Source organism: Lynx rufus, unplaced genomic scaffold (genome assembly GCF_022079265.1).
Source record: "Lynx rufus isolate CCGP_SWC_20201006 ecotype Redwood Valley unplaced genomic scaffold, mLynRuf1.p SCAF_5, whole genome shotgun sequence".
In the NCBI taxonomy this organism is placed as follows: domain Eukaryota; kingdom Metazoa; phylum Chordata; class Mammalia; order Carnivora; family Felidae; genus Lynx; species Lynx rufus.
The window spans coordinates 1095574-1336242 of NW_025814867.1; the positions used below are offsets into that span (position 1 = coordinate 1095574).

Sequence of the window (240669 nt, forward strand, 5' to 3'; positions counted from 1 at the left end):
CTTTTCTCTGTCTACTGTCCTACAATTTTTACTTTTGTACTAAGTATCTGTGTTATCTAACTTTAAAAAAAATTTTTTTTAAAGTTTATTTATTTTTGAGAGAGAGAGAGAGACCAAGTGTGAGTGGGGGAGGGTCAAAGAGAGAGGGAGACACAGAATCTGAAGCAGGTTCCAGGCTCTCTGAGCTGTCAGCACAGAGCTGGACGCAGGGCTTGAACTCATGAGCTGTGAGATCATGACCTGAGCTGAAGCCGGATGCTTAACTGACTGAGCCACCCAGGCGCCCCTTTGTTGTTGTTGTTTTTTAATTAAAAGACATACGGGGGCGCCTGGGTGGCTCAGTCAGTCAAGCGCCGACTTCAGCTCAGGTGGCGACCTCACGGTTCCGTGAGTTCAAGCCCCGCATTGGGCTCTGTGCTGATAGCTCGCAGCCTGGAGCTTGCTTCAGATTCTGCGTCTCCTCTCTCTGCCCCTTTCCCAATCATGCTGTGTCTATCTTTCTCAAAAATAAAATAAACATTAAAAAAACCTTTTTTTAAAATAAAAGACCTATGAAAAGGAAATCCAGTAATCCTTTGTCCTCTTAAAAAGTCTTATTAACTCTGAAGTTCTGCTACCTGTGTAGGCTGTAGGATATACAACCGACCCTTAAACAACACAAGTTTGAACTGTGAGGCTCCACTTATACGTGGATTTTTTACAGTACAATACCGTAAATGTATTTTCTCTTTCTCATGATTCTCTTAACATTTTATTTTCTCTAGCTTACTTTATCATAAGAATACAGTATATAATCCATATAACATACAAAATATGTGTTAATTGACTGTTTATGCTATCAGTAAGGCTTCTGTTCAGTAGTAGGCTAAGTTTGGGGGGGGAGTCAAAAGTTACACACAGGTTTTTGACTTCTTGGGAGCTGGTGCCCCTGTCTTCCATGTTGCGTAAGGATGAACTGTACTTGGGTTGAGAAACTCATGAGTTGTGTTGGTAGCAAGACCGATCCTAGTTGTTGGGAAATACTTCCACATGGGTCATTTGTATATCTGCACATCTTCTGAGTAAAGGCACTGAAAGTCTTTGTTCCAAATTATCATTTGAAAGATGTTTGTATAAGAAATAGCCTTGAAGCTAGAGCTAGCGTCTCTGTGTGGAGCGGAGGGCAGGTTTGTTTTGTGTCCAGGGTTATAAAGATAATGCTTCCCTCAGAGGTGAAGGTCAAGTAGGCTTGTTAACAGATCCGGGTTAACAGACCAGGGTTCCTTAAACTCAGAGTTTCTGAGCTATGGTGCAAGCCCAGTGAGTGTGCAGAATTCACCTGAGCTGTCCCACATACCCCACCCCCACCCCCGCCTCTCTGGGCAACTGACACAAAGAGCTCACACTGCCTGCTGTGCAATGAATGATAAAGTCTTCCATATCTGACCCAGGAGTTTCTTGTCTTCTGTTGGCATCCGTGAAACCATGGCAGGTTAACTTATTGGCTCACAAGTATGGTAAAATGTCATGCCCTTTGTAGTTCTTGACAGTAATGATACAGATTTTGATAGTGGAAGATACCCATCTCAATCCAAATCTGATATTTAGGATGAGCAGTTCTCTTCAGGTGAGCAACTTCATAGAGGAATTCTATTACTTCAGTGGCTTTATTCCGGCAATGTATTCAATACAGACAAGACACAGAAAAGACCCATTAGCCATTCAGCCTGTTCCCTGCTAAGACAGGAAATTGAAATAACTCTGGGAGCCAAATTATGTCCTTGGTTATTTGGCAGATGTCAAACGGTCATTACTCTGTATTACAGGTTTCCAGTAAAAACACGGTGGAAATAAAACAACATTTTCCCCAGGATATTAAGAATATCTCTATGATATTTTGTCTACTCTAGCAAATAGGGGTTTGTATTCAGTAGTTAAATGGAGGATGGAAATAGTTTACATATTTCTAGGGGGATGAGATAGGTGTTTTCGTATATGGACATAAATTTCTGTGTTTCATTCCTAGATATCAAAGTGGAAAACATTAAAAAACAACAACAACAACGTGGAAAAAATTTAAAAATGGTTATTTTGTTTAAGTGACTCGTCTGTGGTATTTTTGTTACAGCAGCCCAGACTGGCGAAAACGCTCATGTTTGGCAAAACCGGGAGACCCCTGAAATTCAGAACCACACAAAACAGACGGGAGTGCACCCAGGGCGGTGGCAGGCATTGGGGACACTGGCCGAAGCGGAGCAAGCACACTTAGGGTGGGCCGCAGGTCTCAGGGAGGGCCGGGGGCGCTCCGCGGTAGAGGGTTCAGGGTAGGGGGTGCCCAGAGCCCAGTCCCAGGTAGAGGAGCCGCGTGCAGGGGTGAAGGTAGAAGCAAGGGGGCGGAGCTGCACGAGGACACACACACAGACCCACCACGCAGGGGTAGGAAGCAGTCTGCCGGTGAGCGGGGGAGGACCACACCATGAGCGGTTCTCCAGGGGCCTGTTTTGGGGCTGAAGGAAAGTAAAGGCCAAGCCAGTTCACCCGCTCGATGCTGAGCCGTGAGAAAAGCTGCCATCCAGGGACCTGGACCCTACCAACAATGCCTCCTGCAAGCGGCTCACAGGAGAGAAAGAGAGACAGGAGCCAAAACATGAGCTGGTGGCACTTGGAAGAGAAGTGAGAGGGAAAAAAAGGCATCAAAGAATTGAAGGAAAACTGGAAATAGTCCAAGGGAGAACGGACACCAAAGCGAACTCAGCAGGAGCCGCGGGAGCAGGAAGGAAAGCAGCAAAAGAGTTTGAAGGGATTAAAGAGACTAGGTTACAATTCTGAATAGGGAGATGAGAGTGGGCCTCACTGAGAAAATGACACTGTGAATGGTCTCGGAGGAGTGAAGGGGCTGGCGGTGCGCTAGGGAAGCGTGTTCCAGGCAGAGGCAACAGCAGGAGCAAAGCCCCGCCCAGGGCAGGGACGATGGTGTGACTCGGCACATCTATATTCCCAAGTGTGTTACCTCACTGGGAACTCTACACATAGGCCTTCCAAATTCCCCTTGTTTGTCTTTTTTGATGCTTTTTGCTCTGAACCCAACCATATTAAAATCATGACGTTGGCTTTATTTGTGTTTATATTTGCCTGGGTGCCTTTGCCCATCCTTCCATTTTAAAACCTTAAAAATTATTTTAGGGTGTCTCTAACGTAGAGTACAGAGCCGAGTTTTAATTAATCCAATGTGGACATTTTTTGTTTATTCGCAAGTGATTCAGGCACATTTACCATAATTGGCAGGCCAAATGTGTTCGTCTTAGTGCTGTCATATTATTTCATGTTCCCACTTCTCATCTTACCTTACCTGCTCTCAGAATGTGGCACAGCTCCTTCTTCATTCATGTTCTTCACCTGCTTCTGAGACACCCCCTTTCCTACTCTCCTAGCTTACCCCCCATCTCACTTACCAGTCCTTCCAAATATCCTTTGCTGTTTTTTCCCTCGTTTCGAACTCTCACTGTTAGAGCTGAGGACCGGGGCTCAGTCCTTGGTCCTCTTCCTTAATGGCTCCTCACCTCTAGTGGACCCATTCAGGCCTGCATTTTCAGACATCATCTCTGTGCTAATAATCTGCAAACGCATCCCTCCAGCCATGCCCTCTCTCCTGACTGCTGGCCTGTATTCCAACTCAGCTTTCCAAAAAGCATCTTAATGTGTCCAACACGGGGGTCCGGAGTCTTCTCCAAACCCATTCCTCCCACAGTCTTCCCTACCTCGGTTAATGATAGAGCTGTCACCTGACTTTTTGTTCTCTCATACTTCACATCCAACATGTCTGCCGTTCCTGAGAACTCTTCCTTTAGAATATTTCTAGAAACCATCTGCTTCTCATCACTGTACTGCTCCCACTCTGGGGCAATCCTCTCTTGCCTCAATTACTACAATAGTCTGCTTCCAACCTGTGTTCCTGCTGTGTGTCCTCACCACGGGAATCTATCTGAGTGATCCTGTTCAGATGCGAGTCACATAATGTCACTCATCTGCTCAGAATTCCTCAGTGGTTCTCTATTTCCTTCAGAATAAAAGCTAAATAAGGAAACCTATTCATAAAATTCATTATTGCTAAGAAAAAAGGCACATGAACATCTCCACAGATGATGAAAAGGCATTTTTTGGTACACTTTCAGCATTCTTCCTTGATACGTAAAAACACTTCCAATAAGATAAGAATTCATGGATTCTTTTTGTCTCAAACCCAAAGTGAACCTCCTACTTGCTGAGTAAACACCAGAAGCATTTCCTTAAAGTCAGAAACAAGAAAAGAAAGAAGGAAAATTGTAGTTATTTCCAGATTATGTGTCTGTAAACTCGGGAATCTGTAAGAACTAAACTACTATAAACTCTAAAAGATTTTATTTGGGTCATAAAACTATTATACAAAAACTAACGTTCACATGATAGGCAACAGCAAACAAAGCTATACCGGAAGAAAAGTTCTCATTTACACACGTAATGAGAAAGGTAAATGTCTAGGAAGAAACTCCATAAGAAATGGGCAGGGTTTACGTGAAGATGTTCTAGGTCTAGTGGTTGGAAGCCTAGAGATAACACCGGGCTCTTTAGTCAGACGCGCCCACTTGAAGTCAGGTAGTGGAAACTAGGAAACCATCTTCCTAGGGCTCCTGGCCCTCTCACTGGAGAGGAAGGTGGTGGGTTTCTTCGTGCGAGTCCCACTGTCTTCTTGAGCTCCCTGGGTGCCAAGAAGCAGTAGCACTTGTGGCAGATTTGGATCCAACTCTGACATCACAGAGTCCCATTTTAAGGCGTTCACTCTCCGCATTCAGGCAGCGGCTGTGGGTGGATCTGACCCCGGCACGCACATGCAGCAAAACCTTGGTTTGCAAGCGTGATTTGTTCCGGAAACATGCTTAGAATCCAAAGCATTCCTGGATCAAAGCAAATCTCAAGAACCATTGGCTCAGTTGTGATCATGCGACGTTCGGCATCACGTCCTACTCGTATTACAAGACATTGCTCGCTTATCAAGTTCAAATGCTTGTCTTGTGCCACACTCACAAGATACGTTATTTGCAATCCAAGGTTTTGCTGTATTTGGTATTAGGGGTGGTCACAGGCATCGGGCGCTCAAGATGGAACTCTGGGACCGGGTCTGACCCGGCTGGGTTTGAAGACAATGTCACTGGAGGGAAGTCGGATACTACAAATCTAGGGCACGCAGTGGGAAAAGTTATATCACCTGTGGTCACCTGGAATGAGCAGTTTACTGAAGGTGAGGCTTTAAGCGGCTGCTGCATTGGACAGTTATGATGGGAATAAGGGATTCAAAAACTGTCAAGGTGGGCTGGCCTTTTCTCACTGTACTGGAGAGTTGTTTTTGTTGTTGTTTTTTTTTTTTTGACGTTTATTTATTTTTGAGACAGACAGAGACAGAGCGTGAACGGGGGAGGGTCAGAGAGAGACGGAGACACAGAATCTGAAACAGGTTCCAGGCTCTGAGCTGTCAGCACAGAGCCTGACGCGGGGCTCGACCTCACGGACCGCGAGATCGTGACCTGAGCCGAAGTCGGATGCTTAACCGACTAAGCCACCCAGGCGCCCCTGTATTGGAGAGTTTTAAGAAAGAAAAGGATATATTGCCAAAGTCCATAAATACAGAAGGAAATTTAGTATATGATAATGATATGATAATGATGACATTTAAATCAGTAAGGGAAAGATGTATGATTAAGTAAATCAAGTTGGGTAAATGTGTAGCTAACAAGATATATGGTAAAGCTGGATCCATTCTGCTTAACTCACACCCAAACAAATTTCCTTTTATTTATTTATTTTAACGTTTATTTATTTTTGAGAGACAGCCACAGAGCGTGAGCGGGGGGACGGGCAGAGGGGGAGGGAGACACAGAATCCGAAACAGGCTCCAGACTCTGAGCTGTCAGCACAGGGCCCAAAGTGGGGCTTGAACTCACCAACTGTGAGATCATGCCCTGAGCTGAAGTCGGACACTCAACTGACTGAACCACCCAGGTGCCCCCCCAAAAAAATTTCCTTTTAAAGGAAAAATGTGAAATCATGAAATATTTAGAGGAAACCATGGAAGCATTTTCAAAATAATCTAAGAATGGTAAAGGTCTTTCTAAATATGATACAACCTGGAAATACTAAGTAGTAAAAAAAAAAAAAAAAAGCCTTGGTAAAATTCACGGATTAGAAATGGAAAAGATCTGCATTGCCAAACAAAACAAGACAAAACAAAAACACAAGCAAATAAAACAGCATAAAGAAAGTCAAAAGATATGGCAAGCTGAGAAAAAGTTTTGACATTCATATTTAAGAAAAGGACTCTTTTTACCATTATGTAAACCTTCTCTATCCAGTAGAAAGTTGGACAAAATACGAGCACCCGGGTGGCTCAGTCGGTTAAGCATCTGGTTCTTGCTTTCGGCTCAGGTCACGATGTCACGGTTTGTGAGTTTGAGCCCCACATCAGGCTCTGTGCTGGCAGCGTGCTGTGTGCTTGGGATTCTGTCTCTCCATCTCTCTCTCAAAACAAACATTTTTTTTTTTTTAAAGAAAATTTGGCAAAATATATGAACGATAATTCACGGGAAGTAAATACAAATGTCTTTTTCACACTCCTCATAAGAGAAAGGCAAATTGAAACCTGTTGTCATCTCTCAGATTGGTACGTTCCATCGCAGATCTGGCCAAAATGGAGTAAGTCCACTGCAGCCTGTGTCCCCCACGGACTACTACTAAAACCTCTGGATAAAATATGCAAAAGAGGCTTTGCAAGTTGGAGAAAGTGGTGAAAACTGTTTTTCCTTCTCCGGCCTGAGGCCAGTCAGAGTCACAGTGCTGCACTGTGGTAGTACAGTGACATGGGGAAATGAGACCCTGAAAGAACACCTGTCCCCCGGACAGAGGAAGTGGGAAAAGGGACCCCTGTTGTGCAAAGAGCATGAGGGGAATCCCCGTTATTTTTTTCTCTCTCTTCCCTCAATGCTGCCTTTAGAGCAGCCCCAATTGCACAGAAGTGCATGAGAGATAGAAAGCATAGGAAATTCCAAGAGAACCTTAGCTTTCTGGCCAGCAGAACTGGAAAGAGGAGGTCCTGGGAGCCAGAAGATATGAAGGAAACCCCCAAAAGGAGAGGGAAGGGAATCCCTAATTCTGTGTAGTGGTTTGTTATGCAGCAATAGGTAACTAATACAGGGACCCATGTCATTAACTCACCCCGGTCAGCCATTTGTGTTGTCCAACAACTGATTTGTCATACTTAACACAGAATGTTAATTTGTTAATTGTGGAGATGAAATGAGATTGTCCATGCGAAAGGCATTTTTTAATATTTCCATTCAAATTTTGTCCCCCCTCCCCCGCCAATCCTTCTGGTCATAGAAATGCCAGAAGATGAAGTCATACGGAGGGAGGGCCATTCAAGTTCAGGGGTTGCGAAGATAGGAAGACTGCAATTTTAAAAAGCCTAATAAGTAATTCCTGTCTAAACCTATTGACTCGCAAACAATTTGTCCCAACTGCAGAAGAGAGAGAACTTCTGGACGTATCCATGCAGGGCTTACTAAAAAAGACAGCCATGTGAGAACTGACCAGTAAGGTTGTGAACTCCCGTGACAGAGCATTGGGGTCCTAGAAAGAATAACAAACAGCCCCTATCAAGTGACAAGCTTCTGTTCCCATTCCCTAGTCTCCCTCCTCCCTGTCCTGAACCTGGAAGACCCAGAAAAGGGGCAGAGGTGTGGAGGAGCAGATCTCACTTCTCTGGCTTGGCAGGACTTGGAGGCATTCCTCTGGGCTGACCTGGGTGTATGGAGGGAACCCTTATAAAGGGTTCATTCGTTGCTTTCTTTTGTTCCACTGAGGGTTATTGCTTGCCTGTTGTGGATCGAAGGCCGTTCCAGACACCGGGAATATACCAGCGGACAAAATTGACAAGAATCTCTGCCCTTGTGAAGCTTACGTTTGGGAGAGACTGACAGTAAACATAATAATATAAAACGTTAGGTGATGCGTGCTGTGAAAAAAAAGATATAGGAGAGCAGGTAGGGTAGATGGTGGGACGTGGAGGGGAGCAAGTATTACACAGGATGATCAGAAAGGCCCTCAGTGAGAAGGTGGGATTCTATTCCCTGGAGGGAGGAGAGGAAGTAAACAGTCTTCTTAATTAAGGAATGCAGAGGGAACAGCCAGGACGAAAACCCTGGGGCGGGAGCTGGGTGAGTGAGATCTAGGAAGAGCAGGGGGCCAACGTGGCTAGGGCAGAGAAAAGGGGAAAAGTAAGAAGTCTGAGAGATGAAAGGTGGCGGGGACTTGTTCTGATAGTTGAAAGTGACAAGAAAATTGGGGGCCGGACTGCAAGAGACCGGCCAGAGGAAAATGCGAAGAGGCACACAGGTTTCCCTGGCTCTCAGAAAGCAGAGCATTTTTGTAAATTGAAAGGCGAAGAATAATCCTCGCACAACCTTGCTTTCCGAAAGTTCCCGTTAACGAAAGACCTCCATTAGTACCTGTTTTCGCTAAAGGAAAGAAATCTGAAGAGGATTACCGCTTTTACTAAAAAAGCTATTGCTGTAGTAATGGAGGTCTTTCGTAAGAGCAGGGATACCGGTATTTTTTTCTCCGCGTCTCTACTAGGCTCCACCCCCCCTAGGTGCGAAGGCCCAGCGAGGCCCCACCCCTCATCGGAAAAGCAGCCCATAAGACACGCCTCTCCCACCGTGGTCCCGCCTCCTCTCGGAGCGACAGCCCACAGGACACGCCCCCGCTCGCCGTGGCCCCGCCCCCTCCCGGTGGGACCGCCCAACGAGGCCCCGCCCCCCGGCCGCGGACAGCCCATAAGGCGCGCCTCTCCCACCGTGGTCCCGCCCCTCCTCGGGAGTGACAGCCCACAAGGCACGCCTCTCCGGTGCCCCGCCGCGTTCCCACTCCCGGCCAAAAGCCAGCCAGGCCCTTCCTACCTTTTCTCCGGAGCCGTTCCTGCCCCAGCCTTGGAGGGACTCCCCACTAGGCCCCGCCCCGCTCAGGGCGACGCAGTGCCGGGCCCCGCCTGTCCCGACGTGGTCCGGCCCAGCCCGCGCACCCTGGAGTCTGGGCCCCGCCAGGCCCGCCACACCCAGCGCCCGGCGCGCCCTCCCTGCAGGCCTCGGCCCGCCCCCCGCCTCGAGCGTCCGCGGCTCTGCCTCCCCGTGGCGCCGGCCGTCGGGCCCGCCTCCGAAGACGTGGAGCGCCGCTGCGGCCGGTGAGTGGGGGAGGGGCCCGCAGCCCCTGTCGCCGTCGACGGCGCGGAGCCGGGGTCCGTGTGGGACTGAGCCCCGGCTGCCTGGCGGCGGCGGCGGCGCGCCTCCAGGGGCGCCTCCCACTGCCCTTCCTTCCCGGGGTACCTCCCCGGGGCACCTCCCCGGGGCAGTGTCGGGAATGGGGAAGTGGGACCGGGATGGGCGCAGATGGGGGTTGGGGAGGGAGGACTGAAAGTATGGGGGGGTGGCAGGCGCAGGTGGGGGCTGGGGAGAGCCTATAGGAGTCTGGGATGGAGGGCTGAGTATTGGAAGAAACGTGGTGAAGCCGAAAGCTGGGACTTTGGTCAGGATGGGGACTTGGGGTCTTCGGAGCTCAGGGGAGTGAGGTCGTGGGTGGGGTTGGGAAAGGCGGCCAAGCCTATCGAAGGACGTTTTTTGGAAGGACCAGCTCAGCGGCGCAAGATTCACGTTTCTCGGGCCGCCTGGGGAGCAGGGACGCTTGGGATATGTCCGAACTAGTGTGGCTGCAGCGAACTTGCAGGGTCATGCTCCCTTTCACATCGGGGTGATTGGGTTTCCGGGCTCTCCACTGGCACACGTAGTACTTTTTAAGCAATAAATGCAAGTCAGGGGCAGTGCCTGGGACACCTGAGAAATGTGGATGGAATCGAGTTCTCCTCCTATAGGCTGCTTCTGTTTTCCTGCTGCCTGCCCAGCGCCGGACTCGGTGCGCGCCGTCTGCTGCAGAAGAAGGCTGTTCCAGCAGCCAGGACAGTGTACAGAGGTTCCGGGCTTCAAAAGTACAGCGGAGGTTTATTCGGACTGCAAAACAGTTGTGGCCCATGCCCTTAAATCCTGCGGAGTTTAATTTCCAAAACTCGAGTCCCGTGGCGTCTTTCAAAAGTCACATCTTTACTCTCTGCCTGCTTTCGATTTGAAGTCTCCCACTAACTTACAGAACCAGATATTTTCTAAGTGCCCATTCTGTGAGGACACGTAGTTTTAAATTCACCGTGGGAAGTAGATCATGTGTGTTCTGACCAGCTTTTGCTGAAAGAATTGCGGAATTACCGGTGAAGAATGAAATTTAAAAGATCTACAGTAATGCAAGGGAATAGAAAGGGCCTAGTAAATTGGTGTGTGTGCTTAAAAAAAAAGCCAGTGAAACTTTTTTTCATTGTAGAACCTTAGAAGATAGAGAAAAGAGTATAAGGATGAAAATGAAAATCCCATGTAATTTAACCAACCCTCTTAACATTTTGGTGCAATACTCCTTCATTCTTTTTGTATTTTATTGTGTATTAAATGTACATGTTACATAATTGGGGTCATATTGTTATATTACTTTGCTGTCTGCTTTTACCCCCGCTTGGCATTTCCCCCGATCGTTAAAAATTCTCCGTAAACGTCTTTTTATATGGTTGTGTGATCATCGTATGGATTCATGCTTTTATCACATATCAGAGCTTTAGTTTTGAGTCAAGTGCTATGCTTGCAGTGAGACGCAGTGTTGCTCCAGGGTTTCAGACGTGATTCCAGAGCAGACAGGAAGTGTGAATGAGAGGAGGTCAGTCCTGGCAAGGCCCCGTTGGGTGCTTCTGTGCAGAGGTGGCCTTCTTGGTGCAGCATCTCTTTAGGCCTACGCCTGGGCTGCCGTGGCCAGGCTGCCTTCCAGTATATGTCTGTCTCGCCTCTCCTGCATCTTCCGGTGCGATCCCGATGCCATCAGGTTCCCAGGTGTGTTTCTCACATGGGCCTCACCAGCTTCCTTACCTCATCAGTGTCGCCGAGAAACTCTAGTGCGGGTGGGTGTGTACGGTGTGCTGACTTACCACTCCCAGATTTGCACACCTTACGTAACTCGGAGAGGCAGCTGCCCTGGGTCTCGAGGAAGGAGTGTCTCCCAGTTGCCCTCGTCATTAGCAGCCTGTTGCAGATTTCAGAAGACGGCTCTGTTTTCTTACCTTCAGGGCCTCCAGAAGGGTCCTGTCCTTCCATCTAGCCCCGGCCATTAAAATTGCACCTTTTCTCCTCGGGAAATCCCTCTCATTTTCCAGCTCAATCAGTGTGGCCCTTCGTCTTTCTCTCAATGATCTGTTCCTGTGCTGCTTCGTGACTGAGTAATTTTGGTTTATGTTTCTCCTCGGGTCTGAAATACAGTGATTTCTGAAGATACCTGTGCATTTCCTTCTAACTAGCCTTTGGATTTATAATTCCATTGGCTCCCCCCACCCCCAAGCTCAGGAAGAGAATACAGAGTCCCCTATTCTTTTCTTGATCCTTGATAAGAGATGCATGTACTCCCGGCCCCATGGCTGAACGCACAGGGTGTTTATCTTCATATGCGCATTTCAGCCACTATGGTCAGGATTCACCTCTTCCTGTAGGCAGGTGATTGCAGTAGCTAATGTAAAAGCGCCTGAATCCAGTTCGTTTTTAGGCCTCTCTTTGGCGCTGTGTGCAGTACAACACACGGTAAGAACAGAATTTGGGACGGCTGTCCTGTGCCCCAGAGTGTCTCTGGAACCTGTATGCTGTGCCTTTTAGTCATTCCTGGCTGCTGTCCTGGTTGACAGCTTGGGTGAAAGGGGGAAATTGGTTGTGGTTGCAGAAATCGTTCTACCGTCCAGTGCCCAAGAAGACTACATATGTTGGATCATTGTTTTTTAGATTGGCCCCCACTGGGACCACGAGCCTCTTTTCTGTACCCACACTTCACGCCCTCATGTGCCCCCCTCTGGTATTTTGGTCGCGTGTATTTATTAGTCATGTGCATGGTGATGATGGCAGACCAAGCTCCCATGAAGACCCTCTGGTCAAAGCAGATTGCAGAACTCAGCTTAGGCCAAGGCTGCCCTGAGGCTTCTTGTTTTTACTGCCTTGGACTTGCTCTTCATGCCATTGAGCCCTCTGGTGGGGAGAAGCGGTTTAGCACAGGCCTGGATTCCGCTGGCCAGTGAATTGCAACACTGAGTGCTCCATACCTGCACCCTGCTGCGCGCAGAGCACAGGGGCAGGGATCCCCCAAGGAGAGAGCATCCGTTCCTATATAGAGACAGAAATTCCCTGAGCAATGGGTGCCCCTCGGTGGGTTACAGGGACAGGAAGAAGACCGCACAGAAGGTGTGGCGCGTCGGGAGAGGGGCGTCTTAGGTCACCAGGGTGGTAAGTACGTTGTGGCGCGGTGGCTGGCCTGAGTGCAGAACAGCTGAAAGCAAGCGTGAACAGAGCAGAGTGGTCCTTCAAGGACTGTCACCAACAGTGTTGAGCCTCGAGGGTATTTTATGTGCGGGAGTCTCAGAGGGATCAAGGCTTCCCGAGCTCCACCAACAAGCCTTCACGGACACTCTTTTCCCACCTGGCATGGTTCAGAACAGAGTCCAACCAACACTGGCCCTGGAGTTAGTCTGTGAGACTTTCAGGGAGCTAGGCTTGCAGCTGCCCAGCGTGGCCGGGCCGGCGCTTCTTCTAATGACAAGACTGTAAAACTGACTTTGTTGACTAAGTTCACAAAAAGGAAAAAAAAAGGAAAAGGTCTTTTTCATACTGCTTGGTATCATTCAGAGAGCACTGGATTTCAGTCTGTATCTGCCATGCTGGTTGTGTGATTTCGGACCTTGTGAATATGATACAGTGAGGTCACGGGACTAAGTGACCCCTAAGGCTCCTTCTGCTCTAAAAATCCTATCTTTGCCCAGCTCCACTGGCGCTTTTGGCCGCCTCCTTCTGGATAGGAGGGGATGTGCCTATGTGCGGAGCCATTTCATTTTACATACTGTTGGACGGAAGGCTTTTCGTTGTTATTGAGCCTTTATTCAAAACAATCTTTATAGTTAGGCAACTTCTTTTTTACAAAGTTGGTATCTTTTTAATCTGGGACTAAAGCAAATTATCTTGTATTATACAGTTTTAAAAAGTATCGTTTGGCCTTTCCTAAAGGGTACATTTTACCCTTACTTTTAAAATGTCGGACCTCTATACTGTGTTACAAGTGTAAAAGCCATTTTTTTCTAATTATAAGAAAAAGACCCTTGCCTATTAAAATTCAAGTCAAAAAGAGAAACGTAAAGAAGAAAATAACAGTCATCTGAAATACTACTACCTAGACGTGACAGTTGGGAGAGATATATCTGCCTAATCATCGATGGGATATTTATTCAAACGCACACAGTATAGAGTGAATCGTGAGTGTAGCCACACGTGGTTAAGGGTGTGAACTCTGGCCTCAGGGTGCCTGAGGTTAGGCTCTTCTGCTCGCTACCATGTGACGTTGGACAAACTCCTTAACCTCTTTGACTTCAGTTTTCTCATCTGCTAAATGAAAGAGTTTCTTTTTCATGGGGTTGGTGTGAGAATTCAAGGAGTAGCCCATGTAAAGACCCCAAAGTTAGCTAGTGTTGAGATGGCGGCGTAGGAGGGCGCTGGGCTCACCGCGTCCTGCTGATCGCTAAGATTCCACCCACATCTGCCTAAATAACCCAGAAAACCGCCAGGAGACTAGCAGAACGGACTCTCCAAAGCCAAGCGTAGACAAGAGGCCCACGGAAGAGGGTAGGAAGGCCGGAGAGGTGTGCACGCTCCATGGATTGGCGGGAGGGAGCCGGGTCGGTGGAGGGGCAGCCCGCCTGGCGAGGCGGAGCCCCCCGAGCCTGGCTTGCAAAAGCAGAGGGGCCGGACTGCATGAGTTCTGACAGCCAGTGGGACTTAACATCTGGAATGTTAAAAGTGAACAGCTCTGCTCGGAGAGTGAGAGGGCTAGAGGACAACGGGAGAGAGAGTTGTTGAGCCCCGGAAGACGGAGCTCAGCTCGTGGGGAACAAAGGCTCTGGCCAGCGCCATCTCCCTCGCCCATCCCCCAGCCGAAACCCCAAAGGGAACCAGTTCACCGAACTTGCTTGCACCGTGCAAACACCCAACACAGTGCTTCTGTGGATCCATCCCTCCGACGGGTCGGCCTCCCTCCCGGTCGCTGCAGGGCCCCTCCTGCAGAGGACCACCGACGGCAAAGCGATCTGAGCCTGCCCCTCCCGCCCCTGCGCACCTTGCGATCCACCCCGGCTAATACACCAGATCCCATCGAAGCAGCACCACAAGCCTGGCAGCGTGCAAGTAGCCCAGACAGGGGCACCCCACTCCACAGTGAGTCCTGCCCCTGGGAGAGGGGAAGATAAGGTACACACCAGTCTGACTGTGGCCCCAGCGGTGGGCTGGGGGCAGACAGTCGGGTCTGGCTGCGGCCCGCCCACCAAAACAAGTTACTCTAGACAGTACAGGGGAAGTGCCCTGCAGTTCCACACCACTCCAAGGACTGTCCAAAATGACAAAACGGAAGAACTCTCCTGAAAAGAAACTCCAGGAGGTAGCGACAGTAACGAATTGATCAAAAACGATTTAAGCAATATAACGGAACAAGAATTTAGAAAAATAGTCATAAAATTAATCGCTGGGCTTGAAGAAAGCATAGAGGACAGCAGAGAATCTATTACTACAGAGATCAAGGGACTAAGAAATAGTCATGAGGAGCTAAAAAATGCTATAAATTAGGTGCAAAATAAAATGGAGGCGACCACAGCTCGGATTGCAGAGGCAGAGAATAGGTGAATTAGAAGATAAAATTATGGAAAAAGAGGAAGCTGAGAAAAAGAGAGATAAAATAATCCAGGAGTATGAGGGGAGAATTAGAGAACTAAGTGATGCAGTGAAACGAAACAATATCTGTATAATAGGAATTCCGGAGGAGGAAGAGAGAGAGAAAGGGGCTGAAAGTGTACTTGAACAAATCATACCTGAGAACTTCCCTGATCTGGAGAAGGAAAAAGGCATTGAAATCCAAGAGGCACAGAGAACTCCCTTCAGACGTAACTTGAAACGATCTTCTGCATGACATATCATAGTGAAACTGGCAAAATACAAGGAAAAAGAAATTGTGAAAGCAGCTAGGGATAAACACGCTCTAACATATAAAGGGAGACCAATAAGACTAGTGACGAATCTATCTACTGAAACTTGGCAGGCCAGAAAGGAATGGCAGGAAATCTTCAATGTGACGAACAGAAAAAAAATATGCGGCCGAGAATCCTTTATCCAGGAAGTCTGTCATTCAGAATAGAAGGAGAGAGAAAGGTCTTCCCAAACAAACAAAAACTGAAGGAATTCATCACCACTAAACCAGCCCTACAAGAGATCCTAAGGGGGATTCTGTGAGTGAAATGTTGCAAGGACCACAAAGTACCAGAGACATCACTACAAGCACGAAACCCACAGACATCACAATGACTCTAAACCCATATCTTTCAATAATAACAATGAATGTAAATGGACTAAATGCTTCAACCAAAAGACATAGGGTATCAGAATGGGTAAAAAAACAAGACCCATCTATTTGCTGTCTACAAGAGACTCTTTTAGACCTGAGGACACCTTCAGATTGAAAGTGAGGGGATGGAGAACTATTTATCATGCCACTGGAAGTCAAAAGAAAGCTGGAATAGCCATACTTGTATCAGACAAACTCGACTTTAAACTAAAGCCTGTAACAAGAGATGAAGAAGCGCATTATATAATAATTACAGGGTCTATCCATCAGGAAGAGCTAACAATTATAAATGTCTATGGGCCGAATATGGGAGCCCCCAAATATATAAAACAATTCATCACAAACATAAGCAACCTTATTGATAAGAATGTGGTAATTGCAGGGGACTTTAATACTCCACTTACAGCATTGGATAGATCATCTAGACACAGGATCAATAAAGAAACAAGGGCCCTGAATGATACATTGGATCAGATGGACTTGACAGATATTAGAACTCTGCATCCCTAAGCAACAGAATATACTTTCTTCTCGAGTGCACATGGAACATTCTCCAAGATGGATCACATACTGGGTCACAAAACAGCCCTTCATGAGTATAAAAGAATTGAGATCGTACCATGCACACTTTCAGACCACAATGCTATGAAGCTTGAAATCAATCACAGGAAAAAGTCTGGAAAGAACACCCTGCTAAAGAACGAATGGGTCAACCAGGCAATTAGAGAAGAAATTAAAAAATATATGGAAACAAATGAAAATCAAAATACAACAACCCAAATGCTTTGGGATGCAACAAAGGCAGTCCTGAGAGGAAAATACATTGCAATCCAGGCCTATCTCAAGAAACAAGAAAAATCCCAAATACAAAATCTAACACCACACCTAAACGAATTAGAAGCAGAACAGCAAAGACACCCTAAACCCAGCAGAAGAAGAGAAATAATAAAGATCAGAGCAGAAATAAACAATATAGAATCTAAAAAAACAGTAGAGCAGATCAATGAAACCAAGAGTTGGTTTTTTTTTTTTTTAATTTTTTTTTAAGGTTTATTTATTTTTGAGACAGAGAGAGACAGAGCATGAACGGGGGAGGGTCGGAGAGAGAGGGAGACACAGAATGTGAAACAGGCTCCAGGCTCTGAGCTGTCAGCACAGAGCCTGACGTGGGGCTCGAACTCACGGACCGTGAGATCGTGACCTGAGCCGAAGTCGGACGCTTAACCGACTGAGCCACCCAGGCGCCCTGAGAGTTGGTTTTTTGAAAAAATAAACAAAATTGATAAACCTCTAGCCAGGCTTCTCAAAAACAAAAGGGAGATGACCCAAATAGATAAAATCATGAATGAAAATGGAATTATTACAACCAGTCCCTCAGAAACACAAGCAATTATCAGGGCATGCTATGAAAAATCATATGCCAACAAACTGGACAACCTGGAAGAAATGGACAAATTCCTAAGCACCCACACACTTCCAAAACCCAAAGTTACCTGGTGGTGTTGTCATTTTGATATTAGGATGGATTGTACATATCCATAAATGGGGTCTTGTTTTGCGCTTTTTTAAAATCTTACAATGCGTAATGAAATGTTCTCCATGTTAATATAGTTGCATCTGCACCCTAGTGTTGACGGTTCTGTTGTATGGCTGTGACACGTAAATACTTTATGAGTTTCGCCAGTGTCCTCTTGTTGGACTTTCAGGTTGTATACGTTGTGTCTTTTTTATTTCTTTGCCATAACTAAACCCAAAGTAAATGAGAAAGAGAGAGAGGGAAAAAAGGAAGTTGCAATGACTTCCACTGTATATATATTCTATTTTATTGTCTCCTTGGCATAAATTCCTAGAAATGGCGTTGTTGTGTTGAATGGTAAGCGTATTTAATATTATTTTTCATACTGCCACTCTGCTTTCTGGAAAGATGGCATCAAAGTACAACATCTGTCAGCTGTGTGTGAAAATGCCCGATTTTCTACACCTGTGCCGGAACTAGGTTCCGTCCACCTTCCAACTTCAGCAAACCTGAAAAGGGAAAGGCATCTTATGCTTACTTTACATTTCTTTTATTGGTATGTTTGAACATCTTCTCAAAGTGTGTGTTGGCTGCTTCTATTTCTTCTTTTGTGACTTGTGATTTCAGGTTTCCGTATTTTTTTGTTGATTTGTAGGAACTCTTTGGATGTCAGAGATGGTGACACTTTTGTCTGTAGGATCTTGGAAATCTTGTGAAGGTTGTGTCGAGTCATGAAGGGCATATAGTATCTCAAATGAGAATAAATCAGTGAGCAAATATTTTTTATGTATTTCTTGCTGGTGCTCATACACGTGTTTAGAACTGAAACCTGCATTTAGTGTCTCAGAAAGAGTGTTGTATGGTCTGGAAGTTGTGAATACGGTGGGCCTTTTATACCGACGTTAGGCGATGTGCAAATGCCAGGAAACTGACACCTTTGACGTGTGTCCACACACACCCTGCTGAACTGTGGGTTGTGCCCTGAGCCTAACCATTCCTTTTCAGCTTGGCTCTTTACTTCCTCTTTCCCATGTTCCAGGTCAGAAACCTCACAGTTATCTGTGGACCTTTTCCGAGTTGAAGGCTACCGGTTCTCAGCCTCCCTTCCCAGAAGGTTAATCCCGCCTCCTCAGGCTGCCCTGCCCCAGACGGTTTCTGCTATTGTTTCAGGCCTCCTGTTAGAATGATCTGATGCTTCCGCTGTAAGACTATGAGCTCCCCAGAAGCAAGATGGGGACCTTACTTACTTTTGTACCTTCAGACTCTTATCACAGCATGACTGAAAATAAGCATGGCATAAATGTTCGTTGTATTTGGTCTTTCCATTTAAAAGATGACGATGCGTAAGCCCCTGTAGTGTACTGGTACATTAACCATTTTCCTCAACTTTTTGTTCTGAAAAATTTCAGAAGTTCAGGAGAGTTGAAAGAATATTCATATTCTGCCCCCTCAATCTGCCTATGGAGATGCATCTCACTCTGACACGTAGCTGATTCTCTGCTCAGAAACCAACAGTGACTCCGTTCTGGGCATTGGAGCAGATGTGAACTGTAGCATTCCTTATCCTTAAATGGTCACAGCTCACAAAATGTTGCCCTCTCTGCTCTGGTCCTGCTCTGTCTGCTCTGTTCTTAATGTCATTGATTTTACACATTACTTCCCTCTGTAGAACATGCCTCTTTTTCTTGATGGAAACTTTTGCACATTAAGTGTTCTGAGTTCCTATAGCTCTAATGGCTAATTTTTATCATTCTTTCATTCTGTAGAGTTCCTGACCACATGACTAGCTGTTAGGAGGTGAGTGCTGAGGCCCGTTTTGATCTTGTTACCTTCATAGAGCCTGGCACGCCCTCTTTGGATTTGGCTGTTATTTTATAATAGCATTCCTGAAGCATTTGTGCCATGATGTGAATCCAGCATTGATTTATAATACCTGTGTTGCCCCAAAACTTATGCTGTGTTGGAGTAAGAGAACAACTTATCAGTCTAAGCCAGATAACCGAGGTCTGTTTGATCTGCTTGTTGCAAGATCATAATTCACCCTAAAGAATGGAAGGCTGTTCTGTGCTGTTGGTCATTCCTTTTGTGATTATTCCCAAGAATTGATTTGCACTTGTACTTTGGAGTCATTAAAACCCACGTCAAGTACAGAGTTAGAATAAGTAAGTCTAAAGTCTGGAAATTGTCTCTGCTGTGAATCACTGGGTTAGAGAGATTCACACGAGAAACATCTTAGAGGGAGGCCATTAGGCCTTAGTGACTGATGCCATTTGTGGATATCCAAGTTGACCAGAGTACTTTTCAAGCGTGGAAATGGAGATAAAGATGATATTCCTGAGAAAGAGAAACTAGGAAGGGAAGCTGATACCGGGGACTTCAACTCCATACCTAAGCATGAACTCGGACCAGGTCAATTCCCTGCTCTTACTGAACTGATGACTCCCATCGCTTATTTGACAAAGCCCCATTCCTTTGTAGTCACGGTCCCTGGTTAGATACCTGCTCATTCCCATCCTGCACCCCCCACCCCTACACACACAAGTGGTGCTGTAGCCACACCTAATCACTTGTGTGTCTCTGATTCTGTTGGCTATTTTTCCTCTCTATTTTGTACAGGAATACTGTTTCTTCTACGTAGAATGCCATCCAAGTCTCGCCAGCAAATTCCTGTTCGTTCCTCTAAACCCTGTTCGGGTGTCAGATCTTTTGTAAATACTTTCTGACTCTTCCTGTGTGACAGTGTATTTTACACTTTTTGTCCTTCCCTTATCTGATGTCCTCCCTGCCGTGTTCTGAGCTGCCTACGGGAAAGGATGATGTTCCCCCTGACTTTGTATGGGCCTGGCTCACACATGTGCTTTCAACCATTGGTTGAGCCTGTCTCATGTCCATCTGGATCATGAGAAATTTTCCTTTTTCCTGGGACCCAGAATTAGGTGTAATTAGGAGAAAATACAAATACATATTTTTTATATGTTTCCATATATTTCACTTTTCCATTATAACCCATGTGCTTTTTATTTTATTTTAATTTCAGCACATTTGTAAAAGATGAAAGTGACCTTATCAGCTTTGGATACTTGTGAGAGTTCCTTCACACCTTTGGTGGTCCTAGAACTTGCTCAGGATGTCAAAGAAGAAACCAAAGAATGGCTGAAAAACAGAATTATCTCTAAAAAGGAAGATGGAGGCAAGTAAAACAAATATTACTCAGACTTAGCCATGATCAGTGACTAAAAATGTATTTTCTAAAATTAATATCCATTTCTTTGCTCTTTATTATTTATCTGGACTTGAAAGGGAATCTAAGTCAGCATTAGACTGTAAGCAGCACGAGTGTGATTTTGTTCACAGCTATAAATGCTGTGCCTAGTACACTGCCTGGTGCACAGTAGGTCAATATTTATCAGATGAGTGGACAAGTGTCTATTTGTGTGTCAGATATGGTGCTAAGAGAGAGATTAATACGGTCCCTGCCTGAAAGAACGTTACCGTGACTGTTACTGTCGGTGTAAGGAGACTGAATGTGGATTTCTGGCAACTGAAGTAACAGAACAACAACAACAAAAACAAAAAGAGAGAGCTGTACAAAGCAGTGCACGATAGTTCAGAGTGAATTGTTTGTAAACTAGCTGCAAGAGGAAAGGGAAGAAAGAGGAGACCCTTGGTGATGCTTTTCAGGATGGAAAGGGATGACTTTATAGGAGAAGCCAAAGCTTAGCCCTCTCCCAAAAGGCAAAAGGGGGTCTACATCTGGGGGAAAGAGTGGAGGACATTTTACATGAGGAAACGCTTCATAAAACTGTACAAAACAATACCTAAAACTTCACCAAGTCTCCAAACACTGAATACAACTTAGACTTTTTTTTTTTTTTTTTAAGATTCTGACTGTAAACTGAAGTGCTTTCTTAAAAATAAAACCTTGAATCAAAGTGGGATTTTTGATTTTTTGGAAACAACCAAGCCAAAAGAGAACTTGAAAACGAGAGTACCTGCTTACTAAAATCAGAGGTGTTTCACTGGATTGGAGTTCGTTCGTTCATTCGTTCTTTCTTTAAATGTTTATTTTTAAAAAAATTTTTTTAAACGTTTATTTATTTTTGAGACAGAGAGAGACAGAGCATGAACAGGGGAGGAGCAGAGAGAGAGGGAGACACAGAATCTGAAACAGGTTCCAGGCTCTGAGCGGTCAGCACAGAGCCCGAAGCGGGGCTCGAACCCACGGACTGTGAGATCATGACCTGAGCCGAAGTCGGACGCTTAACCGACCGAGCCACCCAGGCGCCCCTAAATGTTTATTTATTTTTGAGACAGAGAGAGAGAGAGAGACAGAGTGTGAGAGAGGAAGGGGTAGATAGAGAGGGAGACAAATCTGAAGTGGGTCCAGGCTTTGAGCTGTCAGCACAGAGCCTGAAGTGGACTCGAACCCATGAACCGTGAGGTCATGACCTGAGCTGAAGTTGGACGCTTAACTGACTGAGCCCCCCAGGCGCCCCTGGGTCCCTTCTTTAAAATTCCTGTGATGGAAGAGCTTTTGTCATGCCTAAGAGTGAGGGACTTTCGTGTATTCCCAGTCTTCTCTGTTCCTTGTGTGGAACAGACACACAAAGACACACAAGAATGGGGAAGCAGCGGGCATCTTTCTACTGTTGGGAAAGCAAAAAAGAACATTCCAAAAAAGCATCCTTATCTTTCAGGTAAGGGTAGCAGGTTTAACACTCATGTTTACTTTTACTCTCTTCTAAACTCCTATTGAAATGACAATAAAAGGATCTTTTAAAAAAGATAATAAGTCCAGGTTGACAAAGAAGAAAGGAAAGAATACAACAGCAGCACCATTTTGGAAGCTAGAAAACAGGTGGATGAGTGGTGAATAACTTCTCAGATTTGAAAAAGCCAAAGCTGAAGCTGGCAGGGGTACAAGTTGAGGTACAGTTTGGTTTATACCGCAGACTGAAGACTTCTAAAGACTTAGGTATTAGTGACTGTAGAGACCTGTGGAGGCAGAAATAAGTGCTACCAAGAAAAAGGAAAAAGAATCGGCCAAGATCCATTTGAGAAATAGTTAGCTCCCCTGATCCCTTCTGTATTCTACCATCGGAGCAGAAGAGTGTGGATCATTCTCTGCAGAGGGTCAGATGCTTGGATTTTGTAATGGGAGATTTATGCACAGTTGAAAACAGAGATTCTGTACTGAAAATAGGATAATAACTGAGTATTATTACCCCTGTCCTCCACCCCCGAATCTCATACCTAATTTAGTATCCAAAATATTAGCTAGAATCAATCATCTAGGAAGCAGATTGAATAATCTTTCCTGGGGACTCTGACCAGAGTCAGAGTCAAAGACAAAATAACCAAAGGCAAAATAACCCAAGGTGCAGAAATCAGAGAGTTGCCCATGGAAAATGACCTGGCCAGATGACTGTGCATGAAAGGCCATCTTTAATGAACTCCATCTAAACCTTCAGAAGTTCACCGTACCCAGTTGGAACACCTTTCTTAAACATGCGCATACAATAAAAGATCACCAAACATCTGAGGAAAATCTCTAACATGAAAAAGAAAGCTAAACTAAAACAAACAGACAAAAACCAAGAGGAAATTAAAAACTCAACTCTCAGTTATGAGAAGGTAGAACATTCTATAAATCAAGAGTTGGATGCTGTAAAATATTCATTTAGGAAAAAAGCTCTTAGAAAGTGGAAGTATGAAAGCAAAGTTTAAAAACTCAGTCAAAGGGTTAGAAAGTAATTTTGATAAAACCTACCAGAAGGTAGAGCAAAAACTTACAGAATTGGAAAATTTGACAGAGAAAAAATAAGGAAGTTAGAGGACTCGTCCAAGAGGTACACATCTGAATAAAAGGAGTTCTAGAAAGGGAATGGAAGAAAAGGAGAAGAAATCATCTGAGGAAAACTCAAGGTTGATGCCATGCTTTTTCAGCTGGAAAGGGCCCACCTCGTGCCCAGCACTGTAAATGAAGAGGCCTGTCATTGGGAAGTTCTGGAACCCTGGGAATGGAGAAGATACTACAAACTTCAAGAGAAAAAGAAAAAAGGTCACGTATATAATAATAACACATATATAAGGATCAGACTTCGTAGCAGAAACATGGGAAGCTAGAAGGCATTTTCTGAAGGAACTTGACTTATGTGTACTTCTTATCTATTTGGGAGATATATTTGAATTGTTAATACATTTTCCTTATATCAAACTAGAGACAATACTTACTTAGAATGTTTTCGTTCTTGAAACTTTTCTGAGATTGTGCTTATCTTTTGTTTTTGAAGGTGCCCAGCTGCTGTTTAGACCATTGTTAAATAAATATGAGAAAGAAACACTAGAAAATCAGAACTTATATCTTGTTGGTGCCTCCAAGATTACATTGTTACTGGGTGCGGAAGCAATGGGTCTGGTAAAAGAGTGTAATGATAACACTATGAGAGCCTTCACATATGGAACCCGATATAACTTCAAAGATTTTGGTGGTGAGTCCCAAGATTGTTTCTGTCAGAATCATTTTATCTCACAAATAAGTTTTTGATCAGTAGATCAGGGGTCAACAAACATTTTCAGTAAAAGACCAAATAGTAAATATTTTAGGCCGTGTGGGCCATACGTCCTCTCGCAGTTACTCGACACTATCCTTGTAAAGCAAAAGCAGCCCTCGACTGTAAGAAATGAACGGGTGCAGCTGTGTTCCACTAAAATTTGCTTATAAAATATGGCCCATGGACCTTACTTTGTGATCCCTGGAATAGATGAACATAAATTAGGGTGACAAATGTAACTTATTACTATTATTCTGTTCTAATTCTTAGAATGGTGTATATTCACTAGCTTGATACAGAAAAATGTTATAATGAGAAATGCAGTAGTTCAGTATTCTAGAATTGCCATTTTCTGGTAGAGTACCTCGTTCTGTTCTGGCCTCATAGCCTGTTCCAGAAGAGAGTGGTTTCTGGAAAGAACTGAGAAAGCCAAGGTGGCCATGAGGTCAGAGTGGGAGTTTGGCTTCAGAATAAACTGGTCCCTTCCGGGGCTTTGGAGTTAGAAGATGTGATTAGGCTTCTTCAAAGTCACTCTGGATTTTTATATCTTTATGCTTTATTAGCATAAATGATAATGGTAAAAAATCACCTCATTTAAGAGGATTCGCTTGTCAAAAAATAGCACTGTTTTCTTATCAGACTGTCTTCCCCCAATTTTATGGGAGGAATATTCAACTCCAGAAGGGAACAACCTGGGCTGAAGAGTTTGAAGGAGGAGAATTTGTCATGTAGGCAAACTTCAGTTCCATCCCTAGTTAGGATAGTGTTAGAATTCTGCTCATTGGCCTTAAATGAGATCAAGCAGGTGTCTGCCATTTGGATATTTGCACCCTGTTATATAAGAACTAGGACCGTAGTCCCTTGCTCCCCTTAGCTGTGGGTGATTCATTCCAAGACTCAGCGGATACCTGAAATAGCAGACAGTACTGGGCCCTGTATGGGCTGTGTTTTTTCCTATATGTGCATACCTGTGGTAAAGCTTAATTTATGAACCAGACACAGTAAGAGATCAACAACAACAATACTAAAATAGAACAATGGTAATAATCTGCTGTAAGAAAAATGGCGCAAATGTGGTCTCTCTCAAAGTACCTTATATTACTGTATGCACTGGTCTTCTTGTGATGACGTGAGATGATTCAGCTCCTGCCTGCTGAGATGACGTGAGGTGAATGAACTAGGCATTGCAACGTGGTATCAGGCTACCACTGACCTTCTGACAATAGGGCAGAAGGAGGGTCATCACCTCTGGACCATGACTGATGCAGGCAACGAACTGCAAAAAGCAAAACCCTGGGTAAGGGGGAGCCATCGTACAGTGATTGAAGGATCGTATTATGTGAAGGCAAACGGTAATTTACTCTTATAAAAAGGCGCTTTATGTTCTATTTAATTTAGGAGTTTTATACTTTGCTTACTCCTTGTGTTATTTATTTATTGTTTATGTCCTCACTTCTATAACCCCAGGTTATTTGAATCTTATTAATTTTATTTTGGCCGTCATGAGAAAATAACTGGAAATTTTTTGTCCTCATTTAGATGACAATGATGACTTCCTCACGATGGCAGAATGTCAGTTCATTATCAAACATGAACTCGAAAATCTTAGAGCCAGAGATGAAAAGATGATCCCTGGTTACCCCCGGGCAAAGCTGTATCCAGGAAAGTCGTTATGTAAGTCATGCTATCAGCCACTTCACGGACACATGTTCTGATGCAGTTGTTTTTGCCTAGGGGATGAATAACAAGTTAAAGAAGCTTTGGTGTTTTCTTACTGAAAAACATAGAACTTTATAATAACATATTCTCATGAACATGCCTTTTGCCATTAGAGCTTCGTTATATTGTACCTTTAGATCAATATATTTGTTCTGTGTGGTTTGCTACTTATTTACCAAGATCTCGCAGCATTTGGTTTGCTTAAAATTCGGTGTGAACACATATGCGTATTACTCAATACAGGTTAGCAAAGTTTACATTATGCCCAGATGAGGAGTGAAAATGGGAGCCATTGTCTTCTCCTGGAGCCCTCTTTCCATCTCCTCCCCTTTCAGTGGGTGAGCACGTGGGAACAAGGCTTAGGAAGGGTCACAGAGTGACATGATACCTGAATGCAGATGAGCAGCTTGCAATTTTGTGATTTTCTGTCATCCCATTTGAAAGAGAATACTAGTTTGCAGATAAAGTGCTCACTACAGTGTGTAATTCCAAGTCTGCCTCCTCCCCCCACCCCCCAGGGTGGCAAGGCCTCAGAGCATTTTTGCTGCCCAAATATACTTTAAGCATATAAGCTACTGTGTTCTCTAGTCAGTTTAATACTACCTTCCAGGCTTCACCCAGCGGGACAGATGCCTGGGAAGCAGTCCACGTTCAAATTTTCCCTGTTGTCATCAAATATATATTAGGGTTGGTTTGTTCAAACCGAGGTCCAGTCTTGGATCACCCATTTTGTATGGTGGTTGTGTCTCTTAACTCTCTTTCTCTTATTGTGATAAAGTGCACATAACATAAAATTTAAAGATTGAAGATAAAAAATTTAAAGATTTTCACTGGTATTAAATATATTTAGAATATTGTACATTGTCCTCACCATGCCTCTCCATAGCTCCTTCCATCTTGTAAAACTGAAACTCTGTATCCATTACACAATCACTCTGCCTTCTCCCCTGGCCCCCTGCCCAAGCAGCCACCTTTCTACTTTCTGTCCTTATGGTTGTGACTACTCAAATGAGTGGAATCATACAGTATTTCTCTCTCTATGACTGGTTTATTTCACTTAGCATTGTCTGCTAGGTTCGTCTATGTTGTAGCATATGTTGGAATTTCCTTCTTTTTAAAGACTGAATAGTATTCCAGTGTGTGTGTGTGTGTGGGGGGCGTGGATGTGTGTGTGGGTGTGTGTGTGTGTACACGTGTATGCCATGTTTTGCTTGTTTACTCATCCGTCAGTGGACCCTTGGGTTGTCTCCACCTTTTTTCTGTTTAGAATAATCCTTTTATGAACGTGGGTGTGCAAATATCCCTTCAGGGTCCTGCTTTCAATTATTTTGGGTATATACCCAGAAGTGGAATTTCTGGGTCACATGGTATTGCTATTTTTAATTTTTTGAAGTACCTCTATACTGTTTTCTATAGCAGTTGTGCCCTTTTACATTCCCATCAACAGTACCTAGGAGTTCCAGTCTCTCCACATCCTTCCTCTCCAGCATCTATAGTCTCCTGATTTGTTCATTGTAGCCACTCTGACCGGCGTGAGGTGGTATCTCAGTGTAGTTTTCATTTGTATTTCCCTGATGAGGAGTGACGTTGAGCATCTTTTCATGTGCCTATTGGCCATCTGGGTGTCTTCCTTGGAGAAGTGTCTATTCATGTCTTCTGCCCATTTCTTCACTGGATAATATGTTTTTTGGGTGTCGAGTTTGATAAATTCTGTATAGATTTTGGATACTAAGCCTTTATCTGATATGCCATTTGCAAATATCTTCTCCCATTCCATCTGTTGCCTTTTGGTTTTGTTGAATGTTTCCTTCGCTGTACAGAAGCTTTTTATCTTGAGGAGGTCCCAATAGTTCATTTTTGCTTTTTGCTTCCCTTGCCTCTGTAGACATGTCAAGTAAGAAATTGCTGTGGCCGAGGTCAGAGAGGTTTTTTCCTGCTTCCTCCTCTAGGGTTTTGATGGTTTCCTGTCTCACATTCAGGTCCTAACCTCTGGCTTAGCCTGTACACAAACATTCTCCACTGGGCCACTGCACATGCTCTAGGCCTGGTGATATCAACAAATTCTGAAACCCAAACCGCAGGGTGCAGGTGGTCAAACCTAATGCACACTCACAAGGATTGTACCAGACTCAGATTAATAGTAAAGATTATGACTCTTAGACAAGAGCTCTGAAATGATTCCAGGGAGATCCCAGTTTCCAAAGAAAAGAAATTATTTACTATTGCTATAATAGCCTACTAAGCAACAAGAGCTCAGGGACATGAGGGTCAATTGTCCTCTGTGACATCACACACTCAGAGCCCTCCACTGGCTCAGGAACTAACTGGAAACGGACCTTCAGTCTTTGTAACTCAGTTGTGTATGTGACAGTCACATGGTCTTAGTGTGTGAACTGAGACCAAGTTAAGAAAGCAGCAATGGGAGAAGAATGACCACAAGGTGTGTCAACGCTATGCATTTAAATGGGCACAGGGGAAATCGAGGAAGGAGACCTTGGCCTTCCCTTCCTTTTGTCCTACACAGGAGGCAGGATATACCCCTAACCTCTGGCTTAACCTACCCATGAGCATTCACCCTGGGCACATTCCCACACCCTAGGTTTGGGGAGGGCCAACCATTCTGAAACCAAATTGAGGAGGGACCAATACAATACCTCTATCACCATCACAGAGCATCACCAACCCCCAGCTGAAACAAGAAGATATAACTTTGAGACACTGCCTTGGAATAATTTCCAAGCAAACCATTTCTCATCAAAGGGCTAAGTGGTGGCAATGGAGACACACCTTGCCAAAGTTCATCATACATGAGATTTGGAGAAAGTTGAGAATGAAGTACCCAGCGCAGTCGCCTATCAACCAGGTTGTATCTGGAATAATATCTGGAATATCTGAAGGGCTACACCTGGGAGCCCTGTCAGCGAGAAGCCTGCATTTTTTACTTAGGAGACAGTGATTTATGGCTTGGTCTATCCCCGCCACATTTTCCGTCAGTTGAGGGAGGCAGTGGTGTTGGAGTTGGAGATATTGGGTTCTGATGGCTCTTGCTCAGGAATCTGCAACAAGGACTTGGTTCCCGAATTGCTGTCAAGGGCTCTTCCAATGCTGACCCTCTCCTGGTTCATACTGCCCATGTGCAAACTGTCAGCTTCTCAGAATTAAGACAATTCAATCATCCAGTTCAGTGAGACAAGCTGGTTCCCCTTCACCTTCCATAGTACAGCAGGCCAAGCATCAAGGAACCAGGGACTAAAGGCCCTCTTTTTTTTGGTAGAGCAGAGGCTGATAGCTCTCACTGAGCACAGGAGCAGAAGCAGAAGCAGAGTTTGTGACCTACCCAGGGGTGCCAGCTTGTGATGGCTCCATGGCTCCTAAGAAGGAAAACAATAATTTGTCAGAAACACAGCAAGGTTAAGGACATGGATGCTGGGAGGACCAAAGCTTGACATTTCCTGTGGGAATGGGGACCCAGTTGGAAAGAAGTTGTCTTTCTTCTTTGTTCCTTGGGCCAGAAGGAGGCCAGTTCCCTGCCCAAATCTATGGCCCAGGCCACACACAAACATCCTCAGCTGTCCCATTCAAATGGCCTGGGCCTCCGATTGGTTGCACACTTCTGAAATCTGGTGAATTAAAGAAGAAGGAGTTGTGTAGCAACATCTCTCTCCTAGTCACAAGGACTGAACCAGATTTCCAGGTGGAAGGCACACGATAGGATTCTTGAGACACTGACTCTGAACAGATTGTGGGAAGAACCTTGTTTTTTTTTTTTTTTTTCAATATATGAAATGTATTGTCAAATTGGTTTCCATACAACACCCAGTGCTCATCCCAAAAGGCGCCCTCCTCAATACCCATCACCCACCCTCTCCTCCCTCCCACCCCCCATCAACCCTCAGTTCTCAGTTTTTAAGAGTCTCTTATGCCTTGGCTCTCTCCCACTCTAACCTCTTTTTTTTTTTTTTCTCCTTCCCCTCCCCCTTGGGTTTCTGTTAAGTTTCTCAGGATCCACATAAGAATGAAACCATATGGTATCTGTCTTTCTCTGTATGGCTTATTTCACTTAGCATAACACTCTCCAGTTCCATCCACGTTGCTACAAAGGGCCATATTTCATTCTTTCTTATTGCCACGTAGTACTCCATTGTGTATATAAACCACAATTTCTTTATCCATTCATCAGTTGATGGACATTTAGGCTCTTTCCATCATTTGGCTATTGTTGAGAGTGCTGCTATAAACATTGGGGTGCAAGTGCCCCTATGCATCAGTACTCCTGCATCCCTTGGGTAAATTCCTAGCAGTGCTATTGCTGGGTCATAGGGTAGATCTATTTTTAATTTTTTGAGGGACCTCCACACTGTTTTCCAGAGTGGCTGCACCAATTTGCATTCCCACCAACAGTGCAAGAGGGTTCCCGTTTCTCCACATCCTCTCCAGCATCTATAGTCTCCTGATTTGTTCATTTTGGCCACTCTGACTGGCGTGAGGTGATATCTGAGTGTGGTTTTCATTTGTATTTCCCTGATGAGGAGCAACGTTGAGCATCTTTTCATGTGCCTGTTGGCCACCCGGATGTCTTCTTTAGAGAAGTGTCTATTCATGTTTTCTGCCCATTTCTTCACTGGGTTATTTGTTTTTCGGGTGTGGAGTTTGGTGAGCTCTTTATAGATTTTGGATACTAGCCCTTTGTCACATATGTCATTTGCAAATATCTTTTCCCATTCCGTTGGTTGCCTTTTAGTTTTGTTGGTTGTTTCCTGTGCAGAAGCTTTTTATCTTCGTAAGGTCCCAGTAGTTCATTTTTGCTTTTAATTCCCTTGCCTTTGGGGATGTGTCAAGTAAGAAATTGCTACGACTGAGGTCAGAGAGGTCTTTTCCTGCTTTCTCCTCTAGGGTTTTGATGGTTTCCTCTCTCACATCCAGGTCCTTTATCCATTTTGAGTTTATTTTTGTGAATGGTGTGAGAAAGTGGTTTAGTTTCAATCTTCTGCATGTTGCTGTCCAGTTCTCCCAGCACCATTTGTTAGAGAGACTGTCTTTTTTCCATTGGATGTTCTTTCCTGCTTTGTCAAAGATTAGTTGGCCATATGTTTGTGGGTCTAGTTCTGGGGTTTCTATTCTATTCCATTGGTCTATGTGTCTGTTTTTGTGCCAAGACCATGCTGTCTTGATGATTACAGCTTTGTAGTAGAGGCTAAAGTCTGGGATTGTGATGCCTCCTGCTTTGGTCTTCTTCAATATTACTTTGGCTATTCGGGGTCTTTTGTGGTTCCATACAAATTTTAGGATTGCTTGTTCTAGCTTCGAGAAGAATGCTGGTGCAATTTTCATTGGGATTGCTTTGAATGTGTAGGTAGCTTTGGGTAGTATTGACATTTTGACAATATTTATTCTTCCAATCCATGAGCACGGAATGTTTTTCCTTTTCTTTGTATCTTCTTCAATATCCTTCACAAGCTTTCTATAGTTTTCAGCATACAGATCTTTTACATCTTTGGTTAGGTTTATTCCTAGGTATTTTATGGTTCTTGGTGCAGTTGTGAATGGGATCAGTTTCTTTGTCTTTCTGTTGCTTCATTATTAGTGTATAAGAATGCAATTGATTTCTGTACATTGATTTTGTATCCTGCAACTTTGCTGAATTCATGTATCAGTTCTAGCAGACTTTTGGTGGAGTCTATCAGGTTTTCCATGTATAGTATCATGTCATCTGCAAAAAGTGAAAGCCTGACTTCATCTTTGCTAATTTTGATGCCTTTGATTTCCTTTTGTTGTCTGATTGCTGATGCTAGAACTTCCAGTGCTATGTTAAACAACAGCAGTGAGAGTGGACATCCCTGTTGTGTTCCTGATCTCAGGGGGGAAAGGTCTCAGTTTTTCCCCATTGAGAATGATATTAGCTGTGGGCTTTTCATAAATGGCTTTTATGATGTTTAAGTATGTTCCTTCTATCCCAACTTTCTCAAGGGTTTTTTATTAAGAAAGGATGCTGAATTTTGTCAAATGTTTTTTCTGCATCGATTGACAGGATCATATGGTTCTTATCTTTTCTTTCATTAATGTGATGTATCACGTTGATTGATTTGCAAATATTGAACCAGCCCTGCAGCCCAGGAATGAATCCCACTTGATCGTGGTGAATAATTCTTTTTATATGCTGTTGAATTCGATTTGCTAGTATCTTGTTGAGAATTTTTGCATCCATATTCATCAGGGATATTGGCTTGTAGTTCTCTCTTTTTTTTTTGCTGGGTCTCTGTCTGGTTTCGGAATCAAAGTAATGCTGGTTTCATAGAATGAGTCTGGAAGTTTTCCTTCTCTTTCTATTTTTCAGAACAGCTTGAGAAACATAGGTATTATCTCTGCTTTAAATGTCTGGTAGAATTCCCCTGGGAAGCCATCTGGTCCTGGACTCTTATTTGTTGGGAGATTTTTGATAAATGATTCAATTTCTTCACTGGTTATGGGTCTGTTCAAGTTTTCTATTTCTTCTCTTTGAGTTTTGGAAGTGTGTGGGTGCTTAGGAATTTGTCCATTTCTTCCAGGTTGTCCAGTTTGTTGACATATAATTTTTCTTAGTATTCTCTGATAACTGCTTGTATTTCTGAGGGACTGGTTGTAATAATTCCATTTTCATTCATGATTTTATCTATTTGGGTCATCTCCCTTTTGTTTTTGAGAAGCCTGGCTAGAGGTTTATCAATTTTGTTTATTTTTTCAAGAAACCAACTCTTGGTTTCATTGGTCTGCTCTACTGTTTTTTTTAGATTCTATATTGTTTATTTCTGCTCTGATCTTTATTATTTCTCTTCTTCTGCTGGGTTTAGGGTGTCTTTGCTGTTCTGCTTCTAATTCGTTTAGGTGTGGTGTTAGATTTTGTATTTGGGATTTTTCTTGTTTCTTGAGATAGGCCTGGATTGCAATGTATTTTCCTCTCAGGACTGCCTTCGTTGCATCCCAAAGCATTTGGGTTGTTGTATTTTGATTTTCATTTGTTTCCATATATTTTTTAATTTCTTCTCTAATTGCCTGGTTGACCCATTCATTCTTTAGTAGGGTGTTCTTTAACCTCCATGCTTTTGGAGGTTTTCCAGACTTTTTCCTGTGGTTGATTTCAAGCTTCATAGCATTGTGGTCTGAAAGTGTGCACGGTATGATCTCAATTCTGTTACACTCATGAAGGGCTGTTTTGGACCCAGTATGTTATCTATCTTGGAGAATGTTCCATGTGCACTCGAGAAGAAAGTATATTCTGTTGCTTAGGGATGCAGAGTTCTAAATATATGTCAAGTCTGCCTGATCCAATATATCATTCAGGGCCCTTGTTTCTCTTCTGTTACCTTGTTAGCTCTTCCTGATGGATGGGCCCTGTAATTACTATATAATGCCCTTCTTCCTCTCTTGTTACAGCCTTTAATTTAAAGTCTAGTTTGTCTGATACAAGTATGGCTACTCCAGCTTTCTTTTGACTTCCAGTAGTATGATAGATAGTTCTCCATCCCCTCACTTTCAATCTGAAGGTGTCCTCAGGTCTAAAAGAGTCTCTTGTAGACAGCAAATAGATGGGTCTTGTTTTTTTTTTTTTTTTTTTAATCCATTCTGATACCCTGTGTCTTTTGGTTGGAGCATTTAGTCCATTTACTTTTAGTGTTATTATGGAAAGATACGAGTTTAGAGTCATTGTGGTATCTGTAGGTTTCATGCTTGTAGTGATGTCTCTGGTACTTTGTGGTCCTTGCAGCATTTCACTTGCAGAATCCCCCTTAGGATCTCTTGTAGGGCTGGTTTAGTGGTGATGAATTCCTTCAGTTTTTGTTTTGGGAAAACCTTTATCTCTCTTTTTCTATACTGAATGACAGACTTGCTGGGTGAAGGATTCTTGGCTGCATATTTTTTCTGTTCATCACATTGAAGATTTCCTGTCATTCCTTTCTGGCCAAGTTTCAGTAGATGGGTTTGCTACTACCTTTATGTATCTACCTTTGAATGATAAGGCCTGTTTATCCCTAGCTGCTTTCATAATTCTCTCTTTAACCTTGTATTTTGCCTATTTCACTATATGTTGTGCAGAAGATTGATTCAAGTTACGTCTGAAGGGAGTTGTCTGTGCCTCTTGGATTTCAGTGCCTGTTTCCTTCCCAGATCAGGGAAGTTCTCAGGTATGATTTATTCAAGTACACCTTCAGCCCCTTTCTCTGTCGCCGCCGTCGTCGTCGTCGTCGTCTTCTTCTTCTTCTTCTTCTTCTTCTTCTTCTTCTCTCCTTCTCCTCCTCCTCCTCTTCCTCTTTCTTCTTTTTCTCCTTCTCCTCGTTTTCCTCCTTCTCCTCCTCCTTCTTCTTCTGGAATTCCTATATGTGGATATTGCTCTGTTTGATTGTGTCACTTAGTTCTCTAATTCTCCCCTCGTACTCCTGGATTTTTCTATCCTTTTTCTCAGCTTCCTCTTTTTCCATAATTTTATCTTTTAACTCACCTATTCTCTCCTCTGCCTCTTCAGTCTACACTGTGGCCGCCTCCTTTTTATTTTTCACCTCATTTATAGCATTTTTAAATTCATCCTATTTTTTTAGACCCATGATGTCTGTAGCAACAGATTCTCTGCTGTCCTCTATGCCTTTTTCAAGCCCAGCAATTAATTTTATCATTATTATTCTAAATTCTTGTTCCGTTACATTGCTTGAATCGGTTTTGATCAATTTGCTAGCTGTCGCTAATTCCTGGAATTTCTTTTGAGGAGAATTCCGTTTCGTCATTTCGGCTGATTTTCTGTCCCTTGTGCATTTTGAAAGCTTGTTGTGTGCTTTGCACTGGTGAGCACTGCTATATTAAAGGAGGGTCATACCCTGTCCAGGGCCTGGCCCTTCTGGAGGTGTTTTTCTGGATATTGTTACTTGCTCTCTGTTGTTGTGACTTTGGTATTTTATTACCCTATTTGTAGCGATATTTTGGACCGTCCACCAGGTGTGCTTCGATTTGTTCCTTGGAGTAGCTCTGGAAAGGAAAACAGACAAACAGGAGAGAGAAAGACGCAAACAAATAACACAAATAAACAAAAACAAAAAAGTAAAGACTAAAGAAGAGGGTGGAGACGGTGCTGATGGAAGAGCACACCCAAAGAGAGGAAAAATACACCTTGATTATGCAGAGAGACTAAAAGGCTTAATCCAGAGAGAGAGAAAGGAAAATAAAGAAGGGGGCGGGGAAAACCTAACGAAGATTAAGTTACCCAGACAGAGAAACTATGTGGCTTAATTATTCCAAGAGAGAGAAAGGAGTGTAAAGAAAGAGGTGTAGACCGTGTATCGAGACAATGGATTAAACATGCCTGTTCAGAGAGACCAATGAGCAGAGTAACCAGCCTAAGGGACGGAAGAGATAAGGAGGAGAAGGGGGGGGGAGGGGGAGGATATGTCTCTATATGCAGAATTGACCTAGAGCTAATCCAGGCAATGCTGCAGACCTTGTCGGGAATAGCTGTCTGCAGGGTCTAGGGCCCCTCCGCGGGATACACAGGTACCCAGTGCAAAGGGGCGTGGTTTGCCGTAATCTGGAACCACCCCCACTACTGCGTGGGTGGGGGGGAGCCCTGAGGCCCCGCCTTGGTGGGGTTGAGGGGCGAATGGTGATCCCCCGTCTCTTCTCCACCCAGCCGGACCGCAGGACTCCGTTTGAGTCGTCCTCACTGTGCCCCGAGCGCAGACGGGGCGGTCCTTCTCTCTCCGCCGACTCAGCTGACCCTGCGCTTGGCTAGGATTCGGATCCTGCTCCCTGCGCTCTGGCGCTGGGGAAGCGCCGCTCAGGGTGGCGATGTGTGATCCCGGTGGCTTTGTGCCGCTGCACTTCAGGGAGGACAGCCTTCTCCTACTGCAGCCTAAGCCACGGCCCTTGCCTCGAGCCCCGGGGTGGCGGTTGCAGGCAGGTTCCGCACTGGCACGCAGCCCTCCAGGGAGGGAACCACCTCCTCCAACTGCGGTCTGAGCCCCTGACCTGCCACCGCACCCAGGCCTGGCTCCCCTCTTCCCTAGCTAGGTGCGCGGGGGAGCTGGCCCCAGTCTGGAGATAGCCCCGCAGTTAGGGTTCGATCCCTCTCAGTCTCAGCCACAGGGTCCGGGGTCTTTCTCCTGTCCAGATCCGGTTGGACACTTCCCCAGCCGCCCTTTCTCTTCTCTTTGTCTCTCTGCAGAAGGGGGTCCCTCCCCTCCGTACCCAAAGGCCTTTTTTTAAATCTCCCCCAGTTGGCAGTCGCCCACCTATCTTTTTTCAGCTTTCCCATTTTCTTCCCAGTAGATTCAGTCTTTTCCGCCCGGGCTCTGGTGTTCAGTCCTTTGGCTTCTACACTTCTTTGTTTGAGAGACACGGGAAGTATGGATTCCCCCTACTTCTCCGCCATGTTGGCCCCTGAGCATCATTTTTAAAAATATTTATTTTATTTTGAGAAGAGAGAAAGAGAGGAAGAGAGAGAATTCCAAGCAGGCCCTGTCCATGAGCAGGGCATGATCTCACTAACTTTGAGATCATGATCTGAGCTGAAATCAAGAGTTGGATGCTTAACCGACTAAGCCACCCAAGCACTCTGAGCATCTTTTCATGTTCCTGTTGGCCATCTGGATGTCTTCTTTGGGAAAATGTGTATTCATGTCTTCTGCCCACTTCTTAACTGAATTTTTGGGGTTTTTTTTTGGGGGGGGTTGAGTTTGATAAGTTCTTATAGATTTTGGATACTAACCCTTTATCCAGTATGTTATTTGGAAATATTTTCTCCCATTCCATAGGTTGTCTTTTACTTTTGTTGTTTCCTTTGCTGTACAGAAGCTTTTTATTTTGATGAGGTCCCAGTAGTTCATTTTTGCTTTTGTTTCCCTTGCCTCCAGTGATGTGTCTAGTAAGAAGTTGCTACAGCCAGTGTCCAAGAAGTTGTTGCCTGCTTTCTCCTTGAGGATTTTGATGGCTTCCTGTCTCACATTTAGGGCTTTCATCCATTTTGAGTTTATTTTTGTGTATGGTCCAGGTTCATTCTTCTGTATGTCGCTGTCCAGTTTTCCCAGCACCACTTGCTGAAGAGACAGTCTTTTTTCCATCTGATATTCTTTCCTGCTTTGTCGAAGGTTAGTTGGCCCTATGTTTGTGGACCCATTTCTAGGTTCTCTATTCTGTTCCACTGATCTGAGTGTCTGTTTTTGTGCCAGTACCATACTGTGTTGATGATTACAGCTTTGTAATATATAATACAGCTTGAAGTCTGGAATTGTGATACCTCCCATTTTCCTTTTATTTTTCAGGATTTCTTTGTTAGAGATATTTTGTGGTTCCATACAAATTTTAGGATTGTTTGTTCTAGTTCTGTAAAAAATGCTGGTGTTATTTTTATAGGGATTGTAGATTGAGTGTGTAGATTGCTGTCAGTAGTAAAGACATTTTAACGATGTTTGTTCTTCCAACCCATGAGCATGTGATGTTTTTTTATTTCTTTGTGTCTTGTTCAGTTTCTTTCATATGTGTTCCATAGTTTTCAGAGTACAGATCTTTTACCTCTTTGGTTAGGTTTATTCCTAGGCATCTTATGGTTTTGGTACAGATGTAAATTGGATCGAATCCTTGATTTCTGTTTCTGCCGCTTCATTGTTGATGTATAGAAATGCAGCAAATTTCTGTACATTGATTTTGTATCCTGCAACTTTGCTGAATTCATGTATCAGTTCTAGCAATTTTTTGGTGGTGGAGTCTTTCAGGGTTCCTTTTTTTTTAATGTTTATTTATTTACTTAAAGAGAGAAAATGTATGAAAGTGGGGTGAGGGGCAGAGAGAGAATCCCAAATAGGCTCCATGCTGTTTTCACAGAGCCCAGTGTGGGGCTCAAATTCATGAACCATGAGATCATGACCTGAGCCCACAGCAAGAGTTAGCTCATTAACCAGGTAAGCCACCCAGGTGCCCCTTTCAGGTTTTCTACATAGAGTATCATGTCATCTGTGAATGGTCGATGTTTGACTTCTTCCTTGCCTGTTTTGATGCTTTTTATTTCTTTTTATTGTCTGATTGCTGAGGCTAAGGCCTCTAGTGCTAAGTTTAATAACAGTGGTAAGAGTGTACATCCCTGTCTTGTTCCTGATCTCAGAGGAAAAGCTCTCAATTTTTCCCCATTGAGGATATTAGCTGTGGGTCTTTCTTATATGGCCGTTATAATTTTGAGGTATATTCATTCTATCCCTAGTTTGTTGAGGGTTTTTATCAAGAATGGATGCTGTACTTTGTCAAATGCTTTTTCTGCATCAATTGAGAGGATCATATGGTCCTTATCCTTTCTTTTATAAACGTGGTATATCACACTGATTTGTGAATATTGAATCACCCTTGCACCCTAAGAATAAATCCAACTTGATCATGGAGTATGATTCTTTTAATGTACTGTTGGATTTGATTTGCTCCTATTTTGTTGAGAATTTTTGCATCCAGGTTCATTCAGGATATTGGCCTATAATTTGCTGGGTCTTTGTCAGATTTTGGAATCAAGGTGATGCTGGCCTCGTAGAATGAATTTGGAAGTTTTCCTTGCATTTCTATTTTCTGGAACAGTTTGATAAGAATAGGTATTAACTCTTCTTTACATGTCTGGTAGAATTCCCCTGGGAAGCCATCTGGCTCTGGATTTTCATCTGTTGGGAGATTTTTGATGACTGATTTAATTTCTTTGCTGGTTATGGGTCTGTTCAGATTTTCTGTTTCTTCCTGTTTCAGTTTTGGTAGTTTGTGTGTTTCTAGGAATTTGTCAATTTCTTCCAGATTGCCCAGTTTGTTGGCGTATAAGTTTTAATAATATTCTCTTATAATTGTTTGTATTTTTCTGGTGCTGGTTGTGATCTCTCCTCTTTCATTTGTGATTTTATTTGTTTTGGCCCTTTCTCTTTTATCTTTGATAAGTTTGGCTGGGGGTTTATCCATTTTATTGATACTTTCCAAGAACTAGCTCTTAGTTTTGTTGCTCTGGTCTCTTGGGTTTTTTTGTTTGTTTGGTTTCCATATTGTTTATTCCTGCTCTAATCTTTATTATTTCCCTTCTTCTGCTGGCTTTACCCTTTAATTGTTGTTCCTTTTCTACCTCCTTTAGGTGTGCTTTAGGTTTTTTATTTGAGATGTGTCTTGAAGTAGACCTGTATTGCAATATAGTTCCCTCTTAGGACCGCCTTTGCTGCATCCTAAAGGTTTTGGACTGTTGTGTTTTCACTTTCATTTGCTTCCATGCATTTTTTAATTTCTTCTTTAATTTCCTGGTTAACCCGTTCATTCTTTAGTAGGATCTTCTTTAACCTCCATGTATTTGTGCTCTCTCCAAATTTCTTCTTACCTTTGACTTCAAGTTGCATAACGTTGGGTTCTGAAGTTATGCATGATACTATGATCTCAGTCTTTTTTATACTTGTTGAGGGCTGATTTGTGACCCAGTATCTGACCTGTTCTGGTGAGTGTTCCATGTACACTTGGAAAGAACATGTAGTTCACTGCTTTAGGATGAAATGTTCTGAATATATCATCTATTAAGTCCATCTGGTCAGTGTGTCATTCAAAGCCATTGTTTCCTTGTTGATTTCCTCCTTAGATGACCTTTCCATCGCTGTAAGTGGGATGTTAAAGTCCCCTGTTATTTTTGTATTGTTATCAATGAGTTTCTTTATGTTTGTTATTGATTGACTTATATATTTGGGTGTTTCCACGTTGGTGGCATAAATATTTATAATTATTAGATATTCTTGTTGGGTAGACCCCTTTGTTATGATACAGTGTCCTTCTCTGTCACTTGTTACAGTCTTTGGTTTAAAATCTAGTTTGTCAGATATAAGTGTGGCTGCTCCGTCTTTCTTTTGACGTCCGTTAGGATTATAAATGGTTCTCCATCCTCTCACCTTGAGTCTGCAGGTATCTTTAGATCTAAAGTGAGTTTCTTGTAGGCAATATATTGAGGGGTCTTGTTTTTTTTTTTATCCATTCTAATACTCTCTTTCTTTTGATGAGAGCATGTAGTCCATTTATATTATATATAAATTATATATTTATATATATAATTTATATATTTATAAATATAATATATATATAAATTATATTTATATTATACATAAATATATATATAATTATATATTCAGGGTGAATATATAATATTCATTATACATATATATAATATATAATATAATTTATATATGTATACACACACACATATGTAAATTTAGTGTCATTGTATTACCTATAAAGTTGGTGTTTCTGGAGTTTTTCTCTTTCCTTCCTAGTCTTTGTTGCTTTTGGTCTTTCTTTCCCACTCAAAAAGTCCCCTTTAATATTTCTTGCAGGGCTAGATTAGTGGTCATGGTCTCCTTTAGTTTCTGTTTGTCTGGGAACCTTTATATCTTTTTCTATTCTGAATGGCAGCCTTGCTGGATAAAGTATTCTTGGCTGCATATTTTTCCCATCCAGCACATTGAATATGTCATGCCACTCCCTTCTGGCCTGCTAGGTTTCCATGGAGATATCTACTGCTATGCTGATTTGTCTTTCCTTATAAGTTACGGATTGCTTTTCCCTTTCTACTTTCATGATTCTTTCCTTATCTCTGTATTGTGTAAATTTTACTACAACACGTCTTGGGGTTGGCCTACTTTTATGATTTTGATGGGAGTTCTCTGTGCCTCCTGGATTTGGATGTCTGTTTCCTTCCCCAGATTAGGGAAGTTTTCAGCTGTAATTTCTCAAATAAACCTTTTGCCCCCTTTCCCCTCTCTTTTTCTTCTGGGATTCCTATGACATGAATATTATTATACTTTAAGGAGTTGCTGAGTTCCTTAAGTCTATATTTATGATCCAATATTTTTTCCCCTCTTCTTTTCAGCCTCATTATTTTCCATAATTTTATCTTCTGTATCGTTGATTCCTTCCTTTGCTTCTTCCATCTTTGTTGTCATTACATTTAGGCTATTTTGCATCTTGGTTCTAGCATTTTTATTTTGGCCTGACTAGTTTTAGGTCTTTTACCTCTGCGGTAAAGGACTCCCTGGTGTCTTCTGTGCTTTTCTCAAGTCCAGCTGGTATCCTTACGGTGGTGGTTTTAAATTCTGGTCCAGGTTTATTACTTATATCTGATTTGAGTAGATCCCTGGCTGTGACCTCTTCTAATTCTTTCTTTTGGGACAAATTCCCCCATCTGGGCATTTTGTCTAGGTCTCTGTTTTCTGTGTTTGAGGAAAGCCTGTTATGTTTCCTGCTCCGGAGAGTAGTGGCTGGATATCAAAGAAGTCATATACTGCCCAGGGTTTGGCACTTCAGGAGGTGTTTCTGGTGTATGCTGTGTGTACGCTACTGTTGTTTTTTGGCTGTTCTTTGCCTCAGGTCAGTTCTCTGCAGCGGGGAGTGTTTGGACCTTGTCCACTGTGTGGTGAGTTTTAATTAGGTGTGTTTTGGTCTACTTCTTAAAAGAAGCTAGATGCCATTTCCCTGAGAGCTGAAGTTTTGCAGCACTTCATGGTCAGTAGATTTGGTGCATGCAGGTGATTTGTGGCGGTCTTGTAGTGGAGGGGCCTGTTGCCGCTCTGACTCTCAGGCACTCTCGCCCTAGTTCAGAAGCACCTTCAGAGCTCAGGGGGTGGGGCTTGGTGTGAGTGACTCAAGCCTCCAACGCGAGGACTGTGATTTTCGCTGAAGTCTGACTGTGCTGATGGGCAGGGATTAAAATGGCATCAGCCGGCTTTATTGTCCCTGGAGAGGGGAATTCGCACTTACTGCTGTTCAGGAAGCCCTCACAGGGGAGCACACAATCTCCTCTCGTTTGTCCCAGGCTTTCCTCAGATCCCTGCCTTCAGCTGGTCTGTTTCCGAGCCATCTGCCCACCCGGCGATGCAGTGCTCCTATCTCAGGCGTGCTGACTGGGTTTCACAATTTCAGATTTTAGGGATTCTACCTGTGCCGATCTTCTAGGGGAGGGTCTTGCCATGCTTTGGCTGGTGCTGGTTTGCCACAGAAGGGCAGTTGCTCAACTGTCCAGGGGCTTAAAGTTTATGCTAAAGCCAGCAAAGAGCCCGCATCCAGGTTAGCTGCCCTCAGCAGGTGCCTCTGCCCCTATGCTAATGGAAGCTCCCGGCTCTTTTGTCCCCGGAGAGGCAGTGCTACCTCTCCCAAATGCACTCCAAGAAGAGCTGTCTCTCCCAGCGCAACCCAGGAGAACGCACTGTCCACTCCCAGGCCTCTGCCCTCCTCCATAGGAGACCTCTAGGCCTGCCTGGCTCCACCTTGGCACAGACTTCTGAAACTTCAGACTTTGAGCTCCACTGCTTGCAAAAACTTGCAATAATCAGCCCCTCTTGTTTTCCTTGACAGGGTTTTTCTTGTTCAGTGCCCTGCGTTTTGTTTTCTCTCTCTCTCTCTCTCCCCCCCTCCTCTCTCCCTGATCTGGACTCTCTTCGCTCTGCGGCACCTGTGAGTCTTTTCTCCCCCAGATCATGTCCCTGCACCTCCTACCTTCTAGGATGTGGTCTCTTTCCTTCCTGTAGTTACGCAGTTTGTTTTCTCAGTCCTCAGATGTATTTCCTGGGTATTGAGTCCTCAGATGCAATTTGATATTTATCTAGATGTTTTCAAGGAATGAGGGTAGCATTGGGTCCTCTCGTACTCTGCCACCTTAACTCCTCCCCCCACTGTATTTTCATGCCTGAGTAACATTCATTTGTCTGTATGTTTATGTAGTAGGTCTTCTTTATCCATTCACCTGTCGATGGACATTTGGGTTTATTCCTTATTTTGACCATTGTAAATAATGCTATATTGAACAAAGAAGTGCAGATATCTTTGAATTAGTGTTTTCCTTTTCATCAGGTAACTACTCAGAAATGGGATTATTGGATTGTATGAAATTGCTATTTCAATTTTTTGAGGAACATCCATACTGTTTTCCATAGTGGCTGTACCAATTTCCATTTCCATTAGCAGTGCAGTAGGGTTCCTTTTTTACTACCTCCTCACCAATACTTGTTATTTCTTGTCTTTCTGATACTAGCTAATCTGACACACGTGAAGCTATACGTCATGGTGGTTTTCATTTGCATTTCCCTGGTGATTAGTGATATTGAGCATTTTGTCATGTGTCCGTTGGCCACCTGTCTATCTTATTTGGAAAAAAGTTCAGTTCTCTGACCATGTTTTTTTAATTTTTTAATTTTAATTTTTTTATTATTTATTTTATTTTTTTAATTTTATTTTTTATTTTTTAAAATTTACATCCTAATTAGTTAGCATATGGTGCAACAATGATTTCAGGAGTAGATTCCTTAGTTCCCCTACCCATTTAGCCCATCCCCCTCCATAACCCCTCCCGTAACGCTCAGTTTGTTCTCCGTATTTATGAGTCTCTTCTGTTTTGTCCCCCTCCCTGTTTTTATATTATTTTTGTTTCTCTTCCCTTATGTTCATCTGTTTTGTCTCTTAAAGTCTTCATATGAGTGAGGTCATATGATTTTTGTCTTTCTCTGACTAATTTCACTTAGCATAATACCCTCCAGTTGCATCCACATAGTTGCAATTGGCAAGATTCCATTCTTTTTGATTGCCGAGTAATACTCCATTGTGTATATATACCACATTTTCCTTACCCATTCATCCATTGATGGACATTTGGGCTCTTTCCATACTTTGGCTATTGTGGATAGTGCTGCTATAAACATGGGGTGCATGTATCCCTTCAAAACAGCACACCTGTATCCCATGGATAAATGCCTAGTAGTGCAATTGCTGGGTCGTAGGGTAGTTCTATTTTTAGTTTTTTGAGGAACCTCCATACTGTTTCCAGAGTGGCTCTAGCAGCTTGCGTTGCCACCAACAGTGCAAAAGAGATCGTCTTTCTCCGCATCCTCGCCAACATCTGTTGTTGCCTGAGTTGTTAATGTTAGCCATTCTGACAGGTGTAAGGTGGTATCTCATTGTGGTTTTGATTTGTATTTCCCAGATGATGAGTGATGTTGAGTATTTTTTCATGTATCAGTTGGCCATCTGGATGTCTTCTTTGGAGAAGTGTCTATGATGTCTTTTGCCCATTTCTTCACTGGATTATTTGTTTTTTGGATGTTGAGTTTGATAACTTCTTTGTAGATTTTGGATACTAGCCCTTTATCTGATATGTCATTTGCAAATATCTTCTCCCATTCTGTCTGTTGCCTTTTAGTTTTGCTGATTGTTTTCTTCACTGTGCAGAAGCTTTTTATTCTGATGAGGTCCCAGTAGTTCCTTTTTGCTTTTGTTTCCCTTGGGTCTGGAGACGTGTTGAGTACCAAGTTGCTGCAGGCAAGATAAAAGAGGTTTTTACCTGCTTTCTCCTCAAGGATTTTGATGGTCTTGCATTGAGGTCTTTCATCCATATTGAGTTTATTTTTGTGTATGGTGTAAGAAAGTGGTCCAGGTTCATTCTTCTGCATGTCATCGTCCAGTTTTCCCAGCACCACTTGCTGAAGAGACTGTCTTTATTCCATTGGATATTCTTTCCTGCTTTGTCAAAGATTAGTTGGCCATACGTTTGTGGGTCCATTTCTGGGTTCTCTATTCTGTTCCATTGATCTGAGTGTCTGTTTTTGTGCCAGTACCATACTGTCTTGATGGTTACAGCGTTGTAGTATAGCTTGAAGTCTGGGATTGTGATGCCTCCTGCTTTGGTTTTCTTTTCAAGATTGCTTTGGCTCTTCAGGGTCTTTTCTGGTTCCATACAAATTTTAGGATTATTTGTTCTAGCTCTGTGAAGAATAGCTGGTATTATTTTTGATAGGGATTGCATTGAATATGTAGATTGCTTTGGGTAGTATCGACATTTTAACAATATTTGTTCTTCCTATCCAGGAGCATGGAATCTTTCTCCATTTTTTTGTGTCTTCTTCAGTTTCTTTCATAAGCTTTCTATAGTTTTCAGCATATAGATTTTTCATCTCTTTGGTTAGATTTATTCCTAGGTATTTTATGTTTTTTTTTGTGCAACTGTAAATGGGATCGATTCCTTGATTTCTCTTTCTGTTGCTTCATTGTTGGTGTATAGGAATGTAACCGATTTGTGTGCATTGATTTTATATCCTGCAACTTTGCTGAATTCATGAATCAATTCCAGCAGTTTTTTGGTGGAATCTTTAGGGTTTTCCATATACAGTGTCATGTCATCTGCGAAGAGTGAAAGTTTGACCTCCTCCTGGCCGATTTGGATGCCTTCTATTTCTTTGTGTTGTCTGATTGCAGAGGCTAAGATTGAATGACAGTGGCGAGAGTGGACATCCCTGTCTTGTTCCTGACCTTAGGGGGAAGGCTCTCTCTGACCATGTTTTAATCAGATTGTTTGTTTTTTTGTTATTGTTGTGTAGTATGAGTTCCTTATATATTTTGGATATTAACCTACTATCAGATATATCATTTGCAAATATCTTCTTTCATTCAGTAGGTTGCCTTTTCATTTTCTTTATGGTTTCCTTTGCATAGCAAAGGTTTTTAGCTTGATGGAGACCCAATGGTTTGTTTTTGCTTTTGTTGCTCTTGCCTGAGGAGACAGAACCAAAAAAATAGTGCTGAGACCAGTGTCCAGGAGTCTACTGCCTGTGTTTTTTTGTTTGTTTTTGTTGTTGTTGTTGTTATTGTTGTTGTTTTTTAAGGAGTTGTATGGTTTCAGGTCTTACATTTGAATTTTTAATCCATTTTGAGTTTATTTCTGTATATGGTGTCAGTAATTGATCTTTTTTCATTCTTTTGCATGTAGCTGTAGTTTTCCCAGAACCATTTTTTGAAGAGATTGTCTTTTCCCCATTTGTGTATTCTTGCCTCCTTTGGCAAAGATTAATTGAGCATATCTACATGGGTTCATTTCTGGCTCTCTGTTCTGTTCCATAGATCTATATGCCTTTTTCTGTGTGTGCCATTACCATACTGTTCTGATCACTGTATCTTTGTAGTGTAGTTTGAAATCTGGAAACATGATACCTCCAGATTTATTCTTCTTTCTCAAGATGGCTTTGGTTATTCAGGGTCTTTTGTTGTTCCATACAGATTTTAGAGTTATTTATTCTAATTCTGTGAAAAATGCCATTGGTATTTTGATAGGGATTGCATTGAGTTTGTAGATTGCTTTGGTTAATACGAACATTTTAACAATATTAATTCTTCTAATCCATGAACACGGTATGTCTTTTCATTTATTTTTATCTCCAATTTCTTCCATCAATGACTCAAAGTTTTCAAGAGTATAGGTCTTTCACCTCATTAGTTAAATTAATCCTATTTATTTTATTCTTTCTGATGCAGTTTTAAATGGAATTGTTTTCTTAATTTCTTCCTATAATATTTTACTATTAGTATATAGAAACGTAGATTTCTGTATATTAATTATACATTATTCAACTTTACTGAATTCATTTAATCTAATTTTTGTGGATTCTTTAGGTTTTTCTATATATAATATGTTATCTGCAAATAGTGACAGTTTTACTTCCTCCTTATCAATTTGAATGCCTTTTATTCCTTTTTGCTCTCTGATTATTGCAGCAAGAACTTCCAGTACTATATTGAATAAAAGTGGTGAAGGGTGGACATCCTTTTCTTATTCCTAATCTTGAGTGTGATATTCTCTGTGTTTTTTTGTCATATGTGGCTTTTATTACATTGAGGTATGTTCTCACTATACACATTTGGTTGAGAGTTTTTACCATAAATGGATGTAAAATTTTGTCAAATACTTTTTCTGCATCTATTGAGATAATCATTTGATTTTTATCCTTCATTTTGTGAATGTGTGAATTTTGTGTGAATTGATTTGAGGACATTGAACCATCCTTGCATCCCTGAAATAAATTCCATTTGATTATGGTGTGTGATCCTTTTAATGTATTATTGAATTTGTTTTTCATTTTGTTAAGGACTTTTGCATCCTGGCCTGATACTGGCCTGCGATACTGGCTTGTGATTTTCTTTTTTTGTTGTATATTTGTCTGGTTTTGGTATCAGGGTAATTCTGGTCTCATAGACTTAATTTGGAAATGTTCCTTTCTCTTTAACTTTTTGGAATAGTTTGAGACGGATTGATACTAACTTTTCTTTAGCTTTTTTTAGTGTCTATTTATTTTTCAGAAAGAGGGTGGGGGAGGGGCAGAGAGCAAGGAAGACAGAATCCCAAGTAGGCTTCAGGCTCTGAGCTATCAGCACAGAGCCAGATGCGGGGTTTGAACTCATTAACCACGAGATCATGACCTGAGCCAAAGTCAGATGTTTAAATGACTGAGCCACTCAGGTGCCCTGATACCAACTTTTCCTTAAATGTTTGGTAGGATTTACCTGTGAAACTGGTTCTGGACTTTTGTTTGTTGGAAGTTTTTTGATTACTGATTCAGTTTCATTACTAGTAATCAGTCTGTTTAGATTTCCTCTTTCTTCCTATTTGTCTTCTGTGAAGATTGGATGTTTCCAGGAGTTTATCAATTTCTTCTAGCATGTAACTCTTGGTAGTAGTTTCTTAAAATCCTTTGTAATTTATATGGTTACTCTTTTCTTCTTTTCTTTCTTTCTTTCTTTCTTTCTTTCTTTCTTTCTTTCTTTCTTTCTCCCCCCTCCTCCTCCTCTTCCTTCTCCTCCTCCTTCTTCTTCTTCTCCTCCTCCTTCTTTGATGAATCTGGTTTATCAATTTTATTCATCTTTTTAAGGAACCAGCTACTAGTTTCATTGATCTTTACTATTGTTTTATAAGTCTTCATTTTATTTATTTCCACTTTGATCTTTATTATTTCCTTCCTTCCATTAACTTTGGGCTTTGTTCTTCCAGTTTATTTAGGTGTAAGGTTAGATTGTTTATTTGAGATTTTTTTGGTTTCTTGAGGTAGGCCTCTACTGCTACGAACTTCACTCTTACAACTGCCTTTGCTGAGTCTCATTGATTTTGGAATGTAGTGCTTCCATTTTTATTTGTCTCAAGGTATTTTTTTTATTTCCTCATTGATTTCATTGGTTGCTTATTGTAGTTGATTTATGGTTTTATACCACTGTGTTCAGAAAAGATGTTTCATAAGATTTCAACCTTCAATTTATTGAAACTTGTTTTTGCTCTACTATGTGATTTATCTTGTTAAATGTTCCATGTGAATGTCAAAAGAATGTGTATTCTGCTGGTTTGGGATGGAAATTTTTGTATGTATCTGTTAAGTCCATCTGGTTTAATGTGTCATTAAACCATCTGTGTGTGTGTGTGTGTGTGTGTGTGTGTGTGTGTGTGTGTGTGTTTGGTTTTGTTTTTTATTGATTTTCTCCCTGTATGATCTATTTGTTGATGTAAGTGGGGCATTAAAGTCCCCTATTCTTATTGTATTATTGTCAGTTTTTACCTTTTAGTCTGTTTGTATTTGCTTTATATATTTAAGTGCTTTCATGTAGGGTGCATTGATATTTACAATTGTTATATCCTCTTGTTGGATTGAGTTTTTCAATTATTATGTAATTCTTTGTCTATTACAGCCTTTGGTTTACAGTCTATTTTGTCTAATAGAAATATTGCTACCCTGGCTTTCTTTTCATTTTTATTTTCATGGAATACCTTTTTTCATCACTTCACATTTAGTCTGTATGTGTCTTTAGGTCTGAAGCGAGTCTCTTTTAGACAGCATATAGATGGGTCTTGTTTATTTACCTGTTCAGTCACCCTTTATCTTTTGAATAAAATAACACTTGGAACACTTAGCCCATTTGTATTTAAGTTACTGATTTGTACTTATTGCCATTTTGTTAATTGTTTTTGGTTGTTTTTTTTGTTCTTCTGTGTTCCTTCTTTTCCTCCTGTCCCTTGTGATTTGATGACTTTCTTTAGTGTTGTGTTTGAATTCCTTATTACAGGGTTTTGTTTGTGATTACTATGAGGTTCACATATAATACTCTATGTGTATAGCAGTCTGTATTAAGTTGATGGTTGCTTAAGTTTGAACGCTTTCTAAAAGCACTACATTTTTACTCTCCCTCTCCCTGTTTTATGTTTTTGACGTCATATTTTGCATCTTTTTATCTTGTGTATCTCTTAACTGTCATAGATATCATTCACTTCACTACTTTTGTCTTTTAACCGTCATACTCTCTTTGTAAGCAGTTAATCTCCCACGGCTGGCATATGCTTGCTGTTACAGTTAGATTTTTTTCTTTCAAAATTTTCTTCTAGTTAGGGCCTTTTCTACTTAAATCCCTTTAACATTTCCTGTAAAGCTGGTTTAGTGGTGAACTCTTTTGTCTGGGAAACTCTTTATCTACTTCAGTCCTGAATGATAACCTTGCTGGGGAGTGTTTCTCTTTGTGGGTTTTTTCCCTTCAGCACTTTGAATATGTTGTGCCACTCCCTTCTGACCTCCAAATTTGGTGAAAAATCAACTGATCGTATTACGGGTGTTCCCATGTTCTTAACTAGTTGCATATCTCCTGTTGCTTTTCATATTTTCTCTTTAATTTTTGATTTTTAATTATTTTGTGTCTTGGTATGGACCTCTTTGGGTTCATCTTGTTTGGGGCTCTTTCCTTTTTGGACATGGATATATTTTCTTGTTGAGGTTAGGGACGTTTTCAGTTGTAACTACTTCAAATAAGATTTCTGCCCCTTTCTCTTTCTCTTTTCTTTCTGGGACCTCTGTAATGCAATTGTTATTACCCTTGATCTCTTAAGGTCCTGAAGGTCTCTTAAACCGTCTTCAGTTTTTGAAATTCTTTTTTCTTTTTGCCATTCAGCTAGGGTCATTTCCATTACCCTGTTTTCCAGATCACTGATCCAGTTTTCTGCATCTTCTAATCTGCTGTTGATTCTCTCTAGTGTATTTTTCAACTCAGTTATTATATTCTTTGTCTGTGGTTCCCTTTTTATCTTTTTTTTTTTTTTAATCTTTTGAAGTTCTTCCTGTGTTCATCCATTCTTCACCTGAGTTTAATGAGCATCTTCGTGACCATTACTTTGAACTCTTTATCGGGTAGATGGTTTATCTCTTTTTCACCGAGTTTTCTGAGGTTTTGTCGTATTCCTCGGTCTTCCCATCTTGCCTGTCTATGTTTGCTTGTGTGTATTAGGTAGATCAGCCACGTCTGTTCTTGAGCGAGAGGCCTTCTGTAGAAGGTGTACTGTGGGGCCCAAAAGTGCATTCTCCCGCTGGTCACCAGAATCCGGAGCTCCAGTGGTGTCCTGTGTGTGTTTCCTTCTGTTCTGGCTGAGCTGCAACTGTTGTGGGCCCATGGTGGGTGGGAGCCCCTTTAGGGGAATGACAATGAAGGTGGAGGTGACCTGGTGAGTGTGATAAGGTGGGAGCCACTTTGGGGGCTGCCTGCCAGGGAGGGGAGGGTTAAGTGGGGCAGGTCTGCAGGGGAATATGAGGGTGGGGCTAACAGTGCTAGCAAAGTAGAGGAGAATCAGAACTGTTTCGTGGGGTGCCTGGATGGCTTAGTGGGTTAAGCATCTGATTCTTGATTTCGGTTCGGGTCACGATCTCACTGTTGGTGGGTTCCCTCTCCGAATCGGGCTCTGCATTGACAGTGCAGAGCCTGCTTGGGATTTTCTGTCGCCCTTTCTCTCTGCCCCTCCTGGGCTTATGCTTTCTCTCTCTCTCAAAAATAAATCAATAAACTTTAAAAAAATAAAAGAACTGTTTCTCACCAGTACTAGGCACCTGCCACTGCTTCCGTTCGTGGAGGGAATTCCTGCAGTTTCCTGCACGTCTGGCACATGCCCTAAAGTTAGTCAGTAGACCTCCTTCACGTATGGCCCAGATGCTTCTCAAACTGTCGCCTCTGCGCTGGGTCTTGGAGTGGGCAGGTGCGTGGGTCTTTTAAGAGTGGAGTCTCGGTTTCTTATCGCCCTCTGGCTCTCGTGGGATTAAACCCTGCTGATTTTCAAAGCCAGACATTTGGGGGGCCCGTCCTCGCAGTGCGGGTCCCCAGTGCAAGTTTGCCCCATGGAGGGCTTGAACCCCTCTCTCCTCAGGGAGGACCCCCCTACGTGTGATATCCCTCCCACTTGTGGGGTGCCATGCTGGGGTGTGGGTCCTGATCACACCATTTCTCTGCCCCTCCCATGCTCCTTGACGCGACCCTCTGTGGCTATTGAGGGTCGGTGCCGCTGGCCTTCCGGCCATTCTCAGAGAGTTGTTGTGCATGTAGTTGTAGCCTCGGAGTGTCTGGACGAGGTGAGCTCAGCATCCTCCGGTCTGCCATCTTGATCCTCGCAGAAGCAGGAGTCTCTTTCTTTAAATAGGCCTGCACAGCATCATATTTTCCTTTGAAGGTAAGGGTCATTTTAATTACATTCTTAGCTGACAAGAGAAAGTTAAAGGATTAAAAGAAAAGCCTCTATTTTTAGAAGCTGAAATTGGAACCATGCTTTTGGCATTGATGGCGAAGAGGAGCCTGGTAATTTAGGACATGAGGCTTTATATTCTCTCTGGGTCCTTCAGTTCACGGTCCTATTTTTAGAAGTAGCTGGTTTTTATGCCTGCCTCGAGAGTCATCTGTAGTGGAATGCAGTCAGTTTTTTAAAAAGAACTTAGAAATAGTAAATTAGTTTAGATGTTGTCAGTTCACAGTTGAATAACTTGATATAGCAATTGGAAAGCATAATCCTGGAAGAAAGAATAAGGTACAGCTGTGCATCCTCAAATAAGAGAGAAGAATCAGAACCGTTGTGGGTGACTGAGTTCCATGTGAGCTGAAGAAAAATCCTCTGAGACACTTCAGAATAAAAATATTAAGAAATGGGTTTGATGGCACCAGTGGCTAATATAAATTAAACCATGTACCTTTCCCCCCTTATTAATGTGTCTGTGCATGTTTTGAGTGTATACCTTTCTTAGTCATTAAGGATTTCATCACAACCCTAGCTTTTTAAGACTTTTTTTGATAACTTATGTCTGAGATATAATAGTAACAATCATCTATCAAGAATTTTTCTTCCAGACCCAGACTTTTCCCAATTTTGGCATCACATCTCTCCTATTTAGCATTCTTTGCTCATTTCTTTTTTTTTTTTTAATTTTTTTTGATGTTTTATTTATTTTTAAGACAGAGAGAGAGCATGAGTGGGGATGGGGCAGAGAGAGAGGGAGACACAGAATCTGAAGCAGGCTCCAGGCTCTGAGCTGTCAGCACAGAGCCCGACGCGGGGCTCAAACTCACGAACTGTGAGATCATGACCTGGGCTGAAGTCGGACGCTCAACCGACTGAGCCACCCGGGCGCCCCTCTTTGCTCATTTCTAAGAAATTAGCTTTACTTTTAAATTACTCTGAAGATTTTATGATAGGACGTCTGTCTTGAGAATACTCTCTCTCTTTGTTATATGTAGTATTTCAACATGAAACACAACATGTTCCCACCCCCCCTGCTGCAGACATTCTTTTGCCCTCCTCTTTGAGGGACCTGTTGCCTAATAAGCCCGTCACTTGTCTTTGGTGAGGAGGTAGATAGGAGATAAGGGAGACAGCCCTTGCGAGAGGTGAGCTGGTAAACCTCGGAGAACTCCAAGCTTCTCAGTAGATGCAAACCGCAAAGCATGTTCTCTTTATGCAAACTCCGACTTAGCACCAGCTATATTCTTTGTTAGAGATTGTACCAGCAGCTTGTGAGCGAAGTACTCTATCTCCCCACATATGGCACAAGGCGTTGCCTCAGAGTTCCCCCTGCCTGCCGAGCACACTTCCTGTTAAGACCCGAACGCCCACCCACCCGGTGATTCACTCTAAGTATATGGATGAGAGAATGCCCTGCTTTCGTTGATTATCACCAGGGGATATTGTCTTTGGTTCAATTCACTTGCCTCTTTCCACTATGTGTGCGAGTGGATAAAATCATACCAGATGACTGGCTGCTGAAAGTATGATTTTATTTGATTTTGACATTTGCTGTTTGTAAACGTAAGCCCTTGTTATCAGATTAGAAAGGATGAAAATGACCCTGCAGATACTCAGTATCAACAAGAATGAAAGGAACTGAACATTGTCTTACCTTCACTTTGGTGGGAGGGACAGATTGGTAAAGTCTTTCTAGGGGCGGTTTTATAGTAGATGTTTAAATTTAAAATACGTGTGCTTTTGGACCCAACGGTTCTACTTCTAAATGTATATGAGAAAATAGTGGGCAGGTGGGAAAAGATACGTGTATAACAATTTTAACTTTTATAATAGCAAAGGGAAAAGGAAGGGAAACAAGTATTTTTCAACAGAGGATTAAATTATAGCACTTCATACAAGGGAATATTATGATGCCATTAAAAAGGACATTTCACGTTTGCAGGTATTGGCATTGAAAACCATTTATCATACACTGCTGGATGAGAAAAGGTTACAGAACACTGGTGTAGCATGATCCGACTTTTGTTTTTATAATGTGCATTTATGGGTGTGTGTCTTAAAGTCTGATATTGCATGAAATTGCTATTTATGCTCGTTATTTTTGTGGGAGGAAGAGAATAACTGGTGTCTCTCAGTTCTAATTTGTACATTTCTGTATGGTTTTACATTTTACATAAACTTGTATTGCTTCCATAGTCAGAATAGCCAAGATATTTACATGGTGAAGAACAAAGGAATATCTGCCTTCAGAGTAGTGTAGCACTGCGTCCTTCCTGGGCTGTCTTCACAGCATTTGAAAAAGTATATCATGCCATGAGCAATCTCAGATCCGCTTTATGTAGCTTGGCACCATTTGCCTTCACAGTGAGAAGATTGCTCACCTCTGGCATCGTGATTCAGGTGTTCCCGCTGCATGATAACGAAGCCTTGAAGAAACTGGAGGACACCTGGTACACTCGCTTTACTCTCAAGTATCAGCCCATAGGTACGTGTGGAGGGAGGTCATGTGATTTGGCGCCTGGGGCCATGAGCACCCTTTCCCCTCCCCCCTCCATTGTTGGGATATCCTTTAACCTGACTCAGATTAGAGGGGGCCCTGTCATACTGACTCTTTTAACGTGTTCCTGCCTTAGTTAGGAGAATAAGGATAGGGCAGAAGAGCTTATCCCAGTGTTCTCTGACCCACCTCCATAGACCGATCTGACACGTTACCTTAAAAAAAAACAAAAAATGTTTTAACGGCATGGAATTAACCAAGACGTAATAGCCCCGTTACTGCACCACCCCAGCCCCTGCATCCCACCCTGGGCCCAGTGCTGGATGCTTTCGCAAGCCCGGCACTCACTCGAGTAGATACAGCCGGCAAAGGATGATAGTGTTTGCGACCGCTTTTGAGTTAGCTTGTGTGGCGTTCACAGAATATTAACAGTGATGTTGCTTGTCCCTTCTTTTGCCCAGTGCTTATCTGAAGGTAATAGATACGTGAGTTCCCATGGCTGTTCTAGAAGTTAATGTGTAGAATATTGTTCTGCGCTTTTGAATAACTTTTTTGCAGTGTGCTGAAAAATTTGCCATGATACATTGATGAAAATTTATAGTTTTGGATAGTGGGAGCAGACACTGTGGATGGGAAGGCTTCTTTGAAAAGAACATCTACAACTGTGATATTGAAGTGGGAGTAAGGTGGGGAGCATAAATTTAAACCCCCAAATTAAAATGGTTCATTGGCTACGGCTGGATTTAAACTAGGACCTTGGAGATTTGGGACAAGCCTGGAGGTGGGTTTTCCTTTGGGAAGAAGGCATCCATCAGCTAGGGAAGCAAAGGGAAGACAGTCCCAGGGTGCCTAGCAGAGCAGCCACCGCAGCTGTGGCCTGGGCCGTGAGCTGGGGAAAGCGTCAGGCTTGCGGTCCAGACAAGCGCGGTCTTTGTGGTGCACGGAAGACGGGTTGACCATCACGCACTGATTGGGAGACGAGGGTATGAAATGATCCCCACGTACCTAAAAAAACAAATGGTGAAAGTCGTTGGTAGTCTGTACTTAAGGTTTTTTTTTTTTTTTTCCTTTTTATCGTAGACCATATTCGTGGCTACTTCGGGGAAACAATTGCTCTTTACTTTGGATTTTTGGAATATTTCACTGTTGCCTTAATCCCCATGGCGGTCATTGGGTTACCTTACTACTTATTTGTGTGGGAAGACTATGACAAGTACGTGATCTTCGCCTCCTTCAACCTCATCTGGTCCACAGTGATCCTGGAAGTGTGGAAGCGTGGCTGTGCCAATATGACCTACAGGTGGGGGACACTTGTCATGAAGAGACAGTTTGAGGAGCCCCGGCCAGGATTCCATGGGGTCCTGGGTACCAATCCCGTCACCGGCAGGAAGGAACCTCTGTACCCCAGCTACAAGAGGCAGTTGCGCATTTACCTGGTCTCTCTGCCGTTTGTGTGCCTCTGCCTCTATTTCTCTCTGTATGTCATGATGATTTACTTTGACATGGAGGCCTGGGCCTTGAGTCTGCACGAGAATAGTGGATCCGAGTGGACCAGTGTCCTGTTGTATGTGCCCAGCATCATCTATGCCATTGTGATTGAGATCATGAACCGCCTCTATCGATACGCTGCTGAGTTTCTAACTTCGTGGGGTAAGACTTGATGCTTGTATTTATGCCTTGTTTGCCTATCAGAAACGTTGCTTGGCTCACAGGATTCCTATCACTGCTACCTGGCAAAGCAGGGAGGTGTGGCTCTGGGTGCACTCTCGAGACTGGGGGCGGGGTTCGTCAGTTTTGTGGGCTCTGTGTCTCTCAGCTCCTGGTTGTCGTGGCACTCACTTAGTGTTAGTCACTGCACTCCAGGTGCCCGGCTGGCTCTTCGTCCATGGTGTCTCATTTTCACCTCCTCGGGACGCCATGAAGTGGAAGTTTGTTTATCTTCAGGGATAAAGACACAGAGAGTTAGCAAGATTCAGACAAATTGTAGAGCCAGGCTAACCCAGACTCTGTGTCCAAAACCTGTGATCCCAACGCCATAATTTGGTATTTTCCGTCGAGGATAAAGTAGATTGAATTACCTTCAGATACTTTGGCCAAATGGACAACGTTCATAGGGCCGAGGGTTGCCGTTGGCCTGCGTGTAGCGGGTACCCTTGTGTGTATCTTGGTAGAAGGAAGTGGTCATGGTTTGAAAATGCTCTGGATAGGCCATTTGCTCTGGAGTTACTCACTCAAACGAGTAACTGTGCAGTGCGATTTCCTATGAAGAAGTCTATGCCTTAATTTCACGGACCATAAAGATGTTGTAAATTATTTTTGTCAGTCTTTTAGCAACTATTATCCATGGAGTCCTTTCCGTGTGCTGTTACTGGACTAAGGTTTTGTATTATTTGTTGTCCCGACAGTGACCCTGGGAGAAGCGGGTATCCGCCTTGTTTTTGTAGCGAGGAGGCTGAGTGTCGGGAGGCTCAGTGACTTGCCAAGGACAGACAGTGGCTGAATAGCTGAGCTGGGGTTCCAGTACAGGCGAGCCTCACACCGCCTCTCTGCAGGGTGACACTTCTCTTCAGGAGCGTCTTTGCCCTGCTGTCTGGGGGCCAGGACTGTGTCTCCTTTCCGTAGCTCAGGAGGGAATTTTGAGTTGCTCTTTAAGTGAATCCTTGTAGGGCACACGGACAGACACTTTATCGCCCTCTTCAGAGGTTGCGGTCAGTTTCACTGTGGCCACTTGTTCGGGGTCTTTTTCTGGGTGGCTGTCTGTGGGATCGTTTGCCAAGACCTCCCATGATTCTTTGTTGCAGTAATACTTTAAGAAGAATTCCAGGGGCACCTGGGTGGCTCAGTGGGTTAAGCACCCGACTCTTGATGTTGGCTCAGGCCGTGATCTTACAGTTTGTGGGTTCAAGCCCCGTGTCAGGCTCCGCGCTCGTGGTGTAGAGCCTGCTTGGGATTCTTTCTCTCTCCACCCCTCCCCCACTCTCTCGTTTCTCTCTCAAAAATAAATAAATAAACATTTTTAAAAAAATTTTCAGAACACAGTGCTCTTGTAGTACTGTGGAAAATGTGTCCTAATCTTCGTTTCTTCCTGTGCGATGTTCTTGAGGATAAGTGGCAGCCGTGATTGACAGTCTGGCACATTTACTCGCCGAGGCTCCGTTGCCTGATGTCTCTGCCTCAGCACATCTGCCTTTACCCCATGACAGCCCACCATACCGCTTTCTTATCTGAGAGAAATTTCCTCTCCTGTTTCCTTTTGTAGAGAATCACAGATTGGAATCTGCCTACCAGAATCATCTAATTCTGAAAGTTTTAGTGGTGAGTAGAGTTTTTAATGTACAAATCCATTTGAATTATGAAGCTTATGTATACTGGTTAATACTTAGAAATATAAATATGAAAACTGGTTTCTAATTTAAGATATCAGATGGTTAATATATTTTGTATAGGTAGGCAGGATTAAGTGTGCTTACATATATGTTGAATGCTCTTACTACAAATGTGCACGTGGTGTAAGACTTCAAGTATAGAAATTAGTAGGGTAGCCAATTTCTAGTTATTTAAAAAACTATTTAAGCACATTACAGACATGTTTCTTTTTCCTTTTGGTGACTTCTTTGCTTCACTATTTAACAATTCTCTCAGTTGCCCACAGTCTGTTTAGTGATGGACCATTAACTTTTTTTTCTTTTTTTTTTTTTTACTTTTTGAAAGAAATTTCTAAAGTCTAATAGGTTCCCAGCATGTTTTGGTGGGTGGGAGGGAGGAAATGGAGAGAAGGCGTAGTGTAACCTGCTTGCTGTTTGTGTAAAAGCTCACACATTTTGCCCTTTTCCCACTATTATTATAAAAAAGAAGTACCAGCTTGGTAGCACTTGATTTATCAGGAGCTTACCGCAGCCATTGGTAGCATGACTGAGGATCGAGAAAGCCGTAGAAAGAGTCCTCTGACCTCTCGACTGGACCGCAGTCCGTGTATCTTACTCCCAAGAAAAGGTTCCGGAGAAAAGAGTTTCTGTTCCAGCCAAGAAATCATTGTCAGAAGCTTGTTATCTGGTTGTTCAGGCCTTAAGAGATCACAAAGCCCTGACAGGAAGGTGCTTAGGTTTATGGGAGTAGGTCTGATTATAGAGGCAAGTGTGTTTTTATAAATACAGTATTTTTTATAAATAGGTAATGCAAAACAAACAGTTTTAGCAGTTTGGACTTTAGAAAAGGGGCAAGCAGCCATGCATCTCTAAAAAGTCTTTGAAGTCCTCATTCTAGCACTGAGAGATGCTTGACGTGCAGAATGCAGGTGCCGCCTGGCATCTCTCCGTGGGGCCCGGTGGGCCAGGCCTTGCCAGGAAGGAAGCACATCCTTCGGCAACTCAGTGTTAGCGAGGAGTCCGGGTGGACCCCGTTGCCAGGTCTGCAGGGCTCCTCAAGTGAACGGGGGGTGGGGGGGGTGGTCAGAGGTTAGGTGGGCAGGGAGTGAGCCCGCCCAGGCCATCCGGCTTGCCGGTGGGGGCTGGGAAAGGCTGGGCCTTGCTCTTCCTCTTCCGTTAGAATGTAGCAGAAATGTGCGTGTGCTCCGCTGTTCCGCTGTTCCCTCAGGCCATGGGTCCCAAACCAGTTCGCTGTCCAAGCTGTTGGCAGCTGTCAGAGGTCTCCTCTGCTCGCCTCTTGTGGTATTTCCAGGGTTTCTGGATGTGCTTAGTGAGGAGGAGCAGGAGAAACAAGTCTGCCGTCTGGTGAGGGCTGGAAGTCCCTCGTTACATTGTTAATGCTGTATTTACAACTGTAATAAAGTACCGTAAAGCAGTGTGAAATGTTGCCGTCTTTTTCTTGGCAGTTCAACTTTCTGAATTGCTTTGCCTCCCTCTTCTACATCGCCTTTGTCTTGAGGGATATGAAGCTGTTGCGTCAGGTGAGTGTGAAAAGCAGGAAGTCTCAGTCTTGTAGGTTTCAGAGGTCCTTTCCTGTATTCAGATAACAATATTATTGTTATGGATAAAATCTGACATTTTGTATATTTCTAAGCCAATTCTAAGTGAAAAACCATTAGCAATTGCACTCTATATCGTACTCAACTGAAAACAAATTCGTTGAAGCTAACCAACTTGTAAAATTAATCATGCGGTACAGGAAAAACACATATATAGTTCATCTCAAAGCCTGTAAAAGCAATTCTAATGGAAAGTATTCCTTAATTGAAGTTTGTGTGTGTGTGTGTGTGTCAGAGTGAGAGGTGATTGATACAACCTTAAATAGGTCTTTCCCATTTCATTTTTAAATTGATAAGTTGTTAACTTTTATAATTTTTTTTTTATTTTAGAGAGAGAGAGAGAGAGCACGAGTTGGGGAGAGGGGCAGAGGGAGAGAAAGAATTGTAAGTGGGCTCCACGCTCAGTGTGGAGTTAGGCATGGGCTCGATCCATGACCCTGGGATCATGACCTGAGCCCAAATCAAGAGTCAGATGCTTAACCGACTGAGCCACCCAGGTGCCCCAAGAGTCTCTTTTTTTTAAACAGAAGATGAAGGAAGGACAAGGAGATAGGGGAGGACTTTTAGAATAATGCACTTTTAATCCTAGCAAAGGTAGTATGTGATGGAAACACTCCTATCCATCTGGGGTAAGTGGAAATTGACACAGCACTTCTAGAAACCGCTAGGGCAGCTTTGCCAAGAACCACAGTCCATCCTCAGTAAGTCATCAGAGACAGGGCGAAGATTCGTGTACACAGGTATCCGAAGAGCAGCATTTGTAATAGTGAAGGTTGGGAATGATACAGTCAACAACAGTACGTGGGCTGCTTGTATTTTACATGGGATTGGAAAGAAATATCCTAAGATGTTAGCAGAGGTTCCATCATGGTTGTGGAATTATGGGTGGCTTTTTTACTACTTTCTAAGCTTACTACGATGAAGGAGGGTATATTCATTTTATAAGTTTTTTGAAGTTTCGCCAAACTTTTTTATTTTTCAGAGTTGGCAATATCATTTAGATTATTATGTTGTAGCAAGGATGAGATGACAAAAAACAATTTCAAATTAAATTGTTCCCCTGCCAGCTCATTACTGATTTCATTTCTTATTATAATCTTATTTATAACTGATTTATTTCTTATTATAATCTTACTTGTAACTTTTTGTACTTTAATGTGTTTTTCCTGTGGGAAAAAACAATAAATTGGAAACATTCTAGCACCTCGCTTTTCTGATATTAGTTGTGATATTAATGGTATGCTATTTGTTGAAGATTCCATTTTATTTATTGCATAATTATACACATACTGTGATTTTCCTAAGCTACATTGTCAGATCTCACTTCTCTGCTTCTTTTTAGAGTCTGGCCACTCTCCTGATTACCTCCCAGATCCTTAACCAAATTATGGAGTCTCTTCTTCCTTACTGGCTCCAAAGGAAGCACCACGTGCAGGTGAAGAGGAAGGTGCAGGCTTTAAAAGCGGACATCGATGCTACATTGTACGAACAGGTTGTCCTGGAGAAAGAAATGGGAACCTATCTGGTAAGTGTGAATATTGCCGAATTAACCATTGAGTAAAAGCGAGTAGCAGTCAGGCACTGAGCTCCACAAGTGTGGACCCGCTCTCTGGCCCAGATGTGGCTACCTTGGAAGTGCTCTCCTGCCAGCGTCCCCGCCAAGAGCTCCTTCACCGTGAACGAGGGGGGACCGCGCCTTCGGTGTTGCGGCCCTCAATCTGAAGTTAAGCCTCACGACAGCAGGGGGCGGGTTTGGCCGGCCGCGTCGCTGCTTCCCCCCCCCCCCCAGGACGCCAGGCAACCCTTGCTTCCCCCCCCCCCCCCCAGGACGCCAGGCAACCCTTGCTTCCCCCCCCCCCCCCCCCCCAGGACGCCAGGCAACCCTTGCTGCAAAGCTGCCCCGGGCCCGGCCGGCTGTGAAGAGGCCGCGTCCTGCTCACTCGCCGGGGCTGCTGCAGACTCCTGGGGGAGGCGGAAACCCGCCGCCGAAAATGGGGCGCCGCGCTGCAGAATCCTTCCGGTTTCCCTGAGTGGTGTGGGAAGTGTCCGTGGTTCCTTCTCCATCAAGACTTTCTGAGTTCCTTTGAGGAGCTGCACGCAGAGCACTGCAAGGCTGGCCGCCTGTGACAACAGTGCAAGGAAGCACCCGGCTCGTGGAACCTGACCGTGTGTTCGCGGGCGGGGGGCGTCGGGGTCGTGCGCCCTTCGGGTCCCGGTGTCCTGTGTCCTGTGTCCTGCTCCTTCCTGCGCGGTGCGGTCTGCTTCTCAGTGAGTTAGACCCTGCAGCGGCTCAGTCGGTGAGAGTCCGTTACCGTTCGACTCTCGTGGTCTTGTTTTCCGCCTTCGCGCGTCATCTTTTGACCCTCTTGGCCCACGTGCTCCTTCTTCTCGTGTGCCCGCGAGTGTTACTTGGTGTGTTCACCTTGAGGATGTGTGTCTTCCCTCTCTGCTCGCTTCTTCCTGCTCGATCTTCACAGCTGCCCCAGGGGCCTCTGTGGCTTAGCCTAAAACCAGGGGTCTGTAGCCCCGGCTCCCACCTTGTGGGGACCTTGGGGGTTTTGCAGAGCCAGTCGACACAGACTGCAGGTCAGGGCGGCAGCTGTGGCTTTTTCAGCCCCCTTTCAAGGACAGGGGACCACTGTTCTAGCCCCTGGTTTTGTAAACAGCCTAGCCCCAGTAATGCTTCAGGGGAGTAGGTGCCCTTTGAATCCCTCGCCCCACAGGATACAGATCGAGCCGCGTCCGTTGGCCTGCGGGCTGGAGTCGGGCCAGGCTCCCGCGTACCACCTTCGTTTTGTTCCATTTCTCACCTGTGCAGCTGTTTTTCTGGTTTTTGCGTGGTGATACGCGTCTTGATGAAATATGCATATATGCACTAGCATTTTCTGTCAGTGCTGTCTGTGGGGGGAGAGTGATTCAAAGTATACGCACGGCACACTTGGCTAGTAACACTGCTTCTGTTTGTATGTGAAGCGTCAGAGAAAACACAGGCGTGCAAGGAAGGAGCGCATTTGCACCTTGTGGTGCTTCTTGACTGTGTTGGTCGAAGGGCTGGCTGGCTGGGGCCTAAAACCTCAGTCTGTGTCTGACTCCTTTCCTTGCTTGCTCTGGGGAGCGGGATTTCTGGCCGTATCTGTTTTTCATCCTTCCCTTTCTGGCGGAAGCCGGACAAGCAGTCTTTCCCCTGAGCTCTCTCCTCCATCCCCTCCGCCTCTCCTCTCGTCTGCAAAGGCCCCTGTTCCCAGTGCCCGCCTGCAGCCGCCACATCTCCTGCTTCCCTGTCTCCCTCCCCAGCTGTCCGCAGCCCTCCTGCCCCAAACCAGGCAAACCCGCACGCGCTTCTGCTGGTTGTGTCCTGTCTTTCCTGCCCCAGTGTCTTGGAATAATTATTTCATGTTGTCGTCTCTCCTTCCCCTCTTCTCTCCCTGTAGTCACTTAGAATCAGCTCTCATCTCTTCTTTTTCTCTGAATTATTTGGACAGACGACATCATGCCCCCAAGTGCCCCAAACCAAATTCACAGTCTTCTCCAGACCAGTTTCCCCTCCTTTCCCCCTGGCTCGCTGACTCATATACAGTAGTTCAAGCAATATGTCCCTCATCCAAGCAATTTTTTTTATTTTTTATTTTTAAAAATCTACATCCAAATTAGTTAGCATATAGTAAAACAATGATTTCAGGAGTAGATTCCTTAATGCCCCTTACCCATTGAGCCCACAGCCCCTCTAGTAACCCTCAGTTTGTTCTCCATATTTATGAGTCTCTTCTGTTTTGTCCCCCTCCCTGTTTTTATGTTATTTTTGTTTCCATTCCTTTATGTTCATCTGTTTGTATCGTAAATTCCTCACATGAGCAAAGTCATGATACTTGTCTTTCTCTAATTGGCTAATTTCACTTAGCATAATACCCTCCAGTTCCATCCACGTAGTTGCCAATGGCAAGATTTCATTCTTTTTGATTGCCGAGTAATCTTCTTTATCTTCTTTATCCATTCACCCACCGGTGCACATTTGGGCTCTTTCCACAGCTTGGCTATTGTGGATAGTGCGGCTATAAACATTCTCATCCAAGCAATTTTAATTCATGCAACAACTATATGCTACTAAGGTGACAACTGTCAGAATCTGAGACCTCACCTTTTTGGCATCTCATGACATCTGATAACACCTTGGCGAAGGACGGTAAGGTGAGCATTGCTTTTCCTGTGTTAACAGCAGACAGTTGAAGCTCTCTGCTGTTAATCCCTTGTGACTAAATCAGGAACAAGATTCAAGGCTTTGCTTTTCCAGTTCGGAACCTGTCATTCAGCCTGGGCAGGAGGCAGTACACTCGCTTCTCCTGCAGGCCCCTGCAGGGGCCTTCTCCTGCAGGGTCTGTGAGCGAATGCTGCGGTTAGCGGTGCTGCTCCTTGACTTGCTCGAGGGGCTGGGGTCCTGGGCGATCTGACACGCTCCCTCCTCACCGCCTGCACATCCCCCTCTACTCTCTCCATGGAGCGACAGTCCGGTATTTGCTATTTCAACTCCCTGCGTGTATTGGGAGAGGGGACATGCTTCTGGGTCACATTTGATCTAGACCACTGTTTCCTACGTGCTGATCCTTCCCTCTGGGTGTATTTTTCTCCACACTGAAGTCAGTGAACTCAGAATTGTATTCTCTGTAAAGCTCATCCTGACTGCTACACATGAATCTAAAGTAATATTATCAAGTTTTGGGAAGAAAGACAATTTGACTGGAACACAGAGATCGTTAGGAAAGTAATACTTGTTTAGGCACAATGGGAAGCTTGGATGATGCAGGACAGAGTGAAAAGTAAGGAAAAAGGAAACCTCCATAATGGCCCCCCTGGGGGTAATCCGCCGGTGTCTTTTGGGCCTGCTGCGCCCGCCAGGGCTAAGGCCACGGGTGCCTCGGGTCTGCGTTGTGCTGCCCCTGCCCTGTGAACTCCCGGATCCTGCCCAACTGCACAGCTGCGTGACTGTGACTTTTGGTGATGAGTCGCCACACCGTAAACGAGCTGCCTTCTAGTGAGCTAGACATTAAGAGATCTGCTAAAACCGTAAACGAGTGCCACTCTCTACACTGAATGTTTTTGTCTTGGAAAATGTAATTATTTTTCAAGCAGTATCTCATTGACGTTAGTGTTTTTGTGTAAGCGAATCGATGAGAAATATTTTTTACGGTTTTGAGTTTTAATTTCTTTTTTTTTTTTTTTTTAATTTTTTTTTCAACGCTTTTTATTTATTTTTGGGACAGAGAGAGACAGAGCATGAACGGGGGAGGGGCAGAGAGAGAGGGAGACACAGAATCGGAAACAGGCTCCAGGCTCCGAGCCATCAGCCCAGAGCCTGACGCGGGGCTCGAACTCACGGACCGCGAGATCGTGACCTGGCTGAAGTCGGACGCTTAACCGACTGCGCCACCCAGGCGCCCCTTGAGTTTTAATTTCAAATAGGTAAATATCACGAGGTAGACTCCTGTAAACAAAAAGTCTTTGCTGTCCTCAGTCATTTTTTAAAAAAAATTTTTTTTTTCAACGTTTTTATTTATTTTTGGGACAGAGAGAGACAGAGCATGAACGGGGGAGGGGCAGAGAGAGAGGGAGACACAGAATCGGAAACAGGCTCCAGGCTCTGAGCCATCAGCCCAGAGCCCGACGCGGGGCTCGAACTCCCGGACCGCGAGATCGTGACCTGGCTGAAGTCGGATGCTTAACCGACTGCGCCACCCAGGCGCCCCACCTCAGTCATTTTTGAGAGTTTAGGGCTGCAGAGACCAGAAGGCTTGAAAACTGCAGGTCTGGAATAGCCCCTTGCTTTTCTCGTTCTTCGGGGCGTTGGCTCGTTGTGAAGCCAGTGTGTCCCATGGTTTCCTCACGAGATTCCAGTTTAGCGATTCTGGGAGAGCACCTTCCGTCGCACCCCACCCGGAGCTGTGACGTCAGGCTGCCCCGCGCCTTGTCGGATCCTTTGCTTGACCTGGGGCTGGGCTCGTTGCAGGGACGGAATTGCACTTTGGAAGGAGTAAGTGAGCTGCTGGTAGATATTTTGAGACTTCCGGTTTCCTGTCATTGGTAGCTCTTTCAAAAAGTTCTAAATTGTTGCTGTTAGATGCCAATGCTGTTGATTTTTGTATCTTTTTACCCAGCAGCCTTGATGAACCCTCCCGTTTTTTTCTAATCCATTTTCTTGGGTTTTCTTGGGTTTTCTGTGTAGACAGATATTTCAGCTATAAAAAAATGGCTGTTTTCTTTCTTCCTTCATCTGTACAGTTTTTACTATCTATTGGACTCATGAATATGTTCAGTATAATTTGGACAGAAGTATTTACAATAGGGATCTTTCTCTAGCTCCTGACTTTTTTTTTCTTTTTTGGTCTCCTCACCACTGAGTGTCAACATTTGTCCCATGTTCTCGGTAGGTAGCTTTTTATCAGTTTAAAAATGTTCTTTCCTTACTTGCGCAGAGTTTGTATTGTGAAAGATGTTACATTTTATCAAGTTCTTCGTTTATTTGCTTCTGTTGAGATTATCGTATTAAGATTTAATATTCTCCTTTACACTAATAAATTTCCTTTTTTTTTTAAATATGAGAATTTATTGTCAAATTGGTTTCCATACAACACGTAGTGCTCATCCCATCAGATGCCCTCCTCAATGCCCATCACTCGGCTTCCCCTCCCTCCCACCCCACTCGTAAATTTCCTAATGGAACATCTGCTGAAGTGATTAACTCTCCTTGCTCACTATTTTTAAATACGCATTGTCACGTTGAATATGTCAGTATTTTATTTAGGGTTAAGTGCCACTGTCTAATAATTTTTCTTTCTCTGTTGCTGAGGTCACTGTCCCCGTGTCATTTATCATGGTAATTCTTAGCGAGCATTCAGTATAATATTGAATAAGGAACAGTTTTAGGAGAAAAATGGCCAGCCCCTAGTGTCCGTGTGCTGCTTGTGGCCTTAAATATAGTACTTTCTTTCCTTGTTGTATACTCAGCGTAGGGAACTCGTAGACCTGTTTCTGCCCGGCTGGTTTGAGGATCCAGTGGGATAGAGCCCCTGAAACCTGAAACTTTGTTTCCATTCATCTAGTAAATGGATACATAAAATTAGTTATGACTTCACAGAAATACTACAGTGTTCTTCAGGACTGCTTTGTTCTTACATTTGGTAAGTTTGTCTTAGTTGGTCTTTGCTAACTTGTAGCTAATCGGGTAGACTGTATCTTGGTTAAGTATTTTTATTGTAGTATGCAATTGTTTACATTGTTGAATTTGCATTTTTTTCTCCTTGCTTTTGGAGTGCGTCCCTAGTTTGCTAAACTTGTTGACTCCAAAGCGCTCAGTGTAAACGTCCTGATAAAGTGTTAGCGTGTGTGTGCTCTACTCAGTCCCTGCGTGAGATGGAGGCAGAATGCACAGTGCGCTCCTGTGCGGAGAAGGGGTCCCCTCGTGTTGTATGCTAAAAATGCCAGGCCTGAGCATGCCTTCTGGAGGCTGCCCATTGGCACACGGGAGGATTTGTCTACACAGCTCTGCAGAGGCTCTATCTTGTACGTTCTGATCTGAAACAGCAGTTTTGAAAGCCGAGCATAGGCTATCAGGATTTCTCAGGACCCAATTGTGGTAAAAATGGTGTAACAGCTAAGGTTTTTTTTACTCTGCTCTCGATTTCTACGCTTTTCAGAGAAGTGGATTGATGCTATACCACCGGGTGTATTTTGGAACCACTTCTATGTGCTGCAACACAGCGTATGGAAATACTTTCCAGAGCCAGATGCTTCCAGAGAGTCGTTGAGAAACTACTCACCGCTGAATCCCCCACTGAGCCCCAACCCGCCAGCTCTGGAGGCACGTGTGAACCTTGAAAACAGCCAGAGCGCAACTCGGAGTCCCTGGGTTCGTGCTTTGTCCTCACACCCAGGCCGTCTGAAAGCACACTCTGCCGTTGCCAGTATTCTGTACCTAGGTTTGGGCGTTTTCTGCAGAAGTAGAATCTGACTTCCACTGCAGCTCAACTAGTGAGCCTACTGTGCGCGTCTTGGTGGAAGACGGACTCTGAGATACAGTAACAATAATTACAATAACCCATTTGAGAGAATATTGCTTTAAAATATTGTGACATACATTTTTATTAAGCTGGCGTGGTTCTTGCCCGTGCAGTGGATGATCATGAGGAGGCCCGAGGATGCCGAAAGCCGGCGACGTGGCCTTCGGCATCCTGAGGGCTGGCTCTGTCGCTCAGTCGCTGCACGGCACAGAGAACTGCTCCTCTCGGGTCAGAATAAGCACGTGTTGTGAACAGCAGGCCTCCACTGAGGAGTGAGGGGTTGGAGTGCTCGTCGCCTGGTCCTGTAGAGTTTTGGTGATGTCATTCAAGTGGCCAGTGGGGGTCACCGATGCCCAGGCAGCCTACTTCAGTGAAGGCTTCTTTGCCCAGTCGTTAAAGATCACGAAATAACCCACCTCGTACTGTTGACGTTTCTCTCCCACCAAGCTGAAGGTATGTGATGACTGTTTTCCCTTTCTTCCTTTGGACTACACCTTTTAAAATGTTGTTAGACGGGTTTTTAACCATAGTTTGAAAGGGATTTCTTCATGTTTCTATGGTTTCCCTCGCTTTCTGCTGTGGATTTCTTTCTCTGGCCTCTTTTGTATATTTGCTACTTCTGCTAGGGTGACTCATGAGAGCTCCCTTATGACTATCAGCTTTTTTTTTCCTTTCCTTTTTTTTTTAAAATTGGGATATAATTCACATACCATAAGATTCACTGTTTTGAGTGTACAGTGTAATGATTTTTAGTAAATTCACAAGGTTTTACAGCAGTCACCGCTACTTCCAGAACATTTCATCATCCCCGGAAGAAACCCCACGCCCAGTAAGCAGTCCATCCCTACCCCAGTCTCTGGCAAGCATCAGTCCACATTCTGTCTCTGTAGGTTTGCCTCCTGCGTGCACATCATGGAAATGGAATCATACAGTCCGTGATCTTGTGTCTGGCTTCTTTCGCTAAGCATAATGCTTTCAAGGCTCAGTCCACAATACAGCCTGTATCGCACTTCGTTCCTTTTTATGGTCGAGGGATATCCCATTGTATGGATATGCTACATTTTATTTGTTCATTCATCAGTCGATAAACATTCGGAACAAGTTGTTTCCACTTTTTGGTCATTAGGAATAAGGCTGCTGTAAACATTTGTGTGCAAGCTTTTGTATGAACGTACATTTCTTAAATTTTTTTTTTTTCAACGTTTATTTATTTTTGGGACAGAGAGAGACAGAGCATGAACGGGGGAGGGGCAGAGAGAGAGGGAGACACAGAATCGGAAACAGGCTCCAGGCTCTGAGCCATCAGCCCAGAGCCCGACGCGGGGCTCGAACTCCCGGACCGCGAGATCGTGACCTGGCTGAAGTCGGACGCTTAACCGACTGCGCCACCCAGGCGCCCCTGAACGTACATTTCTTACGAACATCCATTGGTTACCACAGGCTAGGTCATATGTTCACTCTGTGTTTCGCTTTTTGAGTAACTGCCAGAGTGTTTTCAAAGGCAGTGGTACCATTTTATATTCTCACCAGCCATATAGGAGGGTCCCATTTTTCCCACATCTCTGTCAACACTTGTCATTTTTTGCCTCCCCCGCCTTTCAGCAGTAGCCACACTTACTACATGTAAAATGGTATTTCGTTGTGGATTTGATTTGCATTTTCCTAATGCCTAAAGATACTGACCATCTTTTCATGTGCTTTTTGGCCGTTTGTATGTCTTCTTTGGAGAAGTATGTATTCGTATTCTTTGCCCATTTTTCATTCAGTTATCTTTTTATTATTTCATTGCAAGAGTTCTTCATATATCCTGAATATAAATTTCTTATCAGGATGTGATTTGCAAATATGTCCTCCCATTCTGTGGGTTAGCTTTTTATTTTCATGAGTGTCCTTTGATGCACAGGTTTTTAACTTTGATGGGAGTCAAATTTCTCTCTTTTTTGTTGCTTATTTTTTTGGTGTCCTCCCTGAGAAACCATTGCCTTATCTGAAGAGAGGAAGATTTACTTCTGTATTTTCTTCTAAGAATTTTATGGGCTTAGCTCCTACATTTAGGCCTGATCCCTTTTGAATTGAGTTTTGTAGATAGTGTGAGGACAGAGCCCAGAACCATTCTTTTACACGTGGATATCTAGTTGCCCGAGCACCATTTGTTTAAAAAAATGATTTCTTCCTTCATTGAATGATCTTCGCACATTTGTTGAAAACCGTAAGACTGGGGCGCCTGGGTGGTTAAGTGGGGCTCAGTTGGTTAAGTGTCCGACTCTTGGTTTGGGCTCAGGTCATGATCTCGCGACTTTGTGGTTTGAGCCCCACATCGGGCTCTGCCCTGGCAGCATGGAGTCTGCTTGGGATTCTCTCTCTTCTCTCTCTCTCTCTGCCCCTCTCCCACTGGCACTGTCTCTCTCAAAATAGATAAATAAACTTAAAAAAATTTTAAGAGAAAAGACAATTGTACGACTAAAGACACATGGGTTTGTTTCTGGACTCTCAGTGCGATTCCATTGACCTCTGTATGTCTGTCCTTATGGCATTCCTACAGCGTCTTCATTACTGTAGCTTTGTGGCAGGTTTTCAAATCAGGAAGTGCGATTTCTCTCTGTCCTTTTTCAAGATTGTTTGGCTCTTCCGGGTCTCTTGTAATTCCTTATGGTTTTAGGATTAGCATATCCATTTCTTTTAAGAGTGCAGTTGAAATGTTGATTGGGATTGCACCGAATCTATTCATCAATTTGGGGAGTATTGCCATCTTAACAATACTAAGTTTTCTAATCCGTAAACATGGAATGTCTGTCCATTTGTTTAGGTCTTTTTTTAATTTCTTTCAGCAATGATTTGTGGGTTTCACCATACAAATCTTACCCTGCTAAATCTATTACTATGTGTCTTATTTTTGATAATATTGTAAATGAAATTGTTTTTCAAATTTCATTTTCAGTTTGTTGCTGGTTTATAGAAATATTATTGACTTTTGTATTTTGATCTTATATCCTGCAGTTTATTATTAAATCATTTATAATTAGACCTAATAATCTTTTGGGGGGTTCTTTAGAGGTTTTTTATATATAAGATCATGTCCTCTGTAAATAGGATTTTTTTTTTCTTGTTCTCCATGGCTCTTATTTCTTTCCTTGCCTTCCTTTCCATTCCTGGTAGAACCCCAAGGATAGTGTTGAATTGAATAGAAGAGTTCAGAGCAGACATTTTTGTCTTGTTCCTGATCTTAGGTGGGACCCTTCCAGTTTTTCACCATTAAGTGTGATGTTAGCTGTGGTGTTTTGCAGATGCGGTTTACCACTTTGAGGAAATTCTCTTCTGTCACTCATTTGTTGAGTGTTTTTATCATGAAGGGGTATCAGATTTTGTTTTTTTGTGTTTTTTTCTGTATCTATTGAGATGATTATATATAGTTATAGAAAGTATACGTTTATATGTTATGTACATTACTGTGCTACATATAAAACTTTGTTGTGTCTATTTATTTGCTTTTGCTTGCTTTAGATTTAGTATACTATTCTTTCTCTAGATTTTTAAGGTGAAAATTTCAGTTGTTTTGAGATCTGCCCTTTTTTTTTTAATGAAGCATTTATACCCATGAACTTCCCTTTGAGCACTGTTTTCACCACATCCTTTAAGTTTTGATATGTCGTGTCTTAATTTTCATTCATCTCAAAGTATTTTCTAATTCTTCTTGTGACTTCTTCTTTGACTCATTGGTTTTTTAGGAATATGTCGCTTAATTTCCATTCAATATGAATTTCCCAAATTTCCTTCTGTTACTGATTTCCACTTTCATTCCACTGTGGTCAAAGAAGATACTTTGTATGATTTTTAAGCCTCTTGGGTTTGTTGAGAATCGTCTTACGGCCTAACATCTCATCTATCCTGAAGACTGTTTCGTGTGCACTTGAGAAGAACGAGCATTCTGTTGTCGTTGGGTTGAGTGTTATGTAGATATTGACGTGGGGCCGCAAGCAAATGGTCAAGAAAGAATTCTTGAGACATTTTCGGTGCAAAAAGGTGCTTTTGTTATAGCACGGGGACAGAACTCGGGCAGAAAGAGCTGCACTTTTGCTGTGTGAAGCTGGTGGTCGTATGCTTAGTGCTGAAGGGGGAGAGGACATGCAGGGAGTATCAGATCATAAATGCTTCTTCAAGTTTCTATTAATAAAACTACTTCTGCAACATTTCTCGAGTGCTCATCATTCAGTTCGATAGTAATTGGCGATCCGCACAGGTAGTCACGAGACCCTTTGAGAACGTAGCAAGCAGCACTTAATTTGGCCCTTAATGCAAACTCTGCAGGCGGTGGGTCAGCCTGCTGGACTAGAAGTGAACATTTCCCTGCTTCTGTCCCTCATCAGATGTCTGTTCGGTCGCAGTTTTCGTGTTTGGGCGTGCCTTCAACACTAAACCAGGAAGTTTAAGATTCTGCCTTGCCGTTCACTTTCTGCTTGTGCAGAGCCCCCAGGTCAGTCAGAGGTGAGATCCTCGAGCCTTCTGTGGTGTTTCCTGAGATGATGCGTTGATCCTTTGCGTGTGCCGCGTCTTCTAGATTCCCAGGAAAATGTCGGAGTTCAACAACCCCCCTGTGGCTATTTCATTCCTCAGCTAGTCCTTTTGAGCTCCCTGGCTAGTCTCTGGTTTGCCCCCGCTGCTACCCATTGCCTGAGGCAGCCCAGTGTTTAAAAATTCACCTCACATACTCAGGGAGAAGCCGTCAGCACTGGGAGAGACCCAGTGAAGTTGAATAAAGACAAGCCTTTTGAGCGGAGTCTTGTAGGTTACCACTAACCAGGCCAGATAACGACTTCCCTCTGGGAATGAGGCTTTCTTTCCCAGATCTCCAGCCCCAGTCTGCTGCTCCCTTCGTGTCCTGGTGGTGCATGCTGGGTTTTTTCAAGGTTGCTGCAGAACGGGGGAGCAGGAGATGAGATGAGAATAAGTTAAAATGCCAGACGATTGGGCTGTTTTTCATGACTCTGTGCCACCAGAATTGCTGCAAGCCTTTGGTTGACTTCCAGAGCACTTGAAAAATTGGGCCTGACGCGTTTTGCCCTTTTGTCGTTGGTGTTGATTTTATGGAGGGGCAGACTTCTGGAGGTCATCGCTACGTTCATTGGCATCACCACCATCCGTTTTCTGATGGAGGGTCAGGGACTGAGGTTCTGGGGAACCCATGATGTGAGGGGGCAGTCATGTAAGATTTCTAATAGTGATGTCGGATCATTTCTTTTTACTTGGTTAAAAGCAAACATCTTTAGCTTTGCTGTTGTTTGTTATGTAATAATTCAGTGATTTGGCACAACGGAATGAGGAGCTAAATCATTTTTTTCATTCTTTCGGGGACTTAAATACAAAATTGCTTTTGAATTTATGTAAATTCTGTTGTTGACAAGAAGAAATTGGGAGGAATTCTAAGATTGTTTTTTGGTTGGAGGCTGGTGCCTTGGATGGTATTGCAAAGTGTTGCTGTAATTATATAATATTAAAACGATTCCTGTTTTTTTCTTGTGGTTTACATTTTCAGGGTACCTTTGATGATTACTTGGAGTTATTTCTTCAGTTCGGTTATGTGAGCCTTTTCTCCTGCGTCTACCCATTAGCAGCTGCCTTTGCTGTGTTAAATAACTTCACTGAAGTTAATTCGGATGCCTTAAAAATGTGCAGGGTCTTGAAACGTCCATTCTCAGAACCTTCAGCCAATATTGGTGTCTGGCAGGTAACTATTTGAGAAAACATGATTCCTTTGGGGGAAAAAATAGCAAAATGGGCCATTATGATTAAAAACAAAGGTGCTAAGGAGAAATTTGAGAAATTTAGTTTATTTTTTATTTTTATTTTATTTCATGTTATTTATTGCCACAGACTGTGTTGTGTCACTTCAAAGAGTCATTTACTTTTTCTGGGCTTTGCTTTCCTTGTTTTGAAAATTGGGGATGGGGTGGGGGAGGTAAATTATAATTTCTGTGACCCCTTTCAGATGTAAAAATTCTGATAGTTTTCTAGGAAAGTAGCCAGGTGGGACTTCACTCACTGAGTGATGATGAGGCCCTCCCCACTTCCGTGTGGGTTGCAGATCACGTCGGGAGTCTGACTTCACCCCTACCCAGCAATAATGAGGTTCCTTTTCCAGTTTCTGCTGGGGTGGTTTCAGATAAAGCCTAATGGAGAGTCAGGCCTTCTGCCACCACCCAGCACAGCAGAGACCACGTGGGAACGTGGGAACACACACGAGGCACTTGTATTCGTCCTAGCAGAAGAGGTATCCGTGGGAAGGTCTGGTGGGAGACCAGAGTTCTGGCCCCAGTCCCGCAATAGGAAGGACCCCACCCTCCACACTGGGTGTCAGTGGTATCCAAATGGGTAACCTAACGAGGTGTTGCCCCTGCTTTGCCTGCTAGAGTGGTGTTAGAGGAACCAACTGAAACAAAAGCTTTAAATAAATTGTAGAATCTAACACCTAAAATGTCCAGGTTTCTATTTAAACAGTCATCATACCAGGAACCAGGATGAACCAAAAAGAAAAAAGGGGCGGTCAGTAGATGCCACCATCAAGGCGACAGATATTAGAAATATCGGACAGATTTTAAAGCAGCCTTGATCAAATGAATATACCTCAAACAGACAGAAAAATAGAATATCTCAGCAAAGAAAGAGAAGACATAAAAGAGAGGCAAATAGATATTTTAGAAGTGGAAAATATAACTAAAATAAAAAGCTTAGTGGATGAGCGCTGTAGCAGAATGGAAGAAATAGAGGAAAGATCAGAAACTGGAAGATAGAGAATAGAAATGATTCAATCTGAACAGCAGAGAAAAAATAGACTGACAAAGTAAATATAACCTCAGAGACCTGTGCGACTGTAACAAAAGATCTAACATTCCTGTTATCAGAGTCCCAGAAGGAGCGGGGAAAGGAGGGGCTAAAAAACGCCTGAAGTAATAAGTCCAAGACTTTTTGATTTGGCAAGAGACCCAAAACTACAGACTCAAGAAATTGAGTGAATCCCAAACAGGATAAGCCCCCCAAAGTTCGTGTCCAACACATGATAATTAAACATATGAAAACTAAAGACAAAAACTTGAAAGCACCAAGAGAGAATGACATGTTGTCTATAGAGGAACACAATTAGAATGATAGCCAGTTTCTCATCGGAAATAACGGAGGCTGGAAGAAAGCAGCATAGTATTTTTCAAGTGCTGAAAGAAAAGTAGTGTCAGTACAGAATCCTGTATTCAGAGAGAATATCCTTCAAGAATGAAGGGCAGGGGGCGCCTGGGTGGCTCAGTTGGTTAAGCATCGGACTCTTGATTTCAGTTCAGGTCGTGACCTCACGGTTCGCGTCAGGCTCTGCTCTGACAGCGTGGAGCCTGCTTTGGATTCTCTGTCTCCCTTTTTCTCTACCCCGCCCCCTGCTCGCGCTCTCTCTCTCTCTCTCTCTCTTTCCCTCTCTCTCTCTCTTTCTCAAAAATGACTAAATAAATAAACTAAAAAAAAAAAAAAAAAAAGAATGAAGGGGAAATCAAGACACTCTCAGATGAAAGAAAACTAAGAAATTTGTTGCCAGAAAATCTATGCTAAAAGAATAGCCACTTTATTGATTGATTTTTAAATGTTTATTTTGAGAGAGAGTGAGCAGGGGAGGGGCAGAGAGAGAGGGAGAGAGAGAATCCCAAGCAGGCTCCACACTGTCAGCGCAGAGCCCAATGCAGAGCTTAATCTCATGAACCATGAGATCACGACCTGAGCCGAAATCAAGAATCAGGTGCTTCAGCGACTGAGCCATATAGATACCCCTTAAAAGAATAGTTAAAAAAATTTTTCTAAACTTGAGGAAATGATAAATGAAGGGACCTGGGACTGTCAGGAAGAAAAACCATGGAAAGGAAAAATATGAATAAACATAATTAGACTTTCCTTCTCTCTCTCTCTCTCTCTCTCTCTTTTTTTTTTTAATGTTTATTTATCCTTGAGACAGAGACAGAACATGAACAGGGGAGGGGCAGAGAGAGAGAGGGAGACACAGAATCTGAAACAGGCTCCAGGGGAGGGGCAGAGAGAGAGGGAGACACATATTTCTGAAACAGGCTCCAGGCTCTGAGCTGTCAACACAGAGCCTGATGCGGGGCTCAAACCCATGAACCGTGAGATCATGACCTGAGCCGAAGTCGGAGGCTTAACCGACTGAGCCACCCAGGCACCCCAGACTTTCCTTCTCTTAAGTCTTTAAAGTTACGTTTGACAATTGGAACAAAAATTGTAATACTATCTGATGATTCTAAATATATGCAGGGAAAATATTAAGATATTTTACAGAATGGTAAAGGGAGGTGAGGTTTCTGTACATCCTTCAGACTGATAAATGGTGACACAAGTAGACTGAACATATGTAGATGGTCCCCAACTTACAACGGTTCAGATGATGGTTTTTTGGCTTTACAGTGGCGTGAAAGCGATATGTATTCAGTAGAAACCATACCTCAAATTTTGAATTTGGATCTTTTCCCCAGCCAGTGGCATGCAGTATGATCCTCTCTCGATGTTGGGCAGCAAACCACGGCTCCCAGTTAGCCGCACAGTCACGAGGGTAAACAACTGATACACTTAGAACAATTCCATACCCACACAACCATTCTGTTTTTCCCTTTCAGTACAGTGTTCAACAAATTACAGGAAATACTCAATACTGTAGTATAAAATAAGCTTTGTATGAGATGATTTTGCCCAGCTAGCTGTAGGCTAATCCGAGGGTTCTTAGCACATTTAAGGTGAGCTATAGGTTCAGCTCTAATTCAGTAGATTAGGTGTAGTAGGTCCATTTTTGTCCTACAATATTTGTAACTTACCCTTTTGGAACACAACTCCTAAGTCAAGGAAGATCTCTCTCTTTCTCTCTCTCTCTCTCTCTCTCTCTCTCTCTCTCTCACACACACACACGCACACACACACACACACACACACACACACACACAGTAATATGCATAATCAATTGCCAAGAAGACATAGCAGGCTTAGTGTGTGCACAATGAACAACAGTGGTTTAAAATACGTGAACCAGAAATTTATAGAACTGGAAGGAGAAATCGACAAACCCACAAGTATAGCTGGAGACTTCAACACGCATTTCTCAACAGTTGGTAGAACAAGAGCTAGGAAGTCAGCAAGGATATAGAAGCGCTCACCAATACCACCACCATCAGGTAACAGAATCAAATCCGTATTACAGAGCACTCTGCTCAGCACTTGTAGAATACACATTCAAGTGCTTACAGAGCATTCATCCTCGGGCAGAACACAAACTTTAAACATTTTAAAGAATTGAAATCATGTATAGTATGTTCTCTGACTCTAGTGGAATCCAACCAGAAATCAGCAGGAGAAGGATAACAGGAAAGTCTCCAAACACTCGAAAACTAAATGCGTGGTTTTCTTGAGAAAGAAAGAGAAAGAGAAGGGCATGAGTGAGGGAGGGGCAGTAGGAGAGGAAGAGAGAGAGAATCTTAAGCATGCTTCGTGCCTAGGCTGACATGGGGCTTGATCTCACCACGGTGAGATCATAACTTGAGCTGAAATCAAGAGTCAGTTGTTTAACCAACGGAGCCACCCAAGCGCCCCCAAATGCACGTTCCTTAAATAATGATGGGTCAAAGAGAAAGTTTCGAGTAAATTCAGAAGACATTGAACTGAATGAAAATGAAAGTACAACATATCAAACAGCTAAAGCAGTGCCGACAGGGAAATTTGTAGCACTGAATGCATACACTAGAGAAGAGGAAAATATCTCAAACAATAATCTAAATGCCTACTCGGGAAACTAGAAACAAAGCACAAAAGAAACCCAGAAGAAACAGAAAGAAAATAATAAAGATAAGAGTACAGATGGATGAAATGAAAAACAAAAATAATAGAGAAGATTACTGAAAAGAATTGGTTCTAAAGATCAATATAGTTGACAAGATAACCAATATAAAAAGAAAACAGCAGGTACCACTACAGACCCTTAAAGTACCAAAAGTATTGAAGAGAATATCATGAGCAACTCTGCACATATAAATTTGACAATTTGGATCATTTCCTCCAAAAATACAAACTACCACAACTCACCCAATACGAAATCGATAATTTGAGTAGCTCTGTAATTATAAGGAAATTAAATTTGTAATTATAAATTTCCAAAAAAGAAATACATTGGCCCAAACGATTTCACTAGCAATTTCTAAGAATGAACCCCAATTTTACACAATTTCTTCCAGAAAACAGAGGAGGAGGGAATGTTTCCTAATTCATTTTATGAAGGCTAGTATCCGTGTAGTAGAAAACCAGAGTGCGAGACAGGAGAACAACAAACCAACATCCCTTGTGAGTACATGGACAAAACACCTTCATAAACTATTAGCAGACTGAATTCAGCAATCTATAAAAAGAAGTGTATACCATGACAAGTGGGATTTAGTCCAGGGATGCCAGCCTGGTTTAATATTAGAAAATTAATCTGTATAATCTGCCATTTAATAGTTTGAAAAACTGCATAGTTGTATCAACCAATAATATCAAGCATTTGAGAGAATCCAACATTCCTTTTTGAGAACTCTCACAAAAATAGAAATGGGGGTGTTTCTTCAACTTGATAAGGGACATCTATTTTTTAAAAAAATCTAAAGCTAACATCATACTTATTGGTGAAAGATTGAATGCTTTCCTTCTAAAATTAGGAACAAGGCAAGGGTGTTCACTCTTGCTACCTTTATCGGACATGGTACTAGAAGTTCTAAGTAGCCTGATAAGGCCAATGATATCTCTGGTTTACCCACTAGCTGACCTCAGGTGCGTGAGCAAATCCAGTCAAAGTCAGCTGAGACCAGAAGAATTGCCGAGACGAGCATATCCTAAATTGTCCACCCACAGAATCATGAGCTAAATAAATGGCTGTTTGAAGCCAGAGTTTGGGGTGGTTGGTTATGTAGTAATAGCTAACTGATAAAGGAAGTCTCAGTATTCAATACATATCAATTCTCCTTTCATTTACAAATTGACCTACAAATTAATTTACAAATGGAGCACTACGCCAGCCCAAGGTTTTCTTTTAAGCCGGTAAATGTATTGTCACATTCACAGGGAGAAATGAATGAAATAGAAGAACAAGAAAGCTATAAAGAAGAATAGGGACACTTACCATGTATTAAAACTTGTTACATAACTTCCGTTATTAACGTGGTGTGGTCCTGGTGCATCAGTAGACAGTCAGACCAGTTAAACAGAAGAGTAAGTCCAGAAATGGATTATGTGGTCTATGTGAAGTCTCAGTTCAGTGGGGGAAATAATTGTCCACTAATAGCATTGAGATAACCAGGTCTCCAGATAGGGGGGGGAAGTTTGCTCTTCTAATGTTAAAAGAAGACCAGGCAAGACACAGAATGGGAGAAAAAATACACAATACGTATGTCTGCCAGAGTACTTGTGTTCAGATTAAGAAACTCTTACAATTCAGTAAGACATTTCAGCCTTTGGAAACAAGGACCATGATTTGAAGAAGTACTTCACCAAAAAACATATGTGAATGGCCAGTGAGCTCATGAAAAGATTTATAATTAGTTACCGGGAAAATGCAAATGAAAACCAGAAGATAGCACTACATACCCAGTTTAAAATGAAGATTCGTGGTGTGAAATGTTGGCCATGTGTAGTAACTGCAACTGTCATACTTTTCTGGCGAGGCTGCGTCATGGTGCAGTCACTTTGCAGAATGAGATGGAAGTTTGTTAAAAAGTTGAACGTACACCTACCATACCCCCAGCACATCGGCTCCTAAATATCCAGGAGAAATGAGAGAACGTGAACATTTCAGGATGCACGCATGTGTCTACAGTAACTTCCTTCAGAGTAGTCCAAAACTGGAAACAACCCAGTGTTCCATCAGTAGGTAAATAAATAAAAAATGATGGTATATTCATAAAATGGAATACTACTCCACAATAAAAATGGAAAAGACTAGATATAGATATAGAAATAATATGGCTCATCTCAAAATCATACTGGGTGAAAGGATGGGGAAGAGTATATATTATGTCATTCCAGTTATGACATCCTGGAGCAGTGACAAAACTGCAGTGACAAAAAGCAGATCAGTGTTTGCTTTTGGGCCGGTGTGAAGAGAAGGATGGATTGCAGTGGGTCATGAGGAGTCTTTTGGGGGAAGTAGAATTATTCTGCATCTTGTTTGTGGTGGTGTTTTCACAGGTATGTACGTCAATCAGAACTTAATGAAGTGTATACCTTCAATGAATACAGCTTATTGCACATAATTATAGCTCAATATAGCTGTATTTGAAAAAATCATGTTTCATTATAGAGGTATTAAAAATGCAGGAAGCCAGGCACTCTTAGATACTGCTGATAGGAGGATGAACAGGTCAGTCTCATGGAGTGCAGCTTGACGTTATTTATCAAAATTATGAATGCGTGGTACCTTTGACTCAGTTCCGCTTTCAGGAATTTATCCTAATTCCACTCTTGTTAAATGATGTATTTACATGGTAACTAAATGGAACAATGATTGTCATAGCAACTAATGCCCACCAATAAGGAAATGGTTAAATAAATTCCGATACATCTCTGCAATAAAATATTTAAACAGTTGTGACAAAGAACGAGAGAGTTCTTTGAGTGCTGACATAGAATAGTCTCCAAGACATTTTAAGTGACAAAAGCAAGGGACCGGACAGTATGCATTGGGCTGAAAGAGGGGAAGAAAGGGCATATATATTCAAATTTCCTTATAAAGTTTGCATATAAAGTATCTGGAAAGGTAAAAAAAAAAATTAATAATGGTGATCCTTTTGTAGGGAGCACAGGAGCTCGCGGGCAGGTAAGGGGTACATGAGGGCAAGGAGACTCTTCACTGTAACTTCAAGTTTTCAATTCTGAGCTATGTAAAGATAAAAAATGAATAAATAAAAAAATTTAAGTTATTTAAAGAGAAGATAAAGTCTTGAGTAGGTTTGTTGTAAAGAAAACTCCGGAAAAAATAATCAAGTTATACAAAGATTGCTAAAATAAGATAGCGGAAATTCTCCATGAGACCAGATATTTATTCAGTTGGGATCCAATCATGCTTTGTTTTGCTTCTTTTAAAATATTAGTTTCTAACAGTAATTGTATTTTTTAGAATTAGTGGGACTTTTATCTGCTTCTTGTTTTAAACGAAAATACAGTTGGCACACAACGTTACACGTGTTTGGGTGTGCAACACAGTGATTGGACAAGTCTATCTGCTCTGCTGTGCTCGCCACAAGCAGAGTACCCGAGTGGGTGACCAGGCGTTGCCGTCACAACACCTTGACCGTATTCCCTGTGGGCTGCAGCATTCCTCCCCGCGACTTGCTCGTTCTGTAATGGAAACCTCTACGTCCCTTCCCAGTGGTTGGGTTACTCGGCAGGGATCAAGTGTCGTGCATGAAAAGGAAGAGCGACCGAGCAGTGGTCACGTTTCCGCAGTCGGTGCTCTGTATGGGCTCTGGGAGACTCCTCCACGGGGCCTTGGGTCAGTCTGTTCAGTAGCTCGGTGGGGCACGTGTGTTTTTCCAAAGTCTCCTGGGCGAATGCCACTCGAAAAGGATCACGATAGCTGGTGCCTCTGGTGTAGCCGAACCAGCTGTGGTCTGTAATGTGGCAGAGTAAGACAGTCACAAAAAAATTCCATTTGAAATCATACTAACAGTTTTTGAATGTGAAACATTTTTTCTGGTGGCCCCACCTTAGATTCCCTTTAGGTACCAGTAGGGTAACTTGAACAGCGTACGCCTCTCGGATGTATTCCAAATTCTCAGGTCCCTGGCCACCTCCAGCTGGGAAGGTAGAACATAGTGCTTTGGATATTCCAGCCATAAATATTGAAAATGCCTTGTAACGGCCTGACTTTTTTAAGCCGAAGAAAATCACAGCATTATAGAGAAAAAGTTTTAAATGTACTTGGGATATTTGGAACGAGGGAAAGGCTTTTTCTTTGATTTTATATGATACAAAAAAAGACTGAGGAAGTATGGAAGAGGTCATTGTGGTTTTTAATTTCACATTTTTTTTCCTTTTAGTTGGCTTTTGAAACAATGAGTGTTATATCTGTGGTCACTAACTGTGCTCTAATTGGAATGTCACCGCAAGTGAATGCCCTCTTTCCAGAGTCAAAATTGGACCTCGTTTTGATTGTGGTAGCCGTGGAGGTAAGTGAAACTTTCAACATATTTTAAATAGTCTCCATGCAGACGCCTCTGTTTAAGCAGAGATGACCTACAGACAGCAGTGGTATCCCTGACTGTCCGTGACTGGCAGTTTAACGACACAGATTTCCTGGTAAGAAGGCGAGGTAGTTCAGGTGACGGACAGACACGCATTTGTGGTTGCTGCCCAGTTCGCAGAGACCATCGCCGGGGTGGGCTTGGGAAAGTGGTTCTTCCCGTTGCGCTGACCTGTCCGGTGCTGGGTAGAGAACTTCCGTATGAAATAGAATTCTGTAGATTTGACGTTTTTTTAGCCTCTTCTGTCATTTCTACGTTCTTCCGCAAATGGATCCTAAGAAATGCTTTTTGATAATGACTTAAATCTCGTTAGCAACAGGTGTGGAATTCATTGTGAAACTCTAAAACACCCAGATGTGATATGTGTCAGGAAGGCGCATAACCCGTGCATACGAAGTTCAAAGAGGCTGGCTGGCTGTACTTTTTAGGCTTTCATTTTGTTTATGGTGGTTCCGAATATGGATTACTGTAACATCTTGAAAATTCAGCACTGACCAATTGCAAATGGACGCATTCGCAGGAATTTTTTTATTGCTAGTGCTTATTGTGACCTTTCATTTTTAGATACTTTAAAAATAGAGCAGTTGTGAACATCTAGTCCCGCAGAATGTAGCAGGACTGTAAGGCGTTGGTTCGTATACCTAAGGCCTCAGGACTGAGGGCCAACTAGCGGTCAGAGTGTGAACTTGTGCCTTTCCCGGAGTGGCTGAAGAAACAGATTCTGCTTTGCTGTGTTTATCTTTCTGTGTATTTAATAGGAATCTGTGTTCGTGGTGGACGTTCTATGCAGAATATGCGTTTTGGAGAATGATTTCAGACAGCAGTGAGTAGGAGGGAAAGGGGACGGCTCCAGCAGAGAAAAGTAGGTCTGCTTTGAATTCTGAGAGTTGAATGGGATTTTGGAGAGCTATTTGCAAGGCTGGTTTCTCACCTGTGTAAGTGAGAGATCAAGACAGAGGCGTCTTAGACGGCCAGCTGCCCAGGCTCATAGCGTACCTTCCATTTTGGATGTGGCCTTTAAGTTTGTGGGTCTGGGATCTTGTCTTTGCCAGTACATGCAGGGTTAATTAGGCTTTTGGGACTGACCGACGCTTAAAACTAATGAGACTCACAAAGGACTGACCAGAATGCCAGGCGGTTAACTTACCATAAGGAGATACTTTTCCAATGACTGTAACAGTTGGTGTTAAAGTTAAAGTGGAATTGGTTTATTAGAAGATTTCTTGGTAAATTGGGAACCAGAACAAGAGGAGTATGAAAGTCTTGAGAGACATGGAAGGACCTGAAAGCCGTCCCCTCCCCCAAAGCGAGCAGAGCTCTGCCGAGAGCCACATCTGGGGGTTCCGCTGCCAGCTTCTGAGCGACGCGGGACGTGTTCACTGCCTGCTTCTTGATCTTGCCTTCGCTTTCTCCAGATTTCTGGCTGGTCCAGAGTTCTGTGTATCCCCAATGCTACTTCTTTCTTCTTTTGTATTTGCTGATGTCTTAACAACAGATATTTGGGGCCTGGTTCTTCTCACTTAATTTGGGAGATATCCTGGTCTACAGGAGCATTCTGCAGATGGCACCCAGGAATTTGCTGGCCTGCGTGGGGTGGGCCGCGGTATTTCTGTGGTGTTCGGCTAGAGCGTCTAAAAGTTCTCTGTCTTGCTGGGCCGCCCCTGTGCTGGCCCTTTGGCTAGAGAACAGGCTTGTCTTGGGACTTTTTATTTTTGTCTGTGCCCGTTGGCATTTGTGCTTGCCCTTCGTCAGCACTTAGTCTAGGACGTATGAGGTAGAGAGGAATACCTGGGGTCCTTAGGGTACTGGGGTCTGTGCTGAGTCGGCCTTCTTTCTACCTTTCAGAGTTTCCTTGTGTTTATTTTGTATGTCATGTCCATGGTCTTTGGTTGTTCTTAGCAGGAGGAGTAGTGAAAAGTACTTCTGTTCCATCCTTCCAGAAGCAGAAGTCCTCACTCTGTTAATTAATCTTTTTTTTTTTTTTTCTTTTTTCTTTCCTCTTTTGCTTAGGACCAAAGTCCTTTCTTTGGGCCTGGCTAGCACACTTTTATTCCTTATGTCTCAGCTTAGATGTCACTGGTCTCCCAGGCTTTTCTGATCCTTCCATCTCTGCTGGATGTCTTCTGTTAGCCTATCTTGAAGCCTCCATGGCCCTCCCTCATGGTGATTATCCCGTTTATATGCCTTGCGCTTCCTGATAGGCGTGTTTATGTCATGTCTGTCTCTCCCATGCACTGTTGGTTTCTTAAGACCAGGGATGGTGTCTACTTTTCCATCTAGTAAATAAGAGTACTCACTTGAACAGTGATGGTAGGTATACAGTTCAGTGCTGTGAATGTGGAATTAATAAATTACGCTATTAAAAAAGAAAATGGACACTTCTTTCTTTCTTTTTTTTTTTTTAATTTCAAAACACAGAATGGGGGTGCCTGGGTAGTTCAGTTGGTGAAGCATCCCACTTCTGCTCAGGTCACGATCTCACAGTTTGTGAGTTCAAGCCCTGCGTTGGGCTCTGTGCTGATAGCTCAGAGCCTGGAGCCTGCTTCGGATTCTGCGTCTCCCTCTCTCTGTGCCCCTCCCCTGCTCATGTTCTGTCTCTCTCAAAAATAAATAAACTGAAAAAAAATAAATCAAAAGAAAAAGAAAAAATGGGTATTATTCTTTTCTGATAAACTTATATTCGGTGTTAATTATATGACTATATTTGTTTATAACGTTTTCTGAGTTCTACTTACAGAACACAAAGTGGCAAGTGCTCATTTTTTTTTATTCCTTAATTATACACAGTCAGTATTGAGAGCTACTGTGTATATGATACTGAATCTGGTGCGAAGGAAAGACAAAGCTGTCTTTTTATTTTTGTCCTCAAGAGCTCTGCTTCTTAGTGTAGCTGAGAAGATGTGCACATTTTACACATACACGCATGCACACGCACGTGTCCACATACATACACTATAGCTTAGTACATCTACCTACTAAGAGACGCAACTAGGCAGAGTAAATGATATGTCAGGTGACTGGTCTGTGGTGACGTGGAGGAGAAGATCATCACGACTGTCATCCAAAGACGGGACCCTTTGTGGTCTTCTCTTCTTCTTTGGTGAGTTCTGAGAAGGCTTGGATGTGAGTTAATCCCGACTTCCTCCATGCTAGTGGAGACTTCCCACTCTGAATTCTAGCCCGGGTGGAATCTGCTCCTAGGATGTAAGTTGGGGATGCCTGGCAACCTGAGGGGTGGAAGGCCAAAGTTCAGCCACGGGCCGTCTCAGCCACCGACTTTAGAGTCAGTCATGACACGGAAGAAACGTGTTTTTCAGCTTAAAATTCTTCCCCGTAGGCCAGAATGCCAGCAGTTTTGGGCTATTTCATTACCAGCTAGACTTATACTCTAAACAAGAAGTATTTCCTCTGGTTACCAAGATTAAATCCTTATAATAGTGATTATTTTGGTCTGTTCTGGTTTTTTTTTTTTTTTTTTTAATGAGCTAACTCATAGAAATGTTACCAATATTTGTTAATACAGAGATCATTACTAATATTGAGATCACCCAGAGTTAAGTCAAAGGGTGAAGGAGTGTAAGGAGGTTGTAACTACATGTATACCGCTTTCTCATTTTTGGTTTTTATTGTGGTGAAGTAAACGTCGGAAATTTACCGTTTTAACCTCTTCAGAAATTTAATTGTGGTAAAAAAAAAAAAAGCCCCACATAATATGAAATGTACCCTTTTAACCACTTTTAATTGTACAGTTCAAGGCATTAACTGAAACTCTGTATCTGTTAAACACTAAGTGCCCATTCCCCCCTCTCCAGCCCCTGGTAACCACCATTCTCCTTTCCGTTCTTGTGAATTTGATTACTCTAGGAATCTCACATAACAGAATCATCCAGTATCTGTCCTCCTGTGTCATAAGGTCTTCAGGGTTCATGTGTGTTATAGGATATGTTAAAATTTCCTTCCTTTTCAAGACTGCATGATATTCCCGTGGATGTATATACCACATCTTACTTATCCATTCGTCAGTCGACGGCCACTTGGGTTGCTTCCGCATTTTGGCTGTTGTGAATAATATTGCTGTGAACGTGGATGTACCAATACCTCTTTGAGTCCCTGTTTCACTTCTTTAGAGTCCATAGCCAGAAACAGAATTTCTGGATTACGTGGTAATTCTGTTTAATTTTTTGAAGAAACACAATACCATTTTCCATAGCAGCTGTACTGTTTTTACATTCCCGCCAGCAAGGCACAAGCATTTATTCAATTTCTCCACATCTTTGCCAACATTTGTTATTTTCTGTTGTTTGTTTGTTTAATAATAGTCATCCTAATGGGTGTGAGGTAATACCTCATTATAGTTTTGATTTCCCTGACAAGCAGTGATGTTGAACATCTTTTCATGTGCTTTTGGCCGTTTGAATATCATCTGTTCAATTTCCTCACCCGTTCTTTTTTTTAGTGGCCTTTCGCTTATTTGTTGACTTGTAGGAGTTCTTTCTACGTGCTGGATGTCGATCTCTTGTTGGAGACATGACTCGAGAATGTTTTTTTCCAATTCTGTGGGCTACCTTTCTACTCTGTTGGTACTACCCTTTGAATGCATAGAAGTCCAGTTTTTCTACTTGTTTCTTTTGTTGCCTGTGCCTTTGGTGTCATATCCAAGAAATCATTGCCAAGTCTAATGTCATGAAGCTTTTGCCCTGTCTTTTCTTAGGAGTTTTATAGTGTTGGGTCCTAAGTTTAGGTCTCTGATCCATTTTGAGTTAAGTTTTTCTACAGTGTGAGGTAAGGGTCCAACTTCGTTCTTTTGCCTGAGGACATCCAGTGTTCCCAGCACCCCGTTGAAAAGACTGTCTTTTCCCCAGTGAATGGTGTTGCCATCCTTGCTGGAAATCACTTGACCATAAAAGTGAGGGTTTATTTCTGGCCTCTTAATTAATTTCCATTGGTCTATATGTCTGGTTTTTTTTTTTAACCGCTTTATTGATGTGTGATTGACATACAAAAAGCTGTATGTGTTTAATATATATAACTAGATGAATTTGGTGATAAGTATCTTTCTATCTTTATGCCAGTACCACATTGCTTTTAGCACTATAGCTTTGTAGTAGGTTTTCAAGTCAGCAAGTGTGAGACTCCCAACTTTGTTCTTTTTCAAGGCTGTAAAAGATTGTTTTGGCTATTTGAGTGTGTGTTTGCTTTAAGGTGCTTGTAGTAACTGTAGCTATTTACTCATTTTTTGGAAACTGTTGATCAAAAGTTGAGTTATATTGGCACAGATTGGTATTAAAATAAGTCTTCCCTTTGTACCAAAGTAGTATATTTGAGGATTTGCTGTTTTTATTTTATTGACTTTCTACCTATTGAGAGGACCCCAGCTTTGTTTTCTAAATTGAAAATTTTGTGTGTCAGGACAAAATCTAGCTCAGAGAAAGTGTTAGAAATAACCCAAAAATTAGTAAGTTAGCTAGTTTTATTCTAGTGTTGCTGAGACCTGAGCTGAATGCCATCTGGTCTTGTAATGAATCCAAAAAGTAGAAAGTTTAATATAAATTAGAAAGTATACGTTTTTGGTTTATTACCATGTAAGTCTGCAAAATCCTACTGAAATTACAATTCAGAATGTTAGAGAGGGTTCATTAAAACCATCCGTGGATCAGATTAGCAATGTTTCTAAGATATTTCCTTTGATCTGTAGATAGGTTTTCAAATAAGGAAGTAAAATCTTAATATTATACTTACTTACCTGTTTTTTCCTGAAATCTAGATATGTCAGTTTTAATTACTGAATTTAAAACAGTGTTTTGCTAGTAGCACATTAAATTAATAGCATGCTGTACTTAACATATATTCATCCATGGCCCCTAAAAGAATAGAAATTTCACTAATTCGAAACCTAGTAAATAAGCCATATGTGTATTTAAATTTTTGTGTAAATTGTTAACATCTTGATGGAAATAAAATAAGGTATTTTATCTTAAAGCTATTTTCTCCAAATTAAGTAATATCTAAAATATATTTATGGGGTGCCTGGGTGGCTCAGTTGATTAAAGTGTCTGACTTCAGCTCAGGTCATGATCTTACGGTCTGTGGGGGTTCGAGCCCCACCTCAGGCTTTGTGCTGACAACTCAGAGCCTGGAGCCTGGTTCGGATTATGTGTCTCCCTCTCTCTCTTCCTCTTCCCAGCTTATGCTCTCTCTGTCTCTCTCTCTGTCTCTCTCAATAGTGAATAAATAAACTTAAAAAAATTACAAAATGTATTCATGTAAAAAGAAAAAAAGAATTTGTTAAGACAAAGGAGACTTAGAAAATTTAACAGTTTTATAAAGTTGGAGTTGAGAGTTAGTATTGTTACAGTTTAAATTGTAGATGAATTTGATTGTTTCAGTAGTAACGCCAGGGAACTTTAATTTTTATTTAAATTTTTTATTCAGGTTTTTGTTCTTTTGTTTTTTTTTAAGCTTGACATAGTAGAGCATAAAATTCAATAAAAGGCAAAAATGATCATTATGCTTGGTAACACAGGGTCATATGTCACAACTTTTGTGTATTTACTGCCATCTAGCGTTTCCTTTAAAAACTAAGGACACTTGAACGCTATTTTATTTGTAAAATGTTACAGAAATTTGTTATAGGCTGATCAAGAGAATAGCCTACCAATGTATGAAACCATGTGAAAATTCCATTTTTTAGGTTAAAAATATCCAAAACCTGGTGGTGTTAGAGTCCAACCCATAAGATTAAATCAATGTCCAAATAATGTATTTTAAAAATAAGCATTATCTTCACTTTTGAGGCAAAGTTAATTTCTTTATTTGATGTAATTTCAAGCAAAGGATCACAGCTTTAAGTGAGGGATTACACTTGGGGCGGCTGGCTGGCTCAGTCGGTAGAGCACACAACGCCTAATCTCACGGTCGTGAGTTTGAGCCCCACGTTGGGCATGGAACCTACTAAGCAGAAACCAGGGAAAAACAATGAGAAATTACACAAAGGTCTCTAATTCCTAAGAAAATAGAAAGGACTTGAATTCTGTAAACAGCCTATGTTCGATAATCTCTCATTTTAGCATTAAATGCATTCACAGTCCTCTTTTCGTTCTGAACTTGGCAAGGTGCACCAGTTACACATTCTGAATGCTAACAATTCACCTACTAAACGCTGTTTTTTTCCTAAGGTGAAAGTGAGTTGACTCTTCACCCTAGAAGTTGCACTACATTTCTAATGTTTAGGTCCTGGTGCCCAGCAAGCCAGTTCTACCATGCATATTTAATCGGTAGTTAAAAAAAATATCGCTTCATTGCACTTTCTTAAATTAAAAAAAGAAGAAAGAAGTTATGTGATTTTTTTTTTTTTTTTTTGGAGCTGCTTAGAAACAGAACTGATTCTCGTCAGGTTGTAATGACCAAAGATGTCTTCTGGGAATGGACAGAGGCCTTTGGGTTCTTGTATGCCCTAACTCGCAGAGTTTATTTTTCTATTAAAAAAAAAATGGTTTCAGACTTCAAGAAAAGCTGCAAGTGTAATACAGATAATCTTTATGTTTATTTTTTATTTACAGGATTCGCTCATTTGGAACATTTTTCCACGTGAGTGCTCGCTCTCTCTCGGTTCATTTATGTTTAGTCTCTATGTAGGAATACACGTGGGTGCTTCCAGGTATGGAGATTCTGTCCCTCTCCTGCCCCTTCGTGCATCATGGCCCTGGGCCAGTCACCTCCTCTCGTGAGACCATTTCCCTGACCGCCGATTGAAACTAGTACAGCTTCTCTTCCAGGGACACCATGAGGAGGAGAAGTAACACATGTGTGACAAGTGTCTGCATTGTGCCGATGCTTGATAAATGCAGGTCTCGCTGCCCCTCTTCCAGACGAGCTATAGACACGCTGTGCGTGTGAAGCTCCCCCTCTGCACTTGGCAGAGGCGCAGGGGTGAGAGCTGTGGTTCTAACTGGCTCCGCAGTGGCAGAGAGAAGCTGTCGTTGTCTCTACTGTCGTTGTGGCCATTACTTGCTCAGCGGGCAGTGTAGCCGCGTGGAAGTCGCTTGGGTGTCAGAGCCTGGAGGCAGCTGCGTTAGCACCTCGGCGCTTCCTCTTCCTCTCCGTGTGCCTCAGTTTGCTCAGATGTAAAAGTGAGGGATGCCAGCTCTGACCCGAAGGAGGAAGCGAAAAAGTGGTTAGCAGTGAACATCGAGACCGTTGTTAGGGGTTCATACCTTAGCAGCTATAGCCCTTGTGCCTCCCTCAGCTCGGAGCTACCGTGCCCTCGGCTTTGTTCCCCAGGGTAACTCGAATTGGTTTCTCGGTCAGACGTTAGTCTGCCTCTCTTACGTTTCCCTCGTGTGACGTGACTCCATTCTTTTCCTCCTCCCGCTCCCACTCCCACTCCTCAGTCCGGCCCCCCTTCCCACCCATTATCGCACCAGGTCTTGCTGATTTTGACTTCCGAACATCTGTCCAGTGTCTCTTTCCTGTGACCGGTGGCGTGGCTTGAGTTCAGGCTTTCACCATTTCTCGTCTGGACTTTTTTTTAAAACAACTTCATGGATGTCATTCACACACCATCCAGTTCCCTCATTTCAACCTCACATCCCCCCGTTCTCACCTACCCTTTCACGGCAGATCGTCGCCGGCCTCCTCGCTTTATGCCCTCATCTGCCCCATGCTCTCTCCTTCTGGAGTGGTTGTTCCAAAACACGGTACTGATCCTATGTCTCCTCTACAGCAGCCCTTAACGCAAATCCCCGTGGCTTACAAAGGAGCAGTGCCTTGGTTGAATCTCAAGAGTTTTCCACTGTCCTTTCCCCTTCACCCCCCCCCCCCGCCCCCCGCTGTCCCAGTTCACACTTGGGACATCCCAGAGCCTTTCCTGTGAATGAATAAATGGCATTAGCATTTCCTAAAACCAGAGGATAGTGATGTGTCTCTTCCACCAGACCGAGTTTCCTGGGAGCATTGGCAAGAATAGGCATGCAGTAAACATTCAGTAACTGAGCAATTTCCACTGAATTGCCCTTACTCTTTGTTTTCAAGTGATTAAGCAGTTGCTCATTAAATGTTTGATAATGAATGAATGTAGTCATGTATAGTTGTTTTTTCAGTGAGTATAGGGTTAGTGGGAACTGTTTAAGAATTAATTTCTTAATTAGTGGGGCACCTGGGTGGCTCAGTCATTGGAGCGTCGGACTCTTGAATCTGGCTCAAGTCATGATCTCATGCTACATGGGTTCGAGCTCTGCCTCAGGCTCTGTGCTGACAGCTTGTGGAGCCGGCTTGATATTCTCTCTCTGCCCCTCCTGCCCACGCTTTCTCTTTCTCTCAAAATAAAAGCTTAAAAAAAAAAGAATTAATTTCAACTTTATGATTAAAGACTTTGTTGTATTTTGGGGAGGTATACTAACAAAAACCCTTAGGTAAAATATTAAAATTATTTCTAAGAAAGTGAGCTGAATTAGGCAGTATGACACAGGGGTTCAGCACATGGCCTCTGGGTTCAAATCCTGGCTTCACCACTGATGAGCTATCTATCTTTGAGTGAGTTTAGTACCTACAGTTATTCTGAGGATTAAATGAGCAAATATACACGGCATGCTTACTATAGTGCCTGGCAAGATGAAGTAGTCAGTATTTGTTAGTTGTTACTGTTGTTTCAGAAAAAAAATCTGTTCTCATAGAAGTCTCTCTACCTTATTGAAAGGACTGATTAAACTCTGAGAATTCGATTAAAAAGCTTGATTATAAAGGAACCCACAACCAAATGAACTATTTTCATTTGGTACCACTTCTGAACGTCGGAGCACGTATCGGGGGCTCCTAGCAGGGCAAAGAAGGTTTTTGACTTTTGGATTAGGGTACTTTTGAATGGAATTATTGAGTTGGGTTTTGTCTTCCCTTTATTTCTGTGATAATCATGGTAATTTTCTGGTCTTTCTGTAGGCTGTCGCCCTCTTCAGTTTGTATCCAAATGAAACATGGCTCTGCGTTCTTTGAATGGGGTGGGAGTAATTAAAGATCGTCAAGGCACATTCTTTCATTGAATGCATATTTATTGTGTGCCTAAAACATGCCAGATATTACTAAGGTACAGCCCTGGCTTAGCAGTTTTTCCAGACAGGATCTTCCAGGACATGGAATGGATCACGATGCAACAGAAGGCCTGTTTTCTGGCCTCCCAGGTGGCCCAGCTCTCCCTCCCCTCCCGACGGGGCCTGGACTGGCACAGGCAACCCCAGCACGCCGGGAGGGGGCCATGGCGACAGCGTCCCCTCACTGAGACGAGTGCACACCAGGAGGCATTTCGTTTCCGGATCTGTTTAATGTGTGGCATTCTTGTTACCGTAATTGGCATAATTTAATGAAATGGAATGAAAACTGATGAAATGTGTGTGCTAAAACAGAGAGAGCCGTCATTTCTGTGAAAACCTTTGGAAAGACTCCATAAAGACAAGTTACTATCAGATTGGATAAAGATGAGGCAATTATAAAAGATTAGGGACAAATCATAAAAAGATGGACAGCTTCCAGGTTCTGTTTTCACTTTGCTCCTCGTGTGTCTTTAAGTTTTCCATCTTCTTTAAAGAAAACAATCCTGAAGCTCTTCAACGTTGTCTAATGGGTGTTATTTATGCATGGAAGACTGAGAAACTCCGTCGTTGGATCCTACTCAAAGGAAAGGTCTTGGCCCTACATTAAAATATTTGCAAATAAATTATACTTTAAAAGGTTTGCCAAAGTAAAACATGAATGATACGCATTTTTATGATTCCTCGTTTTACCTACTTTTTTGATTAACTGAGGAATTACTACCGCCTAAGTGAGTTTCTTCTGTCCTTGGGGAATGTGGCATTAGGGGCGTGGCTCAGAAGTTTGTCCGTTAGTGCGAAGTACGTGTTTTGTTGAAGAACCCAGTGTCTTCCAAATTGTTGGTTGGGACATAACCTATTTAAATATGATCTTACAAATTACTTTGTATTCTTCTAAGGTATTACAATGGTTAAGCTAACTCGAGTCTTGTCCTAGAAAGTTTAGTAAAAGCAAGCCTCACACTTCTGAAAGAGATCAGATTGTATTAAAAATAGCGTTGTTTTCAGAAAAGAATTGTTCAAGGATTAAGAATTAGAAAAATCAACAGTTTCTCTGTACTTTTAAGGCACAATTTAAATGCCTGGCTGCATTATCTTCTTTAAGTGAAACCTCAGAACATTGTATATATCCATACTCAAATGTGGGCACTCCAATTCCAAAAACAACTGGAATGACATGGGTAATTTGTCTCTGAGAACTGTTATTCTGCTGTGCTCTCGGTGACGCTCCCAAGGCCTCTGCCAACTACCTGCTCCCTCTAATATGTCCTGTGCTCCCTGCTCTCATGCACGGACCCGCCAAGTGCACTGGCCTTCTGTAGGATTTACCTGCTAGCCTCCTCCTTGTGTGACAGTGATCTTCTGTTTCAGATGCATGAATCAGCTGAAAGCCAAACTTGCCCCCTTTCTCCATTTTTCTATTTTATCTTTTGGGGGATGGTGTGACGAGAAAGCAAAATACATTCGAAATGCTTTCAAAATGTTTTCAATTTTTCCCCCCGAGGGTGGGAAGCAAGTTTTGCTTCAGAAGGCGGAAGGACGCGTTAAGAACATATGACTACCAGTGTTTATAGTATTGGATGCAGTGTTGAGAAGTTCCAAATCCAGAGGGAACCCATTGGGTGGGCCTTGTGTGGCAGGGGACCTTTTGGAGGGAGAGGGAGACATTGGCCTGCCCCAGAAGCACGTGTGAGCCTGGGAATGGTAAAAGCTGAGACCGTATGGGTTTCTCAGGGAGGGTGAAGAGCATGAATTGGGGATGAGGGATAAAATGGGGAGAGGGGTCCCGGGTGGCTCAGTCGGTTGAGCGTCTGACTTCGGCTCGGGTCATGATCTCACGGTTCGTGAGTTCGAGTCCCACGTCAGGCTCTGTGCTGACAGCCCGGAGCCTGGAGCCTGCTTTGGATTCTGTGCCTCCCTCTCTCTCTGTGCCCCTCCCTTGCTCGTGCCCCCCACCCTCTTAAAAATAAATAAACATGAACAAAAATTTTTTAAAAAGAAGTGTGGGGAAACTGATAGAGGGCCCAGCGCTCACGGTGAAAAGATGACATTGCATTCCATTTCATTCCAAGGGGTCTCTTCTGACACGCTCAGGGGAGAACTGCAGTAATCGTTTATCCTCACTGATGTAACTCTCCTCGGCCACGCCAGTGACAGGTAAACCTGAGTAGGTTGGAGCCTCTAGTCCTCCCGTGACTCCAGGGAGTTAGCCCCTTGTGGGACTCTGCGGGGGGCCGCGGTGGGTTTGTTTCTGTGAAGCCTGGCCCCGTGCTTGTAGACGGTGGGGCTGTCCTCCACACTGCACCACAGCCTGCCCTCCTCTGCCTCAGTGCCTTCTTGCTGTCTCCACATCGGTCCCGACCGCTGGAGTGCGCCCAGCCTTCTTTCCCATCGTGGCGTCCACCTTGCCTCTTCAGGGTCTGCCGTCCTGCTGGCTAGGTCTCAGTTCTGTGTGCCCGCGTGCTTGGTTTGTTTTTTTGCAGAAATACAAGATGCTCGTTCTTCAGGTTTCCCTTCTGTGCTTTCACATGGCTTGTTTTGCTTCCATTTAAAACACAGCTTCTGAGTGTCCAGGCCACACTGGAGATGCAGAGAAGATAAATGGCACTCTTGCTCTCTAAGAAGGCTTGGGCCCCCAGGCAGGGCCTTTCAATACTCATTTTTGATGTCTCTCTTCTTGTTTTTTCGCTCAGTTAAAATCGTGCCTTTAAACTCACGTTTATCACCACGTGGGCCCTGCTTAATAACCCGTTTCCTCTAGGAAGGCTTTCCCACTTTAGCAGTACCCCCGGCCCAAAATGTTGTCTTAGCACTCTAGGCCCGATCCTGCTTCAGGAAACACCTGCTTCTTGCATTGGAACTTCGCTTCAAAAATTGGGCCAGGCTTTAATGTCACATTCTTAGTATTATCGGCGTCAATAGACTAATTGGATGAGGTGAAATGGTGTCAGTTTGCCCAGCTCATAATGCCTCTAGTCTTTTTGTTTTGTTTTGTTGTCACTTCTGTTTTCCCTCCGCCTCACCCACCTTTAGTCTGTAACTTAAAAGCTGCAGAGGTTTAGAGGGACTTTAGTCTCTTCTGTAGTCCCCCAGGGTGCCATGCTGCAAACACTGGATTGAATTGGAAGCCGTGCGACAGTGTTTTATAGACTCCAGGGTGCTTATAAATATAAGATGTGAATATTACCACTGTCATTTCTTCCTAGTCAGTAAAATGTGTTCCTCATCCCATTATGCTATGTTACTAAAAATGGACTATTTCCGAAGAGGTTAAGAACCACGAAAAGGAAAGATTTTGAACGTTGTAAGAAAATTTCTTGCATCCTTTAGTTACAAACACTTATCTTCCAGCTGAAGGAATAGAAATGCCATGTTTCACGTATACACACATAATGTGTGTGTGCGTGTGTGCGTGTGTGTGTGTGTATGAGTGTGTGTGTGTATGAGTGTGTGTGTGTGCGTGTGTGTGTGTGTGTGTGTGTGTGTGTGTGTGAAATGACATACCTAATCTGAGCCTGTAGATCAAGTTTCTCCTCTGGAAGCTCGAGCATGAGGTGGAAAGATGTGACCATGGCATGCTGCCTGCTGTCAGTGGTCCCCAGCTGTGACCATTTCTACAAGTTCAAGGGAGGATTCAGCGCTTCCATTTCAGGTTCATTGTAGCACGCCATGGAGAAGCTAATTGGCACCATCTGTGCGAATGACTGAGTCTGTAATGTGGTCACTGGTGCACAAAGAACTCAGGTTGAAGGAGTATTTCACGGCAAAAAGGTGGTAGGATCGGAGCAGAAAGAATACAGTCGATTAATATTCTTTTGTAATGATCATTCTTTTGTAATGATCAGAAAAGCAGCCACGGGAGGAAAGAACAGCTCTCCGATAGGTCACCAGTATCCTTCCAACCGAGAGTTTGGGGAAGACACGTGAGCACGTCTATGGGGACAGCTCACTGCGCTGCCTTTGCCGCTAGATTTGTCCGATGCATCCGTTCTCAAACGTGGACATTTAAATTTACTGAGCGTGGGCGCCCCGGATTAGGAAGGAGGTGTGTGTTTGGCTGTGAAGGTACAGCACAAGGACACGTCTTGGAATGATGGAGTTGTTCCGTGTCCTGATGATGACGATGGTCTCACACCCCAGCGCGTTTGTTCAATGAGCTGCGCGAGTGGTGTTTACTCTGTAAATTTAAAAATGAGGTTTAAAATACATAACACTTTACTGAAAAAACACGTTTTGGAGAATCTTTTGCCTGTTGCTCAGGATATGCTTGCAAGATGAAAGACGTGATTCTTTCCCAAAACTGATTAAAACTGAAGCGACCTAATACCAATTAATCTAAAATTTGATTTTGTATAGCAAGCGGCTTTTTTCAAACTCCAAATAAGATTTTGTAATCGCATTTTTAGAGGTACTGCTAAAAGGAACGTGTCAGGAGGCATCGGCGTCTTTGGTTTTCCTTTCTTTAATCTCTTGTAACTCCTGTCAACATTAAAGGGGATGCTCATCCACAGGACTGCTTTGCCGACGAGGGGAAATTAATGAGGTGAGCCATGGTTTCCGACATTTGAGAATTCACTGGTCATGCCTAAGAACAAAACTGATCCCCTGTTTTATATTTTGCTGTTTTCAGAATGTAGGCCATGCACACAAATGCTGATAATTGTATGGCAAGTAATACGCTGTTACTGTTAAGCCTTTCACTGGCGCAGGATATTCCTCATGTGTTTCTAGAAGCGTCAGGGCAGGTAGACGGGCAGTAAGCGGCAGCACACTGGGAGCGATGAGGGAGGGACAGAGGTTGATGTTGGTTAATGGAATCATTAAAAACGGTAAGGTTGTATTTGGTGATTTTTAAGTAAATAATTTCAAACTAAAAGAAAATTTTTAAGCAACTTGGAATGTTACATTTACTTACGAGTTTGACTTTTCTGAGGATTGTTTCAGGAGTCCTAAGGCAAGAAGCTATTAAGGGTTTAACCAAAAGAACATATTTTTTAAATATGAGAAACTAAATAGTATGTAACGATGATCCAATTGAAGGTTGATTTATCAGTTGAGTTCTTATTTTGTAGTTTTTATGTTAAAAAGTTTTTTTAGTGTTTATTTATTTTTGAGAGAGACAGACAGACAGGCAGACAGACTGTGAGCAGGGGAGGGGCAGAGAGAGAGGGAGACACAGAATCCGAAGCAGGCTCCGGGCTCTGACCAGTCGGCACAGAGCCCGACGCGGGGCTCCGATCCATGGACAGTGAGGTCATGACCTGAGCTGAAGTCAGATGCTCCACCGACTGAGCCACCCAGGCGCCCCTGTAGTTTTTATGCTTTAAAATAAAGGTCCGTGACCTTTCAAAACTAGGGCGCCAAGCCCTGTTTATTCATTCCTTTCAGAAGAAAGAGGTTTAAAATCTCAAGTCTTGAGAAGGGTCTTATTTCAAATCTCTATCAGCTGACGTCATAGTTACCAACTCACATGTTAGCTAAGATTAATGGAATTTGACTTTTCAGGATGTCCCGCCCTGTCGTCTCGGTCAGTACGTCACTACCCCTGCTGTCACTGGTGCCCGTCGCACTGCTAAGGGTGGCTCACGTGCCGTGCGCGCTGGTCTGGGAACCGTTAGTGGTTTGCAGAAACGCGAGGCGCTCAAGCTAACCTGCGAGTCAGCGGGCCGCCTCCTTCTTGGCCCGTGTCTCGGTACGGAAAGCAGTGCCACCGGAGCTGTGGGTGCGCTTAGGGAGCGCTGCTGTACCTTCTGGCCCAGGTCTGTCCTTCTCCGTGCACCGCTCAAGAGTGTTCTGTCCTGCGGCGTTGCGGTGAGTCCTCTCCTTTCCGAGAACGCTGTTGGATTTGGATGTTGGGTTTCCCGCTGCCGGGCGACGTTCCTGTTCCTGACCTTGCAGCTGTGGCGCTCCGCCAGCCTCCTCCGTGGCCATTTCCGGGCGGACACTGGAACAGGGGAGGGGGTGGGGGCCTGCCCTGCGGAGAGGCTGCCCGCACCCTCTGCCTCTGCACGTTGGAACGTTGTCCAGGTCGACAGACGGTGTCCCGTCGCGACTGTGCTGCTTGCTCAGAACCTCAGCTGCTGCTTCGGCTGCATTCTTCTCTCGAGCACACGCACACGCACACGCGCACGCACACGCACAGGCGAACAGAGTGCTGAAGACAGCAGATGGTGTTCAGGTGGGCATTTCCGTCAGTGGGAGAAAGAGCTGGCCGCAAGCTTTCCTTTTCAGCTCTTCTTTTTGTTGTAGACGTGTAACTTTTTATCGAGTTATTGGAGAAGCTGTTCTCTCCCACACACATACACGCCTTTGTGTGAGGACAGTGGTAGCGTGCCTCATTTCCCTGTCTTGAAATCTGATGGTATCTTTTGATACGGTTGCATTTTTGTTGGCAGCTGACAGCAAGGTCTTTCCTTACAGAAGTAATGATCTTCTTTATGTAAATTTTTAAATTTATTCTTTGACTAGTGGCACATTTACATGATTTAGAACTTGAAAGGTTCAACGACGCGGTGATAAAATCCCTCCACTTCTGTCTCCCAGTCAACAAATTCTCTTTCATGAGGGCAATCACTGTGATAGGATTCTTACATGTGCTTCCTGGGAGATTTAATGTGCAGATAAACAAATGTATATAAGAATAATGACTCATGAGCAGAAGTTAGTGCATTTGTTTTACATCCAGTTGTTCCGTACAAATAAGAATGCTGACCTCTGATGCTATAGAGCTCTAGAACTTATGACTGGAATGATCTTTTACAAGGCAGTTTCAACTTGTTCGGGATAATAGAAGTTCTTGCATCATCAGTAGATGATGGGTTGAAGGATAATGAATGACTGGTGTGCTTGTAACTTTAGGTTTGGATCTGTTTTACCTACAAGTTAGGAAAAGCGAAAGCTGCTTATTAATAACGAACATCTTGTCCTGCTTGTTGTCCGGGATAGTACCAAGATTGGGTTGGGCCCAAAGCAGAGGAGCAGTCTGTTTGCCAACGTGTCATAAGTTTTTAATAAGAATGAATTCCATTATTCTTAGGCCAAAGCTCGTTGAAACTGATAATCATGCAACTATGGGTAAAGAATCCGTTGCAGCAGGGTCATTCAACAAAAATGCCCTGGGTTGCTTGTTGAAGTTGCTTTTCAAAAACATGAGCTTCGTAAAATTTCAACAAATGTATTCTTTGACCTGGAAATTCTACTTGACGTGATCTCTCGTCGCGAGAGAGGCACTTGGGACGGGGATGATTCAGGCTCAGTGCTGCCGTTCTCTGGACGGGCTTCCGGTTTTCTGGCTGTTCCTCACTCCCATCTGCTGCATTCCTCTTTCTCCCTGGCCCTGCATGTCCCTCTGCTTCCTTCTGCCTGCCACTTGTCGTTGCCGCCCTCCGAAATGTATCACGGTCCCCTTTCTGCCGACCACCCCTGCTTTAGGCTTCTTTCCTGCCGAATTTTCTCTGACTGCTCCGTGAGGTCTGGGGCCGTGTCCTGGTCTGGGGGCACCAGCGCTTTCCTGAGCCCCTGCTGGATTTGGGCCCAGAGCATGACATAGAGGCCACAAAGGCAGAGAGAGAAGAGAACGTCTGTTTGGTGTGGAACAGGAACAGCCATCTCCCGAGTCAGAGAGCAACGTCTTCGGAGCAGGGCATGTCTTTTATGTGAATTCTCGTTGCTAGGCGTGAAAAAGGAACCAAGCGTGCATAAACCTTACCGTATCACTGTGTTTTTGAATCCTTGGGTCAGTGATCCATGGATGCCCTGGAGGGATTCTTTTGGCTGTTTTGTTTTATTTTACTCTTCCTTGGGAAAGAGCATGAAAATGATGTGCATCCAAATTAATTTTGTTCTGAATGACTATAAAGATATAGCATGAGGGATTTTGGGGGGCGATGGAACTGTTCAGTACCCTCACTAGAGTGGTGGTCATGCAAATCTATGCATTTGTTAAAGTTCATGAAACTACACACAAAAAAAGGCAACTTCGTCGTACGATAGAAAATAAAATTTAAAGACAAAATAACTTTAAAAATATCCCTGCAAATAGGTATCTGTGGATGTCATTAATTAAGGAATCAGTATTATACTGGATGAACTGTTGTGTGACTCCATTGTAAATACTGGGATTTCTAAGAACCTATTCCGATTATTTCCCAGTCTTTGTATCTACGTCTCCCACCCTATACACACCTACCTGTATTTTCATATTTAGTATAATATCAACTCTAAATTGAATGAGGATAGCAAGTCAGAGATAATAGCCGATGATTTTTTTTGTTTGTTTTTTCTAAATCATTAGGAAGAGTTTTGAGCCATTTTATATGGGAAGTTTAAGCAAAGGCAAGGCATTTGCAACCATGAGAGCGTCAGTTACTTTTGCCTCTTTATTTAGAGAGAATCCTCATGCCTTTCACTATCAGACCTTTAGTCTCCTCTTTGCATTATTAATATCATTATGGGAATAATTGAGACTTTAATCAAGGCCGCCCGTGATTCTGCCCTTCTCTCTGTTGGCAAGATACAGTTGATGTCACACGTGAGGCTGCCAGATGAATTGATAGGGTGATAGTTGAGGACATATCCATGGTGACCCCCAGTGATGAGAATTTCTGTTCAGTGGGTAGAAAGAACGTCACCGGACTTAGGACACTGCTCTTGGTTCTTTCATTATGTTTTTCGTTACCATTGAAACCACAGAACTGTGAGATCACATGTGGCAGGGTGTTTTTACTTCAAGACCTGCTATTAGTATTTTTAAAGGAATTACAAAGCAGAAATACAATGCAGTGACTTCATTTCATATGTTAAAATATTAACGCCAGAAGAAACTCTGCCATAGACATTCAGAAAGAAGGTAATCTTATCTGAGTCACAAGAGACCATTATTTTACCTTCATTCTTATAAAACAACTTGGGAAAGCTAGAATAACTACAAATCTAAGAATAAAATGAAGTAGATCTCGGTGAATTCTTTGGGTAAGGAATAAGCCAGGATTCGTAATTTTAAAGAGTGTTAAGAATATTCCTCCAAAGTAAAATGGAGTTTGCTTTTAAAATATGTGTTGCTTCTTGAGAGTCTTTCGTTTTGCTGTGTCTTCAAAATAGTTGAATGTTGTTTAAGTAGCAGGTGGATGTAATCAAAAGTTAAAATACCTGTACTCATGAGCTTAGAGTCATTTTTTTGTCTTCTTGCCTGGAGTTCATTAATGGTATTCCACATACAGGTTTTACTTAAAAGAATATTCAGATTTTCCTTTTTAGATACATGCATGCCATTTAAGTTTGAGACTTTTTCTGTGCCCTAACATAGGATCAGGCTTTTAAAGGTTCTATGTGTGCTTGAGAAGAAAATAGACCCTTTATTAATCATGTAATGTTATCAGTGTCTATACCTTACTAAAGCTCTACCGTATTAAACATATTGCCTAGGTCTCCTAAATTATTGCTTTTTGTCCACTTGTCTTCATTTCAGAGTGGTGTTAAAGTATCCTATTAAATACTATGCGCCTGTTACACAGCACCTACTGTAGTTTCTGGTTTATGAATGTAATTGCTATGTTATTTGGTGCATAGAGATGTATAACTGCTATATTTTCATTTTAAATTGTGGCATTTAACATTATAAAAGTATTTCTTAGTCATTTTTAATGTTTTTTGACCTAAATTTTACTGTCTGATACTAGAATTATATCTCCCTCTTTCTCTTTTTCTCTTTTTCTCCAACTTATTTTTAGCTTTCCTGAATCACTTGCATTTAGGTGTGTCTATTATCTGTAGCATAGAATTTAGTTTTCTTTCGGAAGATAGCTTGGAATCTGTTACTTTTAATTGATGTGTTAAGCCCATTTGCGTTGAGATGCCAATGTGTTCGGTCTCAACTTTGTCATGCTATTTTATGTCACATATTCTCTGGTATTATGTTATATTTACTGTGTTTTTTCTCTGTATGGTCTATACTCTCTTTTTGTGAGATGTTTAGGAAGGTTTGTTTTGTACCTTTATAGTTATACCTTCTATAATGTCCTTAATTCTTTTTTTTTTTTCTTTATTAGATATCTACTATTTGGTTTGTCAGGGTTTTTTTTTTTTCATTTTTATTGTGTTTTAGTGTTTATTTATTTGAGAGAGAAAAAGAGAGTGCGAGCAGAGGAGGGGCAGAGAGAGAAGGAGACAGAGGATCTAAAGCAGGCTCCATGCTGACAACAGAGGGCCCGATACAGGGCTCGAAGTCACAAACTGCAAGATCATGACCTGAGCCAAAGTTGGACATTTAACCAACTGAGCCACCTGGGTGCTCCTGGTTTGTCAGTTTTAAAGAAACGTCCTTTGATTATGTTTTATCTCTTTGACAATTAATGTATTTTCCTTTCTCCTTTCTCCTCTCATTTCAGTTGCACCATTTCTGCCTTGTCAAAATATTCAGCATTCGTATGTGACTTTTTGAGTCCTAGGAAGCAATTAAATCTCTCTGGTGCTTTCCATCCGTCCCTTTTTTTCATGAAACTTGTTCTCTAGTACAGTGCTTCTCCAACAAAAGTAGGCATACTAATCATTTGTACCTCTTGGATCCTCATTCCTTACATATGCCACATATGTATGTGGCAGTGTTGTGGCGATGAACCCTACTTTGGGTAGTAAAAGATTCCTCAAGAAGAATTTTTAAGTTCTTAAATGTTTAAGACTATTCTATAACATTTATATTTGAAGGACAACTTAGCCGTATATAAAATATTTTGGTTCAGTTTTCTTAAAATTTCCTGAAAATGCTCCTGTAATATTGTCTTGGTTTATTACTGTTAAACTTTGATGTCAGCCGGTTTTTCCCTTTTTGTGAGTGACTTGGTCATTTTGCATTGAGGCCCAGACGTTTATTTTTACTTTAAAATTTTGCCTTTAAAATCTAATAGTTTTAAGGTAGGTATATGTCTCAGAGTTGACTGGTTCAGACCACAGAAACACAGTGGGCTCTTTCAAATGAAGTTTCAGATCTTCCTTTATTTCTGGAACATTTTCTTGAAGTATAGTTTTTTTTTTTTTTTTAATTTTTTTTTTCAACGTTTATTTATTTTTGGGACAGAGAGAGACAGAGCATGAATGGGGGAGGGGCAGAGAGAGAGGGAGACACAGAATCGGAAACAGGCTCCAGGCTCTGAGCCATCAGCCCAGAGCCTGACGCGGGGCTCGAACTCACGGACCGCGAGATCGTGACCTGGCTGAAGTCGGACGCTTAACCGACTGCGCCACCCAGGCGCCCCGAAGTATAGTTTTTAAAATTAATTGTGTTCTCATGTTTTTCTTTAGGGTTTTCAGTTATATGTATGTTGGATCTTCTTTTCCTGTTTTCTATATCTATCATTTTATTTCATTTGGACATTTCTATTTAATTTTGTCATCTTGGCTTTTTTAATTCTTTCTTTGGTGTCCTTTATTTTCAATTCTATCTGTTCTTCCTGGGCACTTTGTGGTTTAATCTTCATTTCTAAGATGACTTTGTCTTTTTCTTCAGTTCTTTGCTGGGCTGTCATTCTTACTTCACATCTTCCCGTTTGTTGGATTGTTTGATATTTCGGTTCTGAGTTTTTAAATAATTTTAAAGTTTTTAAATTTATTTAGAGGTTTTCTTTCATATTTGTAAATGCTTACTTAATATTTAATTCAGGTTTGAATCTCGAATTATAACTTTCATGTGGTTTCTGTTTTGTTTCCTTGGTTTTGGGGTTTCTTTATTGTTTTTTTATTTTGCTTGTGAGCAAAACCAAAAACTGAAACAACTTGATTCTCAATGTCTGTTTTATTCTCCTCGTAACTCTGTACAGATGTTATTGCTAGTTTTCTGTTCATTTTGAAATGAATGATTTTCCTGGACTAGCTTTAGTAGTGCTAGCTGGCAGGGGTAAGAAAATCACTCATCAGCTCCTTGGTTCACGAGTGCTCCCTGCTTCTGGTGTGGCAAAAATGCTTTTCCCTGTTCTCTTTTTTCTTGGCCTAAGCATTTTTTTTGTTTTATTGAGGTATTATCGACATACAGCATTATTATTAGTTTCAGGTGTACAACATAATGATTCAGTGTTTTTACATATTTGAAATGATCACCACATTTAGTCGAGTGGACATCTAACACCACACAGCTACAGCTACAAATTTGTTTCTTGTGATGAGAACTTTTAAGGTTTACTCTCTCAGGAGCTTTCAGATAATCAGTACAGTATTGGCTATAGTCATCATGCTGTATATTACATCCCCACGACTTACTTATTTTATAACTGAAAGTGTGTACCTTTTGACACCCTCATCCATTTCACAAGGACACTTAAGTTGTTTCCATATCTCGGCTATTGTAAATACTGCTGCAATGATAGGGGTGCCTATGTCTTTTCAAATTAGTGTTTTCCTTTTCTTCAAATAAATACCCAGGAGTCGCATTGCTGAATCATACGGTAACTCTGTTTTTAATTATTTGAGGGATTCTGCATACTGTCTTCCACAGAGACTGCACCAATCTATGTTCCCACCAACAGTGCACAAAGATTCCCTCTTCTCCACATCCTCGCCAACACTTGTCATTTCTTGTCTTTTTATAGTAGTCATTGGGACTGGTGTGAGGTAATATCTCTTTGTGGCTGTAATTTGCAAAAAAAATGCTGTTTCTTTAGTGAGTGCCTGTTTTGTGGTGAGCATTGCTCACTTTTGTGTGAGCATTGCTCTGATGTGTGTAGGACCATAATTTCTACCTTTTACTTTCTTCTCCCATCATCACCAGCCTCCATGAGATACCCGATCCTTCTATGTAATCCTTCCCCCAGAAATGGTGCCTTCTTAAGACTACGGTTTCTGGTTCTGTTCATTTTCAAGTTCTGTCCCTTTGACTTTTCCAGGAAACCTCTGATCCACCGTATCTCAGACCTGTTATCAGTAGTTCCTCACTCACAGAGGAAATTTCTCTTTCTGTGGGTGATTTTAGTTGTTGTCCAACACCTCTAGAGCTCTTTTTTTTTTCCTCTTTGCCTTTTTTCAAAGTTTCTGACTTCCCACACACATGTGGGCTCTAGAGCTGGTGTTACTGGATTTGGGTATTGATTTCCCTATTTTCATGTAACCTGAAATTCACGGCATTCCCTATCTCCTAGTGACGTTGTAGTCAGGAATAATGCATGGCTTCATTTGTTGTCTCCTTGTTGATCAGTTTTGTTTTGTTTGAGGATGTATTGAGAGGTTTGGATTTAGGTGGCTCCATTAACCTACAAAAGCCCAGAATTCTGCAATAGTATTTTTCTGTCTGGAAAAAATTGAGTTTGTTCTGGCAGTTTCCGACAGTTTTACTGTATGGCATTCATTTATGAACTGAAGAAGCACCCACTCATCTTCTGTTTAGCTTATGCCGTATTTTGTATTGCTTGGATTAGGATTGTACTTGTTCTAATTTATACCTAGTGTGTTGCAAAGGCCGCTGTTGTCAGCATAATAGCAGACGTCTAGTACGTTATCTGTAAGGGGCCTGCTGGGTGTGTTGCGATATTTCAGATGGCCGGGAGGCATTTTGAAATTGCATTTTTATAAATACACAACCATTGAACAAAACGTGAAACCCTTCCCCAAAACTCATCGCGCATAAACCTGTGATTTAAATCCTGTGGTTGCTCCACACCACCGAAGAGGAGTGCGGTGTGTGCGTCGCGCCTGCTTTAGGGGCCGTATGTAAACACACGTGTATATCCCTGCACACCTATCATGAACACCAGTTTCCACCATCGTTGGAGTCTGTTAAGCTGGAAATTATTTTAGGCCCTAAGAGAATTTTAAGGGACCTCTCCTGTGACTTCTTAAAGCTGGGCTGAAATAAGGATATAGATGCTATATTCTGTAATATTTATAGGCTACTTTTTTATAAAACGTATTTTGGGGAATTTGTATTAAAGTGTAACGTACATATAGATACTGGTCGTGCGTATGAAGCTCAGTGACGTTTCAGGAAGTAAGCGTATTCACGAGACAGAGAACATGGTTCCAGAAGCCCCTTCTGGCCCTTCCAGTCAGTGCCAACCAGAAGTAACTACTCTCCCGACTTCTGTGGCCGCTTAGTTTTAACTCTTCTTAAATTTCGTATAGGTTGTATTACCCACGATTTTTTTTTTAAATTTTTTTTTCAATGTTTTTATTTATTTTTGGGACAGAGAGAGACAGAGCATGAACGGGGGAGGTGCAGAGAGAGAGGGAGACACAGAATCGGAAACAGGCTCCAGGCTCCGAGCCATCAGCCCCGAGCCCGACGCGGGGCTCGAACTCACGGACCGCGAGATCGTGACCTGGCTGAAGTCGGACGCTTAACCGACTGTGCCACCCAGGCGCCCCCCACGATGTTTTTTTCAGTGATCTCAGTCTGTTGAAATTTTTCCCCAACTGTGGTGCTTTCTAAGCGGCTTTTTTCTCTGACTTGTTGATGACTGCTTTAGTATTGCTGTGTTGATGTGCCTGCCGAGACTTCCTCAGGGCTGGAGGCGAGCTGCGGTGCTCCACAGACGCACGGTTTCCCGCATTGGAAAAGTGATCATAAATATTACATCTCCACGTCCAGTGAGGAAATTCTCAAAATGGTGGCTAATGAGAGAGATTAATAAAATATGAATATATTTAAAGATGTGGTGACAGAACAGGACAATTAGTATGTTGCTAATTCTGAAAGTGAGTCTAAAATGAGAAAGATAATTCTGCAGTCCATATGTTAGTCATACCCCTGACTGAGGAGATAAGTTGGCAGTCTTTTTTAGGCTTCCTCATTTTCATCATTTGCTTGGTTTTATTTCCCTCAATGTGCTGATTTCAATGACTTTTTTACTTAATACTTTCTAAGTATATTATGTGATTATGCTGGAGTATATTGAATGTTGTCATTTGAAAAGAGAAGTGATTGCTGTGTTGCAAAACAAACAAATCCAAAGCAGAGAGATGATGCTGGCATGTTATAGTGGCGGCAGATCCTTGGATTTGGAGGGAGGGATTTCCAGAAAACCTGAGGGTTGAGGTGACCAGTCCTCGTTAGATTCCTCATAAATTGCTCACATTCCGGTATTGAAGACAGAAGGAGAGTTTGCCCTGGAGAGGAGCAGGTTTGGAAGCTGGCCTGTGCTGGTCCTACTTGTATCAGCCTCCTCCTCCTCCACCACTCGGGTCTGTTTGAGGAACTTAGGAGGAAAAGTGAAGAGAGACAAAGAGTCTTTCCCTGCTTAATAATTCTACTCCCTTACGTTACTTCCTCCTTGTGCAGGGACAGAGTGTGGGAGGATGAATACACGATCCACACACAACGCTTGTTTGAGATGACCAGCTCCTTTCATTCTAGAAATTCATTCTTGGGCGGCCCTGAGAGATTGGTCTCCTGGCTTTCCTCCTCTCTCTTTGGTTATTCCTTCTTGACCTTCTAGATGGGCTTCTCTATCTCAGGGATCATCCCCTCCCTCCTCTCCTGTCCCTCGTACGCTCCCTGCATGACTTGTCTGTTCCACAGTTTCCGCTGTTCCATGTTCGGCAGAAGTTGTGGAACAGACAGGTTCCTGTCTACCTGATGCGTCCACCTGATGGCGCCCAGCGATCTGAAGTCAGCCACCCAGAACCCATTTCCTCTATCACTGTCGGCCTAGTCTTGGCCAAGACTTACGACCCTGACTGCCACGCTCAAGCAGCCAGCAGCCAGTCTAGGCCATCACTTTGTCTGAATTCGGTTCTTCCTGACTCAGATCCTGTGTGTGAGCTCAGAACCGGCCGTCACTATTTCTCTCTGGAACGATAACGTCTTCTTAGCTGGCATCCAGGCTCGGGGACCTCAATCCGTTCCGCTGCTAAAATGATTGTTCTACACACAAATCTGACTTTATTCTCTCCTTAAAAGCCTTCAGGCTCTCCACCGTTTTCAGGATTGAAATCCAGATTTAGCTTTGCAGAGTCTGTTTGTGAAATCGTGCAGCTCGTCTCCACTGCTCTCCTCCCCACATTTGAATACTACCTTGCTCCTTGAGGCTTCTCCAAAGGACCGAGCTCTTGCTCGCTTGGCATTTTAGGTGGCACTGCCTTCTCTGCTGAGAACCCTTGCCAGGCATATTTAGCTTAAATTGCTCATTTGCAGATCGGTTTGCCTAAAGACAGGGTGCAGTGAACATGAGTCATTCTTTTTATGTTTGAGCATCGAATCTCCCTTTTGTGTCCACAGAACCTCTGGCCTGGTGAGGCACAGTCCACCCCACAACTCCCCAGAAGCCGGCAGTGCCAGGCGCTCCCTTCCCAGCCTCCCTGGCTTCTGGGCCACGAATACAGGCACGTGATTTATTTTCAGACAGTTATAACCTTGCCACTCCAAACTTTGAGCTGGAAGCGAGTGGTCCCCGAAAGGAAGTACCGTGCAGCGTCCTCTCCGGTGAGGGATGCTGTTGCAGAGGCTCTCGTCAGGGCTGTTACGTCGCTCTGTCTCGCAGCTGTGGCCCTGGCACCCTCACCGGATCAACTCCGCGCTTGATTTTGGACATTGCTCCTGGCTGGGCGACTGCCTCGCCTGGTTCTTTAGACCTTTCAGAGGGTACGCAAGCAAGCTGCCTGGTTTCCTTTTAACAAACCCCTTCTTTGTCCAAGCAAAACGGAATTGGTGTGTGTAGCTTGCAGAGAGGAACCCTGCTTGACTCAAGTAGGTTCCAGCATCAGTGCCTTCAAGGGCAGAGGGAAGAGTGTAAGTATCTCTATGACTGCAGTGACATAAGACACACGCATGAGAATCGTGTAAGGCTCTTAGCTTGCACATAAGCGAGCAGTCACGATACTTACCGAGAGGAGCTTATGCCATGTGTGTCAGTAGCATAATTCAGGTCACAAGCTGTCCCAGGAAAAGAGCACCGAAACATTACTATGAGAGTGAAGATGGTAGAAATGTGGGTGTAGTAAGAGCTGTGGGCCTTTTATTAAAACATTTTGTATCGTCGTGAAATATGAACGAGAGAATTTGCCATTTAAACCATTTTAAGTGTACAATGGAGTGAGAGTGATTACATTTACCACGTCGCACAGCCACCACCATGAAGGATTAACTCCCCAGACCCCTCTCACCCAACCCCCTGACCTCTCGTTTCAGTCTCCATGCAGTTGTCTACTCCAGATATTCGTAGAATTATTTGTCCTTCTGCATCTGGCCTCTTTCACTTACTGTAGTATTTTCAAGGTCCCTCCATGTTGTAGCATGTATCAGAAATTCATTCCTTTTCATGTCTGAATCTTACCGCATTGTATGGATAGACCACGTTTTGTTTATCCACTTGTATGTTGGTGGACGTTTGGGCTGTTTCCGCCTTTCGGCTATTTTAATATAATTGTAAATAATGCTACAGCGAACATTGGCATACGGATATGTTTGAGTCCCTGCTTTCAGTTCTTTGAGTGTATGTCTAGGCGTGGAATTGCTGAATCATATGGTAAGTCTACATTACACTTTTTGAGAAACCACCCAACTGTTTTCCATACAGCTGCACGATTTTACATTCCACCAGCAGCGCACGAGGATTCCCATTTCTCCATATCCTCGCCAACCCTTCTTTGCTGGGTTTGTTGTTGTTGTTTTAATTATAGCCATCCTAGTGGGCGTGAGGTGGTATCTCATTGTAGCTTGCGTTTTGCTTCCCTGATGGCTAGTGACGCCGAGCACCTCTCATGCGTGTGGGGCTTCTCGACTGTCTCACTGCACCAAGAGCATCTGGGTCAGTTAAACGAAGCTCCGTTCCATAATTGGCATTTTTCCTGGAAGCGAGCGAACAGCGCTTCTTTACCGCGTGTCATTTTATCACCATGCCCAGCCCTTAAACATAAGGCTTCCGTGTAAATACTAGTAAAGGCTTGCCAGTCAGCAGGGTTTCAAAAATCATCCTTTTTCTTCAACCTGATGAAGGGCATATACACAAAACCTCTAGCAAACATCTCGCTTACTGGTGAGAGACCGAAAGCTTTCCTGCTAAGATCAGGGACAAGACAAGGATGCCCACTCTTGCTACTTGCCATTTTTAGTCAACATTTTCCTGGAAATTCTAGCCAAGTAGTTAGGCAAGAAAATGAGATAAAAGATGTCTAGATTGGAAAGGAAGAAGTGAAACACACAATCTCTGTTTGCAGATGACACAACCTAGTTAGTAGAACATCCTAAAGAATCCACTAAAAAACTATTAGAACTAATAAATGAGTTCAGAAGACAGAAAAATATACACAAAGGAATTATATTTGTAAACAGTAGCAATGAGCAGTCCCCAAATGGAATTAACACAGTTCCATTTATAATAGTATTAAAAAAGAATAAAATGAAGCCAGTACCATTAAGATGGCAATACTCCCCAAAAATTGATCTATAGATCCTATGTAATCCCTATTAAAATCCCAGCTAATTTATTTGTAGAAATTGATCCTGAATTTCATATGGAAATGCTAAGGACCCAGAATAGCCAAAACAATCTTGAAGAAGAAGAGTAATGTATGAGGACTCATAATTCCAATTTCAAAACTTACTACAAAGCTACAGCAATCAAGACTATGTGGTTCTTGTATAAGAATGGCTATATAGGGGCGCCTGGGTGGCGCAGTCGGTTAAGCGTCCGACTTCAGCCAGGTCACGATCTCGCGGTCCGTGAGTTCGAGCCCCGCGTCGGGCTCTGGGCTGATGGCTCAGAGCCTGGAGCTTGTTTCTGATTCTGTGTCTCCCTCTCTCTCTGCCCCTCCCCCGTTCATGCTCTGTCTCTCTCTGTCCCAAAAATAAATAAACGTTGAAAAAAAAAATTTAAAATTTAAAGAATGGCTGTATAGATCAGTGGAACAGAATGAAGAGTCCAGAAATAAACACATTTATGGTCAGTTGATTTTTTTTTTTTTTTTTTGCAAGAGTGCCAAGAAAATTCAGTGGGGGGAAGAATGAGTAGTCTTTTCAACAAATAGTGCTGGAACAACGGAATATCCACATGCAAAAGAATGCAGGTTGACTCCCCCTACCATGTACAAAAATGAACCATGTACAAAAAAAAAAAAACAACTCACGATGGATCTGTGACCTAAATGTAAGACCTGGGTTGGGGGTGGGTGTGAGGGAGGGACATGCAGGTTGGCAAGAGGGAGGGTTTTATGGACTGGACCTGGAAGGTCTTGTCTTGTCTTTTCTTTTCTTTTCTTTTCTTTTCTTTTCTTTTCTTTTCTTTTCTTTGAAGCATAATTCTATTTTTATTTTATTTTTTTAATATAATTTGTTGTCAAATTGGCTAACATGCAGTGTATACAGTGTGCTCTTGGCTCCAGGAGTAGATTGCTGTGATTCATCGCTTACATACAACACCCAGTGCTCGTCCCAACAAGTGCCCTCCTCAATGCCCATCACACATTTTCCCCACCCACCCCCGCCTTCCCCCACATCAACCTGTTTCTTCTCTGTAGTTAAGAGTCTCTTATGGTTTGCTTCCCTCTCTGTTTGTAACTATGTTTTCCCCTTCCCTTCCCCCATGGTCTTATGTTAAGTTTCTCAGATTCCACATATGAGTGAAAACATATGATCTCTGTCTTTCTCTGACTTATTTCACTTAGCATAATACCCTCCAGTTCCATCATTGCAAATGACAAGGTTTCGTTCTTTTTCATCGCCAAGTAGTATTCCATTGTATGTATAAACCACATCTTTCTCCATTCATCAGTTGATGGACATTTGGGCTCTTTCCATAATTTGGCTCTTTTTGAAAGTGCTGCTGTAATCACTGGGGGTACAAGTGTCCCTATGCATCAGCACTCCTGTATCCTTTGGAGTAGTACCCTTTCCCAGTAGTGCTATTGCTGGTTCTCAGGGTAATTTTTTTTTTTTAATGTTCATTTATTTTTGAAGGAGTGAGAGACAGGGTGCTAGCAAGGGAGGGGAAGAGAGAGACGGAGACACAGAATCTGAAGCAGGCTTCAGGCTCTGAACTGTTAGCACAGACGCAGGGCTCGAACTCGCGAGCCATGAGATCATGACCTGAGCCGAAGTCGGAGGCTTAACCAACTGAGCCACCCAGGTGTTCCAGGGTAATTCTGTTTTTAATTTTTTGAGGAACCTCTGCCTTGTTTTCCAGAGCAGCTGCACTAGTTTGCATTCCCACCAACAGTGCAAGAGGGTTCCCCTTTCTCAACATCCTCACCAACATCTGTTGTTTCCTGAGTTATTAATTTTAGCCACTCTGAATGGCATGAGGTGGTATCTCATTGTGGTTTTGATTTATATTTCCCTGATGATGAGTGATCTTGAGCATCTTTTCGTGTGTCTGTTAGCCATTTGGATGTCTTCTTTGGAAAATTGTCTATTCATGTCTTCTGCCTATTTCTTCACTGGATTATTTGTTTTTCAGGTGTTGAGTTTGGTAAGTCCTTACAGATTTTGGATACCAACCCTTTATCTGGTATGTCATTTGCAAATATCTTCTCCCATTCTTTTGGTTGCCTTTTAGTCTTGTCGATTGTTTCCTTTAAAGTGCAGAAGCTTTGGGGCGCCTGGGTGGCTCAGTCAGTTAAGCGTCCGACTTTGGCTCAGGTCATGATCTCATGGTTTGTGAGTTCGAGCCCCGCGTCGGGCTCTGTGCTGACAGCTCAGAGCCTGCAGCCTGTTTCAGATTCTGTGTCTCCCTCTGTCTCTCTCTGACCCTCCCCCGTTCATGCTCTGTCTCTCTCTGTCTCAAAAGTAAATAAACGTTAAAAAAAAAAATTAAAAAAAAAATAAAAATAAAGTGCAGAAGCTTTTTATCTTGATGAGGTCTCAATAGGTTATTTTTGCTTTTATTTCCCTTGCCTTCGGAGATGTGTCGAGTAAGAAGTTGCTGCGGCCAAGGTCAGAGATGTTGTTGCCTGTTTTCTCCTTTAGGATTTTGATGGTTTCCTGTCTTACACTTAGATCTTTCATCCATTTTGAGTTTATTTTTGTGCACGGTGTAAGAAAGTGGTCTAGTTTCATTCTTCTGCGTGTTGCTGTCCGGTTCTCCCAGCACCATTTGTTAAAGAGACTGTCTTTTTTCCATTGGATGCTCTTTCCTGCTTTGTCAAAGGTTAGTTAGGCACACATTTGTGGGTTCAATTCTGGGTTCTTTGTTCCATTCCATTGGTCTCTGTGTCTGTTTCTGTGCCAGTACCATACTGTCTTGATGATTACAGCTTTGTAGTAGAGGCTAAAGTCTGGGATTGTGATGCCTCCTGCTTTGGTTTTCTTTTTTAACATTACTTTGGCTATTGGGGGTCTTTTGTAGTTCCGTACAAATTTTAGGATTGTTTGTTCTAGCTCTGAGAAGAACATTGGTACTATTTTGATTGGGATTGCATTGAATGTGTTGATTGCTTTGGGTAGTATCGACATTTTAACAATATTTGTTCTTCCAATCCATGAGTATGGAATGTTTTTCCATTTCTTTGTGTCTTTTTCAGTGTCTTTCATAAGTTTTCTGTAGTTTTCAGTATACAGATCTTTTACCTCTTTGGTTGACTTTATTCCTAGATATTTTACGGTTCTTGGTATAATTGTAAATGGGAGTGATTCCTTGATACCTCTTTCTGTTGCATCATTATTGGTGTGTAGAAATACAACTGATTCCTGTCGATTGGTTTTATATCCTGTGGCTTTGCCGAATTCTTGTATCAGTTCTAGCAGTTTTTTGGTCATTTCTGTTTACGTTCTGAGGTCTGTGGAGACCAGCCACAGCCATTGGGAGACCACGTGGCCACTGGGAACCTGGGAAGTGTTTTCCTGCCCCGTGTCCAAAAGAAAGAAGAAATTTATTTAGGCGAATAGCTGGCCATCTCTGCTACGAGGAGGTTGCCACTGGTTATTCTGGGTCTTTACACTTCTGAAATTCTGTTCTTCATTAGCTTTTCCTCATGGAGTCCTACAGTCACAAGAACTTTGAAGAAGCGAGAAGACTAACGCTGAATTACCTTTTCCTTGGACATAGGAAAAAGAGGAAAGTTCAGCCAGCAAAGTTTTTCACAGCAATGCTGTTTGCAAAAAAATATATTCTGTGGTCTTGCAAACTCATCTGTTTGCCAAGTCATGTGATACTGGCTTAAAACCATGATGATCCCCACTGATTTCTGTCCTGTTTCCATGAGTGCTGAAAAGGTAATCATTGTTCTCCTTTGTGCTGGAGAAGCTACACGAAGCTTCCGAGGATGAATGAGCACTTTTTGTAGGAAAAAAACAACCCAGTGGTGGCTGAGTGAAAACCAAATGTGTGCATTGGATTCTGCGCATCGAAGATCCTCTGGGATGGCCAGGAAGTTGGACATCTCGTTGGGAACGGAAGGTCCTCACCTCAGTGGCAGGATCATGGGAGTTAATTTGTTTATCCATCTAACTAAGTTGGAGTCCCTCGAGGGCATCTGTTTTGTGAATTTGGTGTATGTATTGTCAGTTGAAGAGGTCGTCACACTCCAGCTTTGAGCTTGTCATCTAATTATAACGTGCTCTGTGGATATGATTATAGAGACTGATGGAAAAGCAAAAGAGAAGCAGAAGACAAGAGGCACCGTAAACAGGCACAGTGCCATTTATTTTGAAGAACCTGTATTCTGCAGTGTTTTGAGGGATCTTGCCTAGGTGTATGGTGGAATCTTGCACTTCCCCTCAGCCCACATCATACATCTGCTTTCAAATGTGTTGAATATTTATGCCTTTATTTTCAGTTCTATGCCTAAGCGAAACGTTGCATTTTTGAAAAACTTTCACAGAAAGACTATAAACCAGTACTGGTTGAAGCTTGGTCTGCAGACTGCTGTGAAGCCCACAAAGTGTTTGATACTGGTCAACAGTGAAATTAGTACAGAGGCAGGGTAGAAGCGTTTAGAAATGCCTCAGAAAGTTTGACATTGCTGCGACATTTAAGCATGTGGTCGGCGGTCTCATGTTGTTGAACGAGGTAGAGGCCAAGTAGAGTAGAATGCAGCTTACATGGTGAGCTGTGTGTTGTGCAAGCTCATTTCGCTGCATGCGGTGTGTATGCATCTGCTCTGACTGCGTAACAAAATACCACGGACCGGGTAGCTGTTTAAATAACAGAAATTAGATCTCACGGTTCTGGAGGCTGGAAGCTCAAGATCCAGGGTGTCAGCAGGGTAGATTCCATTCTGAGGCCCCGTCCCTTGGCTGTTAGGTGGCCGCCATCTTGCGATGTTCTCACATGACCTCTTCTTTGTGTGTGCGTTCAAAGGAAGGGAGAAAGAGAGAGAGAGACCTCTTTGGGGCCTCTTCCTATAAGGAGACTAGACTCGTTACATCAGGGCACCACCCTTATGGCCTCATTTAATCCTACTTATGCCTTTATCAGCCCTGTCTTGAAGTTATAGTCACAGTGGGGGTTAGGGCTTCAACATAGGAATTTGGGCAACACACAATACAGTTCAAGCCCCAGTAGGGCCATACGTAGGTCCATAATGGACAAGGAATTTAAAACTTTGGTCCTTCACCACAGATGGTTTGAGAAGCTCTGCCGTAGACATAAATGGGGCTAATTAACTTATTTACAAGTCAATATTCCTAATACCAAAACAGGAAACAGTTTGCTCTAGATTAAAAATGTTTGAATATTTTTGAAGTTTACGTATCTCGATTTCCTATGAAGTTGTTTGTGTGAAATGTTGACCCTTTGGAAGAGATTAGATTAAAATCTGGACAAGATGTCTTGAGTCGTTAATTCCTAAAGAGGCCTGGGCTTAAGCTTGATGTAATTACCGTGCAGTAGCTCCTCTTGTAGAGGGGCTGTCTTGTCCGTGCAGTGGACTCATACATCCGCGCCTCCGTCTGCTGGCTCTGGCCTCTGGCTGCCTGAGGACACCGCCCCGTGGACGTTCAGTAGGCACCACCATGGCGGCACTCAGAAGAGAGCACAGTGGCCTCCCGGGACTCCACCCTCGTGCTGCCTTCTTTCTCTGATTTCCTGTTGCAGCAAATGGTTTCACTGTCTTCATGGCAACTCCCTTTGAAACCACGGGCCATTTTTGCTTTCCTCTTTTCCTTTAGAGCTTCCTTTTGTCTCCCACCTGCTGATCCTGCCTCTAGAATGCCTCCTCCTTCAACCTCCTTTCGGAGGTGCCATCCACCTTCAGGGCCACTGTTGTCATGCCTCCTTGGCGAGTGCCTGACTGCTCTCCTTGACTCCAGTTTCTTCCTCTGCCATCTGTTGTTTGTGACGCACAGTTGTGACCATCTCATTTGTGATCGGAAAAACCTTTGGTTGTTCCCCTTTTCATAACATAAAGACCAGCATCCTTAGCAAGGGACTTAAGATCCTCTGTGATCTGTCTCTTAGCTGTCTTTCCTCCCCTCCTCCTCCCACCACCCCTCCTTTCATGGACACCTCAGTGTTTGTGTCTTCCTGCTTTGGTGTCTGCCTGGAGTTTCCTTAGTCCTCGAATTTTCTCCCATCCAGTTGCTGGTGTCAGAGGACCCCTTGTCCTCCAAGGACCAGTTTAGACGTCACCTTTCCTTGGTCTCCCCATTTAGGATTAATGATTAATTAATGTGCTTCCATAATGTGTTCTGGTATCATAATAGTGTTTCCCACGTAGTCTCTCTTCTTTGACCTGTGTGTGTGTGTGTGTGTGTGTGTATATATATATATATTTTTTTAACATCCTTCTCCTATTTGTGCCTATATATTTTAACTATGCTTCTTTTAAGCAGCATATGGTTAGGAGTTACTGTTGTAACTGGTTAGTTACTGTTGTAACTAGTCTGACAATCTCTGCCTTTTAATTTGGATGTTATAGCATTTATATTTAACTTGGTTATTGATATGGTTAGATTTAAGTCTATCATCTTGCTGTCTGTTCCCTTTTCTGCCTTCTAATGAATTCTTAGAGGTTTGTGTGTATGTGTGTGAGTCTATATTTTTTCTCCTTTTTGGAATTAATAGCTACAATTCTGTTTATGGCCGTGATTGCTTTAAGGTTGATATTATACATCTTTATTTTATTACAGCCTGTCGTCAAGAGATACTATATCACTTCATGTACAGTATGAGAACCATACAATAGTATGTTTATACTTCTGTTTATCTCTTCCTTCATAATTATGTCCCAGTATTGAATCAGGACCCTCTGAATACTCTATCTGATGACCCATGAGTTAGGTTTTCCAGGCTGGCTGGTGGGAGCGGACACTTTCTCAGCCCTGTGTGAGCACCAGGCACACTGTTCCCTCCAGTCCATTCAGATGCTCCCTTCCCAGACTTCAGGTCGCTTCCTCAGACGTGCGGCTCAGGGACACCATCTGCAGACCTCCTCATCTGGCACACATTTGGTGTCGTGTTTTCCCTGGACTCTCGCTGCAGCTCAGGGAGCCTGCTGGGCACAACCTTACCGTCTCTCCCCTTGCTGAGCCCTGGAGGCTTTCTGTAGGCAGCAAGCCAGAGTGACTGGATGCCCACCTTGTTTCCTGTGTCTCAGGGATCATAGTGCTTCATTGCTCAACGTCCCGTGTCTTGAAGACTATTGTTTCATAAAATTTTGGCTGTTGTTATGTTGGGTGGGAGGGTTATTTCGTCTTGGCGGACGTGGAAGTTGCCCCTCGGGTATTTTTAATCAGTAGGAACATAATATTTGTTAATACAGTTAATTATGTAGGAATGAAAATAAAACCCTTTCCATTTCCACAAAGGGCACTTCTGTCTTTCTAATCGCCAAGGCCAAAATCCAGGGAGTCCCTCCTTGACTCATCTCACTGCAGCCCTAAATCCAAACGTCTTGTTCACTTTAAAGTATATCCAGAATCTGACTGCTACTCACCACTTGTCCTGTTGGCATTGTGGTCCCATCACGATGACTGACTCTGGCCAAATTCCCGAACCTCTTTGGACCTCTCTTCCTCACCTGTAAGATAACGTGTGATGACAGTACCTACCTTCATATCATTGTCATGAAAAGAAGCAAGCAGGTGTTTTTAAAGTGCTTAGAGCGGTGGCTGGTGTTGATTCAACGACAAGTGGCAGACCTGGTTCTCTCTTGGCCGGCTCCTGAGATGTCCATCTTCCCCCGCCTCTGCTTTTCTCGTGCGCCCAGAGCCGCGTTCCGTGCTGGAAAGTACAAAGCAATGAGAGGGCACGGGTGGGGGTCTTCCCATTGTTGTCAGAAACCGACCTCTGTGCTCTGGACATGTGTAACGGGAAGGCAGATGCAAAGAAGGAAGATGGATCACTACTTTGCCGGCGCGGGAGGCTGCAGCAGGCCAAGGGCTCCGATACGGCAAGCCCTCCCGGCGTGAAAGGCCAGAGGGGTTTTACAGGAGAACACGGGACCTGGGCAGTCTCCGTAGGCACGGGCCACGTGCTGCCACGTCCTGAAGGTGGTCTCGCGCCTGGCACTGATGGTGGCCATCCAAGCCTTGCTAATAAGCATACGTTGAGGCCAGCGAGATGTCAGTATGGGTACAGAGTTCCCGGCACGAAGGGTCCTACAGAAAAACAGGTGAAGGTGGGGAGGGAGGCTTCAAGAATGAGGAGGGAAATATTTGTTCAGTTTGAGGTCCAGCCTGGCTGGAGTACTGGTGGGTCCCTCTTCATTTCCGTCCGTCTTTGTGTTGCTGTAGCGGATTCACCGTCGGGGGCCCCAGCCCTCCTCACGCTCCCACTCCAGCCGTCCTCTAGGGAAGGCACCGTCGGAGCCCGTGGCCTCTGAGTTTCCGTGGCAAGACCGTGTGCTGCCGTACCGCTTAGCCCTCGTGCTGTGGACCTCACTGTCGCGTGCCTGTACCATCCAGGAAAGCACCCGGGAGGGGCAGTGCCCTGATGCCTGCAGGCACAGGTTTAAGCTCACAGTGCAGAGCCCCCCTACTCGGGGAGTGGTGTCTGAGTACCAGACCTTTTCTCCCGCTGCGGAAGCCTACAGGCCCCGTTCTTGTGGGACTACGGATACAGGCCGCCCTGATCCTCTCCGGTGTCAGGGCCCATTCGGGACACACATCCTAAGACTGAACGTGGGAGGCCACGGGGGCAGCCCAGAAATGAAGGGCAATGACACGAGCAGCCATGAACCCAAGCCAGGCAGATGTCTTCTGCCTGACCGTGTGTGTTCACAATTACGATTGACATGTGAGGAAAGATGCTAAGGCTTATTTTATGAAAGATCGTTTTGAGGCAGAGATGGAGATTGGATGTTAGACGTTAATCTAATATGGAAGAGCTTATGCAGACTCCACTCTCAGGCTAAATAGAATTGGAAACGTCAGTCTAGGGCTAGGACCTCGTTAAAACATTTTTCTGAGATTTTGCAGATACTGTCAAATCAGTAAATTGATGTATGAACTGTATTTGGTAATTTTCTAAAAAAATCTAATTTGCGTTACTAGAGCAGCAGCCAAAAAGCCCAGTAACCATAATGTATAAATAAATTCTATTAGAAATATAATATTTGTGCATCATTTTTTTTTTTTTGCATTAAGTGTCTTCGTATCACTTAAAGCTATAGTCTTTAAAAATGGTGTCATTCAAGTGGTGGTGAAATTGTGAACATTGCTTATAAAAATTCACTAATTGGTCAAATTAATCAAGCTATACTATTGCTGTTTATAACAATTTTAATTAAACCATGAAATGGGATAACCATTAGGTAGTTAATTTTTGTCACCTTGAGAACAGCGTGATTATACCAAAACTAAATGTGATTGTGTCATATTTAACACATTACTATTTAAAAAGATCATCTTTTTTCCAGTCGAGCTGGAGATATGAACAGCGTGCAGAATGTAAATTCTGGCTGACTTGGTAGGATTGTTGGGGAGTTTTTATATAAATCTGGTGGGTTCAATTAACCGTCAAGTGAATCAACCCTACAGTCTTGCTTGCTTGCACAGTGACATATTCAGTTAGGTCCAAAGGACTTGGGAGAAGGTGCTTAATGAGACCGCGGTGAGGTAATGACCTTATGATGTTTTTCGCTGAAATTTTTACGAGACCATTGTAGGTTCGCATGTAGTTGTAAGAAATAATACACAGAGATCCTGCGTGCCTTTTCCTCGTTTCCTCCAGTGGTAACATTTTGTAGAACTATAGGTCACGTCACAAATCAGGACATTGACATTGATCCAATCCTCTGATCTTGGTCAGATTTCCCCAGTTTTACTGTGCTCGTTTGTATATGGGTATTTAGTGCTGTATAATTGTGTCACGTGTAGGCTTGTGTATTCACCATCATAGGATACAGAACAGCTCGGTGCTGCAAAGATCCCTCTAGTCCTTTTATAGCCCCACTTACTCTGCACCCCCCACCCTCACTCACCCCCTGTATCTCCTACCCGTGGCAATCACCAGCCGTTCCCCATTTCCAAGAGTTTGTCTTAAAAAAAAAAAAAAAAGTTACATGATTAAGTCATGCAGTTACATACCCTTTTTTTTTTTTTAATTTTTTTTTCAACGTTTATTTATTTTTGGGACAGAGAGAGACAGAGCATGAACGGGGGAGGGGCAGAGAGAGAGGGAGACACAGAATCGGAAACAGGCTCCAGGCTCCGAGCCATCAGCCCAGAGCCCGACGCGGGGCTCGAACTCCCGGACCGCGAGATCGTGACCTGGCTGAAGTCGGACGCTTAACCGACTGCGCCACCCAGGCGCCCCTACATACCCTTTTAAGATTGGCTTTTTTCACTCAGCCCAGTTTGCTGAAGATTCATCCGAATTATTGCGTGTATCGATAGCTTGTTCCTTTTTATTGTTGAGTGGGAGTATGGTTTGTTTAACCCTTCAGCCATTGAAGAACATTGAAGAACAAATAAAGCCACTGGGAACACTTCTGCACAGGTTTCGTGTGAGCTTCAGTTTTCATTTCTCCGGATAAGTGTCCAAGAGGCACTTACATCGCTGGGCCCTATTTGCATGTTTAGTTTTCTAAGCAGTGGCCAAACTTTTTAGGTGCCTGTACCGTTTTACATTCCCACCGGCAGTGAATGCCTGATGCAGCTTCTCCACATCCTTGCCCGGACGGTGGCATCACCAATCTTTATTTTAGCCGTTCTGATGGGTTGGCACGGATATCTCATAGTGATCTTTATTTACATTTTGCTTCGGGCTGATGAGGGTTGCCATCTTTTCGGGCTTATTTGTCATCTGTGTTTCCTCTGTGGTGAAATGTCCGTTGATGTCTTTTGCCCGTTTTCTAACTAGATTTTCTTTAGACGGTGAGTTTTTACAGTTTTTCGTGCAATCTAGTTCGTAGTCCCGTGTTGGATGTGTGGTTTGCAAATATTTTCTCCCAGTCTGTAGCTGCGTGGAGCTTTTGCAGAACAGAGGTTGTTAACTTGGATGAGGACCTCTTCGTGACCTTGTAAAGCTTGGTCTTTTTTAAAAAATAGGGAGAAGTACCTTCCATAGAATGAGAACAGTTTTCTTTTCAAATTAATTTTATTCCTTTTTTATTCACTTCCTTCTTTCCCCCGCTTTTGCTGTCTCTTTAACATCATAAACTTTTCTCGTTGTGAAAAATACTGCAATTATTCAAAGTATAATTTATTTCAAGTGTTCTTAAATAAGTACCTTTGCATTTTTCTCCTACCCTTCACAGACATCTAGAACATTTCCTCTTGGTTTGACCACGTTATTTTGTAAGCATTTGTTGGGCTGATTTATTTATTCACATGCCGACTGTAGACTCTTCCCCTTCTTTTCAAAACCACGTCCACGTGCTGGTGGCACTTCATTTTTACCACAGTTAATAGTGACACAGTGGCTCCCTAGAGCCTATAAAGGACATCTCTGAGTTTAACATTCATTGTCTCTGCTGATGGAGATCCCCCCACCGTCCACGGGCATCTGGAGACCGGCCTCTGCTCCACTGAGTGGCCTGGTCGCTCGGCCACCAGTGACTGTGCTGCACTGTGCCACCGCCAGATGTTTGGGATGTTGCCTCTTCTCTGCTCCTTCGTGAAGGACTTGGCCTCAGCTGCGAGGACCTCTGGGCGGCGCCGGCTCGTGGCGTGCCAGCCTTCGAGGGACCAGCAGCAGCAGGGGTCGTGGGAGGGTGGGGGCGCCTCACACACGTGGCCGGTCCGCATGCGGTGCCGGCTGGGGAAGCAGCCGTGGGCAAGCGTGCCCCAGTTGCACGTGCGTCCTGGATAGGGTGGTGAGAAGGCTTCCCAGGGAGAGCGAGACCTGAGGGTGAGGCGGTGGCTCCTGGGCCTCCCTGGATATGTGTCCTTCCCTCCTGTGAGGCAGGGCAGGGAGAGCCTAGAGCACCTACCCTGCCTTTCTCGAAGCGCATGGCAGAACAATTCTCACCTTTTGGTTTTTGTTTTGTTTTTTTTTTTGCTGTCTCGTCTGGACTCTGGTTAGAGAAGAAGGCACTGGTGAGTTTCCTGGACGCTAGGGATACAGAGAAATGCGTCTGGCATCTCGGGGTGAAAGAGTAACAGTGTCAAGTCCGTAGCAAAATAAAGCCCTGAAGTACTTTTTCTCCTTACGACACTAGCTGTGTTCCGCAGTCTTCCCATAAATAGGAATCGTGACTCATTCAGTTGATTCAGTAAGGATTTATGAGCACCTGCTCGGCGCCAGACACATTTCTTGCAATGATGATACAGCAGTCAGCAAAAAGAAAGAAAAACTCTGCCTTCGTGGAGTATATATTTTAGGGGGAAAGATAATGAGTAAGATAAGTAAATATTCAGGATGTGTTAGTGGTAAGTGCTAAGGAGAAAACTAAGGTGAGGAAGGGAGATGGGCCTTGTCCTCGTAGGGTGGGGAGAAGGCTTCCCAGGGAGAGTGAAACTGAGCCACGGCCGAGAGAGAGGCCCTGCTGTGGGCCTGGGCCTCGTATGTTGAAGAAAAGGGGCAGCTGGCTCAGTCTGTAGAGCACGTGACTCTTGTTTCTTAATGTAAATTCTAGTTCGTGAACACGCAGGGCACCATGGGCTTCGGGAGTAGAATTCGGTGGTTCCTCGCTTCCATACAACGCCCGGTGCTCATCGCATCAAGTGCCCTCCTTAATACCCAGCCCCCACCCAGCCCATCCCCCTCCAGCTCCCTCTGTCAACCCATAGTTCGTTCTCTGTGGTTAAGAGTCTCTTGTGGTTTGTTTCCCTCCTCTTTTTTTTCTCCTTCTCGTGTTTTCATCCATTTTGTTTCTTCAGTTCCACATGAGTGAAATTGTATTTGTCTTTCTCTGACTGACTTCTTTCACTTAACATTATATATACATTCTGGCTCCATTGACGTCATTGCAAATGGTAAGATTTCATTCTTTTCGGGGGCCGAGTAATAGTCCGTTGCATATATATAGACACCACGGCTTCTTCGTCCATTCATCAGTCAGCGGGCATTAGGGCTCTCTCCATACTTTGGCTAATACTCATAATGCTGCTATAAACATTGGGGTGCGTGTGTTTGGATCTTTGAATCTGTATTTTTGTATCCTTTGGGCAAATACCTAATAGGAGCATGCGACTCTCAATCTCAGGGTTGTAAGTTCAGGCCCCACGTGGCATGGAACCTACTTAAAATTTTTAAAAAAATTAAATCACAAAAAGAGCCCAGGGGCTCATGTCGCTACATTGGAGTGAGCAAGGCAAAGAAGAGATAGTCCAGAAATGTAACAGAGGAAACGGGAAGGCAGATCACGTGGGGCTTTTCAGGTCACGGGCAAGACTTTGACATAACCCTGGGTGATGCGGGAGCTGCTGGGGGTTCTGAGCAGAGATGGGCGGTCAGAAGTACGTGTTGGTGGGGCCACTCTTGCTGCTGTGGTGACACAGACCGGAAGGGATAAGGGCAAAGGCAGAAAGACCAGTTCAGAGGCCGTGGCAGTGATCTGGGACGGCAGTGACAGGGTCCTCGGCCAGGGTACTGAGTGTACAGGTAGCGGAGGTGGTTGGCCGGATGTATTTTCGAGGCAAAGTCAGAAGGAGCTGGTGACAGGTTGCAGGTGGGATCTGACAGAAGCGAGGCATCGAGGATGACCCCCACGTGTGGCCTGAGCACCGTAGAGAAGAGAGCTGTCATTTCTAGGGTAGGGCCATTGTAGACGAGTCGTGGCAAACAAGGTCTGGAAGATACTGTGAGAGCATTAGGTCTTTTTTAAAAAGTTGACCGTTAGGAAGCATACGCAAAGTATAATAAGTTACGCTCATTTAAATTTTTTTTTAATTTTTTAAATGTTCATTCATTTTTGAGAGAAAGAGAATGTGTGAGTGACTGGGGAGGGACGGAGAGAGGGGCACAGAGGATCCAAAGCGGGCTCTGAGCCGACAGCAGCAAGCCGAGTGCAGAGCTCGAACTCCCAAACCATGAGATTGTGACCTGAGCCAAAGTCGGAAGCTTGACTGAGCCACCCGGGCGCCCCAAGTATGCTTACTTTATGTTGTAGTCTTACAGGAACACCGTGTCTCAAATTTATTCATCATAAACATTTTTGGACAGAATGTTTTTCTTTTTTTCTTTAGTGATTGAAATCTTGAATTCTTCACCTTTTTCAGCTCTTCTACAAAACAAGGTGCCTCTGTCTCTGCTACAAATTGAAATGTAAAATTCATGTGTTCCACAGGGATCTTGCGTCCCTCTTATGCATACTCATAAGATCCCAGTCCTGTGGGGGGGAGTAAGAAAGTGCCCTGAGGCACCATATTATTTTCTTAAACATAAGTAAAAGATGTGAAAACCGCAGAATAAGGACCAGACTGAAACAAATTCCACTGGCTGACAGTTTTGGCTTCTTGACTTTGTGTGTGTATGTATCACATACTCCTCTGGAATATCTGTCACAGAATGGCAGTGTTTTGGTTCTGTGATCTGAAATGATGACATGAAAAGAAGATGGGAAGAAAATGTGATGCCTGTCTTCTGATGAGTAAGAAAGCCACTCTGAGGTTTTGAAGCAAACCTCAAGTAAAGGGTTTTGATGTATGATTTGGGGCTCCACTGGGACCCGGGTAAAGCCCCGGAGATGATGACATCTTATGTAAACCACCTGCCCTTCAGTCAGTTCTCTGGCGAAATGATGTCAGGGGAATCCAGCCTGTAGGGCAGTCCCTGGGCCAAGCAGGAAAAATGCCCTTACAATTAAAGCAATTTTAATTCGAGTCTGATTTTCCCATGGGAAAAAGCAATGTGAGAGAGAATTTTATTCTTACCAGGGATCCAACGTTCAACATTTTATAGAAATTACCAGGCACGTCGGATTTAACTATAATTATTTCCAACTATAAATGGCATTCCGTGTATACAACTTAAGCTGTAGTAAGAAACCCAGTTCCCAGTTGCAGACTTGTATCTCACACTGTGTCAGAAAGCTGCTTTTGTTTGGTCTTAGTTTTCCTAGAGCAGATCAGAGAACTTGCTGTTGTACTTTGAGAATTCAGAAGAATTTCATTCAGATTTTTACCACCATCTTTGAAAGAGACTTTGGACAAGTTGGTAAATTGTTTAGAAGCTGATTCAAGAACAATTTTCTGAAAAGACTTTCTCCTCTAAATCAGGTGAACCAGCCTGAGTTTCAAATACCTCCTTCAGCAGTGGTGGAAAATATATACCAACACAGCCACAGGGGTAATCACGTAGGTAGCAGTTATATTCCCATCCGTTTCATAATTGTTGTTTACACTTCTGAGTGGAGGGAGCTCGTGCTTTTTTCTTTGGTTCCTCTGCCTTTGGCTTTTTCGTCTGTTTGTATTGATTTTTCTCCCCTGCAGATCGCCAGCACTTTATTGCACATTATTGTAACAAGACTCAGAACTTCAGTGCAAATGGCAGCCATCCTTGGGTCTGCTACACGGTACAAAAATCCTTCTTTCTCAGCTGTGAACTGGCCTCAATAGAGTGCAGCTCTTAATAGGATGCGTTACTGGGCAGTGATGAGACCTTTGTTTACATGGCAGCATTGAAAAATTCAGACAGATCTTAACTGTGGGGGCAGCTGCAGCAGCCGGGATTGGCCTAAAGGCTGTGAGAAACTAGTCCTTTTTAATTTTGTCAGAGATGATTTTGTAGCCACCTGAGAAAATGAACTTTTGAAATGTTGTGGTCGTAGCTTATTTCCCTTGGCCTGATGTGCGGTCCTTACCCGCCCCCCGGTCACGTGGCCTAGCTCTGTCTGTCCCCATCTTGCTTACATTGACCTTGAAGGGGCAGAGAAACTTGCTTTGTGACTTGGGAGCCGGCACATTTGATCTCGGGGCCTACCCCTCTCCTCATCCACTGGGATGAAATTTGTGGTGGACTATTTGTAAGATGTGGATTTCCCCAGAGGAAAAGGATTGGACAGTACGAAAAGTAGACGTAAATGATCAAAGTAGAAGCTTCCTCTAAGTATCTGAGGGTATTTAAAGGTGGTTAAACCACTAGAGGGAGCCCACATTGTTCTGATTTCTAAAAACTATAGTGTTTAACAGCTTGATTTTATTGGCTGTGGAAAAAGATACCTTCTACCGATGATTTATGGATGCATAGTTTCAGTGATCTCCATCAGTTCACTCTTAAGTTGGAAATGGGAAATGGCCGGGTCCAGACACTGTCTACACTGGTGATCCTGTGCTCAGTATCGTAGAACATGGTGTGGGCGAAGTGATTTGGGCAAGGACCTTGCTATGGCTCCAGGGTCCCGGGCTTTCCCCTTCCCCTTCCCCATAACAGCCCCTGCCATCTTCCACCCTCCTCCTGCCAACACCCTGGCAGATTTAGTCCTATTCAGCGGAATGTCAGCGATATGTAGCTGTGGGCTGGGCCCTGGGCCCTGGTGAGTAACATAGCCATCCTCATTAGCCCAGGACTCTGAGGCTCAGGTGCGCCCAGGTAGCGGGTGGTGGCCTCTTTCCACCTTTCCTCCCTTTGCCTCCCCCTGGAGGGCTCTGTCCCAGTGATTTTGCTGATCCCTTCACCCCTCAGATTCTCTAGGTTTTCTGTCTTGGTGTTAATGGAGTTCTGTTAGTGTTTCTTATCTGCGGCGGGCCTCGTGCATAGAAAGGATTACTCAAAATCACTTGTGTTTTAGTACTCAAGTTATTGAAATTGTGAATGTAAAAGACAATGTTTCTTATGCTCAATTTATAAAGCTTGTGTTTTATTTGTAAATCTAGTAAATTTTGAATCACAGTCACCTTCATTAATACTCTGATTAACATTCAATCAACTTATACATAAGCGCATTAGGGTTCGTTAAACGATCAACCTCCACACAGAATTAGTTAATTAAGTTAAACTTTACTTGCAGACTTTGTCTGACCCGAGCATGCCAAAGAGCTTGGCAAAGCATCCTTGGACTCTAACAAGCTGACTCTTCTGAGCCAAAGAGCAATGCAGATCAAATACATCTAACTCGTTAAAGTAGGTTAGACTCTGTTAAGCACGTCAAGCACGTTAGAAGAAGAAAACACAAGATAGCTCAGTGATGTTTGGAGTATGTGGCTGTGACCTTCTGATAGGACATGGCCAAAGTTGTTTACATTCACTGCTTCACCCCAGGGCTCCTTATCCCCCCAGAGGGAACAGGATTACTGTCACAGACCCACACAGAGCTGAGGTTAGGAACTTGACGAGGCTGGGCCGAGGCCCAGGACTCGGAATGCTTCCGGTATTTCTGCCAGAGCCAGTTTATTGAACCCATTTGCTAGGAATGGCTTTTATAGTAGTAAGACTTTGTTCACCCATTTAAAACATTTTGGAATTTATAACACTTGACCCCTTCTACTCCGGATGTGACTCATTTTGTTACTGAGAAATTCGGGTTAATTCAGTTCCTCACACACCACCCTCCCCAATCCTGCTACAAACCTTTTACAGGATTTTTTGGTTCCCCTTTTATTGGTTTCTTTGACCGCCGTTCTAGATCGGCCTATAGGAAGTCAAATAGACTGGAAGCTTATCCAGCCTTTCTAAGCCTTCATAGGTTACCCCATCCCAATCCAGAATGCATACCCGGAGAAAGCTAAAATACTTGTTGTGATAATTTCTGGAATGGGTGTGTTTGTGTTTGTATGTGTGTGCATGTGCACACCTGTGCATCTTTTCAGGTCTGAAAGATAAATCCTGGCCTCAGGTTGATTACGTTCAAGGGTGGTTTTAGTATCAGTATCTGTAGAGTTAGAGTTTGGGATAAAAGCTGAATGTATCGCAGCCCACATCTCGTCGATCCTAAGGGCATGTTTTCTCACTGTCACACCTCTGAAAGTGACTGCATGCAACGGTGGCTGCCATCGGCCAGCACGTGGCAAATTGAACGTCTCTCCTGGTAGCACGATTGGCAACCACAGCCCCTCCGGCTTTCAGCACAGCGGCTGTCGAGCCCCCTTTGAAAACTGGAAAATGAGCCCGGGGTGGTGCAGAAAACCTGTCTTTGGCTCCTGCCAATGAGCTCAGGCAGAGAGCATCGGTGAAGCTTCGGGTGTAGGCCAGCTGCTCGGAAGGGCTGCTGGGTACGCGGGGGAGCGCCCCTCCAGCCCCTGCCACACCCCGACGCTGCTGGGCCGCACGAGGTGGCTCTGCCCCGGAGCCCGGAGCCCTGTGCGCCCTCGACTCCGAGAGGAGAGCGATTCCCAAGGGTCGGGCTCTGGATGTGGGCGGAGAAATGAGGAGCGGGCCAACGGCTATCCCGTGCTTTGTGTTCTTACATGCCCCAGGAGAGTGATGGTTTTACAAGTCTTCCGAAAGGAGTTTGAAGAGCCCCTTCAAAAGGGACTTCTAGGTGGTGAGAACACACTGTGGAAGGTTTGGGGTGAAGTGAGGTGGTCACGGGAAGTGGGGTTTGCCTCCTGTTCTCATCTCTTCCTCCCCAGCACCCAGTTTTTTTTGCACTGCTGCCGACTCCAGCCTCCGTGCTTTGCAAGTTCCCCCTTCCTCTGGTCAGTGGCTCTCCTGGCTGCCTCCTGGAATCCTACCTCCTCCGCCGCCATCAGGCCCTCCTTGGTAGATGCCTCCCCATCTAGAGCGTTTCTTTATATCCAGGCTCCTTGTTTGGAGGCATATAATCGAGCCACGCTTGAGTACACGTTACTATGGAAATGTTTTGTGTTTGCTTCACGCCCGGATTCCGCACCGTAACGGACCATAAGCTCGTTGTGACAGGGTCTGCGTCTCCTGTGTTCCTTCATTTTACCCAGAGTGGCAGCATCGCAGTGGCTCACTTGACAAATACTTGCTGACTTTAGCTGGGCCCCAAATTTTAATAGAAGTCAGAACTCTGAAAACATTTAATGAGAAAACCAGGGCAAGTGCTTCCCCTCCCCCGTCCCCAGTGGTTTCTCTCCGGGAGCTCCGGGACTCTGGTGACGGAGGCTGTGGGCCAGCCCCTGATTGTGCCTGGGCTGTGATTTTTCCCTCCTTCCTCCGTGTTCCCCACCCCCTTCCGTTACTCTGGTCCGGGAACTTACTCCAGCGCCCCAAGCGCCGCAGCCTGAGGACCCTTGCCCTGCAACCCGCCTGCTGGTGAGGGGACACGTAGATCTGCCCAGGAGCTTCCCAGAAAGTGGGAGGGACAAACAGCAGCCCCATCGGCCGGCAGGGCCTTAGCCTGCTGCACACACACCCCTCGCAGCACAGAACGGGAGTCGGTACCCGATGCTCAGGGAGAGAGACGTGAGCAGGGCGAGTGTATGTTGCTTCAGTTCTTTGAAAGTAACTACCAGGTTGTCAGTGACCTGACTCACAGCCGAGAACTTCTTCTGGTGGGGACAACACGTGAGTCATTCCACATGAGAAGTACAGAGATTATGCAGCAAAATTGGAAATTAAGCATCAACATGAAGATCTGTACCACGAATGTCACGTTAGGGTTCTCGGATTTCCTGTTTAGCTCAATTTGTGTCGCTTGTTTCCTTCTTTCTTTGAATATATCATTAAAGCGGTATGAGAAATATTATATTTGGGGTGAATTCTACGGTTCTGCCAATGAATTTGCCGCAGGGGGTCGCTGCCCAAGTAACAACAGGCTCACGAGGGTCCCTGGGAGGGCAGAGGGCTTGTGGCAAGTGGCAGGGTCACGGGAGCCTGAGAAGTGGCCTCTCCCCTACCCTGGGCCTCCCCCTGCTGCGGGAACCGGAGCCCGGAGGAGAGGCCCTTCTCCTCTTCCGGGACTGGTTGCAACAGCGACACGAGTGAGTCTCGTTTTGAGTGCTTGGTGTCCTATCTACATTTATATTTACATTAAGCATTTAATTCATTTGGAAAGGATTTTTGTTTTTGAGGCAAGAGTCCAACTTCGTATTTCCCACAGGAGTATCCGTTTATATTCATACCACTTACTAAATAAGCCATCCCTTCTAGCAACCTGAAATCTTTATCATACGTTTCAAGATTTTCTACGTCACTGACCTTGCGGTCTCTTTTTGAGCCAATCCATATCGTCTTAGAGCCGTTAAAACAAGTTTTAGTATTTGGTATGGCAAGTTTTTCCCTAAAGTTTTCCCTCCTCCGTTTTTCCCCCTAAAGATTTCTTGGCAGTTCTCATACATTTATTTTTCCATGTGAACTTTAAAATTATTTAGCTCAGTTTTAACAAAATCCATTGGGTTCTGAATGAAATTGTATTAAACCTGTATATGAAGTTTGGGAAGATTAACACTTTGTGATAAGTTTGCTCATCTAAGGACACTGTATTTCGGGTCTCTGTGTATCACCATCTTATTACATATCCTTCAATACAAGTTCATGGATTTCTCCATGTAAGCTCTGCACCTCTCTCGTTTTCCTTTGGTAATCCATTGCTTTTATTGCTTTCATGAGTAGTATTTTTCTAATCACTTTCCATTTCTAACTAGTATAAAGAAAAACTTTTTAAAAAATACTTGTCTCCAAGAACTACTAAGCTCTCTCATTAGTTATAATTGTTAGTTGTTTCTTGGGTTTCTACTCATAGCTGTAATGCAAATCATGTTTTCTCTTCTCTGCCAATACTTACACCATTTGTTTTGTGTCTTCTGCCATTGCATTAGCTAGGGCCAAAACAATGTTGACTAGTAGATGTCCTTTAGTTTTGATGTAAATGGTGATGACCTTACTGTTGCACCATTTAATAGGTTGTTGGCTGTAAATTTGTGGTAAACGGCTTTGCATCTTATTCTATTTTAGGTAGTTTGCTTTGCTTGCCTGTTTTAATTAGGAATGGCTATTGAATTTTATCAAGTGTTTTTTTAGCCTCTATGCTTTATTGGCAGGGTTTTTATTTGTTCACTTTTTAAAAATGTAAATGTAATAAATTATGCTGCTAGTTTCCTAATGGTGAGCTGTCTCAGTAGTCCTGAAATAAACCATGCTTGGTCATGTTGTTTTATTCTGTTAATTCACTGCTGGATTCTACTTGCCGGTGCTATATTTAGAATTTTCGCATCTATATTTATAAGTGAAATTGTCTGTAGTTTTCTTTATCAGGTTTTGGTATTCAGTATATCCTAGATTCTTAGAATGAACCGGGGGAACTTTCCATCCTTTTCCATGGTCTAGATCAGTTTTATTACATAGCAAGTATCTGTTCTCTGATGCTGTCTGCTGCCCAGTGTTGTTGTTTTAATTTTTTATGCGTATTTATTTTTGAGACAGAGAGAAACAGAACAGGAGTGGGAGAGGGGCAGAGAGTGAGGGAGACAGAATCCCAAGCAGGCTCCAGGCTCCAAGCTGTCAGCACAGAGCCCGACGCGGGCTTGAACCCACGGACCATGTGATCATGACCTGAGCCGAAGTCGGACACCTAACCGACTGAGCCACCCAGGCGCTCCAGCTGCCCAGTGTTAATGAAGGTGTAGGGTAACACCAAGCTTTTTGTCTTTACCATTATGATTTAAAAATAGGATCCTACTGCTCTAAAATGTTTTTTCCCCCTCTCTTCTGAACTGCCATATATATATATATATTTTTTTTTTCTTGTTACTTTGCTTGAAACGTGAAAACATAAAAAGTTTTAGGGTTTCAGTAATTTTTAGGCTGAAGGCTTATTGCAACAGGAAGGAACGAACGGTTGAAGGGAAGAACTATACACATAGCATCCAAGGCTTTTGTCGTTGCCTAGTTGAAGATCTGAAAAGGGGGAGGGCCCTAGATTTAGCAGGAAAGAGACAGCAGGGCTAGTTGTGGGAAGCCTAAGTCCAGCCCCAGCTCCCTCACACTAGGTGACCAGAAGCAAGCCTTCCCTGAGCCACAGGCTGTTTTCGCCTCACCCAGGTGTCACGTTCCTAACTGCTGAATACGATTGCCATGAGGATCGGGAAAAATAATATCCACGGACTTCAAGATCCTCAAAGCACTGTTGATGCAAAGGGTACTTTTATAGGATTATTCTTTTCAGATGATTGTAATAGAAGACCTCATCAATGAAAGGACATTTTTATTTGTAAACGTTTAGGTAGTTGTTGATTTATTGTAAGACAGTGTCTTTGATCAGGACCACTACTGACCATGAGATAAAAAAACAGGTTTTAAATTTTGTTAAGTAATTTCACTTTTAAAGATGTTACACTATACCCCAGTGAGCCAGGCCAAGTAACACTTTAACTTCCTGGTGCCGTTTACAGTATTTATTTAGAAAGGAAACAAAACGCGAGGTCATTTATTTTGTAGGTGTCCGTGCCCTTTCTGCCTTTCTTGTCCTCATAGAGAAAGGCCTTTTCTAAGCCCTTTATTTGGTTACTTGGAAATTAGAGACTTATTAATTTATGTTACTTATTTTTTATTTTTTTATAGCAAAATGCTCCTTTAGCGCGCGCACACACACACATACACACACACACACCAGAAGAGAAAAATAATTTTCTCTAGTAGGTGCTCACAGTACCAGCTGATGGAATCAAAACATGTTTTGAGTACCTGAAATGAAAGTTATTGAAGAGTTCATTTTATCAAACCGTGTAAGAATCCCCACGGTATTATGGTGAAAATGCACTGCATCCTCCTTTGTCCCCCTGTGTCTTCAGTGGTCACCCTAAAGAGTATATAATCCGCTCTCTTAGCGCATAGCGGGCCCCTGCTCAGCAGTGCACCAAGCTGCAAACAAAGTCCACATAATCCACGGGTCATGTGCTCTGGGAGACAGTACAGCCCTCCCCTCCCCTCATTCATGGACAGTCTTGACTGATGAATCTATGGGGCAGGGTCAGGTGCTGGGGCCACTGATGTTAGTCATCTGTGTCTAGTGCATGGCTGGGAGGCAGGCCGAGGGCTGCGTGGTGCCCCTGGGTGCATCAGCGAGAGCAGTTACACGGAGTCTAGTTACAGAAGTGTGGCTCCCCTGATGAAATCCCGTCTCACGACGCAAGTTAAAAGAACGAAACACGCCGCCTAAAGGAGAAATTGCAAGATCCCCCAAATTCTATAAAAATACATGGTTACTACACTCACTGAGGAAGAGGCCTGGGGTCTGGAAGCAGATCTTTCTCATTTTGGGTGGAGTCGCTCAGGAAGTCATTCTGTGCACAACACATGAGCAAAGAGGAAGAAGGGAGTGAGATATCTTTCTAAAGGAACGATCGTCTTGTTGGATTTCTGCTTTGGGGTGTTCGATGGTGATTACTCATCAGTGCCCAGAGCACAGGAAGCTGATAGCATATAATCATGTGTTCCAAGAGAAGATATAATTAAATAATTCTTGAACATGACCAAAAATTGAATCTCTTAGGAGACAGATTCAATAAGCAGTCTCTTTCGCTAACATCGATGTCTTAGTTATTGGATTGCCTGCCCATTAGCCATTTCTTCTGGAAACTAACCCCGCCTCGCCTCCATGCCTGACTGCAGCTGTGTCCCCGCCCTGTCCTGTTCCCTGCCCAGTGGTGAGCACATGAGCACTCAGCCTAAGCTCCACTGCACCTCCCTTCCTTGGAGGGTTTGGAATCGCCACCCAGGGTAGCCTGTCTGGCTGCCCTGCTGCACGGGGGACTTGTATACTCAGGAGCTGTTGTTCTTTGCCCTTTTTGCCACATGGTTTGGGAAGCAGAGAGACCCCCTCAGAAGGCAGAGAGTGGCCAGAAGTGGAACTCAGAAAAGAGCCATCTTCAGGGGCTGTGGAAGTTTAGCCCGTTGATCCGAGTGCGTCCTCCTGTGTCGTTCTGGAAGGCATGGTTACCCTGGGAGCAGTTCCTGGAGCAGAGGTGTTCAGCAAGAAGCTGGATTCCCCCCGGGGAGAAGGTGACATAACTTAGATGATTGTGCGGGTGCTTCTGACCCTGAAATCCCATGGTTCCCTAAAGGCACAAGTTAGGTATCACTCCTCGTACTTACTGTAATTTAGAAGCTAGATTTTATAAATCCTTCTGCTTATAGTTGACCAGGTATATTGTTTCCCCTTTTTTAATATTTATTCATTCTGAGAGAGAGAGAGAAAGAGAGAATCTCAAGTAGGCTCTGCCCTGCCAGTCAAGAGCCCATCATGGGGCTTGAACTCACGAACTATGAGATCATGACCTGATCTGAAAGCAAGAGTCAGACGCTTAACTGACTGAGCCACACAGGTGCCCCTCAGTTTCCTTTTTAAATCTTATGTTTTGAAAGTAATGCATAATCATAATTTTAAAGCCCAGTATTCCTTTAAGACAGAGTAACAGGTCACTGCCCTTTTCTAGTTTCCTGGAATCAGTGACTCAATATTCGAGCCCTTTCTTCTGCTAGTCACCTCTACCTTTCTACATAATGTGTTTTTCAGTTTTATTGACTCCCTACTTTGTAACACGATTGTTTTTTTTAAAAACTTTTATCTTTATTTATTCTTGAGAGAGAAACAGAGTGTGAACAGGGGAGGAGCAGAGGGAGAGGGAGACACAGAATCCGAAGTAGGCTCCAGGCTCCGAGCTGCCAGCACAGAGCCCGACGCGGGGCTCGAACTCACGAACGGCGAGATCACGACCTGAGCCGAAGTCGGACGCTCAGCTGACTGAGACCCTGGCGCCCCGTCATATGAGTGTTTTTACACCCACCATACACTCTGTTCCTCCAACCCCCTAATGTAGTTTTACGTCACAACTTTTGGTTAAATTCTTTAATGTGTCCACAGATAAGCAGGTAGTGTGCCATAATTATGTTCCCTTAAATATAACAGAGTTGATAATTGCGTCACTTTTTTTTTTTTAATTTGTTTTTCAACGTTTTTTATTTATTTTTGGGACAGAGCGAGACAGAGCATGAACGGGGGAGGGGCAGAGAGAGAGGGAGACACAGAATCGGAAACAGGCTCCAGGCTCTGGGCCATCAGCCCAGAGCCCGACGCGGGGCTCGAACCCACGGACCGTGAGATCGTGACCTGGCTGAAGTCGGACGCTTAACCGACTGCACCACCCAGGCGCCCCTAATTGCGTCACTTTTTATTCGCTTCGTTTTCCCTGTACCTGTTACTGGTTTTTGAATGTGCTGTGCTGAAGCACATCCGATGACCCGTCAGTGTTGTGCCTGGTTGTTTTCCATGCAGAGGTTGGGCCCAGAATGGGAGCTGTCCTAGGTCAGTTTGGGCAGGGTCGCTCTCGAAATACGCGATACGCTTCTCATCCTCGTTTCCAACCTCTTGAGGATTTGCTCTGCTTTGTTCCCTATACCTTGTCTTAATCTGCTTCCTTGTTTTTGTAGATGCATGAGAGAGATTTTGGAATCTTGCATGAAAACATCTTCATTCCCGTTTTTCCTCCACATGTGGAAGGCACTGTTTTGTTGCCTGCAGCTTTGCTGTTGAGAGGCTGACACCAGCCTGTCCCCCGTCTTTCAAACATGGCCTGTTCATTCTCTCCAGAAGTTTTCAGAGTCTTCTCTTTATCCCTGATACTTTGAAATTTTATAGTGATTCTTTTGTAGTTTGGTGGGGTTTTTTTTGTTTTTGTTCTTTCTGAACAGTTGAACATGATACTCAAAATTCCTGTTCTTCACTTCTGTGAAATGTCTTGAATTATTTTTTTTGGAAAACCATGGTTTCCACATCTCCTATCTTCTCTACCTCTGGGCCTCTGTTGCATTATCTGGACTTAGCGTTTGTTGTGTGTTCCCCCCTGCCCTGGCCCCCGCCACCCTGTCTCCTTTTGGTTGGTTGATTTGCTTTCTTTTTGTTTTTGTCAATTTGAGAAGACTCCCTCAACTCCTTTCTGATTCTGTCGAATATATTTCCATGGTATGTTCAGTGTCCAAGAGCTCTGTTCTGTTCTCTCTGTGTTCCTATGGCTCTTTAAAAATAGCATTCTGGGGGTGCCTGGGTGGCTCAGTCGGTTGGACGTCTGACTTCGGCTCAGATCATGATCTCATGGTTCGTGGGTTCAAGCTCCACGTCGGCTCTGTGCTGACAGCTCGGAGCCTGGACCTGCTTCGGATTCTGTCTCCAGCTCTCTCTGCCCCTCCCCCACTTGTGCTCTGTCTATCTCTCTCAAAAATAAATAAACATTAAAAAAATACTATCCTTTACTTTGTCTCGTGAACGCTGTGTCACATCTCTGCGGTCGTCTTCCGTTCCCCGCCTTGTCCGTGTCTCCGCCTGAGCCCCCTCTCAGGCGATGACATTTGCCTAGTCCCAGCTCGTGTCTCTCTGGCTGCAAGGGGCCTGGCTCTGAAAGGCGGGGAGGTGGCCCCAGGAGCCCTGCCGGGCCTGGCGGCCGGCCTCCTGAGCTGCCCGCGGCCCTCCGCGGGGCGCTGCGGGCCGGGAGGACGTGAGAGCAGAGATGAGTTCATCTGCGTGTGCCAGAAGCCTCTCACACCTGAGTTGCGTTTTGAGCTTACCCGTTTGGTAATTAACTCTTGTCCTCCTCAGCCTGTTCAATACTGATCACTTAGAAGTGCCTGCGGCTGTAAACTTGGCTTTTTTTTTCCTCCTCTCTTTTTTTAAAGCTTTCTTCAAGGCAAACGTAGCAATCACATTTCACGAAAGGTTGTTCTCTGGTTCTTTTTTATGCTTAAGTCCTAGAATTTTGATTTTTTTTGCTGCTTTATCGAAATTTGGATTGCCAGATTCTGTATTATCTTGTTAAAGTTTCAAATTTCTTTTTTCTTTTACCTACCTGAAGAAGAAAGTAGCAACAAAATTGAAATGCAAATAGGATCATGAGGCTAAGAAACTTACAGAGAACATCTAAAAGGGACGGTATGTTCTTACCCAGCCTCATAACATGAGATACTTCATACAGCTGGTCCCTAAATCTTGTGCTTAAGTTCTCCTCTCAGCCAAAGTAAAAAGGGAAAGGTAGCCCATGTCTTTTGTTATTAAAATAAAGAATCATAAACCAAGAGACAGACTCAACTACAGAGAACAAACCGATGGTTATTGAGGGGAGAGGAGTGAGGGATGGGTGTAACAGGTGACGGGGATTGAGGAGGGCCCTTGCGATGCCCACCGGGTGTTGTGTGGACGTGTCGAACCACTGAATTCTACACCTGAAACTAATATTACACTGTATGTTAACTAGCTGCAATTTCAATAAAAACTTTTTTTTTAATAAAAAGCATAAAAATTCTTCAGGGAAAATTAAACCCCAAGATGACCTTATCAGATAATTCCTTGATTAGGGAACCTTGATTGCTGAATGATCAATGTCCTCTAGATAGTTTTAGAAAATGTGCACAGTAGGCGATTCAATATAGTTTCAACATAGTTCAATATCGTTTCAATATAGTTCAATATAGTTTCAACATAGTTCAATATCGTTTCAATATAGTTCAACATAGTTCAATATCGTTTCAATATAGTTCAATATAGTTTAATATCGTTTCAATATAGTTCAATATCGTTTCAACATAGTTCAATATCGTTTCAATATAGTTCAATATCGTTTCAACATAGTTCAGTATCATTTCAATATAGTTCAATATAGTTCAATATTGTTTCAATATAGTTTAGTATCGTTTCAATATAGTTCAACATAGTTCAATATCGTTTCAATATAGTTCAATATAGTTTAATATCGTTTCAATATAGTTCAACATAGTTTCAACATAGTTCAATATCGTTTCAATATAGTTCAATATAGTTTCAACATAGTTCAGTATCGTTTCAATATAGTTCAACATAGTTCAATATTGTTTCAATATAGTTCAATATAGTTCAATATTGTTTCACTGTAGTTTAATATCGTTTCAATATAGTTCAACATAGTTCAACATAGTTCAATATAGTTTCAATATAGTTGAACATAGTTTCTGAAGTGCCTTAACGTAGTAGAGGCGTTTCCTCAGGGGGCTGTGACAATACTACGGTGCACTTGGCTTTGCTTTTAGGCGCTCTCACCTCGAAATAGAGATAGAAGTTGGAAGCCTCATAACTTGTTTGACTTCTCCAGCTTCTGCCAGGGGGTAGATCACCGTCATTTTATTTCTGAGTTGCCTGCCACGTAGGCCTGGTGCCCGTGCCTCACGGGATTTAAAATGGGAACTGTCGTATCAAGGATGAACACGGCGCGGAGGTGAGAGTTCAGCTCTTACTGAATGAGTTCCTTATGCGGGAACGCCTGCCTCCAGGTAGAAGGCCTGCCTCCGTTCTGGCAGGCGGGAGGCACCAGAGTGAGCAGAGCCACCGCTCGGTGGGAGCTGCGGCTGCTTCCTCCCCTGTCAGAGGGGGATACAGCTCCTGCCCGGGGGGTGGCTGTGAATTCACACGCTTTCCAAGGCGGGCTCGGCGCACGCGAAGCGGTGTGTTAAAGCACAGCGTGCAAAGCAGGGCCGCTTCCCAGGGACCGTCTGTGGTGAAAGGGCTTCGGGACGCTCCTTCCTCGCCCACCGCTCGTGCCTGTGCTGTGCAGCGCGGCCCGTCTGTCGTCCGCCACAGTCCAAGGCTCCTGTCCAGGCGCGGGCGATGCTTCCTGTCGTGCTCAGAACCAGCAGCGGCATCTCTTGTGCCAAGACTGTGCCTTGTCCGAGCAGGAAGGCCGCGCCCCCTCGCCCTCCCGGGAGCCGTGTGCCCGATCACACCCTAGCTTCATCCGACAGCGAAGGGAGGTGTCAGGACGTTTGAGACGAGGGGTCATTTGTCATCAGGTCATTCCCTCCCCGTAATACAGTCCAGGGTCTGAGGAGGTATCCGGGGCTTGGATCCGTGTCGAGATTATTCCCTTTGATTCCTAAATGGCTTTTATGTGATGTTATGTTACTGATTTGACACTTAAAAAATAACCACCAACTATTCTGAACTGTTTTCTTAATACAAAACTGGAGGGTAATCGTGGGAGGATCACATCTTCTTTCTTTTTCTATCCGGCAGGAAGTAGGTCTGCCATTTTTTATTTCTTCTTCCAAAACCCATGCTGTGGTCACCCATGAATTCAGATCTGGACCTTTTTCCTTTTCACAGTTAATTTTGAGTTCTCTCATTATTTTAATGTTTATTAGTGGTATGGCCTGCTCAGGCAAAATTCCACAAAGTGATCTCACTCAAGATTTCCTGGGAAGATGGTGAAGTTAGGGGAGAAACCAGCAAACATTACCAAGAAAAAGGAAAGTTAGGGGCAAATTACATCAGTATAGAAACAGGGTGCTCATGGGGAAGTGGGGCCTGGTGCAGCCAACGAGAATTGATGGGTTTTCACCTGATAGAACAGGTGAAGGAAGGAAGGAAGGAAGGAAGGAAGGAAGGAAGGAAGGAAGGACGGACCGACTTCAGGAAGACACCAAGAACCAACCCGTGACTTCCCTTTCTGAGGAAGTTGGTGCAGTGTCATGAGAATTAACTTTAACAACTTCTAGTCGACTGCTACAAACCCCGCTCAGTAGAGAGGCCAGGGCAGGCCTAGGAGAAGCCAGGATCCTCTTCTACTCAGGGTTCAGACACATTCAGACACTGGGGACGAGAATGTTGCCACAGTAAGCCAGAGCTCAGGGACAACCATCAGGCCTACTGACAATTATTTTTTGGAGCTTTTTTTTAGTATTTAGTTAGGTGTGATTAAGTACATGGTAATTGTAGGAGAAAAGTAAATAAGCTGAAAGAGAAATCCATCACTCAAATCTAATGCCAGAGAACAACACATTGTAAAATAACAATGAGTAAACAGCCTATCAAAACATAGAAATCTGAAGTAAGCCAGGTAGAATAAATGTGAGATAATGGCCGTGAACACTTCTGGAGAAAAGAGTGCAGTGGTAGTAATTTGCCCTATCATAGGATGTAAATCCACAGGAACTGGAAAATTGTGGTACTGGCACCGGAGCAGATAGATAAATGGAGGGGCGCCTGGGGGGCTCAGTCGGTTGAGCATCCGACTTGGGCTCAGGTCGTGATCTCGCGGTCTGTGAGTTTGAGCCCCGCGTTGGGCTCTGTGCTGACAGCTCGGAGCCTGGAGCCTGCTTCGGATTCTGTGTCTCCCTCTCTCTCTCTCTCTCTCTGCCCCTCCCCCGCTCATGCTCTGTCGCTCTCTCTGTCAAAAATAAATAAACATTTAAAGAAATTAAAAAAAAAAAACCAAATACATAAATGGAACAGAACAAAGTCCAGGAACTGTTAGAAGTACAGACATACACAAATTTGGTATATGTTATGATAGGTATTTCCTGTCAGTAGAAGATGATGCATTGGTTATTGAATGGTGTTGGGACAACTGGCTACCCATTTAGAGGGAATGGGTAAAGGTCGAGCCCCTCTTTAAATTATACACTAGTTATACTAATGATACATTACTATCTAGTTTCAGTAAAGTTATAAACGTAAAAATGAAAACCATAAAAATACTAGAAAGAATTATAGGTGAATGTTTAGCTAACCTTTGGATGGGGAGACCTTTACTATATGAATGGCACCAAAGGAAGAAGTAACTGTAAGAGAAAAGATTCACAAGTTCCTTACGCTAACATAAAGTTCAGGACTGAAAGGGAGCTGTGTATCCAACATAGATAACGATTAAATGTTGGCCCCTTCTTCTCATGGTATCCCTTGCCACTATAAAAATAAAACTGTGTACAAATCTTTATTATTGGAAAGATGGCCGCGATAATAAACGAGAAGTGAAAAACTTGTAAATGTACGTATTTGCATGTATGCATTTCTGTAGGAAAAGGCCTGGATGCAATCCAAATTTAACAACAGTAGTTTTTAAGTTAAGATTTGGATAACTTATTCCCTTTTTCTTTTCCTGCATCTTTTTCATTCTTTTCCCGTAGTGATTGTGTATTTAATCAAGTATAGTTAAAAAGCAAAGGACAAAAAAGTTTCACAAAATAATCGGGGATAACAAAATTGGAGAGAAAGCGGAGCTTCGCGCTTCCCTCTTGATGAGATCAAATAGGGCCTCTTCAGGGAATTTTGGGACCATCTGTCTTGCTGCGGGATAACTGAATGTCATTGGGTAGCATCTTGAATCTACATGTAAATTTCTTTCAACGTAAAAACGAAATGCTTACATTCCTTCCAAAATAACTAAAAGACTACATATATTTTTTAAATGTTTATTTACTTTTGAGAGAGAGAGACAGTGTGAGCAGGGGAGGGGCAGAGAGAGGGAGACACAGAATCGGAAGCAGGCTCCAGGCCCTGAGCTGTCAGCACAGAGCCCGACGCGGGGCTCGAACCCACGAGCAGTGAGATCGTGACCTGAGCCGAAGTCCGATGCTTAACCGACTGAGCCACCCAGGCGCCCCTGAAAGATTGTATTTTAAATTGTCATTTCTCTTATGATAGTTGATATTTGATTTTTTTATACATCCATTCTTTTCAACCAGTGTTTGTTTTGTCTAGTTCCTCTGAATTAAGCAGCAGAAAGCTGTTTTAACGTACAAATTGATCGTGGGGAACCAAAATTAGTGAATATGCCTCTTAATGAGAGCTTTGGTTTAGCCATTTTAAACTGTTTATAAATTAAAAATGTAATCCAGGAGAGATTGTTTTAGCCCCTTGTCCACCCAGAAGCTTTCAGCCGCCAACAAGAAAACGCCTCATTTCTAAGGAAATGTTGCCCTTCCTGCCTCAAGTCCTCCAGGGGTTTATTGACTTGGAGAAGCAGCATAGTGGTTTTGGATAATCAAGGCTGATGGGCTCCTTCGAACCCACCAGTTTCTCTTAGGCGTCATGACATTGGCAATCTCCTAATGTGAACGAGGAGGAGAAGAGAAAAGAGAGCTCAGATTTTCTCTGTCCTCAAACCTCTCCCTCCCCCTGACTCCTAGCAGCCACCGCCTTGCCTACTGGTTTGCCTTTTCCAGAGCAGCATAGAAATGGGATCGTGGAGTTTATAGCCTTTGAGTCTCTTTCTTTCACTTAAAATAACATTTGAGACTCATCCGTGTTACTGCATTTGTGAAGAGCCCCTTGCTGTGCAGAGCAGTATATGAGTGTGTGGATGCGCTACAGTGTGTCTGTCCGTGTTTCAGAAGAGGGGATTTTGATTGCTTCCAGTCCTTCGATTTTGCATAGAGCTGCTGCAAGCATTTTCCCGCTGTTTTGTGTGAGTAAAGGTTTTCACTTTACTTGGGTAAATACCTGAGAGTAGGATTGTCGCGTCATATGTTAGGGAAGTCTCCGACATCACAGCCACCACCCGTTGTTCCCACGTGGCGGTGCCATTTTGCCTTTTCCCACCAACAGCGTGTGAGGGTTCTGGTCCCTCCACGCCCTCACCAGCACTTTGGGGTCGGTTTTTGTTCGTTTGGCTGCTCTGGCCGTCATGCTGTGCTGCAGCATTTGCATTTCTCAAGTGACGAGTGATGCTGAGCATCCTCTCAGGTACCGATCTGTGATCACGTATTTCCTTCATGAAGTGACTGCTGCAGCACCTACTTTTAGTTACTGTGTTCGTGTAGACGTTTCAATGTGTCCGCGTGGACGTTTCACAGGGTCCCTGTAGACGTTAACTGTGTCGTGTAGACGTTTCAGAGTGTTGATCTGATTGTTTCCTTAAGGTGTGTCTGTCTTCTTTTTTCTTTTCTTTTTTTTTTAAACTGGTCTCCCTGTCCCTATGTTATGTTAGAAGTTTGGTTTACAGGCTTGATTAGATTCAGTTTAAACAGTTTGGCCAAGAACATTTCACAAGCGGTGTTTATATGAGGGATTTAAAGAATGCCTTGGAGCAGACTGAAAGGCGCACCTTGATGATACCACCCTACTAACGTTGTAGCAGCTTCCCCAAAAGTGGGAACAGCTGGATAATGTCCTTGACTCTGCGAGAGGGACAGCTGGGATCAAACACAGGTGGACAGGTTGGACCTCAGTGCAGAGGGAACGGATGGTAGAGGGTAAGGGTCCAGCCAGGTGTGGGAACAGGTTGGGGGGGGGGGACGGACTCACAGATGTCCTCTTCTGAAAGCCTCTGTTCTCTCCCCAGAATAGCAAGGTTGGTGCTGACAGTACCTAGAGACAGGTGTTGGAGGCTTGAAGACCAGGGAGCAAGTGTAGAGTCAAATGGGGGAGCGAGAGACTGAACGGACCAGAGTAAAATGACACAGGCCAGGCCCTAAGAGCCCTCTTGAGGACATGAGTTTACATGGAGGTCACCTGAAGTTGTGAGTGTATTGTTAATAGTTGGACCGATTTTGATTAATTGTGGGCCCTCGCTTTTGGAAATTTTCTCAGAATGTAGGAATGTACCATATACAGAACTGTCATTAGTAAAACCGGTTACAGTTTAGAATTTTAACCCCCTAGATGTTCACCCCAAAGCTCTGGATACCTGTCCTCTGCAGGAGAGGGACGTTAAGAAGTTTCAGATGAAGAGTCGACAGTCTTGCAAGGAATAGTCCATTTCCTAAGTGTAGAATTTTGAAATTTTGAAACTTTGTGCCCACAAAATAGGAGATGTTCTATGGCAAATAAGGGAAAAAAATACATGTTTTATTTACACTTGATTTCTTAATACTTCTTTTGAAATTGGATATACTTTCACTGTTAGTTAGACCTGGGATTGAATGTTTGATGTTGCTTGAAATAGGTTTCCAATTGGGGAAAAGTGTTTTCTGAATATTTTCTGGGCCATCACAACAGTGTTATGTAAGAAAGAAAATCGTTATAATATTCTTCTAAAAATACTTCAGTGGAAAATTATCTTGCAGTTAGAATATGTCCGTTTAAAGATGTAACATTAAAGACTCTGCAATCTTGATTTACAATGTATCTTTTACATTAATACACTTTATTTTTTAGAGCAGTTTAAGTTTTATAGAAAAATTATATAGAATATTTATATTTACCGCATAACCCCAACTCCCCTAAACAGTTTCCCTTATTATTAACATCCTGCATTAGTGTGGTAACATTTGTTACAATTGATGAAACAATGTTGATACGTTATTAACTAAGGTCCAGAGTTCACACTAGGGTTCACTCTGTGTTGTACATTCCTGGGTTTTAACAAATGCCAACTGCGATGTATCTACCATTAGAGTATCATATGAAATGGTTTCACCACCCTCAAAAATCTCCTACTTGTCACCTCTTCATCCCACCGCCCCTTCCACCCCCAATCCCCTGGCCACCATTGATCTTATTACTGTCTGTACAGTTTGCCCTTTTTCAGAATGTCGTATAGTTGAAATCATATGTAGGCTTTTTTAGGTTAGATTCTTTCACTTACTTAGCAACATGCATTTGAAGTCCCTGAGTGTGTTTTTGTGGCTTACTAGCTCATTTGTTCTCATCACTGAATAGTACCCCGTTGTGTAGATGTACCGTGGTTTGTGTAGCCAGTCGTCTATTGAAGGACATCTTAGTTGCTTCCGATTTGGGGCAATTATGAATAAAGCTGCTATAAAGTTCAATGTAATTTTAAAGCTACAGTTGTAATTGTTGATGCTTTTCTTAAGCAGCACTGACATTTGATAGACCTTGCTTTGCCTGATTGCTCACAGTAGGTCCAAGAATGTTTCCAGATGGCACTGGCCATCTGGAGCTTAAATCCACATGAACCTGAAAGAATTGAAGAGAAGCCCTTTGATGTGGGCCTGAAAACCCACCTGGAGGTTTAGAGAAGAGATTTTCACACCACCACCGCCACACCGTAAGCTGCTGGGGTTGCTCTGCTCGGATCCCGGATGCAGTCATGACGACAGTAAGCGCAGAGACGCCTCGTGAGCTCCGAAAGCTTGATTTGCATTCAGAGTCTGTGTGGGGGAGGGAAACCCTGTAAGGTCTCTCCTTCTTTCTCCAGGCCTTGGTCCACCTGGCGCCACGTGCAGACGTGCCTGTACATCTTTCACTGGGGCGGCCTCTGCCACCCGTGGGCTCCGTCACTCTTCCTGCACAGGGACTGTACATTCGTCCACGGCACTTCCCGTCACAGGAAAGTCTTCTTGATGAAGGGTGGTTCCTTGATCCACCCTTTCAGCCCTTCTCGGGGACTGTGTGTCACGCTGGGCTGCACACTGGGGAGACAGCGGTGACCGAAACAATTGTGGGAGTTAGGAAACTGACATGCACAACGGATCAGAATCCTTTAGGATCACTGCCCATCCAGCTCAGCGCCACGGCCGTTTTCAGCTGTGATATTACACCATGCATATGAGAAGGCACTGCTAAAAATCCTAAGACCTTCTGACCGGAGCAGGGGAGTAATTAATTTTGCTCTGAAAGGACAACAGCAGTGGATTGCGCTATTTATAATTAAAACTTACAATATGACCCCAAATGCTTGCCTTACAACTCAAAAGAATGCATATGCTCAAACGGTAAGAAGCCCATTACCGTGATGAAAGCTGAAAACAAACGTACAAAGTGTCAGTGTCTTCCCATTGATGGGAAAACTCCAAATTCCTCCGTATCTTATTTTAATTCTCTAAACAGCCTGGTTTATGCATATCTCAATCTGATACAGTTGTTATTGCAGAGAAAGTTGAGAGTTCAGGACTCACGGCATCATTCTGTTGTGCAGTCCTCTTAATCAGTTTTCCCAGGTATAATTTGCATACAATAAAACGCTCTCATCTTAAATGTTGAGTTTGATGGGTCTTGACAGATGTATCCCCCTATGTAACTACCACTACAAAACGACTTAGAATATTTCCTCGTCTCCAAAAAGTTCCTCCTTCCTCTGTGCAATGAGCCTCTTCTACTCCCCGTCATAGACCATCGCTGACGTGCTTTCTGTCACTATGAATTACAGTTGCCCGTTCTGGAAATTTGTATGAATGGAACAACACTGTGAATACTGCTGGCGTCTGGCTTTTTTATTTAGCATAACGCTTTTGAGGTTCATCCACATCATTGTATGTAGTGGGTTTCTTTTCATATTGCTGAGTAGTATTCCCCTATCTGAATATACTACAGTTTTCTTACCCACTCATCTGCTGATGAACGTTTTGGTTGTTCCCGTATTTTTACTATTATGCACGAAGCTGCAATGAACATTCTCACATGCTTTTTTCATGTACCTCTGTCTTTGTTTCCCTTGGGTAAATACCTCAGGGTGCATTTGCTGAGTCTTAGGGTAAGTTTTTGTTTAACTGTGTAAGAAACTGTCAAACTGTTTCTGAAGTGTTTCTAACCTTTTACTCTTTGACCAGCATGAGTTGTGAATTGCAGGAAGTCCACATCCTTGCCTGTATTTGAAATTGTCGATATTTTAGTTTTGTTTTGTTTTAGCCATTGTGACAGTTGTGTAGTGATGGCTCCTTGTGGTTTTAATTTGCATTTCCTTGGTGACTAATTATGTTAGAGCATCTTTTCATATGCTTGTTAGCATTTTATATATCTCCTTTTGTGAATGGTCTGTTCAGTTATTATGCCCATTTCTTTTAATGCGTTGTCCTCATTACTGAGTTATAAGGGTTCTTACAACTTGTAATATACAAGTTGTATTCTGTCCATAAGTCTGTTGTCAAACATAGGCAGGAATTTACTCCCAGGCAGTGACTTGCCATTTTATTTACATGTTTTTTTCTGAAAAATCTTCCATTATGCCATGGTCCTGAAGATTTTCTTCTGTATGAATTTTCTGGTTTTAGCTTTTATGTTTAGCCAGATCTATGATGCATTTCAAGTTAATTTTTGTATATAGTATGAGATAGAGATTGAGGTTCAATTTTTTTTTTTTCCTAAATGGCGTCCAGGTGCTACTCTAACCATTTGTTGAAGAAACCCTTTTCCATGTACTGATTACTTTGGCATTTTTGTCTAAATTCAAATAATCGCATATGTATGGCTCAATTTTAGGACTATTTTGTTCCATTTGTCTATATATCTAATCTTCATGTTTTAAAGTTTTAAGTGGTTTTAAGTCTTCATATCAGACATTATTGGTCCCAAACTTTGTTGTTATTTTTCAAAAGTGTTTTGCTATTCTAGGTTTTCTGCATTTCCATCTGAATGTTAGAAATCATGTAGCTGATTTCTAAAAAAAAAAAAAAAGAAAGTATTTTAGGGATTGTGGGGATTGCATTGATTCATTAGATCACTTTGGAAGTGATTGACATTTGAACGATATTGAGTCTCCTGATCCATGAACATCGCATATTTCTGTTTATTTAGGTCCTCTTTAACTTCATAGATTTTGTTGTACAGAATTTACATAGATTTTGTTAAATTCACCCATAAGTATTTTATGTCTCTAGGTTCTGTTGTAAATTGTATATTTATATCAATTTCCAATTTTAATTACTAACATATAGAAAGAAGACTTAATATTTTCATGATCAGATATCCTGCAACTTGGCTAAATTTGCTTATTAGTAATAGTAATTTCTTTTTAAAAATACATTCTTTAGAATTTATTTTGTACACAACCGTGTTATCTGCAAATAAAAACAAATGTTCTTCTTCCTTTACAACCTGTAGGCTTTATATTCACTTTTCTTGCCTGATTGCACTGGCTATAACCTCCAGCAGAATGTTGAATAGAAGTAGTAAAAGTTGACATGCTTGCTTTGTTTTTGATTTTAAGGAAAGGCAGTTAGGTTTTCACCGTTTGGTGTACTGTTAGCTGGGGTTTTTTTTTCCTAGATGCCTTTTTAAAGATTAAGGAAATTTCACTCTCCTTCTATCTTACTGAGTACTTTCACCATGTATGAGTACTGAATTTTGTCAGAAATTTTCTGTTTGTGATAGGTCAGTTTTCTCGTTTTTTTCTGTTAATGTGTTGAATTACATTAATTAACTTTCTGTTGTAAAACCAGCCTTGCATTACTGAGATATATCCCACTTGGTTATATTTTATTACAGATTGTTAGATTCAATTTCCTAATATTTTGCTAAGGATTTTATATCTATGCTAAATAAGAGATATTGGTCTGTAAATTTATTTTCTTATAATTATCTTTGCCAAGTTTTGGTATCAGAACAATACTATCTTCAATTTCCTTTCCCTTCCTTTTTTTCTGAGAGAGATTGTACAGGATTGTTTTGTTTTTTTTTTTTAATTGATATTATCTATTCCTTAAATGTTTGATATAATTTTCCAGTAAAACCATCTGAGCCTGAAAAGTTTTTAAATTATGAATTTAATATCTTTATTAGATACAGGGAAGTGTTCTCATTTTCTATTTCTTCCTGGGTCAGTTTTGGTGATTGGTTCTTTTCAGGAGTTTGTCTATTTTATCTAAGTTGTTAAATGTATTAACATAAAGTTATTGATGTTACTTTCTCATTATTCTAATTTTTATTTTTTTTTTTAATTTTTTTTTTCAACGTTTTTATTTATTTTTGGGACAGAGAGAGACAGAGCATGAACGGGGGAGGGGCAGAGAGAGAGAGAGAGAGAGAGAGACACACAGAACTGGAAACAGGCTCCAGGCTCCGAGCCATCAGCCCAGAGCCTGACGCGGGGCTCGAACTCACGGACCGCGAGATCGTGACCTGGCTGAAGTGGGACGCTTAACCGACTGCGCCACCCAGGCGCCCCACATTATTCTAATTTTTAGAGAATCTTTAATGATAACTCCTTTCTCAATCCTGATATTGGCAATTTCTTTCTTCTGTTTTTACTCTTACTCAGTTTAGCTAGAGTTTATCAACTTTATTTTTATTTTCAAAGAACCAACTTTTGATTTCATTGATTTTCTCTACTGTTTGTTTTCTGTTTCATTGATTTCTGAATATTCTTTTAATATTCTCTTTATTCTGCTCGATTTGGTAATTTAGTTCTTTTTCTAGTCCTCCATAATTCTGTATCATGAAAGACTTCTTAGGCTAGATCCCCTAGCTCTTCTGTTGGAAGTTTTCATTTTTTTTTTATTAGCAAAATGAATTTAGTAATCCTTTAAAAGGGTCATATCATACACCATGCTCAAGTGGGATTTATTCCATGAATGCAAGAATGGGTTGTTGAAGTTTTCATTTTGGCAGTCATTTATTAATTTTGTAGAACTCTTTCTGGTTTTCTAATTTTTCCTTTTTCATGAGTATCTGTTCTTGCAAGTGAATGCAAGGTTTTCTTAGTTCTCTCTGGAGCCGTCCTTGAAAATAAAATACAAACCTTCTCTGTGTCCCTTGAATTATCTGTTAACTCTGGGGTCCATTTTCTTCTTTTTCACCTTGGGGTATATATATATAGCTGTGTGTCTGTTTCTCTTTTTTTTACGAAGGCTTTTCTCAGGTGTCGGTTGGCACTGTGTTCATATTTGAGAATTAGCCAATGGCACGGCTTGCTCAGGATAGAGGTAGGGTCCCTGCTTTACGATGGGTGACTGTTGGTGGGCCAGAGTGTAATGCCCATCCTTTAGGGCCAGCATGTGGAACGGGGTGATGAACTCCCCTCCAAGAAAGTTCACTGATTTCTCTAGCAAAGACTTGCACCTGAGTGTGGACATCTGAGAGTTCTTTAGCTGTGGGCTGTTTGCACACAGCGCTGTGGGGAGGGAATGAGCCCCCGTTTCACTGTTCCCACCATCATGAGTGCAGTGTACAGGTATGGAGCCTCTCCAGGGCTCTGTCGAGTTAGGCGGCTTCTTCTGCAGCTGAAGCTCCCACCTCCGTGTGGGTTCCAGGCTCAATTCCCTACATGCTGTTTCATCATCCTAGACTCTTTCATCTATTTTCAGATTTCCAGAAATTTGTAGAAATATCCCATGTGCTCACTGTGTCCTTCTCATTTCTTCGTTATTATGAAATTGTGCCTGTTGTATTTCTTTGCTGTTCTTTGGATGGTCTCTCCAATTGGATGTGAGAGATACATGGGAATCTTATCTTAGACCAATATAGTTCATTCCTTTTTAGCTGCTCTACGTGGTAGTTAGTCTGTGATGTGCCTGATTTCTAATCCCGTGCTATGGCTTACTGACTGTGTGCCCTTGGGCAAGTTGTTTAACCTGTCTGTGCCTCCCTCTTAAAACAGAGATAGTCATACTTCCTTCATGCAGTTGTTGTGAGGACTAAGTGAATTACTACATATAAAGCCCTTAGAACAACTTCCAGCATACGTAAGCCCTACAGAAAGGTTTTCTGTTTAGGTTGTAGCCTAGATTTTTGTGCATACCCTCCAGTTGGGTCTGTGTGCACCGTGCTGAGATCGGGGTCCCAGCTTTAGTGTTTACGCTCCGGGCACATCGTGAGAGGCTGTCCACAAAAAGCTGACGTTGCTGAGAGGAAACACACATGCATTCTGGACTTTCATAGAGATTCCACATCACTCTCCTACTGTTGTACCACCATTGGTAGATATGGGAATTCTCTGTTGTTCATCTTGTTTCTAACCTGACAGACAAATGAGGATGGCTAATGCACCCCCATCCCTCAGTTAGAGAGCTATGGTAATAATTAAATAAACACATTAAATGAAATTAGGTTTGTATTTCGAATCCTTAATAATCTTGAGGTGCAGAGCAAGGCCCCCTCACTCACCAGGAATATGCCCATGGAGCAAGGCAGGGGGAGACCGGGAAGGGCCAGCCGTGGTGGGGGAGGGTCAGAGCTCATCCACGGCCTGAAGCATCGTCCCTCCTGTCATGGCTGAGCCTCGTCAGCCCCACCAGCTAGGGCTGAGCTTGACCACGCCACAAAAAGCAACTTTTTGCCCATGACTGTCGGAAGCTGGAGCAGAAGCTTCTGCACCAGCCGGAAGCACTCACCAGCCTATGGTGGCAGCTGAGAAGTGCCTTCACCAGGAGTGTCTCACGCGGAGCCTGGCAGCTACAGCACACCTTGCCCACACGCACCCACTCCATGCCCGAGCTTCTCTGCACAAGCCGTTCTTCCTCTGTGGCCCGTGGGCAAGTACCGCCATGGGCCACAGAGCCTTGTTCCATCACCGTCGAGCCTTTTCTCCCTTTGCTAGCGAAGAGCACGGGGTAGAGAACTGGGGTGCGAAGACAGTCCCCATCCCTTTTACCCAACAGCACCGCCTCCCCACAGGGAGGGGGCCGTGGCTACCCACGGAATAGAACAGGAGGCGAACGTGGCATGGCGGCAGGAGGTGGTGATGGTGGAGGTGGATGGACAGAAAGCGGGTCAGGGAAAGAGAGAAGTGCCACGCTTGGTGAGGAGTGACACCGCCATTGCTCCTAGAGCCATCTGATGGCCTTGGGGCTAGAATGCGTCCGCCTGGCACTGAATGGTGCTGCCCATCTGCTCACCACCTCGTCCTGTGCAACTCAAGGGGATCAGAGGCTCTGCCTCAGCCACGTGGAAACATGGGTTCGGAAGCTTGTGGCACGAAGACATTGGTTGAAGTCCAATCTGAGGTTTAACGGTCTGCGTTTCCTGTCTGCCGCTACTTCATTTGATGTTAATGGGAATTTATAATCCGTAGAATTCATGTAGAAACATTTTCTGTGTGGAAATATTTTCAGAATATTTTATTGTTACGGTGAGTAAAAGGATGTGAGGAGTTTTGTGGAGCAAATCAAATTATTTCAGCTCAAACTCAAAAACTTTTCAGGGCTGCATCGTCTTGTGCTAAGAACATCCTTCCAAGAAAGGGGAAACTTTCTTAAACTTCTCCTTAGAACGGATGTTTCTTAAGTGTGTCTGTCTTAGACCTTTAAGAAGATTCACCCGCTGGGTGCCGTATGGATCCTACTGAACAAAAGACTCCATTGTAAGGGATTTCTTGACAAGGACTCCAGGATCAGCATTTGTAACGGGCCTCCAGGGTTTTAATATTTCTATTTTATAAGTAACAAAGGTCACGTGTAGCACAGTGGGGAAATGTTGTTAGTTCCCCTTTCATGGGCACTAAGCTGGGAACAAAATGAGAGTTCCTGACCCTTCTTCCTGTGTTTTCTCATCCTCTGTCTCTTGGTTGGCAGGAGCGCAGTGAAAGTGATGCAAAGAAACTTGAGCGATTATTCTAAGGTCACCCAACAACTCCCATGGGAGTAAGAATGGGGGTCCTTGAGTGTTGGTTGATCAGATCGTGAGCCCTTTGGGCCCCAGACACAGTTGTCCAGCTCTCCCTGTAGCACTGAGCCGCATCACAAGTGGCAGCTTCTCGGAACACATTACTTTACTTAATTTGATTTCCGTCCGGGGCTGCTCTTCTCCCTGCAGCCGATTGCCTTTGAGCATAGAAAGTGTAGTTTAGGGGCGCCTGGGTGGCGCAGTCGGTTAAGCGTCCCACTTCAGCCAGGTCACGATCTCGCGGTCCGTGAGTTCGAGCCCCGCGTCAGGCTCTGGGCTGATGGCTCAGAGCCTGGAGCCTGTTTCCGATTCTGTGTCTCCCTCTCTCTCTGCCCCTCCCCCGTTCATGCTCTGTCTCTCTCTGTCCCAAAAAAATAAATAAAAAATGTTGAAAAAGAAAATTAAAAAAAAAAAAAAAAAAGAAAGCGTAGTTTAGAGATGGAGAACAGAAAGCATATTATGAACCAGGAGCTTGTTGGAAACACACGTTTATTCTAAAGGGAAACATGGACACGTTTCTGCAGGAAGCCGTACCTGTCAGGGTGAGCTCTGATGCTGTGCTTAGCATTGGCTAAGAGGTACTTCGTGTGCTAAGTTGTTAATCATAGCGTCAAGCTCAATTCTATAGGAATCTTTTTATCTACTTTTCTCTCCGAATATATCAAATTATGATCAAAGCTTTACTCTTTATTAGATTCACGATTGACTGATTTCGCTTTTGGCAACTGCTATTCTAGATCCTGTTAAATGCCATCCATAAATTGTGATAACGATTGTACCAAAACATGTCAAGTTTATAGAACGGAGATACTCTGTTGGGCGCATTATCGTGCTACATTATAGATCTCTCCGGAGCGAGGTGTACAAGTAACAAATAGTGAAAAGCTTCAAGTATGAAAAATACATACCAACTAACTGTCCATTCGTAAGAACGCTCTACTCACTTCCCCCATGACCACCACTAGCTCAGATACACAAATCAAGATGCCGTGCCTTGATTCATGGTACAGGCGTCTTTGCTTGTATTTTATTTCCTTTAGTCCCACTCCTGTGACCCTCCTCCTGCATACGCACCCACACCGGCATCCAAGTATGTCCTTCCCTTCCACTCAGTTATTTAAATTGTGTTGTTTTGTGTGTGTTCTTGAATTTACGTGTATGGATTTGGGCTCTGAGTCTCTTGTTACTTTTCACTCATTACTATGCTTATGGTGTCTTCGTTGCCGTGTATAAGATGTGCTTCATTGTTTCGTGCTGCTGCAGAGATTTCCACCTTCCGCATGTGCCAGAATTTATGCATCCATTCTCCTAGTGATGGACACCAATTCTGCCTCCAAGTCTTTGCTTGTGAAGCCAGTGCTACATAAGGGTGCCCAGCTTGTTACTTGTTCTCCCGGGCTTACGCTGAAGCACCAGTGAGGGAGTGCCCAGGGTTAGTGGATGGTTAGCATCTTGACGGTAAAAATTAGTGCCACTGGCGTCATATGGAACTTTCAGGGCTGTGAAGTGTACACATTTTGCATAGAAGATGACATTCGACAGTGCAGCTGAGATTCGTATTAATTGCGAGCCGCACCGTCTGAAGATTCTATTTTCGTGGCGTCCCTTCCCTTTTCTCCTGATGACTCCGCGGGTGCTGACCGTCCCCGGGAGGGAGCCAGCCTGAGTTATCCGAGGAGTGGGCAAAAAGTAGCACCTCGATTTCTATTTAAAGAAATTAATTATTTCATCATGGAGCAGATACTTAAGTGGGTTTTTTTTTTAATGTTAAATAGTCTCTTTGTTTTTCTTCGTCTTCACGCATCAGAAATTAGTTAACTTTTTGTTCCTGTTGCATTTTGACCTTGCTCTACAATAGCTGTGCCTGGAATATATCCGTCTACAGAGTAAATACAGCCTCATGTGCCACAGGAAATTATAATTTATCCTTTACGTGTCTTGTTCATCTTGGTGCCCTAGAACAAAAAGAGGTTTGGGACCAACGTTCGACGAATTCCATCGTTATATTTGGGAATTTGGCCAGCACCCGCCCACTCAGAAACTCAGAAGATCAAATCGCAGCCCGCGTGTGGCTCCAGGAGGGCCCCCAGATGGTAAAGGGGCGAGAGAATCGTCCAGTTCGGCCGGTCTGAGGAGGGAGCGGTGGGACGAAAGCTGCAAGCTGCCCCGCGGGACGGCCCTCCTCTCCTGCGACCAGCCCATTGCTCACTTCCGGTCTCGGCCTACGCCACCCCGCACCCCTCACCCCGCCCCCGGAGGGCCTGCAGGCCTGGCTGGCCCTCCCTCCAGGGCCCTCTCCCCGGTACCGGTACCGGTACCGTCGCTGCACCTGCCTCGCCGCGATAGCAGTGCACTTCCTTGAGCCCTGCCCCGCAGTGAGCTGTCTGCCCGCCCCCCCACTTCAGCCGTCACCCCACAGGCGCGCCCTGACCTTGCCCGTGCGTCTGGCACCTGACAGGCCGCAGTTTACAGTCATCACTGGCCTCGGGCGTGTTTTCTCGGCCTGTCCTCTCTTCCTCTCTGCCGGGCGACGGCTGCAGGCCTGCTCGTCGCCCAGTCCTCCCGAGTCGAGTCTCCCTGCCCTGCCCCCTCTCAGCTGCTGGCCCTGCACCTACACAAGCCGTTGACCTTCTCTCCCCCTCGGAGGAGGTCCCTTGCCGACCCTTCCCTCCCCTCGCGCTCTCCAGCACAGGCTGCAGCGCCCTCCCTGCTCCGCCCTCCATGCCCATCCCCCGAGGAGGTTGTGATTGCCTTCCTTCCGGACCTCACCCCCTTCCCTGGAAACAGCACTCCTTCAGAACAAAACCCCGGGCTCACGCCTCCAGGTAGCCGTCTTGCGTTTTCCCTTCAGCCGTCACTCCACCAAAACGCCGCTTCTCAGGGTCACCAGGGACCAGCATAGCATCGCTGCCACGGCCATTCCTCAGGCCTCGGCCCGCCTGACTGCCCTCCCCTGCGAACACTTACACCACCTGCTTTTCCTGCGGCCTTTCCGGCCGCTCTTCCTTAGTGCTTCTTCCTCCCTCTCTGCTTCCTGCTCTCCTCTCCTCCCCTCCTCGCCTGCGTGTGCATTTGCGTGCGCGTGGGCCTGGCGTGTGCACGTGCCTGTGTCTGCACCCGGGCCCCTGTGTCTGACCCCTCAGCCCTCTGAGGCCAGGCTGCCTCGGGCCGGGCCGCCTTTGCACCCCTCTTCTCGTCTGCATTCATCCCTCAGGCGGTCTCTTCTCAGTGACAAGTGCTGTTTAGATGCCTTGGGACCTCAAATTTTTATTCACAGCTCTGTAAACAAAAGTTCCTGTTTGACTCCTTCGCTAGGGTTAGGCTTCCCCAGATCAGTATTTCCCAAGGTAAGCTCTTGTCCCCGGAGCTACGGTTCCTGCAGGCTTTTCTGTCAGAGGCAAGGGAAACTTCATCCTTCCAGGGGCTTAGGCCTGAAACCTCATGTTCCCCAGCGCTCCGCTCCCTCGTGCCCCGTCGTCTGCAGGCAGATCCGTCCATCCCCAACCTCGGAGCCAGAGCACCGCTCCCTGCCCCGCCGCCACCCGTTCGGCACAGGCCCCCACCATCCTTCATCTCAGTTACCTCGCGATCCCCTAACTGGCCCCTGCTTCTACCCTCGTCTCAACATGGAGTTGCGGTGTGTTAATCGCTTTACCCAGGCCGTGTTACCCCTCCGCCCGGAAACCTCCAACAGGCGTCCATCCCGTTCACTGGAAAAGCCTGTGACCTCACAGTGACTCATGAGGCACCCCAGGGTCCGGCCCCATGTTCACCTCTCTCTCATTCTCCACTTGGGACACACTGGCCCTCCGCCTGGCCTTCGGATGAACAGCCCATCAGGCTTGCGCCCTTGCTTTGCCCTCGAACTCAAGTGCTTTCGCCACCGAGGGCAACATGTCCAGCTTCTTTACCTTCTTCTGGTCTTTGTCACTCCCCTTCTCGGTGAGGCCCTCCTGGCTATCCTGTCCGAACTTAGCCCTCCTCGCTCTACGTTATATCCCCTTCTTTGCTTCCTAAGTGATACTTACCAACCCCTGCCATGCCGTAGGTGTTACTTATACACAGTTTAATTTCATGTCTCCTGCACAAAGCTGAGCTCCAAGTGAGCTCCGGATTCTGCGGCACCTCGAGCCGCGTCTGGTACGTCGTGGGTGCCCAGTGAGCAGTCGTGGTGAATGGACGCATGTCGCAGTTTCCTTAAGAAGGATGCCCTGTGTGATACTGGCATAAGGATAGACTTACAGACCAATAGAATAGAATTGAGAGTCCAGAAATAAATCCCCACTTGGGCTTTCAGTCAGGGTGCCAAGACAACCCAGTAGAGAAACAGTACTCTTTTCAACAAATGGGGCTGAGACAACTGGACAGCCACATGGGAAGAATGAAGGTGGACTCCTACTCACAGCCTAGGCAAAAATGAACTCAACATGGATCAGAGACCTAAATGTAAGAGCGAAAACTATAAAGCTTAGAAGAAATATCGGTGTAAATCTTCATGACCTCGAATTATGCAAGGTTTCTGAGACAGGACAGCCAAAGTACAAACAATGAAAGACAAAAATAGATAAATAGAATATCATAAAAATGGAAAAGGTTTGTGCTTCATAGGAACCATCAAGAAAGTAACAGACACCTACAAAAGGGAGAAAAGTTTTACAAATCATACATCTGAGAAAGGTCTTCTATCTAGAACTTACAAAGAACTCAATAATAAAAAGACAAATAATTTTAAAACAGCCAAAGGATGCGAATAGACATTTCTTCAAAGAAGATAAAACATGGCCAATAAGCACATGTAAAGATCCTCACATCGTTAGCCATCAGAGAAATACAAGTCAAAACCACAATGAGACCATAGTCACTGGAAGGTTATCTGAAAAGGCAGATAATGGTAAGTGTTGGCAAGCATGTGGAGAAATTGGAACTCTTATACATTGCTGGTCGGCATGTAAAGAGCTACAGCCACTGTGGAAAACAGTCTAACAATTCCTCAAATATTAGACATGAAGTTGCCACATGACCCATCAGTTGTACTCCCAGGTCTGTACTCAAAAGAAATGAAAACTTACGTCCACACAAAGATTTGTACACAAAAGTTCAGAGCAGCGTTGTTTCTTTCCCCAAAGTAGAAACAACCCACATGTCCATCACCTGGCAAATGGATAAATGTTTATCGATCCAATTGGATTTATTAGATCGTGAAAAGAAATGAATTACGAGCACATGCTATAACGTGGACGAAACTTGAAAACATGCCAAGTGAAAAGTCAGTCGCATATTATATGATTCCACTTACATGAAGCATCCAAAACAGGCAAATCTGTAGACATAAAAAGCAGGCTAGTGAGTGTCTAGATTTGGGAGACATGAGGGATTGGTGAGTGATAGCAAAGGAGGAGGGTGGTTGTTTGGGGAGAGGAGGTTAAGGAAGTTGTTCTAAAATTGATCGTGGTGATAGTTGCACAACCCTGTGAGTATATTAAAAACCATGGAATTGTAAACACTTAAGATGGGAGAATTATACACCAATAAAGCTGTTCTTAAAAAGGAGACAGTGGGGCACCCTGGTGGCTCGTCAGCTACGCGTCTGACTCTGGACTCTGGCTCAGGTCATGATCTCACGGTTTGTGAGTTCCAGCCCCACATCAGCTCCACGCTGACAGTAGACAGCCTGCTTGGGATTCTGTCTCTCCTCTCTCTGCCTCCCCCTTTCAAAATAAATAAATAAACTTAAAAAAAAGAGAGAGAGAATGTATTTATAAGCCTAGAGAGTATTAAGGAAGCCTCTTTTAGAATTGCCCGGCAGCTTCATTAGTAACAATTTTTTTAAGATGTTTATTTATTTTTGAGAGAAAGAGAGATGGCACCAGCAGGGGAGGGGCAGAGAGAGAAAGGGAGGCATAGAATCCCTCTGTGTCAGCACAGAGCCCAACATGGGGCTAGAACTCACGAACCCTGAGATCTTGACCTGAGCCAAAGTCAAATCCTTAACGGACTGAGCCACACAGGCGCCCCTATTAGTAACAAATCTTTAGCCTTTGAGGGTAGATGTGACTTTTAGAGTAGGAAAAAAAATTTGATACCAAATCTTAGGAGTTTCCTTGGTGGCCAGACTGCCCAATACAATTGGAAATAGAAAAGCAATGACAACAAAAAGCCATTTTCATTCGCTCACTCTGGTTGAACATCTAAGAGTTCTAAAAATCTTGTGTGATTTTTCCATTCCAGTTATTTAAACAATTCTTTCTGTTTATTTATTTTGAGAGAGAGAGACAGACAGAGTGTGAGCAGGGAAGGGGCAAATAAAGAGGGAGAGAGAATCTCAAGAACTTGAGATTCCCAAGCAGGCTGTCTACTGTCAGCGTGGAGCTGATGTGGGGCTGGAACTCACAAACCGTGAGATCATGACCTGAGCCAGAGTCCAGGGTCAGATGCGTAGCTGACTGAGCCACCCAGGTGCCCCACCCATTCCAATCCTTTAAAATAAGCACAGAGCTCCCAGACTCAGCTGTTTGAATATATACGTTCTAGTGTATTTGTTTAAAATTCATCTGCATTACTTTGTAGGCTCCTCTAAGTGCATTTAGACTCCTCACCTACATTGCAGGGTCCTCGCGTGGGAGGGTTTTGGTCGTATTTCTTTTACCACCTGTCCCACCCCTCTGCTGCCCCATCCTCCATCACTAACCACCACGCCTAGACAAAGCCATAGGAAAGGTGCTTTAACATCCTTATTATTTGACTGATTGCTGTCACAGGTCCGCTTCCCCAGGAAGTACACTCTGAGGTGGACGCTGGTGTGCAGGACATTTATTAGGGAGAGCCCTTGAGAACCACCACCTGGCAAGAGGGGAAGGAAGCAGGAAGGAGCAGAGGGAGAACTGGGCGGCCTGCAGTCTCAACAGAGAGCTCAGCCACTCCGCACTGAGTTTTTTTTTTTTTTAACATTTGTTTATTATTGAGACAGAGAGAGAGCATGAGCAGAGGGGGCAGAGACAGAGGGAGACACAGAATCCAAAGCAGGCTAAAGGCTCCGAGCGGTCAGCACAGAGCCCGACGTGGGGCTCGAACTCACAAACCGCGAGATCACGACCTGAGCCGAAGTCGGACGCTCAACCGACTGAGCCAGCCGCCCCCGCACTGAGCTCTTAAGCTGGGACAGTGGCCAGGCTTTTATTCTCCCCCCCACCCCCCCATAAACCAGTCTTTGGGTGCAGGCTGCCTTGGGGAAGGGTGGGCTTCGGCAGGGTGACCTCCTTCAGCTGAGGGGTGCCTTCCAGCAGCACCCTGAGCACCTGGGGGAATGCGCCCCGCAGTCCTGATGGGGCATGTAGGAGGCACGTCCCTGCAGTTACGTTATACACCGAGGAGTCCTCCTCTAAAGATTCCTTGAGCAACTGTTGACAGCGGACTTAGAGACCACAGCTCAGATGTTGTAAACTTCATTTGTTCTGTAATTTACGCTGAAAATAAGGAGAGTTTCTTCTTACCAGATCAACATCATCTTTAAGACTTTAAGTTAACTTTATCTTAAAGACATTAACTTTAAGATACCTACTCTCAATAGTATATTATAAAGCCTAAGCAGTAGAAGAGAATGCCTGGACAGTAGAAACGTAAGTAATTTATGACCAAAATGCAATTTTTCAGAACTGTGCCACAGTTTGATAGAAACACTTTTTTAAAAAATGTTTTAATGTTTATTTATTTCTGAGAGGGGGTGGGGGGAGGGGTAGCGAGAGAGGGAGACACAGAATCGGAAGCAGGCTCCAGGCTCCGAGCCGTCAGCACAGAGCCCAGTGCGGGGCTCGAACTCGCGAACTGTTAGGTCATGCCCTGAGCCGAAGTCAGATGGTTAACCGACTGAGCCACCCAGGCGCCCCTGATACAAGCACACTGTAACTTGCTGTATTGTGGCACAAAAGATGGCACAGGTGTGCTCAATATTTCCTGAAGCACAGGGTCCTTTAATACGGCTTTAGTTCGTGTGGGCTTCAATGTTACATTCAGGAATCTCATTTAAAGTTTATCATTTGGTTTTTAAAAATGTATCACAAATGACAAAGTTATTAATAGAAAAGTTTTCTTTATCATAACCAAGGAACTCTCTTAGATAATCTGATTCTAGTATAGGTGAAAAGCCAGATATGTAATTTTTCACAGTTTCAGGAATCAGATTTTCTGTTTTCAGTTGCATTCACAGGCATATAGACAACTAATTTTTTTAACTTGATTCTCAAAACAATTCTAATAGAACAAAAGTCAGTTGCTTTCCCATATACTAGCAATGAAAATTGGAATTTGAAATTTAAAACACAATACCATTTACATTAGCAGCACTCCGCTAAAAAATTGAAATATTTAGGCCTAAGTCTAACTATATATGTATACATACACGTATATATATGTGTGTGTATGTGTGTATATATGTATATATATGTATATACACACACACACACACACACACACATATATATATATATATGATCTTGATAAGGAAAACTATAAAACTCTGATGAAAGAAATAAAAGAAAATATAAATGGAGAGTTAGTCCATGTTCATGGATGGGAGGACTCACTATCGTCAACTTGATCTGTAGAGTCAATGAAGTTCCAATCAGAATCCCAATAATTTCTCTTGTGGATGGATGTCAACTGATTCTAAAGTTGATGTGCAAAGGCAAAAGATCCAGAATAGCCAACACAATACTGAAGAAGAAGAAGAACAAAGTCGGAGGACTGACACTAAGACATACTATAACGTTTCAGAATCAAGACTGTGGTCTTGGCAAAAGAATAGAGAAATAGATCAGTGGAACAGAATAGAGGGACCGGTACTGTATCCAATAAATATAAGCAACTTGTGTTTGACAAAGGAGCAAAGGCAATTCAATGGAGAAAAGATAGTCTTTTCAACAAATGGTGGTGAATCAACTGGACATCCACATGCCAACTAATGAATCTAGGCACAGACCTTACACCCTTCACAAAAATTAACTCAAAATGGATCAGAGACCTAAATGTAAAACACGAAAGTATAAAACTTCTAGAAAATCTAGGTGACCTAGGGTTTGGCAGTGAATTTTTAGATACAGTTCCAAAAGCATGAAAGAAATAATCGACAAGTGAGACTTCTTCTAAATCAAAAACTTAGGCTCTGCAAAAGATAATGGTAAGAGACGGAAAAGACAAGCCACAGACTGGGAGAAAATACCTGCAAAAGGCACAGCTCTTAAAAGACTTGTATCTAAAGTATACAAAGTTCTCTTAAATGTAAACATAAGAAAACAATCCATGAATAAACAATCCAACAGCTCATTCACTGCTGATGGGAATGCAAAATAGTGCAGCCTTTATAGATTGGATTCTTTCCCTTAGTTGTGGAAGACAATTTGGCAGTTTCTTACAAAACTAAACACACTCCTTACCATACATCCTAGCAATTGCCCACCTAGATATTTGCCCAACTGAGTCGAAAACCTATGTCCACACAGAAACCTCCACATGTATGTTTATAGAAGCTTTCTTCACGATTGCCAAAAATTGGAAGCAATCAAGATGTCCTTCAATAAATGACTGGAGACACAAGCTAGGGTACATCCATACAATGGAATGTTTTCCAACATTAAATTAAGAAGAAATGAGCTATCAAGCCATGAAAAGACATAGAGGAAACTTAAATGCCTATAACCAAATGGAAGAGGCCATTCTGTAAAGGCTACAGTAATGTAGGAGTCCAACTATATGACATTTTAGGAAAGGCAGACTGTAGAGACAGTACAAAGATTAGTGGTCACCAGAGGTTTGGGGGAAGGGAGGAAGGATAGGTGACCCACAGATGTTTAGGGCAGTAAAACCATTCTTTATGATAAGTAATTGTGGATACGTGACATTATGCATTTGTACAAACCCATAACAAAGAACCCTCATGTGAACTGTGGACCTCAATTAATAATACTGGTTCTTGGTTGTGACAAATGCACCATACTAGTAACGAATGGTAATAAAAGGGGAAACTGGAGGAGTGAAGGGTATATGGGAACTCTCTGTACTTTCTATGCAATTTTTTTTTTTGCAAAACTAAACTGTTCTAAAAATAAAATTTCTTAATAAACAAGTAATAATAAAACATCATTAGAATTAGACATGTTCCACTATAAATCAGATTAAATGTAAGCCAAAAAAAAAAAAATGAGATCTTTATCCTTGTACAGAACTGAATAGATGTATTTCCTTCTTCCTCCCCTTACTTTTTTCCTTCCTCCAATCCCCCAACCTTCCCAAATGCTTTTCATTGTGAACAGAAAGTTCACAAATTAATAAAATGCAGATGGATGTTAAGCAAATGAATAGAGGCTCAGCACCACTCAGAGTAAGAAATCCAAAATGGAAACTGAACTGAAACACCAGTTATCAACAATCCGACTAGCAGAAATCCACAAGAGGGATACGCTCCTAGTTCTCCCAGGGGAGCTGGTACTTCATACTCAGCTTCTGGGAGTGCATACTGGCCTAACACCACGTATGGAACAATTTGGCAGAATCTAGTTGAATTAAAACTAGACGCATCCTTGCACCCAGCAGTTCTATATTTGGGATACAATCCCATATTTGCATATGTCCAAATTGTAAGTACATGGGGATATTCACTGCAGCATCGTTAATAATCCCAGAAATAATGTAAATGTCCATTGGGGTAAATAAATTATGGTTGCTTTCTGTGTACCCATATGGAAAGAGCTCTGATATTAGTAAGTCAAAATCCTGTGTGCTCCTTTTACGTAAAAATGGAGAAAAGTAATAACACACTCCCATTTATTTGTATATTTGAGCACAGGACACAGGAGGGCACTGGCAGGCAGGGGCAGAGAGAGATTTTTCATCAGCTAACTTTTTTTCCCCTAACCGTGAGACTGTATTACCTTTTAACACGTATTTCAAAATCCTAAATTAAATATGTACATTTTTAAAAGAATAAACTCAGAATAGCTAGGAAAAACTGCTTTTGCTATTGTCAAGCCTTAGAAATTATTTTTATCTGCCTGTGAAAATCCCTCCCGTGGGTGTTTCCAGCATGGTGATGGCGAATGTTATTTTGTAACTGTGCGCGTCCTTTGAAGTCCCTGGTGAGACCTTTTGCCAAGGAAGTAGTTCAGATTTCTTTCCTCTTTTAACAGTGGTGTTCATTAAGCACATCTAGTTGATTTGTTTAAGAAAGAAAAGAGTAACAAACCAGTGTTTTCTTTGAGAAAACATGCCAGTGAAGAATATAAAGTTTAACTTTGATCTTTGAACACAAGTGTAGCCATGAAGAGTTCTAGCCCTTTTCCTCTTCGACACCAGCTCCATTCAGGGTTTCCGAAGTTACTTACTCTCTTACGGAGCAAAGACCGTGGAACCGGCTGTATTCTTTCACCTCCTCTTTCTTCCGCATTCACTGCCTCTGGGCAGCTGTTTTTGCTACGCCCCTCGCTCTGGCGAAGACGTAGGATGTTCGCTGCATGAAGGCAAAACCTGACGAGTGCAGGATGTTGCCGGTGAGTTCTGCAAGGAGTAGACGTGAACGCTGAATCCTAACGAGCCCTGGGAGATGCGAGTAGGAAGCACGTTCGCCGGACCGGAGGACCGAAGCCCTGGGCCCCAGAAGCTAAGGCAGCAGCGGAGACCTGGCCCCACCGCCCAGCGGCCCCTCCGAGAACCGGCAGGCACCAGGTTGGCTCTCCGGGTCTTCCCGGGCCCGGCCTTCCCTGTCGTCCGTGTCGGGACGGCGTCTGAGAAACTGACGCCGCAGCCGCGACGGGCGCAGCCGCGACGGGCGCAGCGCCTCTGTGGTGGGAAACCAGCGCAGCTTTGAAGATGCAGGACCCGCAGGGGATTTGTATTGTTAGCGGAGAAGTGGTTAGGAAGTATTTAGCCGAGTGGATTTCAGAAGGCTTCTTTCGGACACCAGTCTGATTGTTTTACCTGGAAACCTTCAGGAAATGTATACGACAGAGGCTTTTAAATAACTGGAACAGTTTTCGATTTACCGAGAAGTCGGCGCAGTGGTTCAGATACTGCCCATGGGCCTCATGTGTCCCCTGTTTTTAGTCTCTTAACATTCGTCTAATTTGTGAGCCACTGCTAAGACGTCATTTTGTTTAAGCTTATTTATTTTTATTCTAAGAGAGAAAGGGCGCACGCGAATGGGGGAGGGGCAGAAAGAGAGGGGGAGAGAGAGAGAGAGAGAGAGAACCCCAAGCGCGTACAGCCCAACGTAGGACTCGAACTCATGAACCGCGAGACCATGGCCTGAACCAACGTTGGACGCTTGACTGACCGAGCCACCCAGGTGCCCCTACATTGTTATTAATTAAAGTTCACAGTTTATTCGGATTTCCTTACTCTTCATTACATGTCCTTTCTCTGCCCCAGGATTCCATCCAGGATACTGCGTTACATTTAGTTGCCATGTCTCCTTAGGCTCCTCCGGGCTGTGACAGTTTCTCAGACTTTTCCTTGTTTTCTGAAGACTGGGGCGGTTTTGAGGGGTGCCGGTCAAGTATTGTGTAGAGCGCCCCTCGCCTGAGACGCGTCTGATGTGTTTCTCAGGCTGTGTGGGGGAGGAAGACCACAGAGGGGAAGAGCTCTTCTTATCACTTCCTGTCAAGGGCACGCACTGTCAACGTGACTTACCACCGTTCCCCTGGCTGACGCGGTGCTCGTCAGGTTGTTTCCCTGTTGCCCAGGGTACCGTTTGTGCTCGGCTCACCCCTAAGGAGGGGGGATTCGTGCTCTACGTCCTTGAGGGCTGAGTATCGGTGTAAATTTTTTGGAATGCTCCGCAAGGGAAATTTGCCTCTTTGTATCAATATAGATTCATGGACGTTTGTTTTATATTTGGGGTAATAATGCAATACTGCTTGTTGTGTTGCTTAAACTGTTGCAGCTTCGGCCTTTGGGGGCTCGTGGTCTAATTGGCCCTGTGTCCCTTGGATACCACCCCCCCGCCTCCATCATTGTGTGTGTGTGTGTGTGTGTGTGTGTGTGTGTGTGTGTCTACGCCTTTTTGAGCACTCCCATACTTTCTGGCATGATAAAACGCTGCAGGCTCATGTTCTGTATTTCCTGCCCCAGGCCTGGAATCAGCCATTTCCCCATGGAGTTGTGGTTCCTTGTATTGGAGAATGGTATTAGAAACCAAGATCTGGGTGCACTCGTTTGCATTTCCATCCAAGTCTTTGCATTTAAGGTGGATTTCTTGTAGATAACATACAGTTAAGCTTTTCTTTCTATCCACTCTGGTATTCTCTGTCTTTTAATTAGTACATTTAGACTAATTACATTTAAATAGATATAGTTGGGTTAATATCTACCATGTTTTGGGGCGCCTGGTGGCTCAGTTGGTTAAGCATCTGATTTTGGCTCAGCTCATGATCTCACCTTTCATGGGTTCGAGCCCCGCATCGGGCTGTGTGCTGACAGCTCGGAGCCTGGAGCCTGTTTTGGATTCCGTGTCTCCCTCTCTCTCTGCCCCTCCCCCACTCACGCTCTGTCTCTCTCTGTCTGTCAAAAATGAACATTAAAAATTTTTTTAGGGGCGCCTGGGTGGCGCAGTCGGTTAAGCGTCCGACTTCAGCCAGGTCACGATCTCGCAGTCCGTGAGTTCGAGCCCCGCGTCAGGCTCTGGGCTGATGGCTCAGAGCCTGGAGCCTGCTTCCGATTCTGTGTCTCCCTCTCTCTCTGCCCCTCCCCCGTTCATGCTCTGTCTCTCTCTGTCCCAAAAAAATAAATAAACATTGAAAAAAAAAATTTTTTTTTAATAAAAAATATCTACCATGTTGTAAACTGTTTTCTATTATATTTGCTTATTTCTTTTTCTCTTTTTTCTACCTTCTCTAGGTTTACTTCAGCATTTTACATGATTAAGTTTTTATCTTTTCTTTTAGCCTACTAATTACTACTTGTTTTGAAACAATTTTTAGTGGTTGCCAACAACTTTAAAATGTACATTTCATCCAAATGACACCTTCAAATAACACCTTCCCGGTTCACATGTAGTGCAGGCACCCCATAACAGAAGTCCCCAATTCCTTCCTCTTGTCCTCACCACACAGCTGCCAGCCATTCCACTCATCCCTATACCGGAATCACCTAACGGACAGATCTTGTTGTTGCTTTAAATCAGCAGGTATGCTTTGGATCGATGAAGAATAAGCAAAAAGAAAGTGCCTTATCTTCATTTTCTGACTCTTTCTGTAGATCTAACTTCCTGACCTCCATCATTTTCCTTCTACCGAAGAACTTTTAACATCTCTTGCATCGCAGGTCTGGTGGCAACGCGTTATGATTTGTGTCTGTGTGTCTTCTCCCCCCCCAACCCAGAATAATAACTTCTAGAAATAAACACTTACAGAAAGTCTTTATTTCTCCTTCACTTTGAAAGATAATTTTGCTGGATGTAAACTTTGGTTTGGTGGGGGTTTCTTTCCACACTCTATTTAATAAGCACTTATTCTCTTCTTGCTGGCATGGCTTCTGTTCTTACCCTCGTTCCCCTGGAAGCAATGTGTCTTTCTCCCCTCTGGCTTCTCTCAAGATTACCTCTTTGGTTTTCTGCAGGTTTGAATGTGATATGTCTGGGGATAGACTTTTTGCCATTTATCCAACTTGACGTTTCGTGAGCTTCCTGCATCTTTGATTTAGTGTCCGTCATTAATTTTGGAAAGTTCTCGGGCATTATTTCTTCAAATATTTCTTCTCCCTTCTTTCTTTGTTCTCCTTCTGGTATTACAATTATGCACGTGTTACACCTTTTACTATTGTCTCACAGTTCTTGGGTATTTTTGTGTTGAGTTTTTTTCTTTCTCGTTCTTTGCATTGATGCAGACTGGGAAGTTTCTTTTGACCTGTCTTCAAGAGTGCTGATTTTCCTCAGCCGTGTCCAGTCAGCTAATGATCCCATCAAAAGCATTGTTCGCTTCTGTTAGTGTTTTTTAGTTCTAGCGTTCCGTTTTGATTGTTTCTTACATTTTCCATCTCTCTGCTTACACTATCCATTTGTTCCTACATTTTGTCTACTTTCACCATGAAAGCCCTTAACGATATTAATCATAGTTTTCTTTTTTAAATGTTTATTTCTTTTTGAGAGCGAGAACACAAGGGGGGGAGGGGCAGAGAGAGAGAGAAGGAGACACAGAATCCGAAGCAGGTTTCAGGCTCAGAGCTGATAGCACAGAGCCCAGTGCGGGACTTGAACTCACCAACTGCAAGATCGTGACCTGAGCCAAAGTCCGTTGCTTAACCCACCGAGCCACCCAGGCGCCCCCAGAGTTATTTTAAACTCCCTGTCTGATAATTCCAGAGTCTGTTATGTCTGAGTCTGGTACTAATGATTGCTTCACCTCTTCAGAGTGTGTTCTTGCCTTCCGGCACACCTTGTAATTTGTTGTTGAAAGCCGGACGTGCCACATCGGGCAAGGGCAGCTGACGTAGATGGGCCTTTGGTGTCACGATTTGTTAATCTGGCTGGAAGTTGGGCTGTACTTGACGTTTATTCGGGCCATAGATACCGGAGGCTTTGGGTTCCCGTTGTGCCCTGATTTTTGCCTCCCTCTTTATGTTGGGCTTCCCTGGGTCCCCCTCCTCAGAGAGAGTGTGTCTCCTTTAACCGTCACCCACTGTTGTGAACACTGGAGCCCTGTTGGTGGGTGAGAAGGTGTTGAAAGGGGGTGGATTCTCCCATCCTTGGATCAACCCTCAGTCTCTTAGTGCGGCAGTGTTTCAGGAGAGTGGCCTCCAAAAGTGTGCGTTCACGAGTAGGGCCACCTCCCTCCCCCGGACCGTCCTCTGGCTGCGGGGCCCCAGGAGGACTTCCTTGAAGTCCTGACCCCCCCTTTCCTCCCTTTTGTTGTTGTTTTTCCCTGCATGAGACAGGAAGGCTGGAGGGGGCTGGAGTACAGAGGCATTTCCTTCCTGCAGCTGGAACCACATTCCAGAATTTGCCCTGGCGAAGTCCTTCTTGCTGGAGAGTGAGCCTTCGCTGTGGAGAAGGCTCTGGACAGTATTTCATAAAGCCTGCTCTTCCTGTCTCCCTGTGAGACCTGGGTGGACATCCTTCTCACATCCTCACCATGAGAGCCTGGTTGGGCTCCTTGAGGGAAAGCCTGTGAAAGTGTGGGCCCCCCTAGGACCGCAGCCTTTGATGGTTTCTCGCTCGTGCTGGTCATACTCAGCCCCCAGCAGTTCATCAGAGTGACCTTTTAAGTATTCCTATCAGTTGATAGCTCTGGCAGTTTCCATTCTCGGTAAGTAGATCTTGGTTGCGGTAGCTCCCTGGATGCACCTGTCTCCCCAGAGTTTGGGTGGTGGTTCACCCACGGTTGTTAGGTCCAGGGAAAGTAGTTGATCTTCCATTTGTCCAGCGTTTTCTTGTTGTATTGATGGGAGGGATGACTTCCAAGCTGTCTTTGCATGTTGGGAGCTAAAACTGGAGGTGTTCAGAAGCCTTTTTGAAGAGTCGTTGTTTGGCTTATGTAAATTTGTCAGTTACAAAAATAGTAAATCGAAGCGTATATTCAATAGTAAACATGCTAAGTTTTGCTTTAGGGAAACATGAAGCAAAATGTTTCCCTAACTAAGCATAGTGTTTGCTCAATGACAGCAACAGTGGAAGGTGTGCTGTGGTGTAGACAGAAATCTGGTGCCCTCCTGCACCCCTGGTCTTTCTGGCCCCCCTTCTCCGCGTTTTCCCATGATAACGGGCCGAGGCTCAGTTTACCGACTTTCTGTCACCTGCCGCCCGGTTAATCAGCGATTCCTCTGGTGTGGTTTGGTGCCTGAGATGTAAAGCCCGTTGTTGTTTCCCACACTAGTTCTCAATTCAGAATCATATTTTGGCTAGAAACATTTGTCCAGAGGCGCTGTTCCTTAAACTGCCGATAGGGACATTGTGGCCTTCGGCAGAACATTTACATATGCAGATGACCGGTGTTAATGAGATTAGAATGAAAGTAGCGGGAGAGGTGCTTCCTGTGTTCACCTACGACCAGATAACCGTCTGGTTTTTAGGTGGCTCCATTGAAGGACACTAATATTCTTTGAAAGAATTTCTTTCTTCAAAAGAATACCTGATTAAACAGCTGCCACTAAGATGTAGACGCCCAAACTGAGTTGGAGGTCATCAGAAACCAATCTGACAAAACAGTACCATAGTGACTCTAGAAATTAGCATTTCTGTGCTTGACTACTCACCGTTTGTCAGGTGTGACAGTGGGCGGGTGGCAGGAGGAAAGCGAGGCCCGCTGACTCGCACGGTGTCCTGCGGGAGATGTCTGCACACAGGGCTGCCTGGCACCCGAGCTTAGGCTCTTCCACCCACAGTGCCTTCAGGGCAGTAGTGTGGAGGGAAGCAGTGATGTGTAGGGTGAAGAACCGAGACCTTTGCCCTCAGCCCAGACACTTAGTCCCTGAGGCTCAGTTTCTTGCCCTTGAAGTCACTAACTTTCATTTAAAGGCTCTCCCAGATTCGTACAGCTCTAAAATCCCTGCATTCTCTTTTTTTTTAGTGTTTATTTTTGAGAGAGAGAGAGAGACAGAGGCTGCAAGCAGGGGAGGGGCAGAGGGAGAGGGAGACACAGAATCCAAAGCAGGCTCCAGGCTCTGAGCTGTCAGCACAGAGCCCAACGCGGGGCTCGAACTCACAGACCATGAGATCATGACCTGAGCCGAAGTGGGACGCTTTACTGACTGAGCCACCCAGGCGCCCCCTTGCATTCTTGATAGGACAGTCCAAGTCACTGCCCACCCGGTGGCCCTTGTGTGGAAGCTCTTAGCCACTGTTTCCTTCTCTGCATATCAATTGGGCTTCATAACAGTGTAGCTTGGTAAGAGTAAAAGAGGATGATGCCTGGGGGAGGAGGAAGAAACACAAGCCTGGCAGGGATGGGTTAGAAACAGCAGCCGCCCGAAGGGGAGGACCTTTCAGAGGCCAGGTGCACACAGGACCTTGGCAAACTGAAGCTGGCCCAGAGCAGGCAGGTAGAACCGAGGGGACGGGATGGAGCTTTTGCCCAGTGGTGCCGAAGAAATGCCAGCTAGCTTTACACAGTTGGGACTCGAGGAAGTGTTACTAAGCATGGCTAGCTCTCATTTAGTTCTGTAAGGAACAAATTGTTCCCACGGCCATAGCATCCAAAGTAGAAAAGCAACAGCAACAACAACAACAAAACTAGAAAGAAAACAAAAGACTAAGAGGGAAGGAGATGACGTGTGTGAACAAAGAGCCATCCTGAGACGACAGCTTTACGTTTACACACGAGCCATAAGCTGTGCAGGCAATCGCCACGGTGAAGGGAGAAGCCTCCTCCTGTCTTGTACCTGTGACTTGGGGTCCCCACGGCCACTGGGCCTCTGAGACTTCCCTTCCACCTTCCATGATTCTTCCAAGTGTCCACGGTGCCCCTGCATCTCTGAATGTGAACACTGTGTTGCAAGGCCAGTAGGTTAAGGGATGGTTCAGGTGGCGCGAGACTGCATCTCAAAAGGAACAGTAACTGTTTCCTAGAAGACTTGGCATGTAGAGTCTCCTGAGCCCTGCTGCCCTCCTCATCCTCTGTCACTGACCAGGCAGGCATTAGGCAAGTGACTTCAGGAAGCTGGCTGTGTGTCTTCCTTGCACTGTGGTAAAGCCACCACCCTCACTTGGCCCCGGAGTGCCCGATGGCTGGCTTTTGTGAGTAACGATTTAGAGATTACACATGTGTGTTTCTCAGCATGATTAAATGCGCGCTCGATTGCCCAGTTTAAGTCATGAAGGAAGTATACCGTGGAATGAAACCACAATCTCAGGGTACCACTTTGTTTGTAGGCTTTAGAGAACATTTCCAGGCATGCGTTATTAAGCGTTGCTTAGGTTTTTCCTTGTCAAGTGATAAAAAGAATTGTTGAAAAAACGAAACGACCTCCAAATAAAACATAACCCTCCTACAGATTGCGTTTCCTTCCACAATCATCAGATCTGGCTTGGAAACTGCTTTGTGTGTGAAATGTGGCTCTGAGTGGGAAAAGAACAAGGTTTGCACATGTAAATTGCTTCAGCGCTGCATAGGACATGTTCTTGGGTGACCCCGGGATTGCCAAGGCCTTGAAGGCCAGCTTTTTCACCCCAGTGACAAATGACAATGCCATCAACTCAGGGTCGCTCACCTATAAGGGGCCTCTTCTGTTACCAAGTCTCAACAATGGAGATCATATTTTAAAAGGGAAGAGCTGATTAATTTATTTGTAACCTTTTATATTATTTCCCTCAATTCATTGGTTCTATTAAGTGGTGAGATCAAGGAAGAGGACGTAAAAAAAACTTTCATGTTTTTTTTGTAATCAGTTTCTCTTCTCTGTCTCATTGTTTTCATCGGCTCTTCTAATGTTTTTCCATTGTTTTTTCACTACATGCTTATTTTAGATTTCAACTTCACGCTAACCTTTTATTTTTTTTAAGTTTATTTATTTTGAGAGAGAGAAGAAGAGAGAGAGAGCGAGCAGGAGAGGGAGAGAGAGAGCATCCCAAGCAGGCTTCACGTCGTCAAGAGACTCGAGTCATGAACCGTGAGACCATGACCTGTGCCAAGATCAGGAGTCAGACGTTTAACCGACTGAGCCGACCCAGGCGTCCCTCAATGTTCCACCAACTTTTAATCCCAGTTCTTCACTCACCTGACTGATCTTGGGAAATAGCTCATGTGGACAAGCCAGCGGCCCAGGCTCTTTATGATGACGGTGACTCCCTGTCATGCCCTGTGTGCATCCTCACTGCCCCAAGCAGGCACCTTAGTTGGGAGCACAATACCCTGGTATCACAGGTGCTACCCTGCCCCCACTGCATTTCTCAGGGTCCATCAGTGACCCACCAGGTGTTAGGACCTGGAGACACTGTACAAGAAGCCTCTTTTTTTTTTTTTTTTTTTCAACGTTTTTATTTTTGGGACAGAGAGAGACAGAGCATGAACGGGGGAGGGGCAGAGAGAGAGGGAGACACAGAATCGGAAACAGGCTCCAGGCTCCGAGCCATCAGCCCCGAGCCCGACGCGGGGCTCGAACTCACGGACCGCGAGATCGTGACCTGGCTGAAGTCGGACGCTTAACCGACTGCGCCACCCAGGCGCCCCACAAGAAGCCTCTTTTGAAACTACAGAGAAGATTCCTATTCATTGTGTTATTGAGACAAAGACCAAATTTTTTATGCTTTCTCATCGATTTGCATGAAATATCTTTTTACTTTTATCCTTTGTGTGTCCTTGATTCTAAAGTGAGTCTCTTGTAGAAAGCTTAGAGTTGGTTCTTGTTTTTCTGGTTTGGTTTTGTTTTTTAATCCATTTAGCTTCTCTATGTCCTTTGATTGGGGAGTTTAATCTGTTTACATTTAAAGTAATTACTGACATTTGCTTTTAATTCCCTTGCCTTTGGAGATGTGTCGAGTAAGAAATTGCTGTGGCTGAGGGCAAAGAGGTTTTTGCCTGCTTTCTCCTCTAGGGTTTTGATGGTTTCCTGTCTCACATTCAGGTCCTTCATCCATTGTGAGTTTATTTTTGTGAATTGTGTAAGAAAATGGTCTAGTTTCATTCTTCTGCATGTTGCTGTCCAGTTCTCCTGGCACCATTTGTTAAAGAGACTTTTTTCCATTGGATACTCTTGCCTGTCATACATTTGTGGGTCCCATTCTGGGGTCTCTATTTTATTCCATTGGTCTCTGTGTCTGTTTCTGTGCCGATACCATGCTGTCTTGCTGATTACAGCTTTGTAGTAGAGGCTAAAGTCTGGGATTGTGATGCCTCCTGCTTTGGTCTTCTTCAGTATTACTTTGGCTATTCGGGGTCGTTTGTGGTTCATACAAATTTTAGGATTGCTTGTTCTAGCTTCGAGAAGAATGCTGGTGCAATTTTGATTGGGATTGAATCGAATGTGTAGATTGCTTTGCGTAGTATTGACATTTTAACCCTATTTATTCTTCCAATCCATGAGCACGGAATGTTTTTCCATTTCTTTATATCTTCATCAATTTCCTTCATAAGCTTTCTATGGTTTTCAGCATACAGATCTTTTACATCTTTGGTTAGGTTTATTCCTAGGTATTTTATGATTCTTGGTGCAATTGTGAATGGCATCAGTTTCTTTGTCTTTCTGTTGCTTCTCAAGATAAAAAGCTTCCGCACCGCAAAGGAAACCATCAACAAAACTAAAAGGCAACCGACGGAATGGGCAAAGATATTGCAAATGACATATCAGATAAAGGCTAGTATCTAAAATGTATAAAGAACTCACCAAAGTCCACACCTGAAAAATAAATAATCCAGTGAAGCAATGGCTAGAAGACACAGATAGACACTTCTCCAAAGAAGACATCCAGATGGCCAGCAGACATGAAAAGATGTTCAATGTCACTCCTCATCAGGGGAATACAAATCAAAACCACACTGAGATACCACCTCATGCCGGTCAGAGTGGCTAAAATGAACAAATCACGAGACGCTAGATGCTGGCGAGGATGTGGAGAAACGGGAACCCTCTTGCGCTGTTGGTGGGAATGCAAACTGGTGCACCCGCTCTGGAAAACGGTGTGGAGGTTCCTCAAAAAATTAAAAATCGATCTACCCTATGACCCAGCAATAGCACTGCTAGGAATTTACCCAAGGGATACAGGAGTGCTGATGCATGGGGGCACTTGTACCCCAGTGTTTATAGCAGCACTTTCAACAATAGCCAAATTATGGAAAGGGCCTAAATGTCCGTCAACTGACGAATGGATAAAGAAGATGTGGTTTATATACACAGTGGAATACTACTTGGTAATGAGAAAGAATGAAATCTGGCCTTTTGTAGCAACGTGGATGGAACTGGAGGGTATTATGCTGAGTGAAATAAGTCAGACAGAGAAAGACAGATACCGTATGTTTTCACTCATATGTTGATCCTGAGAAACTTAAGACCATGGGGGAGGGGAAGGGGAAAAAAAAGGCTACAGAGAGGGAGGGAGGCAAACTATAAGAGACTTGAATACTGAGAACAGACTGAGCAGACTGATGGGGGGTGTGGGAGAGGGGAAAGTGGGTGATGGGCATCGAGGAGGGCACCTGTTGGGATGAGCAATGGGTGTTGTATGGAAACCGATTTGTCAATAAATTATATTTAATAAAAAGAAAAGAAAAAAAACCAAAGTAATTACTGATAGTACCAAAATTTTGTTGCCATTTTATTGTTTTCTATATGTCTCATAGTTATTTTGTTCCCCTTTCCCTCTCTTGATGCCTTTCTTTGTGTTTTGTTGCTTTTTTTTTTTTGTAGTGACTTGCTTTGATTCTCATTTCTCTTTTGTGTATTTTCTATAGGTATTTCTTATGGTTATAACGGTGGGTGCATAAAACATCTTACAGTTATAACAGTCTGTTTAAAACTGATAAACGCTTTAATCACATGCAAAATCTCTACTCCTTTATGTTTCCCCCCACCAATTTTATGTTATTGATGTCACAAATTACATATTTTCATATGTAGTATTCATCCACATAGTTTTATAGTTATTTATATGCTTTTATCCTTTATATTGTATATCAGAATTAAAATTACTACCGCCACTGTAGTAATACGGGATTTGGTGTTTTCCTTTATGTTTACCTTCACCAGAAAGCTTTATATTTGTACGTGCTTTTGTGTTGCTGTCTAGCATCCTTTATTTCAGTGTGATGTATTCCTTTTAGCATTTCTTGCAAGGTGTAGGTCTGGTGGTGATCATTTTCTCAGCCTTTGTTTATCTGGAAAAGTATTTCTTCCTCATTTTTAAATAGGACAGTTTTGCTGAATATAGTATTCCTGGTTGGCAGAGTTATTCGTTCGGCACATTGGATATTATGTCAGTCCTTTCTGGCTTGTATTATTTCTGCTAGGAAACCCTCTAAATAATTTCACGGGGGCTCCCTTGTAGTTGATGCAACACTTATGTCTGCCGCTTTCAAGATCCTCTCTGTGTCTTTCAGCAGTTTGATTACAGCATGTCTCAGTGTGGGTTTATCCTGGTTGGAATCTTTTTGAGCTTCTTGCATTTGTGTGTCCGTTTCCTTTCTCATTTTGACCATCATTTCTTCAAATAAGCTCTCTGCCTCTTAATGTGTTCTCTTTCTGAGACTCCCAGAATGCATATATTAGTCTGCTTATTGATGTATCTTAAGCTTCTTAGGCTTTCTTCATCTTTCTTTATTCCTGTTTTTATTTTTGCTCCTCTGACTCAGTAATTTCAAATGACATATCTTCAGGTTCACTGAATCTTCTATTTGAACAAGTCAACTGTTGAACCCATCTCTTAAAGATTTGATTATTGAATTCTTTAGCATCAGAACTTCTGTATGGTTCTTTTATAGTTTCTGTATTTCTGTTGATATTCTCATTTTGTTTATGCATCATTTTCCTGATTTCAGTTATTTTTCTGTGTTCTTGTAGCCCATTGAGTTTCTTTTGGATGATTATTTTTAATTATTTTTCAGACAATTTATAGATCTCTGTTTCTCTAGGGTCAGTTTTCCAAGATTTATTATTTTCCTTTGATTGTGCCATGTTTCCCTGTTTCTCCATGTGCCTTATTTTTTGCTGAGACTTATGCATTTGAAAAAAAAAAAAAGCCACCCCTCCCAGTCTTTACAGACTAACTTTGTACAGGGAAAGAACTCCATCAGTCGGCCTAGCCAGAGGGCTCAAACCTTTTCTGAGAATGTGTCTTCTCTGAACTTGTGCATATAGATTCCCAATTAGGGACGTTGTCTGTTTAGTTTTCAGGAGTTTGTAATCTCTTGCTCCCTCCACTGTGTGTCTGCAGTACTGCAGCTCTTTGGTACCTCCACATGTCACCAAGCTCAGGTTGTCCTAGTGGCCCCCAGGCATTCAAAACACATCATAGCCTCTCCAGCACTCTGAGTCTACTGCGATAGAAATCAGTCCGTGGGGCAGTCACCTGAAAAGCTGGAACAGTGGATGCACATTCTACTCTTCTCCTCCTCTCCCGAGGGAGAAGCCACAAATGGGGTATTTTCTCCCAGTTAGGCTGAGTTGTATCAGCTTGGAGGAAGGGCTATCACAGGTGAAATCCAATGGCTTTTCTTACATATTTCAATGTAGCTGCTCTTGACTTTGTGCTCACCTAGGGTTCTGCAACTTCTTAACTGGTTTCCGGAGTTGTCATAAAGGCTTTTTGGACTGAACGAGGTTTGGGCTTTCTGTTTCACCGTCTTGCCGACATCACTCAAGCCTCCAAGTCTTTAGTGGGAGTCTGGCATGACCATGGGCTTCACTTCTCTCTTGGGCCTCCCAACCCTACACAAAAAGCTCTCCCAGATGGTTACATGCTTTCTTTAAAGGGCAGGTCACTGGCTTTCTTGCAAGAGTAGAACCTTGTAGTCACTCTGTTACAAGGTGGCATAAGAAAGAGCTCCCTATGGCCCTTGCTCTTCTGAAGGCAGATTTTTAATACCTTAACTTTGGTGATGACTCTGGCCCAATCCTTTCCTTTTGTGGGGCTGAATCTGACATTGGCCTCTCTCTGAGGCTTCTTTGGAAGGATCTGCATTTGTGTCAGGAGATGTGCTAGACTTTCTGCTCCATCAGTCTTACATTCGGAATTTCTGGCAAATTCTCTTGGTTCCTAGTCTCATTCTTTTTAGAATATATATTTCTGTCATTCCAGGGGACCATGGGGACACAGAAGAGTAGATGTATCTACCATCATGAGATGAAAATCCCTGAGGTTTTTTCACATTCTTCTAAAATTAATATTGAGGTATAATTGACATATAATATTATATTAGTTTCAAGTGTACAACATAGTGATTTGACATTTGTATACATTGCAAAATGATCACCACAATAAGTTTAGTGTCTTTCACCTTACAATGTTAATATTATTGACTATATTACCCATGCTCTACATTCCATCCCTAGGTATTGTTTACTTTATAATTGGTCTTGTTTACTTTATAATCGGAAGTTTGTACTTCTTTTTTTTCTTGATGTTTATTTGTTTTTGACAGAGAGAGAGAGAGAGAGAGAGAGACAGAGCATGAGTGGGGGAGGGGCAGAGAGAGGGGGAGACACAGAATCCGAAGCAGGCTCCAGGTTCTGGGCTGTCGACACAGAGCCTGACGTGGGGCTCGAACTCACGAACCTCGAGATCATGACCTGAGCCGAAGTCGGATGCTTAACTGACTGAGCCACCCAGGCGCCCCGGAAGTTTGTACTTCTTAATCCCCTTCACTCATTGCAGCCAACCAAGTCCCCTCCCCTCTGGCAGCCACTGATCTGTTTTCTGTATTTATGAGTCTTGATTTGTTTTGTTTTTTAGATTCCACACATAAGTAAAATCATGCAATATTTGTCTTTCTCTGTCTCACTTCTTTCACTTAGCTTAATCCCTTCAAGGTCCATCCATGTTGTTGCAGATGGCAAGATTTTATTTTTTATGGCTATGTCGTATTCCATTTACCCATTGAAGGACACTTGGTTTGTTTCCATATCTTGGTATTATAAATAATGGTGCCATGAACATATGGGTTCACATATCTTTTCAAATTAGTGTTTCGTCTTCTTCAGGTAGATATGCAGTAACGGAATTGCTGGATCTTATGGTAGCTCTACTTTCTATTTTTTGAGGAGCCTCCATACTGTTTTCTGTCATGGCTGTACCTGTTTACATTTCCACCAAAACTGCACAAAGATCCCTTTTCTCCACGTCCTTGCCAGTACCTGGTATTTCTTGCCTTTTTGATAATAGTTGTTCTGACAGGTGTGAAGTGATCATCTGGTTGTGGTTTTGATTTGCATTTCCCTGATGTTTCGTGACATTGAGCATCTTTTCATGTGCTCGTTGGCTGCCGTCTGTATGTCTTCTTTGGGAAAATGTCTCTGCCTATATTTTAATTGGATTGTTTGTGTTTTTTAGTTACTGAATTACATGAGTTCTTTATATATTTTGGAGCTAATCACCTAGGTTTTCTTCTAGGAGTTTTATGGCTTCACATCTTATGTTCAAGTCTTTACTTCATTTTCAGTTAATTTCTGTGTATAGTATAATATAGTGGTCCAGTTTCATACTTTTGCATGTAGCTGTCCAGTTTTCCCATCACATGTGTGGAAGAGACTGCCTTTTGTCTTCCCTGTTGTGTATTTTGCTTTCTTTGTCACAAATTAATTGATCATATGTGCATGGGTTTATTTCTGGTTTATCTGCTCTGTTCCATTTATGTCAATACCATACTGTTTGATTACTATAGCTTTGTACTGTAGTTTGAAGTCAGGAAGTGTGAGGCCTCCAGTTTTGTTCTTTCTCAGAATTGTTTTGGCTATTTGAGGTCTTTTGTGGCTCCATACAAATTTTAGAATTATTTGTTGTAGTTCTGTGAAGGAAATGTCATTGGAATTTTGATAGGGATTGCATTGAGTCTGTAGATTCCTTTGGGCAGTATTGACTTTTTAAAAATAATGTTTATTCATTTATTGTGTGTGTGTGTGTGTGTGTGTGTGTGTGTGTGTGTGTGAGAGAGAGAGAGAGAGAGAGAGAGAGAGAAGTGGGGGCAGAGATGGTGACAGAGAGAGAGAATCCCAGGCAGCACAGAGAGAGAGAGAGAGAGAGAGAGAGAGAGAGAAGTGGGGGCAGAGATGGTGACAGAGAGAGAGAATCCCAGGCAGCACAGAGAGAGAGAGAGAGAGAGAGAGAGAGAGAGAGAGAGAAGTGGGGGCAGAGATGGTGACAGAGAGAGAGAATCCCAGGCAGCACAGAGCCTGACACAGGGCTTGAACTCACAAACCATGAGATCATGACCTGAGCCGAAATCAAGAATCAGATGCTTAACCAACTGAACCACCCAGGAACCCTGGTAGTATGGACATTTTAATAATACTAATTCTTCCAGTCCATGAGCACAGAATATCTTTCCATTAATTTGTGTCTTCTTCAATTTATTTTATTGATATCTTCTAGTTTTCTTAGTACAGGTCTTTTATCTCATTGGCCAAATTTATGCCTAGGTATTTTATTCTTTTTGATGCAATTGTAAATGGGGTTGTTTTCTTGACTCCTCTTTCTGATAGCTTGTTACTAGAGTACAGAAATGCAACAGAATTTTGTATACCAATTTTTTATCTGCAACTTTACTGAATGCATTTATTCTAACAGTTTTGTGGGGTTTTTGTTTCGTTTTGGGTGGCCTCTTTAGGGTTTTCTATATCATCATATCATCTGCAAGTAGTGACAGTTTTATTTATTTTCCAATTTGTGTGCCTTTTTTTTTTCATGACTAATTGCTGTGGTTAGGACTTCCAGTACTGTGTTGAATAAAAGTGGAAAAAGTGGGCATTCTTGTCTTTGTTCCTGATCTTAGGGGAAAAGCTTTGAGTATGATGTCAGCTGTGGGTTTGTCATATTTGACCTTTGTTATGTTGAGGTACATATCCTCTGTACCCACTTTGTTGAGAGTTTTTATCATAAATGGAGGTTGAATTTTGTCAAATGCATCTATTGAGATGATCATACAATTTTATCGTTCATCTTGTTACTGTAGTGCTGATTGATTTGCAGTTGTTGAATCATCCTTTCATCCCTGGAAGAAATCCCACTTGATCATGGTATATGATCCTTTTAATGTATCTTAAGTTCCGTTTGCTAATATTTTTGTTGAGTGGAGCAGGGGGTGGGGGGGATGCATCTGTATTTCTCAGGGATATCAGCTGTAATTGTCTTTTTTTGTGATGTCATTATCTGGTTTTGGTAGCAGAGTAATGCCAGCCTCATAGAATGAGGAAAGCTTTTCCTCTTCTTCAGTGTTTTGGGAGTGTTTGAGAGGGGTGGGTATTAAATCGCATTTGCATGTTTGGTAGATTTCACCAGTAAAGCCATCTGATCCTGAACTTTTGTTTGTGGGAGTTATTTGATTACTGATTCAGTCTCCTTATTAGTAACTGGGTCTATTCAGATTTTTTATTTCCTCATGATTCAGTCTGGAAGATTTTATGTTTCTAGGGATTTATCCATTTCTTCTAGGTTGTCTAATTTGTTGGCCTATCATTGTTCCCAGTAGTCTGTTATGATCCTTTGTATTTCTGCAGTATCAGTTGTAACTTCTGTTCCATTTCTGATTTTATTTATTTGAGCACTTTATTTTTTTTCTCGGTGGGTCTAGCTAAAGAGGTGTTAATATTGTTTATCTTCTTAAAGAACCTGCTCTTAGCTTCATTGATCTTTTCTATTTTTAGTCTCTATTTCATTTATTTGCACTCTGATCTTTATTATTTCCTTTCTTGAGCCAACTTTGAGCTTTATTTATTCTTCTTTTTCTAGTTCCTTTAGGGTTTAAAGTTAAATTGTTAAGTTGAATTTCTCTTGTTTCTTGAGGCAGGCCTGTATTGCTATGACCTTCCCTCTTAGAACTGTTTTTGCTGGCACCCATAGATTTCGGTATGTTGTATTTCTGTTTTCCTGAGGTTTTTTTCCTCAAGAGCCTAATTCCATAAATTGTTTTGGATCTTGGATCCGATCCACTAATCATTTCTTATTAATTGGCATCTGGCACGTAATGTGGTAATCAGCAGAGGATGCTCTTTTGGCGTTTCTTTCATTCCTTGGTGGCTGGGCCCCGCATGGAAAGAGGTAGCATGGCAGACATTCCACTGCAGAGATCAAATTGGCTTTTCAGAATTCCAGGAACTCATCTCTGATTTGCATTTTGTGTTTCATAAGAGAGAGGGTTGGTGGCTACAAACACAGCTGCTGCTATCGATCGTGTCATAGTTTCTAGTTTTTGTAAAATAAAATGGTTCTGCTCACTCTGTGCACCTGGCACAAGACTCCCGCGCGTTTGACGCCCTGTGGTGACCAGAGGTGAGTGGCACTGATGGTAGGGTAGGCGCTACTGTACTTCTGGGAAGCACTTAGCTCTGCAGGCTCATTTTCTCTGGTCCTGTCCTTTTCTCCTTTCCCAACTAAGACACCCTGTAATCACTACTTGAAGCATACTGTAATGGGGAGCCAACTTCTTTGTATTTATTACTTCTAAAATTCTGCCCATCTTCCCACCCCGCCCCCTACTGTTTCTTTTCTTCTTTACCGTGTTTAGGATAAGATTTTGTGAGTTTTACGGCCCAGAAAATGTCTTCTCTTTTCATAGACAGGCTATGAAAAGCCAACCCAAGTATTCATTTTTTAATACGTTTTTCTTCAAATCTGAATAGATTTGCATTTTATCTTAGGTTTGCTTTCATTTATGAAAACAAGTAGAAATAGCTGAAATGTTTTTTGTACTTTTTCTTCCCCTCAGTTCAGTTAGCATAAAGCAGTTCCCAGCCTTGAGACATATTTGCTGTAGAGGACATATAAACAACATTTTAAAAATTGATTTTTTGAAACATAGTGCTATAACTGTTACTTAGGTTTCCAGGCTAGCCCACAAGTGCTTACTTCTTACTTAATCCATCAACTTGAACTCTGGATCCTGGACACAAGAAATCAGTAAGTAGAAAGCAGTGGAGGCTAGCCGTCTAGTTTATCCTTCCCTGACCATTGAGACAGTGTTGGTTCCTTTCTGCTTCTGTTTACTCCTCTTCCTCAAAGCCAGTACCCCACTGCGGAAGCTGCTGTGGTGTTTCCCCCGACTTCCAAGCACTCAGAGGAGTATCGGGGGTGGGTGGAGGCCAGAGAGCGCTGGCGACCATCGAGCACAGGCTAATTAAATTAATTGATAGTTAACCTGTGAATGGCGATGCTCTTTACTCTCCCAGGGGGATGTTAAACCCAACTAACCCATGATTGGTGGGACTTCTGGGAGTGTCGCAAAGCAGGGCGGGGTGCGGGCTTGGTCAGTGTGACAGAGATTTGGGGAGGGAAGGAAGAGGTAGAGGAAGGCCACCGTCTAAGCAGTCTGGCTGTGTGTCAGTGCTCACTACATATTTGCAGAATGAATGAATGCAAAGTGACCGCTTTCACAACTTCTTTTATTCTTAGACTCCAGATGAAAAGCCAGACTCTCTGGGCTGCAAGTTGTCTGGTTTTGGCCTGTTTACTGGGCATATGGGCAGTTATAACGAGGTGGGGTTAGGAGCCTGGCAGAGCATACGTAGTTTGTTCAAGTGAGTGTTGCTGTGCAACCCTCTCGGGAGCTTCCCGGGTATAATCTGAAACTGGCCCCTGACTGCCAATGGCAGGGAGAGACGGAGGAGAGAGGCAGGCCACTCCTGGTTGGAAGGTGGCAGGTTTAATAAGCAAAGGGAACTTACATACAAGGCTTGTCTTGGGTGGCAGCAAGACGAGTGGATCCCCGCATCTGCCCGCCACATCTTAAAAGTTTTCATAAACTCTTATAAACAGAGACCTTAACTGGGTTTAGTCAACTAATCTGTGCAAGGTGTTCTCAACACCCCATCACCGTCTCAAGGCGATGTCCTTGGACCAACTTCTGGGAGCGGGAAAGGCAAACCTCATTCCCACATTCCAAGGACAAGGAAGGGAGGGAGCAACCTCACCACCTAGGTCTAGCTCGGGGGTCCAGTAGTGGTCATGTCTTCTCAGTGACCTTTCCCAGCATGAGGGATCCTCGAGTTCTTTTCACAGAAGTGTTTTTTCCCTTATACGAGTGATACATGACATGCACCCCGATGTTTATAGAAGCATTATCGACAATAGCCGAGATATGGAAGCGCCCCAAGTGTCCATCAGTAGATGAATGCATAAAGAAGAGGTGGTCTACATATACAATGGAATATTATTCAGGCATAAAAAAGAATGAAATGTTGCCATTTGCAATGATATGGATGGAGCCAGAGAGTATTATGCCAAGTGAAATAAGTCATTCAGAGAAAGACAAATCACATATGACTTCACTCATATGTGAAATTTAAGAAACAAAACAAGCATGGGGGTGGAGAGAGAGAGGCAAACCAAGAAACAGACTTTTAACTCTAGGGAACAGGCTGACGGTTACCAGAGGGGAGGGGAGTGGGGGACAGGGGAAATAGGTGATGGGGGGTTAAGGAGGGCACTTGTGATGAGCACCAGGTGACGTATGGACGCGTTGAATCACTAAATTGTACACTGAAACTAATGTGAACACTGTGTGAAGTGGAATTAAAGTACAAACTCAAAAAATAAGATGTGGGAAAAGAAAACAAAATAATGCATGTTTGTTAGAGACTAAAGATAAAGAGATTGCCCACATCGCCAACCATCCAAAGAAAACCATCGTCATTGTCAAGACGTTGATAGATTTTCTTCTGATCTAATTAATAAACTTGGCGTTTTTGTCTTGCTCTTTAAGACACTTTTTTTTTTCTGTCTTGGACGATCTTTCTTAAGGAAAAGACACTTAGTGATGCTTTAAGGTTAGGTCTGTAAAAGAAAAAGGAGAACACTGTGTGGGATTCTCACCTGTCCTTCCTCATTTTAAGTATGAGTTGCATATTCTGAACAATAAGTTTCTTTTAGCATACTTCTCTAAAATGAGTGCCCCCAATGCCTTTTTTCCCACGAGGCCACTCTCCCTCCTCAGCCCGACAGCGTCAGACCTCCCGTGTGTGGCTAAGCCCTGCCTCGCACGGCAGCCTGGTCTGTGCTGAGACTTTTCTGCCAAGGGTCCTCTTACCATTCTCTCGGTTCCTTCTGCCAAAGCATTTTGCGTTAAACTTGCACGTTTGAAACCCAAACGCCTGGCTAGCCCAGGTCTCCCTCCGTCCGGCTACCACCTTCTCTCTTACTCTCCCTCCTTCCAGACTTCCCGAACTGAACTCTGTGGATGGCCCTCCTCTCTCCAGCCTTGCTTTCCAGGCCCTTCTCAGGCCACCTTGGTCTTGCTTCTGTGGCCCTCACTCAGCTGAAACCACTCCCACCAGAGTCGCCAAAGGCCGCCTGGTGTTAAAGCCACAGGCCCCCCCCCCCCCCCCCCCGCCTCCATGTGGCTGACCTTCCTGTGCCCACGTTGACTGGCTTCCTTCTCTCCCCTTCGCTTCTGTAACTCCAGAACCTGCTGGATTTCAGCCTGCCCCCACCTGCTGCTTCTCAAGCCAGTTGCCAGGCCTCCCTCTTTTGCTCATCACACACGTCTCGTTCCTTCAGGTCCAGCCTGTGCCGTCTTCTTGCCTCGTCTCATCTCCCTCGCCGTGTGTCCCTGCAGATCCCCCCCCCACCCCGTTCCCGTGACTCTGTGCCGTTTATGCACGTACCCCAGCCACTCCCACTGTTTGCCTCCAGCCCCGTCGGGAACGTGAGAGCCCTCTACCCCACTGCCTGCTGAGCCTCTCTGCTCAGATGTCCTGTGGACACCTAAAAGCCCACGTGGACCTCTGCTCCCCGTAGCTCCCTCCGGCCTGCCCCTCATCCTGCGCGCGTAAGGCCGCGGAAGCCTGTCCGGTCCTCCCCTGGTAAGCCCTCTGCTCGTTCCTGGAGGCCCCAGCCCGTTGCTGTCACACACACCAGCTCACCCTGCCGACCTGCCCGCCTCTCTGTGGCCTCTGCACTTGTCCGCTCTCCGTGCCGTGAGTGGTTGGTGCCTCGATGCCTCCTCACCCCTCACTCAGCTCCCGGTGCCCCGGTTTTCCCCTGTCCCCCAGCCCCACCGTCCCTGAGTGCCCTTGTTCCCTCTCTGGGTTAGCTCCTCCCCCTTTCCCAGCCAGCCCCTCCTCCTGCGTGTCTCTGCTCCAACATACTTCCTTCGGGAAGCCCTCTCCGAACTGCTAGAAACTGGGGCAACTGCAAGTGTGTGTAGCCCCTGCACGTGACATCAGGATGGCCCAGGATGACTCGTCTTCTCCTCCAGCCTGTGCACCAGGACATCGTCTCCTAGACCCGCGTCGAGCACCCTGGTCACTAATAAACGTGAGAGGATGGGCACAGTGCCTTCTCTTCTGGCTTTCAAGGTGCTGGTACCCGGCTAAAGGGGGTTCAGCTGCGCGGTTTGCGTGCAGCTCTCCAAGGAGCATGACCCTGGCGGTGTTCTGCAGGAAGGCAGAAGCTTCGAACAAGCAGGTCTACGAGGAACCTGTTTTGCAAATATAGTTCAGAAGAAACTGAGTTCTCTGCATAAGAGCCTTTAGAAACATTTATTATAAAGTAATTTTAGGAAAAGGAGCTACAGAGCTCATAAAAGCTCATTGCTACGTAAATGTTTTAACCGTGTTAAAATGACTTCCTATTTTAACTAATGTTGTCTAATAAATACCAATAATTGTAACTCGTGAGGGTTATGGACAGTTCATACGGCCGCTGTGAGCACCGAGGTCTGTGGCAGCCTTGCTCGGTGGCCTGGTAACCAGTCCCGGTTGAGCTGACACATCTTCCAGGCACCTTGCATCCGAGGGGAGACCTTGGCAGGGTCCTTTTCTCACCACTTCCCTCTGAGACTCCACAGAAGAGAAAGTGGGTACAGACTTGTTAGGGGATTGGAAAGAGGCCAGTGGCTGGCTCGTGGTGGGGCTCTGGCAGTTGAGGACCACCATGTCTGGAAAACGTGGAAGGTTTCTTTTCATCTGCTCACTTGTTTACTTCTTGTCTAGTGTTTCTACTAAAGAGGTTAAGTCTTATATAAAAGTATATGTCAGGACTCCAGTGGAATGAAATAATGACACAGTATACCTTTTTGAATTATTTATTTATTCTTTGTTGATTATATCCAGGCTCCTGTTAATTTAACCCAATTAGTTCAGAATTAAACAGATGATGTCATCTGATCCGTGCTGTTATCTACCTGTTTTCACCCTGTAGACGCTTAGTCAGTACCTTCCAAGTGTCTTCTCTGGTCACGGCAGTCACACTGCAGTGAAGGCTGCCTGGCCTGGCCCACCCCGGGTCTCTCGTTTGTACCAGGAGCGCCTGGCTGGTGCTGAGGCTGCGCCCGTTTTCGGGGTTGAGCCGCTGCTTGTTACGGCGTGGTGCCGGTTACCTTCATTGGTTCGTGCTGCTCCCAGGAGACAGCCACACGGTATTCGTCTCTCACCCTCCTTTTGAAAATATCGCAGTAGAGAATTCATCTAATGTCTTTCCGCTGTCTTCTTTTTCGGTCACTAATTCGATGCAACACTTCTTAGAGCCTGTTCCACTTCCTTCACTGATTTCCGAAACGCCTCTTAATTGTTTCTTACCTTTAAAAATCATTTCACAGCTTTTAATATCAGTAATTCATGCTGTCATCAAAGAGGCAGCTTTATTCTTTTGATCGTCGAGACTCCTGTGGGTGTCGATGCTGGATCACAAGGTGGTACTGGAATTGGAGACGTATCAGCAGGTCGAGGCTGCGCGTTTGAAGGGCAGGCGTACCAAAGGAAGCAATCCTGTTGGCTTGTTCTCTTCTGCAGAGAAAGAGGCATAATTACAAACCCTGTATTATTATGGTATAGAGAACCGTCTTAGGATATTGTGTGGAAGGGTTCTAAGCTTCCCATGTCATAACGGAGACATTCTGTCTGCCTGCCCTACGGTATAAGGAGTCAGCAGCATAAGGCACTACATCACAGTCAATCAGTCATCAGTATTTATTATCATCTCACGACGGAAACTGCACCGGGCACCTTTGGGGATGCAGAGGACTCAGGGTGTCTGAGATGCCTGTGCGTTTCACGTAACTCAGCCGGAAGCACAGCACAGGGAGGACGCTATCGGGCGAAGAGTAGAATGAGTCTGCCGATGCTGTGTGCTAAGATACATTCGGAAATTAGACACAGGTAGAAAAACGTTTGCGGAAGACTTTTCAGAATGAATTTCGTTTTCCTTTAAAGCACTGAAAGTATCATGTGGTGTCAATTTAAGGGAATAACTGATTTTAAAAGAATAAAGCAAAGGAAGACACTGGTTAATGAGTGGGCCACAAGGGAGTGGGTTAAATATAACTCTTGGGCCTGGTTGATCTCTGATACATCGCGGGCCAGTAATTAGAAATTACCCAAGGTTAACGAGGAGAATCCCAGATTGCTTAGCTACTGTTTTGTTCCATTGCACGTGTGGTCTGATGTGCCATATCAACATGTACCCTTTCTTGTTTTCAGCATGCACTCCTGGCTTTAAAGTTTATACTTGCATTTGCCATACCTGATAAACCACGGCACATCCAGATGAAACTGGCCCGATTGGAATTTGAGTCTTTGGAGGCACTCAAGCAGCAGGTAAAGGCAACTGTCCTGAAAGTCTATGTATTTCTTTAGCAAATGCCAGGGGCCATAACTTAGAGGACTCGCTCTCAGCATTTCCTTCAGCTCTTGAAGTTACTAGCTCAAATAAATACAGAGGACTACAGTTTAGGACGGTGTAACAAAACCAAAATCCTAATCATATGAACAACAAATAGCCTCAGGGAACTAAACTAGGCAAGACAGAAATATCCAAGTGATGTTAAAGAATAGAGCTAGCATTCAGCAGAAGAACAAGGCCGGGATTTCCAAGGCTTGCCCTGGAGCAGCCCCCACCGTTTCTAAGTCGGCCTTCTGCAGAAGCATTAAACGAGGGGAACCGAGTAAATAGAATCTTGCATAATATTGCAGAGAGTGAGGGGGGAATGACAACGTGTGGGCGAAAGCATCAGAAAACGCCCTGGAAGTAGCAGCTTCTGCCAGTGATCTCCGTATTCTCCTCAAAGACGATGCTTGGAGGTCTTCACTCCGACTCTCGATTGCAGCAGAGTGTGAGCAGGAAGACAGACTCCTACGTGCCCGAGCCAGTTCTCTCCAGCGATACGTAGCCGCTAAACCAATGAGCAAATCAATAAGGCGGTGTCATCTGAGAAGACAGACTCTAGGTCCAGGACCCGGGTTCTGACCCACACAGTCCCGTTAGGCTACCAAACCACCTTAAACAGGACTTTTTTTTTTTTTTTTTTTTTAATGTCTGGGGAGCTGGGAGGAGAAAAATTGAAAGGGGGACCCATCCAAGCTGACCCTCTGATAGAAGCAAGGGGCTCCAGGATGGTGCACGAGGCGGGAGTCCCCACACTGGAGCAGAGCGTGCCCCCGGTGAGGCAGGGTGTCCCCAGAATAAGACTTGCGATAAGAGTACAGAGAAGAGGGAGGAGCGCGCGTCCACCAGCTGGACGCAGCTGGGGAGGAGCCTGGATTCCCGAGGTCTCCTGGGTGGGGACAGGTTCACCTAGCCAGTGTGCTTGAGTCGTAGACACCGGGCGTCGTGCTCAGCAGTGAGGGACCAGAAGCACTCACAGCAGTGTCGGGAAGCCTGTCACCCCCTCTGACACTTCTAGTCGATCTGGGGGTGCTGGCCAACGCAGCTACGCAAGAGGAAGAAATAGGAGGTCAAGTAACCTGGAAGACGCGAGTGTATCATTACTTGAAGGTTATAGGGTTATATATCCAAAAACCACGAGGTAAGTAATTGGAAACAAATAGGAAAACTTGGTAAGGTTACAAGAGTCATCTAAAATTATTTGTTTCCTTTCACAAGAAAGAACAGCCATTTGAAGATATTAGGAAGAAAAAGTCTCATTTGCTGAAGAAGCCAAACTATAAAACCTTTAGGTAGTAGTTGATCAAAACAATATGGATAATCTATATCAAGAGTATTTTTAAAAGTCTGCTGGGACCAAAAGATTCAATCTTGTAAAAATTTGATGCCAATTGAAGTATATAGAAACAGACATTTGAGAATAGCAAGGAGATTTCCGAGTACAAGAAGAAAAATGAGGCCTCTAGCCCTGCCAGATATTAAAATGTATTCTGAATAATACAACAGTTATAGCAATTGAGTCCATTTTGAATTAGGGAAGAAACAGATCGGCGGAATACAGTCTGTAAACGGACCCAAATAAAACTGGGACTTCAGCGCATGGTAAGATTAACATTCTGCGGCAGTGGGGAAAAGGAACTGTTGTTACATGGTCTGATGACAAACAATTGTTTGGGGGAAGTTATTACAGTTTGTTTCCCCTCATTCCTCACACACCTCTTACCACCACCACCCTGCAAAATTTAGATGGTTAACAGATACAAAAAGTATGACAATTTAAAACTTCTCTGTGACAAAAGAGAAAGAGACAAAACTCAACAGATAAATTGGACAAACTGGGGAGATACTTGCATGAAAAACGGTTAATATCTTTAATTTAAAAAGAATTTTGAGGGGCCCCTGGGTGGCTCAGTCGCTGATCTCGCGGTTCGTGAGTTCGAGCCCCGCGTCGGGCTCTGTGCTGATGGCTCAGATCCTGCTTCGGATTCTGTGTCTCCCTCTCTCTCTGCCCCTTCCCCGCTCGTGCTCTGTCTCACTCTGTCTCTCAAAGATGAATAAACGTTAAAAAAATTTTTTTAAAGAATTTTGATAAACCCATTTAAAAGGACAGTCCAGTAATCAAAGTTAACATAAGAAGAGGCATTCAGCCTCACTCACAGTTAAAGAAACATAAGGTCACACAGCAGTGAAATACCGCATTTTACACGTTCTGTTGCCAAATGTTGGTTGATCTGTTCTCGTCTGGTATGGGGAAAGGGACATTTTTATGTACTTGATAGAAGTGTGAATTGGCTTAACCTTTCTAGAATGCAGTTGAATCAAAATTTAGATTACCCTCCAAGCAGAATGACTCTCGCTAGGGTAACAGTTCTGACCGCAAAGTGGACCAAGCAAGAACCCTGAGACAGCTAAACTCAGTAGGAGACAGATGAAAATAATTGTTGTCTGATAATGGTTCCGTATGAAAAAGTTCTGTGAGCCTGCTTTTTAAAAAGATCTCTTTGTGCTGGAGGCTGTGCACACGTGTGCGTGTATGAGTGCGTCTTTGCTGTTTTATTAAGTGGAGAAAGCAGGGTCGAACAAATTTGAGTTCACTTTTGAAGAAGAGAAGGAAGGGAAGAAAAATGGACAAATGCAGATATGTTTTTGGGGAGAAGGGCGCCTGCGAAACGCTGAACAGTAGTTACCTTTGAGGAAGGATCAACAGTTCTCTTTTACATACGGTTTGAATTTTCTGGCCACGCACGTGTATTACTTTTTTAAGGTCAACAGGAATTCTTCGGGAGGGGGATTATTTGCCATTTGTTACCTGTATGCTTTTCTGCACTTGAAACACTAATGTAAGTAAATAAGGAATGAACCCTCCCTCATGTTGGAGGTTTGAACAATTACTTAAGTTCCCTAATGCCATTTTCAGACTCACCTGAGAGCATCCTTCACGCATTCTTCCTCCTCCTTCCTTGTTCTTTTTACAGACATTCCTATGTGTTGTTGGTTTTCTTCTTGGAAAAAAAAAAATGTAAACGCCGGGTGAAATTTTTGGAGTAAAATTTATTTTCACATAACATATGTTTTGCACCTGAAGTTTGAAGGCATGCGTCAAGTGTGGAAACCCAGAGGTGACGTTGAAGCGCAGGGGGATTTGTCTGTAAAGTCCTCAGTGGACCTGAAATGACGTCAGGGCAAGACCAAGGCTGAGGGCAGGCCCCCTGAATTTGGCACCCCACTCTACTTCAGAGGACTTGCTCAGCTCCCATTTAGAGGAGAGGCTGAGGGGCACCTAGGTGGCTCAGTCGGTTGAACGTCCGACTTCAGCTCAGGTCACGATCTTGCGGTTTGTGAGTTCAAGCCCCACGTCAGGCCCTGTGCCGACAGCTCAGAGCCTGGAGCCTGCTTTGGATTCTGTGTCTCCCTCTCTCTCTGCCCTCCCCTACTTGCACTCTGTCTGTCTCTCTCTCAAAAATAAAGAGTAAAAAAAAATTTTTTGTTTAATAAAAATTAAAAAAAAATAAAGGAGAGGCCGAAACTCTAGGGTTGAGGGGCAGAAAAGTCAGCAACCTGGTGGGGGCAGAGCACAGTCCCCCCCCCCCCCCCCGCCACAGCCAGGTTCCTTAGACTTGTGACAAGCATATGGGCACAGACAGTTATAACGGCCTCGTTGTTCAGATCCCCAATCTTACACTCACCTCTTTCCTCAAATGTGGTTGTAGGAGGCCCGGGTGCCCTGTGGTTCCTCCTGGGCTGTCCTGGGCCACACCGCCTCTCTTCAAACAGTTGTCCTCCCTGTGCCTTGTCCCCACGGTGAAAGCCTCCCCCCCGAGAGAGAACCTTACCAAATGGAGGTGTTGGGGGCTAAACTGCATTCTGTAAAGGCACCCACTCTCCCGCCTGCCAAAGCCAAATCCATCTCCTTAAAAGGTGCATTTCCAAAATGTATCCAGGAACTTATGTCCAACAATTGCTTATGAATATGTGCATTCTATTTATGCGATTTTTACCACTTATGCACCAGGAATACTTGTGATGACCAGTGGTCCGCAAGAAAATTTTAAACACTTAAAGTGAGATTTATAGTCACGGGAACTTTTTTAAACTTTTAAATTTCCATTTATTAGCATATTATTAAAGTATGACCATGATTGACACTTTCAGGCTGAAAAAAAATTATTAGTATAAAATCCTTTGGGAGAAAAGGCAAGAAAATATGATTTCAAAGAGGAGAAAAAAGAAAAAACATAAAATTGTTACTATTAATGAGAGGGTATCCATCTACTTCTTAAATAGGTGATGGTGGATATCGCATCCCTGTGGTATTTCCTGGACATCTTTAAAAGAGTGAGCTAATAGTTTATTTTTAATATTTACACTATGGTAATATGCAATATCTACAGTAAGCTGGAAGATACATTTTCATAACTACCTAATTTATGGTGAAGGTTTTTAAATATTTTATTTTAAAGTTTATTCATTTATTTTGAGAGAGAGAGAGAGAGAGAGAGAGAGCATGCATTGTAGAGGGGGGAAGGCAGAGAGAGAAAGAGGGAGAGAAGGTCCCAAGCACGATCCACACTGGTAGTGCAGAGCCCAGTGGGGGCGTTGAACTCATGAACCACGAGATCATGACCTGAGCTGAAACCAAGAGTCGGACACTAACCAACCCAAGGGCCCCCATGGTGAAGATTTTAGATGTCAACATAAAATAGTATGGGAGGGCACATAGCACCCAAACATTTTCAGGGGTATGTAAGCAAAAACGTATTTTAATTGTATAGCACTGTCTTAGGAAGAGCTTTGGTAAACCAGGTTTCTGCAGCGACTGCCTTTCTAGCGAGGTTCCATACGTTGGGGCAAACAACCCCCTGGCCACCTGTACACCCCTGAATTCCTTGTCAAGGTGAGATCCTGCTTCATGCGGGTGAGGCTTTCCTCTTGATCAGGATGGCACATTGCCATGCATTTGTCGGAAAAGCAAAGGCTCTGTAATGATGTTGGGTATTAACGTGTCTCGTATTACTAAATGCGTTTACCTAGAAGTCCCACTGCAGGGCGGCTGTACTCGCTCTGGGGGGCTCAGAGGTGTGAGTGTTTGCTGTGGACAGTGATCTGTCAGGTCACGTCAGCTCCTGGCTTCCCCTGGCTTCCCATCACACCCTACCTGACAGCGAAACAAAGCCCCAATTCAAAGGCAAAATTTATTTACACTCGTCGTCATCGAAAGATGAAGCACTAACCAAAATTCTGTCTCGTATCTTACTTATTTGTTTGTTTATTTTTTTTAATGTTTGTTTATTTTTTGAGACAGAGACAGAGCATGAATGGGGGAGGGGCAGAGAGAGAGGGAGACACAGAATCGGAAACAGGCTCCAGGCTCTGAGCCATCAGCCCGGAGCCCGATGCGGGGCTCGAACTCACGGACCGCGAGATCATGACCTGGCTGAAGTCGGACGCTTAACCGACTGCGCCACCCAGGCGCCCCTGACATTTTTTTTTTTTTTAATTTTTTTTTCAACGTTTTTTTATTTATTTTTGGGACAGAGAGAGACAGAGCATGAACGGGGGAGGGGCAGAGAGAGAGGGAGACACAGAATCGGAAACAGGCTCCAGGCTCCGAGCCATCAGCCCAGAGCCCGACGCGGGGCTCGAACTCACGGACCGCGAGATCGTGACCTTGCTGAAGTCGGACGCTTAACCGACTGAGCCACCCAGGCGCCCCTGTTTGTTTGTTTAAAGGGAGCTCTGTGCCCAGTGTCTTGCTTGCTCTCATGGCCCTGAGATCAGGAGTTCCATGCTGTACTGACTGAAGCAGTCAGGCGCCCCTCCCTGTCGCATGTTATTTTAAAAGAAGAAAACAGCCTAAAAGATTTGAAGTCCCTTTGGGCTTTTTTCTTAAGCCATAGATGTGATTCTGTGATTCATATCACCTTCTAAGAAAATGTGATTTTGGTGCTGATTTTGCTATTAAGGTTCTGGAGGGACAGAAATGTCCTACAGGTTTTGACTCCGCATATCTCTCAAATGCCTTAAAACAGGACATTCCTAGCCAGCTCGCACTAGAGATGATCTTAAATTCACGTGTGTGCGGCTCAGATGTCTCCGGTCCATCGAGTGGACGGGTGGTGAGTGCTGTGCTCGGGGTTCCTTATGGCCTGGAACCACAGACCAAGTGAGACCACCAAGTGGAGAAGCGTTCCTCTCTCCACTGTACTGTGTTGAAATCACGATCTGAAAATCTGACCTGGGACGGAGGCTGGACGGCGGAGCCTGTGGCAGCTGCCCCCTCCTGTCCCCCCTCGTGCCGGCCCGGGCTTCGTGGTGTGGTCACCACTGCAGCACGGGCCACACAGGTTCACGCTTCTGTCCGTTGAGACAGACATTTGTGTTACGTTGCCTGTTGAGCCTCACTGCGCAGAGGTCCCGAGAAGCCCGGAAGGTCCTAGATAGGAAAGGTCGCCCGTTTAATGCTTTTCAGAAACTCAGATGAACTGGCACGTCTTCAGTTTACTCGCTGAACTATTGACATTTCTAGGATGTAGAATTTGTCTTCTTTCTTTCAACTGACATTTAACTATCTGCTTTGTGAATAAGTAGAGCCTAACTCACGGGGCTCTGCCCGTACGTCAAAGGCAGAGAGGGCTTCTGCTGTGTCCTCTGGTCAGTCAGTGGGCCCCAGGTCAAAACTGGAGTTATTGAAGACATATTTTGGAATAAATCTCATTAATGCCTACCTAGCCCATCCCTGGGCTCTTTCACTGTTAAGTGACCAGAAACCGATGGTAAAATTGTCAACAGAAATGATTATTTTTGAATAATTAGTATTTTATGTTTAATTTACATTTGAATCACTACTTTTCAATTCAGGTTCTCATTCTACGGACAAAACGTGACTGAGAAATTTAAGTCCGTTCTTAAATTGGGCAGTGCGTCTTGAATGGAGAAGTTTACATAAAGACACATGTGCCTGGGCCCCACACCTAAAGAGTCAGACTCCCTAGATCTAAGGTGGGGCCCAGGCGCCTACAGGTAAAAAACCCCTCCTGTTGCTTTAGTGCCCGCCCCCCTCCCCTAATCCGGAATCCCCAGCAAAGATAGATCCCAAGCATGTTCAGGGGAGTGCCAAGAGCTAGCAAGGTCTGGGCCAGGGTCTGCCACCATAAATGAGGCAGATGGCCTCTTTGCACCTCAGTGTTTTGTTTTATGAAACGAAGGGCTGGATTGCGTGCTCTGTGCGAAGGCCCAGAAATCTGCCATTTTGCCCAGCACTGTTCTACTGCAGGAGCCCTGAAGCCATTTGGAGAAGTGCTCTGTGCATGGTAGCTGTTCCTCTTAGCCGTGGTGGGAGGGGACAGGGGAAAGGAGAGGTACTGAGGGCAGGTCCTTCGTGGAGGTCAGATAGGAAACTGTGGCATTTCTAAGTACACAGGCGGGTCAGATGTACGTGAAGGTGAGAGGCAAACTGGAGAAAATAAAATGGTTTGCTCTGCAGACAGAATTCTCAGAGAGTCAGGTTCCAGTCGGTAAGACCTTTGCAAGAATTCCAGAAAGTAAATATCATCCTCGCGACGCCCTTTTGTTTCTTTTCAAATTGACGTGCTCAGTTCTCGGTAATTTTGAGATTTAGTTAAAAATAGGAAGGAGCCACTCAGCGTCCTAGAGCACGAGGACCCCGCGTCCTCAGAACAGCTCCCACTTCAACCGGCCTCCGGGCAGCCAGGCGTCCCAGGGCCGAGCAGCCACAGAAGCCAGGGCACTGGGTCCAGACGTAGCTTTTCAGAAAGGTGACAGCCTCCGAAATCAGTCAGAACAAGATAAAGACTTCTAAGAGGAGCCCACGATGCTAAGTATGGCCCTCGAGGACCTCGAATCAGGTGTGGGACCCTTGCCTGGGCCAGCGGCCTCAAGTCCCGTCTCTGTTTCCTAGAGGGAAGTATATTTAAACCCTTTCCGGCACTTAGCAGTCATCTCTGAACTTCCTTGCCCTGCCTCTGTGCTCTCCAGTTGGGGTAGGTAAACCCGGCTTTTAAGGGAGAGTTTCGTCGGACTGTTGAATGTGTAGTCACAGGCTGGTGTCCCGGCGTGCAGGTCAGGAGGAAAGGAGCCCGGAGAAAGAACCGGCTTCCGAGAAAGGCACTGGCCGTCGGTGCCGGACGCGGCCTCAGTCCTCAAGGACAGACGGCCCATCTCCCAGGGCCCCACGCCGGGTGCCGGCCTCGCAGGCTACGGGGCCTCGAGACCTGGGGTGGCCCCTCCGAGCTGACCTCTCCCCTCCTCCTGTGTTGTCATCTCCCCAACACAGCAAGGCCCTGGGAGGTGGTGCCCACCGCGCGTGGTCAGAGCGAGGCTCCGGTGAGACACAGCGTGTGTGTGTGTGTGTGTGTGTGTGTGTGTGTGTGTGTGTGTGTTGGGGGGGGAGGGGGGAGGGGGTCGGGAGAGACGAGGGTGGCGAAGCAGGGCAGGGACCCCCTCGAGCTCGGGGGCCCTGTGTTGCCGGGCCATCCGGGAAGGAATTCTGGGAAACTGGTGCCGTGAAACTGGTTTAGGTGACGCGTCGCGACTCCCGTTTTCACGGCCCGCACGCAGCTGGGCAGCAGCCGTAGTGGAGGGACTAGCAGGTGCACTGTTGACAGTCCCCAAGCGCCCTGCTTCCTGGCAGCCGGCCACCGCGCACCTCCCTCCGCCCTCGGCTTCACGGGGGAGCGCCCCACTGCACGTGGCACGGGGGGGTCCCGGTACCCACCTCTGTGCCTTCCCCCCCCCGCAGCACCCGGCCAGGTGGCTCTTCACCCCTGCATTCCCTCCTCCGGCACAGGGCCTGACGCCCAGTAGACTCTGAACATATCTCGGCCCCCTCAAACTGTGTTTGTTGACTCCCACGTAGTTGAGAAGCTAATATATTAAGTAAATGACGAGTGACGTCCTTGGACGAGAAAAGAGGAGCCTTAAAATAGGTCCTCTGGCGAAAATGGAAACAGCTGGGTCATATGCCTTTCTGGGATCACTAGGTAGAGAGTGCACTCCGAGGAATCGGGTCCGAGCACTTCCTCAGGTCCCCATACCGAGCCCTAATGAAGCCCAAGTTCTGTGCTTTTTCCCCCAAAAAGACCGTGCTTGATACCAGCGACAAGGTGGCTCCCGAAAGATGGTAAAATAAACCCAAATCAAGCCAGACAGAATTCTAAAGTCGTTTTTACTTTGCAAGAAGTATCTAGACTCTAGAGCAACCCTCTTCTTACCACTGATGTGTGGACATTTTTCCCCTGCATTTTCTGTTCTCGCTGGAGAAGCGTGCTGTAAGGTACACAGAGCCGATAGACGTTGAAATAAGATGCTTCACTAAAGCTCCAGAAAGCCTCTGATCATTTTTGTCTTCTCTAGTAAACAGGGTTGGAATTTGTTACTCATCTCATTCCCCTGGTTTTCTAAGCAAAATTTTAAATTGTAGCTCTTAGTTTTTTCCCCAGATGTAAGAAATCTAGCCAAATGAGAACCAGATCTATTTTTACTTGGGGAATTACCGAACAGGCCAGGAAACAGAATAAAATGTAGCATTTTCCTAGCCAACATGTAGGTAAACTGGAAGCACCGTGGGCAGAGGACGCCTGAGAGGACAGTTCTGTTCCACGTGGAACGGCCTCGAGTTCACCGTGCTGCCCAGGTGACACCCTGTGCTTTGACCCTGGCTCACGTTTGTCATCAGAATGTGTCTGCATTTGTAAAGAAAAAAGTTCACCTTACAGCACATTACTTTAGAGATTTCAGAATGCTTACAACCACGTGTATATTTTTTATTTCTGGTATAATCGTATACAGTGTTAGTTTCAGGTGCACAGTGCAGTGATTCGACAGTTCTCTGTGTTACTCAGTGCCCATCATGACAAGTGTGCTCTCAATCCCTTTCACCTCTTTCACCCATAAAAACTATATGTTTTAAAAGAGAAAAATGTTGGGGCGCCTGGGTGGCGCAGTCAGTTAAGCGTCCGACTTCAGCCAGGTCACGATCTCGCGGTCCGGGAGTTCGAGCCCCGCGTCGGGCTCTGGGCTGATGGCTCAGAGCCTGGAGCCTGTTTCCGATTCTGTGTCTCCCTCTCTCTCTGCCCCTCCCCCGCTCATGCTCTGTCTCTCTCTGTCCCAAAAATAAATAAAAAACGTTGAAAAAAAATTAAAAAAAAATAAATAAAAATAAAAGAGAAAAATGTATATTCTGGCAAGATAGTAAAAGTTCTAAGAGTTCCAACCTCAGATTCTGTATTAGAATAATAATGATGTTGCCTTGAGGCCCAGCATGTGTGAAAGCAGGCCTTCCTTTTCTAGGAAAATGCCCGGGCTGTTACGAATGCGTCTATTTACTTATTTTTTAACCAAATATTCTAGGATATTAAAGACTATATTGTCGGCTCACTAAGATCAAAGATATTTGTCCGTGACCACCAGACGAGAAGCTTCTTAGGGACAGGATTACACCAGACACAGATTTTGTACTTGCTGAGTAGGTGAGTCCGTAATTAAATGAACATCATTAGGGTCAAAGCCCCAGCCCCTTGTGCCTTTTTCTGTTACTAAATTCTAGTCTTTTGACTTTGAAATTATCTTCTGCATGTTATATTTGGGATTCAGGAAACCATTATTGAGTATTTACTATGTCAGGAAACCATAGACTTTTTAACTTTTGTTTTTAATTACTAGTAAATTGCTAAAGTAGAAAATATTTAATATAATAAATGGTATTATTTTCCGTTGATTTCTATTGCCACAGAACCTCAGGGATATGATTGAATATTATATCATGCAGTGAATGTAAACCTAAGAGATTGGGCTGAAAATTCAGTGATTGATAGACTAGAAAATTTAGACATTAAAGTAAATCCTTAAGAACAACACAGATTTGCCCCTGTGTCCTAAGAATAGAATACAGAGAACAAGAAATGTTTGGTTTAGGAACTTTTTGAAATACTACCTAATTAAAGGAAAATAATCATTCTACATTAATAATGGCTCTAAGAACATGAATAGTAAATTACACTGAATTCATACATGAGTCATAATTAAAATACAGATATTAAAATTCAGCAAGTATTAAGTGCATTCTGTGACCAAAACACAAAAATATGAATTATCAGAAATTCCCTATATCATGTAATTGTCCAATGTTAGAGGAAAAATTCTCAATCCTGTCCCAAACCCTGATTTTACAGATTAAGGAAAGGGTCATTAACTGTGGTTGTTAGCTTGCAAGATGGGCCCCAATGTTCCCTGCCTCTCTACTATGTACACCCATTTGAAGTCCCATCCCAATAGGATACTACAGAATAGTGTTAAGTCTCTTCTGAAGCTAGGTCATTACAAATTTATTTATATATAGTTATAAATTTTTAATGACCTAGCTTAATATATATATATATATATATATATATATATAGCATATATATATATATACATACACACACATATATATAGCTTATATATATGTGTATGTGTGTGTGTGTGTGTGTGTGTATATATATATATATATATGTATGTATGTATATATATACATATGTAATTTGTAATGACCTAGAAGAAGACAGAAGCTATATATATGTATGTCTACATATAGCTTCTGTCTTCTTCTTCCTCTTGGATCATTTGCTCTTAGGAAACTAGCTGCCATGTTGTGAGGACACTCAATGTTGGAGGAGGTCAAGAGGATGTGGTGGCTGGTTGACCCAAGACCTGGACCCTGGGCAGTCAGAGGCTCCTCCCCTGTCCTTGGAATGTCCGTTCTAACCACTACTCCAACCCCAGGAGCCATTTTGGAGACACAGCCTTGAGAGAATAGTTGTTGAGACCATCTGGACTGTATATATGACCGAATCCCCCTAAGATCTCTATATAAATTTTAAGATTCTGGTGGGCACGTACGGAGATCTACTCGTCTTGTGGTCACCCAAGACAAACCTCGCATGTAATTGCCCTGCTGCCTACCTGGAGACCACTCCAGGTCTGCCTCTTTTTTCAGGCTCTCCTTGCCCTTTATGTATGGGGGCCAGTTTCAGATTTCACCTGAAGAACCCCCAAGGTTGTGAACCAATACCCAAGCAGCCAGGGGAGAGCCTCAGATGACTGGGAACAACCAAGTGAGTGAACCATCTTGGAAACAGATTCTCTAGTCCAAGGGTGGGCAAACATTTTCTGTAAAGAATCAGGTAGTAAATATTTAAGATGTATAGGCCATACAGTCTCTATCAAAACTACTCAGTTCTGCTGTTGTAGTGCAAAGGCAGCCACGGGTAATACGTGAATGAAAGGAATAGACTGTATCCCAACAGAAGTTTATTTATAAACACAGGCAGTGGGCCAGATACGGCCTGTGCGCCATGATCTGTCATCCCCAGCTCTTAGCCTCAGTCGGTCGCTCAGATGACTGCAGCGCCTGCTTCCTGACTGCAGATCACGAGAGGCCCTGAGCCACAACCACCCGGCTGCTTCCAAATTCCTGACCTACAGAAGGAGGGAGAATGACTGCATGTTGTTTGAAGCCACTCAATTTCGGAGTAATTTGTTAACACAGTAACAGATAACCAATGTGCCAATAATCCAGGAGAGGAGGCTGGGGACAGACGAACCCAGTTTGACTATGAGGTGCTAATTGTTGAGGCTAAGCGGTAGGTAGATATGGGGATACATGATACTGGCCTCTCCACTCGTGTGTAATAAGTTAAAAGAAAAAAACTGGTAAGTGATCTGTCTGCAATCAGCCCATCACAAAACCACAAAGCCCGTGCTGCATACCCGCTCTCTGGCTCTGAAGTCCTGTGTTCTCTCGGCTTCCTCTTTCTGCATAAATAGCAACCAGTATAGATTTGGCTGTTTGCCCAAGTTTCCCCTCAATTCCTTGCCACCTTAGTACCTCCAACTTAACATTCAAGATAGTTCTTTGGACCTCGATACCATCGTTCTTGTTGAGCCATCCTGGAGACCGTTGTACCTCTTCCTAGCTCTTTATAGTGTGGACTGTAGAGTTGGTCATTCCTGGGGGTGGAGCCTTTGCTCAGGGACCCAGAGTCCTGCCTGCATGTGGCCTGGGATAGAACAGTGCTAACTGTTCACATTCGTGTTGAATGCTGCTGCCACCAGAGCACCCACAAATCCATTATCTTTTTTTAAAAAGAATTTCTTTAATGTTTATTTAGTTTTGAGAGAGAGAGAGCACGAGTGGGAGAGGAGCAGAGAGAGAAGGAGACACAGAATCCGAAGCAGGCTCCAGCCTCTGAGCTGTTAGCACAGACCCGATGTGGGGCTCAGACTCACAAAGTGGGAGATCATGACCTGAGCCAAAGTCAGACGCCCAACCGACTGAGCCACCCAGGCGCCCCGCAAATCCGTTATCTTAAGTAATTCTCACATAGCCTCCGAGGAACGGCCTGGCAGGTGTCACTCCAGGATTACATAGGTGAGAAGACAGAGACTCTGAAAGTTTAAATGGTCAACTAAAGGTGCTGGGTTCAGTGTTCTTGCTTCCTTCCTATACTACTCTGATGCTTCAGGACAAACAGGGTTTGACATTAAATAGAATACAGTTCACTTTGTGAAGACACAGTGGGTTGGCACATAGTAGGTTCTAAAATGAGTTTAACTTCGCTTTAAAATCCCTCTGAAATTAGAAATTACCCTGAAAGCGTTTTAATCGGCAATGTAAATAACTTAATATATTGATTGTTAGGTCCGTGACATGGATATTTGAAATAACTTGTCTTTTGATACATTGCATTGACTGTATGTTCTCACCTCCCCCCTGGAATCAGAGAATGAGTCTGGATTATTCTGCTCTCGTAGTTCCCCAGGAAAACCGTGAACTAAGATTCAGTGGTGGGTTTTGAATATCTCATGCATTTAACCAGATGTCCTCGGTGACGCCATTTACAAATGAGAGAAAATGATGTGAATAGGTGAAGACAGTGGTGGGAGAACAAAGAACAGAATAGCAGACCTGGTGAAGTGTCATTGGATGATGAAATTCAGTTCTAAAGTACATCACCTCCTCGTTCCTTTTTCCTTCCAAAAATCTGTTTAGTGTTGTGTTTTCCTCTCCTAAACATGTGGTTGGAAGGAAATGAATTTTTTTTCTCATAAATTTTTGAGTTTTTATTTTGTTTATTGGTGGCTGTCCTTTCAGATAGAGTATACAAAGCAGTTACTGTCTGCCAGGTAACTATGTTACCAGGGCTGTAACTTTAAATTCTTGACCTCCCCACCCCCAAACCAAGCTGGAGGAAAAAAAATCTATTTGTTATTTGGAAAGTAAATGGATCTCAAGATTCTCTCCGGTTCTTCATTCAAGTTGCTTAAAGCAGTGTTCGTGTGGGTAGATTTGCAGGCTCTTTTGTTTGAATTGTCTTGAAAAAAAAAATGAGAGGCATATTTTTAATTTTCGAGTCTGGTTTTAGTCACAGGCACGAGAGAAAAGGAACTGCCAAATGTCTGGGAAACACAGCACCAACGCCTCTCCTTTCCCATGTGATAAATATTGTTTTGATTAGAAGCAGAATAAAACCAGGTTGCTTTTTTTGACTTCTTGGACTAATGAGTTCGCTTTTTCTTTTCTTTTTTTTTATTTTTTATTTTTTTTTTTTTTTCAACGTTTATTTATTTTTGGGACAGAGAGAGACAGAGCATGAGCGGGGGAGGGGCAGAGAGAGAGGGAGACACAGAATCGGAAACAGGCTCCAGGCTCTGAGCCATCAGCCCAGAGCCCGACGCGGGGCTCGAACTCCCGGACCGCGAGATCGTGACCTGGCTGAAGTCGGACGCTTAACCGACTGCGCCACCCAGGCGCCCCTCTTTTCTTTTTTTTTAAATGTAAGTTGTAGAAAACCATTTCCAAAGACATCGGTCTGGGTTATTTAAACTTTATTCAGGATAGCTGTGCACAAATCATTTCTGTGAAAATGACGTGTGATTAGACAGTTACCACCCAGAAACTCGCTAAGGAATTGTCATGTCTATGTGCGTGCCAAAACATTGGCCCTAAATGAAGCATTTTGGTTCTCTGAAGGGTATCAAATATGCCAGGAGCAGAATGGGTGGTTTCATGCCCTGGGTGTTAAATGGCTTTTGGAGTCTCGGGAAGCCCAGCTTCACTGCTGAGTAACCCTGGGCACGTTACCAAACATCTATGGGCCTCAGTTTCTTCCTCTGTGAAATGGGCGTAATGACAGGAGTAACCACACGGGGTAAGCAAGCAGTCAGGTCCGGGCCGGCAACCGAGTCTGAGTCTATTGCTTGTCCACCGTTTGCCACCATAGAGCAGATGGGTATGGATAACAGAATTCTCTGCTGAGTGCAATGTAGAACTTGACCACCGGGAGACAAAAGACTCCTTTTTAATACTCCACCCTTGGAAACAGATGGGTTTCATACGCCACCCTTGGAGACCTTGCAAAAGAGAAGGAACTGCCTGCTTTGGACATTTACCTACTTTCTGGCCGTGAGCTGTCTCCGATCCCACCCCACCCCCCACCACCCCCACCACCCCCACCACCCCCACCACCCCACCCTGCCCAAGCTCTGTGGTTCCTTCAAAACGGTTACTCTCCAGCTGTACTTTAACCCAAAGCAGGTCATTTTGAAATGCGAGTCAACCACAACTCCTCTGGACTTCAAGTGGACTTCTGGAAGTGAAAACTGGGGTCACCTCCCCGGGCAGTGGGCTGCTTTCAGAAATCACAGCGGAATTTTCAGAAATTGCTTGCTCTTTCAGTGGCGACATTCACGCGTAGTGGGCTTGAAATAAAGGAGAGCTTAGGGTTTCTAGTAGGAGTAGTGGTACGAGATCAACATGGAAGGACAGAGCTGCAGGGTAGGATTCTGTAGAATCTGTGTGCGTAGGTCAGTCACCGTTTTCTTTTCTTCCGCCCCCCCCATCTCTGTCTCTTCTTCTTTTTTCCTGATTTTCAAGAAAGCAAAAGGCCTACGTGCCCAGAGTGGCCATTCTTTGCATTTTATGTTATCCATACGCCGCCCTCCTTTTAACCTTCATTCTTCATGTTTGGGTTACTATTTGCGTGCACGCTCACGCGTGCTCTCTCTCTCTCTCTCTCTCTCTCTCTCCACCCCCCTCTCTCTCTGCTTCATTTCCTTTTAGCAAACTATCCTGCTTTCTCTCCTGTGGATCGTTGCAGATGTGCATTCATGCACCCCTGGTCTCAACCCCTCCCCCGGGATGGCCACAGACTCGTGGCCTGTGCTCTTGGCCAGCATTCCTGCTTGGGAAGCTGTGTGTCAAGGATAAGGGTGACAGCCCTCGTGAAGACTGCCCTCTCTTAGTGGGGGGCTTGGGGTTGAGGGGCTCATCTCCTCTCCGAGTGGCCCGTGCTGGCCAGGCGTTGGTGGGGGAGCCCCTCCAGTGCGGCTGACCCCTGTGGGGCCTGGGAGATATGCGGGCTGCTTTCCTGGTAAGAGCAGAGGTTGGAATGGACCTCATTCAGATCCCGCTGTCAGAGATGCAGCCCGTCGCCAACTTAACTCGCTGTCCCCTGAAGAAAACGGCCCGCCCCTTCGATGGTCATAATTAACTCGCCTCTGAACGTTGCCATACCAGATGGCAAACGAGGGGCTGTCTCACCTGGAACCAACAAGTGCATGCGTCCTAGGGAGGAGAACACTCTCTGTCCCTCCTCTCCAGAGGCCTCTCTCCGGGCTTGGGCTGAGGAAGGTACAAAGTAGGGTGGGAGAAACAGGGAATAGAAGGCTGAACAGTCGAGAGCTCTAACAGGAGCAGCCTCCTGCCGGCGGCTGAGTGCAGCTTTGCTCACGGCCCTGCCATAGTAGAGCTTTTGCTGGAGATCGTAGTGCACGTAATTTCTGTTGTTTCAACAAGGCAGGGAATGAAGACAATTGTTTGCCATTTGTGTGGTCTCTTTCACTCGGTCAAAAAGAGTCTGTGACAGAGGCCCTGAGGTCTAGACAGCACTAGTTTTGAGATAAGCCGCTGACTCAGTGATGCTGGAGCGCCCTGTGGAATGGGGACAGTGACCACAGGAAGTAGGGTGATGCTCCCAAGAGCCAGTCCGGCGCCTGGGCGTCGGCTGTGTTCTCAGCCATCGCCGGTGTCCTGCCTGGGACGGTGGAGACCACCGGGCATCTCGACAGTCACCTCTGCTTGCCTCCTTTTCCATATTCTCTTAAAACAACTGCATCGGCATTTCCGATCTGCCCCCAGTGGGAAGCTGTGTGTCACCCACCGCCCCCCCCCCCCAGGCTCCCTCAGATCCCCGTTCAGACCGCGCGCACTCGGCCAGGGGGTGGCTGAGTGGTAATGAGCTGTCGTCGTTGTGGGGGCGCCGAGCGGGTTCGATTTCCATTCACATTTGGCTATAGGACCTGGCTGTCTTTCATCCCTAATTTCAGGAATGCTTGTGACAGTCCAGATACCCCTGTCTTGTAGAATTGTTTGTTAAAATACGTACGTACATCTTTCCTCTCTGGAACTCGGGCCCGTCCTGCCGACAGACACAGGGTGCGCCAATCAATCAGGTTAACTGTAGGGAGAAGAAAAAACTTAGGTTCTCGTGAGTTAATTATGTCTTAACACGGTGGCAGTCTCAGGAAGAAATGGTTGGTTAGCACGTGGCTGATCCCCTTGAAGTTGATTTTTCTGGGAAACAATACGCCAGACACAGTTGTTCCTGAGCTGCAAAGTACAGACTCAGGCATCTTCAAATGGTCCTCCATTAGACTTGAAACCATCTGCTTGTTTGCAGCGAAAATACAAATTTTCCACTGTTCTGAGCACTGTGACGGTGGCATCCCTCCAGAGAAAGCACGAACGGGGCCCTGCGGAAGCACTGTCGCCAGCCGGCTCTGCAAGGCACTTCGAGTTCATTTCCACCGATCTGACGAGGGAACAGAGAACCAAAGAAAAATACAATGTCTTTTCAAAATTAAACTCCCCTTCTCTAATATCCTCCCGGGCTTCCAGAGGATTAAATCGCACTCAATCCGCCTTCGTCGAGTTTCCATTTGCATTTAGACTCTCACAGCTGTGAGACCATCGTCAGAATCAGTGTGATCTGCTTTTGAGGGAGAACAGTTAAAATGGGAGGGCGAGTCTCCCTGACAGGAATGTCCCCGGGCTGAAGGTGGTATTACACGTGGCCCCAGAGCGGGCGTCGCCTGTCTTCACTTTGCGGTGAAGTCAGATTAGCATCTCCGCCACGCTGTCCAGGGTTCCAAACCCGCCGCCCTACAGGGTCGCTGCGTTCACGTGGACTGGACCATCTAAACACCTGTTGCCTTAGGCGATAGACATAATCGTTGGAAGAATAATTTGGCCTCAGTGCACACACGCAAAAATGGACACATGGCAGCTGAAGGACCTCGTCCTGCTGACGCGATGGGACTTTTCACACGGTAACCCGGTGAGAGAGGCGTCAGCTTCTGTGTGCCGTGTTAACGGGATGGCGTCCTACGTCGGAGAGCCATCGGAGAGAGGTTACTCTTCAGACCACGAGGAGTCATAGTCTCTACCTGGAAGTGTTCACAGAAAACCTCTCTTTTCCTAATACAGCACTGTTGTATTCAAAGTATGTGCAGTGGGCGAGCGTGAATTTTCCGAGTGTTCAGTTAGATGAGGTAAGTGGGACGGAATGGGTTTGGGGACATTACCTTCTTGCCGTTACATAAATGGCACCCTGCTTGAGCAGGCACATCAGGGTTTTCATATGGGTCCAAGAGCGCATCAGAGTAGTTTAGCATGCTTCAGGCTTGGGATGTCTTTTCTCTTCTCTTCTCTTCTCTTCTCTTCTCTTCTCTTCTCTTCTCTTCTCTTCTTCCTTCCTTCCTTCCTTCCTTCCTTCCTTCCTTCCTTCCTTCCTTCCTTCCTTCTTTGTTTTTAAGAAAATAGGAATAGAGAAAGACTCACAATATTGTCATCATGAAAGGTTCCATTACAATCCGGGTAACAGGATGCAAATACCCTTGCCCTGCAGAATCAGACATGAGCACAGCAGGAAGAGTTGAATATTTTGTAAAATTATTTCCTTAAATGACAGTAATAGGACATATGTAAAATTACTTAGAGAAAAAGTCTTTTTGCAGTAACTTCGTAGTAAAATACAGTTAAGAACAACTTGTGTACTGTTCTCACGCCCTTTGTTTTACCTTTCGCTCAGCTTCTGTTGGATGGGGAGGGAAAAGCTAGATAATCTCATGTAATGTAATACATCTTACTGTGCATCGTCAAAGCAATTAGCATGGCAGAAACAACCCCAGCTTCTCCTTGAGCACAAATGAAGGACTCAGATCGCTCTCTTCCTCCTCCTGCTTTCCTTTTTAAAGATGGGTCTTCAGGAATAACATGCTGAAAAAAGAGAACGATATTCAAATGTAATATAAAAACTCCCCTTAAAACACTTGAGAGACATTCAGCCTTTATAAGTTTGGTTTTTTTTAATCCGGTATTTTGTTAACATTAACCTCAAGTGTGAAGTACAAATTAGATGGGTTAGTTGGTTTTTATCTTACTTACTCACAATTCAGTAATGTAATACGCACATGCTTTTGAACATTTTTGGTTGTTGTAATGGTTCTTTTGTTGTATATTCAAATTACCCGGTACAATTCACTCTGGTTCCCTGCCGTAATTAGCGATCCGTAACGCAAACCAGATTTTACATCTGGGAGAGAAGATTCTGAAAGATACAGATGCGTGGCTATAGGGGAAGTGAGAGCATGCACTTCCTCTTCTCCCTGCACGGCCGTGGCTCCTCAGACTCTGCGTTTCCACTCCTGTTCCGTGGGTGTCGGCTATTTGGGCAGCGGTGGTGGTGATGTGTGGTTCAGAGCAGCTTCACCAGGGATGTTGAAGAGGTCATAGCGAAGGCAACTCAAAGCAAGAAGAGATTAGTGGACAGCTGCTGCAACTAGTCAGAAAATAGCTAGGTCCGCAAAGTTCTTCCACTGGTCTTGTACCTGGACTCCTCAGCCAGAATGTGGAGGGAAAAAGCCATGAGGAGGGCGACCCTGTCCTGGGCTCGGGACAGGGTGCCCACTGCAGATCGCGGGTTTCTCTCATTCATCCAGCAGACGTCTCGTGTGCCTTGTGTGCGTCTTAAGTAGGGCAGTAAGTAAGACACAGGGCGGTATGGAAGGAGCAGATCTGGAAGCGCTATATATTTGGTGACATTGCAAGTGCTGATTATAATTCTTCAGTTGCCAGACTCTTAAATTATACCTTTGAATTCCTCAAAGGAGCAAGCACTAACTTGAAAATCAGGCCCATTTTGAAAATCACAGCATATCCTGCTGGTTTCCCTTATGTCTCTATTTTCATTTGGTACTTTAAAAAGTACAGAGACTGTCATTCTACAGAGTATAAGAACGTAGCTTCAGCCTCTGAGATATAACGAATAGATGAACTATGTTAATAAATCAGTTTTTGGATGAACTGAGATTCTTCTCCATCGTCTGAGAAATCTGTGTGACCAAGAACCGCTCATTAAGGTAACACGCTGTGTTTTTAGGTTTCCATTGCTAGGGTTAGGAATTGAGGTCCCTAACGTGGGATCGTAAATGGTACCGGGACTTGTTTAGGGAAACTTTCTCGTTAGTCAGGGATATGCTGAGGAATCTGTTAGGGTCTCGCACCGTCTCTTTTCGGGGACTCTCCTGCAGCTCCCCTGTCCCTCCCACTTGCCCTTTCACTACCACAGCTTTCTCTCCCCAATACAAACGGAACTCTAGGGGCGCCTGGGTGGCTCTGTCGGTTAAGCGGCTGACTTTGGCTCAGGTCATGATCTCACTCACGGTCCGTGAGTTCGGGCCCCGCGTCGGGCTCTGTGCTGACAGCTCGGAGCCTGGAGCCTGCTTCGGATTCTGCGTCTCCCTCCCCCCCAGTCTCTCCCCCCGCTCACGCTCTGTGGCTGTCTTTCAAAAAAAAACATTCGGGGCGCCTGGGTGGTTCAGTCGGTGGGGCGTCCGACTTCAGCTCAGGTCCCTGAGTTCGAGCCCGACGCTGTGCTGACCGCTTGGAGCCTGGAGCCCCCTTCGGATTCTGTGTCTCCCTCTCTCTGCCCACCCCTCCCCTCCCCCCCGCCGTGGCTGCCTCTGCAGCCCCGTCTCCCGGCCAGCCCTCCTCTGAAGCGCACCAGGTTCCCAGGGCACCGCTCGTGCTTTTGCCTCTGCGCTTCCTCGTCTCTCTCCTCTCCTGGCTCCTTCCCTCTGCCCACTTGTCTCCCCTGGAAACATTCTCCTCCTCTTTTCAGACTTCTGGGTCTCCGCCACAGCAGGTCATCCTTTGTGCTACGCGTGATCGTGGTTTACCTACCTGCGTCCTGGAATGGCCAGGAGGGAGCCTGCCTGTCTTCTTAGTACCTAGCTGCTGGTGGTGTACATGAAACAGCGAGCTCGCGCCCCTTGACTGGTGACCCCATACTTGCACGCGTGTTCCCAAAGAGGGTCGTGGCTGCGCCATGGTGCGAGGCAGCAGCATTAACCTTCTGGAGGACCCTTCGAGACAGGCCCTGCCCCTGGGAGTCCGAGAAGTGCCGGGAGGAAAACGTGAGGTCTGGGCTTAGAACACCTGCGGTCATCTGGGCCCTCTCCTTCGGGTCAAGGGACCTTACCCGGTGCTCTAGAATTTACGAGTCCGAGGCCTGGATTCCATCCAGTCTGTGCTCCAGCGCGGAGAAGCCAGGCAAGCTTGGGCAAGTCTCGTAACCTCTGCCTCGGTGTCGTCATTGCTGAGCTTGAGGTGTCGGAGCAGGCGATGGCCTCTGGGATTGCTGCAGGGCAGCTCTCCCTGCGGAGACTCGGGGTGCACGCTGTGGGGGGGGCATCCCCCGGGCAGCTCCCATAGCGTTCAGGCGACAGTCCTGTGATCAGTGGCACCGTCCTTTAAAATGCCTGCATCCCCAAAGATGGGGAGAGAATTTGGAATGTGGTAAGTGGCATGTGGTGTTCACTTCATGTGCTTTGTGCTGTAGAGCTAACGAGCTTTAACCTTCTCAGAGGATACAGCTCTGAGAGCCACGAGGGAGACGAAGAAGGCGTTTGCTTGGGGGAGAGACTTCAGCACACCCGGCTTTAGAGTGCATTCTGCCTATTTTGACTGTCGTAAACTGGGAGCCACGTGATTCATCCTGTGAGAGCCTCGGTGTCATAAATAACCAGTGCTCCCTCGGCCACGACGCGCGTGCCAGAGACAGCTGCCCGTGTGCCAATAACTTACCAGCATTACGATGTGACTCTTGTTTCAACTTCGCAACGAACAGGGGATGGTGGGTCCTTTCTTGCCTCTGAGATTTCAGCAATAGCTCACAGTGTTCAAAGCTCTGCCTGTGAAAATGTGGTCACAGTCGGTTTTAACTAAATATGTCCCCCCCGCCCCCCGCAAAGTTTTGAAAATGAGTTGAATGTGGTGAGTGAAAGCATTTGCAAATACCTCTTTGGATGTTTCCATCGTGTTTCTGAGCAGCGAGGGCTCAGACACGGCCCCAGGGGAGCAAGAACCCTAGGCCCCCCTCAGCCAGGCACAGGTGCTCTCTGGAGGCCCTTCCAGGAGGTTCCAGAAGATGGCACTGAGTGGTTGCCATGGCAGATGGGATCCTCTCTGCTCCCCTGAGAGCCGCGTTTCTGTAAGGGTGAATGTGTTGCTGTTTACCATGTTGTCACAGTAAGGATCTGGAGTTAGCCTGTCCTTATGCTCTGACCCTGCTCTGGGGCGGAGGGGTGATTCTTTGACTTTGTCCTTTTGCACAGCACGCTTTCAAGAGAGGCTAAAATAACTATTCCGCCTTCACTATTGTGACGCCTAGAGGAAATTAGAGCAAAAGTGTTTTTCTCTTCAGGCCCAAAGAAGTAGGTAATTACCTTTGACAAAGCAGCTGATGATAATCGAACACTATCAGATGAATTTGTCCGTAATTAGCTAATGATAAGTATACATTCTAGGTTGAAATTCTAGGTCTTTGGAAAAAAACCTACAGATCAAAAAGCGTTAAGGAGAAATTTGTCAGTTTCTCATAAATAAACGGAAAGCTTTGAATCTTCATAAAGTTACAACACAGAGGGCTCATAGAAGTCACTGGGTCGGAGTGACCAACCGTTCCTGGGCCACACCCTGGGTGGAAGTGGCCATTCTTACACCCCGCTTGGCCTCCTCCCTGTGAACGGTTCTAGGGGTCCACAAGTACAACACCCTGTTGACCCTGGGGTTCTTTTCAGGCAGGATTGCTTGGAATTAAAGTCTAGAATTCACCGAAGGATAGAGCCATCAAAATCCTGAAAAACCAGGATCGGTGTGTCAGAAAAGCCAAGCAACCCGCAGGAATTTGGATCTGCTCAAGATTGAAAGGATAGGCTCGATCAGTGGGCAGACGAAAATTGTAGCACAGACTTAAAGTGTGTTTTAAATCTTCACTTACTTAAAACCGTAAAATTTTGGAGATCATCTCTGCTTAACTGCTTCATGTGCTCCGTGCACTGAGAATGTAGCATAAGTGATTTCTGCCTTGGGCACCGTGTCGGTTTTCTGTGGCTTCGCAGCAAACAACCGCACACTTAGTGGCCCAGAACGACACATTTAGTAACTCACGGTTTCTGTGAGCACAGCTTAACTGGTGGTGTCATCAGAGTTCAACTGGAGAAGGATCTTCAGGCTCTGCAGTCGTGAGCCAGATGTGTCTCCTGTGATACTGAGTGTCAGGTCCCCATCTTCTTGCCGGCTGTGTGCTGGGGCCACTCTTCAGTCCTGGAGGCCACCCACATTTCCTTCTCGTGTTCCTCTCTGTAGACCTCCGCGGTACGGCAGCCTCCTTCTGCAGTCTCTGACTTCAGGGACAGCCCGCGCCCCTTTTGAAAGGGCTCTCGGTTTATTACGGCCAGCGTACTCAGGAGAATCTCTCTTCTGGTTAACTTGAAGTCAGCTTACTCATTACATCCGCAAAATCTCTTCGCCTTCGTCACATAATGCAGCCCATCACAGGGGTGACACCCCATCACCTTTGTCACATTCTGTTGATTAGAGGCAGGTTCCAGCTCCCACTCATACCCCAGGGAAGGCATCCACGTCCAAAGCATGGATACCAGGAGATGGGAATCGCAGGGGGTGAAACTGAGGGCGCCCACCACAGGCACCGAAAGGACGAAAGAGAAGAAATCAGTCCCCCGGAGCAGGTTATAAGCCAGTGGTTTGGGAGGCAGAACACGTGTTCGAAGAGGGAGAGGGCGGTGGTTAGCAGTCAAGTTTATAGGTGAGCTGAGTAAGCCTATGTCACAAAGCGTGGCTAAGCTAAAATGTCACCATGCGACTTCGACTTCCCTTTGCTTGGAACGAGATCAGGGTGTGTGCAGTACTGGGAAAATACTTCTTCACATCTTCTGGGGAGCAGGGCCCTCCCACCCATCAGCACCCCACTCCAGCCCCGTTCGGTGAGAGGCCGCCTCTGCTCTCCCTCTCCCACATACCTCGAGCAGCCCGCTCCTCTCCAGCTGCCCTCGGCACCTGGCTGCTGCACCCACACAGGCCGGCCTGGCCCCAAGCTCCCCAGGTGCCCAGACGACCTTTCTCTGCTCCCCCGGGCAGAACCACCCCCCTTAGTAAGGCTCCTCTCACTGGGTATTAGACTGAGCACCAGGTGAGGAGGAAGACCAACCTTCGTGGGCTTTTAACTGACATCGGCCGGAAGCTGAGCGTCTTTGTGGTTTTCTCCAAAGTTCAGAATATCGTGTGGCACCCCTAAGAGTTCCCAGCAGTGCTCGGGGGTGCCTCCGGGCACAGTTTGAGAACCGTGGCTCTCCCCTGTGCAGGATCCCACCCGCGCCGAGTACTCGCTGTTTGCGAGGTCCCGTGTCCAGGGCAGGGGCAACAAGGGGAGGAGGAAACATGCCGACGGCGGGCTGGAAGCCTGAGCAAGATGGAGAGCTTTGCAGGCCTGCCCGGGGTCGGGGGGGGGGGGGGGACAGGGGAGGCACTTCTAACCCTGGGTTTGTGCCCAACGTGGCAGTTTGCCCCCAGACAAAACGTGTGTCAGCAGTGCTGTGATGTTTCCTGATAAAACTCCCTTCTGATTTGTCTGGAGCGGAGCTCACGTCCTCACTAGACTGCGGATGGGGTACTGGGGTCTTGTGTCACTGGCTGATTTGCTTCCCGTTCGAGGTCATCAGTTGTCCAGTTATCCTCAGCGAGGACCCCCGGGCGTGTTTTTAGACGAGCTCGAAGAGAAGATACGTGACTGTGTGTCCGTCCTCAGCACCCCTCCTTGGGCTGGCTGACAGCCCCCCGTGGAGCTGGTGGGGCACCGGGCAGCTGTGGGATCGAGGGCACAGGTGGAGGGGGAGTCCTGGCTACGGGAGCACACGGGAGTCAGAACCCCAGCACGCCAGGAGCCTGTGCGGCCGGCTGTCACTGGCATGAAGTTTTTTGTGTTTTTTTAAAAAATTTTTAATGTTAATTTATTTTTGAGAGAGAGGGAGACAGAGTGCCAGTGGGGGAGGGGCAGAGAGAGAGGGAGACGCAGAATGGGAAGCAGGCTCCAGGCTCCGAGCTGTCAGCACAGAGCCCGACGCGGGGCTCGAACTCACGGACCGCGAGATCGTGACCTGAGCCGAAGTCAGATGCCCAACCGACTGAGCCACCCAGGCGCCCCTCGCGTGAAGTTTTAACACACGGAAAGCAGTCCTATGCATCATGTAGGTGTAACACATTGGGGGAGGAGAGCCACGTGGGAGTGGGGAGTACCAACCCCAGGGGAGTAGTCCTCTGCGTGGGGGGGAGGGTAGAAGATGAAGGGCTTGCAAGGCGGAATCCGTTGTGTTGGCCGTGTCCCTGTCTTCCAGAAGCTTGGGGGGGTGGAGGGGGGCGGTTCTGTCATTTTTCCCAACTCCATGTGTTTGTGAAATATTTTATGATTTTGAATAGGAAATCTTCCTAGGAATAGGAGTACTTCCTATGAGGAATAGGAAATAGGAATACTTCCTAGATTGATGAGAATTAAATTTTTGGTTTGTGTCCATCTGCTTTAAGGAAAACCAGTAAATAAGCAGATGTGCCGGGGAGGGCGGGGGTGGGGGGGCGCCTGTTGTTTCCCAAGTTTTGCAGCCACTGACTGAGCGGAGGGAAAAGCCTACTGGGGGATATCCCAGGCTCCGTGTGCCCAAACCGGCTGTGCGCACAGCCTCTGCTGTCCCCTGGGGCGCGGGGACCCCGTCTCAGAGTCCGTGCCCCAGCCCGGCTCTTACTCCGGAGTCAGCACCAGCCAGTCCTGCAGCTGAAAATGTGGCGGCTTCCGGTCCTTCAGAGAACGACAGGGGAAGGTGGGGAAATCCAGGGCTGTGTTTGCGTCGGTATCTTTTATGCTAGTACTGAACAGTTTTTACATTTACAGAAGGAACTCCATCCTGTAATTAGAGCAAAAAGAAGCCACCGGTCATGGACAGTTGCTCCGATTTCCATCCGTTGATTTTTCCAACCTGAAGATAGTCTGGGATTTTTTGTAACGCTCCACTTTGCCTGAAACAAACTGAACCGTGAAACTACTGGTCTGTGAAATGATTGAACAAATTAAAAATGTGTGTAAACAGCCAGATCAAAATTAACGAGAGAGTCTAACAGCGTAAGCAGAGGCCCCGTAACAAAAGGAACAAGTCTTTAAGTCTGTTTGTGCCGCACTTTGTGTTTGCTTTTTTCCTCCTTTCCCCCCTTTTTAAGACGGAATGTCATCACCCAGAGTGATTTCGTAACAAGATGTGAAATTTTGACGTTTTTTATTTTGTTCTTTAGGCCGAAACTATGTTCTCCTTTAGGTCAGGAATAGATTGCGTGATGGAGAGTGCTGGCTCCTTTGGAAATGCTTTGGAGCCTGTCTTAGGCTAACTACTCTGCAAGCTGAAACGAGTGGTCTGTGGGGCCAAGGTTGTTGATACTTTTAGGACCAAAAAACGAAAAAACCTCCCAACGTAGTTTTTAAAACCTAGCGCTCCTAATTACTAACTAGATAGTAGAAATACATACATACATACTTTTCTTCAAAAAACAAAAAAACAAAAACAAAAAAACCAAACCAGAGGCAGACTCCAGTCCCTGGTGAAAGATGATTAAGGAAAACAGAAAAAGGTCTTGTCGTGACGGACTGTGGCCTGATTCTTGGCCAAGTACGTGCCGCTGACCCTGTGGTTTCTAGCATCCCTGCGCTTTGCCTGGCCGTGCCGGGCACCGCTGCCACCCCCTACACAGAGCCACGGTCTTCTGTGGCCAGGAGAGCTTTTTGAAGACGTGAGGAATGAGACCACAGCCAGCCAGCCAACTCTCTGTATGTGGTATCCCTGGCGATCTCTCCACCTCCGCTTTCTGTATCTGGGGAGGACCCGTGAACGTTCGATGGGGAAGTGAGTCCACACACCCCTGAGGTTTATTACGGTCTAATCAGACTTCCCGTTTACTTCTGCCTCCTCCGGAAACCATATTTACACAAAAGGAAAAACACAAGAAAATCTTAAATCCAAAAGGTTGGTGTATGCAAACACAGAGCCTCCACTGGCCATCCAGAGGGAGGACGGTGTGAAGGCGGATGAGACACGGGGAGAGGAAAGTGCCCCTTCTCGTCACCCAGTCTTAGGTGGAGTGGATCACCAAAGATGACCTAGTCCTTCTTTCTGTGAAGATCCTACCTCAGAGCATCAGATATTTGAAGAAAACCAATAGTATGATGTGCTGATTTTTGACAAAGACACAGATGTGGTGCAGTAGAGAAAGGATAGTCTTTTCAACAAATGGTGTGGAAACAGTTGGGTATCCAGATGCCAGAAAGACAGAAGTGAACTTGGACCCGTGCTTCGTACCCAAATGGCTCATAGACCTAAACAGAAAACCTAAAAGTATAAATCTTCTAGAAGAAAGGATGGGATAAAATCTTTGTGCCTTGCATTAGGCAAAGATTTCTTAGATACAGCCCCTTAAGCACAATCCATAAAAGAACAAATCGATAAGTGGCACGTCATCAAAATTGAAAGCCTGCTTTTCAGAATCTGCCATTTCTATAAGGAGAAAGCTAAGAGAGAAGCAGGAGAATCTGCCAGAACACTGTCGGGGGGGGGGGGGGCCTCTCAGACAGAGTCTTTTGCTCTCCATGGGGTGGAAACGTGCTTCATCAGACAGGTCGGCCTTCCAGCGTCCTCCCCACAGCTGCTGCCCCTTTCCCTACCGGACGGGAGCAGAGGCGGGGCGGCGAACGAGTCCAGCAAAACCGTAGTGTGCTGAAATCCAAACCCTGTTTTCAAATCACGGAATCTACTTCTGAAGCCTGTTTACACTCTATGATAGTTAACTAGTTAAATAGTTACACTGGTTACACTATACGTTAGCTAACGTGACCATAAATTATTGAAAATAAATAAATAATGAAAACCGTTCTCAAGAAAAGCCACAGAGGAGCTCCCCGTTGACCCATGAACGACATGGGGGTTGGAGGCACTGACCTTCCCCCCCCCCACGCAGTTGAAATTTGCATGTAACTTTTGACCCCCAAGACACTTAACTACTAATAGCCTGCTGTTTGACTGGAAGCCTTACCAGTAACATACATAGTCGATTAATAGATATTTTGTATATTAATAGGTATTATATACTGTATTCTTATAATGAAGGCGGCTAGAGAAAAGAAAGCGTTATTAAGAAAACCGTAAGGAAAAGACATGTGCTGTACTGTATCTGTTGGGAAAAAAAATCCGTGGGTAAGTGGGCCAGCGTGCTTCAAACCTGCGTTGTTCAAGGGTCAACGGCACCTTCCTCGGCATTTTCCTCTGGAAAATACGGAATTTGAGGGAATCGGGGAGAACGGTGGCTTGGAGCCACGCAGCCTGTGTTTCTGTGCTGAGACCTGGGCTCGTTGGCTGTGGGCGTGGGGCCTCACTTTGCGCAGATCGGTTACCGCGAGTGCGACGTGGGAAGTTTACGTGAGGACCAGGGACAGGGCGGCCAGGTGCCCCGCAGGCGGGCGTCGCCCCTCTCCCAGGGGTGCGGCGTGATGGTCGGGCCTCCTGCCGGCTTCGCCCGCACGAGCACGGTTCCTCCAGGTGTAAAAACTGCATGCAAGTGTAAGGGTTACTGTTTTTTAATTGTTTCCTATAAAAGCTAGCTGATGTTTCTGCTAGAAGAAGTCTAGGCTCTAACATTTTAGAGGGGACTAAACAGTCCTGTGCGGGACGGAAAAAGTCCAGGAGGGGGGCCAGGCGAACAAGTCAAGAGGGGAGGGTGGAAGGATTTGACACACGGGAAAAAGAACAGGTGAGGAGTTTACGCCGGGAGGTTTTCCCGCGGAGGGGAAGTCCGGACTTTTCAAGGAGGAGCTGCATGCCGGGCCTCAGGACAAGAGGACAGAGTGGCAGCTCGGAGGAAGCCTGCTGCGGGCCACACGCGGCCACGGGGCCCGCAGGTGGGCCTGGAGGACGCAAACGTGAGGCCCGCGCTGCCGGGCAAGGATGCTGGCACTTTGGCACGTATGTGGAAGCTGATCTGCCCACGTTTCCGCGCTGCCCGTGCCCCTCAACCTCCCCCACCTCTCCTGAGAATGAAGTGTGAGTGTGCACACCTTTTCCCTCCCCGGGAGTGTCCCTCCTCTGCCGGCTGTGTCCCTAGGCTTGTGTGTGGCGTAGTGCTGTGGGGACCGGAGGCAGACAGCAGGGCCGACTGCCTTCCGAGGAAAGGGCAGATGAGGGGGCAAGAGCTCTGGGACTGGAGGAGGGGGCAGGGGGCAGCACCTGGGAGGGCTTCTCCGAGGAGACGCCGAGGAAGGAGCCACGCCTGAGGGCCCCCGGGAGCTCGGCTGCCGGGCCGCTTCCCCCCTCCCCCCCCGATGCCGGAGAGTCTGAGAAGAGGGAGACGAGGTGTTGGTTCACGCTGGAGGTCAAGACTTGTGACTGAAAGGAAAGGCAGACAGATGGCTGCATGGAATGGAATGGCCGCCTCATTGGGGTTTCTAGACGAGGCCTAAAACGTCAGAGTAGAACAAGCAGCACCTCAGAATTCACGAGAAGAATGGACTCGTTGGAAAATGGGCCCGTGTGACCAAGAGAACTTGGTAATTTAGGGGAGAAAAACATGCCCAGACAGGGCCTTCAGTCTACGTAGACTCCCAAACCGCAGATATGACATGTTTAGTTGAGAAGACGCTTAGTAACTTACGGGAGAACGTAAGTAATGATGAGACGTGGGGACTTTCGTAACCTGGGATCTTTCGGAGTTGTTTCCATGTAGAGACTCAAAGTTATTAAATGAACGTGAGGTGTAGTGTAACAAAAGCCGTTGTGTGGGCCAGTCCCAGGGTTGAAGGAACAGCCCGGCGATGGCACTGAGGGGCGAGGTAGGTTTTGGCTCTCTTTCCACGCAGCGCGGTCAGGATCTTGGCTTTCGTCGCGGTCGCCAAGTGGATGCCGCAGCTCCAGGCATGCTGTCGTCACACACTCCTGTTCAGAGGCAGGGGTGGGGAAAGGTGGCTTCTCCTCAGAGTCTCTTTCTATTCAGAAGGAAAATCTCGCCCAGAAGTCCCTCAGGAGACTTACCCTCCAGCCCCACTGGGCAGAATTTAGTTACCCGTCCATGCCCTAACCGTCGGGGAAACCGAGAAAGCACCTGGCGTTGCCGACATCCGGAGGGAAAGATGGGCTCCTGGCACAGGGAAGGAAGGCGCCAGGTAGCAGTCGGAGGGAGCGTACCGTGTTATGACAGGTTCACGTTGGCGATCAGCTGTGAGACGGAGGACGCGTGAAATGAAACCAGCAGTGGAGGCGGCGGAAAGGCCATGGAAGGTGCTAGAGGAAGGCATTCAAAAGGGTCATGACAGGCTCCGGTGATGAAGGCCAGAAAGGAGAGGTGAAAACGGCATCAGGACAAACTGAAAGGCTTGTGTTTTATTTAAAAAAAAAAAAAAAAAAAGCGACCAAACAACACGTGAAAAAGCAGGGCTGCCTCCTGGGCTGCAAGTTCCAGTGAGCTAGAGGCTCAGCTGCCGAAGAGGCCGATGTAACCAGAGGCTGCAGGCATGGTGTCCGGGACAAAGGGGCGTGACCCTGAGGCCCCCTCCCCGGCCCAGTCTCCTTCTCCGGACTTTTCTGCCACCTTAATCCCGCGGTGTCACCTCCTCGCTGCTCAGAGCCCCCTCTCGGCGACTGCTCAGCAGACACCCTCCCCGATGACTCTTGGCCAAGCGCGTGCTTCTCCAGCCTGCCCTGGCCCCAAGTCCTGGCGGACCACTACGGCCCCGTTTCCCCCTACGGACTCCTAGCACTCACCAGGCCTCAGCCCTGCTCGGCTCGCTGCCGGACCCAGACTCGACTCGGGGGGCTCGGGGGATCCCCGGCGTCCGCGCGGCGCCCGGCACGGCTGGTGGGCACCTGGGACTCTTCGCCGGGCTAGTCGTGACTAAGTGAGAGCTGCAGCCGCATCGTGGCATGCTGGGAGTGGTGTCTCAGGCGCGAGGGCGCCTGTGAGGACGGGCTGGGGGGGACGGGGAGGGAAGGCAGGTGGGCCCGTGGTGAGGCCGTTGCACCTGCTCCACGAGGGGTCCTGTGACCGTGACCAAGATGTAGAGGGCAGGCACAGCAGGAATGTTCAGGAGACAAAGCCAACCACGCCTGGCCTTCTGAGGCTCCTGAGCTGCGAGCTTCGCACCTCACGCTAAGCCGGCAGACCGCCCGGCTTCGGGAGAGGATCTCAGATTGAGTTTTGTCAGTTTGGCGGCATCCAAGGGGAGAGGTCAACCGGGCGTTGGTGTTGTGAGCCTTGTGTGAGTTGGGAAGGAAATCTGAGCTGGGCGCAGGGATGTGTGTGTGCCCTGCGTGCAGGCGGCGACCACGGCCGGGTGTGCGCGGTCCCTCCCAGGGAGAGCACCGCCCACGGTAGCCTGTGGCCGTTTACGTTTAAGTTGGTCAAATTAAATGAGACCAAAAATTCAGCTCCTCGGTTGCACTGACCACATTTTAAGTGCTAGGAAAACATTCCTGGCATCACAGAATGTTCTCGCGGGGGTGCTGATGCAGAGTGAGCAGAGGGCCTGCGGTTGACCCTTGGGGATTGCTTCCAGAAGAGGCTGGGTATGGGGCAGGGGGAGGTGGGAGGGCTGGAGGGCCAGGTGAGGTGCCACGTCACAGTCACGGGCAGCGGTGCGGAGGGAGGTAGCGGCAGGGTATCCGGGGCAGCTGTGAACGCGCCAGACGAAGCCCAGAGAACGCCCTTGGGTTCGGCCACATGGCAGCCGGGTGACCTCAGAGGGATCTTCTTCAGTGGGTTCACGGGCCGGGAGCCCTGGAGAGGTGGCTGGGGAGCCGGAGTGAGAAAACAGCTGAGAGGGACCATTCTATGAGCAGGTTCGGCTGGGAGAGCGAGAAGGAAACTGGATGTCCACAGAAGGGAGAGTGGGGTAGGCAGCGGAAGGGAGGGTTCTGTTTGTTTGCTTAATGAGAGAGAGTCGGATGTTTAATGGCCTAAAGAAAATCCCCAGAATTTATCCCCCAGACACACTCCAAGGTCATAGGGACACCCTGGTTTAGGGGACTAGTTCAATGAATTGTCCCATCCATACAAATCCTGCAGGCACCCAAAAGAAAAAGGACTTCCTGCAATTCCTGATACAAACTCTCTCCAAGATTTATCTTGCAAGATGCAGAATATATTATGCTACCCTTATATGAAAAACAAGAAAGATATCTAGAGATACCCTATGTTGATAACGGGGGGCGGGGGTGGGCAGGGTCAACGAAACAAAACTTCTGAAGGAATGATCACGAAATTGGTCATGTAACAAGAAATCGCCTCCAGATGAGGGGCTGGGGAACAAAAGCAGGAATGAATCTTTATTCACAATATTTTTATAGTGCTTGATTCCTTTAAACTATGCACATGTATTTTAAAAATAAAAACATTTTTAAAAGTCACTAGGAAGAATCTGGTTGAGAGAGAGGTTAAATAATCAGGAGAAGTATTCCACCTCCCGCCTCTCTGGCCAGGACCCCTCCACCTTTTATTACTCCATTCAGCTCTCCGTGGAATCCGGCATATTTTAAAGTCATGAGTTTTGTGATATTCCACGCTAACCATCCCGTCTTTTCTATCGCCGGACAACAAATTATCCCCAAACGGTAAACAGTGGCTCTCTCCCACTTTCTGTGAATCTGCACATGGCTCACCGGGGTGCCCCTGATGTCGGGCAGCGCTGCAGGCCCCCCAGAGCTGGACGGGCTCACCCGCACGCCTGCCGGGAGCTTCAGGGCCCGGATGTGGGTTCCCCGCCACGTGGGCCTCTCCACGGGACCACTCACAGAGCCCGTGCAAGAGAAGGAGCGCCTGAGACAGAAGCCACAGCCTCTTTGTAACCTAACTTCGGAGGTGACATCCCCTCGCCTTCGCTGTGTTCGCTTGTTGAGAAGTGAGTCACTAGGTCCAGCCTACATCTAGGAGGGAGGGTTCCACAAAGGACTCGTACCAGGGGCAGGGGCCAGTGGGGGCCAGTTAGAGGCTGCCCAGCACACATCCCGAAACAGCCCAGGAGAGTGCTGCTTTTTATGTGATGTTCTCTTCCAGTTCGTCAAAATACTCCCAGATTCATCCCTGTGAGCTCTGACCGTGACCCTGTGGCCTCAGAATAACCTGCTGCTGTTTTCCCATTCTGCAGGAGTGCTTCGTGTCAGATCCTTCCTGAATCCTATCCACTTGATAAAATTTGGGGAAAGTTGGATAAAATAGGAAGGTGGCCGTCCTATTCAAAATCACTTAGGGAACAGAACATTCTCCTGTATCATATAAGAGAAAGGCCTCGATTTTAGGAAATACCCACTGATGTGTTTGGGGGCAAAGGGGCATGTTGTCTGCAGCTCACTCTCAAATGGTTCAGGAAAAAAACAGAGCGAGTAAGGAAGCAAACGGGGCAAAAAGAAAGCAGCTGGCAAATCCGAGTAGGAGTATTTCCGAATCCCTAGTACTATGCGTGCGAGCTTTCTGTAAGTTTGAAATATGACAATTAAAAGCTCGGAGATAGAATTCTCAGACGCGTCCCAGACCTGCTAAATGAGAATCGCAAGCGGGACCTGGGAAACTCGCTTTACGAAAGATCCTCAGAGGCATCCCGGTTGCCGATCAGCAAGGTGTGGGATGCCCTTGCAGCGTTGCCGCGCCACCGCCCTCGGCTCTCCCCCAGCCGTGGAGTCGGCCCCTCGGAGGGAACGGGGCGTGGTGGCAGATGGGGGTCTAATTGTGCGGCCCGGGAAGATGTGCTTGTGGTCCCCGCAAGGGGCAGAAGCAGCGGGTCGCAGCGCAGGGCTGTGCCGAAGGCCTCCCCGCCCTGCCTCTTTGGGCGCCTCCCAGTCCCGGGCCACACGCCTCCGAGCCCTGGGCCACCCCGGTGACCAGCGCCGGCCTCGGGAGCCCACCGTGTCTCGGGGAGGCCAGCAGGCAGAGGCATCGTACCGGCTCTCGCGTCCCTGTCCCCCTGCTTGCGGGCGCGTGCGGCACGTGCCCGTCCTGCCTGCGGCGGGCTGGGGGGTGCTCCCCGGAAGTGTGCCCGGTGCTCCGGGCTTCCCACGGCGGTGGGCGTTCACGGGCTTATGGGAGGCTGGGGGACCAGAGACTGCTGCCGGGCCAGAGAGCGTGGCCACCTCAGAGCTCCCCGCACAGCAGCCTGCGGAAGGGCAGGAGAACGGGGCGACGCGGGGGCCGGGGAGCAGCGGGAAAGGAGCCCAGAGGTGGGCTCGAGGTCCGGGCCGGGCCTGTCCGCCTGGGAGCCAGGAACCCTGGAGTCTCGGGCACCGTCCCGGGGGCTGCAGGTGCCTTGCGTCACTGGGGTGGTCAGCCGGTGGGGTCGGTGGGACGGGGGCGGACAGGAGAGCCGTGGGTCGGGCCCCTGCGTCCACGCTCCATTCTTGGTGGGGGGCGTGGGCTCCCGCGAGGGCTCTGTTGGAAACAGCCGCCTGCTCACGGGGTCGAGGCCTTTCAGCCCTGACTCACCCGCCGTGGTGTTGTGTTCCGTTTCCGCCCCTTGCGTGGTTTCCTCTCGTGGTCGGCCTCCGCTTCCTCCCGGCCCAGGACGCCTGGCTGCTGCGAGCCCGGGGCCTGACTGTCTCTTCTGGCCACGGAAGTCCTCGTGCTGACGCCAGTTCCTTCTTGGCAGTGAGGGCGGCGGGGCGCTGTGCGCGCGCTCCTGCTGTTTGCCCTCTCGGGGGCTTCGCTCTTCTCCTCCAGTGGTTTTCGCGCCCTGCAAGTTAGGCATCAGAGGAAGCGCATTTCTCCACGTGCTTTGCCACGCACGTGCCCAGAACGCTCGGCTCCGAGGGCAGAAAACGCACGGCGCCTACCCACAGCCCGGTACCGCTCTATGATTATAGACCTGGTCAGGCTGGTCTCTTTGGCGCGTCCCAGACAACTTGCAGAGACGCTGATTTGCTTCCCCCCCGAGACGCACGTGAATCGGCTGTGACTCAGCCGCAGACTTTGCTGGGTGTCGCAGAATCACTTCACCAAAACCCGGCCGCGTGCTCTGCAAACGTTTGCCCCGCGTCCTCTTGACAAAATGACCAGGTCGTTCCGGGCGAGAGGCGAAAGTCCTCTGTGTTTCGTTACTTTTACAAGGGGTCCCCTGTCAGCAGACACCTTATTTCTCACGCGGTCTGCTGTTCTTGGCTTCGCGCGGGGAAACGGCAGCAATGGCGGAGGAGGAGGAACTAAATATCTGAAGGCACGTTTTACTCACCACCTATCAGGTGGATCGGCTCGTGTTCCTAAACAGCAAAGCGAGGAGGCAGAGTTCTGACACTCTGGGTACGCGACTTGGGTAGAAAGCTGGGCCGTGTGGCTCAAGCAGGATTGTGTGGCCGCCAGCTTATCCCACACTGGGACCGTGAGCTCGTCCAAAGGCCACACCAAGGACAGCACCGGTCACCCAGGCTAGACCCCCATTTCCCTGGAACTTTCCAGATTCTGAAAAGTGTGATGGAAACAGAAGGAAGCCATTGTTGCTCTCACAGCGTGAAATACGGCCACGTTTTGAGACCCGGAGGCAGCGAGTAGAACCACACGGAGTTGGAGTCAAGTCCGCGGTACTAGCTTCTTTCCCGCGGTAGTGTTGGGAGCTTCTGGAAGCTCCTTCTCCCTCCGCTTGTGTGGTCCTCTGCATGTGGTACGTGCCTGTAACTGCAACATTTTTGTCCTAGCTTTTCCTCCTTCTGAATTGGCAAACAATTCTTTTCTTTGTTTGTTTTGTTTTGTTTTTTGTTTTTTGTTTTTTGCCAAATTACCTGAATTTGGTAATGCTGACCTCACTCAAAGAGCCAAGATCGTCTTCTAAGTTCCTTTGTGCCTTCAGGTCCTAAGAACAATCAGAACTTTTGTACTTCCATTACGTGGCATTACATATAGAATAATAAAGTAGCTGCTATTGTATATTTCCGTTATTTTGGAGGGAACCCCAAAGAGCCTTTGGAACATGGTCGGAACAGGGATAAGCCCGTGCACGTGCACCTGCCGCCTCTCAGAGCCTCACCTGACAGTACTCCTCTGACCGTGGCATCCCAGGAGCACCGCTCTTGAAGGCCAAGGCCCGGAGGGCGGGATGCACTGAGTGGCTAATCCAGGACTGGTTCCATAGTTCATTTCAGCGAGACGCCGTAATCGCTGCAGTTTGGGAAACCCCACCTCGGTTCACGTCACCCCAACACGCACCAGGCCGTATCTCCCCGGACACTTGGGAGAAACGCGATGTGGCCTGACTAGACCGCGTGAGGGGTGTCGGCCGTGAACGGTCTGTGTTCCGATCACACGAGGGTCTTGGGTTTCTTTGCTCTCAAAGACATGTGTTTGCAAAAAAGTCCTTTCTTACTCACAGAAGTGATGAGTTTCATGCCTATCTAGTATTTTTAATCAGTGAAAATAAAAAATAGACATGAGTTTTCAAAACCCCATCCAGCTTGCTATTCTAACTCCACCTGTTAGAATAAAGTCTGACCTGGACCCGTTCGCTGGCAGGAAGGTTAATGGGAAGATGGTCCCTTGGACGGCGGTGCCGTGGAGGGGTGTCAGTGGCCTGTTGCCACTTCAGTCCCAGATTTCAGGAAACCGACAGCCTAAACGTGCTCAAGAGCCTGTGACGTTCCTGTCCCCCTGTATTGGGCCGTCAGCGTTGGTTACGGTCGCTGCCACTCACCCATGAGGGGATGTAGGTGACGGGAAGGAAAGCGAAACCAAAGACGTAGGAGAAAAGCAGTAGTTTTTCTACTTAACGAGGCTTGTAGACGGGCGCGAGTAGGCAGCAGCTGCTCGGAGGGAAAGGGACGTCGAGCGAGTGAAGGCTAGAGCCCGTCTTGCACTTACAGTGCTTTTCCTAGAGAAGAAGATCAAGGATGGTCAGGTAGATCGTGCCGGGTCCCAGCTTTGCCCGGGTTCTTCAGAAGGGGCACCGATGGTGGCTGTCCTGGTTCACAGCACGGGCACCCGGGGCAGCCCTGCTCGCCTGCCGGGGATGGGACCCTGCCCCCGGGTGAAGAGGACACACCTATCTCTCAGGCAGTGGAGACGATGTAGAGCTGTAAACATCGCAGTCAGTGTTCTAACTATTGGTTTGGTTTTATGTGGTTTTAGTCGTAATATTGATCGCGAAATACCAGATCGACAGAGGATAGAGAGGTCTGTGTTTATCAAAGGGCCATATGGTGTTTAGATGGGGGACAACAACCTCATTGTCCTGGGGAGATCCTGAAGATGGTGGGGGGCACTTGGGCCTTCTCCGTGGCCTGCACCTGGCCAGAGTTTCACAAGCATCTTTCTAGTCTTCGGTGGTGGGCGAGGCGCGTCTGAAGGCCGGGACCGGTCTGCAAGCGGGCCGGAGCCCTTCCCTGGCTGCGCACCCCCAGACCCCACGGCGGGCGCACAGAAAGGGGTGTGGGTGCCTCTCGGGACAGAGACACAGCTCACCCTGTGCCGCCATCCCCACTCATCCCGCTGCCTCTGTCCTCGTAGTGATGGCATGGCTTTCTCAGATTAAAGGTTATTCCCGGGGCGCCTGGGTGGCGCAGTCGGTTAAGCGTCCGACTTCAGCCAGGTCACGATCTCGCGGTCTGTGAGTTCGAGCCCCGCGTCAGGCTCTGGGCTGATGGCTCAGAGCCTGGAGCCTGTTTCCGATTCTGTGTCTCCTTCTCTCTCTGCCCCTCCCCCGTTCATGCTCTGTCTCTCTCTGTCCCAAAAATAAATAAACGTTGAAAAAAAAAATTAAAAAAAAAAAATAAAAAATAAAGGTTATTCCCCCTTAATACTTAAGAAAAATGTTTATTTTAAGCTTTAAAAAAACACATCTCTGGTTGAAACCCTGATGTGGGCCGTAGACTGTCTCCTGCATTTAATTCGGTGGAATGTTTACCTCAGCCCTTTATTTTCTAAACTGTCTGGCCTTCTGCTCATGCCGCAGTGAAATCCTGCCCCTCCTACTCCTTGACCCAGGACCCCTGTGGGAGGCTGGGCCCTGGGTTCCCTCCAGCGACCACCACATCACCTGCTCACCCCACACTCGGAGTCCTCTTAGAGACCTTTGATTCCTGTGGTTAGTCAGTGGTGTTCATTTCTATTCTTTGGGCTCTTAATTAAGCCTTTGTGCGGCACCTTGACCCAACCAAATTGTTGCCGTTTCAGCTGCTGGGTCTCTAACTGCCACCGAGCCATGGCTTGTACTCAAGGAGCAGCCACTGGTGCTTTCTGCCCTTCACCCCTCTGTGACTGTCCTCTGGCCTGTCCACTGCTCCACTCGCAGCCCGAACCCTGAGCCCTGGGATGTCCCTACCCAGCAACCTAGGACCTGTGGATAAAGAGGAGAGTTGACCGGATCACCCTGGGCCTTGGCTGGTTACAAGCCCTCCGGGTCTCATCTCCTAAGGGACCCTAGTGACCTGCGCGTAAGCTTCTGCGGTGAGAGAAGGACGCTGCGTCCCTCGCTGGCTCCCAGGGCTTCCAGACAGAAAAGGGAGTCACGTCCTGAAGGCCCCCAGCACCTCCTCCCTGCAGTCAGATCAAGAGGGGGCCGCTTCCTGAGGAGGTGATGCTGTGAAAGTCTCGTCCAGGAAGGGCCTCCTGCAGGCCAGACGCTTGCTCCTCTGGGCCATCTGAAGAGCTGGGTCAGTGTCTTGAAAAGTAACACCACCGGTGTGTCAGTATCATGGGCTGATGAAGGGCAATTAGATTGTCCACCTCCATGTCTTCTGATAAACAGCCTGGTACCATATTGTAGCAGACGTAGCGGATGGAAGGTTCCCTTCCGCATTTTACTCTGCAACATAACATCGCACCTAGAGATCTAGTCATTTCAGCAAAAGAGGCCATTGGGAAAGTAACTCAGTTTTTTAAAAGAAACTTAGTCATTTGTCCTCTGATTCGGGGCAAACCAATCACCAGACTCTTTTTACGTGCTTATTTGCCAAAACACAAAATGCTTTCTCCCCCTTTCTCATGCAGAATTGGTGGCCCCTTCATCCGACTCACGTGACTTCCCAAGGACACCCGTTCTGTGTCCTCCTCACCCTCGCCGTTGTCACCCTCCTTCTTATGTGGTCATGATGCTCACAGGGCATGGCCGTTTCAGAAGTACTGATTGTTTCATCCGTATATTTATCTTATTTCCTTACGATTACTCGTAGCTTGCTTTTGATCTCGGGGACTCTGGCTCTTTTCGTCTGTGATGGCACTTCTGTTCCACGTCATCTGTCTGCATTCTGACCTGATCCCCGTGGCAGGATGCTGCGCCGTCCCCCTTCGTGGATGTCCCCGGGCACTCCGGGACCCGACGCTCTCACTCTCCATGCTGGGATCTGCGTGTTTCCAAAACGCATCCATTCAGTTCGGCTGCCTTTGAAGCAACACCTGTTACCGGTTTTCTCTCCTCCCGTGACGAAGAAGACATCGCTTATTTGAACCTCGGTTGTTCCTGAATAACTGTATTCAGGACTATCTGTACTCCCCTTTCTGTGTTTAGTGAGCTGCACTTTGGTACCAGACCTGGGTCCTGACTCTTTCCGTGCTGCTTGTTGGAGGGGCTCTCCTTAGTGGCCGGCTCACCACGAGCCTTTGGGCACTTGTGATTTTGCCAATTAACGTTCCAAAGCATTTCCCATATTTTCTGGTTCTTGTGCCCTTCAGAGGCCTTTCTTTTGAAAGAAGAAGAAGAATGCCAAGCATTTCTGCTTCTTAAAAAAAAATTAACTCTCCAACTTCCTTCCTGAAGTCGTAAGCAACTTCTTACCGTCATGCGTAAAATCATGCTCACAAGTCAGGATGGAGGTGGCCGCAGCGGGAGGCTAGGTGGCGCTAAAGAGCACAAAACCAGAGCAGTGGCGGCATGCTGGGCACAGGCCTCCCGTGCGCTGTGTGACCTCGGCAGGCTTCTCAGCCTCCCTGTGCCTCCGTTCCACCTTTGAAAGGATGATGACGGTATGTTTCTCGTAGGGTGGTCATGGGGAGCAAGTGAGTTAATACGGAGTTGAGAACAGCGTCTGGGATGTGTTGTGATGTGCCTGTCGGTCACTGAGTTGCACAAAAATAAGAGAATGTAACAGACGTTGAAAGTCGTATCAATAAAGCAGGAGGGGGAATGAGGTTTGGATGTAGAAGCAGAATTAGAAATGCAGGAAACGGGCAGGCGGAGAGGCGAGTAGCTGAGGCTTCCGTGGAGCTGCTACAGAGAACACGCGTGGAGCTCAGGGCTGGCGTGGACGCACCTGCCCGTGCCCCGCAGCCCGTGGGAACCTAGGATGGGGAAGCGTGAGAGTGAGTGCGGACCTGGGGATGGCAGGGAAGCAAAGCCTCTGGCTTCTGTAGGCCCCTCGCTCTGCACAGAAAGCCATTTACACTCTCAGGATATCTGTGGGGTTCTCCTTCCAGGAGCCTTTAACTTCTGCGTTTGGAAATTCAGCTCCGAAACCCAACGATGCAGAGAAAGCAGGGCCTACACGGTTATTTAAGAAGTAGATTTTTTTTTTAGTGTTTCTAAGTGAAACGGACTCTACCCTCCCCAGGGTCAGCTCGGCAGTTAACGGACTTGTGGCCCCCAGCGCCTCACCCGATGGTGGAGCTGGGCCTGGCCACCAGGTCTTGGAGCTTCTTTGGAGCTGGGTTTTCATCTTGGAGGAATCTTAGTTTCCAGCTGGGGCCAAGCTGGTGATTCGGCAACCTTCCTGGCGGCCCTTGAGTTTCCTCCTCCAGCCACTTCCCCGGCTGTCATCGAGGGCCACCCGAGCCACAGCCAGAACCACAGCTGGCTCTGGGGGAACCAAGATTCCTGTCCGCACCGAGGCCCAATCCTAAGGGGCCCAGACCCGTACTGCGACCAGGGCAGATAACTAGGCCTCCAAAATCCTGGCATTTCGGGCGTAAAGCCCACACGCTCGTGTCTTTTCTGTGATCCCATACGTGTGGCCGACACATCTGTGGTCCAGATAGTGATGCTCGCTTCAAGAACGTGAATGTGTCTCACACACCCGTGTACTGCAGTTTACTTGCCAGCTCATGGTGGTCATGCTGAGTTACGGGCGGAGCCCTCATCGCGCTGGCTGCTGCCTGGGGCTCCAGGCCGTGGTCCCTCTGCCACAGGTATTTGTGGAGAGCTGGCTGCAGCTCCCGCACCGTGTCGTGGGCCCCTGGGGGCAGAGGGCAGTGTCGTATCCTCTCCGGAGCACGCACTAGGTGGGTAGAACGCTGAAGCAGGAAAACCCTGCACATAAGCGTGGACGAAAGCAGACGGTGCGAGCGGAGTGCAGGAATTACAGTGGAGGGCGACGGCGACGGGCAGCCCCTCTGGGCCGAGTGACCTGCGGTTCAGTCCAGAACCTATGAGAAGGCCCTGTGGTAGCGTGTTCTGGTTCCCTGTTTGAGAGCCCGGCTTGGGCTGCTTTTGGACGGCATCGGCGAGTCTGGGAGGCCGGTGCTGGGAGCGGTGGGTGTGCCTGGCAGGTGGGGCCGGCGGGGCCCCACGGCAGGCAGAAGACCGGGGAGGGGCACAGAGGCATCCGCCATGAGGGCTCGAGGTTTGGTCGGAGCAGCAAGGTGATCGCGGCCCCCGAGAAGGGGTGAAGGAGTAAAGCTGGCTGGGGTGGGGACGCGGCACTCAGAGCGCCGGCCTGTCTGATGCTCGACAGACCTCGCATTTTGTACGTGTTGTGAACCAGACCCTCCAGGGGGAGAGGTGCTGTACGCGGGGCCCCCAGGACAGCCTGGGGGGCCACTGCCCCTGGGCCCTCCTGCCCCGTACCCACTGCTGCGGGGCTCGTCGGAGCCTGAGGGCAGATCTGGAGCCTTTAATCGTCATATTAGAATGTGTCCGGAACAGTGCTGCTTTGAGGGAAGCTTTCCTCTAGATAGAACAAATGAAAACAGTCTTGGGGCGCCCGGCTGGCTGAGTCAGAAGAGCATGTGACTCTTGATCTCGGGGTTGTGAGTTCGAGGCCCACGTCGGGTGTCGAGATGACCAAAAAATATGTAAAGAAAAAAATAGTCTTTGTGGCATGGCCCATCCTTCGCTTTGTTTTTCACCTGAACCACCGAAATTGCTTAATTTTGCCCTGACTCTGGCCACATGACCCCAAACAAGCTGCCTGGCCTCAGCGTGGTGGTGGGAGACAAGAGAAGACCTGGGTTGTGCTCGCCAGGGGTGCGGGGGCGCGGCTGTGCGGGAAGGAGGCTTCCAGAAGGCCGTCCTTCCCGCTGGAGGTGGAGGCTTCCCGTCAGTGCTAGAATCCCCGGGGGGGGGGGGGGGGCAGCCAGCTCCATCAGAATGGAGGTGGCCAGGGGACTGGTGATCCTCATGCCCCGTCGCCAGGCCTGCACCCCCGAGGCCGGCAGGACTGGGGGGAGCAGGTGGTGTGCCTGAACTGAACTGAGCCAGCCCCAGGCCAGCGAAGCCTCCGGTGAACGGGAAGGCGGGAAGGCAGCGGCTCTCTCCGCCCCGCAGCCGCAGCCGGGAGCTGAGATCCGGCTTTTTCCGTGCGCGGCGGTTGCTCCCGAGGGGGAGGGGTAACGGAGTCGTTGCGAGCACATCGCAACCCGGGCGGTAATGGGATCCGTGGGTTGTGACTTCCTGAGCGCTGTGAACGGAGGCATCCCGAAGCTGATCGCGGGTTCGGTCTGTACTACAGGCTGGGCGGGCGAGGGCCCCCCCAGGCCTCAGAAGGCACCTGCCTACGTCTCCGCAGGGCGGAGCGGGCCCGCTTATGCGTCCTTGCTTGCGCGGAGCTGCGCACTGGGACCGCACACTCAGCGACTGTGCCCCCCTTATGATCATCGCTAATAACGACGCAAGAAGTCAGCCTGTACTTTTTAAAGAGTTGTTTGGAACGTGAGTGCTTTAACGAGTCACGAATTAGGGAAGATCTCATTCTCTTCGTTCTGATGCTTCTGGTGGGGAGGAAGTCGGCACTATTATCCTGCTTATATTTTCAGTAAGGTTTTAATTTAGGAATCCCTAAAGAAGACAGGTTTTTTTTTTTAAAAAAGGAATAATGTTGCCCCGCTACCCCTACCCCCGCCCCCGCCCCAGGCAAAAGAAGCCAGAGGGCTGGGCTGCAAGAGGCAGCCTGGTGCCCAGAGGGAACAGCCGGGTTGGGCCCTGCCCTGTGACTCTGCCTGGGCCCGCAGCGTGGCCCAGAAGGGACCTACCCGCCTCCACTCCAGCTTGCTTACCCGCGCAAGATGGCAGTCAACACATCAGAGACTCCCAAGGCTGGGGACGTCTCAGGAGAAACTTCAGAGACCTGGGCCCCCCTACGGACCAGTGAGTTAGCATCTCAGGGAGGGGCCTATGAATCTGCATTTAAGAGAGTCTCCAGGGTCTTAAGCGGCCACAGGACTGAATGATCATGAAGGTTCTTTCGGATTGGAACATCTGTGCTCCTTAGCGTTAATTCTGCCGACACTCATGGTTTCCCCTGGGCGGGGAGGGGGCTCAACCCCCTGGCTCCTCTTTACCAGGAGGGTGGGGTGGGGGTTCTGTTACAAGTTCATAACAGCAGACGGCATCTGGACCCTTCCTTACCCGAGAGAAGTCGTCACAAGGCCTCGTAGCTTCTGACTCTTTCGGGAGGAACGGAAGAGCCCTCCCTGCCGGTTTGCAAGGGAAGATCTGGGTGTCGCTCACTGACCTCGAAACCAGTTTAACGCTTCATCTCTGGCAAGCCGGCTGCCACAACTTGTTTCTTCTAAGCTGCTTGAGTGTTTCTTTGGGCTTTAGCCGTGGGGTTGGAGTTCTGGCACTGCCCCCGGCTCAGCCTGTCCAGCAGGGAGGACGGAAGGTACAGGGAGACGAGCCAGGCCTGAGCTCCCCTCGTGGCCAGGGTGCTCAGCCCTGTGCGGGCAAAGGTCTGGGGAGCACAAGCCTTCCCGCCCACTGTGGGCCACGTCTCCGGTGGGGTCGCAAAGCTCCATGAGGCAGATCAGGCCCCACGGGACCCACCACAGAGGGGAGGGAAGGGCGGCGGGCGGGCTTGGCCCAGCCCAGCAGATTGAGGGGCCTGGTCCGTCCTCCTTACGGAGATAGGTGCTCCTGGCAAACTGCTCCTGCTGCCTGGGCTGAGGCCTGAGAGGGTGGTGGGGTCGCTGGCCGCCGTTCCTACCTTTGCAGCTCAGTGCGGGTAAACTGTGACCTCCCGGATGCCCCCTGAGCTCGGGAGCCGGCCACCCTGAGCAAGGGGGGGCGGGTGCTTCAGGCAGGGAGGTGGGTTCCGGGTCCCTCCAGTCCCTCCCTGGCCTGCGTGAGGTCCCACCTTGGCCTGAGAGAAGGGTCACTGAGGGCCGGGTCGTTCCGGGGAGAGGGCGCGTCCCACAGAACCCTCGGCCCGGCTGCCCGAGAGCGGGGTGCCCCTCCTGGGAGATCTGCAGACCCCCTGCAGTCCCCCGTGCGGGCAAGGGGCCCCCGGAGGCGGAGGTGAGGGAGCAGCTGGCGCCCTGCGGGGAGCCTCAAAGTCTCCTCTGGATCAAAACCCGTTTTGATTTTCCTCCCCGCGTGAACGCTGGGGGAGCATGGCTAGAAGACTCTCTGACCAGCCAGGGAACAGTCTGTCCCCCTTGTAGTTGTAGTTTAGTTAAATCTATTTAGCCTTTACTTTCTATGGTTACTTGTCAAATCAGGAAATAGATTCATATTCTGTCTCTCGTCAAAAGACCTTTAAGAAGGTCTCTTAAGTATTAAATGACATCAGCTGGGAGAGCCGCCGTGAATCCGGCCTGAAAGGTGCCGGTTTTGCTGTTTGGGGACAGTTACCTCAGCCGTCAGCAGGCGAAGTGGGCTCGACCCTCACGTGGCCTGGCAGTTCTGCTCCTCCCGGTTGGCGAACTAAGTCAAGCTGTCACCATCGCCCCTCAGGCCGAGGGTTGTGCAGACGTCGCCGCTGCGGGTCCTCGGGCCAGGGTCCGCTCCTGCGCCCGCGTCCCGCTCCGGTCGGCCTGCGGCGTCCCCCGCAGACTGCCCCCTTCCCCAGCACGAGCCCTCCCAGAGCCCGCCCGCTGCGGACGAGCAAAGGCCCGGCAGTTCCCGGCCCACGGGGAGAGCGGCCGCCCGCAGGCTCCCGTCGCCTTGCCTCCCGTGGAAGACAGGCCGGGCTCAGAGAAGGGAACCGTCCGGGGCGAAGTGGGGTCCCCGGGGGCCCGCCAGATCTGAGGGTCCTCACAAGGGGAGATGGGGTTGAGGCGGGAGAGGGGTTCCTCGCCCTGAAAGCCAGAGGGCACGTGGCGTCCTGTCCAGCCCCGCGTGGGGCCGGGGGCCTCCCACAGGGGCGGCCAGGTTCCTGGGGCAGCGCGGACTTTGTGCGCAGAGCTTTGTGTTTCCCGTAAGTAACGGTTATCGAAAATGAGCGTGTGTGTTCCAGGCCACATCCCAAAGGAGTTACTCATGTTTTCAGCGAACAAGCAGAGCCGCAGCCGTGTTTTCCAGCACCCCCGCGACGGGGGGCTGCGAGGGTGGGGCCCCAGGACCTCCTCCCCCACGGCTGCCGCCTCGATCTCGGGCGCGGCTCCTTCCGACACTTCCCTCTGAGCCTGGCCGGCTGCGCCTCCGTCACGGCCTGGCCCTCGGCGAGATCTCATAGGATGCCCCCGGTGGCACGGGATGGCCGGGGTGGTCCTGTGGCTGCAGGGACACAGGACTGCTAAACATACCCGCTGTTTTGGCCCATCTGCTCGGGGCCAGGGGTCTCACGCACGGTGACCCCCACGGCCACCCTGCGACATGTGCACCACGACTCCCATTGCGCAGATAGGGAAACAGAGGCTCGGAGGGTCACCCGGTTCGCAGTTGCCCCCGTGTCAGTGCTCCGGGCCCCCCGCTGTGTCCTCTCCCTGCCCCTCTTGTTCTGGGGAATCCGGCAGGGGAGGGGGGGGCGGGCTTCCAGCGGCTCCTCATTTCTGGGTCCGTAGAATCCCCACCGCGCCGGGTTCCCAGGCCCCACATTCCCAGCCACGCCGCGGGTCGCGTCGGAACGAACGCCACGACGTCTCGGCTTCTCTGGGTTCCGAGCGCGCTTCGCCGGAGCCCCGGGGGCAGCACCGCCACCCGCGCCACCCAGGGGCCGCCGCTCGGGCTTGCGTGGCTCACCCAGTGTCCTGTGTTCTCTCAACAGCAAATGAAGCTCATGGCCGAGAACCTGAAGGAGGAATCAAGGGAAGGCCGTGAGGAGGAGGAGGAGGAGGAGGAGGCCTGAGGGCCGCCCGGGCTGCCCTGCGCGAGGGCACGGGGACACCTGGACCCGGACCCGATGCGTGGCCCATGACGCGGTGCCCGGTGGCAGGCAGCCCCGCCCCCCGGTGTCCTGGTGGGGGGCCCGTGGAGCCCCCCTCCCCACCCCCCCCCCCACCCCGCACCCCCCCCCCGGGGCCTCACCCCTCGCAGCCAGCCGCCGGCACGCCCGCGGCCTGGGCGGAAGGGGCCGCCTGCCGAACCCCAGTCGAGGGGGGACGTGCGCCGCGAGGCCGTGTCGCCGGCACCCGGACAGCTGCGACCACCCCTTCCCCGGTTCTGTTTCGCGGTGTGTCCCCCGAAACCACAGTAACGGAGCCATTAAAGGCAACGCGCACCTCTCTGACTCCTGCTTAGCGCACGTGGCCTGGGAGGCCCCGCTTCCGAAGCCAGCCCCGGGTCACGTCGTGGGGGGGGGGGGGCGGGGTGCCGGCTGCGGGGCTCGGTTGGGGGCGGGGCGCCCGTGCGCCACCCGCGGAGCCTGGGGCCCAGGCCGTCCTCGTCCTCGGGAGGTGAGGTTCTGTCCCCGCGGGGGGCCTGGCCAGGGCCGCTGGGGGGGGGGGGCGCTGCCGACGTGCCCACGGCCCCAGGCGGAGGGAGGGAGGGAGGGCCGGCTGCCTCGCCCGGCACCCTGGTGTGGGCTCACCCCTGCGCAAGAGGGCCCCTGCCCCCCCCACCCCACCCCACCCCACCCCCGTGCCGTGGGGCCGCCCGCACCTCTTTCACCGGCGCGAGGACGGTGACTCTGGGGTTCCGGCTGCGGTCCAGCCGGGCGTGAGGACCGCCCGGGAGGGCAGGGCCCCGCTTCCTTCTTCCCCTGCCGGCTGCCCCCCTCTGCCTCACGCGGCGGCCGGCACCCCCGTCCCCCCGCCCGGGCCCGCGTCCCTCCGGCCGGGCCACCACGCACCTGCGGGCCCTTCCTTCCGCTTGGGAGGGAGCCGGGAGGGGCTGAGGACCCGGTGGCTTCTAGAGCCGTGTCCCTCGGGGCCCGGCACCTGGATGCTCGCGTTCGCATCGGTGGAGGCGGCCCCGGGGCCCGTCCGGCCTGGCGTGTCAGAAGCCCCTCCTCCCCGCCGGCCTCTCGGGGCCGCTCGAGGTCCCGCCGGGCCTCCCCCCGCCTGCCGGCGCGGACGTCTCCCGGTTGGCTCCGCCTGGTCCCCGCCTGGCGGAGGGCGCTCCAGGGCACGGGCGGTCGGTGGTCGTCCGGGGCTTGCCCGGAGCTCGCTCGGAGCTCGCTCGCGTGCCCACACACCGGTGAGCGGTAGCCGCCTCCGGGCGCCTCCCCGCAATGCAGCCCGGGCGCCTGTGTTTGCCGGGGAAGGAGAGACGGCAGGCGGGTCGGGGGCCCAGCTCCCGGTCTCCCGCAGGTCCTGGCTGTGGGGCGAACGCAGGCGGGGGTTGGGGGCGAGAGGCCCGTTAGCTCAACTCCCCGCCCGGGGTGGGTGGGGGCCCACGGCCGCCCGCGAGGGGCGGCCTCTCCAGGCTGGGCCTGCTCGCCCCGCGAGGTGCGCCCCTCGCTGGAGGCTGCCTTCCCCAGGAGCCTCCCCCGACCTTCCTCGCCACGGAGCGCTCCACCAGGGCGAAGCCAGGGCCGCGTGGGGAACGCGGGACCCCCGGGGTGCCGGGCACACGGGAGCCACCCCCGCGGGGGCCGCGGGCCTCAGGAGGGTGGCCGTGGGACCGGCCGGGCTGTGTCGCGAGGGAGGCTGGTGGTCCCCGCGCCCACCCGAGCGCTCACCGCGGCCCGCACCCCGCCCCTCCCTTCCTTAGCCCTCCTGCGCGCCGACTGGGCCCGCGCTCTCCTGTTTCTGGCCTCCCCTCCGCCCTCGGGGCCCGCCAGGGATGGCGCCCGCCGCCTCAGGCCTCCCGCTGGCCACGCGCGACGGGACACCAACCCGCTCTGCTCCCCGGTTCTCACGGGTTCGGCTGGGGGCGCAGCTGCGTGACCACCCTGCTCGCGTGTCCTCAGCCCGCCCGTCCCACAGAGCGGAGCGGAGCGGACCGGACCGGAGGCGCCCCCCACCCCCCGCCCTGCCCGAGGGTGCGGAACGGGACGGCAGCCCGAGGGGACCCGGCGGCGTCCCCCAGGGGGAGGATGGGCCGGGACCCGCAGGAAGGGCTGCTGAGCCCCGTGGGCGCGGCCCCGTGTTTCTCGGAGGCGGACAGAGGAGCCGCCCACGCTGTCTGTGGTCAAGCCCAGGAGGCTGAAAGCGGGTCTCTGGACCGCAAGCCCGTCACCACCGGCTCTCAGGGACGGTGGCGCAGGGGCCGCGCGGCAGGCCCAGGAAAGGCGCCCCGGCCGCCCAGGCAGAGGCCGGGCCGGGGGTGACCGCAGCCCTCGCCGGGCAGGAGGGGGGCGGGGGCCGCTCCTCCGGCCTGCGGGGGGCGAGGAAGGCGTCAGGCGGTCTCTCCCCCGTGGCGACTCCCCCCACCCCACCTCCCGGAGGTCCTGCGATACTGTCACCAAGCCGCGGGTGGCCGGTGGGCCTTGATCCCGGGTCCCTCCTCAGCCCGACCCCCCCCCCCCCCCATGCAACCGGCATCACCGCTGGTTCTGTGCCGCCTATTTCGCGGGCACCCCTGGGACGGGCCGGCCTGTCAGGCCCCACACGGGAGCCCCAGAGGCCCCCGGGGGTCCCGATGCCTAGGCCCGGTTTCCGCTGGCGGAGCCAGCCCTGGGCGAGGAGGGGTCAGGCGGTGGACACTCCTGTCCCTCCTGAGGGCCACACCGTCACACTCCTTACCGGCGGCTCAAAAGCTGAGACTTCAGGGCAGATCTTTATCTCTGTGGCTTTTGGGAGGAAGCCAGAAGCCAGCGGCTAGGGACGCCCGGTCGCGCGAAGGAGCCGCAGCCGGGGGCCCAGTGTCCCTCGAGATGCCCTGTGAGCCTCACTTGCCTCGCATGGGTCTTTTAAAACTGAGGCAACCGGGGCACGCGGGGTTCCCGCAGGAGTGCGGCCCGCTCTCAGCCCCGCGAAGGCCCGCATCGGCCAGGCCGGTACCGCGGCCCCCCCACCAGCTGCCTGCCAGCGGCCCTCTCCTCAGCCCTGACCCCGCAGCCCCCGCCCTTCTCCCCCCGAAGGGAACCAGCCAGAGAAGACCCAAGGCCGAAGGCCGCAGAACCAGAGGCCAGGGCCGTAGACTCCAGCTGAACTATTTCAGGAATCCCACGGCCGGCAAGGAGGGCCCGTGGCACCGGCCCTTGGCGGAGCCCGCGTCCCCACGCCCACCCAGGGAGGCTTGGAGAGAAGGGGGCCCGACCCAGGCCGGGGCCGCTGGAGCCCCGAGGGAAGACGCGTCCCTCATCCCACCCACGAGAGGGGCCACGGCGTCTTCGGAGGACGGAAGACGCTCTTCCTGGGCCTGTCGGGAGGCCCCTTTGGCCACCTTCTCGTCCCAGCAAAAGTAGGCCCCCGGGAAGGCTGTGGGACGCAGCGTCCTAGCTTTCCAAGAGGCGAAGTTAGGAGGTCTTAGAAGACAGCCGGGGGCCCCACCCGAGCCCTGTGCCCGGCGGGCGGTGAGTCCGGGACGGGCCCCGTGGCGGTGGGTCCTGCTCGGTGACGCGGGGCCTCTGGGAAACAATCACCTGGACCCTGTTGGAGCGGACGCCCTGGTCCCACCCCTGGGCCTGAGGGACAGGACTTTGGCAGCTTGGCCCGAGTCTGCATCCCAGGGGATGCCTGCCGCGGTGCCCGTGCACCCCGAGGCTGGGGAACCACGGTGGGGGCAGAGGCCCTTCTCGTTTCTCTCCCGAAGGGGCTGATGCCAAAGGCCCTCCAGAGCCAGCCTCCCGCCCCCGGCCTTGTGACCACGGTCACCACGAGGGGGGGAGAGAGAGGGGGTAGGGAGGAGGGGGGGAGGGGGAGACCCCACCGGGACCTGACCAGGGGGCACAGGAGCAGACACTGGCCAGCCCCCCGGATGCCGCCATCGGATGGCCTCCCTCCTCCCCAGGCCTTTGTAGGCCCTGAGATATCGGGGCAGTTCAGGGAGGGAGGGGGCCGGACCCCTGCCGACAGCGACAGCCGCGTGGGCCTCGAGGGATTACCTTAGACCAGGAAAAGACCGTGGTGGCGTTTGTCCCTGAGCGCGTGGCGCAAGTCACGCTGACGGCTCGCGGCTGCAGACACCGCGGCCTCCTCTCTAGACCGTCTGCAGGGCGGGTGAACTTGGCGCGCGAGGGGAGCAACCGGGCACAAAGTGTCCAGGGCACGCGGCCCCCTCCGCGTGTCCTCTCTCTCGTGACCCGGGCAGGAGGACGCGGGGCGGCGCGGGTAAGCCCAGGCCGGCGGGCCCTCTCGGGGAGCAGGACGCCGCAGCCGTCTCCGGACTCACCCTCCTTGGAACTCTCAGGACCCTCCCAGCGGTGCCCTGCCACACGTCACCATCGCTGGTCTTCCTCTGGTACTAATCGAAATCGTCACGTCATCCCTAAGGGGACTATGAACTCGCAAGGACCAAGACTCAGCTTTTTTTCGCTTCCTAACTTCTCAACCTGTAACACTCTGCTTCGAGTGGGGTGTCCGCCAATACTCTGTTCTGGAGTCAGGGGTCCTCACAAATACAGCATACTGGGAGTCCTGTTGGCTCAAGGAGGGCTACATCCCACTTCCGCTCCTCATCTATCCCTCCCCAGATCCCAGGGGGGCGGCTGTGGGGGCAGAAAGGCAAAAGGGCAACCTGAAGTCTGATGTGTCCTTCAGTGGAGGGCTTAGGAGGTACGTCTCAGTGGTGGGTCAAAGTGGCCCTTGGTCTGTCCTAACACGCTTTAAAAGCAAGACCCCCAAGGGAGCTTCCTGATTCCGAGTAACTGTGTGCCCAAATGAAAACCAACACTTTTTACGTGAATAAAACAATCCAGCCCTCAACAGTGTGAAATGTGTCCGGGATTGTAATAAAACACTATCAACCGAGAATTCTGTACCCGATGGAAATGTCCTTCACGAATTAAAAGTACTTTTTTAGACAAGTAGAAGCCGACAGAATATACTGTCAGCAGACCTGCACTGTAAGAAAATTTCAAGTTCTAAAGACAGAAGGAAAATACCCAAATGTGGAGTGGTAAAGATACAGGTGCTGGCAAAAAGAGACGTCCCCCCTCGGTTTCATCTCTTAAAAAGAAAGCAATTTAAAACAAAAATATTTATGCCTACGTAAAAATGAAACGTATGCCAACAATAGCACAATGACTAGGGAGAGGAAAGTGGAAGTATACGGTTGTAAGGTTCTTACGTTCTACGTGAGGTAGATTGTGGGGTTTTGTTTTTGTTCTGAGAGAGAGAGAGAGAGGGAGGGAGAGATGATGTGTGCCAGCAGGGGAAAGGAGCAGAGGGAGAGAAAGAGAATCTTAAGCAGGTTCCACATTCAGTGTGGAGCCCGACATGGGACTCAGGCCCACACCCCTGGGATCGTGACCTGAGCTGACAAGAGTTGGATCAACCAACTGAGCCACCCGGGCGCCCCTCGATTGTGGTTTTATACATGGATGTGTGTGTGTGTGTGTGTGTGTGTGTGTGTACTCACACACACACATATGTACATACATGTATATGTATATATGTCTCTATAGCAACCACTAAAAAATTAAGGAGGCACAGCCAAGAAGCCAATAAAGAAACTCAGTTAAACAAAAAGAAGAGAGGAAAAGAAACAAGAAACAGACAAACAGAAAACCAGAAACATGGCAGATTTAGACAACCAGGTTGGTAATTATGCTAAATGCAATTGACCTAAAACACTCCAAAGGAAAGGGAAAGATTTGCAGATTGCATACAAAGACCCCACTATATGCTTGCGATCTGTAAAAAAAGTCCAAAAACAAAATAACTCTACCTTAAATATAAAGACAAAGGTTAAAAGTAAAAAGATGGAAAAAGATACAGTCCCACAAATCAAAGAAAGCTGAGTGGCTGTATCACACCAAGGAGATTTCATGACAAAGAATAATTTACCAGCGATAAAGAGGAACATTTCATAATGATGAAAAAGATCAATTTGTCAGGAGGGTTGAACAATCTTAAATGTGCGTGTACCTGACAACAAAGCTTCAGCTCGAACTAAATAAACCTGATAGAACTAAAAGGAGAAATAGCAAATCCACAATTACGGATTTCAATACTCCTTCCTCACAAAGTGATACGAGACAAAAAGTAAGCATACAGAAGTCTCAAATCGACATTGGTAAGCAACTTAACTGACACACAAAGAACACTTTACCAAGAACCGTACTTTTCCGGCACTCACAAAAACATTCACCAAGGAAGTCCATTTAGCTGAGTCATAAAAAGAGTTTTGGTAAGCTTAAAAACATTTAAATTGTACAAAGCATAACTTCTGGCCAAAACAGAACTGCACTAGAAATTAGTAACAGAAACTTATGTGGAAAATCTCTAAATATTTGGAAATTAAATACCTTTCAAAACATAACATGATTTAGCTTTTAAAAGGGTCACTCACACAAGAGACTCCGAAGAGCCAAAATAATGTTGAAAAAGAAAACCAAAGCGGGAGGCATCACAATCCCAGACTTGAGCCTCTACTACAAAGCTGTAATCAGCAAGACAGCATGGTCTTGGCACAAAAACAGACACACAGACCAGTGGAATAGAACAGAGAACCCAGAATTAGACCCACAAATTACGGCCAACTAATCTTTGACAAAGCAGGAAAGAGCATCCAACGGAAAAAGACAGTCTCTGTAGCACATGGTGCTGGGAAAACCGGACAGCGACATGCAGAAGAATGAACCTGGACCACTTTCTTACACCAGACACAAAAATAAACTCAAAATGGATGAAAGACCTAAATGTGAGACAGGAAACCATCAAAACCTTACGGGAGGAAACGGGCAATAACCTCTTCGATCTCACCACAGCAACTTCTTACTCGACATGTCTCCAAAGGCAAGGGAAATAAAAGCAAAAATGAACTATTGGGACCTCATCAAGATAAAAAGCTTCTGCAAAGCAAACAATCAACAAAACTTAAAGGCAACCGGCAGAATGGGAGAAGATATTTGCAGATGACATACCAGATAAAGGGTTAGTAACCAGAACTTAGCAAACTCAACACCCAAAAAACAAATAATCCAGTGAAGAAATGGGCAGAAGACATGAATAGACATTTCTCCAAAGAAGACATCCAGATGGCCAACAGGCACGTGAAGAGGCTCAACGTCGCTCCTCATCAGGGAAATACAAATCAAAACCACACTCAGATACCACCTCACGCCAGTCAGAGTGGCTGAAATGAACATATCAGGAGACTCTAGAGGCCGGCGAGGATGTGGAGAAACGGGAACCCTCTTGCGCTGTCGGTGGGAATGCAAACTGGTGCAGCCGCTCTGGAAAACGGTGTGGAGGTTCCTCAAAAAATTAAAAACAGATCTACCCTATGACCCAGCAATAGCACTGCTAGGAATTGACCCAAGGGAGACAGGATGCTGATGCACGGGGGCACTTGTACCCCAGTGTTTATGGCAGCACTTTCAACAATAGCCAAATTATGAGAAGAGCCTAAATGTCCATCCACTGATGAACGGAGAAAGAAATTGTGGTTTATATACACAATGGAATACTACGCGGCAGTGAGAAAGAATGAAATCTGGCCACTCACAACAGTGTGGATGAAACAGGAGGGTATTCTGCTAAGTGAAGTAAGTCAGAGAAAGACAGGTATCATGTTTTCACTCATGTGTGGAATTTGAGGAACTTAACAGAAGCCATGGGGGAGGGGAAGAGGAAAAATAGTTTCAAGCAGGGAGGGAGGCAAACCATAAGAGACTCTTAAATACAGAGAACAAACTGAGGGTTGCTGGGGGTGGGGAGTCGGGGGAGGGGAAGCTGGGGGAGGGGCACTGAGGAGGACACTTGCTGGGATGAGCACTGAGTGTTGTATGGAAGCGATGAATCGTGGGAAGCCCCTGCCGAAACCAAGAGCACACTATACGCTGCGTGTTAGTGTGTTAGCTAGCTTGACAATAAATTATATTCAAAAAACAGAGAAAGAAAACAAAAACAAAACAAAACAGTAAAAGGATCACGTGCACTGCCGAATGGAGAACAG

At 45.8% G+C, this 240669-nt stretch overlaps 1 protein-coding gene across 17 annotated transcripts; it reads left to right on the top strand.

Annotated features, from left to right (window-relative positions):
• Positions 1 to 8861: 8861 nt before the first annotated feature.
• On the top strand, positions 8862 to 232951 carry ANO10 (anoctamin 10). 17 transcript variants are annotated; one of them, XM_047098706.1, is made up of 13 exons: positions 8868 to 9244; positions 20112 to 20264; positions 23368 to 23565; positions 25168 to 25302; positions 53052 to 53171; positions 54264 to 54833; positions 56443 to 56498; positions 58015 to 58089; positions 59510 to 59692; positions 71746 to 71937; positions 80306 to 80434; positions 152641 to 152774; positions 185713 to 185818. In XM_047098706.1, the coding sequence occupies exons 2-13, from the start codon at positions 20126 to 20128 to the stop codon at positions 185729 to 185731; spliced, it is 1950 nt and encodes a 649-aa protein (XP_046954662.1). In that variant the 5' UTR covers positions 8868 to 9244; positions 20112 to 20125; the 3' UTR covers positions 185732 to 185818. The 17 variants fall into 17 exon arrangements, 15 of the variants coding, with proteins under 15 accessions (XP_046954657.1, XP_046954655.1, XP_046954662.1 ...); XR_006965599.1 differs by lacking the exons at positions 152641 to 152774; positions 185713 to 185818 and adding exons at positions 143268 to 143464; positions 143564 to 143646 and having other exon boundaries at positions 8869 to 9244; XR_006965600.1 differs by lacking the exons at positions 152641 to 152774; positions 185713 to 185818 and adding exons at positions 143268 to 143464; positions 143544 to 143559 and having other exon boundaries at positions 8869 to 9244.
• The last annotated feature ends 7718 nt before the right edge of the window (positions 232952 to 240669 follow it).

What these genes read in the sequence shown, in the direction of transcription:
- ANO10 (XM_047098699.1), top strand. Translation starts at nt 20,126, where the DNA reads ATGAAAGTGACCTTATCAGCTTTGGATACTTGTGAGAGTTCCTTCACA. An exon ending in CTCTAAAAAGGAAGATGGAG is followed by an intron (nt 20,265 to 23,367) that starts GCAAGTAAAACA and finishes TTGTTTTTGAAG; the next exon opens with GTGCCCAGCTGCTGTTTAGA. An exon ending in GTATCCAGGAAAGTCGTTAT is followed by an intron (nt 25,303 to 53,051) that starts GTAAGTCATGCT and finishes TTGCCTTCACAG; the next exon opens with TGAGAAGATTGCTCACCTCT.